The 238,345-nt window shown below is 39.3% G+C and overlaps 10 protein-coding genes across 12 annotated transcripts; 5 read left to right on the top strand and 5 right to left on the bottom strand.

Moving 5' to 3' along the window:
• Positions 1 to 67,699: 67,699 nt before the first annotated feature.
• On the bottom strand, positions 67,700 to 84,510 carry tspan11 (tetraspanin 11). Its single transcript, XM_053344202.1, has 8 exons — positions 84,397 to 84,510; positions 81,200 to 81,307; positions 78,509 to 78,700; positions 75,240 to 75,314; positions 73,920 to 74,024; positions 73,285 to 73,443; positions 72,425 to 72,511; positions 67,700 to 69,483 (listed from the first exon to the last, which is right to left on the bottom strand). The coding sequence occupies exons 2-8, from the start codon at positions 81,284 to 81,286 to the stop codon at positions 69,424 to 69,426; spliced, it is 765 nt and encodes a 254-aa protein (XP_053200177.1). The 5' UTR covers positions 81,287 to 81,307; positions 84,397 to 84,510; the 3' UTR covers positions 67,700 to 69,423.
• Positions 84,511 to 88,079: 3,569 nt separating this feature from the next.
• On the top strand, positions 88,080 to 106,076 carry LOC128385251 (protein arginine N-methyltransferase 8-B). 2 transcript variants are annotated; one of them, XM_053344107.1, is made up of 11 exons: positions 88,080 to 88,104; positions 94,426 to 94,511; positions 95,110 to 95,334; positions 96,630 to 96,785; positions 97,490 to 97,553; positions 98,593 to 98,735; positions 99,106 to 99,193; positions 102,460 to 102,575; positions 104,118 to 104,268; positions 105,762 to 105,883; positions 105,993 to 106,076. In XM_053344107.1, the coding sequence occupies exons 2-11, from the start codon at positions 94,443 to 94,445 to the stop codon at positions 106,074 to 106,076; spliced, it is 1,218 nt and encodes a 405-aa protein (XP_053200082.1). In that variant the 5' UTR covers positions 88,080 to 88,104; positions 94,426 to 94,442. The 2 variants fall into 2 exon arrangements, with proteins under 2 accessions (XP_053200082.1, XP_053200081.1); XM_053344106.1 differs by lacking the exon at positions 88,080 to 88,104 and having other exon boundaries at positions 94,443 to 94,532; positions 95,152 to 95,334.
• On the top strand, positions 89,023 to 90,772 carry LOC128385250 (E3 ubiquitin-protein ligase TRIM39-like). The gene has a single exon (XM_053344105.1). It carries the CDS (start codon positions 89,023 to 89,025, stop codon positions 90,640 to 90,642), a length of 1,620 nt encoding a protein of 539 aa, XP_053200080.1. The 3' UTR covers positions 90,643 to 90,772.
• Positions 106,077 to 106,990: 914 nt separating the features above from the next.
• On the bottom strand, positions 106,991 to 115,726 carry cracr2ab (calcium release activated channel regulator 2Ab). The gene is made up of 17 exons (XM_053313966.1): positions 115,412 to 115,726; positions 113,978 to 114,089; positions 113,142 to 113,331; positions 112,833 to 112,979; positions 111,793 to 111,883; positions 111,604 to 111,699; positions 111,060 to 111,247; positions 110,848 to 110,919; positions 110,681 to 110,729; positions 110,504 to 110,586; positions 109,515 to 110,190; positions 109,254 to 109,392; positions 108,680 to 108,761; positions 108,408 to 108,522; positions 107,901 to 108,002; positions 107,616 to 107,692; positions 106,991 to 107,482 (listed from the first exon to the last, which is right to left on the bottom strand). Exons 1-17 carry the CDS (start codon positions 115,562 to 115,564, stop codon positions 107,395 to 107,397), a joined length of 2,460 nt encoding a protein of 819 aa, XP_053169941.1. The 5' UTR covers positions 115,565 to 115,726; the 3' UTR covers positions 106,991 to 107,394.
• Positions 115,727 to 117,171: 1,445 nt separating this feature from the next.
• ccdc59 (coiled-coil domain containing 59) lies at positions 117,172 to 119,920 on the bottom strand. Its single transcript, XM_053344207.1, has 4 exons — positions 119,715 to 119,920; positions 118,692 to 119,052; positions 118,132 to 118,240; positions 117,172 to 117,975 (listed from the first exon to the last, which is right to left on the bottom strand). The coding sequence occupies exons 1-4, from the start codon at positions 119,860 to 119,862 to the stop codon at positions 117,811 to 117,813; spliced, it is 783 nt and encodes a 260-aa protein (XP_053200182.1). The 5' UTR covers positions 119,863 to 119,920; the 3' UTR covers positions 117,172 to 117,810.
• Positions 119,921 to 120,755: 835 nt separating this feature from the next.
• On the top strand, positions 120,756 to 131,825 carry mettl25 (methyltransferase like 25). Its single transcript, XM_053344208.1, has 12 exons — positions 120,756 to 121,030; positions 121,762 to 121,944; positions 122,150 to 122,256; positions 122,372 to 122,971; positions 123,280 to 123,427; positions 126,526 to 126,620; positions 126,878 to 126,907; positions 127,437 to 127,510; positions 128,857 to 128,950; positions 129,391 to 129,465; positions 129,952 to 130,023; positions 131,556 to 131,825. The coding sequence occupies exons 1-12, from the start codon at positions 120,805 to 120,807 to the stop codon at positions 131,661 to 131,663; spliced, it is 1,812 nt and encodes a 603-aa protein (XP_053200183.1). The 5' UTR covers positions 120,756 to 120,804; the 3' UTR covers positions 131,664 to 131,825.
• Positions 131,826 to 142,221: 10,396 nt separating this feature from the next.
• tmtc2a (transmembrane O-mannosyltransferase targeting cadherins 2a) lies at positions 142,222 to 200,180 on the top strand. The gene is made up of 12 exons (XM_053314067.1): positions 142,222 to 142,339; positions 170,300 to 170,915; positions 184,607 to 185,441; positions 186,371 to 186,485; positions 187,255 to 187,340; positions 188,015 to 188,199; positions 188,458 to 188,536; positions 189,565 to 189,686; positions 192,982 to 193,063; positions 194,857 to 194,971; positions 197,306 to 197,369; positions 199,850 to 200,180. The coding sequence occupies exons 1-12, from the start codon at positions 142,257 to 142,259 to the stop codon at positions 200,051 to 200,053; spliced, it is 2,586 nt and encodes an 861-aa protein (XP_053170042.1). The 5' UTR covers positions 142,222 to 142,256; the 3' UTR covers positions 200,054 to 200,180.
• A 4,562-nt stretch (positions 200,181 to 204,742) lies between these two features.
• LOC128353383 (protein mono-ADP-ribosyltransferase PARP11) lies at positions 204,743 to 207,184 on the bottom strand. The gene is made up of 7 exons (XM_053314072.1): positions 207,086 to 207,184; positions 206,869 to 206,983; positions 206,727 to 206,796; positions 206,526 to 206,589; positions 205,624 to 205,757; positions 205,388 to 205,539; positions 204,743 to 205,274 (listed from the first exon to the last, which is right to left on the bottom strand). The coding sequence occupies exons 1-7, from the start codon at positions 207,182 to 207,184 to the stop codon at positions 204,985 to 204,987; spliced, it is 924 nt and encodes a 307-aa protein (XP_053170047.1). The 3' UTR covers positions 204,743 to 204,984.
• Positions 207,185 to 207,483: 299 nt separating this feature from the next.
• Positions 207,484 to 213,780, bottom strand: LOC128353381 (protein mono-ADP-ribosyltransferase PARP11-like). Of its 2 annotated transcripts, none has more exons than XM_053314070.1 (8): positions 213,518 to 213,780; positions 213,248 to 213,378; positions 212,345 to 212,465; positions 212,079 to 212,154; positions 211,605 to 211,677; positions 210,514 to 210,641; positions 209,224 to 209,375; positions 207,484 to 209,135 (listed from the first exon to the last, which is right to left on the bottom strand). In XM_053314070.1, the coding sequence occupies exons 1-8, from the start codon at positions 213,537 to 213,539 to the stop codon at positions 208,819 to 208,821; spliced, it is 1,020 nt and encodes a 339-aa protein (XP_053170045.1). In that variant the 5' UTR covers positions 213,540 to 213,780; the 3' UTR covers positions 207,484 to 208,818. The 2 variants fall into 2 exon arrangements, with proteins under 2 accessions (XP_053170045.1, XP_053170046.1); XM_053314071.1 differs by having other exon boundaries at positions 213,643 to 213,780.
• A 665-nt stretch (positions 213,781 to 214,445) lies between these two features.
• LOC128353379 (sodium- and chloride-dependent betaine transporter-like) lies at positions 214,446 to 229,736 on the top strand. The gene is made up of 17 exons (XM_053314068.1): positions 214,446 to 214,472; positions 215,836 to 215,974; positions 216,790 to 216,975; positions 217,349 to 217,483; positions 218,586 to 218,726; positions 218,921 to 219,038; positions 219,960 to 220,007; positions 220,845 to 220,974; positions 222,462 to 222,596; positions 225,181 to 225,284; positions 225,372 to 225,496; positions 225,954 to 226,066; positions 226,213 to 226,350; positions 226,638 to 226,740; positions 227,531 to 227,631; positions 228,850 to 228,996; positions 229,120 to 229,736. Exons 3-17 carry the CDS (start codon positions 216,801 to 216,803, stop codon positions 229,285 to 229,287), a joined length of 1,881 nt encoding a protein of 626 aa, XP_053170043.1. The 5' UTR covers positions 214,446 to 214,472; positions 215,836 to 215,974; positions 216,790 to 216,800; the 3' UTR covers positions 229,288 to 229,736.
• The last annotated feature ends 8,609 nt before the right edge of the window (positions 229,737 to 238,345 follow it).

Genomic DNA, 238,345 nt, shown 5'->3' with positions numbered 1-238,345 from the left:
TTTAAAAGGATTATGAAATCTTATACAAGTTTGAATCGACAAACGTGGAATATCCACAGTCATGGTAGATAACATACAGTACTTTGAAATCTGAAGATTTGCAGCTTGAATCCTAAAAGAGAAATCAGACAACAGATTGAAACTATGTACAGAGAGCTCCCCATAAATTTAAATGAACTGGGTAACACTTTTATTTCACAGAGATCCCAGAGGATCTTATGTCTAACTTCTGCCAACAGTTTTTGTTATGTTGGACCTCTAAAACCTACCATCTGTTCATCTTCAGGTCTACAGTATGTCCTAACCTAAAATTCAGAGAGTAAAAACTAACTAAACTCCACTCCCTATTTCTTTTTTAATTTAATTATCTACATTACTTTAGAAATTCCAACCTCATCACATCTCTATTTTGCATGTAATTTAGCTTGATACAGTGATGATATTCCCTGTTCTCGAAGTTACATGTACACCATTTTCAGAATGGGGATGCAAATTATTATTTTTTTTATTATTGATTAATCTTGATTATTGATTATTTTCTATTAATGTACAATCTGAAATGTCTATGTTTGTCCCAGCCAACATTCAACAACCAAAAGATATTCAGTTTGCTATCATGGAGGACTAAAGAAACCAGAAAATATGGGATTATTTTCATTAAAAAAAAATTAGATTATCAAAATGGTCAGCAATCAATTTTCAGTTGAATGACTAAATGATTAATTTGCTAATTGCTGCATCTCTGTTTCATATGAGCTGGTTTAAGAAACTGGTAAAGATGCTGAATTTACCAGTGGTTTGCCTTTTGTTAGAACAGTCAGAAAATTATGAGGTTGGGTTTGAAAAACATATCATGACAGCATGGGATTGATTTTACAAGTGTTGGGATTGAGAATGGAGGAAAAAGTCTGTCCAAGAAATTAATCTGTTTGCCAAGAAATTTTATGTTACAGCTCGATCATCATCTGACAGTTGTTCTATACGCTGCAGCTGTTGTTTGCTCAATTTATAAAATATACAAAAAACTTTTTTCACAATGAGGAGCTTCATCATAACAAGTAAAAAAAATCAGATGAAGGATCCTCCACATAATCTATATTATCTGGATGCACTGCAGATAATATTTAAGACTTTTTATGATCTTTGGGTCGAATGTTGGGACTGAGGTATGAAGGACTTGAGATTTAATACGGTATTATCTACAGTATATGGATGCCAAGAAAAACAGTCATGGTCCTGGTAATATACCATGACTGACAAAACGTCTAACCTCTATATTAATAGTGATATCATGTATACTCCCTTCAACAAAACACATTACCTATAGGTTTATTGGTCAATTTGGCCTGTTGTTAAAACTTCCATATTAAGTTTTGTGGTTAGATAATATATTTTTAGGAGGAATATATACATAAATTACAGGTCACAATTTTCCCCACAGTGAGTATAGCTTTTGAATGTGTTTTTGACTTATCCAGATGAAACCCGTCACTTAAAAACTACACATGCTGGTAGTTAACCTGTATAGTCTGGGACAGATCCTGTCTCTGGTAAAGTCATTCACATAAGCCAGGCAGGTCAACAACAGCCCCCACCCAACCCCTCTCAACCCCTGCTAGCCCCTGCAGGTGTGTGTGTGTGTGTGAGTGTGAGTGGGCACCTCCTGCTTCCTCTCAGAGGGGTGACATAGAAGTGGTGAGGTGATAAAAGCTTTGATAAACAGGAGTGCTGATGTGTCAACTCACACACCTCAAGATACCAAAGGAAAACAACCTGAGGATTGGGCTGGTATAGTGAGTGTGGCCTGTATGTGCTTGTAATATAAGGGTACCCTTATATTACAAGCACTCCCACTGGTGCTTTTTGATTTGGAACTACTGTTTCTGCATTGTATCACATATCTCATCTAGCACTTTCCGTGTGAGAATTGTAAATAACTGCAACATTACGTCAGTGATTTTGGAGTTCTAAATAATTTCTGGAAAAAGTGAAAAAGAAAAATGAATCCTTTGGGATATTTATCTCCTTCCTAAAGGATTTTGATTTATTACGACCTATTTCTGTAGTTTGGGTAATCATTCCAAGTTTTAAATAATGTAAAATTAAATTAAATTAAATTATCACCTAAACTGTTGTTTGAACCCTCCATTTACAGACTGACTCCCTGGCTCAGCTTTGCCTTACCATACATATCACAATTGTGGGCACACAGTTTTCCTGTCTAATAGGGGATTATTATCAACATTTCAGGTACAGGCCTACTATGTTTCAGTTTTACTTCCAAATTTAGATCATGTGGCTAAAAAGTTGACTTGTTTACAGCTTATCTGACAATGATGGATAAATCTTCACACCCAAGCTGTAGTAAGCCAGACATTTTCTTAATGTCATGCTTTGTGATGGTGATAGATAAAGAATTGAAAACGTTTTGGCTGTTAAAGCAGTTGAACCTCTTTACTTCTTGTATGTGTTTGGTCTGGGGGAATCTTAATGTGTGTGCCTGCATGCATCCATGTCTTCCATTGTGTATTCACTTCCACAACCATGGCGTCCACGTTCTCGTATCTCATCACCCCTTTAGTCTAAACAGCCTTTTTAGCTGTTTACCCAAAACAAAACGATGTGCAGACAGACACATGAAAGTGCCCCATACTCACAGTCAGCCTCTCTCCATCGACCTCTGCCTCTCGCCTCTGCCCTGATCAGCTACCTTCCCCCCATTAATCTACATTAGCCAAACTAATGGTAGCCTGGCTACCTGCATCGATCTTCGCTGGTGGAGTGAGATGTGCTGGAACACGCCTTTATGAGTTGCCCTTTAGGGAGTGTAGCAACAGTCCGACCTATCCTTGCCGATCTATTTGCGACACCCTCCGGCGCCCCGGCAGCCGAAGCAGCCCTGAGTAATGACGACTTAATAAATGGTGACACGCCGTTGGCGGTGGAATGAGATGCCCATTGACAAGGAGCTTCCAGAGGCTTTCAGCGCCTGCCGGTAAAAATAGGAGAGGACATGAGACACCCCGCTTATGAGGACACAGAGGATAGGGATAGGCGTCAGACAGGTCTGTGTGTGTGTGGCAAGTGTCAGTGCGCTGTTATTGATATGACAGTGTGTCTTCATCCGCCGCTATGGAAAGCGCTGTTAATGTTCTGTGTGTGTTAGAGAAAATGATTATGGTAACATGACCTCAGATGTCTTTTTTACTGGGAACATCGGAAATACCCCACCCTGTACTCCACACACACTGCCCTTTGACCTTTCCACTTCTCTAGCATATGACTACAAACCATCACACTCATATCAGAACTAACCTTGTGTTCCTGAGGCCGCTGCCACTGCTTACAAAGAATAACTAATTGCTGTGCCGATAAATGACACATGAGGTTCAAGGTACGGACAGCCATCACTTCCTTTATACAACAGGAGTTCCTCTTCCTTGTCACTTACTGTTGCCAAACACCACTTCCCATTCTATATTAGAAGAGGTCACGCAGCAACCTCTTACTCAGCAAATGATATGCCCAGGAAACAGGGATGAGGAAAAGGTGGAGGACAGACAGCAAAAGTGGGAAGATGGACAGAGGAAGAACAGTAGCAGGTAGTGGGTGTTATGACAGAACAGCATTTCCTTTTGTGTGATGGTAAATTGCTAACCAAGACCCTAAAGCTGCTTATTTGACAGGCTAAGGCAAAGAGACTAGAGTGAGTGTGTCTTCGTGTGCACATTGGGGGGGGGGGGCATCTGGGATCATATGACGCCATAAAAGATGCAGTAACAGATGACAAGTGAGGAAAGTGAAACTCTAAAACATCAGCACATGGGTGAGTTATACTGACAACGTTTACTGCAAAAGGGAGGATAAGAGGAGCATATGTTAAGGAGATAACTGTGCAACTGGACTTTTTCATCCTGCACTTTTAGGCTGTAAAAAATTAGCATCACCTAATATATCACCAGTTCTGCAAGCAGTATGACACAATTAAACATTTACCTGAACATGTGGGCATAGTAAAGGAGCAATAACAAAAAAAAAAACGAAAGAAAGAAAGAAAGAAAATCCCCCATCTGTTTGAGCATTCATTATTTTAACTATGTAAACCTGGCCGTCTCTGCAAGAGCTATACAATGACCAATATATCATATTATATGAAGCCTGAAGTATGTCTCTGTTAGGATGTGAAAGTGTCAACCCAGGCTTTTTAATATTTCTAAAACCCTGACAAAGAGATAACTTTAACAGAAAAGACATGTGGAGTGTGATAGAAAGAGGGTATGGCATTTAGTTGAACAAAGACACATAAACTTTCATCTCCTTCTAGCTCAAAACCAGCCAGACAGTCACAATAATTAAAATCACAAAAAATATAAACCGCTGTTTCATTCTCTGTCTGTTCAAGTGCTGACACCTGTTTCTGTTCTTGCATGCTCTTTTTTGTCCTAATCTCGCTCTTCAAACAAAGTGGCACTTTCATTAAAAATCCATTCTTGAGCTCATTAACAATGCTTCCTCTGCACTGCAAGTGGCTCCAAACCCCGGTGGAGGGAAATGGGAGGTTTCACTCCATTTCAGCGTTTCTCAAAAGGTCAGAGGTCACTCTCCAGGTTTACAATGGGGTCACGAATCCTCATCGTGTGCATGACGGAGCTTGGGTAATCTCTTTCAGTGAGGCTTTCCACCTACACACACACACACACACAACTGGTTCTATGCGTGCACATCCAGTTTCCGTATCCACTCAAAACAAGTACGGGAATGAGTGGATAAATAAACAAAAGTGGAACCATATTGCACTATGGGAGAGGAAAACACCACCGAGCTGTAACATCTGTTGCAATGAGGGAGGGATGAAGGGAAGTTGTTGGGCGTATTTATTCATTGCTGATACATTTCCATCCATCTTCTGGTGACGGAAGTCTCCTGTGGAGCTTTGGCTCACACAGATGTGTCCGCTCTAACTCATATGATGACGGTGGTACAGGGCAGATCAAGAACCCATTACAGGAAGCAAGGAAATTTGACTGAAACGTAACACTGATTCATTAAATTTGATCATTTCCTGCTGAGCCACGTCGCTGACGTTTGTGTGTGGGAGGACGCAGGACTTGTTTTGTCTGTCATCAGCTGGTGTGCACTTGTTAAGCAACATTTCTAGAGAAGAGATATAATCTCTACTTGTTAATCATATTATACACTACATGCAAACCAACAAGCTTTATGAATCAGAGCAGCTGAACCGCAAGTACGATGTTACAAATGAATGACTGAATGAGCGACTTCCAACTCTGGGATGAAAGACTCCAAAGTCATTTAAGTCCAAAGGAGGCTCATCATGAAGCACCACTGATGCGGAAAGGACCAATTGAAATCTTGAAGCAAGGGGGGCGTGGACTAATCCAAGTCTTGAAGGATTCCCTTAAACCGTATGTATATGTAAATGCAAAACATACCATTTGTGAATGGGGTTTTGGGGGAGGACTTAAGTACGGGGCTGGACTGAGACAACAGTGGAAAAGCTCATTATTCCTTCTATATGGCCAAATCAAGGAGTTTGTGAGCCTGGGAAAAATCACCCCTGGCTCTCATCTATACCTACAGTGACCTAAGTGAATAGAAATCTCTCAGAGAGCATTAGCTTCTGAGTCAGTGGCTGAAATTAAAGTGTAACCTAATTAAGAGGTAAGGATTTAATAAGGTGGTGGAGTAATGATTAGACTAAAAGCATTACATTGAGACCTTGTCTATGCCACACTAATTTAAATTGAGTTGGAAAATGCCAATTAAGTTTCACTTTTTCAGAATGTTTTCTTAAAGTCACTTGCACTGACATAGCAACAAATAGATTTCTTCATTTTTTTGGTTTAATTGCAATTTATATGCAATGAAATCCCACATTACTACCTCTATATATCTGTCTCTATACAACAAGGCTCTTGGCAAATGATGACATACCAGTTCTGTCAGCCTCCAACATTAACTGTGACCAGTTATTATCTTATTTCAGAATACAGGTACTGACTTTATCATACCTTTACATTTTTGTAGCAGACTCCGAAGTTCTTCCTCTATTTTGCTGTTTGAATAATGGATTAGTTGTTTTAAATAATTTTAACACACACACACACACACACACACACACACACACACACACACACACACACACACACACACAAAAGCCAAATTCTCTTCCAGTTTCTTAAACTTTTTAAATATTTTCTAGTTACTTTTGTCCCTTATAATAAGCTGAGTATCTTTGGGTTGTTGAATGTTGGTCAGGGCAAAACGAGACATTTGAGGTTGCATCTTGGGCTTTGAGAAATGGTTATCAATGTTTTTCAAAGTTTTCTGAAACTGTATAGACAAACTAATTAGTGAATTAAAATAATAATTAGTTGCAGCCTTCAAACAGTGTTAATAATGGTTAACAGGTGGCATTTATAAGCCTCAAAGAACACTTGATCGATGGTTCTGGATTTAATCCGCTCAGAAGATGATTATCAACATGTTTGGTCACTCTATCTAAAAATGAATAATGGGCATACATACCACTAGCTCTATGTTAATCCAGCTTTAAGGATTTTCATTAAGTACTGCACAAATACAAAGCAAATTTACTGATTAGGATTTCAAGCAAGTCTGACAGACGTGTGGCTTCCAAAAATAAAATATGAACAGGAAATGCAAGAACAAAAAAAAACCCATCTGAACTCTTTCGAGCCTTTGTAAGCATACAGTATGCAGAAACAAAATACCAAACAGACCCCCCAAATACACACCCCAAGTCTGGAATGTTGTTCAGCGCAATCATATTTCATACATATCAAGTTGGGCATCAACATCTATACCAACTAACATCTTCACGAACCGTAAACAGCTTGTATATCCATGTCTGTGTCACACGATCCAAGAATCTGACTGTTACACTAAACTAATGTGACTGCGAAATACGGTTAAGAATAAGTCTAGTAGATGAATCTCCTGTCAGAGAGAAATGCTCAGTATTTCTCCCTCTACGTCTGTATGGCTGACAGGGCAGGAACAGTGACACAGCACTCTATCCCGCACTTCTATTAAATATTTACACGCTTGTGAAACATATAAAACTAACCGCCGGCGCTCGCATTACTGCTCGGCAGAGGAGTCAGATTTAATATGGCTCACATTTGCTTCCAAGAATATGCGTGTTAAATAAGGAGATGTACAGAGAGACAGACAGCCAGACAGACAAATGGGTCCAACTGTATCAATACTGCTGAGAAAAATGTGGAATGGTCAATTGGGAGGTTTTATATTAAAGAGTTTGAGCAAAAAACTAAAGTAAAAATCCCACATTTATAGTATTTCTCTGTTAAATGTCTCAAAACACTTCATTTAATACACATCTGACTTGTAGATTATGTGCATAACATTTAACTGAGAGATTATGGCTGCCACAGTCTCTCCACTACCATCATGACTACATTTTCATTTTTAAAAACAGAATCATAATTCAAAATGCAATAACTATGACTCAGTGGATCTGACATAAATCAGATGGAAGATAATCTATTACTTAATAATCAAATTATAACTCACAGGCATGAGCAGCATGACGAATTATTGTTTTACTTCCAGTCGTAATAATACAGTCACAAAGTTAATAATGTAATGTTTCATCCTTTAAGATATATGGATGAATAGGAATTATGCAAACACATCCACCACATTTTCATTAGCTGCTTCCCCTAACATATTGCACATAGATGAGTAAGAAAAGACCAACTTTACTCCCCTTTACTCTCCTTCCCCCTGCCCTATTCCTCCTCTCGGGGAATAATAAGTAAGGTGATAATATTGTTTTGAAATGATGGATGAGAACAATGTACTTTCTGAGAAATGAGCACAACATCAATCTCTACCATATGACTTCAGTGAAAGAATCTGAAAATTAATTATGTATTTTAGCTTGGTTGTTGAATGTCTCCTTTTAATATGGTGGATATGTTGTGGCATGTGGGTGACTCAACCACCACAACTTCTCTGCAGTGATTTACCCCAGCTGTGTGAACAGGCTAACACTTCCACGGCAGGGAAAACATATCTGTGTTTTATCAAGAGGGGAAAACTCATCGCAAATATGCTGCAGTCTAGCACTGAATTTCATCACCTCTCATTACTTAACCTTGTTTTTCCCCAGATAAAAGACTTAACTCCTAAATGGAGTTGTGGCCCCCATTTTTTAACAGCTTAATTACCTTCTTTTATTTATTGTCACAACTTTCTCCAAAAGCCATTAGCACAATATTATCAGTTCAAATTTATCAGGGCTCATAATGCAACCTCGGGGAACTTCAGACGACCTTTATGCCCCAGTCTGTCTGGGGAAGTGGTTCATGTCTGTCGCCTTTAACTTTTTATGAGACCCCATGTCATGTAACCCTGAGAACAAAACTGTCATGTACTTTCTATTCATTACTCAGTGTAGACAAAGTCCTCGTATTCTGCTTGCTTTACAGCATTCATATAGGGCCCTAGGTGAATACAAACCATCTGTGTAAACACAGACTTCTGACAGGCTGCTATGGTGAACGATGAGTCCCACCTGTACTAAAGCACAATACCATGGAAAAAGTCTCCCGGGCTTCTGAAGTGGTTATATACCTTTTTATACCAGTCACATAAGCTTATGCACAGTCATGCAGACTCTCACTGTGTACCTGAGAGAGGTCGTTCCTGATAAGAGTAATGACTAAAGTGATTCACTTCAATTTGACAAGGGATAATTGAAGGACATCCTGCCATGTTAATAAATGATATATCCTGCCATCTCCTCTCTCTCTAGTGCAATCACCCACTCACAAATTGATGCTTCACATTTGCTGTCCCTTAGACACCTTGTAAATCAAGTATAATTGACAGATAGAAGTGATGAAATGCAAAGCGGTGCAACTAAATGACTTCATCAAAGCAGCTCCATTACAACCTCCTAGGTGACCAATTATCTTTCACACTTGCTTGGCAAATAACATAGGCAGCAGGATACTAAACAGAAGACTCTTGCCTGTAAACTATAGACAACCTATACTGTATAGGAAAGAAGAGCTATTTTCTTCTCTCTGTATTTAATAAACAATTCTAAAGGTCAGGTCACCACCAAAAGTCCACAGTGAATTCATATACCTGACTCTTTGTGATGTAGCCACTACTTGCAGGGCTGACTGAAAAAATACTCTGAATTGTGAGCTAACTGCTGTCACATAAGCCAGCTGGGAACATACTAGCACAAGTATGGCAATAAAATAATTGAATTCAAAAGATGCATTTGTAACGTCAAATCCTGTCTTAGACATGTCTGCAAACTATTCCTCTTTTGTGGAGATTATATAAATAAAAGTTGATGGTGCAACACAGCTAAAAGCTACAATAGCTTTCTTGATTTTGAACTCACTGATTGTCAATTACTTCAAAGTTTGGCACTGTCACCATGGCTTGCTCCTGGTTAATAATGCACATTTGCAGGTCCACCAAAAATGTAATCAAAATTAAATATGTGTGTGAATTCACTAATTGTAGTGTTTCTATTGGAATTAATTGATTTCTCTTCAAAAATGTGCCCTTTTAAATTCAGGCCTGAAAGGAGACATTATTTTATTACTACATAGATTTCAAAACTTGGATGAGCAAATGTAAAATTGCTCCCTCCCAGGCTTCAGCCTACTCTGAAAGCCCAGTTTGCAAAATCACGAAATCAGATTATATGCCCACAAATGGCCCTCTGTTCTGTAGTCCTGGTTGGGGCTAAGGTTGTTCACATTGCATTTTAGAGATTCTGACATTTCGGACGAAGAGAGAAGTGAAGAAAAAGTGAGATCCTACTTGTATTTCTTAGCATTGCCAGGACTACTGCCCAATAAGGGACAGCTAGCAGAAGCTTCCAGAATCTGGCCAACCAGAACAGAGTGGTCTCTTCCAGAGGAGGGTCTTAAAGAGACAGGAGCTATAACAGCAATTTTTGAACAGAGGCTGAACTGGGGGTCTGTATAAGGAATTTTCTTTTCAACTGTAAATCATGTAAAGATATTCCAATAAAGCCCAGAACAATATACCTGTGCATGATACACCCTCTTTAAAACTATATACTATACTGCAGTTGTGCATTACAGTGCAATGGTTACTTTAATTTCCACCTAACGAATCCCATTGAGAGTTCTCTTAAAGGATCCACTGGCATCTGTCAGAACTGATCTTTTCCCAAGGGGAAAGAAGTTTAACATCCAACTACTCATTTCATCATTATCCATACACTTTCTTTGAGATGTGAAAGAATCTCTTCCTTCAGCTGTTTTCCCTGAAAGCATGTACACTGAGAGCTAGTCTGTTCCATGCCTTAACTTATACTAGTAAAACCACTGGACAGATGGGTTCAAAGCACTGTCCACAGGGTGATTAGATTTCATTATGGCAAATGAAACACCCCATTACTCTTTACTGTCCTATAATAAATGTCTTTAAAGAATGTCTCTCTGAGTATGGAAAAAAAAGCGCCCAGAGATCAGGATGATGACAATGATGCTGACTTTTGAGGAATCTTTTGGCTGTGGAAAATGACTGAAAGAGAAGGAAAGAATGGATTTGTTTTAATAGAAATGTCAGCAATTTGTGTCTGTACAACTGCCCTTGTTCAAATAAATAAGTCAGTGTGTCATTTGTATGCTCTGTTTGACCATCACAACAAAGTCCATCAGGGGCCTGAAAAAATATCTCAAGCTCAAGCAAAAGTTCCAGATTGAACGACATTTTTTTAAATTAGGAGAGAAGATACAAACAACATCAATTTACAAGACAAATATCGAGCTATTGTTTCACTACTCGACATCTCAAATGGGGACTTTCTTCTCGGTTAAAATGCTGACAAAGCAGCAGAACCCGATACCTATCTAATGGAGTAATCACAATTTTGCACAATGTCCAATACACAACACACAGCACACACTGCAACACAGGGCAGTCTGTTTGGACAGTTCCCCGGAAATTCTGTTATCAGTGCACGTCCAGAAATGAATGCAGGGAGGGTGGACAGTGGGTGGATGGCGGAAGGTTTGTGGGGGCGGGGACTTGTTGGAAAAATCAAGTGGATGGTGGCCTCCAGCTGAGGCTGTCTGGCAGAGGATCAGTCTCATTCCTGTTCAGTTGGAGGCTCCTTTTCTCTGACCCGTCAGTCCTGACGTCTCAGAGAACTGATGCAAGAAATGCAGCTTTAAAAACAGCCTCTGGTCATGCTGGTGAGAACTGGGCAAAGCTCGCTATACACATTCTCAATCACATCATGCAATGGCATACAGACTCACTGTACTCTGACCAGTTTGCATTTCAATAGGGTGAGCCAACAAGATACTGTACATATGTAGGGGGGTTGTGTGTGTATGTGTGTGTGTGGCAGGGTGTTGGTGATAATAAAAAGAAAATATTAAGATAGATGATAACAATGCATTAAGTGTCTGAAACAGCTGTATGATATTTCTTCTGGCACTGTATGATACCTTTGATGTAAAATAAGATGTAGACTACTGACATGTAGTGTACGAGACCACATAAGTTACCTGAGCCATGAATGGTGAATAATGGTGCACTGTTCAAATTAGCAGAGCTTTTCAGTCAACTTTTAAAAAATATCCTGAAGCCTGAAGTCTATTCAGAGCTTTATGTCAGTCTCATTGGTAAGATTACATTTGGGCCAACTATTTTACACACTTGTCTGCCTCCAAATGGACAAAAAGAAAGAAGAAAACCTTTTCTGTGAACATGAATAAATACAACCATTGTTTGCTCCAATAGCATCACAGGTTTCAAAGCTGGTGGCATTATGCTTCACCAGTCACCTCAGGCATAGAAACTCATCACATCCTGTTTTTCCTGTGCCAGTGAGGGTGGACAATAGCGACGCATCTCGTCCTTCTGTTTTTCTTCAGAATGGATTCTTGTTGGATGATAGATGAAGCAGTGTCCTCCCCTTTCCCTCTGATGTTTGGGCTCTGATTATCCCTCAGCTCAGTGTGGTTGTTTTTGGTGGATTCTGCTCTAATCTCATGTGCTTCTGTCACACTGCGATGAAAGACAGCCTGTTGGTATTGGCTCAACACTGAGGCTGACTCACAGGCACAGGTGCACCATGAGCGAAGGAGAGGTCACACTACAAGCTGAGCCTCACGGTGCATTTGCATCTTCAATAACATTTGCCCGGAATGCAAACAATGAAAAAAAATAATATAATGTTCATCCTAGGAACATTCACAGCACAAGTTAAACTAATTAGCTGACTAACAGGGATTTTTACTAAAGATTATCTCATTCTTACTTGGCATGTGTTCAGATAGTGTTTTCCTCTGGTAGAAGTGCTGGGAGGGTGCTGGAAATCTCCCATTACTTTTCTGATGAAGTGCTGCGCATGTGTTTTGTTTCTATGACAACAATATGTTGACATTGTATGATAGACTAGCATTGCCCCTTTGCCTTTATTCTTAGGCTACTATTTATTTGTTTGCCATTGCTTTTTCACCATGAGCGGCAACAAAAAAAATGCCACATTTTGCCTGAAAAGGAGTGACCATGACGACACCAGCACCATTCTGAAAAGCTCTGAGATTTACAACTAAAGGTGATTGGTGCAGCGGCACAAGAAAAAGGCAGAACACTCTAAGAAAAAAATCTGGGGAATTTTTCTTAATTAGGAACAACTGAGAGAAGATGTTGACATTCAGAATAAAAAAAACAATATACGGACACTTAGACAGGCTGCATTAAGACCAAATCCAACAATCCAGCCCTAAACCACAGGCAGCCTCAGTGGTGGCGTGTGTTGTTTGAGGTATCGGCGAGACAATGAAATTCAATCCAAAAAGTCGACTTGGAGTTACAGATTAATGCATTTAAGGACTTATCAAAAGTCAAAACAGTGCAGCAGTTGGTAAAACACAGGATTTTACAACTCTGGAAAGTTTAAAACAACTGTTTTATCTTTGGTTGTGATTATCCCAAAGTCAACAGTCAAATACGATGTTCACGTTACAAAGTAATCCACCAGGAATGTGTACTAGCATGTATGTTACTGGTTACCACAGCGTGACGTTGGGTTGCATTTCGGCAAAAGTTGAGTCCGGTTCCACTTCTTGCTGGACAGCCGCTATGGCTTTTTGCTGAGCCCTATGCGGTCCCCACTCCCACAGTGTAAACACACTGCCCCCATTCTAATGAGATGGAGGGCTGCCATTTTTCACGCATTACTGGATTTGGTGGAAATGCAGCCTAAAGTAGTGAATACACACCAGTTTCAACTTGTAAAACTTGATCAGTGATTTTGCAGTGACTAACTTCACAATTTACAGGATTCTGCTTCTTTGGCCCCTAATCCTTTAAAAAGGGTGGAGGTTTTTAAAACAAACCGCTCACTGTGTTCTTTGTTGCAGGATTTTGCAAACTTGACAAGTTTAGCCTCGACAGTTAAGCTATTTGTGATTAACATGTCTTCATCTTATATACACAGGATTACCTTAAAATAACAATAGTCAGGGGAAAATATGTAGGCAAAACCTACATCACAAAACAAGGCATGTCCTTTGACAACATGCCTACCTTTTGAATCATCTATTATTATCTGCACCAGCACTGTATAATCATACTGTGTACACTGTACAGTAAGAACATGTCTGCTAACACCTGCATGCCACAGGTGTGATTATTTGCTCTCAGGAGTCAGCATCCTTTATTCTTTTTATATACTCAATCAATGAGAATCTTTCAATTTTGGAGGTAAAGTCCGGCATGCTTGTGTAAATGAAGTCTGGAAGGCAAAAACAGTATGCAGCTCTACTATGCTTTCAGTTATTCATTTATTCAGTGCTGAGGAACTACTTTCCAGCATTCAAGTTTTCATTTGGGCAAGCTAATTTATGTTGTCCTATATTGTTATTTTGTTAAGATTGACAGTTGGTCAATTATATAATCTGGTTGTGTTGGGTGCAAGTAACAACATCCCAGTGGACAAGGTGGGTTTCATAACCTGCTGTTCTACAGCATAACGCCTCTAATCCTGGCTCTTATGCTTGGAGCTTGGACAGGGGACAACATGTTTTGATTACAGCCGTTGGATATTATCCTTCAGAGCATATATTAATTTATGTTGGGGAGGGGGAGTCTTTTTCTTTAGCCTTCTACCTGCTGGGGGGTGATGGGTAAACAGCGGTTCTTATGGTGGTTGGTGGTCTACAGCATTCAGTGGTTTACTGGGGATTCACTCCTCTAGGGAGCAGTCCTGAAGAGTAAGGGATTACCTCAATCCTCTCTCCCTGCTTCACCCCTTCCAACTCCACACTTCAGACTCAAACAAAGGCTCAGGGACTGTGGGCCTCAGGCCCCTGGCGCGCTGCTAATCCCATTCCAGCTGGACAACAATCCGTCTGGCCAGTGGCCCCCACGGGGCTGTAAGCTCCCAGTAAGAGGCTTGGAGGAGAAGTCAGACAGCTCGTCAAGGATGAGGACTTAATTAGCCATGCAAAGTCAACCTGGCTAATTGAAAAGATTCGACCTGAGTGCTGCCAGAGGAGCACAAGAGTGGAAGAAAGCGTTTTTTCTACATTTTTCAAGGTGTTCTGTTGCCAGGCAAAGAAAATTGCCAGGGATGAGGTGCCCCTGCTGCTTCAGAGTTGGCAACATGAAAACGGGAACTGCTTGTAAGGTTAATTGGGCTGGACACAGTGCCAAGATAAAGTATAGGGGAACACGTCTTGAAGTGTTTTGCTGGATCTGAACTTAATCTTTCATGGCGGGCTTTATCGGCAGGGTTAGCAGTGTAGTTCTAGGAGTAACTCTACACGCTGCTTTTATTGGATCAGCCAAGTTTTGAAAAACACAAGATAAACTGGGTATGCTTGTCAATTTGTGACTTTATTCACATTTCCATGTCTATGTGCATGTATTTGACAGTCTATGAGTATATGTGTGCCAATAAACCCTCGTGTATGCATTAGGTGAGACAAATATCTTGGTAAGTTTGTGTACCCAGGTTGGGCTGATGTCAAAACTCAGTCAGCACTCAATGAGCAGACAAAGCACACACACCTTGCTGAAATAAAACAGAAACTCTCTTGACCTCCTCTCTCTCTCGGCTCTCCATCAACACTCTGTTTAAGCATGCCATCGTCACTCCAGCATAATGTTTAGAAATGTTGCACTCCCTCAACCTCTCTGACTCTGTAATGCATTTTGCTACACGACCCCCATCTCTCTTATCCATAATGTGTTTGAATACGCCACCTCTCCCCAAACACGGTGTGTTTAAAGAATGCCACACTCTACCACTCAAGCTCAATCACTGTAATGTGCTTGAAAGTGCAAGCTACCTCTCTCTTTGTGTAATTTGTTTGACAAAGCTAGCCTCTCCGATGCCACTTACACTTAATGTGTTTCAGTATTCACAGCGTACATACATACCCCATACACACATTTATACACACACACACACACGCACATACGTAGCGAAAAATGTTATTTTAAGCATACAACTGATTAGATAAATGAAAATAAAAGTCTAAATCATGAGGCCAGGCAGCAGCCAACTGCGTCAGCATTTGCAATCTTGTCTTCAATTAAAACTACAATTTAAATACAAAAGGATGAATTTTGTAAATCGTTTTTTTTAAGGAACATATGTCTGTGTACATACTATGTACATACTATGTAATGAAGACTCTCTAGAATAAATAAAACAATTGTCAAATCAGTCTTTCAGTAAAAAGAATTGGGATGCAGCAAAGGTGATGTGACTGACTTGATCACCATAAGTCAGATAGAGGAAACTCATTAACTAAAGTAAGTTGTTTTGTGGAATGGATTTTTCTTTCAAAACATCTTTCTGCTTTGTCAAGTCAAATATTTCTTTCAACTAATGCCCCCTGACTCTGACTGTCCTCTTTCTTCTCCTACAAAACTCTGACTTTGATCCACATCTTTCTTTCTTACGGGCTCCTGCTACCTAAAAGTAAACCCAGCGCTGACCCAGAGCTGTAGAGACTGATCACCCGCAGCTATGAAGCTAATGGTCTTCATGGGGTGACGATACTGTGCGCACTGTGGTCATAAGGGATTAGTGCGGCTTTCTGCACATGGACCCATCACTCATGGGTGAGGACAGCTGAGAGTAAAGGCAGTTTCAACTGAAAATGATTTAACAACTTTAGAGCTGCTTTAAATTCTCTGTCTTTGACTCTGTGGATGTATGGCATTGTACCGCACAGCAGACGATAAGCTTTAATATTTGTGTTCTGCCAGTTTAACTTATCCCCATAATGTATCCTAAGAATTAGAACATTTCCTGTTCACATGTACAAATAATCCGTTGGCACACACAGTTTGTTATCATCACAGTAATCTCTTGTCTGTTTAATATCAAATGCAATGCTTCTGGAATCAGCTGAAATAACACCGCTGGTGTTTCAAGCAATTAACCTTTTCCACTGTGTAAATGGCTCAGGGGGAGAAAGAGGAACTCAAGTGGGAATGAATGTCTGCCAGTGAGCTTCATCCACTCTGGGAGAATACATGGCACGTTTCAGGGAGGCCCCAGCTGAGAAAGGAGTAGGGCAAGAGCCCTACACAGTGTGCATGTGTGTGTGTGTGTGTGTGTGTGTGTGTGTGTGCATGCATGTGTGTGTGTGTGTGCTGAAGGGTGGGAGACAAATGCATAAGAAATCAGTGTGGTCTCCAAAGCACCTCTTGGAGTTCATATAATGGGGGAAGGGGAGTGATGTGTGAGAGCTGATGGTAGTGGGGGAGAAAGGGAGGTAAGACATTAATAAAAACCAAATCAGTCAGGCTTGACATAAACACCCCTTTGTTCTTTGATGTGATGGCAGCAGCCACACAGTCGGCAACGTGATATATCATGCACAGGACCGCTGCAGACCTCCCCGCCATTCCCTCTCTCTATTGCTTCATAAAGAACACATATACTCATGTTCTCTCTGGCTCAGTCTCCAACTCTCTCTCTCTCACACTCACACTCACACACAAACACACACACACACACACACACACCAGCACCCACACCCACACTTTGAGGCTTAATATCCTTTCCGCCTCCATCTCCTACCTAGGAGCCTAATACCCAGGGCTTGATAATAGAGCGCTGTGTCTGATACGTGTCTGCAGGAAGGGGCCATGAAATTACCTTCCTATGCATCGAGGGCTATAGCATAAAGCCTCACCTCAATCACCAAGAGAATAAGGCCTTTTGTTACAAGCCAGAGCTTTTACGAAAGTAGGTGATACTACTTAGAAAAAAAAAGAAGAGAGAATATGATAAGACTTGATATCCCTGAATAGTATGACTATCGCCCAGAGTTAGAGCTTTACAAAAATCCAGGTCAAGCCCCTTCTGTGTCTATGAGATCTTGGAAGAAACTCCTCCATGTGTGATTATACATTAACCCCCAAGTGCAGGAGAAGCTCTGTCTTTCTGTTTATGGATGTTTAAAGGAAGGTAAGTTTTCAGCTGGTTTCAGTTAGTGGTATCTTGCTTTTGTCTTCTTGGAAGGCATAGTTGAAGTTGGGTTGAGGCTACGAAACTTGGCAAACTGCCATTATACTCTTTTCCAATTGATACAATGTCATGTTGCATTGAAACAGTGGCGTTCGATGACCCTAAGCGCTACAGGTAAAAAGGGTCACAGTTGTTTTTTTGGTGTTTTTTTTTGCCTTGAAAGGTCTCTAATGGCCAGAGGTCAGCAAGTCATGTTTGTCCTGCCTGGAGTGAATGACAATAGAGCGGGGTGGCGATGGACAGGAGGCAGGCAGGTAGACAGATAATTAGATGGATGAGCAGACACAGAGCTGAATCTTATCACCAAGGAACAACAGGGAAGCAGACAATACTAGATAGTCATGTCCTAGTCTCTTTGTTGGGTCCTCAGAGGCAAATACTCATTGAAAGCTTTGTCCTACATTCACAGTTTGACTACACAGTACGCTAAAACCGGTGCTATAAAGCTTGCAAACAAATATGTTCAATGTGTCCAAAATTAGTTTTGGATTATTGGTCTCATTAGTATCAAACTTTGAGTTTACAAAACTGCATGATTTCCCACATATATTAGACACACATGACACATTTTTTAAATTGTTTTATTATGTGTATAATCTTTCATCAGGATTTGCTATGATTCTAGGAGAACATGATAATTACATCCAGAGAGGTTGGGGATGTTTATTTGATAAGATGAAATTCATAAAAATGGACATGCCATTATTTATTTAATTCAAAAGAAGAAGATGAATGAAGCAAGAGGAGGATTCAGGTCCTAGGAGCAGAAGCAGTTTTTGTCATTTGGAGCTGTGGTGTCTAAAAAAAACTGTAAGAGAGCAGTTAATTTTCAAAAGTACCAACTAGGCCATAACTCAACTATTCTAATTAAAGAATAAACATGTGTCTCATTAGATTATATAAATAATAATATTTAAATCTCAGTCTTATTAAAATGGCAACAGTTTACAGATTTTAAGTGGTGACACTAAAACAAATGATTAAACTGTTAGAAACCAAAACCATGCAATATGTAATCACTGATGAAAAATATAGCCTACTTCACTGTTTTGACCAAAATTATAGCTATAATCCTGATACCAGCAAGAACATACACTGCATTGTTAGTTGCTGGTCCGTCAGCAGTTTTAGTGGCTTATATTTTTGTGACTATTAGGTCATGTTTTTGTTTCAGATGTTTTTCCATCACTGTGCTGACAAAAGTACTGCCAGAAATGAGTTTTTTACCATGGAAAAAGCTGGAGAGCAAGATTTATGATGAGCATTAAGACAAATATTTTTGTCCTTGAATCAAACCCTAGCAGAGAGAGAACCTCAAATAAATGTTTACTTAGTTAATGGAACAAGCACAATAATTCCATCAATGGCTGTTTTCGGTCAATGACAACAGCCATTGGTGATGGCGTCTGTTGTAGTGACACCATCCTGCCCAGGGATCGATTAGACACTTTCATTAACACTGAGTGACGGGCACCCGAGACGAGTCGATCCCGAACCAGGACTGACATTGACCCAGTTCCATCCCCACATGAGCCCCGTGTTTGCCCAAGTCAATTGCCAAAGCCCTTTGGGGGCAGAATGTGTGTGAATTGATTGAAGTGTGCACATGCAGAGTAGTACTTGTGGAAGCACTGGACCTCATCCAAAAACCCACATCCATCACTATGCTGCCTCTGTTATCAATTCGCCATTATAGTTTAATTAAAGCTCAGCAGATTCCGCCTCATTAGTTATGTGGTTGTTCTATGATTTGAACAAAAACATGCTTGACTTTTGTCTTGCATAAAAGTGGAAACTGATTGAAAGGAGAGTGGAAGAGTTTGTTGTTTTGTCAGTAAAAGTAAATGCAGGTTCTCAGTAGCTCTGATTGTACCTAGAGAGCTAATTTCCTGCATTCTTTTCTTTCTCACACTCCCTTCTATTAGCTTCCTCTTTGCCAAGCCAGTCTCTGATTCAGTTTTTTTAACAAAAGAATGACAAACACTGTTAATGAGCATATCTGCTAAGTTTCAAAATGTTACTACTGAATGAATGTGTAAAATGTTCACTGACAATGTACAGTATGTCTTTTGTTGTCGCTCTTGTAGTAATATTAGCTTGTAGCAATAGCATGATTAGCATTTTTTATGGTGGTTATATTTATGTAGATATGTCAGATTAGGTTAAGGTTAGGGAAAGATTATGGTTTTGGTTGAAAACTGAAAAAGAGTGACTTGAAGCATGAGATGAGTTTATGCTTAACCAAAGTACTTTTGCTGCTGAAACCTAAACACGCAAAAAGGCTCTGGATGCAAACAAGATTTCTGGTGTCCTGCTTTTTATTCATCCACAATACACAGAGTTAGTTAGTACTTAGTTCTGTCTTCACTCAAAAAAATGTTGCCTGTGAACATAATCCAGGAAGCAATTATGTTATGCAAAACAAATTTGTAGTAGCCTTGCTGTGTAAATGTCTTTATACATTTAGACAACGTCCACACTAAGCTGAGTGAATTTGTAAATATAAAGTTTTCCCTGGTTTTAGTCTGCTGCCCATGCTGAGTCAATTCGGCATTTTTTAACATCCAAAAAGCTGACCTGTGCAATCCATGTGTTGCCATTATGTTGTTGTATTATTATTATCATTATTGGTATGTTTAGCCACCATAACTTAATCAATGTGTGATTATAGGGCTGCATAATGAACTCAGTAGTTTTAAGGGTACCAATAGAATTACCTCAAAACTACCAAGTGTTGATTCATGTTATATTAGTTGGCACAGATTAAAAGTCAGACTGTTATCCTAGCATGCTAATCCTACATAAACCCATGGATGAGACCATATGTTTATATTGTGTCTCTCTTTAATAAAGTATGTATTACTTACAGAGAGAGTAAAGTACTGAAAAAAGGTAGCGCAGGGTATTGGTATTGGTATCGGTTCAAGTGTGAATGTTACCCTATCTACCCTATATGTCAGCAGTGCAGGAAAAATTATTCCCCTTGGTTTAAAAGTAGCATTCATGAGCCTGAAAGATATCACTATTTTCAGTTATCTGACAATGGGAACAGAAAAATATGTCAATGAGAAAGACTAAAGGTAAGTTTGACTATACTGAAACACAGAGTAAGTGACGATGAAAAGCTGACAGATGTCTAACCAGCTTTTGATCTTTCTTTGCCGACTAAAAACAGGGAAACACGATTTTCAGCTGCTTTTTAATGTTGAGACACTTCAGAGTTCTTTATGAAAATAAGCAGAAAATCCACATAAACAGCATTTTTTAGATTTAGGCCACAATTTCTACCACACATATTTTCCATGTTTATGTGTGTTTAATCTTGCTCATTCTATCACTGCTGCAATCTATTTTCGACTGTCAATTTAACATGGTTTCCCGTTTACACTATTTCTCGTTCACACACTGTAATGTGACAATCTGTGTAGAGTTTACCCCATTTCTCTCTCTCTCTCTCTTTCTCTGAGTAACAGCCCCCACCTCTCCCTCCTCCCAAGGGAGTCACTCCAACAGACAGGACCAATTTTCTGCTAATTGGGCCTCAGGAAATTGCTCCTCGTTTTAATTTACTGTTGGACAGCCATGAAGACATGTGATCCACTGTTGCTTTTCTCTCTCCCTCCCTCCCTTTCTTCTCTACAGCGGGGGCAGGTGTGAGGATGAGAGAGTTGCACTGTATAACACCTTCTCTCTGACTCTTTTTGGAAAATGAGACGGTAAAAATCAGCAAAAAGACAGAAACTGGAGCCAAATTGAAAGGTGAACACACCATGGGACCCAGATGTATTAAATATGACATGGTCCAGGTTTGTAGGTCAGAAATGCACATAGAGGAGAACTTAAAAGTAGTTTAAATGTTCTAAGACAAAGGTACGCTTGACCAAAAATTGAATCAATGTGATCAATGGCAAAGCAGGATCGAGTAGTCTGTGTTATCCAGATCGGCAATTTTAACAAACACAGCCTGTCACAATATTATCCAAACCACTGGAGCATGTTGTATATACTATCCAAATAGGAAATGTATGCATTGGAAAGTGTATTAACCTCTGTTATCTGGCGATGACAGGCCGGGCTGTGAGATCACCAGGATCAAATGACGATAGCTAACAGAGTTGTATCACCTAGAGGATTGACTAGATAAGATTAATTGCCATATAGTGACAAAACTAACACAATAACTGTAACATTAGTGACAAAGATTACTCTGTTAGCAATTACTGAACAACTATCGGGGAGAAATCTACACCACACTTAAGATTTTTAAATACTGATAGTGAGGGGTGGATGAGACAGGTGTTACCTTCTTCATGGACATTACAGAATTACAGAGCTGCATTAACAATGTTTCAAAAAAACTGGAAGAGACTGGAAACTGGAAAATACACTTTAGGCTATTTCTCTGCATTTATCTGCATGTGCCCCGTGGCAACAAAAGACCTCAGCTGAACATTTGGCTATTTATTTTACAAAATTGAAGTGTCAACCTCACTACTGACAGAAGGCATGCTCATTTCAGCTTGAAGTGCTCATGAATCAGGGAACTATCAGGTGTCTACAGAAGTCAAGGAGAAATGCCTGCACTCTACATGACGCTAAATGGAAAATTCCCCCTCTGGTCTTATTTTACCCTCTTTTATTTACCTCATGTTTCTCTAACCATCTCTAAGTAAGTCATCTTCAGTCTATCTGTTATGTTTGTGTTTTTTTGCCAAGGTAAGCAAAGTCAGAAACATTACTGGCAGTTTATAAACTATGAGAATTTAGACGTTCAATTTATATGGCATTTGAAATACAACCTTTTGAAATAATTCTCTCCGCATAATGACTGTGGTATGGCTACATGCCATAGCACTGATAGCCATACAATTACACTTATTGCATATGTTTACTGCACAATTTTGGCGTTGACCACAGAAGCTCATAGAGTATGTGGTAGAAACATTTTAGGAAATTAGTCAATTTTGTTTTCATGCCAGAAACATTCAAATCTGAAGACTGAATGTGCATGCGTCTATGTTCACTAGACACACATCTATGAGGAAATACTGTGCGCACACACAGCCCCAGCCCTTTCCAAACACACATGTTGCAAAACAACTGGATCCGACCTTGGTTGACATTCACACCAACACATCCGCACCCTCCGAGGGCCCGCTCTGACCCTCACATTTGGTTCATCTGCATCAAACAATCAATACACACGCATGTTTTAGCACAGAATCCCTCAATCCCTTCTCATCAATACCGACATGTTACCCAAGCTGAACATCCATCAGGCAGGCTGACATGTTTTTGAGCCAAGCACCATCATCCATCAATGCTGGACTTTTATAAACCTAACGACCTAATATGAATCAATAAGTCATGTTTTCAAACATTGTGCAGTGTCGATATGCAAAGCTATGCTCCACCACCAGCAGTGACCTCCATTCAAGGACCTCAAAAACAATTACAACAAAGACCCACCTCTAAAGAGAGATAGCATTTCCGATATTGATGTACTATGCCACTGTGAAAAGGCAGGAAATGAAGTTTAGCGTGGCTTGTAATGGTGTTCATTGATCCTGTATTTGCAGGAATTAGTGCGCTAACAAAGCTCCAGAAAAGTAGTCAGTCTTGACAACTCTGCAGTGTTTGTTCTAGTCGGATTAAAATGGGTGTCAGAATGACCTGTGTGTGTGTGTGTGTGTGTGTGTGTGTAAACAGTATAGGGGAAAAGGAAAAGGAATGTAACACAGACATAAATGTACACACAACCAAGCATACACACACACACACACAATCAAAAACATCCCATTTTTCTCTGTCTGTCTGAAAAGCTCTCACACACACACACACACACACACACACACACACACACACACACACACACACACACACACACACACACACACACACACACACACACACACACACACACACACACACACACACACACACACACAGAGCTCATTACATCCACCCTGCCGCCTGATGGCTGTTTGACAACTTAGCACCTTCAACTTACTTTCACACATTTCAAACTTCCTAACTGCTTGGCCTCTGTGCACAGTGGAGCTCATTCACTTGAATCCTCAACGGACAGAGAGGAAACAAATCACCCCTGCAAAACCTGTCTTTCCCCAAATCCAAAATATCTTATATATACTCCTGACTTTCCTCTCACACTTTAATTGTTCACATACTGGCCAAATAGCGCCGTTCATAGTACTCCTTCAAGAAAAGTGAAAAACTTTTCCTTCCCCCAAAGCGAACAGGGGTTATGTTGTGAAAATCTCCACTCATCATGCAGATAGCTATGTGTCCCTCGAGGGGACTCTCTTGCTGTTGTAATAAAGTGGACCTATCAGTCAGGGCGGAACAGACATATTACTGTCTGTGTGGCCTCCTAATGCTTTACACTCTCTGTAAACCTCCTGCTGGTCCTGCTTACTGTGCAATAACACCACTGCTAAAAACATGGATTCAGAAACAGTCGAAGTCAAACCCCCAGGGTTACAGTACAGAGCAGAGGTAAAACATCTTTATGGCTTACATATAATGGTCAGCAGTGACAAATGTAATATTGCAAATAGCAACAAACCTTATCAAGAAAAGAGTTCTTAGCATTCACATTTAATATTCATACAGTCATAAATAATGTAAGTATTAATGAATTACATGTAGAGCTCAGACCGACTGCTTTTAGCTGCTATTTTTTACTTTCTCATTTTATTTTTATGTCAGAGGATTCATTAACTGGTAGGACAATGGCCAAACACATTCTGCAACCAAAGGAAAGCAAAACAATGCACTGCACTGCGGTCACAACAGAAAGAGTAGAGCTGTGGCTGCAGCAACAATACAAGGGCACTTATCAAGGATGCAGCAGCACTGCAATGGCAAATAGGACTTTTTCCCCCTCTTTTTCTCCCACCCGAACCCCCAACAAACACACCACGATCACCACCAAAACTGTGGTCTCAGCACACCATGAATCACATTCAAGCTAAAGTAAAGTACTGTGAGACTGTGTTTGTTCATTATAGAGATGCATCTATCATACAAATATTTCACAAGTGAGTCAGGAAGGTTAAATCTTGTCCAAAAAACTGAAGTTTTTTGAATGAATCATAGCATGCATTTTCACAAACCGCACCTGAACGTGTCAACTGGTAAGTTTAATGGTGTGGCAGGTCATCTGCACTATGTTCAAACACCCTTGGGGCAAAGAGAGCGTGAGCACTCGTTCAAAGCCCTTCAATACGTACAGCTATATATTCCACCTGGGTGGCGACTAGTAAAGATACAGTGGGAGATCAGTGGGAAGGAATGTTATGGATTTATGCATGTCAGGTATCACCTGTCAAAAAATGGGGAAGATATACAGGCTGAGATCTATAATGAAGAGGCCAGGGCTTGTAAATGAGGTTCCCATGTTTGTGGGTTATGGCTCTTTTTTTCCCCATTGTCACACCTGTTTTCTATCTTACTCTGTCACTGTCTCTGTTTGCTCAGGTCCTTGGAGGTGAGATGCTTCTATGAACCCTATGACTCCCCCAGTTCACCAGCAGATCTTTTTACTATGTTCCGTTTCTCACACCTTTGCCTGAAACTGTTAAATCCACTATATTTAATATTGTTTGACAGCATGTGTTATTACTGTTGTTATTTTTGCTTGTCTGTCTGTCCTGGAAGAGGAATCCCACTGTTCTTGGTGAGGTTTCTCATTTTCTTCACTTTGAAGGTTTTTGTGTCCTCTAAATGTGGCTTCTATGAACAGAGTCAATTTGTGAATTTGTGCTATGCAAATAAAACTGACTGGACTCAGCTTGATTGGTTCATAATTTTTACAGAATTTCATCAGATTTAGATGTTTCTGTACCTCATGATTAATGTCCAGTGCCAATGTACAGTAGGAAGTAATGTGGTGTGCCCTACTGTGTATGTAGTGAGATAGAGAATAAAGGTTTAGAGGTCAAGGTGGTGCGTGGGTGTAGTGAATCTGACTTTTCATACAGCAGCACAGTTTCTATTCCACCACAAATATTCCCGTTTTCATGAATTGTTACCATAATCTTTCTTGTGTTTTAGTTAGCTGACCTTAACGATATTTTAATTATATAACCATGATCTTTCTTAACCATATTTTAATTATCATGTGCAGATATTGCAAAAACAGATCATTTGAAAATGTTGGAAACTGAGCAGAAAAAAAGGTTGGGATTGAGTACTCCAGGGTTTTTGGAGAAATTAGCATTGTTGTCTGGCAACAAGGTTTCATTTTCATACGTTGAAATAAACTCTGAATTCTCTCTAAGCCCATTAAATAAAGGGGAGAGGTCGTGATTAGACTGTAAGTGCTGTGGTAAGCTATTATCTCTTTTGTCCCCTGAGCCTCTCCAGTAGAAGCAGGGAACATACTGCAATTCTCAACCATAGCCTGAAGCAACTATTTCAGGTCATCTTTTGAAGGACTGCCCCTTTCCCCTTGCATCATCAACTACAAGCTATTTTCCTTACCTGAGAGCTTTGGGGGAGCAGAGCATAAGGGGTCAAAAAAGAATTGGAATAGCTCCATCTTGATACCCATCACCTGTCACTATATGACCCAGGTAATGGACTTAAGATGGTCTGCAAAGGCCTTGAGGGTATTTCTTTGTTTTAAGTATCCACAATCAAAACTCCTTAAAATATCACTCGGTTCCCCTGAGGGTGTGTGCACCAGCAACCTTTGACCAGAAAGGTCAGGTGACTAATTAGCCAACACCTCTGCGAACCTCTGGAATGCTCTGTACTGAGGGCGGGAAAAAAAGAAGTGGGATTTGTCCCATTACCTTTACAAGGACTATAAACACTAGCAGGAAGATACTTGGAAACAGGTGACTATTACGTGTGCACATTCACTCCTCATGTATACATTACAGCAGTTACACTAAGAGCCAGATTTACTAAAGGTCTGCGTATGTAAAAAAGTGTGCAAACTTGACATCACCCGCAAAAAATGTGCAAGATGCGTTGGAAATGAGAGCCTATTGTGGTTTTGTTGTCAGGAAATTTGGTGCAAACATCACCAGCAAAGGTAAAAGCATATTTGTGTTTGTCTCCCAGCCTTCCAGTATGTAACGTCATTTGCTAACTTCAACCTTATTTTACAGAAAAACATAATTTTGTTCCCACAAAGTCTAGTTGCTAAAGGGCTACAATATCATTTAATGTGTTTAGACGGAGGATATGAGCTGGGTTCTAATGACATATAATGGTCTATGTCCTACAGCAGTTTATTGGCTTTTCAAGGACATAATGATAGTCAATGGCCATGCATTACATTCCAGAACATGGCCCCCATTAGGTCCAATAGGATCTTTCATCTTCAATGTTCCTGCTTGTGGCCAATAGAGGATCTTATGTCATTGTCAAAACGTTCTCCCTATGGTACAGGAATCAACTCCAGGCCACCTTGACACAGAATTCAGCATGATTGATGGTAATTGCCTTTTGTGAAATGCCATGGCCACTGAAGACTCTTTATTTTCCTCCCTGCCTTTCATAAAAAGCAGCTAAAATACTTTACCTTGATCTATATAGGGAAGTGGTAGGCACCATGTGAAATTCATGACACATTCAGCTCTCTGTACTAAATGGCTTAATTATGCTGATGACATGTTGCAATTCATTGGCCTATTTGGACGCGGTGGCTGTGGTCGAGCATTGCCAGATTTAGAAAGGGATAAAAAGACTATTGTGTGTGTGAGGATGAACGGGAAAAATATATAAGGAAAGGCATTTGAAACTGAAACCAGATGTGTGTCAGAGTGAATTTTTGTGTGAGTGTGTGCAAACGCAGTGCTTGTTTCAAGACTGCCGGCGATGCCATTGCTTGGCCAGTGATTTTTTTTTTTTTAAGGGTGTGTGGTTTTCAAATAAGTATGTTTGGTACAATTAAAGGAAAGAAAAAAAATGAGTAACACAGTAGGGTAAGACACTTAGAAGAAACAACTTGAGGTTTTGATTTGATCTGGGAACAGGGAAAATGTCCAGGGAAGATTTGAAAAAATCCAAAAATGCTCAGTTGACTCTGCAATACAGGCCACAGTGGAGAAAGAGAATATGTCAGAAACTAACATTGTGAAATACACCAAATCTTGCATGGTTACTATGAGGAACTCTACCACTCTGACAATGTATGCCACATCTTAAGTATCAACTTATTTCTTGACAACATTGACATTCATGAACTATCCACAGAAATCACCAACACAATACACCAACACATAACTTCCAAAAGCTCTCCTCAACAATAAACAATAAATCATCCGGTTCAGATGGATATCTCATAGAATTCTACCAACAGTTTTGCCACATCATATCTCCTCTGTTTTTTTAGAATGGTTAGTGAAATCAAATCATCGGGAACAACACATACAGTACAAATACCTCTCTCATTTCAGTTCTGCTCAAACCCAGTGAAGACCTAACATTCATTTCCAGCTACAGACCAATAAGAATGTGATCTCAAAATAATAAGTGAAGCATGGACCATCAGGCACAGAATCAGTCATATCCTGTATAATGCACCCAGACAGGTTATATAAAGGCCAGACATGTATCCTCCAACATGCACCATCTATTAGTTTTAATTTATATACCCCAAAGAAACCACCAAGACACAATATCACATCCTTGGATGCCGAAAAAGCTTCAGATGAAGTACATTAGACATACCTCTTCCTCATTCTTGAGAGATCTGATTTTCAAAAGTAGTTCATTCAACAGATCAAAACACTATAATTCACATTCTGCATCTGTTATTACCAATGATCATACCTTCCAACATTTATACTTCAGTGAGGCACAAGATTAGGATGTCCAATTTTTGTTCCTTTTTGCAATTTTCTTTGACTTCTCACAGAATCCACAAATGACATACTTTCATATCTAACAAAAGCAACATCCTTTACAGAAGTCTCAAGTCTTATCTCTAAGGCTGCAATAAAAACACTAGCTTTCACAATAACAAATGGTAATATTAGATATCTTGGTATCAATATCTCCACAAAGCTGTCAGAGCTATTTATCCTAAAGATTGTATCTACTGGAGAAACGTAGCCATTTCTTTGATGGGAAAAATAGCAGTAAAAAATGACCATACGACCAATAGTAAACTGTTTTTTTTTTGTTTTTTTTATCCCAGTAAAACCTACATCACACTTGTTTAACACCCTGAACTCTATCATTGCCAAATTTTACTGGAAACAAGAACCAGATCATCAACATCAAACCCAAGAACATTAGAGGTCTGACTGACCTACATTTATAGCAGTGACTCTTAACCAAATGACACCTCCTGACTCCAAATAAATTCACTATAATATGGCACAAATTAAAAATCAACCAATAATATTTAACACAAGGGGAAAAAATAGATATTACACTTCTGGAACATTTATTTGAAGATGACTCACTGAAGTGAAAAGACCTGTTATCTGAAGATCTGTTATCACTGATATCAACTACTGGAAATGAATCTGCAGTAACCCTTTTACAGTGTCCCCAAACATTAAACTATAACTCAGTCAGTATACAATCCTACACAGAGGCCACTACACTCAAAATGGAACTCACAGACAACAACATTTGCATGCACTGCACACTAAACACCATGGACCACTACTATCATGCCACCTGGCTCTGCCCACCCATTCAAACATTGTGGACAACTGTTACCCATAAATTATCCTACATGCTGGGTTGCAGCATTCCAGTCTCCCTTGCCCGTATGTCTTTTGAGAGAACTCTCCTCAGTTGAACCGCCACTCGGCAATAAACAGCCAACTCTGATTGTCTTACCAATTCTCAAGAAAACTATTCAAACACCAAGTTGACCAGTTTAATTGCCACTGGGACTCATCAGTTCACTGACTCAAAGTATAAACATGCCTCAAAGAACAACCAACCCACTTTGCCGGAGAAGCCATCAACTCCACCCACACCAATTTAGCATCAAATCTGCTGAACTACCAGACAGACTTAATTCAGAATTTTTTTTTTTTAAAGAAAGAAAGAAAAATAAATAATCACATCGTTGCAAGATGGGTTAGGGTTACCGACTAACTCCACTAAATATGGTTCCTTTACATACAATTACTGCTGCTTTGTAAACCTTCACTCATTACATGTTTACTGTTTCCAGGTTGCCGGGCAGGGTGAGGGCAAGGATTTGGACCTCCAGCTGGAGGAAGGAAGATAAAAAAGAAGCAAACAAACCGCAAAACACTTACCATATTTCCATTCCTGACAGTTGGCTCACAGCAGAAGGGACCATATCAAGTCTGGAATTAAGTAAATGTTAGGGCAAGGCTACTATGGCCTTTGATTTGATTAATTACGAATTTATTTGGGCATTGCAGCCCAAATGTAGAGGACAAAACCAACGGTGCAATAACAGTAGGTCATAAAATACATTGTATGAAGACAAAACAGTATAAAAATGAAAATACACACTGAAAATTAAACACAAAGATGAAAAACTTCTCAAGGATAACTGTCAGTTGAGAAGTGGAAGAATATTAAAGATAAATCGATGTGTGTGATGTTTTTTGTATGGTTGTTGAAAAAGATATCTCTGTGCAATTGAATCAAAAGCAACTAAACTAGTTATCTGACACGTAAGAACTGATGAAGCCCCTTGGATATGAGGCTAAACGTCTTCATAGACTTATAACTAGTCCAGTTGCTTTCCATTAAATTGCACAGAGATAACTATGACCTGGACGATTGAGAACATTCACTGACAGATTGCTGTAAAAGATATAACAGCAAGTTATAAAGTCCATGTATGTTTGTACCTAGCTAACACAATATCCTGGTAAAGTTTAAAACACATGTATTATAATTATACTGTACAGTGTTTATCTGCTTGTGCTGTTAAACTGTTAATTATGTTAATGCTAACAATTTATTTTATAGTGGGAGAAACTTTGTGTTACTGTTGATGTCCAGTGTGATGACAAGGAGGAAATGTAATTCATTTCTGTGTCGCCTGTCATTTTAAATCAGGAAATTCACAACTATCTGTTAAGGGCATAACAGCTCAAAACAGAGCATGCAAAACTGGCCGTGGGTTGTTCATTTTAGATGGAACATTACAGCCACACTCCAGGACATCCACAGCACTGGCCATTTGGCTATGGTATAATTTATGCCCTGCCATATGATCTGTATTCAAACCAGCACCCTCCCAAGAGTCAGGGTGCAACCCTAAGCACACCAGCTAAGTGTGCGGTATGTGTGCAACAGGTCCAGTCTACATGACACCTACATGAACTGCAGCAGCCCCTCTGACTCCAATGAATATTACAATCCTGATTTGTTTTTTGTTTTTTTTATCTCTCCTATTTCCTTTATAACTTATTTTTACTTTGTTCTATTTCCCTTTCCTTAACTGATTTTTTATTTAGTAACTTCATTTCCTCCATTTCACACACACACACACACACACACACACACACACACACGTCCCCCGAACAACTGACACTAGCAGTGGTAATGGCAGTGGTTTGGGTTTTTTGTTTGCTTGTTTTCTATTCTAGGGTTTCACTTTATGTCTCTGCATCTGTCCTGTGCTGTGCTGTGCACCTCCAAAAAAAGGGGAAAAAAGAAAAAAAAAGAAGCTGACATCATGGATTCATGTCACTGTAACAAAGGATGAGCCTTAAATCTCACCGAGGAATAACCTTCATGAAAGTCATGTTACATAAATGAAATGTCAAAAGAAGACCCTCCAATAGCAATAAAAAAAGTGCAAGCTCTTCAGAACTACTCAGCCTGACTGTGTAACAACCATGCTGAGCAACACAAAATAATTTTTTGTTGGAGGAAGTAATGAAAAGGTGATCTGGCATTGCTCAGGACAATGTAAGCCAAGAGACTCATTCCACCATGACTCCACCAATGTCCCCTCTCCCTGCACCTTGAATATTTCCAGCAGCGCCAAATAAAATTGTTCCAGGTGCACCAATGAAAAGGACAGGCCTGTTTTCCTAAAAGTGGGGCCAAGGGCTGTTAAACAGAGAAGCGTGAATTCAGCCAGGCATTATAATAACTAGAAGTACTGGCCAGTGGCCCCTTTGAAGGTTGAGTGCCCTCTCTCACAATACCTAGTGGTGTTTTACTGACAGGTGTCTGCTAACTATTATAACACATGGTAGATTAGTTCTGTCTCAGATCATACAACAGAAATATGGAGACATGGCCCAGGGTGGATTATAATAAAGATACTGTTCTGAAGACATAAATGATATTGTATCTGATGGGAAAATAATTATTATAAGCCTTTTGTAATCCTATGGGGAACAATAATAATACAGGATACAATACCACATCTCAACTATAACAAGAGAAATCAGCTACTACAGGGAAAACAAGCCTGCAGAGAAAGTTACATTATGTATTATAGTAGTAGTAGTTCACACATACATTTATAACATATTAACCAAGGTATATAGCAGTGAGAATAGTGTGCAGAGCAGTACATTTTTTCCAATTATTTTTTTGGCTACAGGTTCATTTTTCTTTTTTTTTGTTATACAACCAATTCAAAATCTAGGTTGGGCAAGATTGTAATAATAAGCATTTTTCTTTATCCAAATAAATTAAGTACAGAGAAGAAACAATCTGATATGACAGATCAACATATTGAGCAGATCATGCTACAATGTTACCAATCCACATTAAATACAGTTTCTTTGTCAGTTTTATAATAATATTATAACCCACCATAGTTTCTGCCTTTAGCTACGTTTATTCAGCCACAGTGGAACATCATTACTAACTAACTAGTCATGACAACTCTCAATAGCGCCTTCTTCTATCTTGGATTTCAGTCTAAAGTCCTAATAAACTCCAGGTCTAAAGGAATGGAGCTTTCTGTCCGAGGTTCATCAGTGCCAGTAAGCTGAAACCTGAGCAGAGAAAAAAGGGTACCTCTTCGTATGGAAAGGTTTAGGTGAGTAGTAAACTCCTTCTTACGGAACTGATGAGAAACACCTGGGTGTCTGAGCAACAACGTCAGCCAGACGAATCAAAGCCAGAATAGATGACTGAGAACGAGGCGGCACAAATCAAGACCTCTGATCACACAGGCCCAAGCTAAGAAAACGCACAAGAGTGGATGACCCAATGACGTTGGAATGAAACTTGAATCACGCCAAAGGCACAACACAATGTGAATAACAAAAATCTGAACACATTAGTTACTTAGCAGTAAACATTCAATAAACAATTTCAACTCTACATAAATAACCAAAATCCAAGTTCTAATCCACAAAGAACTTCCCATTAACAAATGCAACTGTGCGCAACATACTCTGAGGCAATAATAGAGGTCTGAGCACAAACAAAATCAAGCCACTTTGAAAAGAACTCTACAAACTGCTTCCATCATTCAATCTATGAGAAAGGTCCCAGTGAAACTCTCTTCGCCACTTTCTGTCTCTGATTGTGCCATAAATGATTAAAACAGGGCATTGGGTTCTTTCTGTGCTTCAACAGCACAATGCTTGATTGAAGTAATTAAAGAGACGCCTATTGAAAACAATCAAATGAGGACAGAGGAAATGCAAAAGGGCTGGAAAGTGTCTAATCCTTCGCCAGTTCTACCAAATACTTCTCCCTCCTTGTGAAAAGAAGTGTGTTGGCTAAAACTAAGATTTCAATGTGCCAAAGGCAATTTTAGCTAACTGCCCTAAGTTGCGCACTATTTTGGATAGTGTAACCAGATATTTCTTAATTTGTGCTGTCTTCCTGAAACCCGATTAGACCTCAACAGCGACCATTCTCAATGTTGTACATCAATTGAAAATAATTATATTTTGGATAATCGCAGGGGCTTGATGTTTCAATTTCCTCTTTGTGGGGAAGAAGCGGCTATTGGCAAATACTAAGTGAGCGGAAATGAAATACAAATGTCTTGCACCCTGTGGTCTGAGGTTTGTGATGTGTTTAATGAGGCACCATATGAAATATGCCCTTCGCTGCCTACTGGTGATGTGTATACTTGCATGCCTACTGTGTGTATGCTAAGAGTTATGAGGAGAGGACAGATGTCCAAGTTTTTTCTCTCTGCTTTGTACATGACTTCCCCCTACTGTACTCTATGTTTATACTCTTACATGTGTGTCCGCCGTTTCTGTGCTTGTGTGTTGGCGTCAGTACTAATAGGTCTGTCAGATGAGATGCTGCTGAGAGCAGTTGTCATAGCCCGATGTCCAAACTGGCAGCATTCACTTTCCACTTTCAGTCCCAAGAGAGAGTTTGACCTGAGTGGAGTTACCACAATGTGCTTTCTCGCTGCCCAGTCGGTCATCTAACCCTGCATGCACACACTCTCTCTCTGTCACACGCAGCCAACGCAACAACTGACTTGCTGTACAAGGCCTCTACTGAGACCTCTTTCATTACTTACTATCATCTTGTTCCAAACTATTTTTTTAAATTAAAGTCAAGTTTCCTAAGTGTGTCATCAATACAAACACAGAGGATGAATTTGATGACATCATGCATAAACCAGCATTTCACAAGGACATGGGCACATTTTCATTTTAAAATTGGTAACAGGCAGAAAATACTGAAAGTTAATATTGAAAATAAACACATAAAACACACTTAAAACCACCACTAAGGCATATTTCCTTTTATTAGTAATGTGACAGCTCAAGAAAATATTCCTTAGTAACAAATACCTTGGCACTGAGGTTAAATTATTTCATTTCGATGACAGAAAGCAGATGGATTATATGAATGGTAGCTATTTGGTAAAAAGGCCCTTTTCTTTCTCCCTTCATTTCCCTAGTTTTAACTAAATCAAAAGATAAACACAGAACACAAACCTTCTTCAGTAGTAACAACTTCTCAATATATATATAACACCATTACTATAATACAAAACATAAAGTGTTCCTTTAATGTATCCGTTTCATTCAAAAATGACTTACTGAGATTAAGGTATATCTTCACAGTTATGACTGAAAACCAAAAACATCTACTGTTGGAAATCACAAAACCACATCATTAACAATATTTAATCAAAATTCAACCAACTTTCAGTTCTCTTTGCAATGTCCAGTTGAGAGACAGGAAAACACAGAAACACAGACACAGAGTATCTGCTAGTAACTTCAGATTTCTCTGTGTCAAAGTGTCAAGTGTGAAGAAAATGTCACCCAGGTTAAAATTAGAGTCCGATTTTTGGTATCGCTATAGGTTATCTGGCTTGAAACTTTTAACTCATTAATTCCAATTTCCTCAGAAAATGTCAAAACAACAATGGCTCTTCCTGCACAGGGTCAGGCTTTGGCCTTCAATACACACACACAATTCTCCTGTGCATGCAAATTTTTAAGGTCATGTACTCATTCGCACAGAATCTCTGCCGTGCACACATAGCTAATGAAAAACCCCAACTGTGCTCACAGATGAGTCTGAGTACACAATGGAGCCAGAGGACAGAGATCTCAACCGAGATTTAACAGGAAAACAGCATGCCAGCGCGTTGGCCAGCCAGTAGAGATCTTACTAAGAAAACAGTCTGTATTATTCCAAATCAGAAGGGGCTGTATTGGCCATTTTGCCTGTTCTACAGCAATACCCGTTTAGTCTTTGACTGATTTTACAGTAACTACTACTGTCTGTGGTCTACAATAACCACACCACCCATGCTTTCATTGGACATGAATGAAAGTAGTGACTTCACTGTATTCGTCTGGACCACCCTTAAGTGAAAGCTCCCAGAGAAATAGTGTCAGAGTTTGACGCGTATATGAAACGAAACCCACTGTCAGGCACCTATGTGGAGGTTTCCCATACTGGAACACTGTTTTGGAGCCGAGGTGGGGAGGCGCAGCTGCAGAACATCCGAGCGCTTATGTTTATAAGTAGACCTGGAATTCCAGCAGAGTTCTGTCACTACTTTTAACAAGCCTCTGCAGAACACACCACACGTGCAAACACATAAACATGCACAGCACCACAAAAACATACACAAGCAGTATGCACACAACTATTCCAACATGCACAGAGGGACAGAAATGACGACACTGCAAAACTGTGCCAGTGACCTAGACCTGCAAATACAAGCAGTTCTCTCAACAACACATTTATTTATGAAAAAAAAGTATTTCTTTCCTGCTTCAGTCATTTCCTCTCAAAGAAAATTGCACTGAAATCAAAATGGAATTCATCCATCTCTGTCTCAGGAGCTCTTGTTAATAAATACAGCCAGGGTATGGTTTGAGAACTGTAAAAAGAGTCTGTGCTTGCATTACACTGTATGTGCTTGATAGTGATTAACTGTAAGAGAAAATGTAATGCTTGTAGTCCTGCTTGTAATGCATGCAGCTTTGTTGTGTTTGCAGGAGTGTTTGTTGCCCAGAGGACAAGTAGAAGGCACCCAGTTCCAAATGACTCTCTCTCTCTCTCTCTCTGCGTTGGTGTGCTGGCTCAGCAGGCTTTGAGTCCGCTTCATTCTGCTCCCTGATTGCATTGGCCTTCTGTCCACCTACCCATTGATTCCCATGTTCTAGCCAAGCACTTTTCTGTTTGCCTTGCTCTCCTCTCAATACCTACAACCAATGCTGCCTCAATACTGGTATTACCAGAGTCTTACCTGTATTAGTGGCGAGGTCAACGGGTTTGAGAGGGGACGGTTCATCTGTAGCGGAAGATGCATGGATCCTGGCTTAGGGAGCTTGACATCATGACTTACACTGTGCTGCAATGGTAAAACAGAGCACGGCTTGAACAATCCCAAAGGTCAGGAGGTGCTGTTTCATCATTCTGCTTAAGAGGTTTATCAGTTTGACTTAAATTCAATTATTGGTACTTGAAGTCCTGTGAGGAAACTCTTCACAAAAGGTTACAGGGAATACAGGTAAAGTACATAAAAGCCATTGTCCATCTGTCCTAAACATCAAGGATGAACCCTTAGTTGCTGAAATATATATTTCACCAAGAACCCCACATCACTCTCAGCTGCAACTGTCCTTCTCTAGCACTGGATCAAAATCATGCAAAGTGAACCTAATGTGAAACTGATATTGGCTTTAAAGCAGAGCTTTGCAGGCAGGCAAAAATACAGTGGGCACATTGTATTTTTAAATAGCTCTTTTTCTTATGAGCATGTCTTTGATAATAATCTGTTCATTCGTACAATGAAGACATTTCAAGACTGTAATGTGCGCTGTCTATGACATAGTGAGATTTGATCTGGCTCCTCCACCGGAGTTTCAGTATGAGTAACCTTGCATTAGCGCTGCCCTGTCATTCATGCTCAGCTACGAGGGAGGTTTTATAATGGATGGAAACATGAAACCGGACGCAGAGGTGGGAACGTTCGCAGACACAAAATATTCTCCAAAAACACCATGGAATGCAAGTCAAGCCTTTGAAGATTTGAAGCCTAAGGAGTCTGATAATATTCTCTGACAGGTGAGTTTTCAAAGAACGGTTTTTAAATTCTTTTCTCTTTTATAGGAGCAGACTGCATTCACCTGTATGATTTGATTGGAGAGCACATGATTGACACTGACTGCCTTACCAAACTATAAACCATGAGAAAAAGAAAACAAGGAGCAATACAAAGAGAAGGGACAGGAGAAAAAGACAGAGATAGTGTGAAAGTGCAGACAGTCTGACCTAAAGAATTCCTCTTAATGAATTCACTCTTTATGCGGCTAGGCGCTTTAATGAAAATCAATAGTGTAATTTTCTACTTAGATAACCCAATCCCTCTAAACTGATTCCCTCATTTCCTCCCGGTCCATGTTCGATTATTCAATCAAGGAGCCGACCCCAACAGCACCTTGGTATGGAGATTATAGTTTTAAAGTCAGTCAACTCCAGTCCCTGGGTCAATCTTCCACAAAGTCTGTGGCTATTTTACCCGCCCACTTCAAACGCTAAAATTCAGTAGCTGTTTGTAGTATAATTCCTCTTAGTGAGACATGGCTCTATTTATGACTTAATCAATACAGACCCTCAGACCTGGAGCTGGAGGCCAATCAATATGATTACAGGGGCTGTTAAAAATCTGTAAAGACATGCCAAGTCCTTATTCAATTGTGCTGATTGGGCAGCTTGAGAAGGTGCCAAGAGGTTGTCAGTCATTGAGGTCTCCCACTTGTAGTGTTTAGGGATTTTGCAGAAGGCTAATCAGAGGGAACCTGACATGGTTGTACAAGTTAAACCAGAATCACAAAATTTGTCTTATTGAGTTCATAACTAACCAAGCCTGACTCCTCACTCTAAGTATCTGTGTTTTCCCTTGAGAGACATTTTAAGACCTTTAGCGCTAAGCAACGCTAAACCTTTGGTTCGCCTTTTGTGTTACATTCTTATTCTCACATTGTGAAACTGTTTAGATTTGGGTGGGCCCAGTTGTTTTGGGCTGATTTCATTGTGCCACACTGTTGAGTTGGCATTTCAACACTTGTTTCATGCCAGGAAAATGCTAATGCTAGTTGTAAATGCAAGGTACTGCAAACAATTATTAAATGCGTCTAGACTCATAAAATGTCATTAAAAGAGAAAAGGATAGATTGTGGAAATAGTCACAGTGTAATTAAACCTGATACATTTTAGAACGATGAATAAGTGGTTTTAATGCCAATTCAATATGACCAATTCAAGCATATTTAGTATTTCTGGCACATTGTAGCACTGGCCATGGAAACAATAGATTTGCGGATGGTGAAAACAGACAACTAATAAACCAAATAATCTTTTAATGATATTTATGAAATCAACCCCTGTCTATATTTCTCAATATGTATCTGTCAAAACCTATAAATCAACTTTTTTATGTGCTGGAACTTCATAAATCTCAATACTTACATGAAAGGGGGGCCTTGGCTGATGCCGTGCCAAAAGCGATTCAGAATCTCATGAAAAGGAATCTGCATCCAGATGCAGTTAGCATGGGGTTTCTGTTTTGTATTTATTCTGTGATCCGATTTGGGACTGAGGTAAGCGTGAGCTGATCGCTACCAACAGCTGCTATGTGCTCATTTCCATTGTCTGGATCATCTGTCTCTTTTGGACAGGCAGAGAAATGGGTCTTATAAAGTGGACATTTAAAGTGTCTCACTGGGAAAAGATGGAAAGACAGAAGGTAAAACAGGAAAAGTAAGAAGGAGAGAAAACAAGTGAGAATATGGAGAAACAAAAAGAGATAAAGACAGACAGAGAGGCTGGGTCTCATAATACCTGATCAAACAGCTTGACAGTGTGTCAACACACATCTGGAGCTGATATGCTGCCTCTTTCCATATATGAAACTAGCTCCTCCCCTCCGCCTCATTTCCTTGATACATGGCGATTCTATTAAAATGAGAAAACAAACTTGATATCAGTGCAGTCATACTTAATTAAAATAAATACTGATTGAGAAAAGGACTGACCAAGAGGACAGAAATAAAGCTAAAGTATGTTAATTACATAAGAATTTAACTTCTGGAAAGACTCCTTATGGTCTGTGAGTACTTGGCACAGATTCCACTCCTTTCATTCTCTTGTTTGGTCTTGGCAGCCCTCACTTGTTTTTATGAACTGGCCCTTTAATCCTGTTCAACCACAATTGATGCAAACAACACGGGGCATTGGAGTATACACCAGGCAATTGCACAACACAAACATGTCCTAACATTTACAGCTATGATTGAAGTCGAGGCCTGAAACCTTGGGAGAATCAGCATGAGCCCTTTTCCCAAGGGCAAGCACAGTGCATGTGCGTGGAGTTGAGCAGTGACCATGTTTGATTCGAGACATGTTCTGGGCATTATTCTTGGCGTGTGGACACATCGCATCTGATATTACTTACGTACCGTAATAATAAACCTCCTCATCTCTCGGAAAGGATGGATAGAGTGTTCTGGAAGGTACAGCCCTTCCTGAAATTACATACCAGATGCTGAGGGTATCTCTCCTGATATGTACAGAAATGAAAGCCAATAGTAATGAATGTGCTGTGTGCCATATGCCTTCAGCAGCCCACTCACTCTCCCAGATACAGTGCCTCGAACTGGTTTCAAATGAGGACAAAAATTGACACAGACAGAATAAAATGTTAGTTTGTGACATATTAGAGTGGAGGGAAAAAAAGACGATTGAATCAAATGAGTCATAGTCACATTGTGGATGACTAAATAATGTTTCCCTACACAGCTGTTTGCTGATTTAGTTGTACACATGGTATGAAGAATTCACAAAAACAGAAACAAATATAATTGCTCTCTCGCACAGGCACAGAAACACACACAAACAAACCTTCTTGAAAGCCTCTGTGACATAACCGTGTGTGTGATTATTAAGTGAGTGTGGCAGGTTGTTTTTGCCCAGACTGCCCTCTCTGCATCTGTTCCCCATAGTGCCTCATTAGTGGAATTCCTATGGGAGATGATGGGCAGGGCAGGAAGAGGGTCCCAGACCTCCGTTGTCTGTGAATCTGACAGAGCTGATAACATTCAGATCTAGACAGGACACAAAAGTGGGGGGTGCTAATCCAGAGCCCCTGACCTCCCTGCCCATGATCTGATGAGAAGGTGGGGCTGAAGAGGCCCATGGATGAGGCATCCCAGCATGAAACCTCAGCTCCTTGTTGCTTCCCATCAAATATTTGCTGCCATATCCTCAAGTCTATAGTTATTGTGAACATAGGTAGATGCTCTGGTTGAATTATTTAAGGGTCAGTTGATCCAAATAACTAAAAGATTATCTTGGTTTTATGTGCTGGCACTTTGAAATATCTATGCTACCAACACAATATTATTGAGGTGAAAGGAATGTTATTTGCAGTGTTCATAGCATTGAAAAAAAATCATTTGAATTTTAATAGCAACATGTCTTTAAAAAAAAAAGCCATTGGAGTCCACAGACCACACTGTCAACAGTTTTCATTGGAGGAACTTTAAATGCTTTGAGCACCACAAGTAACATTCCATTTAATTCCATTTAATTTAGGTTGTGGCAGAAATGCTTTGAAGGATTTCACAAGAAAATCAGAAGATAAAACAAAAACTATATGGGTAATTTCCCTGAATTTCTGTTGAGCTATTTCCTTTTTTCCTTACCATTTATTACTCCAGTCTTCACTGTTGAATACTTTTATCACCAACTCCCCATTCCTTGATAGTATTCACGTAATCAGTGTGAGTAACAGATAAATGTCAGTAAACACTGTTTGACGTCTCCCAGCTGTTTTTGACTTTACTGCTGTCTTAGGAGATCAGTCAGCGTCTTACACCGGATCACAGAATCTGAACATGATACTTCTCAAATCCCAGTAGACCACTGGGGTTTGACCACCGCTGTCAATGAATTATATGCTTTCATGAATGCACATTTATGAACGCTAAAACACACACCTTCATACTGATGGTCAATACCTCAGAGAAACTAATGGTGTGCATGTGCATTGAAACATATGCGCAAAGAGATAAAAGTGCTTCCAAACTAATCAAAAATCAACACTTATTTTGAGAGACAGTATCTGTAAATACACATATATCTTATTCTTTGGTTACTCAGTACTCAGTGTTACAAAACATGACAGTTGTGTCAGTATATAATCTTTTCCATATTAGAAGGATGTTCACCTGAAGTCAAACCCTTTATTTAAAGTCAATGGAGTTGCGTTCTTTAGCTCTCTGGTCCCAGGGTTAGAGGAAGTTCACAGTCCATCAATGCAAATGAACAGCTTTCACAAGCAATTTAACTCTGAGCTTACTCACAAAGCAAACTGAGTAGCCATAGGCTTCTGTGAGGCCGTGTGCCCCATAACTTTGCTTCAACATGAGTTTGACCTACTATGGGCCCAACATTAACAAATAATGAGATAATTCCATAATAAATCTGAGTATTAATGCTTGTGTAAGATCATTCTACATCTATATTGAGCATAGAAAATTAAACAGATTATCCTTTGCACTCGGATCACATATCGGATAATAATGCAAATACATTACAAAATGACTGAGTGAAATAACCTTTTTTTCACTGTTATATGTGTCAGTTATTTTTTACCCTCTAGTAAAATATATGACATTGCATAGCAATACAGTCCTCATATGTTTAAGGTTGCAATGAAATAGTTCTATTTAAATTCATAACTTGAGTTCAGTGAATAATATTATTGTTTCTCAAACACATTTGTGCAAAACATCACATTTAATAAGGTACTGTAAAGTATGCTACAAGTTACCACTAACTGCATGGTAAATGGAGTGTTTCAGATTTTTAATGGCCAAACATGTTCCCATTTTTCAACCCAGTTCTCTTTCAACTATTGATAAAATGTGAAGCTAATAGGTCATGGCTAACCTTACATAGCAAACAAATGCCAAGCCTTAATTGAGGATCACAATCTGCGTTTACCGTAACCAAGCCCCATCCAGAGTGTTGCATAGAAACTAGTCAACCCTCTTACTTTATTCTTTGCATGCTGTGCACATACCTTATATGTGCACAGCCTGTTTCCCTACTGCATCACTCACAAAGAGTGTAGTTAACAATTGGCAGGTACTCCAAAATCTGGTTGGATTTAATGAAATGCGACTGCCTATTTTAAACAGGCTTCCAATATGAAACTGTGCTCCCTCCACCTATTCCCACAAGGTTACGAATATCCATATAAATATGTCACATTTGTCTAAATCCACAGATTTGACAGCCAACAGTACAAGCAATCGTTTAAGGCTGACAGATACCATGGTGCACTCAAAAATAAATAAAGGGAGAAAATAAGTTCCATTTTACAATTTCATCTTCCTTCCATTTTGGTCACATCTCTCTGCTTCCCCCCGCCTGAGGATTTTCAGTAGAATTTCTCAGCATCAGCTTAAAGGGGAATTGCATCCAGATGTGGCCTGAGCCCGGCTCACGGTCACTCAGGCTTGGAGACAGAGAATGGGTGAATGCGGTAAGGGGTACAAGGAGGCACCACGTGGTTTGTGGCACACTCCAAGATGCACTGAATAAACATGACCTGGTAGTGACCCTTACGAGCCAGCCTCGCCCTCAAGGGGCTTCTGCAGGTCCATTAAACCTGTTCAGATATCTTGAGGCTGACCTGCCCTATTTCAAACTCAATCAGTGTCCCACAGGAGATCTTTTATATTGTTGTGCTGCTACAACACAGCCACTAAACCACACCAAGGCCCTCTACTGCTAGAGTGAACCCATATACCTACAGGAAAGACTCTGGCTCCTCTAAAGGAAAACAATTCAAGCGCTAAATTGGTTTTTGATTCTTTTTCCTAACAATAACCAGCACACACACAATGGAAGCGTGGAGATAGTCCCAGAGGATAACATGCATGGCTTCTAAAAGGTTATTTTTCATCTATGCATTGTACACTCATGTCTAAAATCAGCCTCTCCTTCCCTGTAATGGATTCCTGTGGCTGCACTTGGCCGTCATGCTCAAGTTGGCAGGTTGCATCATGAAAACACTTTGAGGAATCAGACTTGAATGTCTGTGTGTTTAGCTGACATCCTTTCGCTCCGTCAAGTATAAAACAAAACAGATACATGGCATCAATGTTGAACAGCCTAATCACAAATTAGCCAAAAAACTGCATTCACTAATACCACCCATGGGTGTGTAAACGTTGGGGAATTTTAGATGACGGCTGGCACACTGTTCAGTCCGACATCATCCCTCACCCCTGAGTCACCCACTCTGGAGGATGGAGCAGCCCATGGTCATATGAAGGATGCACATTTGACCAATTTTCTATTCAACCAAAGAAAAAACAAAAAAAGCTTTTTACTGTCTTGGGCCAAAAAAAACTCTCCACAATGTTAGGGCATTTTACCCCAGCAAACTACAGTTCATGAAGTCTTCATGAAGAGACCTGAAAATTCTAGTCTTACAAATAAATCAGATTTAAACACTGAACAGGAAAATTAATAAGTGCAATTAAAACATTGTCTCAGTGTTTCTTCCACTCCATAATGTGGTGGAATACAGTATTATCACGGTCAGCAGCTCTTCTTCACATCTTAAGTCTGTAACCTACTTTTGTTCCAGAGCTAGCGGTGAGTCTGCAGGCATTAACAGCTCCTTTTAACACCAACACTCGCAGCACTGGAATCAGCACTGCAGGCACTCATTTTCACATGCTAAAGAGTAATTAAAGAACGCTTGCAACTCATTGGTGTTCTCCCTGTACCATACTGTAATTATCTTTTTCGTGCATTGAATTCCAAGGAAAAGTGTATCGATTCCAGCTGCGAAGGGGGCTCAGAGCACTGAAGAACCAGTAGAAAAAGACAAAACGCATTTAATATTTGATTAACAGAATTCTCATTAACCATTAAACTCATAAAATAGATTTTTTATTACTTTAAGAGCCGGGTGATGAACAGAACATTTATTATATTTGTGACACTGGTAATGGGGTGACTATAATTAATTAGTTACATTCCTTAATTATTTGTCAACTATGTTATAAGAGAGTATTTGCACTGTAAATCGTATGGCATTTATTGAATACTAAAATAGGAAAATTAAGAGTACATTAATATAAAGTCAAAAGACTTCACAATATGGAGACATATCACTTAATAAGATTTCCACAACCATATAGTGCATTTAAAGACATGGAAGTATACCAATTTCCATCTTTCTGTAGCCTGAGAGGTACATTTAAAAAAGTAGCACAGAGGAGAAATTAAACATGAGACCTAAAACAACAATACATTGAGATACTATTGCTTTTTAAATCTTGAAAGGATACCCACAAGTCTGCAGTCTGACAATGTCCATATTCTGCTGATGCTGTTTAACTTCTCATCTTGCATAAATTAATCATAGTGTCAAAATCATTTGTTCTTGGAATTCCATTAAAAACAACCTGACAGGAGGAAGCAATCTAAATGTTTGGTGAAGTGACACTGTTGTATAGAAGAAAATGTTTACGTTTCCCATGGCTCATCACTGACTGTGACTGGTTAATCACACGAGGGGCATGGAATCAACAATTGGACATCCTTGTTTCTCCGTACCAGATTTCACCAAGTTATTCTGGGTCTGCCACAAGACTATTTGGATGCTTGTCAAGGCTTTAAATTGAAAACCACAAGCATTCGGAGAGGCTTAATCCAAACCCTTGACTAATCAGACTGGAGACTTGGAGTACAGTGAGAGGTTTTCTCACAGGTACCGGAGCAGCAATGAACCCCCAGAAAGTGGGTCTTACAAGTGACCTTTTTCTACAAAATCAAGGCATCTGCCAGAAAGCATCCCAGTCACTGGCTTTCTGTTGTTCCACATACCATTCTGTGCTGAAAAAGAAGCCTTAAAGCTCATTGTGGATGTGTTGCAAGTTTATACTAACCACTATGGGACTGCTTAACTATGTTGAGAGAGTAATAAAAAAGAAATGGTTGGCTTTTCAATACCAACTCTGCCCACATATAAAACATCTACAAAAATGTTACAAGGTTATTGAGTAAATGGTTCTCAACAGCCTAGAAATAACTAAAGTGTAAATAAAATCATACTATCATCACTACTAACTTCACTTTTTGGGAACAATAAATATGTTTAGAATTGTTTTGTTAATCAGCATTATTCAATAACTTCAGGCACATGTTAACTCAGCACCAATCATACATTTTTAAGCTACTTTTAAATGTATACTAAGCTACTTTTAAATGTTTACTGTACTTTTAAATGTTTGTTCATCATTGCAGCAAATACAAATCTGCCTTATAGGTGCAGTGTGTCGAATTTTGTGGCATCTAGCGGAACAGACTTGGTGATTGCGGGGTATTTGCTAGGAATGTTTTACACAACTCAAGTCCAAGCTCAGTGCCTACTTCCCTTCATAGTTTAAATTCTGGGTTGGAGGTGATAAGTTACCCTTTAAGGAACTCTTGTATGTTTCTATGAGGGTGAACCCACAAGAACCAAGCAACACAGATTAAAACAGAAAAACAGTGACTGCATCTGCACAAGAGATTGATGGATGACCTGATGGCTGAGTTCTCAGTTGATTCCGGCTTGTCTGTTTCTGTCATTTGGGCAGATTTTCATGGCATCCAGCCTGCACTAAGCCTGCTAGACATACTGTGGCTCTTCACATAACACACTGAAAATGAGCAGAATACTATTTTAAAATGTGTCTTCATCTTTCACTGGTTATCCTGTTGTAATGTAGATGAAGAAACATGAAGCACATTATTGCGCTCCACTAACTTAACACTGCTTCCCTGCCCCATCAGCCAAAACCACTAATTGGGCTACCACAGACACTCATGCCAGCTTCCCAAAACCAGCAACTTGATCAACCTCTGAGAGTCATTCGGCCAAACAAGGACTACAACGAACAATGCCTAGTTGCTGTCGGAGGTCATTGAAATTATCTGTCTAGAAATTACTTTGTGGGCTCATGGTAATGTGAGGCCTAAAGCAGAGGGGGTAGGGAGCGGCAAATTCAACTCTCATGGATAATGTAGAGTTGGTCTGATCCCAGGAAAGCATCATCGCAGTTCAGATGATCTCTCTGCGATCCTAACCGCTGACATAAAGGAAAAATGCATCACGGCAAAACACCGGATACACAGCCACAGCTCTAATATCAGATTCCTTACATAGTTTGTGTTATTGAAACATAGCCAGATGGAAACGATACAGCTGGTCCTTTGTCGTGTTGTGATTTAAGGTGGATTTACACTGAATTTTTTACTTATTTTCAGGCTGTGAACATCCACCCAGCAATGACGTTAACATTTAATAGTCCTCCTACTGACAGAATTTTCTCCTTGTGGGTCTATCAAACTTAGATAGTAAAACTTTTCCTGACTGAGTCTAAATCCAAAGTCCTAACAAGTATTAATATAGAAATCTACAGTGCGACGTGTTTGCTGACATGTCAACGCCTGTGTCATCAGCAAGTCAGCAGGTGTTTACCCCGTCTGTTCCTTAAAAAACAAGACCAGCACTATTCTCCCACCAAAGACACTGACCTACAGTGAAAGTTCAACCATCCTCCACCCTTAAGGCACTTAAGGTCGTACAAGTAGGCCACAGGTGGCAAAGTAATAACTATTAAGTGAGGACGGAGCTGGGGCTAGGGGGAGCCAGGCGCATGAGAAGAAGAGCTGGTTTCTCCTCAGACAAACAGGGTCATTAGCACTTTCAGAGGGAGTCCCAGTAGGGGGTCAGGACTTTAGGAGTTTGATCTCAGTGAGAGTGTCTGAAGCCGTGAAATGTGGGGGCAAACCAAAACCATGGGGAAGGGCACAAATGGTAGAGCGATCACAGGGCTGCAAGCGGAGCTCCGCTTTAAAAGAGGTCAGGTGGCTTTTTCATCTCTGCTAAAGGCGCTTGGCAAAAGTGACGTGATGCACAAAGGACAGGCACTGTGTTGATTGACAGACACTAGAGGACGGGGTTAATGCTATTCTGCATACATCCATACAGCCTGAACAAAGGATGGCAAAGCAGAAATAACAAGCGAAAGTAAAGCAGCCGGACTAGGCTCTGAGTTTGCCTTGAGACAGGAGGATGAGAAATTGGACACATTAAGTGATGGATGTTAAACTGTCAGTTCTAATAGGCAGCAAGGCAGTAGCACTGTACTACTGCTTCAGGAGTCCAGGAGAGAACAGTCCAATGATCAACACAAGGGAGCCAATTAAAAATCTGACTTTGGCAGCCAACTGCATTAAACTGACCCTCATGTGACGCTGGAAACACATCAGAATCCATGGAGAGGGTTTTTTATTTTATTTTCATTTTCTGCAAAAAACCTATCCAGCATTTCCAGGCTTCACACTACAGGCTATTATCGATTTGTGGTCTCCTGTTAAATCACTGAGCCTCCACTTTAATTATTTCTAACTGACTGGCTGCAGGAGAGTCTGGTTTCACCCCTTGTTATGGTGAAAAGGGATGAGTGCTGACATCACTCCCCTCTCTGATAAGATGGAGAGCCAAATGACAAGGTCACTGAGGTGGAGGAGGTGAGGCTGCACTCTATTCTGAAGATAACACATTTCGGTGAAGGTTTCTTTATACTGTTGCCTGCAGAGATCAAACACGGAGGCTGCTTTTTTCAGGCTACGATTGAATTTGTCTCAGTTCTCTGAGTTAGGTTGTTTTTCTCTCACTAATTGGAGAGAAGACTCACAGACGAATGCAGGAGAAAGCTGGAAGTGTGGAAGGTCACTGATATGAAGTTCCTCTTTTCCTTTCAAATGCTTTGAAATGTTTCAAAAGTGCCATGTTTTTTCATAAATTCCCAAGAGATAGCAAAGTGCTATTGAACTGAGAGAAATCTGCCAGGTGACCACACGTAAGCAGCAAACATGTTGACAAAAGAAATGTGTTCTAAATACAGTGGAGTTATTTCTGTATGGGAACTTCGACACTGAAAGAGTAATTATGCAGGGAGCAACTAATTATATGTTGTGCAATCAATCTTCAGCCAATCAAAGCAAAGTAACGGCAAACAAACAGCTTTTTAACTCTTGTGATTAGAATAATTTTACAACGCAGAGTCAATAAAATTCGAACTATTCAACGCCTGCACCTTCATTCATTTATGAGAGGATACCGCACATGGAAAATACATCAGAGGAAATTCACAACATATGGACAGGCCCTTACAAGAAAATACTTGTCGAGACATGCCAAAAGTTTGTCTTCAAAGCTCCGACACTCTGAAATAAAGCTGAATACTGTATGAACAAAATCTAAAAATTACTCAGTGCAACTGGACCAAATTGTAATGTCTCCACATCCTAGAAGAAACATTAGCGGACTTGGTGACAGAGATAGTGAGTGCAGAGTGTCAAAGATGTTTGAGGGTGTCCATCCGACCCTGTATCGTAACTGCCAGGGAGGGCGAGGCTGTCTGGAAATAGCACTTCTCAACAAGCCTTTGGTATCTCCTCATTTTACACTTGTATGACCAACGGTTTCACCTGACAGTCATAGCGTGTTAATATACACTCACTGAATACAAATAAAAAGCTCACTAAAATATTGAGCGGGTCACGGGTTTAAGGTCTTGTGGTTTTTACTATAAAGGTGCCACAGTCAGTCATCCTTGTCAAACAGAGGTGATTCTTTGCATTGTTGCGCTTCATCAGCCGAGGGAAGCAGCCAGTTAATCTATCACCATCTCTCCCCAGCGGATTTCCACTGTCATGCTGTAACATCTGTCGAGAACCATGTGAAATATCCTAAAGAATGATCGTATGTCACATCTGCGCCGTTCACAATAACTGTAACTCATCTGTTTGAAGATCGGTATATGAAACACATGTCTGTCATTCAACCCTCAGAAACAGGGAGAGTTACAACCTGCTGCTGAGGGACTGGGATCAGTTGAGTTAAAAAGCAGCATCAATGAACACTTCCTGCAACCAACACAAATCCTAACCCCAAAAAAGGAGGTCAATGTTACTAAACCTAGTATCCACAGATATGGGAGAGTGGGGTCAAGGTTCAAAAAGTCAAAGGGCAACTGTCAATCGACACATCTGTCAGGAAATGTTTTCTGTCCCTACATCTTCATCTGGTGTTTAGAGTTACGAGGGTCTTTGGTACAGTGGAAATACAAACACAGCTCACATGCACTGGAATCCGAACAAAGATTTAACAGGTCATCGCACTATTAAAGAGCCTCTCAATCACCAGTCATAAAGTTCAAACACATTGGAGAGGTTCATGTTTGGTAAACATTCATGCAAATGTGTCCAACAGACCCTTTCAATTACTGACCACATTGGATTGAAATGTGGGCTTATTCCTAACTGCATTCAGACCTTCGGATCCAGCTAAATCAAAAACTGTTGTCTTATGATTGGCGACCTTTTGCTTTTGGTCAAAATATTCCAACACGGTTTGAATTGTCTGTATTAATCTATGTCTGTTTAAGGTTTTGGAGTTATGGCTTGTGGGTGGCGGGAAACTTCTCACCCACACTATTTTTGGATTGGTCTGGGACACTGTGCAGACAAGAGTCATCTTTCCAGTCGGGGGAATTTCAGGCCGCCTGGGTGAATTCCTTTTCCCTAGTTTGGGGATTGACTCCCTGCCCTTTGCCCCACAAATCATCAGGTCCACAGGTCCTTTACTGTTGGAGTCCAAGATGACCATCCATTGGCGTTATGCCCCATTGGAAGAGACAAAAGAGAGGCCCGCATTCCCTCAGTCATGTTCATGTGTGATTCTATAAACAGGAACCTGTTACGCTGCCATGATGCTATTTTCCGTGTTGCCCCCTGCCGTTTGCGTTCGAAAGTAGTCCTTTGAATGAATTACTATATATTTAGAAAAAAATATTTTACTTGATAAATTATTTCAATAATTAACCAATTGTAAAAATAGTTGCTGATTAAGTTTCTGTTGATCAAATTATCTAAACATCACATATAATGTATCATTTCAGCTGCTTTCCATGATTCAGCTTTTGTTACACAGTCATGAGATCTTAATAATTCATGTGGCTCAAAAAAATTAACAACAAATACCAACAGAAAACAAGTAAGGTGAAATACGTCATGCAAAGGTACATCCGTTTATACATTTACTCTGGTCTGCTTTGTTATCCATTGCCTCCCTTCACGATCTTTTGCTTTTTACCTATACCTCTCACTCTCAATTTAACTCTTACAACCCCTCCCACCTGCGCCCACTCATTCTATCACCGTGTCTCCTCTTTCTCTCTGTCCCTCACAAGCTGCTGCAGTCAAGAGGATGAAATCACTCCATCGGTGAGTGGCGCCTCCACTGTCACTGGCATCAGACAGCTCCAGAGAAGGCCCGTAATTAAACAACTCAAGCTCTGGTAATTACCCTACAGTGGCCCTAATTACCCCATTCTCAGGGTGATTACAGCCTACAGGGGGAGGGGACCAACTACAAAAAAGCCCTCCCTGTCTGGGCGAAGGAGGAGTAGGAATGACGGCAGGCGGGAAATCGCAGAGCTTTAATCCAGCGGTGTCACTGTGGAAATGCTGGAAATGAGCAGGTACATTGAGACAAAATGACTATCTTGTTCTTTAAGGGACATGGACAGGAAAAGAAGCCGATTCAACATAGAGAGCAGGTAGTGTTAGAATAAGCCTTATGATACACATATCCTTGAGTGAGAAAGAAGAGAAGAAGGATGCAGCTGTTTGGACTGACAGAATAAAGGCGTTGGGTCATCCATACACAGATTACAAATGCAACAAGCACTACAACAAGATTGAAAGCTGTTCACACTGATGTACCTTGAAACTTTGCCAAAAGGTTACGGTCTATCGCGTCCATCATGCAGCGTTCAGGAGTGTATCTTACACAGATCAGCGCATCTCCTCTCTGTCTCAGCATTTTTGGTACAAGAGGGGCTATGCTGCTCTAAGCATATCACTCCCTCTCCCCCCCCCCCCTCCCTCCTCCTCCTGAGGACATGCTGACTGGGAGAGGGATCGATGCTCCGCTCCAACACACACTGCTGTGTCGATTCAGCACCTGGCCAGGGGGACATGGTAAAAGGGAATGAATAAAGTGACATCTCGACTAACTCTAAAGAACTTGTGGGATCCTTTGTGAAGGTGAATCATTTTACTGCTTGCAGGAGCCCTTGGGAGCATTGCAGACAGGTCCTGTCCTTTGTTGGAACAATGCAGTAGGTTGAGCCACGCCAAGATATGTGCAGCACCGCACAGCCAAAATGCATCAAGCATTTGGAGTGTGGATGATGAGGCATTAATTCACAAAAATGTAATCAATCTCCTTTTTAAAAGTGGAAATACTGATATATTTACAATGCGTAATGTTTAACCACTAATCTTAATCATCCACCCACTAATTCCCATCAACAATTAAACCACTAGAATGCTTTTATTCTGAGTCAACACATTTAGTAATAGCAGTAACACACATTGATCAATAATGACAGTGAGCTGGTTGGATAAAAAGATGAGGTAAGCAGTCATTTATTTGAGTTTGGCCAAATCAAGGTAGATAACACCTTTTACTGTGCCATTCCTGTCCTACAGAAAATGACTCCTTCTGCCCCAATATCACAGACACCCTAACCCTTTCATCAAGTCTTAATCAAATAAGTTTTAAAGTGCAGCGGGAGTTGCACATTAAGTTGTTCTCCTACTTGATGTAATAAAACACTCAACCCTGTCAACAACCAATTCAGTCAACCAATATCAGAAATTGTCATCAGTAACAGTTAAGTGAAGACTACACTAAAAATGTTTTAAAGGAAACAATGAAAACTGCTCGTAAAACAGAATCGAACAGGATGCAGGAACACGCCCAACACCTTGCAGCCATTTGTAGCCATAATGGGGATTTGTTTTGCCAAAGCAACAGAACAACGTCATTAGCATGCATTTGGCATTATTTATACGTGTGCTGGAGGATCAGAGTGGGACATCTGCTATGTGTTGAGTGAGTGAGGAGGGCCATTTGAGTGAGCGTGCTGAGGACCCTGATTGATGTCGCACACAGCGGAAAGTCCCGGCGGTCCCATTAGCAGCTACAGTCTGCATTACTGTCACACCCGTCAGCCATGATGGAGGATTGCTTGGCTGATACAACCATCAGTAACCTGCCCTGTCTATGAAACAACACACGGGGACAAATGAATCGAATGCCGCACTTCCCAAATGAACGCTGGTTGAAACTCGAGACACACTGTGCTTTAATGCAGCCCTCAGCCCTTGTGAAATTGCTCCCATTTCCAGCGGCGTGCATTTGGCATTCATCAAAATTGATATCACCTTTCAAGCTCATTGTTGCCTCTGTGGCCTGTTCTCAGCCATAACCATCCGCTTGGGGTTAATAACAGAAGAATACTGTCGGATTACTTGAAAATATTTACATGACAACATAATATGGTATTATATATGTGCAGCAGACACAGTGCTTTGTTTTGTTAGAATGGTCCAGATGCAGGATTTCATTACTTCCCTTTTCTCTTGGGTGAGTAATGATATTGGCCTTACTCACAGGTGCAGCACGGAGAAGATATGAATCACCACACAAGTGTTACTTTTAATGTCACACTAACATATATGTATCCTGCACAAGAGTATCATACCCAAACTAAAATAAAGTTCTACAAAGGAAAGATATGTCAGTGTTGAACATTCCTGATTGCCAATTCCCATGGCCTCTGGCATGTCTGCATTACCCACAAAGCCCTAAGGACCATGCCATATGTCATACCAGTGCTCTTAAACTCAAATCAAATGTCGCTGGCTGTTTAAACAGCTCAGTGTTTGACTACACATGACAACACAGTAAAACAAAAGGCTTCTTGTACCCAAGTACCATGCCTCTTTCCCTCAAAACAATTAGCTTCATACATGACAACAGCACTCTGATGTGTTTGTAGAAAAATAATTTACCCTTTCAATCTAATTACCCTGATCCCTCCTGCCCCCAAAGGCTTCCAACTCACAATGGAGCTGTTTGTAGAAAGCTGAATGGGGATTTTAGTTGACATAATTGTGATGAATATGTAACTCAACCAAGACAAACAACCATGGATATTCAACAATAACTGAATTAAGACATGACTAGATGTATCTTGTGTTCTGGCATGTTCCCTACCAGAAGCCTCAGGTACTGGGAATCAACAGACCAGGCTACATCAGTGTGGGTTCATGTGCACAAATGTGTGTAAGTGCTTGTGTTTTGTGTATCTTGTCAGGCTATAGCACATACATATATAGGCTCATTGTACAAGCATTTTGCGATGCAAAGCAAATGTACAGTATATCCATATGTTGCTGTGTGTGGTTGGACGTTCGAGCATATAAACAAATACGTGTGTATGTGACTGTGCGCGCATGCATGTGTAAATCAAAAGCAATTATTCACTATGTGACACAGATGACTTCATGAAATCTCTGGGGAACAGAATATAATCAGTAGGGACTCTGCTTGCTTCAGACAACTTCAAAGAAGAAGGAGGAATGTTGGGGTTGATGATTATCTGAACTCCACAGGACTTGACAGAAGAAGCACAAAAGGCCACTAAAGTCATGCATTTCATGTTTTGGATGAAACTGCATGTCTTGACATTAATGCTGGCTCTAGTTTTCCTGCACTTTTATGAATGTAAACAGTGTTGCAGATACTGTGCAACAACTATGCAAATATGTTCTTATATATACATAAACTGTAGGTTGTGATTATTATATATTCTGTAATGGACAGACCAAATGTGAACATGTCCTAGTTTTAGTTCAAGTAAAGGGAATGTAACAGAGACTGAGTTCTAACAGCAATACTCCTGCAAATGCAACTGCACAGGTTCATCATCGCCTACTGAAGGCATGTCTCAAGTTCAGCCAAAGGCTACACAATAAAAACACAAATTCCACTGTAGAAACATGGCAATTTAAATCCTGCTTTCACCACTATTACAAATCCACTCCTGACAACTCCTCTGACTTGTCTTCTCAGCAGTGTTTCAGCCTCTGCTGGTCAACAAGGTGAAAGCAGCGACGACAGTGGACAGCAGTGTCAGTAATGAGAATGGATAGCAGCTTGGCTACACTGTCTCAGCCCCAATTGATCAAATGGCTGTGAAGAGTGATGGACCTCGGTGTGGGGAGAAAGCACAGTGCATGTTCTAATTCTTCTCACATCCATTCTAATTTGGCTCTGTATTGATAACTTCTCGCCCTTTGTAGCGATGTACGGTGCATGTTTGGGTGCAGAATAGAGAAAGCAATATTTTACAGCCTTGGAGCAATATTCATCATTCTGCTAAAAGAATAAAGAATGTAACTGAAGACATTTGTGAATTCATGATTGCTGTGTGTGTGTGTGTGTATGTTCAAGTGCAGTGATCACTTCTAACTGAAGGCTATGTCGATGCATGTATTAATGGTTGCTCTGAGCAAATAGCTGAGAAGCAAATTATTTAATTAAGTTACTTAAACACTCGGCTGGCCCTGAGTTTGTCGACATCAATCAGAATGACCACTAGCATCTCCCCGGATGATGCTGAGGCGGCAGATGCGAGGCTGGCTCATTGTCATGGTGACTCCATTTTGGGTGAGGACTTTATTGTACACTGTAGATGTGTCTTCTTTCTCTTTCTTTCAAACATACATTGTTGTTCATTCTGTCTCTCTAAAGGCCTACTTTGAAGTGGTGGTGTGCATCGACACAGGGTCACATTTGATCCAATACCATAACCCAGTACAATTTCCCCTTCTTCCATCTTTTACTACAGTCTATGCCTCATAAATGTCATCCCAGTCTGTCTAAGCATTAATCTCTATGAAGCTGGGGCCCAGTGACTCTCCAAAACAAACCAGTCTTGTTGAACTGCTCCCCTGCTGAATAGTAGAAGCTTGGCAGAGCTTGAGGAAACAGAGAAGTATGGATTGAGAGGGAGGAGGGGTGCTTCTGTCCATTTTTTTTTTCGGGTGCAGGGGAGTGCAGCAGCAGCAGCAGCAGCAACAGTGGGGTCTCCAGTGGGAAAAATATCAGCAGCATTATGGAGTGGAGTTGAGCCTGCCATCACTATCAATGAGAGGAAGAGGCCTGTCAGAGCGCACAAAAGAGAAAAAGACACAATCCGAGACAAAGAAACGGGAGGGATGGAGGGAAGAAGAGAGGAGAAGAGGGAGAGAGAGAGAGGGAACACACGAGGAAGTGAGAGACAGACAAAGAGAGGGATTAAAAAGCATTCCAATTAGAAATGGAGGAGACAGCGCAGGAAAGAGCTATAGAGAGCACTGATGAGAGACTTAGATAAACCACCACAAACAAATTGGCAAATTGAAAGAGATGGAGAAAAGATAGTGAGCGAGAGAGAGGAAGAAAAAGAGGCAAAGACAAAGAACGAGCAAGAGTGAGCAAAAAAAGGCATGGGCCAAAGAGAAATTAATTAATGACTCTGAGAAGAATGAGGCGAAGAGGAACAATAGGGAAAAAATAGACAATAGGAGACAAAATTAGATGAAAGGGAGAGAAACGTCCTGTCACAATGGCACATCAGAGCCTGCATGTGGCACCACTTGATAAGACGCGTCTTTGCCACCTTCCATGCTGGCACCCGAGTCCTCCTCTTCTCTCTTCCCCAACCATCTGTGCCATACAAACACACCAAGCTGTCCGTCAGGGCCTCTAGCTCACAACACGCCAGTTTTGTGACATCAGCCCGGAGTCCGGCTCCTGATGATAACTCGGGGCCCCCAGATCGGTGACATCATCAACCCACAAGCAGAAGGTGCCAAACAGTTAGCTACCCACAGAGGGAGATTTGAGTCATGTGAGCTGGGATTCCAACCACCTAATGGTTATTCTGGACAGGGCACAGAGGCACGCAAAAAAAAGGAGAGAGTTAACGGGACTTTTGGGAAGCTGATCGACTTCACGACTCTTGAGTTATGCTCTCTTCTTCCTTTACTTTCCACTCTGCCTGTGCCTTTCCATCTAAAATGTCTGTGAACAGCTGTGGGTATTTGAGTTCGGCTTACACACCACCCAGCAGGGTAGCACCCGCTAGCCAAGAATGACTGACATCTGACAAAGACGAGATAGGCATGGAACACAGCGTGGCAAAGTTCGACACGAGGATGAATGACAAGTAGAAATCCGCTCACCAAGAATAGAACCACATGTCCTCAATGTTGCCCATTGACACCTCGAAGGAAATGTGTGAAATTATGTTAAAGAACTAGGTTGTATTACATTACTTATGCCCAGTAGTGTTCATCTAGATCCACAATTAACAATTATTTTCAGTTTAGTTTCAGTATATCTTTCAGTATTATTTTCAGTATATCTGTGACAATTATTTGATTAATTTATCAATCACTACAAATAAGCAACCATCAGAAATACACAAGCTGGCATCAAAAGTATCATTGTGCTCTACTTCTTTCCCTCATTTGCTGTATAATCTATTCATCCTGTAAAAGTGTGGCCATATGTGTGCATGTTTTCAGTGTGCACGTGAGGAAAACACATAAAAGTAAGAGTAAAAAGTAATATCATATCCATGGCGACAAATCAATTTTCACAGATGAAGACTAAAAGGGGTGACAAGCAATGGAAAAAGATGAAATGTCTACAAGATATCCTGAACTGGCAAGAGTAGAATAATGACAGCACTTTCCATCTCTCTCTCTCTCTCTCACACACACATACACACACACACAGACACACACACACACACGACCTATTACAATCTCGATATCCGGTGAACTTGAGAGTTCCTGCACTGCCTGGCAGTATATAGCAGAAGCTATAACAGTTCTTCCATAGCTCGGGCAGGTATCCAAACAGCCTCCGCAGGCTTTGATGAAGTGTCCTGTCATGATGTCAGCCTCCATTGGTCTCTTGCTCACCTGGGACCTCCCTCACTCTTAACAACTCATGGCTGAGAGGAAAAAACTAAAAAAGTGAGAAGGGGGCGAGCTATAACTGGCCTCCTCATCCACAGGCTTTTCCTCTGATTCTCACTTCTCCTTACATCCTCTTTCTTCTCTTCTGAAGCCAAATAACAAAATGTATAAACTTTAGATATGGACTAATTCTTATCTCTTTTCACTTTTCTTTTCTCTCCTTCATCTCCCTCTCCCTCCTCCTCCTGCTTGCCGGCTGTCAGCAGGTTAAAAAATGGCTCGCCACTAGCGAGGGAGAAACAATTACTCATGGTGCAGGCTGTATAGACATTAGAAGCTCTGTACTCCTCTGCGATCTCAGGCCATGTGTTTCTAATTAAACGGTGCACTGGAGGAATTATCAAAGCTTAAGATTGCATAATGAGCACTGGCAGATATCTGCGGCAGGCAGTGACACTCTTTGTCTCATGAGGCACACAGTGGTTATATTAAATTAAAATGAAAGTGTGTCAATAACAGTCTCTCAATAAGTGAGAGAAGCATTTTTGTTGTGTGAGGATTCCCTGATTGTATCATATACATGTTCGTAAGATGTTTGTTACAACATCATTACTTAAGAGTAATCTATGATATTGCTAAAACCTGAGCGCTGATGATAGTAAAAAAAAATATAAAGGAATTCATTCAAGCAATGCTTTGGCAAGGCTGTTTCTATTCATGAAGAATATTCTGCCTTAATTCCCATTCCTATGCCTCTGTGATGATCAGTAACACCTACCCTGTTTTTCTCCTCACCAGTCTTCTTCTATCATCACACAACACCAGTTGGCCAGAGACGGACATGGACGATTTAGCTCGCCAAATGGAGGCATGTTCATCCTTACACAGAGAGACACTTCTGTAATAGACATTGGGCCAGCTTCTGTGAAACATCACACATGAGCCTGCACACGCATGTGACTACTGCACAAAGCACACACAAACACACTTAAATCCTGGTCTCCATGGTGATTGTTTTAGTGCCCATGTGAACTTGCCCTCTGCATCTGTTTCTGTGTTTGTTTCTTTCGTAAAAACAAGAAAAAGAAAAAGAAACAACAATTACTTATTCATGACCACATGACTACTTTCATTTTCCACACAGCATTTTTAGAGCACCATAAATGAGCACAATAAATACTCTAACCAGAATTCAACAATAAGAAGTTAGTACAGCAAACAAATAAAGAAATCTTCATTTCTTCATAGAGGCAAACAACATTTTGTTAAAGCTTGCTCTTGTTTTACAGAAGATTGCTGAATACATAATACAAAATGTTCACCATTGATGCAGACAATCATCACAGCCATCAGCAGACAGTCCAAGTTGAAGGTTTACACTTGTAACAAGGAGGGAGTCTAGAAAGGGTTGCCAAAATGTCCATTTGGACCTCCGAGTCCATCTAGTGGATACAAGGAGGATTGCATGTAAATTACATTCATCTCGTCACTGTTTCACTTGATCCCCATCCCAATACCGTCTCTCGCCAGCACATAAGTGCAAGTAAATCCATGTTATGTGTAGCATGGATCCTATTCTGGCTGAGGAAAAGGTGTGCGTGTGCGCGTGCGTACATGTGTAAGTGTGATGGTATATTCATTTTAGAGTCATCCAGAGTTTCCCTTACACACAGAGACACACACTTGTGGTCACAGTCTTGGTGAAAGTTTCCTTGCCACACAGAAGAAACAGCTTACCAATGTCTGCTGAACTGTCTGAACACCAAACCACACACAAAGTTCAAACTGTCATCAATAAATCTTGTTGTCTAGAACCCAAATCACCTGAGACAGAAAACCGAAACAATAAGAAATTGCGTAGGAGATGGATCATTTCGCAATATCTTTGAAAATAGTTGCAAGAGCTCCAATGATTATGAGGGTCACACAAAATACAACAAAAAGCACAGTTAGTAATTTCATTGTTATGTATTATCACAATCAAACCTGTGCAATATCACTATATGGCAAAATGTTTTAAAACATTAATAAATCATGCTCATTTCACTTTCTAGACCAGCAGTTTTTCTTTACTATATATGTATTTATATATATACACATTATATACTGTGTAATAATGTATATTTAATTGAATTAAGAGTACACAGGCTATGACCAATCCTAACAAATGCTCATCAAGTTCAACGCAGAACACAACTCAGAAGATAAATGCAAGATTTTATTAACATTATCTACATGTTTTTCTACAAAGGTGGATAGACTATCTATGAACCTACAGGACTCTACTCCTTTCATTTGGGGCATTCATCAACCAACTTTAACATAATTTATGAACATAAAGCAGCTGTTTTTATTTAATCCTAGACTGAAATTACATGCAGGACAAATAATATTGTTTTAGGATCACTAGAAGTGTGTCAACAGTGTAGATTTCACTCACATTTGCAATATTTAATAGTGCATGCAATTGAGGGTAAGTCCATTTCTTTTTTTTCTGTTCAAACTGCCAGGTGGATAAACTCAAAGCTCATTTCTGCTCTGCAGTCATGTATCAAGGGTATACAATATTGAGTTTCTTCATACAGGCATACTGCTGGGTTTACCTATAGGAAAGCCACTTTACAGGAAAATCCCTGAGCCTGAAGCTATCATTGTTTATAAATCACATTTGCCTGTAATCATTTTATTCGCAGATATGTTTCACAGATGGGATGCAGCAGTCGCCAGGACCGACAACTACAACATTCAAAATCATGTTCACTGGACAAATCTTGATTTATTGAGACACTTTCCATTCTAGCCCATGTTGAAAAGGATATCCAGATGTAAAGACTGTACAGCTTCCACAGCTGCACACCTTAAGGCCTGACACGCACCTTTCTATCTGGCAAGAAGAAAATTAAGGTTGACTCTTCTAGAGCTCCAAGCATAAACACTATCAAACTCCCATGAAATACCACGCAGTGTTTATATTTCCAATCCTGCATTATTGCTCCATAAATGTCAAAATTATATGCATATCAAGGCTACGATGAAGGGAAATACCTCAAGTGCGCTGCTGCCGTGAAACTGTCAATTAGAATATTGCTCTCTGTAAACACATCATTTCCTGTGAACCCTGGCATGAGGAAATCCATATGCTTGTTTCACATGCTGCTGACTGTATGTATCAAACGTTTTTAAAGAATTTACTTCAGTAAAGGAATGTTAGATAATTCTAGCAGTAGGCTAATGGCTGATATGAGTGATGACAGATGTTGGACAAGTTGGAGAAGATAATTTAAGTTGTTGGGAAGGATGTAACAATATTCTGCACTACTGAAATGCACATATGTATTGAATGTAAGGTTGATATCTGGTTAAAAATTTTGATTTCACATGTCATGAATGATACTAAGAGATATGTCAGAAACTAAACCTGTTTGGAACAATTGACTGACTTTGACATATAATCTATTTTAAAGCTATTTAAAGTGTGTGACTTTTGTCTCCATCTTCTAGCAGTGAGAGTAAGTACAAGGGCCATACCACTACTGTTGCGGCTTTAAAACTGTGGATAAACATTTGGAAAGTCTAGAAGAGCTGCATTACTGAATAGTTTTATCCCCAATCAAGCTAGCAGACCATAAACAGGAAGTTAGCTTGCTTGGTCAATGGAAGTCTTACTACATGTCAAAAGTCAAATGTCAGATTAAAACCTTTAGTACACTGAAATACTGAGAGACTTATCTGGTGGTGATAGCAATAATCAGCATTGTGTGAACTCATTTGGCATGGGCTTGGATGTAACACGTACGTTCATTTAAAAGTTCCGCACAGCAGGTTTGAAGGATCATTTTTCAATTTCTTCTAATGGCCAGTATGAACAGAATGAATAAGCAAACCCATGTTAATGTTCATATAAAAATGTAACTTTCATCTCTGTTATCAAGTGGCACCACAGAATGAAATTAAAATAGTAATTGATGTGTGATTGTGGTGAGACATTTGAGACAAAAGACAGACGAGACCCAAAAAGTCCTGTTTCAGTGCAAAAGTAAAGTTTTATAGTGCTGTAGCCTACAAAATTGCTTCACAAACTGCCTGCAGTTGTGCAAAAACCATTCAGTCATTCAGTAAAAGTGTGCTCTCTAAAACAAAGGATGTGCATCTCAGTATGAGGCTTGTGCTAATTTACCCTAAAACATCTGAATCTCCACTGAATTTTGTACATTCTACAAAACTAAACAGCTGTCTCTTCCCTTCAAACCAATTTGCCATTTGTCTTTATTGTCTGTATCTTAACTACTGTGCTATAATAGCGAAGTGCCTCATGTTGAAGTGTTTACTTCCCGAAGGGCACTCAATAACCTGTTTACTGAGCACAAACTCTCCCACTCAGTTTCTTTCTCTGAGCTCACACCGCTCTCATGACCAAGTCAAGGTCGCTCCCATGCTCTCATCCATGCCATCAATCTCAGAGGGAGAGGCAAAACTTCCTCTCACGCTATTTTCCTCCTGTGCCTCTTTTTGTTCATGTATGATAAATACACTCTCCCTCCAAATATTATATCCGGTTCTTCTTCTATTTGTCTCTGAATGTAAATAAACACAGGCTGACAGACTAATCTGTTTTTATACAAAAGTCTTGCCCCTCTGTGTTTAAACTAACGCTGCCGTTCTCTATTTCTGAAAGATTGTCAGTCATTTTTTCATTGACCAGAAAGGTAGAGATGTTATCGATATCGAGTGGAAATAACATACAAAACCACACATCAGTCATAACCACAAAAACAGTTGTATACCCACAAGAATACAATTGTTCACAAAAGACTTGATTTTAGCAATTAAGTATTTACTTAAAGTGTTTATTGTGACTGCAGGTTTTTTTTTTATAGACAACATTTCACAACACTGCAAAGCTGAGTATATAGTTTCCGTATGTGCACACTAACAAACTGACAGAACAATCCATAGGGTGCAGAGACAGACTGTGGCCAGCTTGTAAAAGTTTACAGACTCCAACCCTCGCTTTTAACAGTAACACCACTCAGCCATATGAATTTCAGTGTAACGACACCATCAGTGAATGTCAAAGAAACCATGTCAAAGTCCAGCGCTCCCTACTGTACATACTTGACGCATGAAATTCCATAGCCGTGTTGGCCTGCTTTACCACATATAAGCAACACAACATCCATCACTTTGAAACACATGCTTTTCACCCAACAGACAGTTCACTTTGACTCACGCTGGGAAACAAGTCAGTCAAGTACGACCGTAATGTAAGCAAATCTGATCACATACCACAAATCACAACAATCTACTCCGTACAAAGAATGGGTGTTAAACACACTGATACACAAACCTAGATTATATAAGCACACTAATCTAAACTGTCAGTATTTATCAAAATGGTTGAAGCTAGTCAAATACAAACAGCACATCAGTCAGATTTTTTATTGCTTCACAGTCAGAGGACACTAGCACTGGCATGAGTCTCTAATTTCCATTTCACAGGTACCACTACTAAGTGCAATAATACATCACAGCATGGTTGAGTAACCCTCCAACCAACCCACCATCTGTTTGGTATCAATCAGTGCCCTCATCAACATGATGCTCATCATCATTATCAGACAGCAGGCTTTTAAAAAGCCGTCTTGAAGCACTTTCAGAAGTTTGTTTCCATCTAAATTCATTCTCCCATGGATAAAGACCCTCCCACATACACTACAGAAACCACAGCTTTCTCAACTGTAGGGGTACTGGGAACTGTGGGGGTAACTAATAGCCCCATTTCAAATTACTATGTGACATGTTGTAGCTGTCCTACTACAATATTATGCATTGGATTTAGTTTTATTTCACCACAGTAAGTGTTTGAAATGACAAAATTAAAATGGGCAGATTAAAGGATAATTACCGTTTTTTACAACCTTATTTCTAGCATAAAATACGATCATTTACTCACCCAGACAACTTTGGTGTCATTTGGAGTTGTAAGGAGGAAATTAGCTCCAGTGGAGTGCTGCGTATATAATGCGAGTACACGGGGCACCGAAGCGCAGCCTCTATATAACGCCGCTATATTATCTGCCACAAAACTAGTTCATTTCACCAATATTTAGTTATGATACGTTAGTGCTATTCCCCTCCGAGCCCGTGGTGGCATGTGAGGCCAGGAGATACGCGTCTGGATGTGTCAATAAACGTCTGTATCACAACACTGGAGGATTTCCCTTCAATGATAAACAGGGCTGTGGTAGAGACGTTCAGAAATGACATCATCCAGATCAGAGGTTAGTAGGTCAACCTACAGACCCCGGATGTTGTTAACACAATAAATATGAGTGTATGGATCATTTTTTTACCATTTAGATTTAGTTATAATTCCAGTTGTAATAGTGCAAACCATAAAGCCTCAAGCTGCCACTCCCTTCCAAAGACCATACTTTGTGAGTTGACATTTTAAACCTCAAAGAAGGGACCATCTTTCAGAGTTAAGATGAGTTGAGTGGCTTCGGTCAAATCGAACAAAACATAGTCTGCCTCGGAACAGTGCATCCCAAACTTTTTGGCATGACCCTTTAAAATGAGGCTTTGTCTAATTGCAGCCTCTCATCACAGATTACATTTTGTCTCTGCAGGGTGATTGAAATAGTTTTAATTCAAAAGAGTGTCTGCTTTCCATCATCATCTTGCAACACCTCAGATTTATTCTATGACCTCTTGGGGGTTCTAAAACCCTAGAACCACTGCTCTTAAAATTCTTGCAAAACCACTAGCAAGACACACAGTAAACATTAACTACTAAAACAATATCTTGCGGAGCAAAATAATTATTGACTTTGATTGCTTTGGACAGGCTGGGGGACTTTCTATCGATTTAATGAATTATGAGCTTTTAAAGCCACCCACTCTGCACAGACATAAGTAGGGCATGTCCACATTGACATCCACACTCATTTCTAAATACTAAATAAAGGAATTTTTAAGAAAATTGCGGCAGATTCATGTTCAATTTAAGTTGGTGTGCGGGTCTTCAGGTTCCTGATCCTTGACGTCCGGTGCTGACATTATCTAAACATGCCATCTCCTCCCCTACGCCTTTGATCCCTGTAGAAATCTGTCAAACACATTTATGTCCAGAACTAATGTGCTGCAGGCCAGAGGCAAACTCGCTGTGGGGTGCATCAGAGTATGACGGTCAACATACAGACCATAGATCTGGAAACCAGGAGTCATATTTACAAAACATCCTAATGCTAAAGGACTCATTCTTATCTCTTTTCACTCTTATTAGCTGAATTTATAGTGTTCATGTAAAAGGCAAGATAGGGTACAACTAAAACAGTGCTTGCTATTGTACAACTATTATTCTAATTTTGTAGATTTTTGATGAACACACCTGCAGTTTGTACACAGATGACTTAATGACTTAGCCTATTTGGAACTGTGCTGACTGTCATGATCATTTATCTAGACACCTTTAATAGCTGACATATGCTAACTAACATGCAACCTAATCTGACCCACCTTTGTAGCAGAGTCTATAATTGCAACTAACTTAACTTCAAAGTATTTTTCCATGAACTATTAACTTTATTTTTCTGTACTGCACTGACACTAATGTAATTCTAGTTTCAGTTCAAGACAAGACACGCATTGTCTTCCAGATCTTAACGCAGACGTGAAGACAGAGGTGAGTTATTGAAGCACGCTAACACAATGATCCCTTAACCAGACTTTATCCACTTATTTCAACGTGCACCTTCAGGCATGTTACTGTCAACAGAAAATGCCTTACAGAAGTCCTTTCCCACACGTCTCTTATGCTAAAGGCACCACAGCATTCGATCACCACAACTGAGATCTTAAGTTTTTCTGCACATATTGAACACAGGTGCACTTGCTGACACAATAGCTGCGTTGTGCCAGAATAAGTTTTATGAGAGCTTAACTAAAGCCTCATAGACACACAAAACCCATAACCGAAGTGTGTGATAGCACACTGACATGCAAGGGGACAAAAACAGAACAAGGTCAAATGCATTCATTTATAATTTAGAAATAAAATCAGGACATTTTGTTTTTGTTAAGAACTGGAATGTGTTTCTCTCCTTGCAGGCATTTGTGTGTGCTACTCTTATCTGTGCACATACAAACGCACTTTCCCTGGTTGACAGATAAATGAATGTTGCAACATGTGTTCTAAGGAACTTCATTAGCTGTCTCACTGAAATATCATCCCTACAGTGTGATACAGATAGTGGGTGTATGCAGTGTATGTATGTGTGTCTGTGTGTGCTTGTGATGCAAAGTGGCTTCAACTCCCAACACATGGGAGTGGTGAATCGCCAGCTGCTCCCAATTCTCCCTTATGAGTCTCTCCTGGCAAGTGTAAACCACATGCTAATGTGTACAACCTCTGGGTTGTGTGTGTGTTTCTATCTTGTCAGCATCAGTGTGCCCTTTTTCTGCATTGTAGTGTGACATCTGCAGGAAATGAGAACCATCCTCCTATAGCTGATGAAGACGAAAGGACTGACAAACTCTATAGGCTCACAAAAGCCAAAAATGTTGGAGAACGTCCAAACTCTCTTAAAACTTTGTGCCCTTTTTCCCTAAATGGGTGACAATGATATATCGCTCTGGACCAACAGTGTCTTGTAAGTAATCTGAGGCCGAGGGGAAACAAAGGAAAAGGGAAAAGTTGTGCTTCAAAGACAAATAGCTGGGTCATATGGCAACAATATAGCACAAACAATGATGCACTAAAAATCTATGTGCATGGCTTTGTGTTTAATATATATGGAGACTTTTCCACAACAGGACCTCTAAAACCACACACAACAGCACTAGCACTGCATCGAGAATACATGTGGTTTGAACTGGGAACACTCCACAATTTTCCAATGTGGAATTGTGGGAGACCCCACACATAACAAGTGTTTTCACAATCTTCTCTTATTGAAGCCCAGACATTATATAATAAAGTTACCAATCTCAACCTGAGATCTAACACAAGCTTGCGTCATCTTTTGACAGTTTGAGGTGTTTATTGTGCATAAAATATTATGTAAAAAGAAAACAGAAAAAAGCCAGATTTGACAACATTGACTCAACATTGATGTCTGGCTTGTAAAAACAGGTCGAACATTCTGCAAGGTGATTACAAAGTGTGTGTAGGATCAGCAGGCACTCTTTATGAATATTTTTTTAATAGCATTCTTATTAACCTCTTAACGCACGCCGTTCCGTCTACGGAACGGGACGGATGTTAGGAGGTAGCCACACGTTCTTCTTAATGTTTTAAACACCAACACTTAAACATATATATTCATGCCGTACATCGTTGGAAAGCTTAGATTGTCCCGATTCATTCAAGACCACTCACGACTTATATGGTTGCTCACAGCCGTAATAGTATTAGCGATTAGCTCGGCTAGCCCCTGAGCTAAGTAAGAAAAGCTATGATGCTACATACCTTCAAAGTCTTCCCTTTATCCACAACGATCATCTTATGACTCAGCACTTTCTGTACAGCTCGCCAAATATCCATTCTTGTGAAATATGAAATCCGTTTCCATAAAACCGAAATACTTTCCTCAATATGTCCATGTATTTAGTCCAACACGTAACGTAATAACACAAATAACAAACCATACACGGTCCGTTTACGTCATTTCCTGACCTGCACGTCCATCTCAGAGTACACGTGACTAGATGTTTACGACCGTGAGCCTCTTCTGCTTCTGACGACACCACACACAAGCCAATCGGTGTTTAGGATTAGGCAGTACATGTCTCCAAAGCCAATGAGGACATGTGACCGACAACAATGACGACATGGCTTTGATTGACTGCTGTTGCAGCCTATGGAAATATTCGGTGAAATGAAGTTGATAACCTTTTAGCCAATAGTCAGAGGTTTCCAACGGTGTATGACAAGAGTTGAACCATATATCATTACGCACTCGGCTTGACTTATACCAAAATAAACAGATGGATAGATGGATAGATAGATAGATATATAGATAGATAGATTAGACAGACAGACAGACAGACAGACGGACGGATGGATAGACAGACGGACGGATAGATAGATAGATAGATAGATAGATAGATAGATAGATAGATAGATAGATAGATATGGCCAAACAAAAAAATATGGTTATATGTATAATAATAATAATATTAATAATAATAATAATAATATGTTGTCAGCTTTCAAGATTTTGATTGTAGGCAAAGGGGATGTGAAGTTATAGGTGTTTGATTGCGGTTATACAGCTTTGGTAACCAAGTGTCCATTTGGAGTCTCCAAAAAGGACCTGAGGAAAACGCATGGACATACCTGTTGAAAAATAATTCTGAAAAATTCATCTTTTAGTCTTTTGACTCTATCCTGCTGAGAGGTCCCTGAATGTCTGTACACATGTCATTGTAAAGGCAAACCGATGGGCGAGTAAACAACCCCATCATTGTAACCTCTGCCACTCTTTGTCAGTAAGTCACAGAATCACACAGACACTTTTACAAGAATCCTGAGAGTGTTTCCTTTCCAATGATACCAGACACATCTCTGAGTCTCAAACTATGTGGGATCTGTGCTGCTCACAACTTGGGCATGTCGTTTAGGCTAACAACATAAAAAACAGGGGCGTGTGTTAAGTGGTTAAGGTATCATTGTCAAGTACTGGATTAAAACTACCAATCAGTAACTCCAACATACTACAAGATGTCACAGAAAAACCCTGAATAGATCAGATGTCAAAATTGATTCTTTACGAACATAACATTATATTACAATAAGGCAATAGAGCTCCTTGTTATAAGGGAATGCCACCATGAGTGTCAAAGGCAACCAAATTGGATAAATCAGGTCAGGTTTGGCAGAATTCATTAAATTCTTCACTAAATAGAAATTCTTTGTCTCCCTCTAGTGGTGTACCACTCCGGCTGACATGGCTCTGAGACATACAGTAAGTATCATTCACATGCTGCAGATTGTAAAGCCCTCTGGGATAAACTTATGACTTATTTTGGGCTATGTAAATAAACTATCTTGAGTTGACATAATAACCTGATGATCATAATCCAATAATCTAGAGCACTGCCAAACTGCAATAATGACATCATAGCTGCTTGTCTAAACCAAGTCTAAATATTTAACTTTCATTAACACAATGAAATTTCATAATGCAACAATATTTGGAAATGTATTTATTTATTTCTCATGAATATTTTGAATAGTACAGTCAGTAGCTCGAGCACACGCCAGTGTTTGTCATTATCTCATCAACAACCATCATCATACAGTATCACCCTTCATTTATATGTCAATCAGGAGAAAAATAAATCCTAAATGGTCCCTTTCACAGTACTGAGTCATGGCATGGTGTTCTTGCAAAAGTTTAAAAAAACCAAAGTCAATAGGATACTCCATTATTAATCTTACTTCATATATTAGAACAGCCAAACCAGACTTACCACTTCTATAGTGATAACAAGCATGCTCAAGGTTCCACACATGATAGCTATCAGAAAAGAGATGTCAAGTGATAAATAAGGCAGTAAAAAACAACTTGGTCCTTGCATTCTTTGGCTCACAGAAAGGTCAGCGTCCTTACAGTAGAGAATGAAACCTTACAATACTGCATGTAGTGTGGCAGAGGACCAGTGCCAACCACTAGGTGGAGTTACAGTACAAACTCAGGGATCTCAAAGTCTTCAGAAGCATTTCAACCATTTCATTTTATTTTACTTATTAGACTAAATGTTAAGTGCTTTTTTTATAACTAACTTACAGTTCAACATTCAGTACTATTTTCAGGAATACAGATATAAATACAAATATAAAGATAAACTATATTTGATTTGCTGCCAAATATCACAATGCATTGTCAGCTCCCTTTTTATAGATTTCAGGCACAGAGATAAGTGGATTTTCTGAACTATATAATCATTCACCAGCAGAATTGTGATAGAGGCACATTGTGTTTACAAAAGATACAATACAGTTCCTTTCTTCATAAAACAGATACACACATGTAGAAAGTGCCCTTACTCAGCTTACTCATGAAGCGGAATGACCAATAATAACTCACCATTATATAAATCTCTGCACTGTGAAAACATGAAAAATAATCTGCATCATTAGTTGAGAGGAATGTAATAAGTGTAAGTATTTCCCTTCTTTTGTCCTGCTCAAAAGTAAAGCATGCATCTAATCAAAGGCAACGATGCAACGATGCAACATGCGACATGATGCTCCAGGACGGCAAGATAATGGACAAGTATCGGAAAATTTGAAGTCTGAATCAAAGCTCAAAAAGTATAACAATGTAAACTAAAATCAGCCTGGTTGGTCAATGGCACTATTTGTTTTTCGCTGCTATGTGGGTGACCTGGAACATGTCTGTGCTGAGTTGAAATTAGGTGTCAGCATTGTTCCATCTGCCTGTTGAACGTGTCATATTGGTGGCTCTGTGTGCTCAGTAAGGGTCCATCTTGATCCTTTTGTACAAGCAGCAGGTGAACACCATCCCACAGATCTGAAAACAGGAAGTGTTAGATCAAAGATTGCTGCTTAGTCACCATGGAGGGATGCAGGAAGCTTGACTGCTATTGAACTGTGAAGTAAGAGGGGTTAAAGGTGAGCGGGTTAGAGACTGCTGGAAGGTATGTAGGTGACTATGAGGGGTGTCAAGAGAAAAAGCAGCCATTGTTGCAGGAAAATGTGTGCACACAGGCTTGCACAAGCACATCCCTAATAAAGCACTAGTGGTGTGTACAAAAGCAGATTCATGTGCATTTAGTCACCTTTTTAATGCTCTGTTTTCTACACAGCTAAATGCTTTGGTTCATGAGCAAAAACAGCAAAAATAATATGATGACTAAAACAACAACCACTGAAATGTATACTAATGAAATGTGCTTACTGTATGTAATTAGATTATTATAGAAAATTAAAGACAAATGTAAGAAAAAGGTTTGGTTTTGCGACCTTATTAATCTTCATAGGGGTTTTCTGTAAGACAGTAACAAACCCTGTTTCAATTTCTTCTGCAGGTCTCTACAAACACATAATCTGTTGTTTTAACCCCTTGGCCCCAGAATAATAACATTCATGCATACAGAACCTTAAAAAAATGCACAAGGCATGATTTACAGAAGCACCCTAATGCAGAACAGCAGGAATAGACACTGACTGAAGCCACTAGGCCTGCCAGACTTGATGGATAAGCAGGCAAGTGTTCAGTTTCCATCTTTGAGTCTAAAAGCCCTCTGAGAGAGCGATATCGAGCGAGTCAGCATTGTGTATTGACTCATGACAATCTCCCGTCAGGCAACTTATCTTGTTTTTTTTCCTTTCTCTGCCACAAACACTGGTGACAACATACAGTATGTGATGGAGCACATAGAAAGCAAGGACAATGATATAAGAGGCGTAAGTGAGAAAAATGCCTTTCTGCCTCTTCATTTTCTTAAAGTCTAGTTTGAGAGAATAGAGGATAGTAGTATTAGAATATCAGTACAAACATATGTTATTATCCTGGCTGAAGAAAGTGACAGGTATCTGTTCAAGTTATAAATATGGGCACCTGAAACATAAATCAACATCTTCCTCACTATTCAAGAAACTCAGGAGAATTATTTTAGAGTGCAAGTAACCATAGCAACAGCATAAATGCACACCACATGGTAACGTAACACACTGTATTGTCACTTAGGTCAATTACTTCTGCAACTATGTCTTATGGATATATGCGTCACATCATAAATTCTGACTGTGAAATAATATAAAGTCCATATTCATCATACATTTTACCTGATGAATGTCTAAGGTCCAAAACCTTGTTTATAAAATGAGGCAACATGATTGCCATCTTACAACATATGGTGGACCCTGGCAAAAAGGGTCACATTTAAAGTAAAAACTGTAATTAAGAGCAAATATCTAAACCTTGGCATTCTTCTCTGCACACCCATGGCATGAGACACCGTATGAAGGTACACAACATGACTCTTACCTTCATGCAGCAGCAAAGTTTTGATTAATCAAGCCATTCTCATGATGCGTTTGACCTTTCTCCAGCTATCACATCCTTATCAACCACATCAGCCTATCATCGCGAGATGAGGAATAACAATTTGCAATATAAAGCCAAAGCCAGGAAGCTGCATGCTTCATGCTCATATTAGAACATAAACATGTTCAAACAGCACACATGCAGCCTGCAGATTTCACATTTAACACAGAGGAGAGTCACACAAGGACAAACATGCAGACAGATATCAATTTTCCACAATGCCCTCAAACCTTGTCTCGCCAGTTGATTAAACCACAAAGTTGCTCTAGAGCTAATCACAATGTACCGAAGTCCTCTTCCTCTTCTTTATAGAGCAGATAGATAAAGCAGGCTGTCAAGATTGCCCCGGCCAGCTACAGTGACACCACACATACACATATGGACACAAAGACATACAGTGTAAGGTACCATAGACAGGTTAGTGTGGTACACAAATCATACATGTAGTTTATATCATAAGTTTTATGACACAAACTACAAAAAATCAGCTCTAACAAGACTTTAAACAATATAAAATCTTATTTTAGTCTGTTTGATTGGTATTAGGGACGAGACAGTGGAGCAGCATTAAGACAGACTGGAACAGTTGACAAAGACAAGACATACAGGAAACATATGGTAAAAGACAAATACAATATACAGCATTATTGGATTATTATTGGATTTGATTATAAAGTATTGAATCATACTGAACAGGCTTGCAGACAGATTTGTATTTTACATGTATTTCTCCAGACATTCAGCACTTTGTGTATATGCTCAGCATAATCCCTTTAATTTGGGAATGAGAATGCCATTTCCACATTAAAGTGGGGGCTAATGGAAGGCTGTGCTCTTATATTCCCTTGTCACCAGCTATAAGCACCAAGAGGATACATGGCTGGGGATTTCTCATCTGTTGTTGCTGCATTCATTATTACAGCAGAAAACAGTGTCCGACATTATTCTTGGTTTCTTTGTGCCCCAATAAAAAAAAGGTAGATACCACTGGAAAGCATCAAAGCAGGTTTGTTTGGTCTCACGTTTCTCTTAAGTTGATTTACAAAGAGGATGTGCACAGCTATAAAAGGGCTGTCAGCCAGCACAAAATTGTAAAGGAGCACTGTTATATACCTCTATGGACTCTGTAAACTCTAAAAGCTTGGGTCCATCTCATACTGGGATAAATCAGATAACAGGAATGAACAAAATCTGATAATGATGACTGAGAGGCCAGGGTGAGATGAAAAGAAGTCCATTTAGAGGTTGTTGACCTGCAATGGTACATTTTCAGAAATGGCAAGATTTAAGCCCTCTCTGTCTGGGTTTTAAAATGTTTTATTAAACAAAAGTCGACCAGACGGAGGTAACAGTGTTCTGCTTCTTCAACAACTGTCTGAACTACATATCATATTTTACTTACCTGCATACAAGCCACTCCTATTCCTACGGCACCGATGACTAACAGGTGGTCTGCCAGAAACTTCTCCAGTTTAGTGATGCAACCACCCTGCAGAGCCAAAGGATTAAAGTTAAAAAAAGGGTTAGGGAATATAATAAATCATGCATATGGTTGAAGACTATGGTTGACTATTAGTCTCCCAAACACATTTAATATGTATCCCACAGATCTTTTGTTAAGTTTGCAGACTCAGCTTCTCTCCATTGCTAATATCAAACTTGCTGCAGCACACACGAGGACATCCTGCAGGAGACCACTTTTAATTATCTTCCCCAACAGTCTAATCACTTAAATGTCAAAATAAAAATAGAGTTTGACACAAGAAGGTACACATTTTCACCTGTGTAATATGGATAAGCTGTCAAAAACCTCATGTTTTATTCATTTCCAGAGAGCTCATTCTATCATTAGAAAGTGTTTTCTGTTTTTTTTTTCATTTTAGGTCATGAAGTGATATATCAGGAGGAGAAAGTCTCTAGTATTCTAATGATCATTTCTGTATTAGTGTCAGCAAGCCAAGTCCAGTTAACATATCGAACATTACACATTAATGAACTTATTCATTGACTGATATTTCAATTTCACATACAGAATCTAAAAAAGAAATAAAGTCAGACAGAACAGAACAGCTGTTGAAGTCAGTCTTGAGAGTCAGCGTAACATATTATTTCACAAACAGGGTGTTATAAAGGGAGCACTGTCACTTCCTTCAAAGTGTTAAACATCATAATTAAGCTACAGAAAAATACGCTAGAGATCAGACTCAATATGGTGCTTGTCATTTAGCCATTTTATTTCCCACACCCATGTAACCTACTGACCTCCACCTTGTAGACGTTAGAGGGGTGGTCTCTCTTGCCACAGTGATCGGTGATGGTCTTGCAGCAGCTGTCAGGCACCACTCTGCCCTCTGCCTGCTCTGATGTAATGTACGCGCTCGTCATCCAGTCATGGGAGTTGTTGCTGCCACAGCACTTAAACTGTAGAGAGAGTAAAGTGAAAGCAAGGGGCATTTTTTACTCGTGATGTCACATACTGTAGAATAAAGATACAAATCACTGTTATATTTGTGATAACGGATCCAGTTTTTAGGGATTATATTTCTTTTGTTTTTTTAATAACTACACTGTCAGCTTTGATCCATGTTGCAGCTGAAGAGAGTGGCGTCTCCTTCTTCTCAGACGTGGACAAAATTACTGCAGCTCTGGCTTTTCACTACTGATTTTTGGAACAATACTTTAAGAAAATCCTAATGGATAACACAGGCCTGTGAGCAATTTCTTCTACTGAATCTCAGCATAATTTATAACAATTTAACATATGGTAGCTGCAGACAGAGTCATGGAAAATTAATTTATCACCAAGTACGTATACACGGTTGCTGAAAGAAAGTGCAGCTTATAATCTTGTATAAACCAAATGAAACCTCAGAGGTTTTTGCAAATATAGTCCATACATCCTGTTGTAGTCTGTCCACAGCTAATGAGATGGCCTCCTTCCCTGGCTGGTAGTAGTTCTCCGTCATAGTCTGGTTGAGATGCTGCTTCAGCTCCTCACTCAACTGGAAATGAATGAACAAAGACACGCACACACACACACACACACACACACAGTTGTGGGAGAGAGCCACATTTACTTTGTAACCACACGCTTCATTTATTACAAATGGAACATAAATACGTACAGAACAGAAATGCAACAATGTGTAGGAGCAAAGACAACAAGATAGACAAGTAGCATCTCCCACACATCTATGAGTGCTGTTATTGAAAAGCCAGATGAACAACACATTACAAAAATAGACTTAAAGCATAGCCTTTAATGTGTTTTCGTGTGCCTCCATGCAGAGGCATAAACACTCACAACAAAGAGAATCAGCAAGAGAAAGAATAAGAGCCCTTATCTTTAAAATGATTAAATCCTGTACCAAACCTTTTCCATTATGATAAATCACAGAGCTTGTCCAGATACAGAGTGCACTTTGCAGACCTAGCTGACTGACAGGCAGATGTTTGTGCGATAACAAGATCGTGTGTTAGATGAACTCCACGTACTGAACGTAACGCTCAGTGCAGGTGGCAAACAGTGACAACCTACATCAGCATATTAAAAAAGGTGTCTACTGTAGATTATTCAGTTCATCAACAACCTGTGATATTGAACAAAGACCACTGGGAACTTTTTTCACATAAGAAAACAAGACTTATAAGAGTTACAGCGACACTAGTGGCTCTGTGAGGCTGCACTGAAGACACATCGCTGGTTTGAGCTAAATGCTAACCTCAGCATGATACATCCTCACAATAACAATACCAACTGTCCTTTGTTATAAGTCAAATATTTACGACACTCATTTTGGTTTAGCATGTTAGCATAACATTAGTTAATTAGCACAAAACTCAGTCAAAATCACCCAGACAATACAGATAATCAAAAAGTAAATTAGCATGTACCTGAAGACAACAACATGAACAATAATAACAATAATAATAATAATAATACTAATAATAATTGATTTTTAAGTATCTATTTTGCTTTTGGGCACCTATGCCACTGTGATTTAATAAAATGTATGTAGTTTTTGTAAATGCAGTGTAGCTGTTATTTCTTTATTTGACCTTTGGTTAAACTGCAGGGACTTGCTTAGACAATTTCCATTTTCCTCATAAAGCACTGCTCCAGACTACTATTACAAATAAATAAAACATATCATCATATTATTATCATTATTATCCTTATTAACAACAAAAATCAATCATAAGTAGTGATCGCTCACCTTCTGGTAATAGACATAGGCCAGCACTCCGGCAACCAATTCAATCAGGAAGATGAACAGCAGGCAGAAGAAATACTGTGGATGAAAAAGTGAAGGAGGTATTCAACAGAATTAGAGAAAAACACTTAAAGACTGTGTAAAGTGAATTCAGACATTTCTTTTACACACATTAAATAGGTCATAAATGTATTTCTAAAAAAAGGTGTAAAAAGCATTTCAACCCCACAGCGTTTGGGAGCAGAAAGAGGCTGATTTTTACACAACTTCGAAGCCTAATTTCATATATTTGGCTTTTTTCTTTTAAATCATTCAAATTTGGCAGGGTGGTTAACTGTTGACAACACACCTTTCTGTGATATGTCAAACTCAGAACACATATTTATTCTTACTTTACACTGACTTTAATTCAGACGTTTCAGCCTCAGAGTCATCAGAACAGTTATACCCTCGGGTAACTAATATGAGAAAGTTGTTCACACTTGTGACGGCTCAATAAAGACATCAACTGTCATTGTGCTGCAACTGTCACTTCACAACAAATGGCGATGCTGCACAAAAAAAAAAAGACAACCAGAAAGCAGAATGCAGAGTCAGATTTCTCTCGGGCATCTTCTAAAGGAGTTTTCCACACTGATTGAAAGCAGTTCCTATTATGTATCATAATTAACTTCAAAATACAATCTTAGCAAAAACTGAATTAAGGTGATAAACATATTTTCCATCACCATGTGCTTGTATTCCACAGGAAGACATTAAAATAATATTGTAAATGAGACGTCAGATCAGTGTAATTACCTAAACCTTGAAATCAATATGTCACTCTTTCATCCTTAATGATGAGGACTGTTGTACGTACTGATATGCAGAGCACAGTTATATAAACTGTGTAGTGAACAGATCGGCCACTCAATTAGAGAGCTCTGATACACTGTTGGGGAATATGCAGCGTAAAAACTACAGCTTTCAAAAACTCAAATAACACAGGCACAAACTTTTGTCATTCATATATACCACAACTCCTTCTATTTTGTATTTGTTTTGAATGTAATACTAGTTTTTCTTTTCATTACATATGATAACATCAGCTAAACAATTTGAGTGAAAAGTTGAATCTCTGAAATAAAATATCTTAGTATTTTGTTTGTCCCTCTTCTGCTTTAATGACAGCAACACTTGAACTGGCACGGACTCTGCAATTTTGTGCAAAACCTGATGACCCATGTTATCCCAGCATGATTTGACAATGTTCCAAAGAGCTTTTTTTTTCATGTCACAGAAAGTGCCTCCATAAATGTTCAATGGGGTCATAGTCAGGACTCCTTTGTCTCCTTTAGTCTTCAAGTAGTTCTTGCAAAGGTTTGAGGTGTGTTTGAGGTCATTATCCTGCTGCAGTATGAATACTTCTTCACAAAGATGCAAACCAGAGGGTGTAGCATGCCTCTGAAGAATGGAGTGGTACTTCTCCTTGATCAGGGTGGAGTCAATTTGGAGCAGGTTTCCAACTCCAGAGTTGGCAAAACACCCCCCCACCTCCATGTTTCACTGTGGGTTTGATATACTGCTGTATCGATTTCTCTCATGTTCATCTCCTCACATACAACACTCCCTTACTGCCATAAATCTCAAACTTGGATTCCTCATTAAACAGAGTTTTTTTTCCTCAGTCATCCAGTGTGAAATGCTGATATTTATTAGTCCACCCCAAGCGTTTGGCCTTGTTTCCCCTCCTGAGAGGTGGTTTAGAAACCGCTTCAAGATAGCCTCCTTTTGACTGTACCTTTGCTGATTGGAGTGTTGCTAGAAGTTGCTTTTCTATCTCTCAGGGAACTTGGCTTGATGTATTGATCTTCTGATGGGGTTTTGAACTAACTTTCTATCCAACATACAGAATACAGAGAACATACAATGTGGAGGAGATGTATATGGCCACACACAAAGCAAAAACACACACAAATAACTAATTAGGCCCACTTGTCACCTGTCACAGAGTGGGACACAACAGTTTGACAGCATCAACAGCTTTGCTGAAGGCCATTATAGAGAGACAGGTGCTACTACCCAACTACCCAACCTGCACGACGTGGGAGACAAAGTGATGGCAAAATCTCGATAAAATAAACAGCTGTGGGGGAGCAATGATCTTGGCGAATTAATATTTCTGACACTTAAGCAAATGTTCACTTCTGTTTTGCTGTTATCACAGTAATTAGAATATGCAGAAACACAGCCTGCTTTGTATCTCTTGGTTACAAGATTTCAAAAAGCACTCCAGTCTTTGTGTGCATGCTGCCCACACAAAATTCCAACTTCACCATACACACGAATGCAGTTACACACTGGCATCAATCATTAATCTCAACAAAACTAACCTATAAATACCACATCAATATAGTTGGTGTTCAACCAAAATGCACCACAGACTTCAAATCCTCCCAACACATCCACCTCTTCACTCCTGCAAGCTCATGTCTCTCTCCTATTACTCCATCAATCAACAGTGGATAGATCTATAAATAGTCCTGCGGCAGCAAACGTTCACCTCCTGCCTGCTTCTCTCCCACCGGGCCCTGTCTCTGTAAAATAATGAGGACAGTAAGGGCCCTGTCAGAGTCATTTTTCAGCATCCACTGATACACCTTAGACCAGGCAGAGGATGGACATGCGGTAAGTGTAGTATAGGCTGTGTGGTATATGCCATTGTTGTCTATATGATTGCTGTATAAAGAAAGTATGGCTACGCAAAATTTAAAATGTGCAAAACTTAATATAATGTATCACCAAACTTGCATTAAAAAGGTTGATTAACTTAAAAGCTACAACCTGTAGTCACTTTGGAGACCTCTTCATTCCAAAGTTGGTAGTTTATTACATCAAAATGAATATTTTTGGTTAAAAAAGCAAGAAATTATGTTTGAGAGTGATAGTCTAGAGAACAATACAATTCTATTTCATTTATCATTATGGGTACATGTTCTCATATGAGATGAATTTCAAGTAATGGGTTGACTTAGTCTCAGTCTTATACAGCGACGGTACAGTGGAAGTTACCTGAACTTAGTCCTTCTCAGAGAAAACTACACTGCTTTGAATGGCAAACACTACCAGTCAAAGGTTTGGACACACTTTCGAAAAATTAGCAGCTTTTAAGTAAGCACATTCATCCTTCATCACATACTGTACATATTATACCATGTACCCAAACCTTACAACTGAGCATATAAAGGCAAGGACCTCAGTATAACAACAATAACATGGGGCCAGTGTCTCACCATGGACAGACAGCCTTTCTGCTCCCGGATGACAGCACAGCAGCCCAAGAAGCCTGTGACCACCACCAGGCCCCCAGCCAATATAAGAATATACGCTGAGACAGCAAAAGTACTGGAGGCCAGCAAACTCAAATAGTCACTCTTCTCCAACAGTGTCCAGATTCCTACACCCAAAACTGCTGCTCCTCCCACCTGAAAGAGAGGGAGAGAGGAAGTGTTAATACATAAGTACATTACAAAGACAGAGATCATATAAAACCAACATGTGTTATGGATATGGGTGTGCCTTCAAAGGAGGGAAAAGATGAAAAGACGAGATAAAGGCTCAATAAATGCATGCTGACAAGGTAAGGGTCGTAAATTCAAGAGACAGCAATGGAGCAAGCAGAGATACTGTATGTATGACTTGAATGGAGAAAATTAAATACTTCTTAACACTAAGTGCAATCTAAATTCAATCTTTAAAGAAAGACAAAGAAAGACAAAAAAAGACCAAAGAGTAGGGAGCAGGAAGTGATAAACATGATGTGAGTTCAATGCCACTCAATGAGTCACAGAAATAAAAAAAGCAACGACTTCAGAGAACACTGAATGAGGGGGGCACAATAGATTGCAGAAATCAAAGAGAGAAAAGGAAGGGAAACAGAGAGGGAAGTGGTCAGGCCTTAAGAATAGCAGGGCAAGGAGCAGGAAGAATTCAGAGGTTGCAGTAGTCAGGGTATAATGACCACTTCCTTCCAAACAAATCCTGGATAACAAACCCAGGGTGGCGTCCAGATCTGTTCCTCTCATCAGTTTCAAAAGCACATGGATAGGAAATGCCTGAGTGTGTCTTTCCCCTTCATCTTCCAATCTCTGTCTATCACAGGCCAGATCCCCCTTCTCATAACAACAGATGCCTGACCAAGGAGGCCCCACTTGGATACGACCCAGAGGAAGACAACATTTAGGACTTCTATGTCATGTTTAACCAGCACAATAAGAAAGTGCTACTGTATTATAATAAACTGATCAATTATAATTACAATCAAAATATTGCATTGTCCGCATGTACCACACAATCAAAATAGGAACCCACTAATAAAAACATTGCTCCATTGCTTCGGCCTACTAGTGAACCATAAATCCTTCAGGCACCTTGAAGTAACTAAAGCTATACATACATTAATATTTAAGAACTACAACTCAAATATTGATATTCAAATGACTAAAGCTCAAGTTTCACCAGATAGATAATGGATTAGATATTTATCTATGACTAAATTCATGTTTTGTACATTGCTCTTTACTAATAAAAAATGGAGATGAAAATAGTCTGAATGTAACAAAGCCTGGCTCTGCACTATGGCAACAAAATCTGCCTATCAACACCTCCAAAGCTAGTAACCATTCAACAGACAGCTATGAGATCGGGGTCAATGTTCTTATCAAGTGAAAAGAGTGTTTCCCAAAAGATCTAATTATTCCTTTAATCAGCTTGCAATCAAATCTAAAATTGAATCAGGCATTGGAGCCCAACCAGAGTGCTTGAAGCCGACAAGTGTCAAAGCCACTGTGTTCTTACAAAAGATGTACCCACGCCCACTCCCCCAAGATGATTCAGTGGTGGACAAAAATGTCTGAAAATTCATGTGTTAATGTCATCAAAAAATATGGAAGAGAGTCTGAAATTCCACGTAGGAGAGGGAGGCTATGGGTTTCCTCGTGAGATGATTTTTAAGAAGGTGACAAAGAGATCTAACCAAAGCCTGAAGATAAAGCTTGATCCTTTTTTTCTCCTGTCTTTAACCTCTCCCACGCACACACACAGAACAGGTCTCTCAGCACTGTGACTCCTCCTCAGACTTTGAAAATGTTTCAAAGTGACCCCAGACGGTCTGCGCACTAGATGTAAGAGTTTACAGTTTTAGAAGCAAACTGCAGCATCATAAAGTGTGGTGCCAGGAAGCAAGTTTGATACACTGTTCCCCATCGTACACTGACAAGCCCTAAATAATCTATGACTCACTTTGAGCCAAGTCCACAGCTCAGCCTTTTCAGACCTAGAACTCATTTTAATCCTCTCCCTGTTTCTACATGGCTCTTTCCATCTACTACCTGCAGCGTTCAAGGAGCATTAAAGCATTTTACTGTGCGTCATAAATAGGCCCTTCACAAAAACCACTGTTGTTAGACGATATATTGTCCCAGATATAATTGCAATAAACAATGTTATCATGATTTTAAGCCCATATATTGCCTCAGTTGCAGTTAATATGATAAGGCCCATTTAAATACAATTCACTTCCATCATACCTGCAGCCTAGATACAGTACATCACAAACACATCCCCAGCATTTTGTTCACTAGTGGGAGTGGAGAGTTTTGGGAGAATTTAGGGTTTCTTGAAATATCAGGAGGCATTTTTATATGTTGGGACATTTGTGAGTGCTAACAAAAAAAAGAGATTGTATAAGTTAAATATTTCATATGAAGCTGAGATTGTTACAATGAGAGTAGCTGGTCTACCTTTAAGGTCAGTCCAGCTTCAGTTACCCTGGTCAGGCTAGGCTAACCCATTGCCACTAACTTCGGGGTAACCACTCACTGAGTTAAGAGTTGCAAATAAATACAAATGAATAGATGACAAAGAGAAAGCGCTTTAAAGGTTTTAGCTTTTTGTGGTTGTAGGTTCTACTTATTGCCACTTACCCAGAAGAGAAAGTTGAAAACAAAAAGCAGGTACTTGAAACACACAGTCATCCAGTCCTCCTGGTCATCTTTATAAGCACCAGCCATCTTCCTTTCTCCAGTTCAACCCTGAAAGTACAGATTCTTCCTCAGTACAAGAAGAGGATAGTGGGAAATACAAAACATTTTATGGCAGAGATATTGGCAGCCATGATTAAAAAGCTTTCACAATAAATTAAAAAAATCCCTAGAGTCAAAAATGTGTTTTTCTTCTTGTTCCTTCAATTCAATGCTTGAGCTTCAACAGTGCAGAGTTTGACACGAGAGGACTGTTTTCACATTCAGCTGCTTAAACATTGATAAACCTGCTGGTTACAAGTATTCAATTTATATGACATTTAACGTATAATGTTTACTGCTCATATAACCCCAAATAAGTCTAAGTCACAGTATAATTTAATTCCTTCCCCACACATTTTGTCTCTGGAACAACAAACACACAAATACTGACACTGGCAGATAAGTGAAGCATAAGAAAGGCAAAATAAACCTAGTCATGTCAACACCCAGCTTATTATGCCATTAGGCTATGCATAACATGTGTGCCACAACAAGTGAGATTAATTGGAGTGGTTTTGATACAGGTGCCTATCAAAAGTCATAACAAAATAATTATCTCAGCAGCAACATTACTGCAAGCCCCTTTTTAGCAGTCGCAATGTACTTGTTTGAATAGTGAGTCAAATAATATACAAATAAAATTGCTCGGGTATAGCTCTCACATTTCTACTCCACACAGCTCCTAGATGATCACACAGTGGGGTCAGGTGATATCATCAACAGGGATCTTCGGGTATGACTTTTTTCCCGCTTCAAATCACTGAACTCCAACTTGAACATTTGTATTTTAAATTGTAACCATTTCCTATTTCCAACTCCCTCTGCTATACTACTAAAATCAAGGGCTCTGTCAGTTGTTTAGTGATGTAGCATCCAAACTGACAATGTCATAATCTCTTATTATATTCACAAACTCCAACTTTAAATTATTCATAGCACTGTACAGTACATAAACCTATGAATGATTAATTGAGCGCAAAGTTTCAGTTCTATAAATAAAAGGCCATGAGGTGGGAAGCCCTTTGACCCATAAAATTGATCTACACAGTGGATCTTCAGTGGATAGCACCAAAGGAAAAAAGTGTGGGTGTTGTTTTGACTAGAGGTTTGAATGCTAAAACAGTCAGTGCAGGTAGTATTTGTCAAGGAGGAGGAGGAGGAGATGACTTATGATGATCAATCAAGCCATAAACTTTTATGGTACCTTGTAGAAGGATTGGATCTGTATGACAGTTTTCCACTTATTTCTAGTAGAAAAGAAGAGAACAGAACTTCATGGGAACACCAAAAGCAACATCGTCTTTACATAAAGAGTCATGTTGCTCTGGGAAATCTAGATCTCATTGTAAATAGTTAATGGTCTAATTGGGACGACTTCTTTGCATTTAAGTGTGCACTGTGTTTTATAGAGTCATATGACACAATTTCTCAAATGACACATTGCTGTAATGTTTAACAAAAGTTTTCAATGATGTGATGACAACAAAATAAAATATATTTACTACTACTGTATTAGGATTATGGGCAATTTTCAAATATATAATATAATATAATATACCAAATATCTATCTGTCTCTATCACGAATCAATATAATATAGATATATTGCCCAGCCATAGTTAGGATGAAAACAGACATCTCCAGACCTTGTGAAATAACATTTTTGGGGCAGGTACTGCTTTTTGCTGTCATATATCTCACTGTTTCTCTTGATGAAACCTCCATGTGTGCAGCACAGCAGCAGATAGACAGCAGTGGAGAGTTGACTACAACTAAACTTGTTATGTTCACGTCAGCCATTCACGTTTATGCAGACTACTTTACTTACTTACAGCGTGGTGAACAATGTAAGTAAACCCCAACTGATCTATACATTATCAACGCAGAGTAACGCATCACTTTGATAGCTTGTACATCAGTTGTTTTAGATGCATGGTAGTGAATGCATAGACACTCAAAGCGGATATTGATTGTTTTTGGCAAAGTGAGGCACATACTTAATGACATCAACCAGCACATCGTTACAACAATTCAGATAAGATCGTAGACGATATATCACACACACCCTTATGGGATTATGATATTTTATAGTTTGATAATTAACTGTAGTGTATAAAATTACATCAGTGCAAATAACTATACATTAAAAAAGCAAAGCAAAATCATATGTACACATATATTTAACTTGAGTTGAGAAAAAGTATCAGATATACATAAAATGCTGCCTATATAACTTTAAAAAACAATATCAGCACATTCTGGATAATATCAGCTGACCAATGTATCAGCATGGCTCTACAATAAAGTCATGATGATAACTCTTTTCCACTGCTATAATTAGAAACAATGCTGATTACCTGCCCTATTATGGCCTTCTGACTGAATAGTTAAAGAAAGAAAAGAAAATGATTCTCAATGTTACAGGACTTCCTATACAATCTGATAATAACTTTAAGGCAAGTACAACATAGTTCCCGCCCTGTATTCACAAGTCACCTATGACCGCCCAACTTTAAATATGAATGCGCCAAACAAAACACAAATCACCGCTATTATTAAACACAATTCACAACTTATAAAATCTGTCGCCTAGGACGCAAACGTGAGTGACATGAGTGTCATGAGTCAAGACATGGCACTCTATTTCTCAATGTATAGTTTAACTGTAGTAGTTTTAGGAGGCACCTATTTCCAATGTGGTTAGTTCTATTTGAACACCCAAGGTAACCAGGCCCACCACTGTTGTTAAATGACCATTGTTGGTCCAGATGCGTTCACTTTCGCACTAATACGGTGGTTTCTTCTAGGACGGATGTGCCCTGCCTCGGTGATTTCGGACTTTGACCACTGCAGGTGTCCTTCAGCGTCACACGTAGCCCACAAATCAAGATAATATAAAGCCTTTCACGGTTTAACAGCGTTTTTTCAAACTTTCTTAGCTACAGGATGGGGTGTCAACTTGAGCATCATGAAAAAACAAAAAACAAAAAACATTCCTCTATCTACGTCGTTGATGCCGAGGACAAAGTTTAACCAAATTATATCGCCGTTACATCCACAAACTAACCTTTGTCGCCTCATAGCCGACAACATACTCACCAGACCGACGTTGGGTGAGGAAAAATGTCCCCGTTTCGTTGCTCTTCCCGTCAAATCACAGAGCACGACACTGCAGCAGTAAACGTGTAGTCCAGCCAAGCTTGTTGCTCCGGCTGTCCGACAGCAGGTTTGCGCGGATGCTGCATTCAGGTGCACCTTGAGTATTACAAGACTTTTACAGTCTGCTCAGGAGTAACAGTCCAACCAACATATAGGAGCCAGATCATTGAGACATACATATATGCAATAGAAACACACATATACAACTATTAAGCTCATATATAAGCCTACAATATGTTGTGGAGTTACACTTAGGTGCTGGTTATTCAAATGCGGCATTACACAGGCTACACTGAATTCTGAGAATATATATATTTATTCAATTGTATTTCACTCTAATTGTTACATTTCTGACAGTCCTTGAAGGCAACGCAGTGTGAACAGGGTCAATGTGAAGTGACAAAGAAGGAAATGGAGTTGCTGCCCTCCACCGTACCCGATAGGCTGAATACCAACGTGCTGTTAACAACATAACCTTGGTTACAATGTAACCACATACCACCTTGAGAATTTTACAATGAGTTGTACATGAATAAACAGAGATAAAGCCAGGGGAAAAGCACAGACTAAAGTAAACACAGCATCAATAGTGGTGTGTAGGAGCTTTTTGCAAGGCCATTGTTGCATAAATTAAAGTATATATTAATACATGTAAAGTAGAAATATGAATTATGAAACCCAATCAAACCAGGAAGACTAACAAATAATCGTAAAATTGATCTTAATCATATAAAGCAGACTACAAAATGCTTCAACAGGGGGACCCCAAAGGGAGAGATGGTAATTTGGTATTTTTAACAATGAGCTAATCATCATTGATTTATGTGTTTAGAATTATTTGCCTTTTCTAATCCATTAATGATACAAAATCTACAAGACAAAAATGTATAAACAAAATAGAGACAAGGAGAAAAGGACACAGAACACCTCACAAGTAATACATCATGATTATATGTTTGCAGGTATCATTATCATGACAAAAATGTCAATAATATAAAGTAACTGACAGACAGACGGTTTTGTCCCTCTGACTTTTCAATGTAATTATGATTGTTTGTCACAGCAAGACTTCTTTGACTAAAACAGACTCTTCACTATGTATTTGCCTCTTTTTCCACCTTACTAATTCAATAAGCTTGCAAGCTATTAGGAGGTGATTATGGCTGTAGGGGGAGGAATTCTGCAGTGGTCACCTGCACTGGCGACAATCAGTCTACCAAAATAACATTACTTAGCACAGGATGTCATCCATCAGGTCAAGCTTTCCCCCAATAAACATCATCCAACCAGAACATGAAAAAATACAGTATGTCATCAATTTGTGGGTAGAAATTTGGAGCATGTCTGTTTTCCATTTTTTCATATTTGCATTAGTGACACATGGTAGAACAAGCAGAAATGTGGTTCCCCGCTAATGCCAGCTCATTTCTATTCTGAGCCAGTGCTCCTCTGTCCAGTCTCATTCTGCTGTTAGTTTATCGCCTCTCATGCTTTGTGGCCTGCTAAGCTCGCTAATGCCTTCTCCCATACGGGGGGTAGGAACAGGGCATGCAAGTAAATAAAAACTGGTTAAGGGGAAAGAAAACATGATTTGCATGGGTGTGTGCATGTGTTTGTAGAGACAAAGAGAAAATAGGTATGTGAGAGAGACGAGCCAGAATTGCACAATGATGAATAAAATGTCTAGCTTAAATTGAAATGCTGAATTATATTAAATTATACAGGGTTATGAAACATTGTTTGCATTGTTAAATCACTGGCTTTCTTTCAAGCCCTATGTAAATGTAGTAAATTCAGTACATTTTATTGAGAAAGAAAATTCTAAACCATTTTTTTCAGTTTCCTGTTCTGTCCTGCATTATATCAATATATTTTCCAGTCTACCCACATTCCAGTCAATTATTTTATTCTAGAGTTGGACATCTAGTTCCAAAAGCATTAATCCAAACCCATCTCCACCCCGCTGCCGCTTGTTATGTCTGACCTCTTGTGGTCAGAGTCACCTGGAATCCACATGACGGAATGGCATAGCTCAAGTTTGACAAAGTTATGAAGAGATGGTCACATCTGCAACAGGCACATGATGAGTGTAACATTTCAGTAAAGATAACACATATGTACACACAGGTCAGTGAAGAAATGTAAAAATATTTGGACTGTGCTATATCTTTCCTCTTTTGTTTGCTAGATTGAGAAACGCCAGGGTGACATGATAATTATCTAAGAGTAGAGCCAGAGAATTGGACATGAATCAAGATCCAGCTTTTGGAGGTGAAGCCTTTGCTCTATTTGTAGCTACATTGTGAACTAACCTTTTTTAAATTATCAGTTATATTGCGACATTATGATTATTTTTTGATGTTTTATAATAATTGGATTCATTGAAAGAAGAAAGAAATTGATTAATTTTGATTCTGATACGATACAGTCAGAACCATTGACTGTGTATAAATATGGACAATGCATCTCCACTTCCTGCCATAATGCAACAGTGCACAGTAAATGCCTCCTTTTTTTAGCTGTTCTAAGGACAGTTTGCATCCCATTGATGTTATGGCTCATTGATTTCTCCAGTACGAAGGGATCGATCTCTAGGACTAACCCTTAGACTTTGCACTTGGGTCTGAATAAGACAAAAGAGACTTGTTTCCATTGCATTCTGAGTCTTGCACTGACTGTACATGAGCTTTGATTCTTAATTAAAAATGTGCCTTTTTTATTATTATTTATGAATATCTAAATTTAGCACTGTTATTATTCTTATTGTCCAAGTGTTTGACATGTGCAATTTGTTCAATTAAAAAAAAAAAAAAAAAAAAAAAAAAAATCTTGCATCTTGCTTGTGTGACATCATTTGGAGCCAGAGTCTCACTGTAGAGTCAGGCAGCATCGAGACGATGACTTCAACCATCCAACTGCCTAGGTTTGACAGCTGGCACACCCTTTTCATATCATCAAATAACTACTTAAAAACAAGCTTATCAGAAAAATAATGAGCATGATAAGAATGACCTATTTTGAAAAAAAATAATTATTTGACATGTACTTGACGTATACATCAGGGGTGGATCTAGGTGTTGACATGATCCAGGGCATCCAGAGCCAGGGCTTATTTTTTCTGGATGGTTCACATGCTCAGAATTTACTCTTACTGCATTTTATGACTATACTGCATATAGTAGTCATTTATTTTGGTCCTTATTAACTTTTCTAAGACTGCACATATAAATAAATAAATAAAAATAAGGCATTAGCTCATAATGAAAACTAAAAAATATGACATTAATGTTTAAATGTATTTCACTCTGTAACACCGCCTTAACTGAAATTTCTTAAGTTTCACTCTTAATCAGCTCACGAGGGACTACAGCCTCAAAAGCCACCCCGAGCTCCACCCCTGGTATACAGAACAGTTCAACCAGCCAAAGTACCCATACACTGGTTTACCAACCGCCACTAAAACTCAGAGAAGACGGAGAAGTAGGATGAACAAATAAACTCTCATGATGAAATTTAGTGATGATATTTGCCACTATGATAAAGGAAAAGAAAAGAAAAAAAACAAGAGAGGAGTGAATCAAATTGAGTGGAGTCGAAAGGGTTAAATTTGTACCAGGAAGTGTAGTAAGGAGGAGCGCTCAACGTCAACAAGCTGAAACGAAACTAGGAGAGTTTTGAGGGTTTTTCAAGCTTAAATGCAGCTTTTGCTTTGCGTCTGAACTTTACAGGTAAGAAATATAATATATTTATCTTGCCGTAGTACGGAAGCGTATTGCATTCACTTGAGTAATTTATCTTTTTGTTTTTCGAGGTAATTATTTCTGTTTTCCAGAGTAATGTATTGTTATGCTTGGTTTTTCAGATTAATTTTTTTCTGAATTTCTGAGTAATTTCTTTCTTTTCTGTTTTTCGGGCAAATTTAGAGTTCGTTCAAAACATTGGACACATTCACTCTTTATTGAGAGCTCGATGTAATGGAAGCAAACATGACCTGCTTGTTTAGTTTAATCAAGTTTTACTTTGATCTGGGTTTAAGACACTGGGAGATTGTCCTGTCTTTAAGTCATATAGATGGTATTACTATTGTTATATATCTTTCTCCCTCTTTGCCTGTTCTCTCTCTAATTGCATATATTGCTCAAAAGACAAAGTCCCACCAAAAAGCTCAGAAACTGGGCATATGTGCGGAGTAGGAGTCACCGTACATATGAGTCACTTGCAGGTAGGCTGTTCTCGCGAGATTTCGAATATCTCGATAATTCAGAGAAAAAAATTACCACGAAAAACAGAAAAATAATTACCCCGAAAAACAGGAAGAATTACTCCAAAAAACAGGAAAAAAAATTAGTCAGAAGAACAGGAGAGAAAAAAATTACTCAGAAAAACAGAAATAATTACCTCGAAAAACAGACCAAAAAATAAATTACTGCATTGTTTTTTTTTTATTCAAGTGAATGCAATAGTTTCCGTACCATAGCCTACATACTGTATGCTAAAAATGAAATACAACACATATGGTTTTAATTGTACTAAGTTGAACTGTGCGTTTGTTGTAATGTTACAGATATGGCCACAGCTAACTGTCTGCTGTCAGAGGAGAGGTTCCTGTGTTCTGTCTGTCTGGATGTGTTCACTGAGCCAGTTTCAACGTCATGTGGACACAATTTCTGCAGAGCATGCATCAACACGTATTGGGACAACAGTAACATTTACCAGTGTCCATATTGCAAACAAGAATTTTCACCAAGGCCTGAACTCCAAGTGAACACTACCATGTCTGAGTTAGCTGCTGAGTTTAAGAAGTCAGTTCAAGTGAAAGCCTTCACTCCAGACCCACAGTTTCCAGAAATAGCAGACGTCCCCTGTGACATCTGCTCTGAGATAAAGGAAAAGGCATTTAAATCTTGCCTGATGTGTCTAACTTCTTTTTGTGAAGTGCATCTTGAACGTCATCTGAGAGTCGCAGGTCTCAAGAGCCACACATTAATAAACCCTGTGAGGAATCTTGATGACAAGATCTGTGAAAAACATAATAAGATAACAGAACTGTACTGCCGGACTGACCAAGTCTTTGTTTGTGTCTTATGTTTAAAAACTGATCACAAGAGTCATAATGTTGTCCCACTCGAGGAAGAATATGAAGTAGAGATGGCAAAAAAAGACGACGCAATGGCAGATATTCAGAAAATGATTCAATCACGGTCCGAGAAGATAAGTGAGATTGAAAACTCACTTGATGTTTGCCAGAGAGAAAAGGAGAAAGAGAAAGAGGCTAGCGTGCAGGTCTTCACTGACTTGATCTGCCACCTTCAGAAAAGACAGGCCGAGCTTGTTGAGGCAATTGAGGAGAGGCACAAACCAGAAAAGGAAAAGGCTGAAGGGTTTCTCAAAGAAATAAGGATGGAAATCGCTGAGCTTGAAAACAGAAGCAGCCAGCTGGAGCTGTTGTCACAGTCTGAGGATCACCATCATTTTCTGCAGAACTTCAGAACCTTGTGCTCTCCTTTAAAGAAGGATTGGGCCAATATTGCTGTTGGCAAGGATCTGTCTTTTGAGGCAGTAAGAGGAGCTGTGACTCTGCTAAAACAGAGAGTTGATGAAATACTGGAAGAGCTTCCTGAGATTAAAATGAAAAAAATGAGAGAACATGCTGTGGACTTGACTTTTGACCCTGACACTGCATTTTGCACACTTGTCATTAGCGAGGATGGAAAACAAGTTACAAATGTAGATGTAGATCAGAACGTCCCCAAAAATCCAAAGAGATTTGATATGTTTGCAGATGTTTTATCAAATGAGGGATTCACAACAGGGCAGTTTTACTATGAGGTGCAGGTGAAAGGAAAGACTTGTTGGACTGTTGGAGTGGTCAGAGAGTCTGTTGAAAGAAAAAAGAACGCAAACCTGGGAGTTGAGAATGGGTTTTGGACTTTTAGGTTGGATGAGGGCAAATATGCATGTAGCAGAACAATCACACTGAAAGACAAGCTTCAAAAAGTGGGCATCTTTGTGGACTATAATAAAGGAGTGGTTTCTTTCTATAATGCAGATTCTAAATCTCATATTCATTCTTACACTGATCAACACTTCACAGAGAAACTTTATCCATACTTCTGCCCTCAAGTGAGCGAAAATGGAACAAACTCTGCCCCTCTCATCCTAACCCCAGTACCTCAAACACAATGAGTTTCATTCTCATTTTGATTGTCCTCTAGAGATCACAGAGATAGTAATAAGTGTTAACAGCAACTTTCAAATGAAACTTGTAATCAAACTACATTTAAAATGTTTTCAATGCATGCATTCGTATATAAAAGATAAGACATTGCATCATCCTGTACTGTAAGTAGCATTCTGTTCATTTCTCTGCAGTGAAATTCATATGGATAAATGTGAACTGGGGGATGCTAATGTTGCACAGTAATATTGTCAGATCTTGTTGTTTACAATTACAATAGATAATGGTACCAGTGACATAATGTTTTTTTATGTAATGCATATTTTGATTGATGATGATGATATTTGACATTGTATGCAATAAAGTAATATTCCTGCAAAATCACATGTCAAGCTTGTTTTGCCTTTTCAAACCTGAAATATACAACCTCTGCCTAATGGAGATTTGCAAAAAGGGACTACAAGGAATACACACATTCATCTACATATTCCCTCTTGCTTGTTAGTTTTGATTCACAGTGTCTTGAAATGAAAAGGAATTTCTTATTTGACACGTAGGGCTGAATAAACTTAAAATCTTGACATATTTCCCCATGTCTATCTATAAGCCTGGCCACAATATTGAACAATATTTTAACTACTCTTGAGTGTACAGTGTGGGTGTGAAAATGTAACATGAGTATAATGGCCTCCTAGTAAAGAGGACTCACACTCCCCTGATCATACTGCCATAAATACATTACATTACCATTATGTTCATAAGGTATTTACAATCATTGACTTGGTAATTGTTGACTAACATTAGTGCCAGTACACATTTCACTAGAAGGCTTATAGCACAAGAGCAGCCAGGACCATAACTTCAATAGCAGTAGAAGATGCAGTGTTTTGCTCAAAGACAGATAGATGTTGAGGGCACTATATTTGTGACATTCAGCTCATCTAAACAGTGTTTAACTACAGGACAGTTTAAAATACAGCAAGTCTCCATGCAGTTTTAACTAAATACAGAAAAGTTCCTCATGTCTTTGTCATATCAGTTTTGTGAGGTTTTGAAGTCAATCAATAGCCCACTGCTTTCACTCCTGACTCCTGCTTATGTGCTGCTGCCCCCACACTGGTTTGTGTGCATGTGTGTGTGTGTGTGTGTGTGTGTGTGTGTGTGTGTGTGTGTGAGATAGAGTGGATGCACACATTCTCCTCGAGTGTGATGCGTGGGCTGATGTTCTTAAGCAAGCTGATGGAGCTCATCCATAGCTGTGATTAAAATCTAGTGTGTTTCATTGTGTTTTGTCTTTCATTAATAGAATATGAGCCCATTTTGTTCTTGTGACAAATAGCTTGTAATATTTTATAAGTTACTACTGGATGGCACAGTATGAAGTAAGTTAGTGAGCAGAATCAAATACGTATAAATGCACAATATCGACAGCACAGTGTAAAGCATGGAAACCATCATCATCTTTGCTTCTTCTCTGTCTCTCACCATCTGGCAGACGAGGGCCAGCTGTTTAAATAAGGTGCAATAGGGAAAAGGAACAATGTTAGGGTTGATGAAAAATATGAATGAATGTGTTCTGCAATGCAACTTAAACAGGAAAGTGAAAGTGACTCCACAAAAAAGAGTGTAATAATGGCCAATCATGCTGCTCTTTATGGATTCAAAGTGTAAGTATAGAGCCATCAACAGTCAGTGATGACACAGTAGGTGTTTTGCCTTAAGCAGGCACATGAAAAGCACCTGCTGTGACTTTGCTGATTAGGATAGAGTCAGAGGGCAGCATGCTTCAAAGTGTCAGCCCATAGAGAGGAGAGCAGAGGAAGTTTGATGTGATGTAGTTTCAACAAGTTCTCTATGATTGCAAAGCAAATATTTTTTCTTGAGCTATGAATATGCATTAGTATTGTTTTTTATGTCAATGGTATGATTATATATATAGTAGAAGTAGAAGTAACACACTATAAAAATACTAAATTACAAGTAAAAGTCATAGATTGTCCTGCAGACACAATTTAAGACACCATGAATGTTGTCTCCTACTTCCTCAGTGTATGTGCACTGGAGGCTTTAAGTTTTTACTTTAAGAAAAAATACAAGTAATCAGCAGCAACATAAGAAAAATGACTGATTATGCATTGATTGATTATAATATTATATCATTGGCTCATTATAAACATTCATATTTACAGCTGGATTCATAAGATCAGGAGATCACGTGAGAATCCATCTGATGCACCAGGTCATTAATATGTAAGAAGTATTTTAATGTTAGTTGGTCTAAGTACAGCTTATTTCTCGGCTGGGTAGTTTAATGCATAACGCATATAAAATCTTAATATAGAAAATAATAGAAACTTGTTCATTAATAAACAAAATGCAGTGTGTAAAAACTACAACATTTCCATCTCAAATGTAGAGTAAACGTTGCATAAAATGGAAATAATCAAAGTACAAGTACCTAAAAAGTTTACAAGACAGTAGGCTAGATATTTAAATGCATTTCACTACTGTAAGTTACACTGGCTTCATATGTACAGTGCTGTACCTTGTCAGTGGGAGTCAATGGTGATGACTACATAGTACAATTATTTCTTTGTCATTTGTAATATTATCATTTACAATTTTACCATAAATAGAATAATATTAAAAAAATCACATAGAAGTTATTATGGCCTATCACAAATACAAAGACTTGTTGCCCATAGTAACAGTATATAATGACACTAAAAACAAATACTCCAATCTCATTGGTCCTTTTCATGCTCTATATAATTCTAGAACACTGGACCTCAGTGCTGATAGGTTGAATTGCATTCCAAGCAAGCTATATGCCGGAACTGCACACCTGTAACAGCATCAGCCTACATTCATTATGTCACCTGAAGAAGACGTTATAGGCTATAGTCATGGGCTAATACTTCATTTAGCAGTGGTTCCAGAAAGTATTTATTATTAGATGGACAAAGTTACACAATATCATAATCATAGTCTATGCTGTATGTCCTTTTTTCTAACACACACCACTTTTGTTATGTAAGCGAACAGCTGAGAAGCTCAGTGATTGCTCGGGTTTCTGCTTTGGTGGTGTGAAGAGGCATCTGTCTTTGTGAAACAGACATTTATTCCTCTCTTTGAGTACGATTGTCATATATGAATACGATTCACTTCATGCCAAGCCGAGGGACCGGCATTGCACATTCACAGTTTGAACCCTTTTAACTTTCTCTCCGGGAACCCCACCGAGGTTTACGCAAAGGACTCTTATCTTTAGCGCGTAAGAAGACGCGAATTGTGCGACTTTCGGATTTTTGCAAGTCCCAGAGCTGAGAGATGTCACTGTTTCCAAGCGGTAAAGTAACAGAGAAGAAACCTTTTTCTGATGTGGAGTTGGGTTGTCTAGAGCGCAACTGGGTTCCTTTTCTTCCACAAGACGCCCGCGGATGCTGATGGATACATTGAGTCCTACTGGGATCAAACCTGCAACCTTTCAGCCGCAGCGCAGGCTTTCTAGCCAATAGACCGCTCCTCCATCCTGAGTCCTCCCACCCAAAACAACCTGTATCACATTTACAGTATGGATTACTGGACGTTTCACCTCGCGCACATCCATGTCACAACTTTTCTGGGGAAATGGATTTAATGAAAGTGTGACAGGATATCTTTACACGTTTCTTATTATGACTGTTATCCCTCTATATATTCAAGCCATATATTTGGTGGCTTAGTGTGATTTTTGTCACGTTTTTATTAAGAAATTCGGATCCTCCGTACAGTTAAAAGAGTTGTAGTCTAAATCTCGCCGGCTCTCATGGGACTGGGGCATTCGTCGCGGTGTTTGCTGCTACGGCGGAAGATGGCGGAGGCGGACAGCTCGGAGGTAGGGACCTTGTGGTGTCCTGTGCCCGGTTATAGCGGACCGGGGTACTCTCAATCTTCTTATTTTTATGATGACACCTAATTTGACTTGAATTTCATGCATATATCTTTGATGTTTGTTATTTATTATCTCAACCACATTTATGAATGAATGTTGCACTGATGGCGTGCAAGCGAGCAAAGTGGATTTCCTTGCGTCCTGCAGATGTTACGGGCGATCGAAGTAAACTGCTGTAATTACATTAACAGTGGTGTACTCAGTGCACTCAGGAGATTTGCATTTAGGTTATATATTCAGCTTCAGGATGCACATATGTACTGAAGGTGGCCATGTCCGCTGTCCTTGGTGCTGAAACGGAACCTGCAGCTTTTGCCGGCTCTTGTCTTGAGTCTGTATTACCACTCTGCGTAAAGACAAAGGCTATTTTAGTGAATTTTTTACTGCTCGTGGTTCAATAACCCATTCACTCAGAATGTGACTTTCCGTTCTGTAATTCACTATCACTCACAAACACATTGCTTGTTGGGTTCATTCTCGTCTTTGCTGTATTAATTCTGATATAAGCTCTCCTCGTTTTTTTCTTTTCCCTCCGTAACAGCGGCAACAGCCTGTCACATCCCCCCTCTCTCACTCTGCTCAGCCCTCCCCGCTGCCTAAACCAGTGCCTACTACCCACCATGTGCCCTGTGTCCCCCACACGCCCCATGTAGCCGCCCTGGCCACCTGTCCTGGTCGAGGCAAAATTGCCAAGTTCATCAGCCCAGAGGAAATGACATCACGGGACTACTATTTTGACTCCTATGCCCACTTTGGCATCCATGAGGTAGGCAAGCCAGGCTTACAAATGACAGCTTGGTAAAGTCAGAGTAAAAAACGGCACCAGATGCTTCCTATTTATTCTTACCTGATGCTTCTTACTTAGAAAGGAGTTTCAACCCTGTGATTCTGCCTGTCTGTCAGCAGGATGTCAAAAAAGCTGATTTATCACTGACACATTTTCTTGGGCAGCCTACGTAATAGATTTTGGTGGTGATCCAGATCTTTTTTGCTGGCTTATATACATGCATACATAAAACTATTGCATACAGACACTAAATCCTCCACTGTATCTAATAAGCCAGTGTAGAGTACAAAAGCTAAATTTAAGTGAAAATAAGTACCAAAAAGAACAAAACAGCAATGCAGGCAAAGCAAAACTATAGGTGGTAAAATCTTCGGTCCCCCCATGTACCTGTGCCACAGAAAGAAAGAATTTGGCAAGAATTTTCTTTTAAATTGTGGGTGGGTAATGAATAAGGTGCATATCACATTTTGACCTGCAGAGTTCTGTGCTGGGATCTTTGTTGAGTCAATCTTTGTTGAAGTCACCTTCACACCACCACCTCTCTTTACACAAATAATGTGTTTTGGTTGAAGAATGTGTCTTGTGGGTGGAGAGTGTCTCCTATAGCTGTCAAATTAGGTGGCTTTTCCATTACCAATTAGCACTAAAGACACTACATGCATGTTAATAGTCCATATTCAGCACTACAGTCTACAGTGAGCCGTTGAATAAAATTGTAGTTAATGACCTTGATGTGTGAAGAACTAGTGGTGGAGAAGTTTGGGGACATATAGACCTTTTTAAATAGTGTCCATATTTAGTATGTGGGTCAGGTTTTTGTCTGCTTGCAGACAAAGAGGGTGTCCTGATTAGAGGAGAGGAAAGCAAGAAAGGAGAGGAAAGTGGGATGTGTGAATGGGCCGAGGGAGATGGATATCAGGCGGTCCCCAAAGGCTTTGTGTTGTACTCCTGTCTATTTCAAGAAGCTCTGTCACTGTCAGTCTGTCATCGAGGCTTTTGGCCTAAATTGTGCTTTTTCTAGCATGAGCAAATTATGTATTCACCTACTGAGGAAGCAACTATGCAACTGCCCACTTTTAAAATAATTGCATACAGGTTTAAGTAATCATGTGTGTTATGTATTCCTTTGAGCATTTTGTATAATTCATGCTATTCTTTGAGTAGTATGTATCAGTTCAGTATAGAATCCATAGTAGTATGCATTAGATTCAAGACTGCAGAGACAGGGATGTATTACAGTTGTGAACTCTCAGTTTAATCTCAAATCTTAACAGGAAATGCTGAAAGACGAGGTGCGGACGCTGACCTACCGGAACGCCATGTACCACAACAAGCATGTGTTCAAGGATAAGATTGTCTTGGACGTTGGCAGTGGCACAGGGATCCTCTCAATGTTCGCTGCCAATGCCGGTGCCAAACACGTGTATGGGGTGAGACTGATAGATGCAGCCTTTGACCACAAACAGATGCACCACTGATTTTTCATCTTCCCGTATAATCAACTAAATCTCAGTTTCTTCTTTTGTATAAGTCTACATGATAAATAAAAGCTGCACATCCACTCCGTATCCAAAGTAAATATTACATTTGGCTCTGCTGTTAAATGATCTCTCATCCGTGGTGTTTCTTTCTCCATAGTGCACACACACACACACACACACACACACACACACACACACACACACACACACACACACACACACACACACACACACACACACACACACACACACACACACACACACACACACACACACACATACATTTTTTAAATTCTTCTTAAGGGCTAAAATCAGTAAGAGACATCTGGTTCCTTTTACCTTTTAGAGCAGGGCTCCTGCAGGTATGTATGATTCATATACTGTGTCACACTTATGGATTGGAGGACAAAATGATGTATTAGTTTTCACGCGGTGCAGGGTATGAGATGAGCAATCAGGGACATTAGTGTTAAGATGGATTTGCAGGGTTTGATTAAATCTCTTCTTCTAATATTACCCCAAGGGTTAACCTGTAAAATATGAAAAAGTTTATTCATGAAAATATAAACCTATAACCAATGTAGGTTTTATAACAGTTTTCACATTCAGATAACATTTTAACTAGGTCTGTGGTTTTGTCCTTGTGCCTACAGATTGAATGTTCAAGTATATCAGAATATTCAGAGAAGATTATCAAGTCCAATCACCTACACAATGGTAAGTTGAAGTGGCTTTCCATCTCTTCTTTCTATATGTGTGAAGTCGGAGCAGTCGGATGACATTTGGATTAGAAGTAGCGTGAAAAATCGGCATATTTCCATCATTACCGTCACACCAGACAATATTAGTCACAGTTCTGATGATGTCAAAAAAACCATAATCTCTGCCATCAATCAGAGTTCCCTCAGCAGTGTTGATTACCGTTGTAAAATGCCATCCTGAACTTCACAGATGGAGGACTGGCAACAGATGGTGGTTTTCATAACCTGCACATTTGACGAAAGGCTGGTTTTTATTTAGTCCTTTCTATTTTCAATACAGGCGTTTAGCTGATGGTCGTTGTAAGATATACAGGAATTACAACCCAAATGCCAAAATATTATTTGTGTGTTAATACAAAGACTTTATGCAATTATTGCATGCTTCTGACAGCTGAAAGCTTTGAAAGTTAAGCTTCTGCACATGGTATGCACTGGTTTTTCTTTTACAGAGGGCTGAAAAGAGACAGTATTGAATGTACTAACACCTCATTTTCTAATTAGGTTTCCACCTGTTTAGTACAATAAAAGTAATTCTGCAGTCGTACTATAATTATTCTTCAGGCGGAAGCAATCACAGATAACAGGACCAACCAGAAACTTTTGTAAAATATTACATGTTTATTTCTGGTTATATAGCAGCTGAATACTTTTCTACTTTTTACTTGCTAGCAAAAATGAAGCAACATTCTACCATCTTATATCTTATTGACTTTGATAGTACTTAGGATCTACTTTTTCAATATGTCCTTGTATATCCATATCAAAGGTCAAAGAGACCTGAATAAAACACACAAATAACAAGACAAACAGAAGGCATGCATTCAACACGGAGGCATGAGATGAGCGCAGTAATTAAGATGAACTAATTTACAGCAATCCCAAGTCATTAAAACAATGTCATCTGAGAATAAAGACATTGTCCGATTTGCATTAATGTGATGAAGATGCTGTGAAGTCATTTTCAACCTGCTGTTTTATGACTCTCCACTTCACAGTCATTACCATCTTCAAGGGCAAGGTGGAGGAGGTGGAGCTGCCTGTGGAGAAGGTGGACATTATCATCTCAGAGTGGATGGGCTACTGCCTTTTCTACGAGTCCATGCTCAACACCGTCATCTTTGCTAGGGACAAATGGCTGGTATGATGGGGGTGCTGTAGGCTCGGGGGAATGTTTGGCTTAGTGTATGTGTGGCCGGCTGGACGAACAAGGCTTTTAACACATAAACACACCAGACAGTGATGAAGTAGAGGATTTACTGTACACTTGCGTGCATGAGTCTGCTGCCCAGATGCTGAGGTGCTTAGGTATTTTCTAACCTAAGTAGATCCCTGCAGGCTTTAAACTTGGCACTTGTGATCTTATATTACATGCCAGGTGTGTATGAACAGTAAAGATGATGGATGGCCATTGTGTGTGTGTGTGTGTGTGTGTGTGTGTGTGTGTGTGTGTGTGTGTGTGTGTGTGTGTGTATATGTGTGTGTATGCATTGATACTTTCTTGTATTCAGAAACCTGGAGGCCTGATGTTCCCTGACAGAGCAGCTCTCTACGTTGTAGCCATTGAGGACAGGCAGTACAAGGATTTCAAGATTCATTGTGAGTAATTACAGCAGATTTGTTGGCCTATGCATGTATAAGCAGTATTTAAACACATAATATTAAAGTTTGACAATATAATAAACAATTGTAACAATATATCTTTTTAGGAGAAGTTAATATTAATACTCACTTTAAATGACCTTATACCTGCTTACAACTATATTATACTTTATTTTAAACAATTTACTAAATGTTTCTATACCATTTAAAATGTTCTAAATAGGGGTTTTAAAGTGCTACCGATATGAAATTCAAAAGTAAGGCTTACTTTATAAACTGTTTATAAGCTGTAACTAATAGGCTACATCAAAGGATAAGATATTTTTTAATAAACCTATAGTATAGACCCGCCATAGCTGCAAATAAAAGTAACGCTGCAAACAAAAACAAACGCTGCTGCATATAAAAGAAACGCTGCAAATAAAAAGACACACCGCAGCAAACAAAACAAAAAACGCTGCAAATAAAAACAAACGCCGCTGCAAATAAAAGAAACACCGCAGCATATAATAAAAAAAACGATGCAAATAAAAAAAGACACAACGGAAGTGGATTACCGGGGACTGTTTTTGCCGAAACACCGGAAGAAGTTGTTGCTTGTACGTGTAGGTCAGGAAAAGACGTAAAAGGGACCGTATATGGTTTGTTATTTGTGTTATTACGTTACGTGTTGGACTAAATACATTGACATATTGAGGAAAGTATTTCGATGTTATGGAAACGGATTTCATATTTCACAAGAATGGATACTTGGCGAGCTGTACAGAAAGTCCTGAGTCATAAGATGATCGTTGTGGATAAAGGGAAGACTTTGAAGGTATGTAGAGATTATAGCTGTTTTTACTTTAGCTGAGTGGCTGAATACTATTACGGCTGTGAGCAACCAATATAATTCGTGAGTGGTCTTGAATGAATCAGGGCAACCTATGCTTTCTAACAATGTACGGCATAAATAAATATGTTTAAGAGTTGGTGTTTAAAACATTCAGAAGGACTTGTGGCTACCTCCCAACCTACGACCCGTCCCGTAGGCGGAACAGCGTGTTTTAAGTGTCTGCAGTTCCGATCCTAATCCCCATGTTGGCTGAAACAGACAAGTCACCCTCAAACACTACCATTTTCACTTACTTTCTAGTTCGTTTTCCAATTCGTAGTCCTGTTGTTGTTGTTTCTTCTTCCGGTGTTTCGGCAAAAACAGTCCCCGGTAATCCACTTCCGTTATGTCTTTTTTTATTTGCATCGTTTTTTTTATTATATGCTGCGGTGTTTTTTTTTGTTTGCTGCGGTGTTTCTTTTATTTGCAGCGGTTTTTTTTGTTTGCTGCGGTGTGTCTTTTTATTTGCAGCGTTTCTTTTATTTGCAGCAGCGTTTCTTTTTATGTGCAGCAGCGTTTGTTTTTGTTTGCAGCGTTACTTTTATTTGCAGCTATGGCGGGTCTCGGCCACCGTAGTACGGTCCTATTTAGAGGCAGCACAACAAGCTGTAAGCACAAAGTATGTTAGCAAACAGATTCTTATTTTCACATCAAGCAGGCGTGGTGGGAGCAACATTAGTATTAATCTGGAGTTGTGTTTCTGGCCAACTATGAATTTAGAACCAATATTCATTTGGTTAAACCTTTACTCTTATCAACACTAACAGAACAGAGCTAGTCGCTAATTTAGTTTGGTCCAGCTTGTTTGGCACAGCTTTAGAAACAGTGAAAGATGCTTAAGAGGTCTGTAGAGCTGAGGGGAACTGCAGAGTTTGGTTCATCACTGACTGACCCATTTTACATTACACCAGAGCTGCCAACTATCACGCATTGACCATGAGACTTGTGAAATTGATACTTTTCACACATTGTCATGTCACACGTCCATTTTCATATGCAGTGAAAAACAAATTCATAACTGATAACGTTACAGTGTGAAAAGAGGACACTGACGGCACATGGACAGATAAGACAGAGCAGCACAACACAATAGCAGCAGGGGAAATATATATTATATTGTAATTTATTCCCATGCATGCTGCTCAGAGTCATCTCAGTTAATTGCTCTTTGTACAGTGTTCAGGTAAAAAAAGAATGATTAGAGCAGTCTTAATACTTTATCAATCAATAATAAACTATTTATAAGGACCACATTTGGTTTAGCATGTTGTTAAAAATATAGTTAAAATCTAGTCTCGTCTCGATCTCGATCTCGTGAACCCAGTATCGTGTCTCGTCTCGTGAGTTGAGCTGAGTGTATCGTCACACCCCTAGTAGTAAGTCATTAATCAAGAGTGATAAAGTCTGTATTTGTATACAGCTGTTCAGTCCAGACCTTTATGTGTTAAGTGTTGAGTTGGCTAAATGACAAAGCATTAGGATTAGCACATTTTTAATAGTATGGTAATTTTTCATGGCTTGGCAGCCTAACTTGCTCTTGAAGTGTTCCAATGCTAATTAAATGCTTCAAAAACTATAGTAAATAGCAAATAGTTCCAGCATGTAAATCCCTTGTAAAGCGTGCTTCATTAGAAAGTTGTACCAACAATATTTTAAAGGAGTATGTTTTTCAAGAGGGTATCTTTATCCTACAGTACATACTCCACTCTGAAGTCACTCCATGTGTTCAATTAGCAATCACAGAGGGAGTGCTGAGCTTAACCTTGTGATCCAGATCAAACCACCAATATTAAAAGTGCCATTCACTCTTGCAAGAGACACAGAATCTGGGTCAGTAACTCCTACTGAGTTCCCTGCACTGCACAGGTGGTCTTCTCTGTTCTAGTACATTGAGACATGCACAGAAAGGCACATTCTTTCACACAAACTCCCAAAGAACTCAGCCTACCCAAACCTTCCCACTTATTTTTAGTTTCTCCCTGCGTCAGAGGCATAGTTCACCTTCTCATCATACAGACTTAGTGTTTGGCCCTTTGACAAAGCAAGGTGGAGATGAGGGACAGAGGGACTGGAGGAGGAAAAGGCCGGCTTGGTGTGTTTTCAGCCCAAATTATAGGCTGCCAGACACAGTGGAGGAGGTGGAGTAGGCTGGAGTCTATTTTCAGGAGGGCTTGTCTTTCTCTAGATATGACAGGATAGACAGAAAGACAGCATCCTGGCAGGGTTAAATGCTCTATTTTGTTTTTCTCTGCTACCTTTTTTTGTATACTGGCAGCTTGGCAGGAACAGAGAGAACAGAGATTTGCAAGTGTATGAAAGACAGAAAGTAAAAATACAGACACGTGTATTCACATGATCACAGTACGTTTATGTGTGTGTGTGTGTACAGGGTGGGAAAACGTGTATGGGTTTGACATGAGCTGCATTCGCAACGTGGCCATCAAAGAGCCTCTGGTGGATGTGGTGGATCCCAAGCAGGTTGTGACTAACGCCTGCCTCCTGAAGGTTAGTTTTTACAAATAAAATATGCAAGCACTTTGTTAATTAATGTAGTATCTGCCTGATTGAGTCACATATTCATCTCTTGGGTTCTGTCTTCAAGCCTACTGGTTAAGTAAGAAAACAGTAAGAAACGGCAATTACTCCCCGAGCCTCTCAACATTCCCTGTCTGCTGAGACTATTTTCTAGCAGATAATAGAGGTTTCTTAAGAGCTATAACAGTCTGCGGATATGTTCCCATGCTTGAAGATATAACAGTGGCATGTCTTTCATCTCACAAATGAACAGAGGATAAGAGCATTCAGTGAGGTGATAGCTTTTTTAGTTTGTCCCTCTCTTTCATCATTCTTTCTCTCTGCCTTATATTATGTTTCTTTCTATTCTGAGAATCCAATATCTTCATTCCTCTTTCTGAATCACTCACTTCTTCTTACCCTTTATGTTCTGTCACATTCCCTGATTTAAACAACGTCAGGCCTCACTAGCCGCAGCGAATAGGGTGGTCTTTTCCATCTCTCTCTCGCTCTGTGAGAAGGTGAAATGTCACACAATAACAGACGTCGATTCTCCAGTGGGAATGAAATGGGCTCTCCATCACTTCGATAAACACTGGCTCTCCTTTTGTGGTCAAGGAGGTGATTAGTGTGAGCATGGTTACTTGTTAGTTAGTAACACGCTGGTTGGAAAATTCATTCTCACTCCCTCAATCTCTTTCACATGCATGTATTCAGAGCTTATTCACCCCTTCCCCTGCTGCCAGCTACTTCACCCCATCTTAATTCAAACCGCCACTCATACCTCACACACTAAAATTACAAAGTCGCTCTCGTGGACTTTGTTCTCTTCTCCTCCTACAGTTTGCCGTATATGATACTGGCCTGGTATCATTGGAAAGGACAGAGGTGTTAAATCACAATCTGTCATGCTGATGCCACATGGGCTGAGTGATTTGTAGCGCAATAGGCTGGGAAAGACGAACAGGTTGCAGAGTAAAAGCTCTCTTGTCTTCTTAAATATAACATCATCTATATGCAGAGCAGAGATGCACCTGCTCCACTCCTGTTCTGCACCTATTGTGTTAGCTGATACTTCAATTTGTGACCATATTCATAAGGCTGTGCTCAATATAGACACGAGCAAACACGCAGATGCTGTGTTCACTCAGTTACACACACACACACACACACACACACACACACACACACACATATACAACCTCCCTCCCTTGTACAGTTGAGGGAGGACACCCACACAGCATGTGTACTGTGAGCAGACTGCATTAGCCAGCCGTGATTCAACCTGTGGGCTTTCACACACATACACTAATACATGCACAATAATCATGGTGAATAATCATTGGCATACACATGTACTGTATGCATGTGCAAAATGGCGATTTGGGTTGATAACTTGTGTGTTTGTGTTCATGTGCTGTTTTACTGTGCAGCTATTCCGACATGACAAGACAAATGAATGAAATCAAAAGACTTGAGATCTCTTGAAAACAGTCTTCACATTTTCTTTTTTCTTTTTGTTTTTTTCCCCAGGAAGTTGACATCTACACTGTGAAGCCAGAGGACCTGTCCTTCACCTCAGCTTTCTGTCTACAGGTTCAGCGCAATGATTATGTTCATGCACTGGTCACCTACTTCAACATCGAGTTCACCAAGTGTCACAAGAAGACTGGGTTCTCCACTGGTGAGGCTAGACCCGAGTCATACCCTCTGAATATACAGTATCTCACAGAAGTGAGTACACCCCTCACATTTTTGCAAATATTTCATTATATCTTTTCATGGGCAACACTATAGAAATGAAACTTTGATACAATTTAACAGTAAATCCATAAGCTATACAAGCTGTACATGCATATCAAAGTTTCATTTCTATAGTGTTGTCCCATGAAAAGATATAATAAAATATTTGCAAAAAAGTGAGGGGTGTACTCACTTTTGTGAGATACTGTACGTGCATATACTTTTCTGTGCCAACAGTAGACCCTTGGTTCATATTACAAAACCAAACAAACATATTTTCTCACTTACATCTTATAGTATCTAGCATAGGTATCTAGCCACATTTTGAAATATCTGTCAGAGATGTTCACCTCTTTGCAATGGAAATGAGTTGAAATTTGTAGTTACTCATAGCATTTAAAAATGACTAAGTTAAAAAAAAATGTAAAACAAAAAATCAGCAACATTTTGTTAGAAAATCTTTTGTCAACAACAACAACAACCCCCCCACCCCCCCCACACACACTGTTTTTGGGTTCTGTGACATCTGTATCACAAACTTAAATTCTAGACAAAACATCTTTATGCAGATCCACCAGTTGCAATCAAAAATGATTATCTGTGAATTGTAAAGCATAAAACAGAAAGCATGACTGGAAATGTGTTCAATGAGGGTGGTCTTATATATCTTAAAAACCTGGGAAAATAAAACCAAATGTTTTAATGTCTAGATGCCACTGGAGTTAAGTGAGAAAATATTTTTATTTTTTGTGTGAACTGGCCCTTTAAGCACTAATGTAAGCAAAATATTTCAGAACCTACAAGAATTTACAGAAGGATATATAAAAAATACATAAAGAGGGTAACTGGCCCGCTCTGCAGTCCCTTGGAATTGCCCATGGAATCTTTGAGCAAGCATGTGTGATTGGTTAATCAGTGTCCACTACTGCACTTCAGCATCATAGCTCTTGGCTACACTCTGCTGGCGTTACATGAGTCAACCCGGTGTTCGCACTGATGGAATCACCAAACACTTCTGGTTACGTGGCTCTCAGGATGCCTGTTGCAGAAAGCATAGCTAAGCTGTTATGTAAGCTTATTTTAATACATTCATGCAGCCACTGCTTACATAATATTGTGTAGAGGAGGTTCTATGTTTGGCTGAGTCTGTTGGGCCTGAGGCTGAGCATCACTGAAGGAGTTCTCGCCACTCAGCTTCTGTATTTCTCCCACTGGTCGAGTGAATTTCAGTTGCTATGCTGTTAAATTTCTTCCATGTTAACACGCCCAAGTCAGTTGAGTGCCCATCGGAACAGCTAGGAAATAGAATAATTGTTCACTCTCCCCTCAATTCCTCTTTTTCCCATTTTTCTGCTTTTCCTCCTTTCTTCTTGTAACTTATTTTACCTAATCTATTGTCCCATAAACATATTCTCCTCCCATCCTCTCCCTCAGCTCCAGATTCTCCCAGCACACACTGGAAGCAGACAGTGTTTTACTTAGAGGACTACTTAACTGTCAAGAAGGGAGAGGAGATCTTTGGCAGTATTACTGTCAGGCCCAATGAGAAGAACGTGGTAAGATACACTTTTTGGGAGCATGATTTACTGTGTGTGAAGGTTTTGTTTGCTTCAGTACTCTCCTACAAAGTAAATATTTCTGTCATATTGGTTTCATCTTTTATAGCGTGATCTGGAGTTCACCCTTGAGCTAGACTTTAAGGGACAACTATGTGAGGCCGCCATCTCCCACGACTATAAAATGCGTTAGGAGCATAAAGGCCGTGGTGTGAACCCCTCAGCCCCTCTGGACACACCAGGAGAGGGGGAGGGCACGGGCTCTCCAACCAGCAGTCCAGTTGACCAGTGAGGACAACCAGATGCATCAGATTGGATGCCATCAAGCCAGCACCTAAGTGATGTCATCAGAATAGGCAAGTATCTATCAGCAATAGTGCCATCACCTGTACCAACTTGATTGATTCGGGCACATCGTTGAATGTAAGATCCTAAATGAACTTGATTTTTGTTTCTTTCTCAGTAGTTTCTGGAAATTAATGATTTTGAGTATAAAATGAGGAAAATATGTGAGTATTTATATTGTTAGTGCAGCTAATTGAAAAGCATTGATCTGCGTGATGTTGAGATGGTTACAGCACAGTCATAAGCAGTTTTTCCTTTAGTCATTAAGATTTATTATGCACTGTATCATTGTATAGAGAGTACAGTAAATAATTGTGTGGTTGTTTTTTTTATTATTATTTGCATGCATGTTTTTGCTTCATTGGTTTCAGAAAGGTGTGAAATGTACATTTTTATTTCTTTGTTTAGTTCAGGATAATTCAGAACTGTATGTTGGTGCCACAGTAAAAACAGAATGCCTCAGAACAGGAACAAGTACAGATGCAATATGTCACGTACCACTTTGTTTTGGAGATGAACAAAAAAATATGAACAAAAAAAAAAAAGAAAGATGAATATCATGATGAATAAATTGACAAAGACTTGAAAGCAAAGATTGGAGTCAATTTTCTTCACATAAATTTCATTGATAACATTTCATTTAATTTATTTCAGCTTCAGCAAAATCATGAAATATGACTACATTAACTTCATTCATTCATAATTTTTCCTCTGGGTAAATGTTTTTAATGATACTAATTATAATATAGAATATGTCTTTAGTTTAAATCATATAGACAGTACCACTGTGATTCATCCACACAGCGTTATTTACAGGAAATGGTGGAGCACCGTTTTTTCTTAAGACAAGCTTTTCCTTTGAGTCTCATTGTCTAAACTTGACAGTAGTTTTCTTGTTCACTTGGATGACACAATCCTTCATGTTGATGTGGACATGTTCTGCATTTCGGAGCTAAAATGAAAACTGCCTGTTAAAAGACACAGTTGCAATCTATGACAACATCTCTGTACTGTCACAGGAATAAAAAAAAGTCCTAGACTGATTTCACTGTTGTCTTCAAGCTCTGCAAAGCCAATGTCCAAAAGTGATCCAGCACTAAACTGAGTATATGAGCAAATATCCTAGATTTCCAAAGGTCTACTTTGTTTTGTCCATCAGTGTGTCTTCACTTGCAGCAGGCTTTCTTCTTTATGGGCTGAGCAGTGAGGATGACTGTTGTGTCTCTCACCGTGTCCTCCTGCTCCATTAACACTCTGAGAAAAGACATACAGAGAAAACTGAGCAAAACATCACAGATAAATTTCCCTAAACACATTTTTAATCGGTCATCTACCTTCTGGATCGGTATGGTTTGTTCCTGGCAGGCACCTGTTATTTTACTCTTACCTGGCCAGATGTGTCAGAGACTCTGTCACATTCTTGCCTGTGTAGGCACTGACCTCAAAGAACATCACTTTGTTTTCCTGCACAAAATATGTAAACAGAAAGTCAAGTCAGGCACACTGATGGACAGGAACAGAAATGTCAGCAATTGCATCTATGTGTTGGGATCAAAACAGACTTTGAACATAAATAATTTCAACAGCAGTAGTCATTTTGAGTCAAACTTGCTTTTGAATGAAAGCACAAAGCAAAAAACAACAACATAAAAAAGCTCTGAATTAAACTTACATAAGCCAGTTGCTCAGCCTCTTTGAACGTCACCTGCCTGTCTTCATTCATGTCCATTTTGTTGCCTAGCAGGAGGATGGGGATCCCTTCTCCTGCAGCTTCCTGAAAAATATAAAGGACAGATTAATATTCTTAAAAAAGGTACTCTGGTGATTTAGCTTTGAATTTCCATCATGTCTGGAGATGTGCGAGAGATAGATTAAAAATTAAAGCAGCAGAGCCATCTTGACCTTTGTCTGTAGTATGGAAATGGAGCTCACAGTATGACTTAAGTCAGAGAATTTAAATCTATGGTTGATGTATGGATAATTAATGCTCAAAGTGTCATCATCACAAATAACTATTTTAAGATTACAAATGAAAGATATACTGCTGTAAATACTGAAGATTATAATATGAAATAAAAACAAGAGTCAATGATATATTACTGAACAACTCCTGTATAAACCCCCTACTCTACTCCAATAGAGCAATTGAAGAGGACTTTCTTTAGGTCAAAGGTCAAACCTGGACATTGGTGAGCCAGGGTTGCACAGCCTTAAAGCTCTCCTCCACCGTGACATCATACATCACCACCACACCGTCTGCCTTGCGAAAGAACTGCTTGGTTATGCTGCGGTACCTGTGTCAATAGCAGGACCTGAATGTCAACATGTTGACTACTACTATAAATGTATCAAAACTCATTAAATTTCATTATTACATTTATCATTTATGATTAATTTAGACTTTCTGGGTTTTTTCTTCGTGAACATGCAAATTTAAATTGATACACTCACCTCTCCTGACCAGCTGTGTCCCAAAGCTGCATGGCTACCTGTATATTTTCCAGTGTTAGTGTCTTGACATTGTAGTCAATTCCTGATGAAGACACAACAATCAATATAACATACCTGGAATAAATTAGTAATATTTTTTGTTTGGCTCATTTTTTTGAATGATACAATTTTTGGTTACATTCTATATATTTCATTTAGTTTTGGTTATATGACTTTTTGACCAATGGCATAAAATGGCCACTAGGGGGTCTAACAAGGTGTGATTCTTAATGTGCCTCATTGCAGAGGAAAAGGGGGGAACAAAGTGGAGATAACAAGGCTCGAGTGAGGCTTGGGAAAGATGAAAGCAAAGAGAAAGAATTCATCAGAAGTGACATAATCTGCAGTACAATGTGTGCCAGGCTGTGTGACTTCACAAGCTCTTTCATGTGATGCTAAGTCCCCCACCGATCTTCAGTGTTAGCATCCAAAAAACACACATGCACACATGCCATTTAAATTTGTTCAAAACAACTCCTGACGCTTTACAGCTCGTACACACAATACGGGTTTATTACAATGTCTTTTTTCTCACCCACAGTAGCAGTGGTTGAAGGGTGGAAACGGCCCTCACAGAAGGAGCGTAGCAGGGATGTCTTCCCTACACTCGAGTTGCCGACCAGGACCACCTTAAACAGGCGGTCTGGGGCAAGCAGTGCTCCTTCTTTTGCCTTCTGGTAAAAGATAAAACACGGGCAAAGGTAGAGAGATTTTTCAGATCACATTCTTTAAATGAAATAGCACTTAAATTCAAACATATATATGTGACTTTAAAGCACCAAAGCTGTGTATGTACATGCTGAGTCTCCTTCCCGACAGGTTGACCTCTTGGAGATAGGGGCGTCTTTTTTGCTTGGGAAAAACGTGATTTCCTTGCCAGAGGATTTTCTGCCAGCACAGGGATTTGACTGGGGGGTGGGGTGGCAGAGAGGTCTATTGCTGTGACAACACTAGATTCAGTGTCACTCTGTGCTTCATCTTCCTCCTCCTCATCTTCCTCCTCACTGAGCTGGTGCAGTAACAGTTGGGGCCCACCTTGGAGAAGGTGGGGCAGGTGGTCTTCTTCGATTGAGATGACTCGACGGAGGGGCCAACCATCTGGAGGGGCATCCAAGCCCTCCTCCTCTACCTGAACCTTCCTTTCCATCTCCACTTTCTTTACTTTTTGTCTGTCTTTCCCCGCCACCCTTTTAGCGGTGACCATCTTGCCGGGTACCTTTTTAGACTTTGCCTTCACATCATGAGCTTTAGGTGGAGCAGGGTTGGCGTAGCCGTTGGCTAAGCTGGGGTTCTTCTTTGCTGCAGGGGGCAGTTGACACAAAGTTGCGCTAGAGGTGGTGGTGGGGGTGGTGGAGGCAGCAGTGGTGGAGTCATCCTCACTGCAGGAGGAGGAAGCAACAAACACGATTTGAAGGTGCTCTATAGGCAAGGCCTCCAGAGACTGGTAGGACCCGTCCACGAGCAGTGGGGCTCTTTGGAAAACAGAGGAGAAACAGAGGATATAGTGGATCAATTCACTTGACTGCGATGAAAATCTGGAGGCCAAAGTAGTCACATTTTTTGAGACAAAATTGATTGATGGTTTGCCATCTGAATTTAGTCATATGTAAACTGAAATGTTAATTTTGATTATTGTAAGTGTATTAAATCAAATATCCTCTGTTTCTCCTTGTTTTAGTACATGATTTTTCATATTATATAGAAAAGGAAATTCTTCTTTGAAACAGGAAAGAATCTGACAGGGTGATGAGTGTTAAAAGGGAATTACGATGATAAATTAATCACCTTTTCACCGGCTGGCTAGTGTCATCAAATATGTTGGCGAGGCCGGCTCTCTGCTTCTGCTTCTTTCTGAGTGAGGTTCGAGGCTTTTTTAAAGAAAGGGGATGAGTTGCAGAACTTTATCAATTCAGGCAATGCCATTATAGTTGCTGCTACAATGGAACTAAAATGTATACTCACCACACCGCAGCATATGTCTCGCTCATCCTTTAAATGTTTGTTCATCTCTCTGGGAAACATTAAAAAGACAAATAACTGATAAATATGCTGTGGGAAAAATGCATTGAAAAGCAAGAGAAGCACCTGGGCTTTGCTAATCTTTTACCTACATAACGGTACCTACGTACTTGAGAAGGTCAAGCTGTTTCATGAGACTTTGCTTCTCCCTCTGCAGTCCTTCAGTTACTCTGTACATTTCCCTGAAATAAGACAGAATGTGTCGATCCAAGTAGATGTAAGTATGCGTGTTTTTAGTCTTGTAAATCGGACGTAGCTTTAAGATTAGATTAAGTAAGAGTACAGGCTAGGAATACCCAGATGAGGTATGAGGTATACCCACATCTCTTTCTCCTGGTGCAGCCGGGCGGCCTGCTCTTGCAGCATGGCCAGCTGGTCCTGGGCCAGCGACAGCTCCTGGCTGGTGCTCTCCAGAGCTCGGGACAACTCATCGTTGGTCATCTTTAGCTTGACGTTCTCCACGTGGCTCTCCTGCCTCTCACTGTTCAGCTCATGGCACTGGAGCTCTAACTGGAGGAGGACAAAATTCACAGGATTGAAAATGCACTAATGCTGGGTGAGTGAACCGTATGACTGCTGTTTAAATCTCCTCCCCACTGTACTTGTTAGGGTAAAAGGATTAATACAAGCAAACCACTTTCCCGTGGTAGAACACTTTCTGATTTTATGGACATGACGTGGGCTTCTATTTTTTTGGTAATAATAGATCAAACTTTTTTAAAAATGTAATTAAATAAAGCTGCATGAGGCCATTTCTTAATTAAAAGTCACTGCAACCATTTTTAAAGGGATGTTTGATATCTAAATTTTGTGTGAATGAATGTTGTTGGAATGGCTCATGAAACATGTTTTACATATCCACTCACCCTTTTCTGCTTCTGGAAAATATGTTCCAGTTCTTTCTCCTTTGAAATTAACTGGTGCTCCAGGTCTTGGCTGCGCACTTGAAGACGCTCAGAGTCCTTAAAGGCCAGAAGAAGAAAAGTTTAAAGGTTGCATGGTTAACTGAAGAAGAATTCACTGACTACATTCAAAGCCAGAGCTCAGACTTGTACCTTTAGTAGCAGCCTGTCCTTTTCATTTTTGATCTGCGCCTCCATTTCTTCATATAGGTGACGGATCTCATTATCATGTGTTGCAGCCTTCCTGCAATCAAAAATACCAGTGATTAGGAATATTACGTATTCTGAGGGAGGTGATGGCAAAGTGGTGAAAGACACACACTCTGATTATCTAGTTCTATCTAGGAACAGAAAGGCATTGTTGTCTAGGTTGAGCTTAAGGTTGTATTAGTCTCTCTCTTTATCTGTAATTACACGTAAATACCCAAACACAAACACTTGGCTTCATTTTCAAAAAAATACTTGTATTTACATTCCCTCTGACAACTGTTAAGACCCAAACAGCTTATTAGTGAAGTCTAGAGGAATAACAGGCACAGTACCATGCAGTGCCATGGGAAAACTACCATATGCATGCTTTACAAACACATAGGCACACAATATTCTGTATACATACACACCTGGAATTTGGTTTATCTTTAATGATGTTGCTATGCCTATCACGGGAGTACAGCTATTAAATATACTGACCAAAATGTATCATCTCTCTGACTGCTTTTCATCTCCCCTCAGGCATAGCATTAATGGATTTACATATCAGCAGAAGGTGGTCAGACTGCAGAGTGTGCCTCCAGATTAGTGGTCATTTGACATGGATAAAGTGGTTATTCTATAGAGAATTACAGGTAAATCCATGCAAACACTCACAGGCTGCATGCCCAGCATGAGGCAGTAATATATACACAAACTCACCGTTATGTCACTGATTCTTAAGGTGGTTAATGACAGAGAAGTGCTTTTACATGGTACATAAAGTACAGTATTTAAAGTGTCTAAGTGTGGGGACCAATTGAGGAATGTAGCCTTTTCAAACCCAGGAGTGTCACTTACTGTTTCTGCTCTTAAGTACATTTCTTTAATCCCTGAAAGCACTTTCTGCATTTTTTTCTTCCTTCCCTCCTCCTTTCTTTTTCTCAGTTATTTCTTTTCATAACCTGTCTTTCTCAGAAAGTGTCACAAGTATGTAATTCCACCTTTGTAGGGCGCTCTCCATCTCCGTCTTCTCTCGGTGAGCTTCTTTGATCTGGTGTGTGACCCTGGCCAGGAACTCCTCAAAGTTGGTCAGGAGGTGAGGCTCATCTCGCCTGAGCTGGGCCCACAGAGTGCGCACCTCGCCTGGACTGGAAAAAAGGAAAGAGATGAATACACAAAGAGGGAGATGAGTCAAAAGAGCCCAAACCAGAGGCTTTCTCTGGTCAAGTATAGATCACACTGGATCAGTCATGCAGCACGTACGGCCTATTTTCGTGCAAGAATGTAATGTTTGCAATTATTCCACTCACTCCTCAAACACATTGCCAGCCCCCAGGCTTTCCAGCAGCATGCAGAAGTGCCTCTCCTCCTCGTCCTCTACTCCTGACAACTTGGCTTCCCATTGGCTCTGGTAGAGAGCTTCCTTGGCCCTAAAGCCCGGGCCAGGGGACGGGTTTTGGTCGTCAGTCACTGAGATTCTCCGGCCATGAAGGAATAAACCTGAGACACACCCACATGGGTCAATGTTTCATGATCATTTGGAAATTATTTTCAATTGAATGTAATTTTCCAAAACATATCAAGCCTGAAATGTGAAGTTCAACCATGCAGACATGCACACTAAAGATACAAATCTAATAGCAATGGCTGAACAATATTGTCTTTGTTGTGTCAGCTGACTTACAGGATTTTAAAGTGGCTATATAACTTTTGGAAGAATTAAAAACATATTCTTCTTATCTTCAAATAAAACACTGAATTCAGAAGCAATAAAATGCACCCATGCTTTCATTAGACTACACTGAGGGGTGTTGCTTTTACAGCATTTTGTCTGGTATACAATAGCTTATATCTGCTAATAAGATCTAACAGTTGCCAACATTAGATTATGTGTAACTGACATTTCTGAGTCAGTTCTTTGACTTTGTGACTCTTTATTTATGTTACTGTTAAACTACTTTTCATCATTCATCATTAGCCCATACTTTTTAACTTGTGTCCATAGTTGCCTCTGTTCAGCCAAAGTTAGTGTTTAGACAGTTTAGTGTTTCTTCTTACAATCAACTATATAATTTATTTCAGGTTTGATAGACAGACTGCTGGTTGTATGATGTAAGCTAAAGGCGTGTGACAGCGGGGAACCTACTGAATCCAGAAGAGAATGCCTCCAGTGTTAGGTAACCAGTGTGTTGTGTATCCAGAGAGTCAAACACATCCTCCAGCTCCTCTGCAGACAGAGGCAGCTCTCTGTGAAGCCTCTGCCAGGAAACAAAACATAAACACAGACAACTTTTAACTCTGCTGTACAGAGATGAACAGCACAGGACCAAATAGTCACAATCTGGTTTAGCTATTTCTTTTACAACACTATAACTTGTTTCTAAAAAAATTAATGTAAAAAAAAAATGCTGAGCTCAAGCATACTTTGCAAACACAAAGGGAATGTTATTTTTGTCTTTTCCTTGGAAACAGCACAAACAACAGCAGCAAAAGGAATGATGCTCAAAAGAGTCTCCTCCTAATTAACAGACAACAAAACTGGGACTTTGTTAACGCTTTGAAGGGGGCTGTGTGTATTGTTCCTGTCTGGTTTCCTTCATTTCAGCCAGTAAAATGATGTGTGCACATGAGCCAGCTGAACCTATACTCATAAACATTTCCATCAATGGTGCTACTTCAACGGCTGTTGGAGAGTGTTGAGTGGGAGAAGTGCTTCTCTCACAAAGGTGATAAAACACTAGGAAAAAAAAAAGAACAAAAACCTGTCGACCATGACACTAAGTGTTCCCCTCTTGTCGTTCACCGTCATTACAGCACTGCAGGACACTAAATTATGCATTATTATTATTATGCAAATGATGTAAAAGCGTGTCATCTTGACCCTGTATTCTTCTTGGTGGAGGCTTAATGCATCTGCAGAATATCCATGTATTTTAAGAAAGAAAGAGACATTTAGGTATGAGTGCATTTAAGAAAAACACAACTCACTGAAAGGTTTTCATGCTTTAAATGAGCTGAGCTGAAACAAGTAGCCAACTTTAGATTAGAATATAAATATATATTAACTGAGCTGTAAAATGTCAATTATCAAAACAATTATTTTTTAACAAAACATGCCAAAAATTGCTGGTTCCAGCCCCTTAAACATGAAGAATTTCTACTTTCTTGGTCTCATATAAGATGGTAACAAAAAAGAAAAACTAGGACAGCATTCCAAATTGACTAATTAAAAAGTCAATTTGGTGCTGTCCTAGTTTTTCTTTTTCATTATTAACTACTTTAAAGATCCAGCACCCAACATCTCATGGCATTATTGTGAGTTGAGTGTGTCGTAAAGTATTTTGGGCATTTTTCAGACCAAACTGTGAATTGATTAACTGGCAAACTATTCAGCAGTCAATTTATCACTATATTACTCCTCATAAACATGCAGCTTTGAGCTCCAATAGTGTGCAGACTTGCTCTTAACCCTTGACACTCCATTCACTCTCATACTAAAATACACACTCCACCCCACCCCTCCCATACACACACACACACACACACACACACACAAACACACAGAACATCCTTTTCTAACCCTCATGTCGGTACGGGTGATGAAGCCTTTTCCCTCCACATCACATGTCTGGAAGAACTCTCTCGTCTTGTCCAGCAGGGCAATGTGACCCCAGTCTGAGCCCCTCTGTCCTGGGTTCAATCCAAAGCCATTCACCTTGCCCGCCTCCTCCATGTCTGGAACTCTTTCAAAGGCACTTCAGCAGTGTAGTGTGCCAGTATCACGTACTTCAGTGGCAGTGTGGAGCAGAATCAGACATGAGGCCTCCTCACTGGCCCTGTATCAATTGCTCTTGGGCCCTCATAGTCACCATGACGACAGTGACAGGAAGTAGCATCAGACGATGAGATCACTGATAATTTAGTGGCTTATGAGCATTCTCAAAACTGGCTGCAGGCTCCTATGAGACAGAGAGAAATAGCACAAATACAATGATCAACTTTAATACTCCTTACAAAGGCTTTGGGGAGGTGATGTTTTTGAGAGAGCTAAAGGAACATTCCTGGTTACACAACTGATCAGAACATTAATGCAATAGTGTTGCAGCTATACAGTACTTCCCTTTCAGCCAGGAACAAGCAATTCACAAAGGTATGTAAACACAGTGTAAAGGATTATCTTAATACCCAGCCATACAGAACACATGACAGCGTAATTCCTGCAAGATTGTAGGAGCCATTACCAAGAAACAGAGTCACAGATGAATTCAAGATTGTAATGTATCATTGTGCACTCTCACAGCGCAAAGGCTTTTCTGTTTGCATTATGGCTTAAACAAGATTTTGAAGTGCAGTTTTGTTTGCTCTGTTAAGAGCTGGAGTGCAGTTTGTCTTGTCAGAGATTCTAAATATGCAGCAAATGTCAAGTACAATATGAGAGGCAGATTTCGAAGCCAACTAACCTCTTGTGATAATTGTTTGTTTCAGTGGTTAGTAAGACATTGGGTTTCAACTGTGTAGCAAACCAAACTCAATGTCTAAAAACTGAAAATTCAACATTAAATATATTAAACTACTAAAAAAACACATTATTATTATTTTACCCTTTGCAGTTTAGATCAGATATTAAGTATAAAAGATAAGAAAAGTTTTGGCTCTCTTTACAACAAACATAAACTTTCTGCTCCCAACCTAAACACACACCATCACCAGATACACATCTTCCAACATTCTTTGCAGTGAACAACTTGGTCCCTTAAACAAACAGGAAGCAGAGGAAAGCTCTTACCTTTTTTTTTTTTTAACAAATGATTCCAACAAGAAACTGAAGCCTTTTTTTGACTCTTGGTATCAACAGAGCGGTGACCGTGCGCTGTGTTTAGGAAGTCTTGCCTCACAGATGAACGTTAGAGAAGTCATTCTGAAACCATGTGATGTCATGAGGAAGCGGCCTGAGGCTTTTCAGGCTGCGTCCACACGCTGCTCCCACAGTGAGAGAGAGGACTGCAGCAGTGAACTCTCTATGTGTGAGCTACACGTATGCAACATGTTTACATCGTCAGTAACTATGACGACATCAGATTCAGGACCACTAGTGTGTTGAATATTAATGGTATGATTAACTGATTGAGTTTTATCAGGAATTTAAAAAGGCTTAAAAAGTGGTTGCCTGCAGCTGAGCATTATCAAAGTTATCAGAAAACTATGGATTTTTGCAATTTTAACAAAAATAATTAATAATAATTTACTGATTACTGAATTATTATTCCATGTAGGACAAATAGGATTTGTTGCCCATTTTAACACAACACTCACTTGAAACACAAAACACATTTATTTTATAAAAAATGACTCATTGTATTATATGTTTCCACATGTATTCATATCTTACAATGCCATCTTGTGGTCTGATATTAAAATTGGCCATAGCATTAAATTAGCTGGAACGATATACTGCAAAATCACATTATTAAAGTAAAATCAGTGAACAAATGTAAAGACCACAAGCTTGTTTAGCCCAGAGGCAAACTGCTCAATGATTGCCATTCAGTTATTGATAGCACAGTAAAATTTCGACAAGTTCCACTCTATTCATTCCCCAGTATCAGCTCTGATTTAAAGGACCAGTGTGTAAAAAAAGGGGGATTTATTAGCAGAAATGGAATATAATATACAGAAGTATGTTTTCATTAGTTTATAAACACCTGAAAATAAGAATTTCTGTGTTTTCGTTACCTCAGAATGAGCCCTTTATATCTAAATGGAGAGCCGGTTGTCTTCCGCAGAGCCCACCATGTTACACCACCATGTTTCTACAGTAGCCCAGAACAGACAAACCAAGCACTGGCTCTAGAGAAGGCCATACAGTAGGTTATCGTCCACACTTGAAAAGAAGGGGAAGGGCAAGGGGTTATCAGTTGGTTTCAATCTGTAACCTCGTTGCTAGATGCCACTAAATCCTACACACTGTTCCTTAAAGAGTCATTTATCAGTTCTCTGGATCTTCTGAAGCAAATACTCCATCTGAAGGTTCAGATTTGGCTGTCCTTTTTTGGTCTTTTTGCTCAGCATCTGAAAAGTGTCCATCTTTTTCTGTTTGTACTTTTCAATAGCTTCATCTCTCTGCTGCTTGTTCTTCAGGTAGTCCTGGAATTAAATAAAAAGAAGCAAAACCATTTGTCAGCAGGAGGACTGGAATTTGACTTCAAATAACATGAAATAGAATTTCTGATGAAAGCAAATAAGTTCTTGTTCTTCCCCAAGTGTAATAATTAATAATAAATGATAGAGAGAACATGTCACCTCTTTCTTCTGTTTTCGCTTTTCTTGTGTGCTCGCAAATTCCTCTTTTGTCTTCTGGTAGGACGTCTTCTTCAGCATTTTTTTCTTCATGCGGTTGCTCATCGGAAGACTGGAAGGAAACATTAGAGAGACAGATTATTATGCATTTCCCAACCTGTAATAATAAGACGATCTTCAGATTTCTACTTAAACTGAAGAATTTCTGAGGTTGTCTGTAGCTTGAACACCTCTTTAGGGGTTTGAGACCTTAGGACTCAGAATTACATACACATTACATTGTTATTAAGCTAAAATAAAGGACAGTAAAATGATTTGTGAAAGAGTTTACCCACAAAACCAATGAGCATCCATATGATTTTTGTCCATAGGAATGAGTAAGCTTGAACAATTCAGCAATATTCATTTGACAAATGGAAACTCTGTATTAATAATGTATTAGTTTTAAGCTGTAATTTGCACATACAATTTCATGAATAACCGGTCATACAAGGTGAGAGTAATGTGCTGGAAAATAGTGTTTTTTTATACTTTTGATCTTCATGTCCAAAAATATTTCTTACATTTCTTTGTCTGCTGCTCTTGTTGCCTCAGGATTTCCAGAAACAGAATCCGTCTGCTCAGATTCACTGTTAACTTTTGACTCTGGATCAGCAGCTTCAGTCTGTTGTGTGGGTGCATCACTTTCAGGTGTTTCTTCTTCCTTCTCCTGCTTTTTCATTCTCAGTTTACTCCTGTTCACTCTGTTTGTCCAGGCCTCGTTCTTCAGTTTCTCTGCCTCGGCCATGTACAGATGTTTGAGGTGTTCGGGGTACTCCTCCCTGTACAGCGACGTGGACTCAGGGTTCTTCTTTCTCTCTTTCCGCAGCAGCTTGTTGTACTCATGTCTGACTCTCTCTTTCCTCTTAATAGCAAACCCTTGACCTGGAGAGTGGAGAGAAAAGGATCAATCAATGAACTTAAAAATGTTTAAACTTCTGTTCATGTGTGAAGTTACAAGGCTACTGGACTGATATTGTAAAAGAATTGTCTGTTATATTTGCCGTCCCAATTCAGTTTAATCCAATGTGCCTCTTGCTTGGTTTTCTGGATGTTCACATTGTAAATGTAAAACACAAGAGACTATTTAACCTATTGACTTTTGTTGAACTTCGGGCCCCCGAAAGCTTTGTAACTTTGTTTTATATGTGTGTCTAAATGTGTCAATGGAGACTGATTTGATACCCACTATTGTCATTTATTGTAGGATCTATTTCCATATTTATTTTCTTTGTCATTACCATCTAGTCTTAGTATCTGCCATGTGATGTTTGATCTGTTTATGTTCTGTGTTATATAAGGAAAGAAGTTAATAAAGATATTTAAAATACATACATACATTTTTAAGCTTATTTTAACGTTTGACACAGAAACTCCAGATGAAATGATGAGATTTCTTAATTGAATTTGGCATCAAGTTTAACTGGAAAGAATAGACTATAAATGTGTAAATACTGGCTGTCTTTCTATGTAAATGCAGCAAACCTCCTCTCAAGTATCATATTACTCTAACTGTACTTTAACATGATAGCTGTTAACTGTCATACCTTCTTTAACACTGCCCTCAAATACTTTGTTCTCCGGAGTCCATTTCCTTTTCTTTTTCACACCAGCAGCGATATTTTTTGATTTCTTCCAGTTTCCGTCTTTACGTGCAAACTTATTATTCTTCGTTTTCTGGTCTGTCGGAGCCATTTCACTTATTTACACGCTAGGAAAGTGAAATGTTTACAACTCTAACGTGGGTTCAGACTGCGTGCCTTTTCAGTGCAGTCGCGGACAAGATGACGCACGTGCGTATCAGGCAGACGGGATAAATCGAGCGCGGAGTGTCCGATATATTAACGCGGTATTTCATCACTCACAGCTCTTGTGACACAGGGACATTTTTAAGAACATTATACCAGAGTGTGCAAGAAAAAAAAGTGCGGCACATGGGTACAACCTGAATGCCCCCCCTCTTTGGATTTTCACTGGAACCCCTTCATTAATAACATTTTTCTTAAAAACCTTTTATTTATGTTACACTTTACAAAAATAAGTTTACACAGGCATAAAAACAGAAAATACACAGTGGCATTAGAAATTAGAATACGTTCAAAGCAATCAAGAAATATAAAGACATTTAATATCTTAATAATAAATAAATTAACAAAACATCCCAAAAAACAAAGCCAGTCCTATATATTAAAGAGTCTTTAAAAAACACCTTGGATCCCATAAAATCTCTAAATGAAAATGTAGGGGTTCTCAACAATGAGCTTAATTATTTTTTATGTTTATTTTTATGTAGCTATCGAAATCTTGCAACTATAGGCTACATAACACAATAAAAAATGTATTGCAATCAAATCAAAGACATTTGAATATCATTTTCTCCACCTTTGCAAATGTAAACACGCAATACAAATGTGAAATGTATATGAACTAATTCATACTATAATAATATAAGTCCTTTATTCATATCCAAGAAAACGTTTTAATAGTCCTTACATCACATAACAAACAAATAAGTAGACCAAAATATAAAAACCAATCGATTAGTTTTTTTCCGCTGCTTCAGCCTGGATGTATAGCAGTGTTGGACTTCTTACATGCTGCTCTCACTCAGGTCCGCTTCAGATAAGCTATTTAAACATGACATCCTCCTCCTGCAGCCTCACACAAATTCAGCAGCGAATAGATGAAGTCATGCGGTTTCTGTCAGCAACACTGAGCATCGCAAACGCTCACACTGTGGAGTTTTACACTCACGACGTGTGGAAACGCTTCATGGCTGTGCCACCAGAGGAGGTCCTGTCAGCCTTCAGCTCATGGAGTGACCACCAGAGGGAGCCAGAGGTCAGAGGAAAAGCTTATCACGGTTAGTCTGTCGGAGCTGGCATGAAAGTACCGAGGCCTAATACAGCATCCTTTATGTTGTTGTAACTAATAGCTCTTATAATGTTTAATAGGTCATTTGTCATTGCTTTACAAATACGTTTTGGATTGTCAGGTTGTTGAAAAAGCCCCCTGATGGACAGTTTGACCACTTATTTTTTATAGTCAAATATGTTTAATACATTGCTGGAAAAGTTTAAAGGTCACCAAAATCTCTCTAGGGTATCCAGCCACATTTTTGGCTGTATTCGCTTTGGTTTTTGAGATTTATATATTTTCTTGATTTGTTCTTATTTGTGGAGAACTCAAAGCCAACAGTTCTCATCAGCACTATTTTTGGTAGAAAGTGCTTCCAAAGAAAGCACATTCACAGCGAGGTCTCTGGATTATCCAAAAGTAACTGGAGCATTGTTTCTGGGAAGAGATGTTGCTGTTGAGTTGTAAAATGTAATGTTTCAACACTGAAAGCACCACAAATGAAACTGCATCCACCCCCTGTGCCGGAATAAAACCAAAACTATCTGCATGGCTGGATACCACACCAATGCAATAAAACATGTTTTTGTTTTGTTTTGTTTTTATGGGATTTCTTTTGTAATGGAGGTGAACGGACCCTTTTAAATTGTTTAATTTCTGGCAATAAAATCAGCAAAAGCTTTAGTGTGTAAAAAGCATAACACAGTTTAATATTTCTGTGCCTATCTCCCCAAACAGAGCAATCCAGCACCACATTTGGGTTTTGCAATGATTCAAATCGGCTGGTCGATACCCACGAACTGTTGCAGGCAGCCAAAGCCCACTCTCTCCCTGGCCTGGGAGTCTGCATGAGCAGGGATGAACTACTGCAGGCCCTCAGACATAGCAGGTCTGAGCCTGGCAATCCACCAGCAGAGTTAGGTAAGGGAAGGATGTAAAAGTTGTTTCATGCTGAGCGAAGGAAGCCTACCCCCAGAATCAAGGATTGTCCAGGATTGTTCAGATCCAATCATGACCATAACTCAGGTGTTGTTATAAGACTGATTTGGGGCATTTGTAAAAGTACATTGTGTGCAAATATATAGTAATTAAAAAAAAATTGACACATTTGTTTTGTCTAATCCAGGTGCTGAGTTGGAGCCAGAGGAGTTTATGAACTCCAAGAAATCCCATGAGGTCCAGTCCATGTCTGAGGTGGTTGCTTGTCTGGCCAAGCGCTGTGGAGTCAAACAGGCAAGAAGATGGAAATTTAATGACCTGATGTTGGATTTGATTTTTCTTGTAAAAGGTTGTGATCACATCTGCAACACCAACTTTGAACAAGTCTCATCTTTCCTCTTTTACCCAGGTGATAGACATTGGTTCAGGGAAGGGCTACCTGAGTTCCTTCCTGTCCCTGCAGCACGGCCTTCAGGTCTATGGCATTGACTCCTCCAGCACCAACACCCATGGAGCCCAAGAGAGGAACAGGAAGCTCAAGAAGTTCTCCAGGGTGTACCAGAAACATAAGAAGACCATGAGGGCACAGGGAGAGACCACACAATCACCTCAGGAAGAGTTAACAGAAATAAAATCTGGACTAAATGGAGAAGATGATGTTTTATATGGTGCTGGAGCAAAAAGTGTATCACAAGAAGAGGAGGAGAAGGGGCGACCACCAGCATTAATCAACTCATCTGATGTTGACTCTGCTGTGGAAAGGCATTCAGAGCCAAACCCAGAAGTGGAGGAGCTCTTTCTTAGCGCCTTATCAGTGGATGTAATACAGCCTACATCTCCCAGAGTTCCCCCCAGCCAACTGAGTACTGAGGAGAGGGAAAGGAGGAAGAGGGAGAACCTGGAGAGGAAAGCTAAGAACAGAAGCAACAATGCCAGCATTGAGTTTTCACCCCTCACATCTTACGTTACTGCGGAAACTGAACTCCGAGAACTCATCAATGAGCTGGAGGTGAGAAAATACAAAGTAGGAAAAAAAACAGTGAATGTTGAAAATAGATTAAATGTGTGTCAGGGTGGCGGTGTGGATAGGAGGCCAGCCGTATAGTGGCGAAATAAGATTCCCACAGCAGCTTCTGAAATTACAAGCGTGTCACAGCGGCTGGAGTTTGCATTACTGGAGCGAGTGTGGGATGTTTTTTTGCAATGCCAAATCTGCAGCACGTCATCATCAATCAATTTTACCATCGATCTCCACCCCTCTTCTCCCCTCCCCGCACTGTTCTCTGGTTTCTCTGCATGCTCTCTCCCAAATTCCAGGATGCGGTCATGGTCGGACTGCACACATGTGGCGACTTGGCTCCCAGCACCCTGAGGATGTTTGTGGCAAAACCAGAGCTGGCTGCAGTCTGCAGCGTGGGCTGCTGCTATCACCTGCTGACTGAAGAGTTTGACCCAGCCGGACAGGGTAACCACACACACTGACACACACACACATATCACGGTCACTTTTGGGGACTTTACATTCATTTCCTGGAGACTTGCCCTAACCGTAACCACTGACCCAAACATCAGCATATTCCCGATTGAGAGCATGGCTTTTGTCCCCAGTTGGACAAGCCATCCTACATTTACTTTTCCCGAGTCTGGAATATGTCCCCAAAAGTAGCCTCTGACAGACCACACACACGCACACTGACTATGACACAGTCAGAGATACAGATCACACAGATTAGTGTGTTTGTGTCTGTTTCTCAGCATGGTGCGACTGTATATTGTAAAGTCATGACAGTACAGTCCAACTTTTTTTTTTTCTTTTCAACATATGGTTTCTGTTGTACACGGAGCTGGCAGTCTTTCACTCTGTTTCTATTTCTGTGTCCTTGATCCTACCTCAAACACCTGCAGCGTCCACTTCATCACTCTAATCCTATCCGAAATGAAATATTATCTTCCAGCATAAAGCCACATAAACACTCATATTCAGATTTTATAGTAAACAAGTCAAATGTTCCGCTGAAGGATTCAGCCAAGCTAACCTTCTGGAGATTGAGTTGAGCTCAGAATCCCCGCTGCTAGAACCATTAAAATGGATTTATGGATTTAGGATGACTGTTTAAGGCTGCTAAAAATGAGATTTTTTTTGACCTTTTAATTTAGAATGGAATCAATTGGAAATGATTGATTTTGCAACTTGTGTGTAGTATTTCATCCAGGTTCAGCAGGACTTCCCCGTCATTTAGTCAGCCTGGACTGCTGCACTGAGGAGGTTGTACCCTACTGCTGACTCCTCACCTTGACGGTTAATTTAGGTGCCAAACTTCAGAATTTAAGTGATGTCATCCTTGTTTGATACGTCTGTGATTTCAATCCCCAATCTCCTTAGTTCATGAGGTATGAAATCCTCTACGTGTGTCCTCATGCACATGCTCTGACTGTAGCCTCTGAATATCTATAAGAAAGATCACTCGCTGCAGTCAATATGTGCTCAATATCGCGTCATTGATCGTTAACAGCGTGACCTGCGACCCTCGCGTCATCGGGCCTTGTCGTAGCTGCAGCCAAGAGCGGAAAATGATATCATGACAGCTGATTGAAAACACTTCGGTCGTACCAGCAGTCCTTTCCGTGCTCTTCTATCCAACTCTGGTTTGAAGTGAACAAAGACTTTCACTCACACACACACACTCTGCCCTGTTGGCCTTACAGTGTAGTCTGGGATGAAGGCCAGCTCCTGTGGTGGCCCACCTCAACCTAAAAGGGAGCTAAAACACTGTAGAGCTGAAAAGCTTAATTCTAAAAGGCAGTTATACATTAATGTGATCTGCTCACTTAGGAATTAGGCAATGCCATTAATGTGTCACTCATTTCTTGCACCTTATGGAGGATGAGGAGGCCATGCAATCTCATACTATTTACTCATAAAAGCAACAACTGCTGAGAAATGAGGACATAAAAGCGTCTAAAGGTCTGGAGCCAGCGTGTCTCTTCACAAAAACATTTGCAAGTGTACGTGGGTAGTCAGAAATATTTGTCTTTCTGAGTGGCAGTGCATGTTCATGGGCACTTCAGATGTGGAGTCAGTGGCCCGCATGAGGCTAGCTACTATAAACAGCTCTCTGTGCATACTGTAATCCACCCATCAGGCGGAGGAAAGGCTTGTCCACTTCAGTTGCGTGCGAGAGCGCGTGTCAGCAAGCTGTGCTCCGAGCAGAAGGGAAGCTAACCTGTTTGCTAACGTGTTTTAGCATGTCCAGAACAGTTAGCGAGAGCCCGACCAGCCCCAGCTGCACGTTATTAGTGCTTCCTTTGACTGCGTCCCTCTGGATTCACTGGGCCTTAGCCTCAGTCACTGACCCTTTGTAGAAATGACATGAAAAGGATGGCAGGCTGTCAAGTAGTCACACTCTGCACCTCCCATTGGGAATTTGTGTATGCATGCATGCGTGCGTGCGTGTGTGTGTGCGCATGCTAAAGCCTGAGCTATGGCTTGGTTTGGTAGCTGTTTTCCTCACAACAACAATCAGATTTCACAAAATGTACAATTCTGGATTTTAAAGAATGAAAGCCAAATAACTTTTGTTTTTTTTAATCACAGGGTTGCATTAAGTGAATTTATAAAGCACAAACAGCAAGTAAAGTTCTTCAGTAATCATTCAGGTCCAGTTTAGATAGTCTGATTGGACTACCACTGAAAAAAAAACATTGCAAGGGACCAAGATCCTTTTGAGCTTTTCCTGCATACTTTACCAGAGAAACTAGAGACTACATTTTGGTTCCTGTATGATAGTCCTAGATGCCAAAAAAGTCTGCGTCAGGTTGTGTAAGAAAGTACTGGGCACTGCTAGTATTGAAATTAAGATGGAGATTGTGTTAATTAACATTATAAACAAAGGGAAAGACAAATGGCAAGAGAGTGTAAAAAAAGCTAGAGAGAGGGAGATGTAGAGCGTAAAACGAGTCAACAAGAGAAATATATACATTTCCAACACCTGTAAATGTTTAAATTGTGAGCTAAAGCAGAAACAAATAACCAACACTTGCCAGATCTTCTGTTTTGGAAAGAGGCTTTTGGGATTTCCAGTCTGCTTTTCATTCATTCATTCATTGATTACTATCGCTACTAAAACTCTGGAGTCACGCTACAGTAGAAACATAAAACAACAGCACGACTGTTTAGTTTCCTGGTGTGTAAAAATGAAGTTTCAATCCCTGCCACCATTTTTCAATCTGTTATTGGACCAATCTGGATCATTTTTATGGGTCAGAGGCAGAAGAAATGCAAACAACAACAAGAAGAAAGGGGCACTTTTAGTTCAGTGTCTAAGTGGATTTCCTTTTTTTTCTCCCTTTTTCCTGGAACTGTTTGGTCAATAAATAAGATAGTCACAATGAAAATGAGAGGGTTGAATTGTCTGTCTTTGTAAATTGAAATAGTTTCCGGCTAACTGAAGGTTTTCTTGTAAAAATTCATATCCACTGATTGCAATTGTTTGAAAAAGCATTCATTAATCAACCAAAGCGATCAGTTTTTACCTCCTGTTATCTCTGTGTTTCCTCCCGCAGAGTGTTTGCATGGCGTGTGCGGTTTCCCTCTCAGTCAGTACCTCCGCCACCTCTCCTGCTTCTGCGGCAGAAACGCCAGAATGTCGGCGTGTTTGGTGAGTTTGAACAATGGCTGCTTGACAGTGATAGCGCTGTAACAGAAGCACCTGAAATGAATTCATAGGAAGCTGTCCTTTTTATTTCCTGTAGGTTTCAAGCAAGACATCTGGATAAAATAGAGTTAATGAGTTTATTAATGAAGTTGTCAGGAGTAGTTATTACTTTCTGTCCCGACACCTACAGTTCATACACTTTTTCTGCACTTAACGCTTTGCTGTCTTTCTAAAAAAAAAAAAAAAAAAAAAAAAAACAGGCATTGGAGAGAGTTTCACTGGGCCAAGGGGTAAGTAAAGCATGCATAGTAATTGTTAATTAATAGTCATCTTTGTCTCAGAATAGGAGTTACATGTCTGTCTGTTAACTAGAACTACTTCACACCCATCAAAACAACTAAAATATGGATGTTAATAATCACACAAGGCTCTATTATCTTCACTGCAGATCTCCTTCATGCTTTCAAACAATCAGCCCTTTAATTCTGCTATTGTTTTAAGTCTGTGATCGGCTACAGTGTATTTATTTGAAATGTGGAGTTTGGAGCTCTAGGCCAAAAGCTGACACACGATACCACCAGCCATTAATATGGAATGTTTATAAATATTAATGCAATCACGGCAAGATTGATGACTTGTTGGAAACTGGGGCCTGAATCCAAAAGCAGGCTTGATTGCCTGCTGGTCTTGCATCAGGCTTGGAAAGTGTCAAATATTCATCACCCGTTTGTACACACGCTGCATGAATCACAGAGTTTCTTTTAAAAGTGAAACTGCATTATGTTGAATCTACTTACCTCTTACCTCTTTTTTTCACAGATTCAGATGGAGTCTTTGTTCTACCGGGCCGTCCTTCATGTTATTCTGAGGGATCACTACAGCTGCTTTAAGAGGTAAATCACGTCAACATGTGAAATTACACCAAGTGCACAGCACCTGGAATATTTTAGGCATTTTTTTCTATTGGAGTGCATTAAATAAAAGGTTACTTCATAGTGTCCACATACAGTACAGTTTTAAGTGTCTTCTATTCTCAGCTTGAGAAAAGTTTTAGTTTCTGGTTTATTTGGCCAACAAATGAACCAAGACTTGGACCCAAAAGTCACACGTAGTCAGCAGGAGATAAGGTTTTGGTAGCTTGTGTAGTCGAAGTTAATGCATGATAGATTTTACTGCTTTGATAATCATTTTTGGCTAAATATATATATGAGCTACTTTTCTTTTTTTTTTAAATTATTTCTAAATAGGATATCTTTAGGGGTCAGACTTTGGAGACAGACGTTGCAGACATCCCATTGGGTTTAATGAGCTGATAGGGTGCATGTTTCACTGTTTTTAGATATTACACACAAAATTAAAAAGAGGGAGAGCTGTTGCATGCAGAAAAGTGAAAACATTTAATATGCTGAATATGTGCACAAATACAAATGCACCCTTCCTCAAGTAGCCTCCCTCAATGCCTGTATTTTGTGCATAAAATTAGCATGTTAAATTTTGCACTTTTCTGCAGATTACAGCTCCTTGTGTTATCACTGACCTGTTTGAGAAGCTTTGTCCTGTTTTTTTCTTAATATGTCATAAACCAAACAGATTAATTAGTAATGAAAATAATAGTTGGCTTCAGCCCTGGTGCACCTGTTTTTGCTCTATGCATGACCAGTTAAGAACATGAAGATGGAAAAGACAGAATATGTAAGTGTCAGTACGACTGTTTGTTTGGCCTTGGTTCACTTTGCTTTCCAAACATGAGTAACTACTGCTTCTCAAAAGTTGAAACCTGCTGGTATCCACACCCATAAAACTTTTTAAAGTTCTGCTGAAGTCATTTGCTGTTGTTGTTCTGCTCAGTTGACTAAGAACTGAAATTTTTAGGGCGAGTCAGTGCAGATCTTACGTGACGGATCATTCAGCCTGGCTAAACTAAAGAAGTAAATACTGTAGATTACAACTAGTCCTCATCAAATGTTCTTGGTGCAGACAAAAGACACTGAGCATTGTGTCGTCCTCAGTGCTCTGTGACCTTCAGTTTAATGAACAACATCAGATCAAGATGTAATACCCATTAGTTATCTCCAAGCATTACCTATTCATCTCTGTTTGGTCCTTTAACAGTTTGATTCTGGTTGCTAAGGCGTGATTTAGGACAAACAGAGACTAAATGGGGTGACTGTTGTTTACTTCATCGGCTAGAAATGAGACGTTCAGGGTGTCACGTATGCCTGTGTTGTTTGTTCCACAGTGAGAAGCGAGTGGGGAACGTCTACTCCAAGAGCAAATCATTCGTGGACTATGTCCGTCGGGCTCTACGCAGACTGGATCTGGATGAATCTAAGGTCGGGACCAGAATATTACAGTCATCTGAAAACAACTTCCAGAAAACAAAGTGTGGAAAATTAGAGTGAAAAAAAGCAGCAGCATCTGAGAAATGCTCTTTGTTTTGGCAGAGCGAGAGGGGAAACGGTGTTTGTTTAGGAAATATTTAAATTTATGTCGGGTCAGCAGTCACACTACACAGGTGCTTGTGAAATGCTCGCCCTGTTGCTTCAGGATGTTGCCAGGCACCGTCACATACAGTACCTGATGTGGAGGAGTTGAGTTTGGTTGTCCGTGGGAATAAGGATGATGTATTTCTGTCTGTTTTATGTGGCTCACAGCTCAAAAAGCCATAAACCTCCTTTTTCTTTTCCCACCTCAATTCTTCTTCCTTCACGTCTCACTTTTCATCTAGTATTCATATCCAATGTCCTCCTTTTCTCTCTTTCTTTTTCTTTAGCTTACTGATTGCGATATCCAGGGTTACCATGACAATCACAGGCGACGAATGACCGAGATGCACGCCTTTAATCTGGTGAGTCTTTGCTGTGTTCTTTCAAGACTGGAAAACGCAAAAAATAATGAGCAACGCCCACGCTTTAAGGTATCATCACATTTGATCTTTATCCCATTCTTTACACAACAGCCACAATGACCTGTTAAAACTCGACTTTGTGTGTAAAACATTATCATTCCTGTAAAATGAGATCCATAATGCCAATAAATTGCAGACCATTAAGTGAGCTCACTGCAGTCTGCAGGGATGTAATACAGATGTGATTATATAGAATGGGAAGGAAACCAGCATTCGGTTTCACCACTAATTGTAGCATCAACCAACGTAACCAATTTTCCAACTTGACATAAAACAGTAAAATGTTTTTTAAGGATTGCCCACCAGCTACTGGGAAGACGCTAGTCATGGTGGGTTTTTAATAGGTAGTAAAAGTGCCGACTCATAAGGAAAGTGCACTATATACTTCCAAAGGTCAAATAAATCTTTCTTCTTCCATTTGTGTAGTTGAAGGTGACCTTGGCTCCCTGCATTGAAGGTCTGATTCTTCTTGATCGTCTATGCTACCTGAAAGAACAGGTGAGATACTTCAGCTAGGACATGCATCAATGCGACTACATCTTTTTTTTGTGTTTCAGTTTGCTGGTATGACACAGCCTGATACCTGTACACACACCAGTGATATTAAAGTATTAAAGGGATATAAGGTCTAAATGCAAACCGCAGTTACCATCATCAAGAACAAAAACAGGAGAAAAGAAGAATTATGAGAAAAAACTAAACCACATTGTTACAAGTCAAATAAAAACAAAGACACAAAAGGATTAAATTTTAGAGAAAATGTCTAATGAAATAAAATGAATACTGACAAATACTTAATTTTAATACCACTGAAGTGAGTATAGTGTGACACACAGGGCCCCCTTGTTCTTCTTTTTACAATTAGACTCAACTTGATGATTTGACTGTACAGCTTGTTGATTGGGATTAGACATTTGTTTCCCAGATGACTAAAGTGACTCTGCAGGAATCTAATCTGAAACCTTGAAACCTTCTTTTTGTGATTTAGATCCTATTGACAATAATGTAGGTGTCGGCTAAATTAAAGCCAGCCTGTAATTTAACGTCCTGTGCTCCTTCAGCCAAACACAACAAGCTAATCTTTGGTCTGAGTCATCGTGATGAGAAATGCACGAGCTGAAAGCTTTGAAGTGCTGATTACGCGTGTGATTGTATGTCAGATGGATTTCCTTAATAGGGTCGGGTAATCAAACTCTATAATGTCAAGAGCGCTGGTCAGCTTTGAGAGTTCTCCCTGGAGGAGGAGCAAAGGAAGGGAAAAAAAAGAGAGAAGGTGATGGATGGATGTGAATATGATCCATGTGATGATAAGTGTGCCGAAGCATGTTCAGCATTAAAGGGAATCTTTTATGCTTTTCTCTGATTTTCAGTCATGTATATAATGTTCCAATGTTGGATGTTCACATTAACCATAGTCAAAGTGTCAAATAATGAGGTAAATGTATGTAGAAGTACTCCCTGTAAGCTAAAAGTACCAGTTTAAGACAGCTCTGAACACTTTACATGTTCATCTGTTAGATACTGTGATTTGAAAATATGCTGTTGATGCTGAGCATTAATATTCCATATCAACATTGTTAAATCCCTGTAAGTCTCTTCCACCCTTAAACATGTGGAGCACAACTCGCATGTAAAGTGATGGTATTCCTGAGTAGCCTATTCTTAAATCACAATTTATGACTAATTTATGGCTAAGACATTTAATTACTCAGTTAAAAAAGGAATGAAAATGGATTTAAAAAGCCTAGATTGAAAGGCTTAATAAGAAAATGACTCGTAACCAAACATCAAGGAAGACCAACATGTTCTACACATGAACAGGAGTCCACCTGACACAATATTTGTACAGATGTTCCATCTCAGGGGATTCAATAGAGACATTTTTAATAGTGAGAACATCATACATCAGAGGATGCCTGGGGTCACAAAGCCAAACTGGAAGGAGAAGCAAGCTTTTCATATCCATGTGTTTTTTATTCAGTTCTGTTGTGTCTCACTGTTTTATGGGTGTGTTTCTTGGTGTTGTGCAGGAGGACCAATCATTTTCTGCACTGGTTCAGCTCTTTGATCCGCTGCTGTCACCGAGATGCTACGCTGTCGTTGGACTGAAGAGTTGTGGAGATAGAACTACAAGCTGATGAATGTATGCAGATGATTACAATGTTCTTACTGGGTGGACATGATTATCAATGATCATATCAGCCATCATACATCAGGAGGGATTACATTATGTATGTGTTTTCTCCAGCTAATTTTAATTTGATCTATGCTTTAATCTTGATGTTGTTATTTATTTATGCACTCCCAGTATCATTTGGTTTTTTTTTTATATCCTTGATGAAAAATAAATGTTAAATATTTCCAGTTCTTTACAGTGTGCTCCTCTCAGGGGAAATCTCATGAAAACACAAGCTCAGAACAGCTGGAAAAAGTGTCAGCCTTGTTTGATTGAATTATATCCATCTTAGACTTTTGTCTTCATGTCTGAGGGACTCTTGAGAAAACTTGTGTTGTTTTTAAAAGGAGCGTTCAGGGAGCTACGGGCCATCATGGGATTTTGGGAGACTTAGATCCCTCTGTAGAGCTGTGCAGATCTGGAAACCCCATTTCTAGGCTCCCAAAACAGAGGAAGAAGAGGAAGTAAACGGGGCAAGAGGCGCCCTTGACCCCTTTTTAATCTTTACTTCCGCTTTGCTCTGTCCCTGGTCATTTCATAAATCACCCTCTTCTTACATGTTTGACAACAAACGTTACAGACTTAACCACTTAACACACGCCCCTGTTTTTTATGCTGTTAGCCTAAACGACATGCCCAAGTTGTGAGCAGTACAGATCCCACATAGTTTGAGACTCAGAGATGTGTCTGGTATCACTGGAAAGAAAACACTCTCAGGATTCTTGTAAAAGTGTCTGTGTGATTCTATGTCTTACTGACGAGTGGCAGAGGTTACAATGATGGGGTTGTTTACTCGCCCATAGGTTTGCCTTTACAATGACACGTGTACAGACATTCAGGGACCTCTCAGCGGGATATAGACACAATGAGGCCACAGCCACAGGTCTTGGCTTCATGCAGTCCAAATTTGGAGTCAAAAGACTAAAAGATGAATTTTTCAGAATTATTTTTCAACAGGTATGTCCATGCGTTTTCCTCAGGTCCTTTTTGGAGACTCCAAATGGACACTTGGTTACCAAAGCTGTATAACCACAATCAAACACCTATAACTTCACATCCCCTTTTCCTACAATCAAAATCTTGGCTTTGGAGACATGTACTGCCTAATCCTAAACACCGATTGGCTTGTGTGTGGTGTCGTCAGAAGCAGGAGAGGCTCACGGTCGTAAACATCTAGTCACGTGTACTCTGAGATGGACGTGCAGGTCAGGAAATGACGTAAAAGGACCGTATATGGTTTGTTATTTGTGTTATTACGTTACGTGTTGGACTAAATACATGGACATATTGAGGAAAATATTCCAGTTTTATGGAAACGGATTTCATATTTCACAAGAATGGATACTTGGCGAGCTGTACAGAAAGTGCTGAGTCATAAGATGATCGTTGTGGATAAAGGGAAGACTTTGAAGGTATGTAGGCATCATAGCTTTTCTTACTTAGCTCAGGGGCTAGCCGAGCTAATCGCTAATACTATTACCAGAGACTTTGCTATTACGGCTGTGAGCAACCATAAGTCGTGAGTGGTCTTGAATGAATCAGGACAATCTAAGCTTTCCAACGATGTACGGCATGAATATATATGTTTAAGGGTTGGTGTTTAAAACATTCAGAAGAACTTGTGGCTACCTCCTAACATCCGTCCCGTTCCATAGACGGAACAGCGTGCGTTAAGTGGTTAAGTACACACGAGTTATAATAGTCGCACTGACAGTAAAAAGACAAAAGAAAACATGGGGTATATGGGGAATGGAACATTTAGGGGAGCAAAAGCATCAAATTATGTAACAGTAGGATTTTTGGTCATTCACACTTTTGTTCTTCAAATCTTCATTTATTATTATTCTGTATGATTTTTGATTGCTTATTACTTCTACATACTTTCAGTGACAGAAACCATTCACAACATGTATGCCATTACTTTTCTTCTTTTTAGAATATTTAAGTGATTTTATACATTTTATTTAAGTTTATGGGCGGAATGTCCCTTTAAAACTCAACAGCTCAGACATTCCTTATCCTACAGACCTCATTCAAACTTTAAAAAGTTCACAAAAAAGTGCTTTTAGAACAAAAAGTACAACAAAAAAATGCAAGCATATTTGTTCCGTGATGTTTGCCAGTGATGGAAAATGCTTCTTAAATACTAGCTATGTGGATTGGCCATTAGAAACAGTGTTCTGCTCATATCCTGACCGCAGCATATGTGCCTCGCCTCACAGACACACCCTGCTCGCTCCTCTCATGGAGACATCTTCATCACTCCCACGCACAAGCACACACATAAACAGTGTTATTGATTACAGTTGTGGAAACAAGCAACAGTCCTCACTGTGGATCTAATAATCTTCAGATATTCACTCCATCTTCTCTGTCTGTTTCCAAAAACCTTTACACGAAGCCCAATGGAACCACAGGTGTGTCCACTTTACTGATTACAGCGCTCCTCTTATAATGAGTACAGACATGCAAACATGAGCTTTACTCAACACGAGCTGTTTCATAAAGTCTCAATGCCTCTTCTATGCATGATATTAATACTCAGCTTATCACTAGGGTTGACATTTTGAACATTTTCAAATGATAGTGTGGAGAAGTATTGTGGATCACTTGACTGTTTTCATAAACTGTGTATTTTCTTCCAAACTATTGTGACTGAGAGAACATAAGATTGCTAAACTTTGAAAATGAGAGGCCCAATGAAGCAAGAGGAGCAAACCAGGGGGCTTTGGAAAATACTTGATTTTCTAAATAACACACACTGACAGACACGTATCCAAACACTCAACCACTAACATACACATACTCCTACACTAACAAACAAGTATAATTCCCACACACAGTAACAGGAGTAGGGGCTATTTTTTAGTGGATCTTTAAAGTGAAGTCCTAAAAGGATCACAACAGAGGCCATCCTGTGTAGTGATGAGGATTTAAAATAAAAATCTCAGTCTCCTCTCCCTCCTTTTTTTTAACTTCACTATGTATTAGATTACATGTATTTAACGAGATTGTCTGTGCACTCAGAAAAAAAGGCAAAAAAAAGAGATTTTGTTCAATATAAAAGCAATTTGAAAATGGTTTCAGGTCTTACATGATTTATATTCAACTTACTACAAATGCTAGTTGCCAGAAATTGCTGAGATCCATCTCTGTAAAGAATCCTAACCTTCACAGAAAGTTTGTTTTTTTAATGGCCTTATTGTTAGCCTGACCCTCTGACTTCTGACAGACGTGATATTAACCATAAAAATTCAAACCTTTGAACATCCAAAGCTTCATTTACTCTCTTCCTCTTCCCAAGGCTCTCTCTATGTACACTTGAAAGGTGTTTTTTAAAAAGCTTGAAGGTTGCTCATTGAGATGAGTTCAGCCAGTTATCATTTTCAATTTCACTCCAGAGGAAAGAAACACAGCTAAAAACCTTTTGGTGAAATTTGGCGTTTTGAGATGAAAATAGATTCACGTACATCCGAGGAGGACTAGTCCATTTAAACTTCAGCAATGCAAACCATTGATTTGGAGCACAGCATTCCAGTTATGTGGTTTGGAGCTTTCATGTAAACCTCAAGAACCTTTAATGCACATCTTGATGGACATTTCATGTGTGACCATGACAACAGCAAAAAAAAACAAACAACAGCAAGATTACAAGTTTCCTTTCATAGATTTATTGCAGTAAACAAAGACAAATGTTTGAATTCACATTTGCATTTATGTTTTTTTACCTGTTTGCTGTGTTGCATCCCTGGAAAAAAGGATTATGTGAACAACTGTCATCTAACTGGATCATGTTTGCAGCATACAGTACATGTACACGTCCATGTACATATCAGACTACACAGTGCTTATTTTTGATTCTTAATTAGTCTGAGAGCTGGCAACAGAATCCGTTGCTTGGAGCAAAGAAAACAATACTTTACAGTGTGTTGCATTGCATTTGGCATCACAAACAACAGTAGAGAGTTGGCACATGTCTACAGTAGAGTGGGCTATGATTTTTCACACATCTTCAACCAGAAAATCAATAGCTGAATTTCTTTTTACTTTGCTTGGTAGCATAGGCCAAATACATTACATTTCCAATCAGTTTGATTTGTAATATGGCCTTATTTATATCATGATCACGATTAGGTACCTTGCCATCTGATCACATCAGACAAAATAAGCAACTTTACCAGTGTTTTTTTTTTTTTCCTTTTCGTTTTTTTGATAAGCCTGAGATCTATTATTTGAGATTACTTCTAATTTATTAACTCACCTTGATGTTTTGGAGTTTAATCCAATTAAATGCTAAAAGCATTGCACTTGAATTAATAGGGGTCTTGCTAACTAGTTACATCTGTACTATTACTAAAATAATCTCTGGTTTCAGTGGCAAGTCAACATTTGTTAGAGCTGGCTTCTTGTGATTCTGATGCCCTAAATTACACAGTGAGTTTCATTTTACTTTGTTTTAAATACCAACGTCTCCAAACGACTTAATCCTATTTAAATGTTCCCCTGTGTAGTAGCATATACCACTTTGTAACTGATGAAGTTGTTTTCTTTCATGCCTAAGTACGAGTGGATGGTACTATAGTGACCTATATGAAACATATCAGTAGTGTGCAGCGATAGGAAAAACTTACTCCTTCAGTGTTGCATCCCTGGATAGATGCAATACTGAAGAATGGATGTGCTATAAATCAAGTCTTATTATCTTAATATGAAAAACATTTTTCACACCCTGTGTGAACACACTTTCATGTTTCAAAAAGATCAGTCTAGGAGAAAGATCAACTTTTTGATAAAAAAAAAAGAAAGTGCAATGTGATTGAATAATGTCAAATAAACAAAAGAACATTCATTTGGTTATATTATGCTCTGTGTATCTCACATGACACCACTGAGTCAGTAATTGTAATAGCAGTATTGATAAAAGCTCTGTAGGAACATCCATTTCACAGAATTGTAGAGACTATCTTGAATAAATTTAAACTAAAACAAAGGAAATATGATACGCTTTCACACTGTGCACTGTTGGTACAAAGCAATTCCCTCCATCACATCTAACACTGCTTCTATTATTTGTCACTGTAGCTGCAGCAGCTTGCACATCTGTAGGCCATCCATAGGTCTGTCAACGTTGCTGTGGTGTAACTGTGTCCCAGGGCTTTATTTTTGTCTTGGTAAAGACAGATGGTGAGACTCTCTGCTGTGCCTGGACCATGTTTGGATCCAGTGCCGTGTTTCACACTGACAGCTTGCTGTAGTGGCCAAACCGGACTGACACGAACGCAAGCAATTCAAGATGTGAACGAGGCTTATTTTGTGATAGATGTTGCTGGGCTTTGTTGTGGCAGAGTGAGTCATGTCCTGTCGACCTGTCCTGTCCTTGGTACTTGCACGCATGTTTGTGCACATCTATCTATATCAACACACACATTGGCACAGTCCCTTTCATGTACCCACACGGAAGATGACAAAAATGACATGACCATAAGGCATGTTGCCAACACACACAAACAAACATGGAAATGTGTTGGAAAGAAATCATCAAAACCTGCACAATTATAGCAATTCGTGACAATTTCCTGACCTTGCACTTACCAGAATAGAGAAAAAAGAGGTCACAGGATATGATGAAGGCAGGGAGACAGAAATAATGTGCAGTAGGCTAACCTTTATTGCAAAGTGGGAAAGATGGGAGGAAATGATGGGTGAATGTGTCACACTTTGGCCCTTAGCTGTGGTCATTGTTTCTCACGGTGAAGTCTGGGCATGATACAAGTTCCTGCTACCCTCCTTAATTTGAATAAGTGTTAAACTAGCTCAAATAATCAGGAAATGAGCTACATTTGCAATTTGTAGACTGAAACTTCATCCAGTAATGTCAATTGGATGTTGTGTTTTGAACTAAAGGGTCGTTTTTTCTTGTGAATGGGGAGAGCACAAATAATTGACTTTTAATTGAGGAACCTTCACTCATCAAAGGCAAAAATTTGAGAGGAAGTGGATTATCAAGCATCAGCACAGTTTAAAAAAAGAAAAGGAGTGGGGGAAACTTGTTAAATGCCAAGAAGCACTGCTGTTACACCATCACATCCACTCACACACATTCTTCTCATCACACCTTTACTTCTATCTCCACTATCGTACGCACCGTTGTAATGTCTGGTGATGTCTTCCATCTGAACACAATCATGTTGTCCTGTTTTAACCGCCTTTTTTTTCTTCTTTTTTTTGAGGGGGTCTGGGCAGACAGCCATCAGAAAGGAGGGTTGTAGTCTTGCCTGCCATCATCATGCCCCTCCAGTCACAAACAGACTACAGTGCTGTGCCAGATGCCCTGCTGTGAGAAGGGAAAAAAATGGGATTTGGCTGGACATTACGCTGGGCACACACTGCTAGTTTGAGATTAAAATCTGTTATTGCATCGAATCACTGCAGATTTATTCTCTGGAGAGCCGCATGGACAAAAAAATACTACATTTTACACCTGTCAGAAATCTGTGGAAGTGTGAAAAGGCATGTTACACCGTGTTAAATGTTTGAGCCTCGAACAATATCACCAAGAAACACTTAACTGAGAATGGACAATTGCTGTTTTCAGTGCGAAACACTCATCACATATTTCCAGTAACAATAACTTGTCCCTCTGGTTCATATTTTCCATGAATCTTGCCCATTTTTTAGAAATGTTATCCAGATTAATACCAAATTAGATCAATCAAGAACATCTGCCGTGTCATAGAAAACAGTCACTGAAAACCAGGAACGTTGTTTTGTGCGGCTTCAACTCTACAGCTTTAACCTTTAATGTAATTGAAAAACAAATGTAATGCTTTATATCTCTATCTTACTATGATGCTACAATATTATAGCACCAAACTGCTTTATTTGGATGTTACGTAAATTTGATAACCCCCTTTCTGTAAATATCTTCACTGAACTGGAAGTTTAGAGTTATGGAGTCTTTTACAATCCTGGCAAACTGTGAAATACATTTAGTTTCACAGTATGTGCAGCATGTCAACACAAACTGCAGTGTATAACTGATGAGGAAAAGTGAAGTGGAACACCACTCAGATTAAGAATTTACATAAATTTGGTCTGTGTTGTTGGATAATCCACTCAATATTTGTACTGTCATTTACTATCAAGGCTTTCCTGAGGTCAGAATATGCTTTGGATTTTAGAAACTGGATATATGTTATAGTTGTGCTGTTGGTTTAAATGCAGGGGGCAAACAGTGTCTTCAGAAAAAGTCATTTAACCAGTCAGTTTGAGTATCTCTGTGTATTTTCCTTCTACAGATAAACTAAAAACGCATCAAATGTCTTATACACAGTAATGATAACAGTGTTGGGTATCATGAGAAGCTGCTTTTTATGGTCAAAGCATCCAACCATTATAATTTGAATCTGATTTGCTCTTTCCTTTTATTTAATTTCCACAAGCACTGTTTTGTATTTTCTAAACAGCACAATCTACTGACCTTTTCAGCCACTATTCAAGCCATTTTACGTGACATCATTCGTGTGGTTTAGCAGTAAACACATATTAAAAAAAACACACTCATTATTCAGTTTAATTCAGCGCCAAACCCAAACAATCATCAAGCCTGTCTTTTTCCAGACAAAGTTAAATATTTCTTATCCTCCTGAACAGCATGAGGAGATAACACCCTCACGGATGTTCCACAAACCAGGGTGGATTTGATTTGGACCCAGATTCTAGCTTGTTGAGCTTCAATGTTGATATTAATACCAAGAGTGTGCTATTTTTGTGAAGGCAGGGCCCAGGCTCAGTCATTCCAGCTGTGATTATCTGTTTCCTGCGTGATTTTTATCTGCAGGGGTGAAGAACCAGTTGTTCCGGAGTAAATAGCACGGGGGGAAATTACTCACTTTATATGGCTTAAAGGGGAGAGGAAATCTCTTGATAACAATGGAAACAGTGTAAAAGTTTACCCTGATGATCAGTTCTACCGTTTGCCTCTCGAATTGTACGTGTGAACTCGCACGAGCAATGGCAATTACTTTAATCAACGCTGTAGGCCTCAACTCAGATGAAGGACACATCTCCAGTGAAATATGCAAGCGTTCGCCTTGTCGATGAGCAAAACAAAATGTGTTTTAAATGAGAAAACATGTGCTTTTAATTATAAGCTCTAAATAATGGTCACATCTTAAAACCCGAGAAAACCAACTAGCACACAGAGGGTGAAAAATGGATCAAATAAGATAAATATTTAGATCTTAATTTAAAGAAAGGAGGAAACACTGCACGCACCCTAATGATTTTCTTTTAAGTGTCCTGTCCTATTTAGTAACAGAGCCCTCAACTGCTGCTGTATACTTGCACCTGAAGCCAAAAAAAGGATGTTTGAATGCATGACTACTGCTTGTTTACTTCTAAAGAGCAAGTAATATATTTATTGCACTCTGTGACGACGAGGGCCGTGAGGGCGCAGCAAGTAATCAGTCAGCAGGAGTAAACACTTCTTCTCCTGTAATGTGTTTGTTTTGCCCTGGGCCTGTTTATACTCTCCAAAGGGATATTTTTTCCGTCTTTACCTAATCCTGTAATCACTTGTGCCGCCTGTAAGACAGAGCACCCCTTGTCCCCATGGGGTAGAGCGAAGGTGCAGTGTTTAATTTGTAGGATCTGTGTGTCTGTGTGTGTATGTGTGTGTGTGTGCTGTACATGTAAATGCTTGTGAGTATGGGTTTATTTTTGGATGTATGTTGCAGCCATTGTGATATAAAAGTGCCATAATTTGATTTACAGCAGGTCATATTTTAAGGTTGACATGCAAATGAGTTTATTCTTATGACCGAAACACAAACTCTCATTTGTTAACTCATGACAGTGATGAATGGTATAGACAAGGAAGTACCTCAGCACACCCTTACTAAATAGTCCAACAGGTTCCATGAGGTCAAGGTCAAATATTGTTCAGAATCAGGGCCACTGCATACCAGTGATACAAATGGCTCTCTAACCTCAGCCCATGATGCTCCGTCACTGTCTCACCCGTTGTCAGCCCATGCCCCTTACGCTCTATACATCCCTCTCCAACCATCTGTTTTTCTTTCTCCGCATGCTCTTCGCTGGATTTATCCTCACGGAGCCCCGACTGTGGGACAGGCTTCGGTCCAGCTGGTAGTCAGCGGGATCAGGCTGCACATTTCCAAACTGACGTCGATGTGCGTCCTCGCTGTATAGGGTGAGGTAAGTTCATCAATCACAACTACCTCACCTGCTTCCCCCTCTCCTTGAGATGGAGATGGAGGGGGTTGGTGTTTAAAAAAATGAATCAATATTTTAAATCTGGGGCTATCTTGGGATATGGTGATGCCTTCAACAGTACCTTTGCATATAAAGTGCCTCATGCATTCACCAGTTGTCTTCATTTCTCATGTTATGTGGGTTAATATTTGGGTGGAGGCCTCATTTATAGCTCAGTTTATGTATAATTTTAAGTGATTATTGTATGTAATGCTCCTTTATCTGTAAGTAGTTATGAACAATATTATTATTATTATTATTATTGTATACACAAGGGGTCCCTGTTGGTATATAATATGAATAATTGTAATAAAACAGATATCATATGAAGACTGACACACCATAGAGTTTTGCTAAAGATTCATGTTTTGTTACAGTTGGCTACATTTTTCAAATAGGTACCTTACAAGATGCAATCAAGAAATCTTGTCTTAATTAACACATACTCATCCAATAAACTCCTAACTTTTGGAAGACTTTTTCTAATTTGGTCAAAATTACATCCTCGTCAAAGTCCTACAGATCAAATGTGAGTATTTATTATGAGATTGAAAATATATCTTATTTATTAGATAATGAATCAGCTTTTTAATGTATGTAGCTACCTCTTCCATAGTATGACTTGACAACAAATAAACAAGATTCAGAAGTTAATATAAAATCAGTTATTTAATGTTGCTGCATTATAAAGCCCACCAGAAAAGATAAGATATTAAAAATGATTTATAAAGTGACTTGTTAAAGAGTTTCATTCCTGTTGCAATCACATTAATACACACAAATAAAATGTTAGTAAGCTATGTGAATATACATTTTCGTGCCTGACGTCTTGTACATCATTGTCTATCATCAGTAGTAGGCTACATAAAAACACTGTTACTTATTCCCAACCTTTTTCCTCCAGTGCAGAGCCTAGTGCGCATGCTCGGCTTCCCTGAAAACCACATGCGTCTCCCAGCTCTGCTCTCTCCCGTGCCAAGGCAGAGAGATGCGCACACAGAGGACACCGCAGCACAGAAATGCGCACTGCTCCGAGTCGGACCCGGCGATAGCTTCACCTCCCGGCACCCCTGACCTGTCTGTGAATACAATGGGTTAGAGGGAATATGACAAACTTTGACACACTTTGCATGTCATGGGAAATGCCCTGCGTCGTCTGGAGAGCTGTGCTTCCGAGCGGCTGAATTACGAGCACAATAACACAGAGACTTGAGAGAGAGCGGGACCTGATTTCAGTTATTTCTATCCCAGTTCCTTCTCCCACTCGGGTTTTTGAGAGATGATCACGGAGCTGGTGTGCACCGCCGTGGCTGTGGGTCTATATCTGAACACGCTGGACGCAGATTTCTGCTACGATGACAGGTAGGTTTCGCCCACAGAGCGCAGTAGCTCTGCTGCCAACATCACCCCCCCTCTACAACACTTGTCATCTCCTCTTGTTACCTCCGCACGGAAGTGGAGAGGGGACGGGTCGTTGCGCCTGCCCGCCCGTTTGTTTGCATGTGCTTTTGTCCGTAGCCTGTAATAAATCACCGCTCATTTGCAGGCTGTAGTGAAAGGCACAGACAGTGATATGGAGTGGGAGTGTACTTAAACCTGAACGCTAAAATCGGAGAAACATCACCAGCATATGGTGTATTGCTGTAACTTATATAGCGCTCTGCTGCTCATTGTATTTATTGATTCATTGAATTTAATTTCATGGCTTGCCCCTAATATTGTGCATGTATGTAACCATATGCCACAAGGACCAACATATTGTTAAGATTACAAAGAAACCTTATTCATAAAATGATGATGGACATAGTTACAGAAAGCCCATTTAGCCACATGGTTCATCTCCACAGTGAGTAAGAGTTACAGAGGAGTTCAACATGTTGTGGAAGCAGCTTTGGTCCAGTCGCCTGCTGTGCACATGAAGTGGCTCAGATGCTCTTTGTGTTGATGAAGCCACTCATGCCTGTTATAACAATGCCCTGCACCAGGGGGAATAAAGCTCATTTAAACCGGGAGAGTTTAATTTTGCAAACAGCTGAATAAACATGTCAACACTGTCATGCTGTGGAAGGTCATTCAGAGAAACCCTTTCCTGTTCTGATGGGCAGAGGAAGGAGAAAGTGGGTTTTAGTATGATGATCATCATGTGGAGAGAACCAAACATTTTTACTTACAAAAGTCTGTTCATGTTTCTTAAAAATAAGGTTTAGGTAGTAATATTTACTACTGTGAATGTACATATGTAAAATTAATGTACACCAATCACTGTATGTGTCAAGTCACATCTGAGGAGGTCACAATAACATTTATAAGAGGAAAAACATGCTAGACTAACAATTATTACTAATAATCCATATTTCTCAGTTATTTTCTCCATTAATCAATTCATATGTTTGTCTTTAAAATGTCAGAAAGCAGTGTCCTGAATCTAACCATCAGTCCCAAAAACTAAACATATTTAGTTTAATTATATAAAACAGCATAAAGCAGCAAATCTTGGAGAGACTCCAATCAGGGAATATTTGGCTTCAGCTATCATAATAGTTGCCAATTGTTTTTCTGTTTGATAGGTTAATTGTTTCAGTCCTCAGATATCTCTCTCTCTCTCTCTCTCTCTCTCTCTCTCTCTCTCTCTCTCTCTCTCTCTCTCTCTCTCTCTCTCTCTCTCTCTCTCTCTCTCTCTCTCTCTCTCTCTCTCTCTCTCAAAAGTTGGTATCACTGTTTTTGAATGTGTTGATTATGGAAAAAACATTACACCCATGAATAAGATTAGATTAGATGGTGCTTCATTGTCAGATTCTACTGAAATTGTGTTTCAAGCCTGCTTGGTTTCATATATGCTTGCAAATGTGTCTGCCATACATCTGTGCTCATGAGAAAGATTTCCCTTCATGTAAATGTTCAGTAGCTGGTTGCACCACAGCTGGGATCCTTTTAAAAACAAGAACTAGACAGGTAGTTCTTCACTGTTTCTGAAATACTAAGGGGGCATAGGGGGTTTTGGCTCCAGCAACAGTCCTGTCGAAACTAATATTAATTAGACTTCACATTATCAAGTATTAAATCACAGGGTGAAAACTACTGATATGCAAGGTATGTGGTAGGTTTCTCTGTGGATTAAAAGAATGAGCAGACAGTGAACAGGTCGCCTCCCTTTCACCCAGTCTGCTCACTCAATGGTTTCTGTCTGGCGAGCATCTCCAGACACCCCTTAAAGGTCAAAGATCCCCCCACTTTACTTTTCAGCACCATCAGTGACCCCTGACTGTGTGTGTATCAAAGACAAAGTGTGTGGAGATGAATATGGTGGAGCCATGACAGTGAAACAGCTCTGTAGAAATGAGCTCTGTATACCGTCTTCAGTTACATCACACCTTGCCAAATATCCCAGTGAAGTGCTCAGTGGTTGTTCATCCATCAGCCTTGTTTGTATGTGTGACTGTGACACTGTGAGGTTGTCAAAAAGTGCTTCGGTGACAGATTATCTGCGGTGCTGCCCTGCCCGCTTCAGCCTGCGCTCACACTCCATCCCCTCAGTGAAAGTTCAGTATCCGCCTACGCTGTGTATCTATCAAAGTCACAATGGTAACTTACACTCTGGAGGACAGACACTGGTGTTTTGGTTCAGCGGTCTCAGATGGAGGAGGTCGAATACCAATCAGAGGTCTGACCTTCCTTGGTCATTCATCAAACAGTGTCCTCTCTTGGGGTCAAGAGTCGTGTGCTCTCCGTCTTTTCCCTCAGGGATTAGAAGAGAGTTATGAGCAGAAGGTTAAGGCAGGAGGGAGATGGAACTGGAGGAGATTTAGACTAATCATTCTGGTCTGGTGTTGTCTAAAAAGACTAAGGTTGTCGATGAATTTGTTTTTCTGCTTTTTCATCCGAATTTGTCTTTCTCAGCTTTCTTCTTGTGAGTTTAGACGATCTTATCTGACCTTCTCCCCTCTATAATTGAATTCTTGTTGCTTGTCACATGCAGTTCTTAATATCCTAGACGAGATGGCGAAGCAGATAATTCTTCTGTATCCAGGCAATCCAACTTGTGGGGATGTTCTGGCCGACTCTGCTTTTTCAATCATGTCAAGTGTTTTTCCTGGGCACTTTCAGGGGCTGGCCAAGCGCTCTCTTGGCCAATGCTAATCCCAATGAAAAGCCTCTGCGTGTGAAATGAGTACGTTTTACGGGAGCTTGGAGAGGACTTGAGCCAGGCCATTTTTCTTTCGGGGAAAAATATCAAGACGTGATCTGCTGGTTTATAGTCATGCTTTTCTTGGGTTTAGCCAAATCTAATGGCAACTGTGATTGGAGACCTTTTATTGTATTTTAAACAAGCTATTCATAGTGCTGATGTGTTCATGTTTGTAACAGCTTTTAGATTGATTGCTTGAGGTTTGTGGGCTTAGATTGGAAAATGTGCTCATCATAACCTCTGAACTCTCCTTTGAATACTCATCATTGAGGCTCTTGACAGGTTAATAAATGAGGCTCTGCATGATGCAGACATTTCAATGATATTGGTTTTTAACAACACCTTCTGATAAATGGCCCAAATAATATGTCTTAACCAGGAAGACCAGAACATTCAGTAGACACCTAAAGCAAGGAGAGGAAATAAAGGAGGCGGCAATGTGAAAGGCAGCGTATCCTAAATGGCTTTCAGCATTCAGAGTCATGTAGCCTAAAACATCTGTGACTCCAAAGACGTCACAGTCCCTCTGCGCAACTCAGAAATGCATTATGGTCCCTCGGGGGATTGCAGTTAAAAACATCTTCCCTCCTTGTTTGAGAGGAGAAAAACAATTTCATCTCTTGGTGAAGGGCTTTGGAGGAGTTGGTTTGGATTTCACTGACTGGCACATTCCCTCTACAGTATAAGCACTGTGAAATTCTGTTTCTCTCTATCTGGAGTATCATCACTGTTAAAAGGCTGAAAATGTTTATCCCAACACACAAATAAAATACCACACAAATAACATGGAGGTGACACTGAGCACTGACTCCAGAGAAGCACCACAATGAAGACAGAAAATCACAATGTCTGTCGGTTGCAACATCTGTTACTTCTCTAGCTTGGTTTCTGAGGTTGACCGATAAATGCATCAATATGGGATCGTCTTTAAGGAGGTGCCCTTTGATCACAGTTCAAGCCATAGTGCTTTGAGTTGAAGTGCTAATGAATTGCTTTTATGTATGGTAATGGTCCACAGATTGGTTCACCCAACACCTATAAATATGAAAATTGCTGTTAAGAAACAGAGACTATAATACAATATGAAATGAAACAAAGTGTAAGAACAACCTGGCTAAACTGTATGTAGTATGTGTGTAGAAGTATACGCGGTTAATAAGGAAGGAGCATTATTGTTTCAGAAATGTTCATATCCTATCAACAGCTGCCAACATAAGAGAAGCGTTACATTCAATCAGTTTATGATGATTTCGATACAGATACTGAAACGATACCACGACTAAAACCTAAAATGCCAGGAAACGTAATGGAATAGTAGATGGCAGAATATGGGATTTAAATTCCTAGATTATTTTGTATTAAATCCTGTGATTGATCTTCACTATGTTTGAGAAGCATCATATCATACTTGTGAATGCATGATTTTTAGGTTAGGTTAGGTTAGTTTGCAAATTATGGTCAAGTTAATATTACCAGTGTGAATGTTGCGTTTGCATATAGAGACGTTTGCCAAATTGGTAAATTAACTTCAAAGCTAAAGCCAAAGTAAACAGATATCATTGCCCCTACTTGCCTCGCCAAACTTTAAAAGTTTTGCTTGTCACAAATAAATCATACTTGTTTGACTTATATTTAAGAGCATGTAATTCTGTTATCTATCACTTTCACTAACTCGTCACTCTTTGAATTCCTTCGGCATGTCTGACAGTGACATGCTTTGCCAACTTGGACATGTTGGCTCTTTTGGCCTGCATTGGTTTAAAACATCTTTTACAGATGGGCTTTGTGGTGTCTGTGGGCTTGTCCTGACTGTCATCTATGTAACCGAAATAATGCCATATTTTGCTTTGTGCGTCTGCTTTGTCAACAAGTTGCGGACGGTCGGCTAGAGTACTAGTGCTTGCAGCCATGTCTCTTACTCTGTCACCATGAAAGCTGCAGTGTGAGTAAAAAAACAAAAACAATTGGCATGCCCACTATGCCTGCAGGGAGTGGAGCAAGAGAGCGCTGCACACACACATTCACTTCCCTGCTGTTGCACTGGCTGATTAAAACAATGCCATTCTTAAAGGACTGGTGCTAATAAATTGTGATACTGTTTTTAACAGCATGGGTATTGCTACTTTTCTAGTATTCGTATACCATGCAACTCTACTTTGCTACTGGCATTACTTACCATGACCAGTGTTTGAGAAGTGAGAGTTGAGAAATGTAACTGTTCTGTGTGTTGTGATAGTGAAGCTGGAACTCTGAACAGTCAGCTACCAGCCACTAAATGTTATCCAGTCTACTTACAAGACTAAGTAGACGAAGAAGAATCTAGCATTCAAAGACTATTTTAGAGTTATCAGAAGGTGTACATTTTATCTTTTGGCAGAACCTAGCCACCTTTACCCACTGCAACACCAAGCTAACACATCCCAGACCAGTCAATTAACACTCAGTGATGAAACTGATATCAAACCTCTATCCAACTCCTGGTAAGACAAGAAACAAGTCAGTCCCCCAAAATGTAATAAACAGAGTGCTACAGCAATTAGTAATTGTAATGTAATTACTGAATAACCCTTGAAAATGTTACTGATAAAAGCAGGCTAATCTGATTACTGTAACATGTTACTAAATAAGGAGATACACTTTCATGTTCCCCTTTTATGGTATCATTACCTGACAGAATGGCAACAAAAGGGTTGTAGTATTACTTATGTTGGCTGAATGTCCAGGTAGTACATTTGGTGCATGCATTTCATAGTGTTCAAACAAAACAACCCAAATCATCTCTGAATCCTCTCTGTTTTTCCATAACTGCTCATAATTGTTATCTCTTATGGGTTGGCACTCTGAGGCCCACTGTAAATGTTGCCAAGAATCCCTGTGCCTCTAGTGGAATAATTATCTAAAACATGTGCCCCAGTTGTGTTGAGGCTGTTTAAGTTACAGTGTGTGCTTGGAGCAGATAAATATTGAGGGAAGATGTAGGCTAATGAAATGAGTGAGCAAAATGTCTTTGACTGAGTTGTGTGTGCAGTAAGTAATACATTTGAGGTGAAGAAGCTTGTGTCTGTCAGGAGGAATTTTCACTCTAAGTGATTCAGAAATGAGTAACACTGCCTAAAGACAAGTAGAGAATTAAAGTGTACCATGTGGTGAGGAGAACTAATGAAAAAGTGTTTATGAATAGTAATTTGAGATGGTTTTGAGGCAGGAGGCTTTTAACTAGATTTGCGTACATAAAGGATTATGTGTTTTCAAGGAGAAACAGGCGAATCTCATGAAAAATGTGGTTTGGTGGTGAAAAAAAGCTTTTGGTCATATGTGGCCATCTTACGCAGTATCCCAGTGTATTGAAGCATTAACATGTGTTTTTATTCATTGTCCATAAAATGGGTTTTGCTATTGATGTCTTGTTTTTGCTGTCCATAGTCTCCTCAGATTTGGGGGTAGAGGGCTTGGACTGTCAGTCAAACAAGAGGAGAGGCAAAGAGTCTCATCTTGATTACTAACAGATTTAATTCACATTAACTTGTGGTCAGCTGCAGATATTGTGGCTTTGAAAGTTCTTTAAAGCCACAAATAAGGGCTTGAGGAACCCAGTACTGTACGTTGAATGGGGTGATGTCTGATTCAATGTTCAAGGAATGAGATGGCAGTAGTTGTTCTGAAGACAGATGATGAAATGTTAAAGCCCATCTTCTTGTTCTGGGATGTGCTCCAGCTCTTAGGATCCTGAAAGGGGCAGGAAAAACAGTCTTTTGGCAAACAGAACCGCAAAAATGGCTTGTTCTTCATAATGAAAGTGTAGTGAGGCATGCACAAAGCAGGCTTTGTTTTATCAGAAACATTTTATGAAAGTTCTGGTTCAGCACAGTTCTGCCAACTTGAACTTCTGAATTTTCGTGAACTCACTGAGGACTTTAGTTTTCCTCCCAGTCAGTATCCCAGCTGCTTGTCATCATTAGTGACACAGAGGGTGGAGTGGGGAGCTATAATTTGATTAGAGGCATCTTCTTTCATAACACTGATCATTTTGAAATTGTCAGATTATCAGAAAACATGCCAGCCAAAAGGAGTTTAGAGGAGCGGTTTCCCAAGGTTACTTCACATAAAAAAGCAAATATAACCCCCTGATTTTGTGTGTTCTTGATTGCTCTTAACATTTGTTTAATTTGTTTGTCTAGTTATAGATTAACTCTGGCTGTACCATTGTGTGCCAGTCATCCAGAGATGTAAACCCTCTTTTAGTAAAGCTAAAGTCTTCCAGGTATGGGCAAAAAAAATATGTCCAGAAAGCAGCGTAAGTTTAATTTAATGTGTAATATTTCATACCACCATTGCCTCTGGACCCACCATACATACATAGAGAAAAGATGCTCTTGTTTATTTTTAGGTTGTCTCCTTGTCCCATTAAATCCAAGCGATGCATGAGGCTGGTTTAGGCCACTGCTAAACTTTGGCTGGCCCTTTTGCTTTGCAAGGCCGCAGCCGACCCGCCCGTCTGCCAAGACATGAACGCCAAACCTCAGTCTCACGATCCTCCCTGTACACGTATCATATGTGGATCTCAAAACACTGGTATCCACGGAAAACCAGGCTTACAAGTTTGCCAGCACCCTTTAAGATTCTCATGGCAAAGCTGGACATTTGTCATGTAACACCCACACTAGATTTGGGAGGATGAAATCCTCAGAACCGCAGATAAAATTATCCGGCCAACCGCATGCATGTTCATAATGGTCTTCACTAACTGAGATCCTTCATAACTATACTCAGCAGCATAGGGTAGAATTTCTACCACATAGCACTAAACCAACTTTGTAAGCAATACTCTTTTTTGTGGCATTAGATTACACTTAGAAGCAAGCATCCACTTTCCCTCTTTAAACTACAAGGTGGACTTCTAAAACAACTTAACAGCAGTTGGGATGTAATGCAAAACCAAGCCCAATACGGGGATCACACGAATCCCAAGCAGTTACCCCCTCTACCTTTTGTAATCAATAGCCATTGAGTCTCAACTTTCAGTGACTGTGGAGTTTTGTAGCCCAGAACAGCTGTCAGAACAGAAAATCAAACGTGTTTTTTGCAACCCATGACAAAGCGCTCACATTTCACTATGGCCTGCATCAATTCTGACTGTGAAAGCACTCTAAAGTGAGTTCTGACTTTCATCATCCAGCTCCTCAGAATCTAAAGGAGTCTGTTTGTGCTTGTGGAGGTGTGCGCATTTTTCGTATGCACTGACAGCCTTTCCTGGGAGAAGGTGAAGCTGTCAGTAGTTAATGGTGTAAATGATCTGGTTGATGGAGCAGGCTCGGCACTCATGCCTTCTGTTGATATGATCTGTGAGCTGTGAATGCACTTTTTTTGAGTTGGTGGAAGGCTGTTCTACAGTAGGTGGTAGCTGAAAAGGCTTAGCGGTAGTAAAGGCAACGTCTGATGAGAGAGGAAATCTCTGCAAATCATTTCAACTTTAAGATCAAACTGGTGCCTCAACAGATTTGTGACACTGCTGTGTTTGCCTATAGGCTGAATGTAAAGTCATGATATTTTATTTGATATTTAGAATAAACGTGTTTTGTTGCTTATTTCCCTAGACTTTGATGAGAAGATTGATACTACTGTCATGTGTTGTACTAACAATGTAAGAGACAGGTTGTGCTTAGCTTAGCCTAAAGACTGGAAGCAAACTCTGGCAACAAGAGAAAATTGCAAGTCATTGTACCTAACTGCTGGTTGCCAGGAAATAGTTCCAGGATGTAAGTCCCTTTAAACCTGTGTGCATACAGATTGAACAGACAAGATACAGCCTGTTAATTAATTAGCTTCAGAGGGTCTGGTAATGGTATTTTTTAATATGTAACAGGACCAGGCAAGCTCTCTCCTGCCTCCAGTCTTTATGCTAAGCTAAGCTAATTGACTTCCAGCCCTAGCTCCAGTTTATACACAAATATAAAGGTTATATTGATTTTCTCATCTAACTTTCAGCAAGAAAACAAATGAAATAAATGGTGAGCAGTTCCTTTAACCTTGCTACTGCTTTGCAAATCCAAGCTACAGCCTTTCAGAATTGTCAAACTTAGTTGGTATACACATAAAGTATACACATAATGGCTGTTAAGAGATGTGCTGCACTAACATTTTTGAGCTCCCTGTTGTTATCATCACCTGAAGCAATAACTTTTCCTCCTGAGGATGAAGCATGAAATAAATGTTTATGTACTGCAAAACTGTCTTTTTGTTTGACAAATAGCTTATAATATGAGGTTAAAAAAATGTTGTGCCATACAAGCTGTGATGAAACTCCCATTCATCTCAGCATGGGATACTGAGACTTGCTGTGCCTTAATTATAATTCTAAGTGCCAGGCGCTTCACAAAACCAATAGAGATTCATTAGCTCGGCAACCTTGGCATTGAACCCTAGCTGAGCGTTGCACACACTCTTTCCATCTTCATGCATGGCTACTTCAGCTAACTCTTGTAAAATAAACTAATATGCACAAGACTGTGTGGGTCAGAACAGGGCCAACTGTAGAGTACCCAGTATATGCATGTGTGTGTGGGATGGTGGTTTGTGCTTCTCACCTCATAAAACCTGAGGGGTAGATTGAGAGAGTTGGTGTGGAGAACTTGAGGGATTTAAGGTTCAAGGGAGATCACATGACAACCCTGCTACATTTACTCAAGGGTGCAGTTATAGTGTTTAGTATTGAGATGTAGGAGGATTGATGTGATTGTGGTGGAAGCTTTGTCACTGAAGTGTGATACAGTTGGTGTTTGTTTGCCTTTAATGCCTTTATTGCTTGATATCAGACACTTTCTAAAAAGTATATGCTGAAAGAGAGTCTGAAGGAGGTCATCATCAAAGTATAGTAAAGAATTTTTAGATTTAATGCAGTCATTTATCCCTGAATGTATTTATACATGTCTCAAAATGTCTCACATATCTGTGTTCATTTGTCAAAATTCTCTTTACACCCACTTGATTAATGAATATTTAGAGGATATGTTCATATTTCATTCCCATCCTGATGATTTACTCAGTGGAAGGAGATAGCCATTCGCCTTTTCCTGTTTCCTCCTTAGTGTCTAAAAGGGGAGACTACACTAGATAAGTGTAGTCAGAGGAAGTGTGGAGGTCTCATTGTGGCACTATAGGAGGATATTCGGGGGGTGATGACACATGCTATGAACAGAGCGGATAGTGATTCAGGCAGATGGTTCAAAACAGAAGGAATTTGCTGTTGTGGTTGAAGAAAGTGCTGCTTTGTCAAAAAATGAGCTCTCTGGTTTTCTTAGCTGTTTTGAATTGGAATGCAGATTGTAATTTCCTGCTTCACCATATAGCCATAGTTTGGGGTTTGTGGTACATAGTTCCCTGCCCAACTGAAAAACCGATTCACTCAGGTCTAGCTCCATTGGAAGGTCATTATTTTGTGTTTGGAACCATAAAGCACATCATCCTTCAAACTAACTATCCTCCTTAATTATCTAAGCAGGGTTGGGAAACAATTAAGCCAATTTTCCCATTTCGATTACTCATCAATCCTCAATTCAGCATCGTTCAATAGGCTGCTCGCCCGTCTCACGGAAAGGAAGTGGCTCATTTTTGCACAGCGAGTCTCACGATGGGATCAGCTGCTGGTTTCACAGGTACCCAGAGCCTGCTGGAGATAAGGTGAATCACTGTGTAAGTAAACATGGCAGTTCTGACTGCAAGAAAGCCATAGTGGAAAGCAACCTTGATAAATGGGAGAAATCTGCATTTGATAATAGTTGTTTTCCTGCCTCAGTCAGCTTGAGATCAACCAGCCACTGTATTTATCTTTCTGCAGAATGTAATTTGTCTCAGACCATCATCTTGATATTCATGGATCAACGGCTAGGGAAAAAGCTGTATGCATGGTTTTGGGTGCTTTTATGATGGGCTATGACAACAGTGTAATTTATTTTTGATGTATTTGTGGTGCATTTACCACACCATAGTTATATCTCCTTACCCTTTAATTTATTTTTTCATCTTTTAATATAGTGTACTGTGCTGAAGGTCACTGAATTATGCATGTTTTGCTTTTAAAAAGAACACGGCCAGTTTAGTATGAGCTGTGTGGTTCGCTTTCATTTTGGCAAGAAACAGCAGGGTGATAGGACTATGTCAATACCTTATTTAGTTGCCCCCTGCCTAACAGAGACTGAATATCAAAGGCAATTCTTTTTCATATGAATTTGAGGTAAGGAAACCTCCAAAAGCACTGCCCAATAATAGATATGTATCTTTGCTCTGTAGACACAGTCAGATTCGAGGTCTCCACAGAATGAGACAGTGCCAGCTCATCCACCTCACTGTGTGCATTTCATCAAAATATCTACAGACATTTTCCCCCCAAGGTTCACTCATTACCCTGATACCACATCCAGTCAATCCATTACTGGGTCGACTGACAGTGACAATTTAATCTACACTAAGTGGCACTGCTGTAATTTTCCTGCAATGACCAGCACTGATATCGTTATCAGCAGGAGAAATATACCATGTGACATCCCAGTTGGAAACAGAAAAAGATGTTTGTGCGGGAAGTGAGATGTTACTCTTTAACGTCACACACAGACAGAGACGCATGCTATCTGTCTGTTTTGTTTTGCAGCTGCAGAAACCTGAAGCTAAGCATCATGTCGGTCCGTTTATTTGTGGAAACGGGAGGGAAGTGTTGAGTTTCTTCCTTTCAGTGCTCTCTATAGTTGTGATTTATATGTATATATTGAATGACAAAAAGAACAACTTGGCTTCAATCATTTGCAGTCTTTCATACAAATGTCATGACGTTGTAGTATGACATCATGTCTGCTTGTCCCTCTAGTCCATCTCAGAAAGGGATATTGTTCTTTTATGATGTTATACGATGCATTTTATGGTTTTATTATGGAGTTTCCTGCAGAATTTTAAACAAAACCATATATTATAGAAGCTTGTTGATAGTTTGACAAACTTGGATTATACTAAACGTCCTAAGGGAAGTGCATCTGACATATTTTATTATTGCCCTGGATTCTGTTGCTCTCATAATTTATTGGCTATAATTATGTATGCTTGCCTTTGGCCCATTGATAGGATTTGTATTGCTCAGGTGTTTCAGAGTTGAATGAAAATGTGGCTGGTATTTAAGTACCTTTGAACTACTTCAGCCAACTTTTGCTTTGTCACAAGTTAAGGGTCAAATGGATGGGGTTTGTACTTTTTGGGATGACTTCATTGGTTCCAATGTGAGAGTGGAGTTCAGGCAAATGGCTTCCTTGTACCAGCCGTGTTCAACAGATCACAGATCAGAATTTGAAAAGATCTTAGATAATTAGCACAGTTCCTTGAAAAGAAGACAGATTTGGTTTGGGTTGGCCCCTGTGGTACCCCTCTATAGCTGCTGTTTCACTCCAGCTAATGCTGGAATGTGACAACTGGTCACGGCAGAAGAAAGGAGGGCCTATTCTGGATTGGATGCAGTGCTGTACGGTCTGTTAGTGCGGCATACTTGGACATTACAAATGCTGCATGTGAAGCTGACCACTGAAAGCTGTCAAAGCAGAACAAAACCTCATTCCTGCAGAATCTAACATTGCAGGATGTTTTCTGTACAACTTCCAGCTATTCTTTACATACAATAACAGGCACAAATTCTCTACATTCTCAAAATAGATGCATTTTTTAATTTGTGATGGGATTACAAACCAATTCTGGTGGAGCATTAGTGATTTTTTTTCTTCTCATCAGAGACAGAAGGCTTTTGAGCAGAAACAGAATGCTGCTTTGTTCCTCCAGCTGCTCCCCTGGCAGAGCTGTAACACTCAGATCCTCCACTGGCTCCGTGATTTGTCATCAGCAATTAAAGTTGTCCTCATTATAATCTCCACAGCAGATCAAAAGTGATCTGGTTTCTCAAAGGGGACACCAAAGTTTCAACTGATGTTCAGTCTCCACGGAACACACCTGTACCCCAAAGGGAGTCCTTATATTCACGTTTGATTAGCCTTCAGCAAAAATACCCTTACTCTTCATTCCTGGATGCTACTTTACAGCATAGTTGGTGTCAGAGGAGTACCACAGTTCAGTTCCTCAAGTTCCAACTGTGCTGACTAGAGAAATGGAACTTTTTATCTTGGCAATAAATGATCCTGCTCTACCGCAAGGTTTAGAGGGTATTGGGTGGTATTGTTGTGACCTGAGTGAGTCCAACGGGTGGACACACGGTGTAGGGTGTGTGTGTGTGTAAAAATTATACAGGTGGACTTAGGTGAAAAGTGAACAGAGAACATGGATTTGCCCCTGGTGTTCAAGTCCCCCATTTTAATTCAAGTGTACAGGCTTCCACAATGATGAGTGTAGGTGACTGGAGGTGCACATTTTTTATAGGTCACTGTGCCAACACGTGCTGCTCTTTGGAAGTAGGCCAGTGAAATTGATTGTTGAAAGCAGAAGGTATAGCGGATTAACGTGGTATGGGAAAAGGGATTGCACCTGGTGCTAAAAAAAGACATGACCACATGCCGTTGATTGTAATAGTAACCTTGGCAGAAAATGTGGACAGAAAAATGATTGCTCATTAGGCCTTTTTCCAAAAATCACGTGTGAACAAATGAGAACTAACACAGACTTAGTTTGAATTGATTCGAAGGCAACCTATGAAGCCTAATCCTATGGCTGTGCCCGTAATCACACCCATTTACTATATAAAGCAATATAATTTATTGTCAACCATTTTATTTGACTGTCTGATAGTGTGAAATATACAATGTACTATTGTTCCATCAAAAATTAGGGTTAGGGTTAGAGTTCTGACATGTAATCTACTTTATGCTAACACCTTAATAATGTGAAAATCTCACTGAGTGTAAATAATTCCACAGAACTCAATTTACCGTCACTAGAGTAAAAGCTAATGTCCATCATATGGGCAAGAATTAGGTGAATGATTTGCGACACAATATTTCATAGAATTAAGTTTTCATTTTTTGTGCCTCCGCTTACTAATTGTGAAACTAATGTTTCTTTAAGGCAGTTACAATTTACAAAAGTCAACAAACCTTTAGCCACATATTATTTCTCTGGCGGTTTAGTATCTGATGTTCAGGATCACCCACTATTTTTCTCCATGTAGCATTGCAAAGAAAAGAACATTCGCTTAGTTAACTGACCAAACAAATGCTTTAGGACCATTCCTTGCTGGATTACAAACCATTTCAAATTAAGTATTAGTTTTTTTCCCCAAACAGTAGCTGGAACTTTGAATGAAAGGTGATTGGTCTTTTGCATAGTGTAAGTCCATGGTAAAATTGGAACAAAGCAAGCTAAGATCCCTATAAAATAGCATAACACTGTTTAAATTCCTGTTAAAGCAACAATGTTGTATCTGCAGCAGCTAGCTAAGATACAGCAACATCTGTCTGGCATTTTAATTCATATCCCCAGCCTGTACACAGCCGTGATTTATGTATTGTTTGGCTAAGTCAGAGAACAGCACTCAGTCCGTTTTTAATCAAGCATCACATTTATCACTGTGGATGCAGGCGACTTGGGGAGACCACCCTAATTACCCGTCCATAGTCAGAGGCTGTAATTAACTGCTGGGACCATACTAGATGCAAAATTTGGAAAGAGTGATTGGCTGATCATTTGTTTTCTTGTAACATGCTGGAGGAGGTATTCTGGCTGGATCACACTGGTGGAATAGATGGATGGCTGGTGTTAAAGTTGGCCACTGTTTCACTGATAAGCGCTGGAGGTGTCCAAAAGCCAAGGATTTTAAAAAGCCTATAAAACTCTCAGCATCCAGTGCTCCTGGACATTGGCTCATTTAAATGTGTTTCTCACTATGAATGCTGTTGGTGGAAAAGGACCATACTGAAGGCATATGGCAGATTTATTGGGTGAGACATTCTCAGATATAAATTTAACATTAAGGACTCTTATCTCAATGTATGTTGGAGAAACAAAACTGTATGAAATAGCCTTTTTCCATAGGAGTTCCAGGTGGTCTTTAGGGTGTTCGGGGAGGTGTGAAATTGTAATTTGCTGTTGAACTGAACTGTTACCTTCCCCAACCCTCAGTCCCTGTGTTTTTTCAATTTGACAGCATTCATGCATTTTGATTTTTATAGTATACTTTACCTGGAAGCTTGCTTCAGTAAATTGCTGGTCTCCAAGGACCAACACAGGCTTATTGTGTGTCTGCAGTCGTACTGTAATTTGTCATGTTCATCATATAAAAAACTCAATTAATCCCACAGTTTTTTTTGAGAAGTTGTGAAGTTTGGCCCCCCTAAATCCTAACCTAGTCCGTTCCTTCATTACAGTACATCTGCTGTATTTTTGCCCTTGGGAAGAGCAGAGCATTAGTTTTATTAGCCATTGATTTCCCATAGCCATCTCCTGGTGAGACTGAAGATTCATCACAGCCTTTTATTGACATCATCACTCAGGGGATGCTGTGGTGGACTCGCTCTTCTTTTTAGCTGAGGTAGCAGTGGTGGCACTGTTGTCAGAGCACCTCTATTATTTTGTGTGACCAGCTAATGGGAAGTGATCAATCAATCACTTAGATGGAGATAAAGACTTGACAATCAATCTGCTGAAAAATAGCTGAGGGAGTCACACTCTGAATGATTGAGTTCATAATTTTTTAACCACAAGAATTGTAATGGATATTGATATGGCTTATCATTAAAGGAACAGTTTGCTTAATAGAAAATACTGCAACTATTGTGAAAGGCTAATTCTCCGCACTTCAGCTTGTCTGGCTTACATTTCTGTTTGGGTCCAGATTAAGCAATAAGATATACTGTGTTAATCAGTGAGCTTTAGAGGTGTTGTTACACATATTTGTGAACTTTGGACAAAGACAACCTGCTTCCAGGCTTAAGTTAAGCAAAGCTAAGCTAATTGCCTCCTGGCTCTATCTCCACACTTGTATCAGTTGGCAAAAAAGCCACCATGTATATTTGTTAAAATGTCAAACTATTACTTTAAGTGCTTGATATATCCTTACATAATAAAGTGTAAAAATGCTGTTTTGCATATTGAGATTTGGTATTATTTCCGATCAGAAGATTAACGTGCTATTAGCCATGCAGTCTTTGGGTTGCCAAAGTTGCCAAATTTTTAGATCAACAGTGTCTAATTGAAGTCATGAGATTTGGAAATGGGAGTCAAAAAATATTACAAATTCAAAACACAGAACTGCATTCATTTTAAACCGCTCTCCACCTCACTGATTGGTCTAGCCTCCAGCTGCCAAACTTAACTGGCTCAAGCCAATGCTTTTTAGAAAACACAACTTGCAAGATTGAGGTTGGCTTGGCTAGTCAATGTTTTATGTTGACTCAGGGAACATAAAAATAGGCATAAATGTCATTCTTTTCCCAGTCAGTATTTATTTCAAGTCATGGTCAAAGTCATGGTCTGTTTAAGCACACACACATCAACGTTAGGTACAATGAGTTGACCTTGGCCTATTTGGAGTTAGTTGTTCTGCTAATCAGGAAACCAGCTTCACAGGCAACATGAAAGCAAGTCTGTGGCCTGACAAAAGAAAGAGAGCCAACTTCCTGACGCTTAACTCAGGCCGTTTCACCCTCTTTGAAGCCGAGAGCCCCGGAAGCAATCTGTTTCTCCTGATTGGCTGCTTGGACAGACTGAGGATTTAAAAGAGACTTTATCTTAATCAGGTATGAGTAGACTGTTGGGCCTTCTTGGTGATGAAGGTAAAACAGCTGGATTTCACTAAACTACAGCCATTATATTCATGAACTTATATTTATTATTGAGTTGAGGCCAAATATTGATGTGAGTGGAACTTAACAATGTTTGATTACACATCCTCAGTCTTTCATCAAGTTAAAAAATGCAGCTTTTCCTTTTTAGTAGGACTATTCAAACAGTAATTTATTTCTGTAGTAGTCTACTCACCACTCTTCCCAAACTTACATAGGATGTAGAATTGTGTTAGAATTGCAACAATCAGTCGATTAATCGATTGACAAAAAATTAATCAGCAACTATTTTCATAATAGATTCATTGTTTTGAGTCATGTTTTTAAAAAAAATGTGATTGACATTTTTCACAATTTTAGATCAAACAACTAATTGATTATTCAAGAAAATAATCCACAGATGTATTGATAATGAAAATATTTGGATGTATTCTGGAATGTTTATGCTAGCCTAGTGTCTGACCTCTCTATTACTGTCCACATCAACCAGTAGGAGAAACAGTTGACCAATCAGTGTTTTGTAGACAGGATTAAGATCTCATCCTAGCTAGCTAGCTACATTGATGAAAAATCAAACAAACAATTCAACAAAAATGCATACAGGCATGGATCAGATACGTGCAGGTGCGCAGGTTGTTGTAAGGACAAAATAAGCACTGAAACTCAATAGTTTTTAGCTCGTCATAGCCCTAAAAAAACATTAAATTACTGGTTTCTAGCAACCTCTGCCTCAACGTCGCTATTAACTAAAAACATCACTTCTGATTTGGACAAAATAAGCACTGTTTCCAACAAAGCATTGGCTTAAATTAACATAATTTCACACAATGAATTATGTTATATTGGATGGCAATTCCTTTGTACACTCATTAAGGATTACTCATAGTAAACATAAGGTGATTGTGTGGGTCCATGAGCAACATATAAAATGCATGTAAAAAGTGGCTTTGTGTTGTATTAGCTACAGCTATGTCGAAAAATATACAGTATGTCTAGAATAAACTACTTTGTGTAATTTGCTGTGCTTTCACCTAATCTCTGCATGAAGAGTTAAAATAAGTAATTAAACTGGCCTATTAATTCCTCCAAACTTCTTGCTGGTTATTCTGCACCTCTGGGAAAATGCTGGGAGCTGCAGGATGGGCTATTTTTAATCAATGAAAAGATAGATTCACTGAACTGAGCAGCAGAGGAAAAAAATGTAGGTTAGTGCCTTGAATACAAAGCGAGCCTCATCCTCTGTGTCTTAAGACTTATTCTCAGTAATATATATATATATATAAAAAAGATGAAAATCTTGCCAGTTTTTTCCTTCTCTTACTCATGTCACCAGTTCCCAGCTTTGTTGAATCCCATCCAACAGCAGTTTATCACTGTTCACACTGACATTTCAAATGATGGAGAGAAACAAATAATTGCATCTGAGCTGGGCATAAAACCTGCCAAATTAATGTCCTTTTTTTTTTCCTGACACGCCAGGAAAGGGACGAGCCTCTGCAAAGCTGAGCATAAATCTTTCACAACTAGGCCACTGGCACTATGACAGAGTTTTATGAATGCTATCTGGACATTTATGCATTTTCCTCTCCTCCCATATTCGTGCCAGTTTGCCGTGGGACAGAGTGTGGGAAACTAGTGGTGCCACTTGTGCTGGGGGTATTGTTCTGCCAGTGGTGTCGTTGACGTATGATGTCTGCATACACCCTTAATGCTCACTTCCTGACCTCACAGCCTACAGATACACAAACTAAACAGATACAAAGTGTTGATAACAGCATTTTATTAGTGTCTTTATGCATTGTTGGCGTCTGCAAGTAGTCTATAACATAATAATAAATAACCATTTCGAGAGGAGGAGAATGTGTCTTTATTAAGGGTTGTGTTTGTTGGAAGAATGGAAATCACCACATGAAGGTCTCTTACTCTCCCTCCACATCTTACTCTTTCATCATCATCATTATCATCTCCCACCTGCCATCCTGCAGTGGCCACACACTGGCAGGATTATAGCAGATGATTATCAGCCAATAAATGAATCACTCAGGCCCAGCCAGCTAGTGTAATAGCTTCACGCATGATTGTTCAACCTTGCACTGTGATGGATGGGCACTAGGATGAAAAAAAAAGAAAACAGATCACCATCTCCACGTGTTCAGTCACCTCATGTGGTGCAGTACAATACACTCCCTACTGGAATGACCATTGAGGTGAAATTCATGGGATTTTTTATCCCTAACCAGCTGTTGTGTTCAGTGGGAATAAAGCCACGAACATTGTTTTCCTGCCAACTGCAACACCGCATGGAACTAGGACATCATATTATATAGATTACAAATTGTGCCACGCCACATGTGCAGTATGAGTGTGGCACCTTGAGCGTGCACACACACACACACACAAAACCTTTAATCAGATTACTTGTTGACCCCTGACCTCTGTGCATGCCTCAGAAACTCTATGCACTCTATGATCACTTTCTAATCCCTTTAGTATTGGATTAACATGGAGGTTACCCGGACCCTGACACCCACCCACTCATACACACCACCTCTCTTATAATACACTGCTGCTTCTCCCAGCACCACTGCTTGTGAGACTGAATCTAAATGAAGAAGAAATCAATAATTGGTTGCAGATGGGATGTGAGCCTCCTCCCCCTCCAATATTAATTGTTTTGAGAAGTCAGAAAAACGGAGGAAAATCAATGCTTTATATTTATTGTCAGTGAATCAAGTGTCAAGCATTTGTTCTTGACTTTTTCAGGTCAAGTCTTAATTAATGCTTGCAGAGCTAAACTATGAATTAAGAGAGAATATACTGATGGATGGCTTTAGATAACTTCACAATTCTTCATGGTGTCACTTTATTTGTCTGGATTATTCCTTTGTTTATTATCTGCAGATAATACAGATACAGATCTGACTAAAAGCTTAAAAACTGAATATATTCAGTTTGCAGTTATATAAAATCCTTAAATCTTCTTATTTGAGAGGCTGGATCCTGGTGTTTTTTTCCTGGAAAAAAATACTTGAGATTAAATGATTGATTGACTATCAAAATGTTTGCTAATAGTTTTCTGCTGTCAACTGCAGTTTCATTTTCCTTACCAATGTATTGTGATCCTTATGTCTGTAGAGTCTAAAGGACCCTAAAGGACCCTACAAGGTGCTGTTTTGGGATTGTTGAGAAAAAAATGACCAATTATTAGAGGTATTTGTTGAAATCTGTGGTTGTCAGTCGATTAAGAGCTTTAGAATCTGCTTGTTTCAATGAAAGCCTATCACAAGTTCACACAAAAGACCAAAATTTAGACCAAAATTCTAATTCTAAGCTAGCTTTTTATGTCGCTGAATGATTCTCCATGCATTTATCATGAAAACTGCCAGACTGTTACAAAGATTCGCTGCTATGTCACAGCATCAATAGGGACCTTTACTCTGTTTTGACAGTCTTCCGTAACTCTTCTCAAGAACGGGTTTGAAAATAAACAATGATTCAATCAGACTTAACGGTGGCTGCTTTGTAATCATATTGCACCTCAGTGGCTCCATTTTAACACGTTTGCTGCTGTGCTGCTGTGATATGGATTTGTTTTTCCTGTCAGTGTGGAGGATTTTTTTCTTCTCATAGAGTCTTAATCATCTGCGTTCCTGTTACTCCTGCACAAAGCCAGCAGCATCAGTGGCATGTTTACTTCAGCGGTGCGCCAGGCCTAGATTAGCATTGTGTGAATAGGCCTGTCTGCCGCAGCTCTCAGTCTGTGTGCTTAATTAGCACTCAGATTGCACAGTAAGAGGATGGAAATTTAATAGATCTTGGCAAGACAAGGGGAACTGAACAGAGCTTCCTAGCAAAGGAGAGCAGATGCAGTAAAGGGAGATAGTAAAGATAAAAAGAGAGAGAGATGAGCAGTGAAGAAGAAAGTAAAGTTGAGGGAAGAAAGATGCATGGATGACATAAGAGGATAAAATGATAACTTCATAAATGCTAGAAATTGAGATAAAAGAATGAGAGAAAAGACTGCTGGGAGTGGGTTGCTGCTATAAAACATAATGGATTCAAACAGATGAAAAAACAAAAAGGAAAGTGAACAAAGGGGTAATGATATGTATGAAATAATGTCCAGGCCAGTATCCATTAACAATGCTGTTTTTACAATGATTGGCTTATCCATCTCATTACTGCTATCAGGGAGCAGTAGGATGCACTCTGGAACAAAAGGTTGTAATTCAGCCAGTCCTGATTACGTTAAGTGATGGCAGTTTATATTGCAGATGTTTATTAGAGTGGAGAGAGCTGGCCAGTGTACGTGCTGCAGACGACCTGGCTGGCTGACAGCCCAAATATTTAAAACAAACTCAAGTGCGGTGTTTTGCAATGCTGGTAATATTGCTGCTTTCGTAAAATAAAGCACACAAAAAGTGAACATTTAAACAGTTAAAAGGTTGGTTTATTCAATGAGGAAGACTGTAATGTACTGTGGTGTGGTGCAGTGTGTCTGTGTGAGCACAAACATGTCATCGTGAATCTGTAAACTGAACTTTACGAGGATGCAGTTGAGGAAACGAGTCGTTTTATAGAATGGCATTTCTGGCAATTCAAGTTTCTAGCTGAGATGGAGTTAAGATCTCCCCATGGCCCCTCTGCCTCATGAGAGTTGATTAGGGGAGTAATCACTGGGGCGGTAATGACTGAAACTTAAGCTGAAGTATTGGGTAAATAACTTAATGTATTTGGTCAAGAGGCCAGAGAAGTTTTATTAGAAAAATGCAGTGATGTTCTGCACTAATGTCTACAGAGAAACATGCACATCCAGTATACAAACACACACTTGAGTATACTGTTGGAAATTTGGCTTGGAATAAATACAATGCAAACAGCTGCAAAATCATGTTGAATCCATTCCCACTTGCTGTATTTTTGGATGACAGTGTTTCAATATCTGGTTTAGTCGAGTACTTGATGGGTTTTACTTAGATTCACCTCGCCTGGCAATAGAAAATAATAGCAATAATAATAAACTGTATTTATATAGCACCTTTTATATCATGCAGTTTAAAGCGCTTTACAAGAGAAACAATAGAAATCAGTAACAAGGGTATTAAAAACTGGAGACATAATAAGCAAAATGCAAAAATCCTAAATCCTAAAGAGATGTTAAAAAAAGAGGATATTACCAGTAATAAAAACAAGTTGATAATGGTAAAATCTTAAGATATAAAAAGCATAAAATAAGAATGAGAAATTTAAAAGTAGTGTCAAGTAGTAAAAATTATATTAAAAAAGGTGGAATTCATTAAAAGCAAGCTGTTTCTTAAAACTATCAGCAGAGTTTGTTGTTTATTCCAAACCTTTGGTGAATAATAACAGAAAGCTGCTTCAGTATACTTTTTATACTTTGTAATAAATTTTCAGTGCATTGTTCAAACCAGCACTAATCAACCTAATAGAATGGTTTGGAACATACTCAGATAAAGAATCTGGAAGGTATGAAGGTGCAAAACCATTTAGAGCCTCATAAACAAATAAAAGAGTTTTTAAAATTAATCCTAATCTGGTGGAATATGTCATATTTTCCTGTTTTTTGTTCAAATTCTGGCTGCTCTGAATGCCATTTTATCTCTTTCATATTTTTACATATTTAATGTGTATTGGCTTACTGTCACTAAAAGAGGCCTACAGCACGGCAGCTACAGCACAGCAGCTAGAGCACAGCAGCTAGAGCACATGAAAAAGAAAATCACTGGTGGTGAGATCACTGTTTGGGAGGCGGTGGAGAGCTTCATTTGCATATTGAAAAGACACATACCCAAACACTGAAAGAAGGCCAATTTTCTCTACACTAAAAGCAGTGGACAGGTGAAAGAAGAACTCACCCCCACCACAAATGGACCCCACTGCCCCTCAACCCCCGAAAAAAATCCTACCCACTAATGTCTCTTTTCAGCCCATGATGGAAAGCCCCCCAATTTTAACACCCCCCCCCCCCCCCTCACAAAAAAAAGAAAATTGAAAAGACCAAACCCGTCCTGTACTTTGAGGATTGTGAATAGAGTGCCCCGCCGCCTGCCTGCCTGCCCCACATACGGTGGCTGAATACAAAAGACCCCCTCTGTAAGAGCAATCACTACGGGAGACCACTCTATCTGCACCCGCTGCAACGACAGGCCTCAATGAAGCCATCACACACTCTCGCACATGTGCACATACTCACATAAACAAGAACACAGACACCCTGCATGTAACCCTGTTTATTTCTCGAACCCTTAAAAAAGGCACACACACACACACACACACACACACACACACACACACACACACACACACATACACACACAGGCAAACACTGGTACTTACAGCCCATTCCCAAACCCTCATGGCTAATGCATTCCTTTCATCCTGCAGCACCAGGCAGGAACAGGAGGGAGATGAGTGGTTGGCACTGATTTGAATATTTAAATTATTTATCACCGAAGTGTATTGAGACCCAAGACATGGCAAGGGACACGAGGGAGCTGGGTGAGCATGAATCTAGTCATGTTTGGATTTGATTGTGTGCTGTTGCATGAGGTGACTGAAAAACAAAAAAGCCAAAAAAAAGGGGGGGGGGCACAGTTGTTTTGATGGGCACATTGATGGACACATTATGTATTCTGTTTCAGTAATGAATCAAAACTTTTTTATATGAATTTCACAGAGTCCTTTGTAGTAATGTGAGATAGCTATATTGTATATACACTCAAGACATCAGCATAAACATAGCATCAATAAAACTTTCAGTGTTGATAATCATTACATTTCAATATGTTTATAGCTTTTGTAACCTGAGTCCTTTCACCATCATATCATACTTGGCACTGTACTGCGACTGTAAAACATTGTATAAATAATAGCCCACTGAGGAACTACAGTACAGTGAAAGAGGAAAAGGTTTGTAAACTGAATGATGTAATTCCACTTTGGCTTACGTCTTGTTGTAACTCAGAGCCTGAGAAACACGCGCTCGCCTTTCCCCGACACAGAACAATGCTGGGAAACATAGGAATTCATGATAGCTCACGCGATGACAGAGTTGTAGGCTCAAAGGAAGAAACATTCAAATTAAGAATAATGTAATGAGCAGTTATCGCTTTGACACCACTTCTACATGCTTGTGTGCCCTTTTTTAATTTTTTAATTTTTTATTTTCCTCTTTTTTTTTGTCCCATTGTCAATATTTTTTTTCTTTTACCTTGCTTGCTCTCATGCTAAGTACAGGCTCGCAGTGCAGTTTCCCTCCCTCCCTTTTCTTTATGCTCTCCGCACTAAGTAACAATCTCTAGACAAAGGAAGTCCTTGGCTGGCCCCCTGTCGCTGTCCTCTTTCCTCTCTGGTGCTCCATGCTCAGACACAGAAACAGTGCTAATGACAATCAACAGCTCTGAAAATAGACTTGCGCCATTGATCCGGTGTGATGAAACTCTAGGAAAAAAGTTGAAGACATTCATTCTCACATCACCCAAGTTTGCAAGTCGGAACATGTGCTAGCAGCAAAATTGGATGCTGTAGTTTTTGATGTTTCGAGGCCATAGTTTCCTCCTGTGGTGTCTTTCTTGTCACGACACGGTTTCTTTTATAATGATCATTTTTTGCATTAACTGTAAGTTGATTTAGAATTAAAATAAAGTTCCTCGTTTACTCCAGCACTTGAATCAGCTGCTAGCTCGTTAGGTGGAATTGCCTGCAGCTGAGTGTAGTTTTTATAAAGCGCTTTTTCCAAGAGTCACCAGTGTTTAAATAGCTGGCCCAGACTTGACAATGCAAAATCAACTGTAATACTATTGTATTTGATCAACTTATGTGACTGTGAAGCTTATGAATCAAACATTGTATATTGTGTTTGTTCAAATAAGTTAAAACATAAAACCAAAAAGACTTTCCCTGACCCTCAGCTTTCCCTTTGTTTAGTCAGCGTGTGTTAGATTTGTAACTGATATGAGAAACTGGTGAGGTCATGTCTCTGAATCAGTCAACACCCTGATAGAACATGGAAAAAGAGTCAAATCTTAATACAATTAAATATAATTATAGGAAAATGAATCAGTTTTCTGTTTTCATGTATTGTTTATCCTCTCTGTATGTTTTGTCTGTGCACTAAAAATGCTTGATTAAAAAAAAAATGAATCAATGAGAGTGACATGGAGCTGAAAGGTGATTTAAAGCTTGAAATAGTAAAAATGCAATGCTTTGACATGATTACAAAAATAGGAGCTATGCTAACATTGTATCAGCTCCATCCACACTCAAAATAATGTCATCCAAATTAGGCAAAAATACAGCAGTGATGATATTGTTTATACACACATATCTCTTTATACTTTGTAACTTTAAAATGATATTCACTCAGTGGCATTTAAGATGTTTATTATTGATGACAGCAGCTGAGGGGTGTGTGACTCCGGTGTTAGCTCCAGCTAGGTTGAGAGGTGAGAGTCTGAATAAATAATAAATCCCCTTTTTAATTCCAAAAGTTTAGAAAATAAACTCTGATCTTGGCTCTGGATCAGAGCAGGATCCAATGTGAGTCTGAGTGTTTATTCCTCAAGAAGATGAGACAGCAGCAACACAGGAGGACTCTACTCCAGCTCTGTTTCCAGCACTTTCCTCCAGAGCCCACTCAGCAGCTGTCTAAAGCAAGCAGGTGCTCCATCTGCCAGTCCAGCCCTGCGATATATGTCAATGTTGTGATGTGGATTTTTATATGATTGGTTTGTGGGATTAGTTATGTAATAAATGTTTGAGCATAACCATGCCCAATTCAAACCCAATATCAGAAAGGTTTACAAAGACTTAAATGACAATATTTCAAATTTGGATTGAAACTAATTTCTAAAACTTTAAGATGCTTACTATTATGTACAATAGACCCAACATGACATAATTAGAGGGCTGTTTTGGATTTGGGTTTGCAATGCCTTTAAAATAATTTCAGTTTAATGCAATACTGGAGTCTGCTGCCTGTTCATTAGGTGACATTGCCTACAGCTGAGTATAGCTTCTATAAAGCCCTAAAGCCACAGTTTGTTCCACTCGGCAGGCTAATGACAACACTGACTGTCTTTTATCTACCATCTTACAGCTGAGACAATTATTCAAACAGTGTCCTTTTTAAAGTACAGTATTTTGCAAATGTTAAGTGAAAACACAGGCTTCATTATTATACTATAAGTGTAGTCTTACTTATTAACTTTGCATGGGAAACAATACTTTCAAATCGAGCCAGTTTTTCCTTGTGACCCGTTCCTTTTCATTCTGTTTTATCAGTGTGTGCGTTTGCTTTCTCCATGACTGCTGTCTAGCTTCAGGAAAATCCAATTTACAATAATAATATATTTTTTGATTGACAGCATGTTGTTTGTATGTGAGCTACATCTCTGATTGAACAAAATATTTTTTTAATAGTACGCTTGTGTTTGATTCTCCCAGTCGGCTCTGAGTTGTTTGAGCAGCCATCCCATTCATCACTCTTAATCCCTGCGGCGGACCTCATTTGCTGTAGTCTGTGAGTGTACACGAATGCAGCTCGTGTCCCCAGTAATGATCCGCTAATTATGAGAATCCGCAGCAGCCTTGGGGGGTGGGCAACCACCTGTCCTTGAGCAGGTACCAGTGACATATGTACATGCTGCGTGTGTGTGTGAAACTAACAATGCCACACATGTCTATTTAATCACACACTCTGTGGCCTGTTTATTATATTTGGAGTCCTTGTTAAGTTTGTTCATTAAATTTCACTTATGAGTGGATCATCAGCGAGATGGAAAAGCTATCCTGCATAAGATGATGCTGTGTGAACTAGTTTTTTTTTTTAAACTAGTTCAGTTTATAATGTTTTAATCAGTGATGTGGCACTATTGTTACAAGACTGCAGACACAGAGCATCAGACAAGTGACTGCCTCAGGTGGAAAGAAAAGCTGAACCTAAAATATATTTTGCTTTTACAGTATAATGTTAGATTCATATATGCTATAGCTCTATTGATACAAGGACAAACGATATTGTGGAAATAGATAAGACAGTGAGAGAGAGAAGAGGAAACAAGCACCGGAGCTACCATATGGTACATCCCTGTGGTTAAGCAGCATCGAGTAGTGTCCAGTGATGGCTGGAGTGGTGTCTGTGGCAGATGCACCACAACAGAGACAGAGTTGAAAACTGCAACAAACTTCACAATATTGAGATTCCTTTGGATAAATGCTGTGATTCCACTTACACTGATCGAGAACATTTTGAACCTCAGGTGGACAGAAAAGCTGAATCTTAGCACAAAAAAACCCAACTAGCTTTACAATACAATGTCAGATCTGGAGATGTGCAGTATTGAAGAAGAAGTGACTAGAGCTATGTTACAGCTGTAGCCGCTGCAGGCGGAGCAGCTTTGCAGCATTGACTGGTGAGGATTGTCAGAAAGAATGGAAACAAAACCAAATCTCACAAAACTTCGCAGTACTTTGATAAACCTGATCTTGTTTTCTGACAGATTATTATAGTGGACTTTGCCAACTCTGAAGACAGATCAGCACGATGGTGACTGTGTGTTACTGTAACAGCACAGTTAGGTCCCAGTTCGTCATCGTCCATAGCGATAAAAGCAACAACATTTGCAGTGTTTCACCCCTGTATCTATGATTGTCTCTCAAATAAAGCTGAAATGGAGACTGCAGACTCAGAGGTTTTTTGACTGTCCACTGGCAATAATGTGGTCTGGCAGCCTGGCTGTGCAGCTCTCGGTAGGTTTGCAATGATCCACATAACGGACTCCAGTGTGCCGTTTTTGTTTTATGATCAGGCACAACGGTATGATATAACCAGATTCGATGAGGAAAAACGTTTTGTAAATGAAAATAAGCATCAGTAAAGAGATAATGCAGAGCTCTCCTAAATTTGTCTCTTCTAACTGGCCACTCCACTGGGAAATGTATTGGCCAGCTGCGTTCCATAAACACAACATACCAGTCAGTAGCTGATAGGATGGGACTGTGCTTAATGTATTCTGGTTGTTGTGGGATTTCCCCTGATGATAATGTACAGTCTTTTTCTCAGTTTTCTTTACTCATACATTTTTTACTCATCAATTTTGAAAATAATTGTACATTTCTACTAGCCTACATATGTATATATTACCTAGAAATCATTTTTACAGGTGAAATTCCTCTCTAATACACCACAGTGTGTATGCTGTGTACAACAATAATGAGAGTATATTTAAAAAAAGAAAAATAGAGTTGAAATATAATTAAAAATAAACACAAAACCAATCCAAATTTCCCTCCTTTTGAATTTGAATGATTTCATAAGAATTGTGCTTGAGAGTAATTTATTTCCTCTCCTTTCTACAGCCGAGCCATCAAGACCAACCAGGACCTTCTTCCTGAGACTCCCTGGACCAATATCCTTTATGATGACTTCTGGGGCACCCTGCTCACTCACAGCGGCAGCCACAAGTCATTCCGACCACTCTGCACCCTCTCCTTCCGCCTCAATTACACCCTACATGGCCTGCGTCCCTGGGGCTACCACCTGGTGAATGTGGTTCTGCATGGGCTCGTCACAGCCGTCTTCACGGCCCTCAGTCGCCCGCTCCTGGGTGGAGGACTGTGGAGCCTGCTGGCGGGTCTCCTTTTTGCTTCACACCCAGTGCACACTGAAGCAGTTGCCGGCGTGGTGGGAAGGGCAGATGTTGGCGCTGCATTGTTTTTCTTGCTGTCTCTTCTCTGCTATGCGAGACACTGCACACTTCGAGCAGACCCCTGCAGGACCTTTCAGGCCCAGGGCTGTGGCGGCAGCTCTGTCACCTGCTGCTGGGGCTGGATGCTGGGCAGCCTGTGGTGTGCAGCAGCCAGTATGCTGTGGAAGGAGCAGGGGGTGACTGTCCTGGCCGTGTCGGCTGTGTACGACCTCTTCATCTTCCAGAGGCTCAGATTTCGCCAGGCACTTCTCCTCTTGCTAGGAAAGGTAAATGAATGCACACTGCTGGGGCCTGTGTGTATGTGTGTGTGTGTGTGTATGTGTGTGTGCACTAGCTTTCATTTTGGTGTTGGTGTGTATCCCGCTTCCTCTTCCTTCCCTCAGAGGCAAACCTCAGCCAGGCAGCCAGCTGCTAATGGTTCCTGTACGTTGGAATAAGGTTTGTGTGTGTGACATGGTTTTGTTTATCTGGAAAGTGTGTGTTTGCTTTTCATTAGGAGTGTAATTAGGAAAGCTGTTTGCCTGCGCATACCACACAGTTGGTTCACAAAAAGAAAACTATTCCTATTTGTCATCCAAACAGGAAGAAACTATATGCAGAGGGGAAGTGTTCAGTTCCTGGTAACATTGCCACTAATGTTAACTTGCTGCAGTAAATAGACATACATGAATGGGAGCAAATCTAGATTAGGATCATGTGTGTTTGAACAGGAAAAACTATTTTCAGGGTTAGTTTTGTTTAGTTTAGTTTTTTCATTTCAAGGTGACAAAAGGTATGTGGAGAAAAACAATAACAAATTCTAATCCGGTAAATGATTTGTTCTTTTTGTTGCGTAAGCTGTCTAAACATACCCCTGCCTGTAAACACATACACACATTCACACAGTCACACACACGCTATGCCTCCTCTGCAGGACTCCATTTTCCCCCATCCAAACTCAAGTTATTTGAGGAGGACAACCTTGACGCAGTGACTCATCGGATTTGGGGAATCAGTGTTTGAGTGGAAAGCCTCTTCACACAGGCACTCTACACTTAATTAGAGAAACTGCTCCTTAGCCAACATGATGGCCATCGTAAAATACCTAACTAGCGTAATAAAAAGTCCCCTTGGGTTTACAGAGCAAGGAGAGTCTGGCTCTGAATGTGTGTGTGTGTGGAAATCTTTTTTAGTGGTTTCTTCTTGTGGAAACATCTATAAATACCTCTGTTTACTGCATGGTTTGTGATGTAACCTTGCATAGTACATCACAAACTTCCTATAGGACTTCCTATTCTATACAAACTTGTGGGCTTGCACTTCTGAACCACAGTATGCATGACGGTCTTATTTACCCTGCCAGCATCCAAATGAAAATGCGTGCAACCTATGAGTGTGCAAGGCTTAACAGTACCTGTGGGGCAGCCTCTCCAGAAGTCATTTCTGGCAGAATGATAACCCACAACTGTTATTGGAGGGCTTACAGTGAACGGCCCGCTGAGATCAGTGAGGGGGGAGAGAGAGCAGTTGTGATGTTTTCTTTCTCCTCAGCGCTTGGCAGGAATGACTCGCGCATGTGTGCTGCTCTGACCGCAAGACCTGAGCAGATGCAGAACAACACCTGTCTTTCAAATTGTATCCAGTCATCTCTTAAACTTTGTTAGATTATCTACACAAAGAAAGTGCATGCAACTCATGTGTTGATGGAGATAAACAAATATATAGTCATGAACGCAAACCAGAGACAGGAAAGAAGGATAACTCAACACATCACAAACTATGACATCACCTCTAGAAATCCAATTTTGCCTTATTTTTCTTTGGAAAAAGTTTGGGAAAATATTTTTATTCCACACTGTCTACCAACTCTTCTTTGAATGATATTTACATTGTGTGACATTGAAACCTGAGACCTGTTTTTGTATGGTTGCACCATTCAACCCAATGGAAATACTCTGCATGTCTTGTGCCTCATTTCATACACATTATACAACAAAATCCAGCCAACTCAAACAGCTGTCACAATCGCAAACCCTTACTTTCTAAATCTGTATATTCCATCCATCCATTTTCATTTATCCTCTAGAGGATCACAGGGGAGTTGGAGCCAATCTCAGCTGGACATAGGGAGAAAAGTGGGCCAGTCAATCACAGGCCAGATAGTATAGAGACAGACAACCATTCGCACTCACATTCACACATAAGGGCAATTTAGAGTCACCAATTAACCTAACCTTCATGCTTTTGGTCTGTGGGAGGAAGCCAGAGTACCTGGAGAGAACATGCATACTCCACACAGAAGGGCCCCAGCCAGCTGATGGGTTCAAACCCTGAACCTTCTCGCTGTGAGGTGATAGTACCAACCACTGCGCCATAGTGCCTTCCACTAATGGAAATTAGAGTAACCACTAAATGGCCCATTCTAACATTAAAAATTTAAACAATATTCTCAATCTCTGTCTTCAGTATCAGAATATTTCAGAGCTCGGTTGAGTTATAGCATGACAATTTAAAATCCTGAAATTATTCTAGCATACACAATACAAAAAGTAAATGTGATTTTCAAACAATCTGTTTTGCTCCTCGACATTTTTCAATTTGTAAACCTCAAAGCCAGCGGAAGAATACCAATTTCCAGCTGTACAACTAAAGATCTTGGGCTTCTAGGTAAGCGGACTGTAAAATATTTGAATCATGGCCAAATGCATACATAATATGCTAGGCATCTTTAGGACCTTGAATAGAATTGGAGGGGAAAAACAACGTCTGTGGGTTTTAACTAAAGCTTGGCTGCACAGCATGACCTTGTACTGACTGATCTGACTGGTGAGTGGGGTTGAAGAGGTTATGTGTGTTGAATTACCCACCTTTCTGCCACTGTTTTAACAAAAAATGAAGAAAAAAAAAAGATTTTTCTAATAAAATGCAATCCTTCTTAAAGTATTTGTATTATCAGGCATTTTTCTCCAGGCCCTGTATGAACAAAGAAAGTAGAGACATTGTCTTGGAAATGAAACCACAACCTGAAAAACATCTAGCACTACTTGCTCCAGTGTTTCAGTCTGTTGCATTACAATCTGAAAGATTTCATCACCTTCAGTGGTTGTCAGAAACCATAATGAAAAATCACATTTCCCTCTATATTTATCACACGGTGGAGCAGGGATGTCATCGGCAGCCTCCACCTCTTTGCCCAGACACAATAGCCCTGGCCAGCGTCCCTGTGCCAGCCGTCAGGTCCTGGTACCAATCCCCCCAGTGCCTCCCGCCACTGCCAACACATCTGGCTCATTTATCACTCTGGCAAATGCCCTCCTCTATTGCCCCAGTCACGGTTATCTTGGCAGGGAGCTCGTTATGTGCCGAGGCCAGCCACAGGGGCAATCACTTGCTCGATTATGAGCCAGACGTCTCGGCATTGACGCATGGGAACACAAAAGGCAGGAGGATATCGAGAGAGAATAAGCAAGAGAGAGGGAAACTATGCTCTCACTTCCTTTCCTTTATCTGTTCTTGATTTTTCTCACCTTCTGTGCCCTGAAAGCACTTTGGGAAGGAACGACTTGGCCTCTCCTGTATGATATTCTGCAACAGAGGCATAATAAGCCAATTTGGCGTTGCAATAAATGGTAGAAAAGCAGTAGAAAACATTTGTGGTGGAAAACAAAGCAGCGTTTTCTTTTTAATCAAAGTTTTTTTTAAATATTATTATTTCTGCCACAATGAATCAGAAGAATGAAAAATTTCCAGCATTGCATTACCTGACCGCTGCCTTACAGCGGCTGCAAACAATAAGGAAATGCAAATCAGCTGTTGTGTAGCGGAGGGGACAGCTGCGCTTCGACCAGCACTCCATTTCTTATCCTATTAAATCCCTAATCAGACTGAGATGAGATTTCAAATGAGACAAGGTAGGACAGAGGGAGAGTTAGAAAGTGACAGATGGAGACAAAGGAAGGTGTGCTTTTAGCATTGCAGTCTGTTGGGAAGAAACATTTAAAAGGCAAAATGAATCTTTTGCGCCAGGATCATGAGAATATAATGTCTTTGTTCTTTTTCAATGGGGAAAACATGCAGGTTGATGAATGAGGCACCAGGCTTTAGACAGGGAGCAAGGAAATAGTTAGCTTCTGTCGGTATTAGAAAAAGTAAAAATCTCTGCTAAGCCTGAAATAAACTGCGAAACCTTGGCAGGCAAGATTGGAATTAATTAAAAGGTGTTTGTTTAAATAATGAGCTGAGATTTTAATCGTTTACCTGATTGAATAACAAAGACAGCAGTGATCATCTCCTAACCCCTGTTTAAAAAGCTATAAATGAAAAGCTGGATTTGATGGAAGGACTTTTTCTCACTCTTAATCTTCCAATATCCATATCTTTGCATTTTCTAACGGTCACTTCAGTGCTTGCATCTGGAACCAAATGAAAGACGACAAATAGTAACTTACTGTAGAGGCACATGGACAATGGAGGGATTTTATAGTATCCTTATCTGTGCGCAATTAAAGGTGTAACAGGCTCCTCATCTGTCTCAATGAGTGGAGGAGCCAGGCAGATTAAGTTCAGTGTAACCAGCTGACACCTTGATAGATATTGTGCCAATTATCGTCTAGTAGAAGCATTGGGCTGTGAAATGATGCACTCTGTTGCAAGTTCTGCTATATATTCATTAGATAGCTTGTATGCATGTTATTCATTGTTTTTGCACATCTAGACATTTTCATATTCTCATCTTTTCCAAATCTGATTCAGCAGGTCGTCTTAATTACACAAACCTGTCATAAATTGCTCGTTTGAAGCTGAGCGACCTGCTTACTCCTGCTATGTTCAAATACAGTATGTCTGTAAGCACTCTGTGGGCACAACCTCTGCAGGGCCTGTCACCTGTTACAAACAGAATGATATTGAAGGTAGTATTTATCTGATCGCCAATCAGCTTGACTACTGATTATATGTGGGCGAGGGAGAGCCATGAAAGTATTGAAAGTTTTCTCACTTACAGTCTAGAAATGTGATTCATACAAATGAATTCATCCATCTAAATGTTAACTGTTGTAATCAAAATGCTACAGTTACAGTTATACTTGTGGAGTTTATGTTTGACACTGACTGGTTGATTTGTATGTAGCACAAGAAAACCAAGTTGGATCACAAATCTGATTCCTATCATCCATACTTAGACTAATATTTGGAGTGAATAAAAGTGTATTAAATTGCAGCTTGATTGAATCTGGACACAAGACATTTTAAGTGACAAGTGTAAATGGGGCCTTAAATCACTTGCAAGTGGTTCCTGCATGACGTCCATTGTATTTTTGTACTTGGAACGTGTGTTTAAGCTGTTTCTAATGAGCCTCAATAGAACAAATTAATTGATGAAAGTCTTTCAATTAACTTTGTAAGAAATTGGGTCAGCGAAGCTAAATCAGATGACATCAAGAGCATTTAGGTCTTATGTTGTAAACGCCCTCTGACACTGATGTACACACATTATTCAAACATCAAGCTTTATAAATGTCAAGTTAAAACTGCTGACACCCTTCTTTTCATCAGCTGTCCACATGGACAGCGTGCAAAGCTTGAACCTCTGACCCATCTCACTATAGGTCTCTGTGCCAGTAGTAGCAAGGTTTCCATTTAGAGAACTACGGGGTAATTAGGTTACTTTATCAAAGTCAGCCCTCTCAATGCCAGCCATGTTGCTGTCTGATGACTTGTGTGAAATGTGCCAAGTCAGCAGAATCCAGAACACATTAGAGAGCTGGAAAAAGAACTGGATATATGCCTCATTGTACCTTTCAGCTCAAGTTAGCATTGCTACTAGTAATGCACCAGATATTAGCACTGCTGGATATGCGTTGCACAAATATACTGTGTCCAAAACTCAGAAGGCCTTTCCATGTACATGTCGGTGAGGAAGAGCTGTTCCACAGTAGTGTGATGTACTTCCCACTTCAACTTTAACTAAAGTTTTAGACTTTTCACCAAACCAAATTTATTTCAAAAATGTACCTATAATATAAACTTATGGTCTTTTACAGCATTATAGTCATAGTTTAATAAACTTAAACTATATTTAGGAGATACATATGAAATTAATTTTTTAGGGTGAACAAGAAAAGGTCTTAGTTGAAACATCTCAAACAGAAGTAAAAAATACTACAATATGTTGGATCAGCCATGTATGCTGGGTTATGAGTTATGAGCAGTTTAAATCGGACATGACTTTAACAAGAAAAGTCCGGAAGATTGTTCCCCTGCTGTCTTGCGTCAGTCCACAGCAGCTTTAAACAGTGCACATATGAAGTCAGCTGTATCCTGCTGTTTCATCAGGCATGTTTTAAACACTCTGCATGCCACAGTGTCAACAGGCAGACCACACAGCCCTTAGATTAATAATATAACTAATAACAAATGGCACTGTTAAAAGATGAAGGCTCAGGAGCTGGAGATGGAGATAGAGAGAATGAGAGAATGGTTAATTTAGGAAAAACAGGGCTGAAAGACTAAACTAAGAGAGTAAAAAGTAGTAGTAGTAGTAGTAGCAGTAGTAGCAGTAGTAGTAGTACTAGTAGTAGCAGTAATGAGAAATCCACGGAAATTGACACTGAATTTCTAAATGAGGATCCAAAGTGGAGGAGATGTGTGGAAGAACGTTTCAAAGGCTTGAAGTGAGTGGGATGTTAAGTTTGACAGTTGGCTGGGGATAATGCCAACCGCCCTCCATGGATACAAACATATCTCATGAAGTCCAATCAATCATAGCTAGAAGCAGTTTCCAGGAGTTTCAGTCAGGCAGCAGAAACTAAAAACTGTAAAATTTGAAGAAAACCTTTGAAGGCGAACTCTCTAGATTAAAAAAGATATTTGTGAAACATTTTGTATTTGTGGGCCCATTTTGTTGTTTGCGTTAGGTTGAAAATAAGGAATAACCCTAACATGATGTCACATCAGTATATTTCCAGCATGTTTTGCAGTTGATTGCAGACAATGTTTTCATGTGTAAACCAACCCCATCCAAGACTGCAGATTTAAGTGGGTCATGCTAACGTTGCATATGCTCTAGAGATTTGTTCAACTCGAATCTGCCAAAATGTCTATCACGAACAGCAGCAAAACCCTCTTAAAGCTTTCTAAATAAAGTTGAATTTTACATAAATCATTTTAATGGCTTGTCTCTGAGTTCAACTGAACAGAAACAGAAAGTACCCTTTAGATTAGCTGTTGTTGCTAACTGCATAGGGATTTATGTCTGGGGCAAGTTGCTAGCTGACCACATGTTTAAAAGTGTGAAGTTAGCATGACCCGTTGGCAGAATAACCATAAATATGAGAAATAGACCTTTTGATTAATGAGGACATGCATATAGAAGCAAAACAGGCCTTTCCCATGACAGTTTGACTTGTGAAACACAGGTGTAGCTAATGCCATTAATTGGAGGGGCTCTGGTGTTGTACTTGTCAGCTCACTGGCACAACAATATAGAGCTGAGCCATCATTAATGTGATGACTTACACCTGTGCTTTTCCTGCTAGCAGTCAAAATAAGCACAATGAGAAAGGTCCATGAAAAGTGTAGTTTGTTCTTTAAAATTAGATAGAGTTCAAGCCTAATTCTCAGAGCATACATGTACATATGTTACACTTTGAAGTCATAATTAGTTGTACACATTATTTTACTCGCATGCATGTAATCTTAGACTTCCAAGTCACCTAGAAAGTAAAAAGCAGCCTCTAGTAAGTGTTGTGAAATTCACGATTAGTACCAGGCCATCTGCCAATATCCCTCTAACTATAGATTGAAAATGTAAGCAGGAACCGTTAGGGAAATCAATAAAGTTGAGAATGGAATGATTCAGATGTTAGAGGGTAATATGGGGTTATTGAAGAGCTTCGTTCAACTGACTGAGTAAAAAGTATTGGTTACCACTCCAACAGCAACTCTTCCAATAGCAACATGCTTAAATAACCAAACTGCAACTGGTTGCTCCTAAAAACAGTCAAATTTGGAAACTGAAGGTATGTGTTGCTCTGTTTGTGGATTCATGGTCATATATAACTGAAAAGCAGAACCAGCTCTTCACTCTGCTGTTTGAGTTGTGTGTGATTGATTGAGAAGTCAATTAAGGAACAATTTAGAGAAAAGACAAGGCAGCGAGGGGTAAAATTAAGTTCATTCACCTAAATACCACAAATGATTCTCTTCATTGGCTTATCTTCTGATCCCAGGCAAAATTGGATTTCTCAGGCAGTTACCTCCCTTGACAGCCAATATGGGCTGTTACATCAATAAGCACATCCCCCGTTTTGTGTAAAAGACACTCTCTCTTATCTGTTATGTACGACCATTCAGTGCCCAAATCAATATCCAATTTTTTTTTCCCACTCTCATTTCCTCAAAGGCTTTCATAGTGCTTGAAAATGTTGAACTGGCCCATCTTACTATTGACAGATGACTTTCTGTAACTAGCTATGCCTACAATTCCTGAGGGGTTCCTACCTACCTCAGGGAACACACCCTTTCACTCTTCATCTGGAGAAATCAACAACCAAGCAAGAGCCATTAGGTCTGGCGAGTCAAGGCTAAACCTCTTATTTTAATCCTAATATGGGTTCATTATGGAGAACCTTGTTTTCCATCATGGTACCTGAGAGTGCACACATGAACTTACTCATTGTAGGAGAGGAAATGTATGTCTCAAAATGTTATTCATGTTTTTTTTTGTGCACTGTGTGGCTTAAAAAAAGATTTTCTATTTTATTGTGCAATATATGTAAGGTGGATTATGCAGAGTCTAAATTATTGCAGTAGTTGCATAAACTCACATAAAAGCAAAACCGGATCCAAATCTTTGACTTATGGAGGGTGTGATGGTGGTTATTATCAATCATTAAAGCCAGTACTGATAACACAGCTAATATACCACCAATATGTAAACTTCTCATTTCCTGCACAGAATAGAGCACCTACAGTTTGTGAGCATGCACGCGTGTGCACATGCAAAGCTGTAATTCCCCCTGGACAGGTTCAAGTAGAGTTCATACTACATTGGTGTTTGGAAAGAATAAATGGCCTCAGAAAATAGGAAACCAGCAGCATCTCTGTGATCATCCCTCATGATGTTATGCCATACTTAATCCACTCAGTAAACTCTGGGAGGACCATGAATAACAATAACCGTTTTGTTCAGTACTGCAACAGTCTTTTTCAATAACTTATATGACATTACATTTTAATCAGTGTTTAATGACAGAAATTAAATCAGACTCACTTAATCTTAGCGTAAACACACCACTAAATCAGATTTAAGGAGTAATTGAATTTCAGACAGCATCATCCCAAAATATGCTCATGAAGAAATCAGCAAAGCAAACAAAAAAATGTCACCCTGTCATCAGCCTTATGGCCACGCCTTCGCTTTCATCTCCCTACTGTCACTGATTGTGTTGATTGGGCAAGTGTAATTTCTCGAGCTACTGATCAAAAGTGAAAAGGTCAGGGATGTGATCATATGACCTTGTCGCATTTTAGCAACTGTGACTTAAATTGCAGACTGGCAGAGATCTATAAAAGCCCATTGTGAAGAAACTGAAATGTATTACAGTTTTGGCCCTGCTGAGAGTCACATAGTTCCTGTCTGTGGTTTGGAATGTAATTTATGCATCAAAGATATTTTCCTCAAATTTTAAAGAGCCAACCACCAAATGTTCTATATATCCTTCCAAATAAGTAACGTTCATCTCCTTGACGAAAAGTACGATTAAATGTGTTCAACAACCTCTTTTTCCATTACAAAGAAACATTAACTGTGACTATATCAATATGCAATATTGTTGACAAAAACAGATGAGACTAAAATACAATTTTAAAAATAAAATCTTTTCCAAAATCTCTCCTTATTTTCACTGACAAGAAAAAAAGAGTTCCGTCTGTGTGTCTAAACTGAGGTGTTCAGGTGCAGTGTTGAGTGTAGCTGTAGTGTCACCCATGTTTGGAAGTGCTCACACCTCAATACGCAATGTTACACATTTAAAATAGAGGAAAATAGAATCTAGGTAAGTAAAATGCGTTCCACTACACGGCCCATGAAGACAGCAGTATTGATTAAAATAGCAGTGTATGATATTACCTTTCTAATACCTTTTTAATACTGATGGCAGGTGAAGTAGCTTGCTAGACAGCATTATTAAGTCGATGCGGCACATTTTCTTTCTTTCACAGATTGCAATGGGGGTGTGTACAGTATTCTTTTTAATGTTGTTAGGCTAATGACTTTTATTTCTCTTGTTCAGAACAGTAAGCTTGTCATGTATTTTGGGGAGCTAAGAAGTTGTTTTCAGACTGTTTTATTGTCTGTACATCGATGCCCCAATTTTTGAAGTGTGTTGGTTCAAAACAAATATGCAAATGTAGAACATGTCCCATGTCTGGATGTAGTCCATCAGACCAGACACTGTCGGCAAAGCTGCATTCTTTATCATTTGGACTGTGTTTTTCATCAGATAATGATAAGAGAAAATTGAAAGTTTGACTAAAATGACAATTATTGGTTTTGGCTCAACTACATTGGCTGAAATATATAATATAATCTCATGGCTGAAAAAGACTAAAATGTCAACAGATAAGATAAAATAACCAAGCTTTTATCCAACTAAAACAAACAACAACAATAAAAAAATCAGCATGAGGTTAATTAAATATGATAAAAACTAACGAGGACATTTGACTAAGGACTAAAAATGAGACTCAATTTTAAAAGAAAAATAGACTAAATTAAAAATAAAGCCATTAGACGTTTAACGTGATTTTGAGCTAATGCTGTTTTAAACTTCAGCTGAGGTTGCAGTAGTAAATATCAGGCTGGGTGTTGTGTGACAGTTAGGTGAAAGGTGTTGCGTGACAGAGGACCTAATGGTGATCATGCTACAGAATTAATGCTCTTATGAGATGTAAACAGCATCTGCATACCAACACAACGAGTCCTAAGCTGATTACAAGTCACACTCCCTGCAACCCTGACAACAACAAGGAAAGACTTAGGGGGAAAAGCTTCTCATGCTTCAAATTTACTTCAAAGTTGACCTGAACAAGGTCAGAACTGAAGGGAATGTGGATTATAGGGGTAATGGTAGAAATATCCTTTATAAGCAACCATATTAAAGTAAGGGAATGTTGCTCAATTCTTTGATGTTGGTTTTTGAGTTGATTTCTTGTCATTCTTAATAAAAGTTATTATGGGAAATGACTGGCAAACCAAATTAAACATATTGCGTCTTTCACTAATTGGAATATGACATATCCCATTAAAATAATTTATTTCTTGACCAGGCTAAATTAGTGAGATATGGGTTAAAAAGAAGTTAAGACAATTATTTGAGCAAGTATTCCTTCAGTTCATTCTGCAGTTTAGGGGCCCCTCAACATACACAATGAAATGTGAATATGCACTCAGGCTTTAAAAAATCATCAAATGTTCACTCTCTCTTTTATCTCAGTTGATCTCCCTCAATCATATGTGTTTAACATGAGCACAGGGGAACAATTACATTTTTTTTTCTTTGTCTCAGACTCCTTTAAAATGATTCTGTCGCCTGTGGTTCACTTGACCAGATACATCATCAAATAATCCACATAATCATTAAGGTTCTACAATAGGTGTGGCATTAAAAAAAACATTTCAATCCATGTTGGACATCAGAGGTAACATCCACAATAACTTCTTTACAGCTACAAATGACCACCTCGCACCTATCACTGTCTGTGCATTAAGTCACAGCGTTATGAAATCTCCTGCCAGTTGCTGCTGCCTCCTGGCCTTTCATCCTGAACCAGCTCTTTGAATGAGCTCTACTGTATGACATGCATGAGAAATTATCAATATTTACATCTAATATAACAGCAAAATTCATACTTTCTTTCATGTCTCTATGGCGACAACCCACATTCAGGAAGTTGGTCCTTTTTGGTCCTTTGGGAATTAACTACACATTGTAACCAATATTGCCTCCACGAGAATCTCAAAGCTCTCTATTCCATTTGCTTTCCCTAAAGATGTCCTCCATATTTTCTTTATTTTTAAGGAGTTTTCCCTTATTCGAATCGAGGATCTTGTATTGCTGTACAGATTGTAAAATCCCCTGAGGCAATTCTCTGGTTTATGATACAAATAAAAATTGACTTGCTTTGTGCACTGAGGAACAACACTTTCTAGTTGTTTTGTGTGAGACAGACTTTCTTAATTACATTTTCTGACACAATGTGACAAGTTTCTCTATAAAATGCTCATGTCTTATTAGTCATGTCTCTTTGTAAATATGTAACTTGATAACATGATTGATCTGTGGTGATTTGTCAGAGTTGGCACAGGAGAGCTGTATTCTGTTATTTTAAAGCTAGATAAAATGATTTTTTATTATTTTATTCCTGGTTACTCTGAGCTAGAAACACAGGCTACATTATAACTCAAAGCTGAGTCACATAACTAATTATTAATCAAAGTTGTGCCTGCATGTGATACCATTGGTGGTATCTTACTTCAAACTCTCACCAGTTTTGAAAGAACATGAAAGTGCGTGTATGAAGAGTTCTGCTGCTTAAATCGACAAAAACCAAACCTTCCTTATGCCTGTTCATCTCATGGCGTCCCTGTGGCTTGGTACCCAATCTTGAAATCTCTCGTTCATTGTTCTTTGTTAGTTTAGATGGTGGGTTTTGAAGCTTCCATATATCCCACAAGCTCTGCATGTTACCCCTCTCACTGGGGTTACTTGTAGTAGCATTGTCCATCCATTTCCTCTGCACTCGTTCCAGTAGCTCATTTCTCATTAGGTTGCCCTGGTTCCTCGACACCTCACAGGTTATGTCATAGTTTTTTTTTTTTGTTCAGACAATATGTTTACAGGATTTTTTCTGGAAAACGGCAAATATTTCTCCCCATGGTTTATAATAAAAGGATTAAAATGCTCATGAAAGGGGTGTCAGCACCCTGTGACATCACTGTTGGGTGTGGTTACTGGTGCAAATGAGCACAGCCATCCACACCTGGGTTGTGAGGGTTACTTTGAAAATGTAATAGGTTACAGATTACTAGTTACCCTATTTAAAATGTAATAAATAGGGCTGTCAAAGTTAACACGATAATAACGCGTTAAGGCAAATTAATTTTAACGACACTAATGACATGGGTTTGACCCTTATTCTGGCCCATGGTTTGGGAGATAAGGAAGCGATGCAGAAGTAACATTTTGGATAAAAAGCACATTTTTTGTTTTATAAGCATGCAGTACAGTATTTGATTGTTCTGGATTGTTTCAATAATAATAAACATTCACTTGCATTAAGCAAGCATATGTGTCCTCTTCCATGTTGATAAGAGTAATAAAAACTTGAAAAATATCACTTAAAATACATTTAGAACAAATAATAAATACTCATGACAATCATGCGATTATTCCCGATTAAATATTTTGATCGATTGACAGCCCTTGTCTTCATGTAAATAAAGTGCTGTTGTTTCTGGCGGTGAGGCATTTTAAATTTCAAAAACCAAGCCAGTGTCACTGAGAACTCTGTAATTGTACATGAGAGCGGTTTGTGCCCCCAGGCAGCCATTGAAAACATTCCAGACATTTCTTTGGACAGTTTCTGTTTCTATACGGCGGTCAAATGATAAATCTGGGATTTCTTTGAAGTGTTTTTCCTTTTTTTCAAAGATTGGTTTATAAATCAGACCCTAACAGCCCATGCAGAAAGACTTGAACATCCTTTTTAATAACTTGTTGTTGTCACAGACAATAAATTTATAGGTCCATTTTTGGCTCTGTGGCTTAGCTCTGAAAAACTTGACAAGTATTAAAATATCCTTCTAACAAAAACAAATTCAGGTGCTTTGGATCACACACACAATGTTGTGGCTTTGAATAAGCTCTTCTAGACTGAAATGTTTATTTAGGTGTTTTTTCTCTCTCTCCACTTTCAGAAAAAGAACATCAGTGTTTTACTGAGCCTCGGTGTGCTGGCTACCTGGGGAGTGATCCTGCTTTCAGCTCGCCTTTACTGGATGGGCAATAAGCCTCCCAACTTCTCCAACTCTGACAACCCTGCAGCTGACTCGCCACATTTTCTCACTCGAACACTTACATTCCTCCACCTGCCCGCCGCCAACGCCTGGCTGCTGCTCTGCCCCGACAAGCTCAGTTTTGACTGGTCCATGGACGCCTTGCCCTTGGTCAGGTCCTTGGCTGACTGGAGGAACTTTCACACTGTTGCCTTTTATGGTGGATTTATCCTCCTGGTTATGTTTGACTTCCGTTGCCCCATCTCTAAAGCTAAGGAAACCAATGGGAAAGCCCAGGTCACTAATGGAAAATCAATCACTAATGGGAACGGTTACCATGCCGTTGACACAAACCATAACACAGACCAGGGGCTGCCAAAGACCACCCTGAATGGGTCAGCTGGACTTCACCACTGTCCTCCACGGACGTCTCTGCCCCCTACAGAAAACCTAGTGTTATTTTCATTGGGCGTACTATCATTGCCTTTTATCCCAGCCTCCAACTTATTCTTTTATGTAGGGTTTGTAATTGCCGAGAGGGTACTGTACATCCCCAGTATAGGTTTCTGTTTACTGGTTGCTACGGGTGCAAGAACCTTGTATGTCAGACTGAGGACTAGAGGCTGCAAAGTCTTGCTGTTATGTTTCTGTGTGGGGCTAGTGCTGCTGAATGGGTTAAGAACTATTCAAAGAAACAGGGACTGGAGCAATGAGGAGAATCTCTACAAGTCTGGGATAAGCGTGAACCCTGCAAAAGGTAAGAAGGGCACTGGTTATCATCTGGGATGGGTATAAAAAGCACAGTAATTTTGAGTTGACCTGAATCTCCATCAAAATTCAATAATCAAAATTATATAATTATTTCAACTTTGTCTTTGATCCGAATTTCCCAGATTTAAAGCCAGACTTTACACATTTTCGAAAAATTAAATGTATTAGCAATAAAATGCACCATTGCTCAATTCAATAGACTGAGGCTTAACAGGTCTGGTATAACCAATTGCTCAGGTGGCTATGTTAGCTAATGTCAGCTAGCTTTAGATATTGCTATGTAACTGATATTACCAAGGCATTTTCTGACTGTACTTTTACTTGTGCTGTTGTTAACTTATGTTTTAGCATTCACCATTTGCTCCTACTTGCTACCTGTGGCCACAGTGGCTGCAAGGCCGACAAACTGATGCATTTGAGAAGATTGGTTTACATTATTAAACAGGGAAAAAGAGGTTTGTAGAAAGAAATTTAGAAAAATATCGAATGATATCCAGCTCTACTTACCACATCCTTAAGTAAGGTCTCCTGAAACTAACATTGTTTATAGCCATGCTTAGGATTTTATATGACCTGGAAAGATGTGGAAAAAGTGGGAAAGTATGTTAGGATATAACACAATGCTGCTTGGGGAGCTACAACACAGTTAAGACCACAGAGAAAACCACAATATCCCATTCTGCTCCTACATACAAAACTGGCTTTGAAATAGTTGAATTTAAATACAGAAGTAAGTAAGCAGTATAACTTTGTTCACAACCAAACAAAAGATGCAGTGATTATCTGTTGTTTACTCTGGCAAGTCATGGCCATTACTGTGATAATACTGCAATCATGCTGTCCACTTTTTAAATAAATGAAATGAAATGTTTCACTCTGAAAGTGCTTCTTGTAACTGACATGTGTCTCCTGTAGCCTGGGGCAATTTGGGGAACGTACTGAAGAACCAGGGCAAGATGGCTGAGGCGGAGAGGGCATACAGAAACGCCCTGCACTACCGAGGGAATATGGCTGACATGCTGTATAACCTGTGAGTGTTAAAGATGCCTGTTCCCCCTCCTTCCGTTTGCAGCTTCTTGACATGAACAGGTTCTGATTCATGCCATCCATCACTTGAAATCGCAGTGGCAGAACAGGAAAGGTAGAAAGAGACGGGGGATACGAGAGAGAGAGAGAAGGGAGGCAGGATGAAGACAGACAGGAAGAGCTTAAAAATGGCTGAATAAAAATAGATGTGATACAGAAGTAAAGACACAAGTGAGACACCGAGCAAGGTGTGATGATGCAAGAGTGCGGCAAAGGGAAAACTTTGTGTCCCTGATGGCTCTTTGTACCTTCTGCTACTGATTTGATTAGTCGTGGCTTTGCAGTGCCTGTGGGACAACACAAAGCCACTTCCAATCCTGCAACGCAAAGTGTCAAAGGTGCCAAAACCTCAGAGTAGAACCATGTCTCTGGTGGCACCGTTTTTCTCCCTGCTTCTCTGTTCCCTCTCAAGTTACGGGCGTCAGGAAGCTGGCAATGCAACATAGAGAGAGCTGCAGTCTTTAAAACAGAGGTGCTATTTGAACATGATGGATGGTTATTGGGGTTATGCATTGGTATCCTGGGTAAGGGGATACTGAAGCTACTGCAGTTTTTGTGTTTTCCTTTCTTAGCTTTCACTTAGAGTCCCCTCATCACTTTGACATGTTGTAATTTTGGTCAAAGCCTACTGTCACAGATTTTTTTTATTTTATCTTTTTTTTTAAAGAAGATAAATCTTGTGTTATGTACTTTATTTTATTTTTTTGTCTCAGGGGTTTGCTGCTCCAGGAGAACGAGAGGTTTTCTGAGGCACTTCATTATTACCAATTGGCCATTGGGAGTCGGCCAACACTGGCATGTAAGTACACCTAACAAAGAAATGATGATTGGAGTGATCAGTGGATAAATTGTCCGGGATTAGATGTTCTAACATTTTACTCGATTTGACTGACTCTTTGTTTGGACTGTTATTGGATCACTACCTAGCTGCAGTTTTAACACTGAAATAGATGTGGTCATCTTGGGAAGGCTGTATCAGGCTGTTTTAGTTTGACAGTGAGATGATGAGATCCAATCTCACACTTGAGTGCTCGTGTGTGAGATGAAGGGTCCGTCTTTCACAGTATCAAACTATGGCCAAGGACAGTTTTTACAAGAAAGGACAAAAGATAGAACCATTTCCAGATCCCTTTTTCCCTTGATAAGGTATCTTCAGGTCTTCTTTCTCATCTTAATCCCATTTTAGCCTAATTTTGTTTTATTTCTTACCTTCTTTTATTATGGCAGTTCCATCTTTTTATCCTGTCTCCTTTTGGTTGCATTATTGTATGTTGATCTTCCCCAACTATATCTGTGCATATCCTACTCATTCTGTCTACTCTATCATTAGTCTGTGAAGGATTAAAAGACAGCAGGTTCTAATTCTGTGTTTTGAATGTTGTTTACACGTAGATTTGCAGATTGTATCTTTTTAATATAATTATATCTATAATGCTTTAAAATCTCTGTCTTTCTCTTCCACCCTCCTCACAGCGGCCTACTTGAACACAGGAATCATCCTGATGAACCAGGGCAGCCTGGAAGAGGCCAAACGCACCTTCCTGACTTGTGCTGACATTCCAGATGAGAACTTGAAGGACCCCCACGCCCACAAGAGCTCAGTCACCAGCTGCCTGTATAACCTGGGAAAACTGCTTCATGAACAGGGCCAGCAGGAGGTTTGTGTGTCTAGTTTGTGCTGAAAGAACCCAGGAGAAATTAAGGAGTTCAATGCATGAAGTTTGTACAGCTTCATTTTTTCTTAATGTTCGACTAACAGCTCAACCATGTAGAATTGGCCAAGCAATTGTGTTGAGAGTTGTGTCGAGCCAGTTTCGCAAATAGAAAGAGTCCCTCATCAATTACACGGCCTGTTTTATGCTGATGCAGAACAAGAACTGGACTTGCTAAGCTCATGTTTTTTTCCTCTACCACAGGAGGCCTTGTCTGTTTATAAGGAAGCAGTGCAGAAAATGCCCAGACAGTTTGCACCGCACAGCCTTTTTAACATGATGGGTAAGTTAATGTTGGAGCCTGTTTCACCATGATTCTTTGTTGTGATACATCAACTGAAATCGCAGGGTTAAAAAATCACTACTTTGGTGATACCTGCTTTATAAAGTAACATAATCACTCAATGAACAGAAATGCTAGAACAACCTCATGATTGTTTTATGACGCGAGTGAAAACAATGTAGACCAGCGCTGACTTTGGCTTGAGCTTCGGTGATGAAACGTAATGTTTGTTTCCACTGTAGATGTTGGTCTTCCATTTTATCTGAGCTTTCAAATGAATTCAGCAAATTGACATGAACTCACTGCCAAACAAAACTTTCAGAAGACTCGAACCACCTGTTTAATTTCAACATTGTAGCTCTCGAATGCGTGCACAGACTTTGTGTCCTCTTGAAGAGGATTGAAGCTAATCCGTGTAATAAATCACATCCCTTTCTTTGTTATTGTAAACTTAATTACATTATTGAAAGCTCATCCCGATGTCATGTTTTGGAGTGTGGGGAGGTGTCCACATGAATTCCTTGGACAGTCTGAATGAAAATGGGAAGTGTGTTTAGTCAGGTGGAGGGAGGGACTGAAGGAGGTCAGTGTTTGCATTAGTAGGATGTCCAGGGGATACTTTGTTCATACTGATGTCATCAGCTTGTCATTTTACCCCGGGAGCCAACAACATGTCCTCAGATCAAACAAATCTCACAGAGTTTTGAACACAAGTTTTCTTTTTTCAGAGGTGATGTGTTATAGATTGCACTGCAATGGGGGGAAATAAGTTTTTATTCAGCGTGTGAGGAATGCTACCCCTATGGATAAGGGGCAGCAGAGTTCAGATCAGTTTATCTATCCTGCACCTGTTTGGAATAAGCAACCAAAGCTACCAGACTCCAAAGATATGAAAAAAGCTAAAAAGATTCTCTAAAAGAGAATTGCTGCTTTTTCTACTGTACTCATTTTTACTCTCTCTTTTTTTTTAAATAATCCAAAAACAAAAATGCTAGTCTAATTGAACTCTGACCTTTCCCCTTTTCCAGGAGAGGCCTACATGCGGCTGAATCGCCTAGAGGAAGCAGGTCACTGGTACAGAGAGTCCCTCAGGGCCAAACCCGACCATATACCTGCGCATCTCACATATGGAAAACTCCTGTCTATCATCGTAAGTCACATTACATACACTATGAGACAAGACAAAACATTACCTTAGTAATGATTGCAGTGGTTAACTACTATGCAAAGTGTAATTAAATGGGACCTGAAGTGGCAGAGTGGAGTGATGAATAATGCATATTGAGTGACTTTATGGAAGATAGAGCAACCAATCCTATCGATTCCTCTGCAGAGTCTGAAGAGGTGTGATAATTGTTATGAGGTACGAGTCTCAAAGGCGCACACTGAACAAACTCTTCTCCCTGATCACAAGTCATTTAGAGGAATAGTTGTGCATTTAGATAGATAGATAGATAGATAGATAGATAGATAGATAGATAGATACTTTGTTGATCCGTAACAGGAAGTTATAGTGTTTGATTTCTAGCAAAAGTGGATGAAATAGAAAGAGGATCACGTTGTATAAAAGACTGCAATGTTATGATACCTATTTTGAATTTTGGATTAACTTTCATCCTGGGCTAATGCCCAATAGCTTTGAAAACTAGCTAAATAATAGCTGCATAAATTTGTGTGCAATGTTTGAAGGTCATTGACGTGGGGAGTGGGGATGAAAGCTACCCCTCTGTGGTTGGATGGGTTCCAGATTATGTTTGTGTTTTTCTGCCCCTTGCTGTGTGAGACTGTGTGCATATATTTATAATTGTGTGTGTGTGTGTGTGTGTTCGTGTGTGAGTGTTAGAGGACAGCAAGGGTACACAACTTTGCCCAACTGCCTCCAAATGTTGCCTTGCCCTTCTACAGTTTTTTTTTTCCTGCTGAATAAAAATCATACTTCCTGTCCTCTCACCACCTTTCCTGTTCCATAAAAATAAAAAACACTCTTATGTGATAACAGATGTGTTCACAGCTGAGACGAGTTTGGATGTGGGAGTTGAACTTTCTGCCCTCTATAACCCCTCTAGAGCTGTTTGACCTCTCTCCTTCCACAGCCGCGAGTACTGAGTAACAGCACAGCCTGACGCACACTTGAAGCAGTAGTTCTCAGGGGCTTTAAACTTCAGTTTTGATCATTTTCCCTCTTCGATGAAAGATTTGAAGATATACATAGCACACTCTAACACACACACACACACACATCTAAAGAGCAGGTTTAGATTAGAGTCACCCAGTGTGGCTGGACATCTGCTGTGCTCCCTCAGGCTCAGGGCTACAGATCCATGTAGGGCCCTGACTCACAGAGAGGCCCCCTCCTCTTACTGGGCTTAAGGAACAGGAGATTGGATGGACCCTGGACAATGGGCCAGTGGACAGGCTTATAATGCAATTACTGTGCTTCCTTATTGAATCACTCCATCAGCTACAGTTTTTGCCGTCCTGCCGAAGTCGATCGACATACAGACACGGGGAGGAAAGGTCAAACTGGAGTCTTGCACCGTGGTTCACCCCAACATGTGCCGTATCACTGTTTTCCACTGAAACTGAAGAGTACGACACAAAGTTCTCATCGCCTTTCAAAGTGACCCTCTCCACCTTCTCTCAAAAGGGAATCTATACTATAAAAATAAAACGGAAACTTGGTCGTTTTGTGTCCATCCACAGATGCTCATAGTTGAAAGAAAACACACTTTCCCTCCCTCAGCAAATAACGTGTGCAACTTCTAAAGCCAGTAATTAGCTTTATCCTTACCAAGGTCACAGAGATGTCTAGTGTAACATTAGAGCGCCGCTGTCAGTCAGAGATCTCTTTCTGGAGTCAGAAGGGTGCGGTGTGCATTAGGGAAAGATGTGGTCAGTCAACGCTCATCTGATTTATGAGTTTAAACTCAGCTGTGCATCTAGACACATTCATTCCTTATGTTAGCCACCGCCTCTCACTGTGGAAGACCTCTCTCTAATGCAAAAACAGAAGACTATATATAGTATAAAGGTACAAGAAATGGGAACTTATATACTCTCACGTCTCACCACTGAATAAATCTGCCTAAAAAGAACATTTCACATAATTGTCTCATGATAGTTGTTTATTGTCCAACTGAAACCTTTCATAAATCCAATAAATGATTACTTGCTCAAACCGAACTGGACTGAACCACTCGACTTCAAGTGCTGATAGATGGGCTGGGGAGAAGGTTTAATTGAATGTAAAGAGAAAGAGCCAAAGAAAATGTGAAATAGGCCATGTAGGCCCGATATTTGCTCTTTCATTTTGAGCAATTGCGGGCATGAGAAAAAGCCATTGAAGCAAACCTAATATGCCCAGTCCTCTCATTTCATATTGCATGGCAAGTCCATGGGTAATATGGAAGCAATCAGCGCTGATGCATGAAACACAAGAGGTGGAGAAATTGAGCCTCATGTGCACAAAAGCAATATCCTTCTCAGTTTGGTTGCAGGAACACATACACACACACACACACACACACACACACACACACACACATACACATACACAGATTTTTCTTTAAAGGTTAGGCATGAGAGGTGGCATATTGTGTTTTTTATGAGCATCAGTTTCCTGCAGGAGCCTTTACAGCAGGCTTACCGTGCTTCTACTGATGCATGACGATGCACTAAAATAATTCAGGGCAGACACTGTAAAATACAAGTGGTTTGAGCATTTCTGACACAAAAACTTTATCTTCCACAAATTTTCAGATTCATTATACTTTGATCTATTGATTCAGATTTTATGATATGGTTAGTGCTGATACTCAGCTTCTACTTCATTCGATAATTCCTTCATGTCTCATTTAATTTCCTTGATTTTATTCGAGACATTACACTGGGGACAATTCCTTGGCATATTATTACATCATGGAATCATTTTATTCTGTACATAATATCATGTAATTCTAGTTTCTAGACAGTAAATATACTCATAAATCATGCCGTGCTTAGTTTAGAGGGTTTCTTTTTAAACTATAAAACGAATCAGTCAGTGTGAAACATTGTTCCTGTGGGATTTTATGTTTTAAGTGTGTTGTGAAGAACAGTACCAAAACTAAGAGATACTTGAGCACTCAAGGCACAAAATAAAATGAGTCCAAGGCTGGAGTGGATTTTGTAGGAGGGCGTCTCAGCCTCTCTGAGCATATAAACAAATACTTTAAACGTTCATTTAGTGTTGGCCTCGTTCTTCTGGTTGCATCAAGTGCTTGGACCCCGCTATACCTGCCTGCAGGTTTAGTATATTCATAGTGGGGGGTCAACAAAAGCTTTTAGCATGTGACAACCCAAAAAAAACCCCAAAAAACTCAAAATTGTACAGAAACACAATCTTCCTACAAAACCAAAATTAAATGTCGTTAATTAATATATATATTTTCTCCCTTTTCCTTCAGGGGCAGAAGACAGAAGCAGAAAAATACTACCTGAGAGCTATTCAACTGGACCCGACAAAAGGAAACTGCTACATGCACTACGGTAAGAATGATCATAGAAATATCATAGCAAAACCTATTTCAAAATGAAACATGTAAATAATAAACATGTCTATGCCTCTATTCTAAAAAAAAAAACTTGCTTTGTGGTTTACAGAGGTATGAAAATATCATTTAAAGACCTTTTCTTCCAACTCAAACATTCAGGGGCTGCTCATAATCCAGTCCTCTGCTGCACAGTGCTTGTAGGCTTTGCTGTAATGATCGGGCTTTGCTGCAGTAAGCTGCACTGAGGATAATAATTACACAGAGGTCTTTACTCTTTTATCCAAGACTCAAACTTTGTAGTGTCACCCTCAGAACCAGAATTATTAAATATACTCCTCTTACAACTCAACTCAAAGAAAAAAAAATCTTGTGTTTAAGCAATCCCTGTACAGTAGTTATTTATTTGTGGAAATATACTTTATTATTGACTCTTGGTATCAGAGCTAGGAGTGTTGGAGCTGCATGTTTGAGGGCTTGCAGATGGTACAAGCACACATACAGACAGGCATGTGTGCTACATTTATCTGAGTGAGGAGACAGGATCAGAGTACACTGTTTACTATTCGTAACAGAGAGAAACACATGATACCATGCTATGTACGTGCTGCTGTTAATACAGTATTTCGTATCAGTTTGCAGGAGGGGGTTCCTTGCTATCTCCAGGATATTCATAGGAAATGAAATCTGTACCGTCTCACTGAAAGCGCCATTGTCCCTTTCTACCTTATCTCTCTTTATTCCTCCTGGTGCTTTCTCTGCATTGCATATCTTATGAGTTTGAGTTTGGTTTGGTCCCTGGCGAGGGGGTGCGTTGCTGTCTTTGGACCGGGCCGTTTCCCCTTCTGAGGTTCTTATACTTGTTTCTCCCCCTCTGCCTATCTAGCTGTTTTCTTTTTTTCAGTGTTATCTTGTAGGATTTTGCTATAGGTGATGTTTGTTTGGGCTCTCATTTCCGTTCCTTTATCAGAAATCTGGCTGCTTTAGCTATCCAGGGTTCACTGGATGAGCTCCAGGTGTGTGTGATGGATATCTGTCCACATTATAACACAACGGATGCACACACAAAGACAAATGTGAGAGAGTGCAAGGGAGTAAGGACACAGAGGGTGAAAGCTCACAGGAGAAGTCAGATAGGGAAGACAAGGCCCCCTTTCCTGCTATTGTTCACAGTAGCATATTTTAATGCCAACTGTCCTTCCTACGACCCGGTTCTAACTAGTCTTAGTGGGTGTATTGACAGCTTGTTTTGGGATGCCGAACAGTTTGAATATTGCACAAAAAATTTCAAGAGACACACACCTCAATAGAGCCTTGTCACATTATCCTCTTCCTAACATCTGTGGTTGGGCTGGGCTGTTAATTCATAGCCACTGAGGCAGGCACATTGTGGGTGCTGCACCAGGTGGCCAGACTCCCGCAGGAAAACGCATAAAAAATCTCCGACTCGTTTGTGTTCTCAGACGTCACCGAACAAAACAACAACCCCCCCCCCCCACTCTCTCTGACTGTCCCTCTTTTCTCTTGCTGCATTTCCTGTGGCACTGATCTCTTTTACCAGCTCCATTCATCTTCATTTGTTTCTGCAACAATCTCCATCTTGGCTTCGCTACCAGCTTTCTGTCTTTTTCCTCCCCACTCAATCCCGTTTCTGTCGGTTTGCCACAACATGACATTAAAGTCTAAACTTGTGAATAATTGTCTCAGCAAAAAAAAAAAAAAAAGCTCTTATATGCAGGGAAAAAGTACTTTATAGAACAATTACCATCCTCTGTCCTCATCTCTTTCCAGGTCAGTTTCTGTTGGAGCAGTCTCGTCTTGGCGAGGCAGCGGAGATGGCGGAGAGGGCTGCAGAATTGGACAACTCAGAGTTTGATGTGGTCTTCAGTGCTGCTCACATGCTCAGGTTAGCTAAACCTTTGACACTAGCAATCACTCTGGAACAGCAGAAAGCAGAGTTTCCCTACTTAGGACGAGTATGCAGTAAAGAAAATTCAAGGAACGCGTATTTCAAGAAACGTTTTCGAACTCCTGTATTTACACACTTTAATGTGTGCCACTACTATTTAATATCCATCTTTTTGAAATACAAATGATACAGCTGTTATAAGAATAGTAAATGTCCTAGTTGCCATAAAAGCTATTATGAATTACATATATAAACACTGGTATAGCTTCAGTCTATCATAGTGATGTTTCAGTCCAGGGCTTGTAAAGAAACCACTGGAGAATTTTCCTCCAAAGTTTGGCAAGCACGTGCGCAGACAGCTTATAAGTCTTAAAACGTGTCAAAAAGGACTGCAAATGTCTTCTACTCCCAGCAACTGAAGGAAATATTGGAGCAATGTGCCTTAATTCCTTTTTGCTCTACATAAGTGGAAAAACCATTACTGCTCTCTAGCATTCGTCTAAAGGCAACACCACAGAGGATTTGTAAAAGTTGAAAGTCTAAGGGTTTGGCGGAGATTTGCATTTGGAAATGTAAGAGTAAATCTAATAGACAGCTGCTGTATTCTCATCTGACCGGTTATTTTCAGATGGGACTCACTGTGACATAAATCCAAAGTGATTAGTGTAGTAACTGTTTTAATGAATGTGGCATACACCTGTCATTAGCACTGATAATAAAGATAAGCTAGAAACTTTGGCCTCCCTTCCCTACAACGGCCATAATCAGGATTATAATAATGACCTGACAAACCAGTTTTATGGAAGGTTTTCCTTTTTAAACACTCTGCTCTGCCCGCATTTCATTTCAGTCATGCAAATAAAGCATTGGGTGATTACCAACACAGCAGTTAATTTTTACATGTTTTGGATTAAGTTATTTTTCTTCTAGGAAAGAGAAATGATGACTTGCACCTTCCCCCTACCCAATTTTTCTTCCTTTAAAATGTCATTCCCTCAATCTTTATCAGCCCTTTTTACAGACTCACTAGCACCTGACCAAACAAAACAAAGACCACGGAAGGACACTATAAGATGATGGATTTGATAGTCAGTTATGAGCTTCATTGAGCCCTGATAAAATGTTGCATACCTTTTTACTTGAGTAAGTCTTATAAATATTAATTACCATGTCAGGAATGAATGGTTTCCTTGACTTTATTAACTTTGGCACGACAAAAACTCTTTGGATAAAAATGTACATACAGTATGGAGCAGATTAACTGACATTTTATGGAGCCAGCTGTAGCATGTAAGAGGTGACTGGTGCTGAAATGCTTCTGGATTTAACACCACCCTGAAAACATTTGCTTCTCTTCATTTGTGCCTCATTGTGAGGTAATCATACTGTACAGTACGTCTCAACAGGACAAATCAATGCCCCAATACAAACTGTAATGCTGTATTATCCTAGTTATTATCCCAGTTATGCCAGTATTACATGGCTAGTCGAGACAGGACGTTATCTTAACACAAAACATTGTGTATTTGTCAAGTATTTTACATGCTTGAATTTTAAAAACTCCAACACTGCTGCAGCTGAAGATCTGTACCGTACATTGGCTACTACTGTATTACAAATCTGTTATATGCAAACACTATAAATTATTAAGCTAAGACTTCTTTCCAGCTTTTAACCAGCAAAAGAGTCTGACATTTTTGAATAATTTAACACCATAAGTCCATATTTCTAGCTTGGCAAGAAAAGTCTTTGTCTGCAACAACTAGAGTAACATCATTTTTTTTACAAACTAATGATATTTCATTAGAAATTAATGACAAAATGCCCAAAACGATATGATATCTGAAAGCAGAGTAAAAAAGGTTATATTTGAACCAATTGTTTATTAATCAGCAGCCAATCAACACAAAATCCAAACTGATTTTTAAGGACTTCCCTCTAATCTTTTGCTAATCTTTTCTGGTAAATAACTGGATAATTGTACCTCTTGAGGACTCAAACTATTGAAATAAATTCTTCATATAAAATAAGCAATGGGCAGTGTTGATTAATGTCTAATATACCTGCTAAATAAACTTTTCAATAAATACATGTGTGATATCAAAAAACATGCATAGAACCTGACAAATCAAGTTAACAATTTTTCAACAAGCATTTTTCTTGCATTGAATAATAGAGTTAATGAGTGCAGCACAATAATTACAGTAATTTATATGGTTAGCAGTACAGTTATGAATGCAGTAATGATCAGTCATTTGTATTACTATAAATTGTGTTACTCTGCATATTTTTTACTCTCCATCCTTTCTCTTTGTTCTTCATCCTCTACAGACAGGCCAGTCTAAATGAGGCAGCTGAGAGGCAGTATGAACGTGCAGCCAGCCTCAGACCAGATGTAAGTACACTGGATCAGTGTTTTTTGTTCTTTTTACAACATGCATTACCCATCAATCTGACATTATGTTAAAAGCACTGTTGGGAATAGCAAAAAGTGATACATCTGAACAAAACTGGAAACTGTCCTGTTAATGGCTGCAGATGGTGCCTTGATATGTTCATACAAATCTCCAAAGAGAAACAAGTCCAGTGGTTGCTGTTGTGAACACACGTTCAGCCTCAGGGTAAATACTTGATCATCACAGTAAAGGTAGTCTCTCAATATCAGCACATGCGGTTGAGGAAGTTGGGGGCTGTTATATCCTGTTTCTGCCATGTATGAATCAGTCACTTCAAAAGAAAGGGGGGTGTGGACCAGTCTGGGAGAGGCAGTTTATTCATAGGAACCCGTGTGTTTTTAGATGAGACCTAGAAGGAGCTTACTGCAGTCATTTGTCTTGCTAGTCTGTTTGCTGAGGGCCTGCTCTGTGACTTATGTTGCAGCCTCAGACAGTAGAGGGGGTTTGACTTTCATCTTCATGGCTGATACTGGAGTAACATGTGCTGTACTGCCACACCCACAGGTTCCTGCATAGCATCTTGCCCTTTTTAGATCAGATCTTGCCTGTCAGTTTATATCCTGTTTAAATCCTAAAAGCCAAGCAAGACTGCTGGTTGTCTATGTTAATTTGGAGAGCTGTGCTGTAAAAAATATTCTACATCAGTCATAAAATGAAAAACTTCATGTGGACATTCAGACACGCAGAGGGCTTCACTTGTCATTTGTCACCAGTAAAGCACCTCTTGTCTTTGACATTTGTTCCTGCACACGTCTGCGTAGTGAATGACAGCCTCTCAAATATCAACTTAATCCAGTAAGCTTTCAGGTCATGAAAGATTCAGCACCGGTGCTACATGCTATGAAAGGCAATGATCATGTGCCTTCAGAGAAAGAGAGATCTGTTTTACACGCTGACTGAAATGCTTTATTTACACTGCTCGGTTAATCTTAAAATATAATGCTGAAATCTGAACAGGAGACTAACTGTGGAAACTGTCAAACCATGAGTAATGAGGCTATAGCGTGTGCTCTCTGGTCCCTGAAAATCAAATATGATGATATGATGAGCTCACATTGAGAAAATGAAATTATTCCAGTTTAAGCCTGCATGATAATGGCTGACTGTAGTGTAGTTCATAAGGGCTATCTTAAAAATACCGTATATCCAACTAACTGAAGGTCAAGCGCTTCTGTTTCACACTGCGAGTGTATTACAGTGAAACAGACCCAAGAGAGGCATAAAAAAAGGGCTTTACTTCAAAACATACAGAACACATGTAAACAAAGCTCATAGCCCAGACTGTATATTGCATATCATCTAGTTGTCTACAATAACACAGGACTCCCACTTGTCTAGCTTAGTGTGTCTTATCTGTTTACATGGTACAAAAAGGAGAACAAGTTTGGAGCATTGTGAAATGTAATTAAACTGCTTGAAACTATAAGTTGTTACACCAGGTGAGAAAAACAAACACCCACTGGAAAAAGAGATGTCAGTGCTGCACTGCAGCTGCTCCTGCTGTAAAATAGAATTGATTCATCAATTTTCCAGCTCCTTCAAGGCCACAGCTTGAAATATTTCAGTGCTGTTCATTTGTTACATTAGGTGAGAAAAACAAGCAAAAAACAAGCTCCCACTCCCGAGGCTTGTTTTCCGACACTTCCTGAGAAATGGAATGTAAACCAGTTGAACAACAGCGTTAAAGAAGAGACAAACAGTTGTGTTTGGGGAGAGAGAGGCTGTGAACAACTTGCCAAGTTGCTAACCATATGTCATGCAGTGAGGACGCGGGCCTGGGAACGAGGCCAGGTCTGGGGGATGAGGTACAGACGACTTTTAGGATGAGATTTGGGTGTGTTTGTTAGTTACGGCTTTCTGCAAGACCTGGATTTTGTGGATTTCCATGACTGGTACACCATTCAGGGCCAGATGGTTCCACTTTGCTGCATCAAAAGAAGCATTTAATTAAATAGAACTCCTGAAACACCCCCCCCCCCCCCCCCCCTAACTGTGTTTGGTCATACATATCATTAAAAAAAATACTTAACACCCGTCCACACACAGTCTGTAGCGACCTGTTTGTTCACTTTTGTCCTTGACCTTTCTGGCTACTGTAAGATTGCATTAGTGCTAATCTAATGCATATTTGATTTTCTCAGCCTTAAATACATTTCATCAGAGCCTTAATCCACTTGGGAAGCTTCCTAAAATACATGTATGTCTCACATAACGGTCTGTGCCAAATGTGGAGCTGAGAAGGGCAAGTTTTAAATAGTTTGTCCAAACAGATAAATTCAATGTTGGCACAGTTGCCAAGAGTGCCATAATCCTATAACTCAACACCCCGAACACCTCTCCTCTCTTTATTATTACAGCAGTATGCACCACTCTGTCTCATTTTCTACTGTTCTGACCCAGTTTCTCTTCTTTTTCACAGTACCCAGCTGCTCTGATGAATCTTGGCGCCATTCTTCACCTGAATGGGAAACTTCCCGAAGCAGAGGCCAACTACCTGCGTGCACTGCAGCTCAAACCTGACGATGTCATTACTCAGTCCAACCTGCGCAAGCTGTGGAACATCATGGAGAGGCAGGGACTCAGGACTAAGCCTGGGCTCGGGATGCCGAGGAGCGACCTTTGAACTGAGAGACCTGCTGCACTGCTCCCTCAAGGAAGACATAATGTCCTCCAGAGAATGAAGCAGGACAGGATATGAAAGAGCTGGAGGCTCCAAGCTCTCTGTACGAAGGCATGAAAGACTAATTCTTATGAACCGTGGCCTGTGAGGCTTGTGGAATACAGTTTGAAGCTTGGCATGGTTGGTATTGGAGGGTCTATGAAGTAGATTCTGCTCTATCATACATCACCGCCAGTGTGGTGTGGTGGGTCAAACAGCTACAACTATGTCACCTTTGTTATGATGTTTTATAATGTGATGCCCTTTGGTTTAAATGATACACTGAAATCAAAAGTAAATAATAGCAAAGTCCAAAAAAAAGAAAATGAAATCTGGAAATCAGATTATTGTTATTATTATTTCTCTGACATTAAAACATTTTTTTAGAGTGCTTGATTGGAATGAAGGTGTAGCAAAGGTAGTGAAATGACGGGTTTTGAAGTTGTCTTCTTTTATGCCAGCTGGTTTGTCTTAAAAAATCAAATCCCTGATGAATTTCCCTCAGGGTGATCTAGCCTTCAACTCTTACTCCTAACACAGTAAATCCATAGTATCAACGGCATGCCAGTGTTAAGACATCTTCAGGTACCACACTCGAATACAGTGCTGTACAATACATTGCTCCAACTGATATGTTGTCTGAGTCACTGAAGATTGTTTGCACCTGGTGCATTTGAAATGCTTGTGACTGTAAAAAAAAGAAAAGAAAAAAAGACAGATCATGGGAAAAAACGGTGCCAAAGCTTGTACTGAGTCTTTTCGCCTCTCGTGCCAAGCAAGAACTGTCCTCACTTCTGTGTCGTGTCCCTCGTGTCCAATGAAGATGTTTCATTTCATGTGATCAAAATGATCAAACTTAATTTATTAATATGTGTTATTTTGTGAAGATGACAACACTGTGCTACATTAGCCCACCCCCCTCTCTTATTTCTCCATATAGATACATAGTATCATTAGACAACTACATTAAAATGTGTTTTTTATACAGTGTATGTTTTTTCCCTCTCTGCTCAGGGACATCAGGTTGTGATTCCTGTCACAAATGGGGTTTGTGACACAGAGAGCGCTTCTTAAAAATGATGTTATATGTTTTTGATGATTGTGTCGTTTGGTTAAATTATAGAAAACGTGTAGCTGGAAATATGTTGTGTTTTGTAAAGAAAACTGATCCTTTTCCATAATAAAAACATGATTTTTGCTCTCAGCTGAGTGATGTCATGAATGAAAACGTATTAACTTACTTGAATAGTGATTAGAGTGATTAGAGTATTACAGAGTTGATATGAGGCTCCAATCAGGCTCACTCAGTGTAATTAAGAATACCAATATATATATATTTGAAAATATTAAAATGTTAAATAATTTAGAAAACATTCTGTCTTGGTATCATTGTAGGCCAATTTTGTCAAGTCAGAGCAGTCCCTCACTCAGTTCCTTCCTCTCTCTTTCTGTGTCTCTCTCAATAAAACACACACTCACACATACATACACAGCATTCTGGGAAGGAACCACTAATTAGACTTTTCACAAACTCAACATGTTGATATCATCTGATCACGCAGACATCAAAGAGGTTCCAATCACACCATGCTCTGAGCACACCAAGCTGTAAATATTTAAGTAGATATCAAACTCGACTCACTTACTGACTTGTGAGAACTCACAGTCCCAGTTTCAAACGCGAAGTTTCGCAGTGGAACTCGTACATCTGTGAAGACATAGTTTGTTATGTAGCCATGATAAGCTCTGAATCAATAAAGTGTTTGCTCTGCATGATAAGAAACTTATTTTGAAAGTTCCACCTGCTATACTCATCACTTAGAAATGATGGCCTGGAATCCTAGCAATACTATACTAATAAGGGCTATACAATATTGAATGTGCATACATGTGAGTGAGTGTATGCCATTGATAAAGTCAAATATTCTGTATGAAGTACACTACATTCTCTTATGAAATGAAAATTTCACTGGACAGGAAATATGATTATACAAGACTATATTGAGAAAATTCTATGCAAAATAATAAATCACAAATGCATTTCATGATTAGACATAAAGTTCTTAGTTGATGAAATTATAATATATCAAATACATGGCATAAAAAAAACAAAACCCTGAAGTATAATGTTGTAGAAATGAATTCTACAGCTACAGTATTTTGGCAAAACAAGTGAACGTATCCTTCTCATAGTGATAAAACTCATTATGAAAGTACATGAAAGTTATGTCATATGACCCCTAGGGAGAGAAAAAAAGGGGGAGCAAATATCCCTCAGAGTCCTTTATCCCAGTGCTCAATGCAAATCAGACACCTTTAGCACAGGGGAAACAGGAAATATATATAGCCTTTACACACCCTCCACACTCACAGTTTTTAAAAAACTGACAAGTCTAATAAGAGTACTTTCTCCTTTACTTGGGTGCAGACAGTATGTGCTTGTTACTCTACTTTATACCTAACTGCCAGTGAACTTTAATAAGGTGCTTTTGTGTTTCAGAAAAGTAGAGTTTTTTTCACACAAGGGCTACAGCTGTTCCATATCCAGCAGGCTTCACTTTTGATGGCTAAAGCAATACCTAGGCCTACTGTACATGCATAAGTAAACATCTAAAACTACACAACAGGAAAGGAACTGAAGCAGATGAAAGATTTCCTCCCAACCCCTCTCTACCACGCCTGCTAGGTAAGCATGTGGGCGTAGGGGGAACATATGGCCAGTACCTTATGTCTTGGTGTTTCAGCAAACTGAAGTTCAAGGACATTAGATGTGTTTTTACTACACTGTAGATACAGGCTATGTAGATCTATGCAAAAACAGTCAGGCACAAATACAAATAACCACTGACTAAAGGTCACTGACTTGCAAAGCGTGCAGTATACTTGTTTCACATCAGGAACTGATAGTATCCCAGATGGAAAACATTGTCATGTCAATTCAGCAAATCATTCTCCCTGTGAGACAAACAGTTGCATATGACAGGAGAAAACAAGGGAAAAAAGGCTATCAGTATAATACATGGTGGCCAACATGCTTTTAAAATGCATGGTAAAAATTGGATGAATTAATCAATTTGGCTGATGAAAACCTTTATTTCTGTTCAGTGATATATCAGTTAGTAGTTATATGGTCTAAAACTGGCATTTAACCTTAATGCTGCCTCTGTTATTCAAAAATTGACTGAATATGATGCAAGCTTTCTTGTACTGTTTTGTTCAAATGCCAAGTAATGTAAGTGAGAGTGAGTTATGATTACCTTAATATATTGTAACATCACTTCAACCATTGTTGATCTCATTCCATCCTTCATTTTACACAGCTATTCCAAATCTTGTTCTGTACATTGTCCTTGTGCTTGATTAAAAAAAAAGAAAAGAAAGAAATATTAGGGAGACTATGGACATGGAAGACAGTGGATGTCCAATTCAATGAGCAAAAATCGTTTCTATATGAGGACCACCAGCTTTCACCCCTGGGAAACTAATGATGATGCTAAGAGGTGGCTTTTTGAAAAGGCCCAAGATTCATACAGAAACATCCCACATCTAGTATGGGCAGTAGTGGCTCAGGTAGTACAGCGGGTCATCCACAAATCAGGACGTCAGTGGTTCCATCACCAGCTCCTCCTGTCCACATGTAAAAGTGTCCTTGGGCAAGATATTGAACCCCAAATTGCTCCTGAATGCTGTGCCATTTTTGTATGTGAGTGTGTGAATGAGCTACTGATGAGCCAGTTGGCAGATTGCTGTCAGTGAATAAATGTGTGTGAAAATGTTGCCATGTAGTGTAAAGCACTTTAATTGGTCAGGACAAAAAAAAATTGCAATCCATGTACCATTTAATGTGGACCTGCCAGAGCTGACCTGTGTGAAGGGTTCAAACGCCATTGCTCAAATGTTCACTGTGGCAATAGCGACCTCTGCTGACAGTTTTTTTTAGTACACTTACATTACACTCCATTTCTCTATCATACATTAGTGTAGTGGGACAAAAAAAGAATATAAAAATTCACACTATTCCCTAAAATGTACTTAAAAAAAGAGGTGATGAATGAACTCACTGAATGAAATAATAATACAAACACTGGCTGTATCACTGATGTTGCCAGGTAACAGGTATCAAAAGTCCAACATTTGCATTCCATGAATGACACACCACAGCCACATTCATTGCAACTTGTTGTGCAGGTTATTAGTAATGGAAAGTTATTATTAGTTGTGAAAAGAACAAACCATGTGTATGCGTCAGTAGTTGGGGTGTAGTGAAAGTATTCTGACTCGTGTGAGCTAAATTTCGATTTCCTTAATAGTTCTTAAGGGGAAAGGATGAAAAAGGCTTGTTTCCTCATTGTTAATGCATCTTTCAATGGGCATGCTTTGAATGATATCATTGGCTGTTGATCTGTCTTCTTCATGTGTTGACTGTGGCTTGGCAGAGTGAGCAAACAAGAATATGTCAACATGTCAGAATACACACACACAGCCACACACACAATAACCACCCAAATATTAAATGTTAACCACCTACAATTTTAAGATTTGTATCCACAGTCCTAATACTGACCACACACAGAATACACAAAGAAATAAACAGACGTGATTTTTTTGGTTTTGTCACGATTTTTATTAAATAATCTGTGTTATGTGCTATTATCTTGTTTTAAATAAATATAACAAATTCATTTTATACCCATACTTCCCAGTTGTAAAATAAAGTTATAAAATAAATAGACCTACTGTACTTCCTTTTCTAAAGGAATGTAAACATAGATTCCAGGACTGTGCTCTTGAAATATACTGCATGGCATTGCAGTTTTGGGCTAGTTGGAAAAAAGTAGTAAAAAATGTTGGAAATGTTGATGAAAATTCATCACCCATGTTGTGCTCTGTTGCATTCATTTGTAATGAATCAAATACTCTGGATATATTTGATTCGGATCAAAAATTACAAAAATTGTGGGAGGGATAATATCATTCACACAGCTGTCATGGAGGTTTTCAGAACATTGATGATCAGGTTTTTGGAAATAAGATTTTCCAACTTTTGATTTTCCAGTTATCACCCGAGCCAAAAATATGATCTTAGTTTGTTCATCTTGTGTTGTGCTGCCATGCAGTGACAAAGCATTTGTACTGCTCTCACTGTACTTGTCCGCAAATGATGCATGTCTTGCAAAATATATTCCTAAATAAAAAACAAAACAAAAGTACATTAACTGGGGGAAATCTGTTGAACAGACAGAGCTACATTATTCTACATGTATTATTGCATTGTTATTACTGTATCAATTAACTTACCTTTTCCATACGAGTGGCCATTTTGTCCACCTAATCGCAAATCAAAGTTATACATGCAAATGCTGTCAACATTTTTGGCTTTGGTCCCATGAAAGAGTCTTTTCTCTTGAATTTCTTGGACACCTTGAATCCTCATTAACTGTTGCTTTTTCCTTTGACACACAGAGAAAGACAATATTGCTTACAAAGAAGAGGAGTGACAAACATGGTGGATAGAGCAAAACTCATAGACCTACCTGCAAAATATTTCCCAAAGGTCCACATTCTGTATCCTGCTGATTGATACAATGGATCTGTCTAACAGCCCATCTTTCTTCACATAATCTGCCACAGTCTGATACTCAGGGTTGAGCTCATTCAGTGGGATTAACTGCAAAATATATCATAATGCAAATAGGCTTCAACTGTAACATGAAAACATTCAGTAAAGCATATGCACAGTGTAAACTTTAAATTCCAGTGTCTGTGTCTGAATCTTTATGAACATTAATGAGCAAAAACACTCATTTGACGCAAATGAAAGTAACTGGCATATACAAAATGGATGTTTTTGTGATGATATATCTTGACAGTTGAGGAACATATTGTGAGGTATTTATGCATTAAAACAAAAATGTTTCAACTCCAAAGTCACTAACTTTTTAAAAGTAGCTGAAGATTATGATTGAATGCTCAGTTTGAACATTTAAAACCTCAGAATTAACAATTTTATTAAAATGAATGGCACAGTTATAAATGCTTATTATGTTAAGAATAATTTTAGTATGATTTTTAACGTGGTGTGAAGCTGTTAACAATGAAGAATGAAGTTTTATATGTAGAAGATAAATTGAGGTGTCTAGCTAATTGCTGAACAGCTAAGTGATTTTTTGTGCTCACTCCATGGTGATTTGTTGCTAACCACATGGTTCTAACTGGGATTGTTTTGTGTTTGTACAGTATGTATGTGTAATATATGTTTTTTTGATTTAAAAAACCCTTAAAAATAACTTAACTGTGTATCAGGCCATGAAAACATTGAACCACGTCACAACCACTCCAATAGCAGTCACATTATTACAACATTATTATTGTTATTATACTAAAGTCATAATTAGCTTTACTAAACAATGTTTCTATTCATTTCTGTCATTATCACCTGATACGGAGCTGTGGGATCAACCATTTCCCAGAAGATAGGAGCAGCACTAAAGCAGGAGCAACTGTGGGAGGAGATCATTAACTAGTGTCACTGAGCTAACACTTTCACTTTCATTTTTCATGAAACCAAACTTACTCATAGGACTAGTATGTAATGTAGATAAATTGGTACAGTCATGTATTTTAATTGCATATTCACCTTCTCTGAAGGTTGTAGTTTCGGTGGATTCTTCTTTGCCTCCCTGTACTGAGGTCAGTCTGCAACATTGCTATTTAAAAACACAAAGTGTCAGCCAATCAATGAGAACTCTATGTAAAAAAAAACTAATTCACTGACATACCTGCGAAATCAATCTTGGTGTGACAGCTGGATGAAGACGTGTTTAAAACTCCTTTCGAGTTTTTTTGGTAATATTTTTCAATATCCTCACTCCTGAAGGGGTTATTTGTGTCATCCTGCAGAATGGACAGAAAACAGGAAGATAGAGATGCCTCATACAATCAGATCTGCATATTTTATAGTGCAGTAAATTTAAAGCAATATTGAAAACAAATTACCTCAAATCTGTGCCACCTTCCACAGTCTCCCAGGTAATACCAGCACCATGGGGTGTTTGATGTGTCCATTGGTTCCATTTCCATCTCATTGTGCCACATTGTCCAGACAGACAGAAACTGAATATACTACAATAAAAGCTAGTTAAATCAGATTAAAACTGAGTCCTCTCACTGATCTGCTCAGATAGTTATTAAAGTTGACATTTATGTGTCTGCCTCAGCTGAAGTTGAGTCATTCATGTCATTCATCATAGCCACGCCTCTGGGGATGACTTACAAAACTGGATCAGCACGTGATATTACTATGAGCATAACATAACATGTGGTATATTTACTTGTGTCACAAGCTTTCCCCTGAAAGATGTTCTTCAAGAAACAACTGAATAGGTCTGTTGAAAAGTTTATTGGTTGTAACATGTGCAAATTACAGACACACACATATAGCTGCACGCACTCTTTGCACGCACGCACGCACACACACGCACCCATACACACACACAGGTGTAGTGTTACGACTGAAGACACCAGTTTGCATTCACTATGAGGAAATGCAAGAGTCTCTGGAGATCCAATTTTGCACTGTTGCACCACCTTGTGGCAAATGTAGTACTCTGAATCCTCGTTTTGTTGTCCTCCCTTGCTCAAAAACAACACACAAGCGTCATACAGTGAATTCAACACATGTACATAGCAAAGCAATATTACATTGTGTGGTTAATTTTCATTACAGTGCTATACATGTGCTGGCTACATTCATTTTTTTAATCAATTTACACCAGGTGCAAAGGAAACCTGCTTATTCTTTTTTAAGAGAGATGTTAGCAGGTGGTGACGTCACACTAGGATGATTTATTTGACATGTTCAAACTGAATAAATTTTGGTTTGGGATGAAAAAAAGTCTTTTAAAGACTGGAGTCAATAATCAGAGAAGATACACTGAAACATATTGCTCAAGGACCACAAGTAAACAAGACATCACAACTTTATGTCACTGTGACACAATAACCGACCCTTTCACAGAAAGAGTAAAGTGCACTGATGCATGGTCTAAAAAATGCAGAGGTAGAAGCGTTTTTTTTGGGAATAAAAACAAAAGAATGCATGTCTACACAATGCATTGTACTAGGTACACACAGATGTTCAGATCACGGTGATAAATGGGTAAGCATGAACACGTCATGGTTTTTGGTTTCGTCATTTGGAATTATGACTTGTAAATAAACTCATGCGTGGCACTGTTGGGATGTGAGAGAAGGGCTGTGGACGGTGGCAGGACATCACCTATAATCTACAGGCTGCAAGTTCCACTCTTATTTTTAACAACTGTGCACAGATATTCAACAAGCAAGCACATAGTCTGCATTAAATACAAAATTTCCACTAAAACTGGTAAAAGTAAAAGCAGATTTTCGTTCAGTTTTTTTTCTTAGCCTTTTTATAAGTCACAGAGACATTCCAACCACAAGGTCCTATCTTAGGATATACTGTACAGTAAACAAACTGTACACAAAGTCTGTATTGTTTTCTTGATTTTCCATTTCCTTGAAGGCACTTTAGATGACCCATGCTCCAGTTAGGCTGTGGATCTAACTGAAAGAAAAAGCAAAGGTCTCTTAACTGCTTCTTTCTCTGTTCCAACTCATCATCTGACTTTGTATCCTAAATATTTCCATGTTGGAGATCCAGCCTCTGTAGTTCCTATGTTTTGTTAAGAAAAAAGTTTTGTTAGGTGTCAGTAGAACTCAATCAGATACTCAGGATAAATCTGGTTGCTGTCAAAAATGACATAAATCTTTGGATTGGCCATATCGTCCACGCAACTGTCGTAAAAGTTGGTGAAGCTGGCGTCCTTCGAAGGTGGTCTGCAGTACATAGGATGACCGACTGTGTACTCTCCGACAAGCACTCTGGCCAGGAACATGGTCTTATAAGGTGGTTCACTAGCAAATATTGGCGGGGCGAGTCCATGTCTCTGTAAAGTGGTGTTGTGCTTCCCCGTGGTGTGACAGAATTTACTGGAATATTTAGCATCCCGGGCAAAGTAGCTCCCTGAAAGAGAGAGGTACGAGTTACAATTTGACAAAAAAAAAATGCAGTGAATTGTTTCATGATGTTTCACGACACAAAGGGGGTCTACCTTTGCCATAAACATCCCCATGGCTTCCGGTCAGCCGCCAGTCAAAGTTAAACGTACATATAGCTTGTATGTTGCTGTGTCCTGTGCCATGAAACAGCATTCGCTCTTCAATATCCAATGTGCGCTTGACTTTTCGCAACTGTGTTTTCTTCCTTAGGGGAGAACCAAGGAATGACAACACAACACAGAGTACTGATCATTACCTTGTTACAGGATGAGTATTGTCAAGCCATTGCAAAGGGCTATAGGGATCATGTGCTCAAAGATGTGACTGACTCCTTGTGGTTTTTTAGATGTTGAAATAAATCAATTACATTTTTTGGTGAAAGTAGTTTGTCTGTGGTGGAAGCTAGAGAAAAGTAATATTGTTTGTATCACAAACCATTATTAACTAAAATATTTGCATTTCCTGAATAAAATGCATGTGAGAACTGAAAGCTTTTTCCATCATTGGCTGAATTTTTTAAACAATGACGGAAAAATCTAAAGGCCATCCATCATTTTGACAGATTACATTGAGGGTAACTTTAAGTTATCCACACCCCTGTCCAGTTGATGATGAGTGCACATTTTAAGTACCTACTATCTAGCCTTGTCTTGTGTGTCACATACATGACCTTGTTGTCTAGGTGGCTTTAGCTATTGCTACTTACTATAGCAAAATGTCACAGCAGCTGAGTCTCTGAAGTTTCATTAAAAAGCCTGATTATTGTGATGGTGCCGATACATGAGGTGAAAAAAGTGGAACTGATGTGGTGGAAGATACAAACAACAACTGATAATGTGTGGCCAGAGAGGACTTGATGAATGTTTCAGGCGAGGTGGAAACTAAACTTAAGACTATACTTTGACGGTATGTCCTGTGGCATCACAGTCACGCGCAAACCTTTTCAATTTTGCACACAGATTACATTGCAGAGGTAACTAAATCTATCAGAAAAGATTCCTTTCAGAGCATGTGGGCATCACTGCAGACCTCCACATTGCAGGCTACGTAAAGCATCTTGCTATCAGGATGCTGACAGCATGCTGAAGAGCTAGGGACGGGATACTTTGGAGCGAGTCTGTGACCACTACGGGTTACAGAGAGGTGCAGCTGTGCCAATCATTAAGCAATGAAAGAATGAAAACAAAATATATATTATCATCATTAAAAAAATTTAAGTAAAATGACGTGTAATAATAGATTATGACGGAATTTTTAGAAGTAGTTAGCGCCAAAAAAACCTATGGAAGTAAATAGTGCGAAGATATTTGCACCACATAAAAAAACAATACAACAACTGTTACCTGCAGAAGAACTCCCACAGGTCCAGGTTCTGAATCCTCTGGATGGATTTGATTGGATGATCCATGGTCCTTTCATACAGTCTGGCTACTTCTTTAAACTCATAGGTGTCTCTGCCGAGCTGTATGAGCTGAAACAAAACACACACGAGAACAGTAAAAGGAATGGTGCACAAGTTGGGGAAAAAATGAAAAAATAAAATAAAATAAAATAATAACATCAAGTGTTTGCATCGTTTGCATCAAGCACATCAAACTGTTACACTTTCACTATTGCTGTTGCAAAATAAAAAAAGACAAAACCGGTATTTTTAACCAAAAATAATAAGAACAAAAACATAAAGCACAACAATATTATATAACTTGTCATAGTGGTTGGGTTTTGTTTTTGTGGCATTTGCCATAAACTGAAAACTGAAATCAGTTTTCTAATATCCTTTAATTGTGCTTTAGAGTTAGCTGATATAGAAACTCTACAGAACAAGACATTGGATACAAACTGGTTTTGTTTTGTGACATTTGAATATACTATCATCAAGGGTTTGAAATTTTCATTAAAAGAACTGAGGTGCATACTGGTGCATTCAATTCACTGATCACTCGTACATACTGCAAGTTATTTTTATTTACAGTAAATGCATTTGGGTATGTATGGTATAAATTGTTGTATACTGTTTGAGACATTACCTGAATTACTTTTCATGTTTACAATTATGTATGAATGTTGTCTTTTTTAAACATTTAATAGAAATCATCATAACTGCAAAGAGTCAGTTCGGTTACCTTATCTACTCTTTTATCCCCTCTTAGATATAAACTCTTCTATTTAATGTTTGAATCAACTTTTAATAAAACCTTACAACAGCATGTGTAGAGTGAGATGCAGTGGAATGTGCAGTGTGAATGTGCTACTGAAATGTCTGCAGGAACTGTGACAGCAAGGACCGAGACCCACGTGGACTGTTCCAGCACCTTTTCTAAAGGAGCTTTTATACATGTGACTCTTCTGAGGCAAATCCTAACCAAACCCAGAGCATGCGATGTGGATACACTGTGATGTGTGCATAATATACACACTAAATTCATTGACTTACCTGATAGGGCTCATCTGTATTGATTCTCTCCCAATGACAGGGAACAGGCAAAGCAAGGTTATCACAAATAAATCTGACAGAGAAAGTGAAGGAGAGAGGAGAGACGGTTCAGTAAGCAAAATATTACAGCATGATAAGACTGATTGCATTTGCATGATGTCAATATGTGCCATCTAAAATGTGAAAAAAGGAGACCTCTGTGCCTATTGAATAAATCCTCCTTTCTCTTGCTCCTGCTGTTTTTGGAGAGACCAAAAATCAGGGTCAGCTTCAGGACAGCTCCATGGGGAGCTGATTGGAATTTAGGGTTTACTATAAGGATTCTTGAGAATGGCAGATGCTTGAACTCTGACCTTCATTTTAAAGCCTTGTCTCCTTACTCACAATACCATACTGCTCCTTTTAATTTTTTTTCTTTGCTAGATAAAAAGAATGAGGTGAAAACAAAAAAATGCCCTAACTGTTCAATCTTACCTGAAGCCAGTTGCAGAGTGGAGGGACCGTTTAATTGGCCGCTGCTTTCCTGTCGTTACATTTATCTGTCGCATAACTGGCAAGGAAATTAATAAAGATTAGAAATACAAGAATAATTTCTGAAACAGGATTAATTCTGAACTCAAAATCCTCCTGGTTTCCTTTCATAATTCTGAGGGCTGACTAATCTTTGTCTGACAAAGTAGCTTTAGTATTACTTCAACTGTGCAGAGTCATGCAAAAAAGCTGCTTTTTCATCATTATACCCGAGAAGTCGAGTCTGTACGTATACTTTGCTGTGTAGAACTCCATGACACCACGTTGGTTCCTGTTATAGCACTGCTCAATCTGAGCACTGGTCACAGAGCAGGCTGCACTGGGGTCAATCTGATGTGAAATTGAGAAAGATCAGTTAATCTTATGTTTAATTTCTAAGCTGTAGCAATGGGTAAACTGACCAGATATCAACACAATCAAATGGGAGAGAGAAAGGTGGATAAATGAATTAATAGTTGTGAGTAATGGCTTCTAATCAGGTAATCTGCAACTATTTTGCTAATCAAGCATCACTTATCTTCCAGATAAAAAAAGGCACAGATTGAAGAACTGTGAGGATTTTCTGCATCTCCTTGTCTTATGTGATAGGTTATTAAAATCTTTGGGTTTGGCACTGTTGATTGAACAAAACGGGTTATCTTAAGATATTCGGGCTTTAGGAGAGTGTGAAAGGCACTTTTCAGCCTTTTCTAACATTTTATAGATCAAGTAATTAGAAAATTTAAAAAAAAATCACCAGATTAATCTACAAAGGAAACAATAGTTGCAGCCCCACCTCAGCCTCTACTGTACATGTTTATATGCAGAAATAATAGGAGACAGATTAGGAGACTTTGCTGCATTTACTGACAATTTAAAGCCCCACCAAAGACTGTACCCTGTAATGTTATTGATTCACTGACCTCAGCCAGAGACAAAAGCAAATCTGTGACATTGCACTGATTTAGTTGGCACTAAAACTTGCAAAACCTTTGGATTCAAATCACATGAAGTATCACTGAGGGAGGGGCAATGGGCGGGAACATGCGGTACAAGGATGCGGTGAGCTTCGTTATATGTGTGTGTGTGTGTGTGTGTGTGTGTGTATGTGTATGTGTGAAAAGTTGTACGACCTCAAACATATGCCACACTCCACACTCAGCCAAGTAGAACCAGCACCAGTTGGGCTCCGAGGTGTCCATCTCCTCCATCTCTGCGGACTCCTCCTCTGCCGATCTGATGGCTAACATAACGATAGCGAGATCTGAAACGAACAAGTGGAAAAACAGGCGAACACACTTAACCACAACTACAGACAAAACAATACGACATGAGGGTGACAAGATGGGTTTTTTTTTTTATTCGTCAAGACAGGCCAAACGTCAAGGAGGTGTTTTTATTACCATGGTCGTGGGGGCATTTCATCCTGTAAACAAATTCAAAATAACACAGGAAACTGGCATATCTAGCTAGCTGTTGTTCACGACTACCGGGTCCGACACTTCCTCAACTCTTACTGGTGTCTTACCGGTTCTCAGCTTGTCTGTAACCGGGTCCCTGCCCTTATCGGGTTATTAATCCGTCAGGCATTTTGAATAAAGCACCAAAAATCCCAGACTCGGAGTGAGAACGGATGTCTAGCGCAACATAACATCGTTTCCTATCCGCGTTGTTTACTTTTATTTCCTGGTTCGTCACGCACCGTACGTCAATGCGCCAATATGATGTAACTCCTCCCATTGATCACATAGCACTATTCCCCGAGTTTGTCCTGCCAGGTAGACACGTTCAAGTGGTTTATTAAAATTAAGTTTTTCTATCTACAGTGTAGATAGAAATTGACACCTGGTATAGCCTACAACTCCCATCATATAATTATAGAATTAGAAATAGAGTATCAGGTAGCTGGGTGATATTAAAAGGTTCAAATGTGGGTGTAACATGTTTCAGCTTGCAGTGCAAAACAAGAATGAAAAAAAAGATTTGTAGGTTGGCATAAACACAATTCCCACCAACCCAGATGTGGAGTTTGTCGACCGCAATGTGCTGATAGTAATCCAAAATAGGAAACTCATTCATAGTTTGATTCTGAAGTACATTTTGATCACAGTTTTGCAATATTTTGGATGATTTTTAACTGTGGTCTACCGAATTGATTTTTGTTTTGTTTTTTTCTTCATTGTAGTAGACTGTAGCGAATGTTTAAATGTCAGTTTTTTTCCACTAACTTTTATGTGCGTGTGTGAATGTGGAGACAGACATAGGCTATTCAGGAGGACACACCCTACATAAGAGGCTTTTCTTCAAACTTCGCTCAGTCAGTCAATTGTGTTGTTTGCGTTCACTGCAAGCTCAGGGGTGAGTTTCATGCATTCAAATCTCCTTAGTGGCTAGACAAATAGTACTTTAGCCATATTATGTTTAGCAGTTCTGTTTTATTTTACTTTTAGGCAAGTATTTGCAATACTCGCATGAGTAATTTATTCGATTGCATGCAATTAACGACAGAGTTGAATGTTTTTGTCAGAGCATCTGTATTTTGGCTTTTTTTTTTTTTTTTTTTTTTTTTTACCAGCGAAATAGACTGAAACACAATGGTGTGTGCGATATTGATTAGGGTAAATGTAAGAACCATAAATGAAAGTTTTGTTCCACATCTGCAAATGTTGTGCAAGAGGTGCCGAGAGCATCATTTTACCAGTTTATTTGGGTTTAAAGAATCAAGGAGTTTATCTCACCACAGTTACCCAAGGGTGTAAACAGGGGGGGGGGGGGTTTGAAACGTTTTTATTCATGAAAACAAACCTGAACCACAACCTGGAGTCGATGTGACGCACAGGATATTCTATTTCTTACAGATGTTAAAAAAAAAAATCATCAAATGTTTGAAAATTTAAATTAAAAGAATCGATATTTTCACTCTCAGCGATGTGATGCCAAGTTCATTGTCATTTCTTCATGTAGTCACATGGGAAATCAGGTCTTACAGACTACAAGAAAACAAAAGTGCTAAATTAAATTGCCAGGATTAAATCCTCCAATATTCCTCTAAATTGCGCAACTCAGCCACAAGAATAACTTCATGAGCAAGTTGCCAGTTTACTTGTTACACCCGGTCACACATAGTATTTTGTTGGACAAAACATTGTGATATTCTTAATTTCATTTTAATGTTTATTTAACGGAGACAATACTTACAACATTAACACAAAAATGAAAAAAGGTCATAGATATAAGACGTCTAATTTCAGCTAATTTGCAGTCTTGGAACATGGTGTTCACGGACCACTGGTCATGACCAGTATCTTTAGTGCCCCCTAGTGGTAGGGACCACTGGTCCGTGCCAGACCACTGATTTGGCTATAACCCTTGCTGCGGCCAGATGTATCAGCACGCTTAATGTCATTATTTCATGTCACTGTTTAATTCAGCTCGATGCGCACAACACCCAACAGCACAATGTAGTCTACTGTCATCATAACAATAAATAGGGTACAGTGGGCTAGCCTACATGCGTATTTTCTGTTTTGATGGCGGATCTCTGGAGGGAAGGAGGCAACCCCCTGGTCATCACATAGCCCTCTTAGACGGAACATGATCCATACTGTTGCACGAGTGACCATTAGAGTCAATTTCTGACTTTCTTGTTGTTTGCACTAATGACTGTTTTCATGTTGCAGCACTTTAATTGGATTGTTTAAATAGATGATTTTTATTTTAGATATTTTAAACGGTGTATGGGTGAAGCAGCATCAAATATCTGTGAGGGGGACACAATTCAAAAATAACTCAGCATAGGCAGGGATACAGACACCAGAGTGCAATGGTGGAAACTAAGTACATTTACTATTGTGCTGTAGGTTAGTACAATTTTTAGGTACTTGTACTTGTATTTCCATTTGATACTACTGATACTTCCACTCCACTACATTTCAGAGGGAAATATTGTACATTCTGCCCGTCTACATTTATTTGACATTTTCAGTTCCTTTTTTTAACATAAAATAATATATTTAATACTCTCACTGTCATTTAAATTGTCTGCTCTTTTCTTTTAAAAATGTTATGCACTTTATCTGAACATTGCTACATAAGTGATTGTTATTGTTATTATTATTTTATTATTATTGTTATTATCATTATTATTATTATTATTATTATTATTAGTAGTAGTAGTAGTAGTAGTAGTAGCTAGAGTTATGATTCAGTACACCAACATTAAAATGTTCTTACATGTATTTGTTCATGAAAGAGATTTTCACAGTCTGAGACTATGGGACTCCCCTCAGACAAAGATTAGAGAAAGCCCCTACTCTTTCCAATGTACCCTTTTGTCAATGTGTCACTGTGACCACAACAGTCTCCTCTTTGTCCACTCTCAATCATGAAGATGCTTTGCCATAGACTGAGGCATCCATTTGGCTGACTTCCAAGTGAGACACAGTATAGGGTCAGATTAGGGGTTTGTGTGTTGCTTTGGAGCCTTGCCAACTTTGTGCAAGGGTCTTCAAAGTCTGTAACTATGGCCCTATAGACTATAACAGCACTCATGAACATGGATCGTGCAAAAGATATATATCTGGCTAAAGAAATACAGAATAGACAGTGCAGCAGTGCAAGAGGATTGAGTGATATAGTAATTGACTAATTGATTAATGATGTGTGCATACAACAGATTGAGACACCATGACTGAAGAAACAGCCAAAGGGATCCACGTTGAAGACTCGGGGAAGGACAAAGGGTCCCCAGCAAGGGAGAAGTGGGCCAATAACGCACACTTCTTGCTCTCCGTGGTGGCAGCAATCAATAGCTTTTCAAATTTGTGGAGCTTTCCATATCTGTGCTATCGGCATGGAGGAGGTGAGGGACTGGCTTTTGGGCATGTGTGTGTGTGGGGGGGCGGGGGGGGGGGGATTTGCTTGCTGAAACAAAGAATTTAGAGCTGTGGAGGTTGAGTAAAAGCATTTGCACGTGTGTAAGTGAATGTTTTCATCTGTCATTATGTGTGTATGTTGGCTAGGAGTCAGAGTTTGAGAGGGGACCCAAGCATCTTATAGTACATCTTACTCTCAAACAGAGTTAACAGGCAGTTTTATTTATGATCATCTTCATGGCTGTCTTGATTTTATCCAAGAAGTTTTTCCAAAAAGATTTGTTACTACTATAAATTTTAGCTTGATTGTCCTGGAAATCCCCAAAAGAAAATAATTCTCTCACATATTTCTATTTTCAGTTATCTTCTTCATCCCTTACTTTATGTGTCTCATCTTTGTCGGCGCTCCCATGTTCTTCCTGGAGACTGCATTGGGCCAATACACCAGTGAGGGTGTGGTCACTGCCTGGAGGAAGATTTGCCCTATGTTCGAAGGTAAAAGCGTAACTCAGAAAGATTTATGTTGAATTACACAACAATTAGTCAGATGGCATTCAGGAAAAAAACAGGTTTGCCATGTAATTCTTGTCATTATTACTGGAAATAAAATGATCACAGTAATCTTGAAAGTTCACATTAAAACAACAGTCAGGGGCCCATATGAACACTGAAAGAGGTTTTCACTGTAATCATTCCTCCTGTTAACACTGGCTTTTAAAACCCTTCAAATGTGCTTTCAATGTAAGTGATTGGGGGCCAAAATCTGACAGTGTGTCTACATAGTCATTTTGTGCAAAATGGATTTAAAAGTTTATGTAAAGCATAAATGAGGCTTCGGCTGTCTGACTTAGTGATATCAAGCAGCTTTCCGCCTGGAAACAGGGAGAGAGAGAGGTGAATGACATGCAGCAAAGGTCCCTGAAAAGATTTGAACAAGGGACACACACTTCCTTTATGTGGCACTAACCATTCGACCACCCAAGCGCTCCCCATTTATACTGTTTTTAGCATCCAATTCCCTCTTTGTGTTTCCTCAGACAGTGTTTCCCTGTTGAGCTGTGGTGGAAGTATAGTAACAAAAAGAAGGACTTTGGCACAAACAGTACAGTAACACAACATACAGTTAGTGCATTATGAAGGGATCCTCTAATGGCCAGTATTAACACAAGGAGTGATTACTGCCAGAAAAACCTAATTCAGTGTTCATTTGAGCACCAAACTATTGTTTCATCTTGCTCATAGACTATTTGACCTTCTGCCTTCTGTCAAGAGATAGTGCTTGATTAAAGCAAAGACAGCCAGAATGTGCAATAGTTTCTTCCCACAGGCCATTTGAATTACAAATATGAATTAATCACTGCTGTTTTTATGTCTGTCTTAGTTTGAGATTTAAAAAAATAAGTGTGTATGTGTATGTTGTTGTTTTATTTTTATTTAACTTTAGCACAAGGATCCCAAGTAATGCAATTTCGTTCCTCTATTATATAATTATTATATATATGGGTGGAATGGCAATAAACTTGAATGTGAAACTTGAAACTTGAAAAATTGTGAACATTAACTAACCCACTGTGTGACCACTCGTTGTTTCCTGCAGGTGTGGGGGTTGCGTCCCTAGTGGTCATGATCTATCTGAACATCTACTTCATTTTGATGTCGGCCTGGACTATTTTCTACCTGATCAGCTCTTTCATAAGCCCTCTGCCCTGGTCCACATGTAGCAACATTTGGAACACTGGTAAACCACTCTTGGGGATGAATCAACGTTGGCTCATTTAAACACAGCTGTATTTCATTAGTAGTACTCATACACCAAATCTTGGTTTCCTGTTTACTTCAGAGGAAACACAAGACACATTTTCCTTAACTTTTTCACATTTTGAAAGGCATAACATACATCTCATCTTTATCTCTCTTTTCTTTACCCTGTAGCCGAATGTCATACTCGTTATAGCATTTATGCGAACCCCCATATGTTTCATACTGAGTCCAACTGGTCATTCCTAAACAACTTCACCTCAGATGACGGCTTAGAGAATGACAGTTTCATGTAAGTTGCATCTTTATTATCAAGCTGTTACACCTTTTTCTTTCTTTGGAGACAGGTTTTCAATAGTCAAGTAATAATATCATATAATAGTAAAATATATTTTATAAAATGCATATAAAATGCAGCAGTGAGATCCTCACTGGCACTTCCATTTCTGCTCCAAGACTATGGAACAGTTTACCCCAATTACTGCCTTTTTAAAAACATGATAAAAGCACCATGTTACTTTAAAATTGCAGTTGGATCTCTAACAACTATAAAATTGTTTAAACTTCATTACATACTATGTTTATTTCTGTTTTAATTATTTAGTCATGTTCTGAATTTCTTTGTAAAGCACTTTTAAAATACATTTTACACATACTGGACCACAGCGATCACTACATCATGCTGATGTGTGTCTTTCTGTGAGATAAATAAAAAAATTATAAGGAACATGAGATTAATGTTGGCTTCCATATGTAGCAGCTCAGGGACACACCCATGCTTTTATGTGTTTAGAGCAGGAGGTGCTTATATCTGTTTCTGTAGTAAAAGATAACACACATTTAATTGCTGTCCTGGGACAGTTCAGGGGTGAAAAGTACACCAGCTAAATCTAAACATATTATGCTTTTAGTTGAATCGTGATTGAAAAGAGGGCTGTATTTTTGGCATATTAAATAATAGTCTTTTTTTAAGTTGTTATAGTATCACATCCCTTTAAATGTTATTGACCATATAATAATTTTTGATAATATCAAGAGTCATCTGTGTAATACTGGAAATAAAAGAACTGATAAATGTTTGGAGGCTAAAAAAACAAAGCTAAAATAATAGCTGATGATTGTTTAGAACTATTCTTTGATTTAGTCAGGCTAACCAGAATTGCTTTGCATCTTTCAATTTCCTTTACCTGCCTGCATTGTTTTATATTTGCAGGAATGGGACAGATGAATTGCTGACATCATCAGAAGAGGAATTCTGGATGTAAGAAACACACACACACACACACACACACTTCTTATAATGTGACAAAAAAACAGTAATGACATTAACTTCATACTCCCTGGTGTGTCTTTCTGATGGTGAAACATTCCTCAGAAATAGCTGTTAATGCTTTCCAGATAAGAGGCTATCTTTATTCTCAAGGTGTTGATTAAGTATGATGGTAATGGTAAGACCAGTGAACCAGGGCCACCCAGACACAGTAGAGACAATAAGCCAGAAAGCCACAAATTACTAATTACAGAAGCTTCCTTAAATTCCAGCTTCCTCCTACTCTTAAGATATTTCATGGGGAAATCGGCAAAGTGCAACCTCACTGCACTAGCTTCCTTCAATGAGATCAATATGTGGTCTGAACTTTAAATAAATAAAAATAAATATATATTTTTAAATTTGTTTTTATTTATTTATGTATGTTTGATCATTGTGGCACCTAACAGAGCAGCACTTTTAATTCTGTTGTATTGTTCACAATATAATGACAATAAAGACTTTGACTTGACTTGACTTAAACCAAAGCCTTCCAGAATAAGCTAAAATAGATTTTAACAGCTTAATTTATGGTCCAAATGTTCATTCTTTTTCAATGTATTTGAATTTATTTTGGCATGGGCATGTTAACAGGAATATGCATTTCAAGCCATTCTTCATATGCTGCCATGGCGTATTTAGCTTGGTTTAGTTTCAGGAGGGGAAGCTTTTGAAAAAAGAAACACAGTGCATTTGTATGCATTTCACATCTGCATCTCCATCATTCTGTGTGTTATTTGCAGAGGATGCATGTGTATATGTGTGTTTATATGTCCATTTCTTCCACAGTAAACGTGTGTTAAGAATATCAGATGACATGTCGCTGGGTGAGGTACACTGGGACCTGGCTCTGTGTCTCCTGGCTGCCTGGATAATATGTTACTTCTGCATCTGGAAGGGAATTAAATTCATGGGCATTGTAAGTACTCAGAGTGCATTACTTAATGTCAGCTGTCTTAAACTTATTTATCTTTCTCTCTATCTGTATTCACTCTTTTGTGATTTGCATAGATTTAATAAAGGGACATAAATAAGTGATGATTGTTTTTCTATGTCAGTGTGCATAAAGTTATAAACCTTAATCCCAATTTTAATTATATCAACATTATATATGTTGTTACATTTTTGGGCAATATTGCAAAAACAGATCCCTCAACACTGTAGCATTTACTATATGGCCATTACTTGTTACACAGATACATCATATTTCCCTAATACATTAATTCCTGTTAGTAAATATGCTGCCATTTCATGTCACCCAAAAAGTTACTTCAACCACTTGACAAAATCAGTTAATGCTTTGTAAATGAATCCTCCACAGTTTGCTTGGTTGCACTGTAAACAAATACAGCAATGCCCCCCTTTTAACCTTTACCCTAAAGAGTACCTACTTAATATGTGTTTGCTGCCTCCAGTGATGAATACATGTCATGTGGCAAGGAAGTGTATTTTTTAAACAACAGCATTTTAATTTTAGAGCTGCTGTAATGAATATTTCTGTATTAACAATGGATAAAATGAATATGTATAATATGTAAGGCGTTGCTTGTAGTGGAATACCCACAGACAATGGAGCATTTTGCCATATTTCAGCGCATTGTTTGGTTTTAAGGTTCACTACTTTTAATGTTTAGGTTCACTGTCAGAACTCTTATCAACAACATTTCTAACATCAGGCAGCTGTTTTCAATAAAAAAGTTATCTACTAGCTGGTAAGCATAGTGAAGCATTTAACAGCTAAATAGCCAGACATTACCCTTAAGAGTTGATGGAGACAACAACAGATCTAAATGGAGAGTAAATTAAATGGAGAGTGTGTAGTGTATGTTACAAAAGACACATGGCAAGTGGAATAACATGTTTGCATACGTGCAAATCCATAACCTGCTTGCATGCACCTGAAAAAGTTTCCAAAATAGAGATTGATTACTGGTTGTCTAATTTCTAAAAGTTTGAGAAATAAAGTCACAATGTAGATTAGAAAGCCAAAAGCAACGCTTTTCCTTGAAATTATTAGAGATGCAAAGGGAACAGTAAAAGGCTATGGAAAAGCACTGACAAACTAATTTGAACGGAAATGCCCAAATGTGATAGCATACAGCTAAAAAAAAGTAATAATAATTCTGTGTAAAAGTTGGGGTAGAATTTTCCATAAATTCACCCTCCTAACGGTTTAGTTTGTGACAGATCTGCCTTTATTATGACACTTATAAATTATACAAAAGTTGAAAAAAAACTCTGAGGCATGAAAATACATATTTTAATGTAATGATTCTTCCACATTTTTTGTATTGCATGACAAGTTGATTTAAGCCTTAAGCTTAGAATCCATGACAAAAAAACATGTCAATACTGAACCACTGTTTGTACAAGGCTAATGTTTTATGCACACCTGTGTGTTTGCAGATAGTATACTTCACTGCTACAGTCCCCTACCTGATGCTGCTCATCCTCTTCTTCCGTGGGGTGTCACTCCCAGGGTCTCACGCAGGCCTGGCATATTACCTCTGGCCTGACTTTGACAAGATCATTTCTGCAGATGTAAGTACACGCTTAGTAAACTACACACTAAGTGCCTGATTTACTAAAGGTCTGTGTGTGTTAAAACGTGTGCAAACTTAACATGTACGTTTGCCATAATGAATATGTAATATGGGGCATTTCAACCCCAGTGTGCAAAATACAGGGAGGAGAAAATGCAAATATGTTATTTAGCACATGCATTGTGATTTACCAAACCTGAAGGTAATTTTTCTGACGCTAACTGCATCTATAAATAATACCTTGAAGGGCAGGTATTAACTGGCTACACACTGCACTCTGATGACTTCTGTTACTGTAGAGAGGAGGAGACGGAGGCACAATGAAAGAATACGCACAGGATGGAGTTTTTCGACCTGTATTAATATTTTTGGAGTGGAATATTTTTGGTTTTACTAACAGCATTGACTTTGTCACAAATAATCTCCCATATGTTGTTTTTCTGGTAATATTTGTTTTTGTTATAACTCAATATATTTATTAACCTCTTCCACTAGAACCTGATCACATTTCAGTTTGTGCTTGCAGCTTTCTTCTCGTCCAAACTCTCCATTCAGACACGCAAAACCCTCATTTAAATATTGCTGTCTCAACCCTGTTGCACCTATTTTCATTTACGCAATTATTCTTAGTAGATCACCCACAAACCGCACGAAAAATGAAATGTGCAATCTATTGCACCATGTACGCAACTTAGTACCCACTATTTGGGATCTTAGAGAAATCAGGCCCTAAGTGTACAGCTGTTTTCATTACAATGTTTTGTTTCTGAAATGTCATTGTATTGTCTGGAACTCCTGCTTTCCATTACACTAATCAGTATGTGGCTCTAAGTTAAAGACATGCTAAATTAGTCAGTGCTCTGTCCTTGGCCTCCAAACCAACCTAAACATCTATCTCTTTATTTTCCCTCACCTCTCTCACTGTTAGGTTCTTTTCTGTTCTAACATGATGTCGGTGTCCTGTTATTCTTATCGTCCCTCCCCCTCCTCCTTTTCTCTGCCTTGACTCCACACTTCCGGTCCCAAGACAGAGTCTTAACAAGAAAAACAAACCAAGATGCCTTTCAGTCAAAAAAGAAAAAGTTTGTCAAAGAAATCCTCCCCCTCAAATATACAGTACAGTAACATTGCAACATCATCAGTAAAAGCAGCATAGGACACATTTTGAAGGTATTTTTCCCAATAAATCGCTGACAACATAATCATGCAGACTTCATGCAAGACCTTTACAGGTATGTACTTAAAAATTAGCACACTTTATAGCAGATCTGTTTTTCATTCAGTATAATTATTTTATTTCTAAACTAAAAAATAGGGTGAACTTTGGATTTGTTGGTAAGCTCAATGACCACATTGGCTTCAGCTGGCGAAAAGGGGTCTTTCTCCTCCCCCTACTCTGTCTTCCTCTTGACAATTCACAGCATGACTCTCAGCTTCAGGGGTCAAATATTATCACCGGAGGGTTAAGTCTTTAAACTCGTCTTGCAGGGACATCTCTTCCTCTTCCTATGCATGTATGCCTACATGCTTGTAAGACCATTTCTGGGAGTAGTGTTCCTGCATGAAAATGAAATCCAAATTTGTCAGGGCTGAAGTTAATGTTGAACATAGATCAGAAAGGAGCCCTTTGATATATTCTTTGGAGGTTGTTTCTCACACTCGTGCTTTTCCAGTCTATGCTTGAGAAACAGAACTGAGAATATTACGTGGAATAATGTTTAAAGTAGGTGAAAGCAGTTATGAGTCAGAGAGTGGGGTTATGCAATACCAGATGCTCTTAACAACATATCCAAAAACAGATGTTTCTAATGAGTCTTGCAGAGCATGAAAGTGTCTGCTTTTGCTTGATCCACAGAGGAAATCATAGCTGAGCCCTGGCATGCAACTGGGATCTGTTTAATGTATGAATGTGTCCCCTTTTTTACCATGTGTCAGTGTGCATGTGAGAATATGCATGCAGAACACCCAAGAGCATTTTAAATAAAACACAGGCTTTTAAAGGGACTCAACAGTTTCCTCTTTGTCCACTCTCAAATATGAAGATCCTTTGCCATAGACTGAACCTTCCATTTCTGACCCAAGGCTAGGAATAAGTCATCCTCAGCATGGGGCCAGACTAGGGGTTTGTATATTGTTTCGGAGTCATGCCAACTATATATTTTATTGGGCAAAAATCTTACACAAGTGTATTTAATGCTAACCAGATGCTGTCAGGAAAAAGGCCTGCAGACAGACAAGACAGACATTCAAAACCATCCACATCCACAAACTTGAATGCCCACTAATCCAAACACACATGTGGTGTACATTCTTTCACATAGTTGTGAACACAGTAACACAAAAACAAAACATGGTAACATGCAAATACTATATGCCTGCATTATGTACATGAGGACACACACTCAAACATTTGATCATTATTGGCACAAGCAAAGTTGTTGTTCATTTGAAAAAAAGGTTATTCATTTTTGGTTAATTGTTTGTCATATAATCTGGGTTATTTCAACAATGTGAATTTTCAAAGCTATATGATTCTCATATGTAGCTATGAAAAGTTAAAGCCTTGTTGTTACCTGCTGTAGGCATGGTTTGATGCAGTACGTCAAGTGATCTACTCCTACATCTTGTCTATTGGAGTACTGACTACTCTTGGAAGCTATAACAAATACAACAGCAACAGCTACAGGTGAGTGTTGCTCTCAGTGCATCATCATTACAGATTTAGAGTCATGTGCTTTTTGACTGAGGAGTCTTATCTTCTTTTATGTTGCAGGGACTGCTTTGTACTGTGCGGTCTGAACTGTGTCACCAGTATCTTTGCTGGCCTTGTTGTATTCTCAGTACTCGGATTCCTTGCTCATGACCAGAACGTAGACATACATGACGTTGTTTCGTCTGGTGAGTTAATTCCCCACTTTTCACCCCTCACCTTTATTTGACAGTTTTCACTAAACATTTCTTGTGATAAACTTAGGCATTGAAACTGTTGAAACAACAAACAGCATCCACAAGATGGCATCTTATGACCAGATACAGTTAAAAGATTTTCATTTCAAAGTTCATTTTTTCAGTCATTCAGGCCAGTGGCATTCCTACACTTACAGAAGAATGCAATGAGTACCACCTTTCACAATTTGTTATTTTATTTGATATTTTTTTCTTTGTTTATTCTAGTTATCCTCTTGACCTTATTTGCTCTTTTTAATCATGCTTTAGAAAGCATCTTGGGACAAAAGTCTGCATGAAAAGTGCTACACAAATAAAAGTTATTGAACTCAGTGTTGTTGTGTTGTCGACCTCAAAATTGCCAGACACTATTCATGTGTCAATAGTTGCATTCATTTACTTTCGACAGGTCCTGGTTTGGTTTTCATGGCCTTTCCTAAGGTTCTGTCAATGCTGCCTGGCTCGATGTTTTGGTCTGTGCTCTTCTTCCTCATGATCCTCCTCCTGGGTGTGAATGTTCAGGTATGTGATAGATGGTACACAGTAGAGCTGCAACTTTTAGTTGATTAATCGATTAGTTGATCAGCAAATTAGTCTGCAAATATGTTGAGAACAGATTGTTTTGAGTCATTATTTTTGCTAAAATCCTATGGGTTCTTTCCTCACAGTTTGTGGTTTTGGAGAGCGTGGCCACATCCATCACAGACCTGTTCCCACATCACCTGAGGAAGCCTGGAAGAAGAGAAATACTGACCCTGGTCATCGCTGTGGTCTGCTTCCTACTGGGACTGCCACTTGTTTCTCAGGTAAGGGACAGCAGATGGGGAACAGTGACAATGATAGAACTCTTGCTTACTCTTAATTTGGGTGGCTCAGGGAATAAACCCAGGCCTAGCATGACTCTCTTTAAATTCCAATTTATTGTTGCAGTAAGGTCAGCATTACATGATACTGATGAATTATACTAAATATGAATGCGTGTCATGAAGGAGTCCTGCCATAGTCTCAGGAAATTGGTCTGGACAGTAAGATATAAAGACAAAGATAGCCTTTCATTTTTCTGCCTGTGTTTTTTTTTCTGCTCATGTTTCAGGGAGGAATATTACTCTTTCACACTATTGACATGTATGGGCTCAATGAAGTAATTGTCCTCATCATTATCAGCTTTGAGTGCATTGGCATTGGCTGGGTGTATGGTAAGTCATGGACTGGCTATTATCACTGCGCTACATGATGCACACCAGCTTCTCAACACAAAAGTAATTTACTAACTTCAATTCACATTAGCTTTGTTTGAAAATTCCACAGGGCACATTATATCATATATAATATAGTGGATATACAGTATGTTTTAGATGTAACATTGATAAGATGATTGGATTTGTGCATGGTAAACAAACATCTAATCACAGATGGGTTTAGAAAAAAAACACTGTCCTATCATATTGCTACTTAAAGGAGCACTGTGTAGGATTTAGTGGTAAGGTTGCAGATTGCAACAAACTGAAAACACCCCCTTATTTCCCCCAAGCATGTAACCACAGTGGTCATGAACCTCCCTCGACTCAGTGTTTGGTTTGTCTATTTTTGGCTTGGTTTGTACATTCTGGGCTACTGTAGAAACATCCCTACAGATGACAGAAGAGGGACCCGCTCCCAGTGCAGATATGCAGTGCAGAAAGGCTTCATTTTAAGATCATGAAAACACAACTGTTCTCATTTTCAGATGATTATACTAGTTAAAACATACTTATGACTTATATTCCATTTCTGCCAAGTCCGTTCTGCTACATGCCACTAAATTCTACACACTGCATCTTTAATAAAAATCTGTAATTTGATACCACTGGATATCACAAAATGAAGGCTTCACCATCATAGTGTGTTTTCATTCAAAGACCCCATGTGTTTTGAGAGCGGTCCCTGTAAAAACAAAAACTTCTGTTACCTTTGATTGCCTAACACTTCCTGTCTATGACTTTGCAGGTGCAGACCGTTTCTTACACAACATTACAGACATGATAGGGTCCCTGCCAGTCCCAGTGCTGAAGTACTGCTGGATGTTTATCACACCGCTCATCTGTGGGGTAGGCTTCTCGCACTTCTCTCATCTCTTTTACTTAATTCATCAACTTTGTGTTTCTTTCCTGTGTTCCCCTTTCCTTCACACTATTCATTATTTTCTTGATATTTGCCCTGAACACAGATCCTACGCTGCCCTTCATCACCCCTCTTCTTTTCTTTCTCTTGATTCCATCTCTCCTGGGCTTTCATCTCTGCTGAGTGTTTCAGATAGTTCATTTTGCCACATCAGTAATTATGCATGAGCTCACATATAAAAGGAGGGATGCTGTCTTTACCTGAAAATGTGGACTCATCTGTTTTTAAACACACTTCACTTCAGGCATGATCAGTAGAAGAGCAGAAAGTACAGTAGACACTCTAATTTGGATGTGGAGTCCATTCAAGCAATTAAAGGAGCATACTGGTGTCTAAATCACACAAATCACACACAGTTACAGTAAAGGACATATAACTGCTGACCATTTACAAAGACCTACAATACAGTTTATGATGGAAGAATGTATGTTTTTACTTTACAGTGCTGGATTATGTCATCATGGTTAGAGTGGTATATAAATGTTTGATAATAGCTGAAAGTGTAAATAGTTTTAGCATAACACTGCTCTAGATGTTATTTTTACATTGGAAAAATGTGTAATGTGAAATTCTTTGCTTAAAGTGACGAACCCACAGAGAATTACCATCCAACTTTTTAGTTCCTCTCAGCTCTACAGAGCATTGTAGCAACTTTCAGCTCATTGTTTTGGATCTACTGCCAGAAACTTGACTGTTTTGGTTTACTCTCAACGGTCTCAACATTCTTATCAATCGAATTTCCAGCTCTAACAAACAGTGTCAAACTGCTGATAACTAGTGCTAGAAACTAGCAAAACACATATTTCCTTTTCTTGGTTGAGATTAAAACAGAACTGAAAGAAGAGTGAATATTACACTGAAAGGTCACCAGTTGGCTGGAAACATGACAAATAATTCCTAATATAGCTTTGTGTCTTCTACACATGTAAATAGGCATCTGTTAGCAAAAATGTTTGCCATATCATTGCTTATGGTGATAATATATCAGTGTTGTGTTTACAGGTTGTTGTGCTGCTGACAAGTGGCCAAGTGATTTGTCACAGATATTTAGATTTTTTGTTCACATATAGATAGGATGATTCCTCTTCTGTCAACAACATCACTAAAAGTAAAGCTTTTTAACTTGTCCATTTCATGTTCCCTAGATCACTCTGGTATTTAGAACATCATTCCCACCCATATTGGAGGTGTATGGCTATGAGGCCGGTGAGGGGAGTTATATTTTGGGCAGGCTACTCGTCGTTACTCCACTGATATTCATCCCAATTTTCATGTTGGTCTCACTGCATAGGGTGAGTGAATTTGAAAGTTGTATTTTGTCATTTTCAAATATAGATATATTTTCTCATTACTTACTATGATACTGTGATGTCTGTATAACTGAGTTTTACTTAAATTTCCTTCCAAACAATCAGAATTTGCAAACTATGTCTACACCATCCAGTGACCTGCGTCAGGCTTGGGCACACAAGCCAGTGCTCACACTGTGTAAGAGCGTAATCTTCAAGGCTCAGGTGCAGCCAAGCAGCACCATGGCTGAAAGAAACGAGAAGATGATGATGGAGGAACCCATTGGAGTTTGACTGTAATTGATTTATAGATCTTGCAGCAAATTATGTTTCTTAGCATCATTGCAATATACGCCAAAAACAATTATTTGAATCATATACAATGTTTTATTCATATGTACACTTTTCACAAGTATTCAGGGAGGTCATTTTAGGATTGTTTTTTTTTTTAACCTATGTACATTTTTAAACCTTTTTATATTACCTTTAAAAAAAAAGAAGAAGAAAAATGTAAAAGTCCCACATAATGTACAAACTCAAACTATGACATTAACAGGGTAGTGATTCCTGGTCATTTATTACATTTGTTTTATCTGCAATTTAAATGGTATTAGCTGTTTATTAAATGTATAATTACAGACAAAACTGAATGTGCCCATGAACTTCAGTGTCATACATCATGAATATTAAACATATTACCTTGTGTAAACAATGGCGATACATCTCATTAAAAGTATCAATGTATTAAATGTCATAGTGCAGTGTTTCTCTTTTGATTCTATCCATATTGATTTCTGACCAGATAAACATTCGATACAAGTTCAGAGTGCTCAACCTGCCTTTTCTTCATCAATTCCAACTGATCACATTGTTCCTATTGTGTAACATTATTAAGAAAAAATCTTCATGTCTGCGTCTTCCTATTTCCTTTTTGTTATATACCAAACACAAACTTATAGACAGCCATGGAACCACAAACCGACTGTGTGTATGTGTCATGTCCCAGCGTATGTGTGATAGGTGGACATGAACTTGTTCCATCATAATGCCAAGCTCAACCATCTGTGTAATTCAAACTGGCATTCAATTAACAGACAGTTCCACCCAGCCTCCCACCTCCCCTCCCCTTCAGTCGCCTCCGCCCTGCCCCTGACAACACAGAATGACCCTCACGATCCTGAAAAAATCTGGCCTTGAAAGCCAAAGGGCCCACTATTGGGTTGACCGGGTCAAAAAAAGAAAAAAGAAATCAACAACAGGAAACTATCTGAAGGCCATTGGCAATTTGATGTTCTTCAAGTGATGGAGAACAACAGTAGGTATATGTCAGGTCATGCCACTATTTTATATATCGATGGCTCTGCTTGTATTAGGAGCTGCAATTTGCCTGAGGGTAGTTATAGAACAATAGGTTTACAAGTGACACTTCCTTTTTTCCCATGTTCCCATTTGTAATTAGAGTATCTGCCAATCAGCCTTTACATAACCAGTCACTAACCAGCTGCAGTGGACACATAAGAACCAGTGTTACTGTTATGGAAAACCTCAACCATTGGCATGGGTACCAACAATTTATCAGATCGACATAAATATGCAAATACAGAATGCAACACCGAGGACAAAATTAGGCCAGTAGGATGTTAACAGCTGACATAGCAAGACAATAGGTCTGTTGGCAGGTTCACTTTCTCCTTTATTTTATTTTTATTTTTTCATTTTGGAGCATTGTCATACCAATACCCTAGAGTTGGTTTTGTGGCCTCATAAAAATGTTTACTCCGAACAATTTAGTATTGACCGTCCATTAAATTGACAAAGACAAGACACAGATTAAGTGAATAATGGTGAAAACTGAAGCAGCAGACACTGAAATATTGTGACTCCTAATGTGGGTAAGGGTACAAAAACACTGGATCCTAGATTTCCCATAATGTAACTTGATAATCTCTAACTGATTCAGAGCATACTATAATGTCACATTTAATACATTCTGCTGCATTATTAGTTTATTTCACTAATGAGCTGGGATCTTCCCAAATTTATCTCTGTATATTCCCTTGCCTCATTCTGTTTCATAAAAGGCAAAATGAAAGATGTCAACTCTTCTGGAGACAAAATTAATATATGAAAAATCAACCTGAAAAAAATGTAGATGGTATTTTAAGACAGGAGAGACATTGCTTCTATGAAGGAAAATATTGGAGGAAGAATACTGAGTGTGAATTCATGTTTGGCTGTTGTAAATAGGAAACCACAAGTAAAAAAAACAAACACCACACATAGTGTATACTTTGGGATGGCTACAGAACTGATGGCTACAGAACTGATATTTATAGTACAAAATTGCCTCCTGAGAAGTTGTTTTTTGTTCTGAGCTGATTGTTTCCAGCGAATGACATTGTCGGCTTGACATTGCATCACTTGGTGTTGCAGTGACTGTCGGTACCTGTCCATTTATTTTCATCAGTGTCTAATGATGCCTCTGATTGTTTGCTGTACTCAGCAACAATTCCCGCCGGACAGGAGGCGAGAAAAGTGAAAATGAATACATCAAACGTGCCTGACCTTATCGTTCAGTAGACCATTTGATAAAAATCATGAAGCAGTCCCCTGATGAAGGTAACACTAAATGCATTACGGTAACAAATTACAAAAAAGTTCGATTGCTTTTCTTTGAGCTTTTATGGTGATAGTGCCTTGATGTAATTTATGTTTGGGTATATTAAGGACAATGACTTTGCATATAACAAGGTCACAAGGATTTGAGACACTTGCAATGATAAGACATGACTCAGGGATAATGGAATGAAATGGTGAATGAGGCTGTTGATGGATCTCCAGGGAGGAATAGCACATTCTGCAGCAATGCCAATGAAACTATCAAATTCATGTATCAGGCAAACTGTAAATGAAGACTTTCCAATGCCCTCTGTCACTTCTTTTATCTGATGTTCCCTCTTCCAGTTTTTCTTTCTATTTCCAGTAAAGGAACAATCTTCCTCTGTGTCTTACAGTCATTTTCCCTTTTCTATGTATCTTTTAATCTCATTCCCATCATATCTACACAGACACAACTACGACATATCAACTTTTTCCCATTTTTATCTCACTACCTTTTTCATTCTGTCTTCCAACCCATCTATACCTTTTTTCCTCATTCTTTGCAGTGAGTTCTCTGCCCCTGCCTTCCTCAACATCTTTAATCTTTTCACTCTTTCTTTCTCATTAACGCGATCATGCTCTCTCTGATGTGTGCCTCACCCTGCTTTTGTCCTTAACCTGTGGAAATTTATGCAGCATGCATCGTCCTACTGCATTACTGGATGAAAAAGTTGGTAATATTAGCCTCCTATCTATGCATGCCAATCGCCTCTGGGCATTCTTCGCTTTATAATAACCCCTGCATTGATTCACAGATCACGACACGTGCTGTGAATGAAAGGAAACTCACAAGGAGGCCTCAAAGGCAGCAATTTCTTCAAACTGTTGTACAATTTTGCCATTAAAGGGGATGTATTGTGCACATTTCTAGGTCTATATTTATATCCTGGGGCTGTACTGAAATATATTTACATGATTAGTTAAATAAACTCCTTGTTTATCTAAGACTGAAGCTCCTCAGTTCAGCCTCTGTCTGGAAACAGACCATTTTAGCTCCTGTGTCTTTAAGGCCCCCTTCCTGATGACCCCACTCTGTTCTGATTGGTCAACCCCTGGAAAAACTTAAAACAAAAGCTACTGAATGGTTGGGCATGTGTCATCCTCATCACAAAACTGAACATTTGACTTTCAGAGAGCATTTTAACATATGTTCCCCTCAAGTTTTGGAACTTTGACCATGTTTACAATAGATATCAGACTTCATAACAGTATGAAAAATAACAGAAAATCACAAAAAGCATGTGAATTAAAAATGAGCCAAAGTCTACTACTTTTTATGAGACTCACTCACTTTCCATCCACCAAAACTATTATTTCTAGAGACTGACTAGACTGTCTTATTTGCTGCTATATTAATTGCGGCTTTATTGCTCTATGAAAACTCATCAATCGCTGAAATTTAAAAAATGCACACATGACTGATTCTGATGACATTTGAGCTATTTCCCAGATATGCTGATGCTGTTTTTTTTCTAAATTGTTTTTGCTGAGTCATTTATTATATGTATTATAATGCAACACAGCTCTCTCACTAATGTGATGATGAAGGAATTGCTTCAAATATGTGTCTTCCTCTGTGATAACAAGGTGGCTGCAGTAAGACATTTTCTATTTAACATTATCAGAATGTAAACAACTTGCGGTGTTTATGTACTGTTGACATAAATGAGACTCACCTTATCATAACATAGATTATTCTTGGAGATGTAAGTCCAAAAAAATTTACTGAATTTAAACATTTTCAAAAAAAAAAAATCTAATGTGATATATAAGCTATTATGCTGCTTTTTCCTTAGGCAGTAACCTCATTTAGGATCCTAGCTGCCTGAGCATTGAAGCTCTTCCTGAGTCTCTCAGTACTGGCCTGGTGTATCCGATACCTTCTTCCCAACCGCAGCAGAGAGAAAAGGCCATCATCTGGGTGGTTGGGATCCTTAATAATTCTCCAAGCCTCTCTCTCGCTCTAGTACCTATTTTTCCCTTGGTCTTTCCCCAATGTATGTACTGTTCTCCATCTTCAAAGGAGAATCGAACCAGTGCAATTCTGATATCATGATCTTCAAAATTCAGAACTCTGCATTCATGACATTCTCCCTCTATGTCACACTGCCTCTATCACCTACATATTATTTTTTGCAGTGGATGCTCTGGAACCATAATTAGGCTGCATTGATCAGGGGACGCTGTAAACAGATTGATGAAAACCAGCTTTGACAACTCCAATCCAGCCTGCCATCATCATTTGGGTCCACATGGACAATAAACCTCAACAGAGATTACATTGAATCTGCTCTTGATAGGAACGACTCGCTGGGGTGTAATTAAGCCTCTAATATGATTTAATCTCTCACTTTTGAAACACTGTATCTACCGACTGTCCCCACTTGCCAGCAAACCAATGAGCAGTGGGTACAGTGTTGCCAGGGCATTGTCGGAGAATGCTCATTAGTCTTTCAAATTGGCAGATGATAGAGTATCTGAAACAGATATTAAAGTTAGGTCACCTCCCGTAAAGAACAATAAAGGCTCAAGTCTCACATCTACTTAATGTTAATAAAGACATTGTTTGACTGTAATTATAAGTTATTAAAAAGACAACACAGATAATGTCACTGTATTAATTATGTTTTATGTAAGTATTTTCATTGCTTCCATATTGAGACATGGTTAGTATTAAAGTGAAACAATGTAACATTTGAAGGAAGAGGGAGTAAACCGAAAAAGAAAAAAGTGAGTATTGAAATTTAGACACTTGAAGAAGAAACGATGTGCAAGTTTAACCAAGAGATGTTAGATTCAATCACTAAAAAGACCTCCAAGCCTTCAAAACAAGGAAATGTGAGTGTGGCACATAGCCTATGCAGAGGGAGAGGTCTTTGATTGCATAAGGCTAAGAAGAAATTCTCCAGCAGATGATCCAGACATAAGGTTTTCCACCGCCAGCAATATTAAAGTCCTGGGGAACAGAAAAAAAATCATCCTGTCCTAGACGTGGTGACGTCTTCAACACGCTGCTCCACAGAGAGGCTATTGGATTTACACTCTGAACACAGTGGAGCCTTGTTCCCTCTTAATTGTCATACTTGATGGATGTACTTGATCTGTACTTTCTGTACTTTTATCTTTGTAACTTTTAGAGAGATATGTTCTTTTGTTACTGATATAGTGTTAGCCCTTTTCCATAAATGAAGAAGTGAATATATCCTATTTCCTCTAATTTGACTTTAACAGCTCCACCAGAGAGTGATTTTTCCCTCTACACTTCAAACATGGTTTCAATAAGTGTTCAAATGATCCAATTTTTCACCAAAAATGAACCATTAGAGAAAAACTACAAAAGCTGAAAATAGATTTGTCTATCAGAACTTAGTTTTTTCTTCTTTCCTCATCTCTTGACCCTCAGATTCAATTGGTGACCCTTGGTGACAGTTGGGAACAACTGGACAAAACCAGCCTAGTAGTTCAAACTAGCTCAACCTCCAGTAGTTACAACAATAACATGCTGCTTACACACTGACGCTTCAGTATTAATAATTTAATGGTGTCATACAATGAAATTATGAGTCAGAGGGACCAAACCACTACTTTTACTGCAATACTTCATTTGTTACTACTACTTTTACTTGTAATTGAGTATTTTTGACATTGGTGTATTATCACTTCTACACTGATTTTGTCACTATTACACAGATCTTTCAGCACTTGTCAATGTTTTTTTTTTTTATCACAAAACTAGACATAGAAATAAACCCATCACTCCTCACTCATTAACGTTGTTATACCAGTTACACTCAACTGACTCAAATCTAATCTTTGGACTTTAGGAAAGTTCAGTGTGAATTGTCACTTGTGGCCACAGTGGCTACAATTCAGAAAAGTTCATCATTGTAGAGGCACCAACTGGCACTGCATGGCACTCCATCGCTTGAAGACAGTGTTTTGTAAATGAAGTGGCAATTTCATGGCAAATAGTTCAATGAGAGTGGCACACAGCAGCAGGCTCTCTGAAGCACAATCTTTGAATTTCATCTGTCTCCCTGGGTCTGTGTGTCTGCCTAAAGTGCTGGATGCAATGGTCTATTTGGCATCTGTTTGCACAATCTAGCAGAAGGCGTTGCTATTTGTGTAAAGATGCAATGCCAAGATGGAGGGGCATTGCCTGAGATGGCTGGCATATGGCATGGCAGCACTCATGTATATCTCATGCATATGAATGGTCCTAATGCATATCACAAAAAGAGTTTACAAAAGAAAAAAAAAATAAAACCTACATTTTGTCAGATGGTATCTCTCATACTTTGATCTGTCCTATATTAAGTTTGGAAGACAGAAAATACTGCAGATATGAGGTCACTTTATGTGCTGGTTTTGTCAAAGTCTGATATTGGAATGACCGCATTTATGGTCAGGCATTTCTTTGCCAGCAGTCATTGCTCATTTCATTTTCCAAGACTCCACGACCTCTTTCACTGATCAGGCCCTTCTCTGTTGAGAAATACCATGGTAACAATCCTGGCAAGAGCTGACCACAGCCATCACAACAAACACATATGTATGATGCACAAACACACATTACTGTTGCTGCTGCTGCTGCTAAAGTTCCCCACCAGCACTGGGCAATTGGCATATCCCCCATGGCCTCGGGGCCTCGCTAGTCAGAACTGAGCAGTAATCAAAGCAGACACACAGGTCGAACTTTATTATCAACTGCTCGATACTGGCTACAGGATTAGCCACAGGTCCTCCAAAATACGGTATACAGGAAGGAGTGAGTTGAAAAATCTTTTGGAGCAGCAGATACATTGTGGCTTCCTCTGGGCCTGAAGAGACAGCTTGAAGCTTTTCACAGTTGGACACAAAAAAAGGATTCCTTCTTCCTTTGGATGTTAAGCTGATGTTTCAGGATTTTTGCGGTGCCATTGTTGGGAGCTGAAGCTGATGACCTGATAAAGGACTGAGGAATCTCTCAGGTAGGATGCACCTTGCTCCCAAAGTTGAATTTTGTCAGTGGCATTATAGTGCATCCACAAATTGGAGAGTTAACAAAATTTGCTATAGTCTTACACAGTGTATGAAATGCGTATGCATCTAGGTATATATCTGCCACTAGAAGTATATATAAGTAAGAACACGCATGGTAGTGTTTTTTACTGGCCTATTTATTAGTTTGTTCTGTGACATGAGGTCTGTTTCATTTTGAAATGTTGAAACATATTAAATAGTTCAGATTTATTGGAACATTTTAAATATGCAGATAGAAACCACATAGAACAAATTGTATTTAAATGCTGCAAATGGTTTGATTACACGGTTTAAAATACAACATTTCAATAGCTGCAAGAAAATAACCCTTATTGTCTAGATAAGCCTACTTCCATAAGATATGCTTAAGATGTTGGCTAGGGTCCAGGACACCCCCTAAAACTCCCTGTATTTCACATACTGGTTGTTATAGACTACCACATGCCATAAAAATGAAAATATTAATCAATATGAGTTCTTGATTAATCTTTTCTTATTAAAGGTTATTGCTGTACTTGTTGAAAAAGACAAAACCTTTCTGCTAATGAAAGGCATGAATAAAAAAAGGCATCTAAAAAGGTCCTCTCAGGATTTCTTTTGAATCTGAATGGATGACATCCTCAAAGGGAATCTCTGATGTGTTTCATATTATCGGTATGCTTTTGAAGCACATATACCTGGTCACCTAGACAACAATTTTTGATCATTTCACGGTAATGCACCCAGCTGAAGTTGATAACTTTCATATAATGTGGAACATAACTCATTTTACAGCAGGAGGGAATATGTTTGATCAATATTGATCACACTACACACCACTTTAACTGCTTTGAACTTATCAGTCTGACTACTTGTAACTTTTTCCATTACACTGCATTTCTTTTTTGTATTTTGAATATGGATCATCTGTGTCCACTGCATATATACACTGCACTTGCCAATACTGCTTTTTATTAACTGCATCAAAGGCCAGCAGGCATAAATAATGTATCTATGAAATTATGCAAAGCCTTTTCATCATGAAAAATAATATATATTTGAATAAAAACACAGTGGACACAATGTATCAGAAAGAAATAATCAATGAATTAAGTGAAACAGGCTTTCAAATCAAGGCAACATGGCTAATGATTTTGTACACGTCCTAAATGCTGGAGAATAATACATTGAGAAAGTTCAGCATGAAGGTGCTGTCAAAGCTCCTATGTGTGGGAGAGTGAGATGAAAAAATATCAGTGTTAAACAGAGAACATCTTATGTCTTTTAGAAAATGTGTTAGCAAACAGTCTGTAATTAACCTCGAGCAATGGCATGAAGTGATTGTGAAAGTTTCTAGGTCAATCAATATTTGCAAACAGAACCGCTTGAACTCTACGGTGGCCCTGAAGGGCAAACGACAACAACAAAAACACAACGACATTAACAAAACCACAACGTCAAAAAGGAAAACACAATGACATTAACAAAAACACGACATTACACAATGACACCAACATTAACTCGTAATGGAAAGGGTAGGTACCTGCTATGTTGTTCCTTGTCTTTTTCTGTTCTTCTGCATTTTGTTGACTAATCATGACCTTGACTGGGGTGCACTGGAAAGAGAGGTGCATCAGTACTACAGGCGTGAATTGTAACTGGATTTAAAGCTAGCTAGCACATAGGCATT

This window comes from Scomber japonicus, chromosome 23 (assembly GCF_027409825.1).
Source record: "Scomber japonicus isolate fScoJap1 chromosome 23, fScoJap1.pri, whole genome shotgun sequence".
NCBI lineage: Eukaryota > Metazoa > Chordata > Actinopteri > Scombriformes > Scombridae > Scomber > Scomber japonicus.
The sequence above is the reverse complement of the archived record's forward strand: the minus strand, read 5'-3'. Positions and strand labels throughout refer to the sequence as shown.

What these genes read in the sequence shown, in the direction of transcription:
- LOC128353381 (XM_053314070.1), bottom strand. Translation starts at nt 213,539, where the DNA reads ATGAAATGCCCCCACGACCATG. An exon ending in GAGTGTGGCATATGTTTGAG is followed by an intron (nt 212,466 to 213,247) that starts GTCGTACAACTT and finishes ATTTCACATCAG; the next exon opens with ATTGACCCCAGTGCAGCCTG. An exon ending in ATACAGATGAGCCCTATCAG is followed by an intron (nt 210,642 to 211,604) that starts GTAAGTCAATGA and finishes GTTTTGTTTCAG; the next exon opens with CTCATACAGCTCGGCAGAGA.
- cracr2ab (XM_053313966.1), bottom strand. Translation starts at nt 115,564, where the DNA reads ATGGAGGAGGCGGGCAAGGTGAATGGCTTTGGATTGAACCCAGGACAG. An exon ending in GCTGGCAATGTGTTTGAGGA is followed by an intron (nt 112,980 to 113,141) that starts GTGAGTGGAATA and finishes CCTTTTTTCCAG; the next exon opens with TCCAGGCGAGGTGCGCACTC. An exon ending in TCGGGAAGGAGACTCAGCAT is followed by an intron (nt 109,393 to 109,514) that starts GTACATACACAG and finishes ATCTTTTACCAG; the next exon opens with AAGGCAAAAGAAGGAGCACT.
- tspan11 (XM_053344202.1), bottom strand. Translation starts at nt 81,286, where the DNA reads ATGGCTGGTGCTTATAAAGATGACCAGGAGGACTGGATGACTGTGTGT. An exon ending in CCTATGTCTATTACCAGAAG is followed by an intron (nt 74,025 to 75,239) that starts GTGAGCGATCAC and finishes ATTCATTTCCAG; the next exon opens with TTGAGTGAGGAGCTGAAGCA. An exon ending in TGGACAGACTACAACAGGAT is followed by an intron (nt 73,444 to 73,919) that starts GTATGGACTATA and finishes CTCTCTCTACAG; the next exon opens with TTTAAGTGCTGTGGCAGCAA.
- LOC128353383 (XM_053314072.1), bottom strand. Translation starts at nt 207,184, where the DNA reads ATGTGGCACAATGAGATGGAAATGGAACCAATGGACACATCAAACACC. An exon ending in GAAGGTGGCACAGATTTGAG is followed by an intron (nt 206,984 to 207,085) that starts GTAATTTGTTTT and finishes TCCATTCTGCAG; the next exon opens with GATGACACAAATAACCCCTT. An exon ending in ATCCCACAGCTCCGTATCAG is followed by an intron (nt 205,758 to 206,525) that starts GTGATAATGACA and finishes TATATTTTGCAG; the next exon opens with TTAATCCCACTGAATGAGCT.
- tmtc2a (XM_053314067.1), top strand. Translation starts at nt 142,257, where the DNA reads ATGATCACGGAGCTGGTGTGCACCGCCGTGGCTGTGGGTCTATATCTG. An exon ending in TTCTCCTCTTGCTAGGAAAG is followed by an intron (nt 170,916 to 184,606) that starts GTAAATGAATGC and finishes CTCCACTTTCAG; the next exon opens with AAAAAGAACATCAGTGTTTT. An exon ending in GAAAACTCCTGTCTATCATC is followed by an intron (nt 189,687 to 192,981) that starts GTAAGTCACATT and finishes CTTTTCCTTCAG; the next exon opens with GGGCAGAAGACAGAAGCAGA.
- LOC128385250 (XM_053344105.1), top strand. Translation starts at nt 89,023, where the DNA reads ATGGCCACAGCTAACTGTCTGCTGTCAGAGGAGAGGTTCCTGTGTTCT.
- LOC128385251 (XM_053344107.1), top strand. Translation starts at nt 94,443, where the DNA reads ATGGGACTGGGGCATTCGTCGCGGTGTTTGCTGCTACGGCGGAAGATG. An exon ending in TTGCTAGGGACAAATGGCTG is followed by an intron (nt 98,736 to 99,105) that starts GTATGATGGGGG and finishes TCTTGTATTCAG; the next exon opens with AAACCTGGAGGCCTGATGTT. An exon ending in CAAGGATTTCAAGATTCATT is followed by an intron (nt 99,194 to 102,459) that starts GTGAGTAATTAC and finishes GTGTGTGTACAG; the next exon opens with GGTGGGAAAACGTGTATGGG.
- mettl25 (XM_053344208.1), top strand. Translation starts at nt 120,805, where the DNA reads ATGACATCCTCCTCCTGCAGCCTCACACAAATTCAGCAGCGAATAGAT. An exon ending in CAGAGGAAAAGCTTATCACG is followed by an intron (nt 121,031 to 121,761) that starts GTTAGTCTGTCG and finishes CTCCCCAAACAG; the next exon opens with AGCAATCCAGCACCACATTT. An exon ending in CAATCCACCAGCAGAGTTAG is followed by an intron (nt 121,945 to 122,149) that starts GTAAGGGAAGGA and finishes TGTCTAATCCAG; the next exon opens with GTGCTGAGTTGGAGCCAGAG.
- ccdc59 (XM_053344207.1), bottom strand. Translation starts at nt 119,862, where the DNA reads ATGGCTCCGACAGACCAGAAAACGAAGAATAATAAGTTTGCACGTAAA. An exon ending in AGAGCAGCAGACAAAGAAAT is followed by an intron (nt 118,241 to 118,691) that starts GTAAGAAATATT and finishes GTTTCCTTCCAG; the next exon opens with TCTTCCGATGAGCAACCGCA. An exon ending in AGCGAAAACAGAAGAAAGAG is followed by an intron (nt 117,976 to 118,131) that starts GTGACATGTTCT and finishes ATTTAATTCCAG; the next exon opens with GACTACCTGAAGAACAAGCA.
- LOC128353379 (XM_053314068.1), top strand. Translation starts at nt 216,801, where the DNA reads ATGACTGAAGAAACAGCCAAAGGGATCCACGTTGAAGACTCGGGGAAG. An exon ending in TCCTGGGTGTGAATGTTCAG is followed by an intron (nt 226,067 to 226,212) that starts GTATGTGATAGA and finishes CTTTCCTCACAG; the next exon opens with TTTGTGGTTTTGGAGAGCGT. An exon ending in GACTGCCACTTGTTTCTCAG is followed by an intron (nt 226,351 to 226,637) that starts GTAAGGGACAGC and finishes CTCATGTTTCAG; the next exon opens with GGAGGAATATTACTCTTTCA.